This window comes from Phocoena phocoena, chromosome 7, assembly GCF_963924675.1.
Source record: "Phocoena phocoena chromosome 7, mPhoPho1.1, whole genome shotgun sequence".
In the NCBI taxonomy this organism is placed as follows: Eukaryota; Metazoa; Chordata; class Mammalia; order Artiodactyla; family Phocoenidae; genus Phocoena; species Phocoena phocoena.
This window is the reverse complement of record NC_089225.1, coordinates 88,488,666-88,777,023: the sequence shown is the minus strand read 5'-3', so window position 1 is coordinate 88,777,023 and position 288,358 is coordinate 88,488,666. Positions and strand designations below refer to the sequence as shown.

The 288,358-nt window shown below is 36.6% G+C and overlaps 2 protein-coding genes across 2 annotated transcripts; both read left to right on the top strand.

The window, feature by feature from the left end:
* The first annotated feature begins 81,080 nt into the window (after nt 1-81,080).
* ACADL (acyl-CoA dehydrogenase long chain) lies at nt 81,081-118,125 on the top strand. The gene is made up of 11 exons (XM_065881033.1): nt 81,081-81,157; nt 85,194-85,349; nt 85,936-86,073; nt 93,044-93,208; nt 97,413-97,479; nt 101,686-101,850; nt 102,508-102,609; nt 103,571-103,684; nt 110,900-111,027; nt 113,090-113,176; nt 118,032-118,125. The coding sequence occupies exons 1-11, from the start codon at nt 81,081-81,083 to the stop codon at nt 118,123-118,125; spliced, it is 1,293 nt and encodes a 430-aa protein (XP_065737105.1).
* A 28,856-nt stretch (nt 118,126-146,981) lies between these two features.
* KANSL1L (KAT8 regulatory NSL complex subunit 1 like) lies at nt 146,982-287,148 on the top strand. The gene is made up of 14 exons (XM_065880172.1): nt 146,982-148,069; nt 176,100-176,241; nt 193,787-193,984; nt 199,183-199,304; nt 222,809-223,013; nt 263,369-263,534; nt 266,440-266,547; nt 278,839-278,967; nt 280,887-281,005; nt 281,811-281,935; nt 283,240-283,291; nt 284,550-284,662; nt 285,809-285,974; nt 286,885-287,148. Exons 1-14 carry the CDS (start codon nt 146,982-146,984, stop codon nt 287,146-287,148), a joined length of 2,997 nt encoding a protein of 998 aa, XP_065736244.1.
* The last annotated feature ends 1,210 nt before the right edge of the window (nt 287,149-288,358 follow it).

The window sequence follows — 288,358 nt, the reverse complement described above, 5'->3', positions numbered from 1 at the left end:
GTTAAGGGATACACAAAACAAAAAAAATGTAAAACATGACATCAAAAACATTAAACATAAAGGGGAAGGTAAATTGTAGGGTTGTTGGAATGTGTTTGAACTTAAAAGGTATTCAACCTAAATATATATATATATAATAAATGTGTTGTTATATGTAAATCTCATGGTAATCAAAAAACAAAAACCTATACATAGATTTTGGCATCTACCCCTCATAGCTCAAAGGCTAGATCCATTCAATTATTCCCCAATCTACACAAAGGAAGAATTAGACAAAGACCCAAAATGGGACTTCACTAGAAATTTAGGGAGCTATGGGTGGCTACTTAATGAACATGGACAACACTTCTTTCCCCAAACTGTAGCTTGCCAAGCCATCAGGGAGACCCATCAAGGAATTCACTATGGAAGGAAAGCCCTATAAAATTAGTCAGTAGAGGTTATGGTTAACTCCTGGCATGAAAAGTATAATCAGTCAGATAATGGGAGACATGCCCTATCTGCACAAGGAACAACCCCAAAACCACACCCCCCAGAGGCCCTCAAATAATAATATGTCCCCATGCAGACCAGAGGGACATATCCTGGAGAAGACTGGCGGACTGATTTCACTGTCATGCTGAGAGTACTGGACAATTTCAGGTATCTCTTGCTGCTAGTGGACACATTTCTGGGTGAATAGAAGCATTCCCTGCTAGAACTGAAACAGCAGCTGAAATGGTTAAGGCATTACTGAAAGAAATAATCCCCAGGTTTGGGTTCCCTGGATCCCTAGAAAGTGATAATGGTCCAGCATTTGTGTCTCAAGTGAGGAAGGGGATAACGAGTGCCCTGAGCATAAAACAGACCTTGCACTCAGCCTGGAGACCCCAATCCTCAGGGAAACTGGAGAGATCCAATCAGAACTTGAAATGCGCCTTAACCAAGCTATGTCAGGAAACTCAAGAAAGCTGGATTACATTGCTTCTGATTGCCCTGCTCTGCATGCGCTTGGCCCCAAGGGTAAGCACATTAAAGGTAAAGTTAAAGGTAAGTGCATTTGAATTCATGTATGATAGATCCGTTCCCCAAGCCTGAGAGGAGGGACACCTTAACCTCCTTGAAATGGAACAACTCAAATATGCCCCTTCACATAGCAGAAACCATGAAATCTCTCACGGAATACGGTAACCAGGTGCCGCCTACACCCACTGACCTGGCCGCACACCCCTTCTGGCCAGGAGACTGAGGGAACCTAAAAACTTGGAAAACCAGCAGCCCGCAAGATCAGCTCACTCCTAACGAGGACGGACCCCACTTGGTGATCCTAACCACCCATGCTGCCCTAAAGTTGCAGGGGACCACTCCATGCGTATATCATACTTGAGTGAGGAAGGCATCCAGGCCCCGGGGCAATGGGCATCCCACCCACCCCCACCCCGGTTACTCTTGTGAATCTCTTTTGGACCTAAAACTCCTTTTCCGAAAAACAACAAAAGATAAGTAACCCTCTTTGCCTTGCCAAGCAGTAGAGATTTGGGGATAAACGAATTGCCCTAGATGATCTATTAGCTGACCAGGGAGGAATCTGTGCACTGGCCAAAAATACATCATGTTGCTTTTACATCAATGCAAGTGGCCTGATTGGAGAAAGTGCAGACAGGCTCCTGGAAAAAGCAACTTGGCTAACAGAAGCAGCCAGCCCAACCCGGCCGAAAAATGTGGAGCAGGGTAAAACAGGCCCTCTCCTGTGTCACTTAGTTTCTACCTTTCCTGGGATGCTTAATAACCATTGTTCTCTTGCTTATATGTGGGCCCATGTACCTTAAATTGCGTGGTGTCCTTTTCTCCAAAAGGTTAGAATCTATAAAACTACCAATGGTGCGTGCTCAGGGATACGGACCATCAGGGTTCAGGCCCAGGGACAATCAAACATGTCTAAAGCCAGTTGGGGAGAAGTGCTGCTCCTCTCCCTGGGGGTATGACGGTGCCCACACTCAGCAGGAAGCAGTTACAGAAGTTGAAACTGCACCCTCAGTGCCCCTCAAGAATGAGGCGCGGGCCTCCCTGGTGGCGCAGTGGTTGAGAGTCGGCCTGCCGATGCAGGGGACGCGCGTTCGTGCCCCGGTTCGGGAGGATCCCACATGCGGCGGAGCAGCTGGGCCCGTGAGCCACGGCCGCTGAGCCTGCGCGTCCGGAGCCTGTGCTCCGCGACGGGAGAGGCCGCAGCGGTGAGAGGCCCACGTACCACAATAAAAAAAAAAATGAGGCGCAGGACAAAAGGCAGAGGAAGGATTTGTCACCAGCAAAGCCCATTAACAATTCCCAGGAAACATAAGACGGAAGCTAGGTGATAAGATAAGGTCTAACCTCTTCTTTTGTGCATGGTCTGGCTTCACTTGCCTGTGCAGAGGCCTTGCACCTCACACATTGGATTAGAGTCCCCAGCACAGAGCCGCTGCGCCTGACGCCTCCGCTTGGCTGGCCTGCACAGATACTGCAATTCAAGATGGCGGCCGCAGGCTGCGTGCAGAGGCGTGGTGCTCTGCGCTGCCATCCAGAAGGTGAGCAGCGCAGCTGTGCCCGCCCTGCAAGAACCCCGCCCCCTCCAACCTCCCCGCCCCCGGCCACGAGATCCGTATAAAGCAGCCCTGCCCATGGCCTGTGGGCGAGAGCAAGTGCTCTAGAGCGCGACCTCACACCTTTCGATTTTCTGATCAAAGAACAAGGCTTTCCTTTGCTTCTGAACTGAACTTGGTCTCCATCTATTGGCACGAACGACACCAGGTAGGAGGACCCTTGTTGGGGCCTGACTGAAAGTTCGGTAACAAACAGACTCAGATACAGAGAACAAACAATTGGTTGCCAGAGGGGTGTGTGTGTCGGGGGCGGGGGAAGGGTGGTGGTGGTGGTGGTGGTGGTGCTTAATAGGTAAAAGGGCTGAAGAGGTACAAACCTCCAATTACAAAATAAATGAATTACAGGGATGTAATATAAATCATAAGGAATATGGTCAATAATATTGTAATAACTTTGTATCGGGACAGATGATTACTAGATTTATGGTGGTGATTATTTCATAATGGTTGTAAATGTCAAGTCACCATGTAGTACATCTGAAGCTACATAATATTATGTCAACTATATTTCAGTAAAGAAATTTTAAAATTATAATAAATTCCTTTGTCAATAATCACATAGGTGACAAAGAAGAATTCAAGTAGCAAATAGGTTAGGCTTTTCTTTCTAGCCTTGAAAAGACAGAAAAGGTTTGTCTTTTCCTATTTTATTTCTCCAACCTGTGGAGAAAAATCAACTCATCTTGTAATAGTCATTGTATAGGGTGAGAAAAATGTACTGCTATAAGAATAGTAGTAGATAATAATGTTTGGTGGTACAATTTAAAAAATCAATTTAAAAGCAATAAGTAAAAATATATTTGGGGAGAATATTTTTATACTTTTAAAAAGTATATTAATGACAACTCATCTATAAAAGCATACTTAGTGGCAATCATTTAATACCAACTGGGAAAGTTTAATTGGAACTATAATTCAGCAGAAATGGCCAAATGGCAAACATTTACTCACTCTTGCTTACTTTTCCACCTTCATCAGTTAGACTTTCTTAGGAAGAATCAGAGCATACCTTAAAGAGCAGGTGCTGTAAAGTCAGGCTTAGGTTTGAATCCTACTGCTACCACTTCTGAGCTGTGTGACCATAGGGCAATTATTTGATCTTTGCAAGTCTCAAGTTTATCTTCTATAAAATGGCATTTACAAGGGCTGTTTTGTGAATTAAAATAAACTAAGAATGTGAATTATTTGTCATGTAGCAAGCACTCAAATATTTTCTCCGTTTCTTTACTACTCTCCTCTGGGTTTTCAGTTAAGTATCGGATTAAATCTTTAATAACTCCCCACTGCCTAGGGGATAAAGTTCAAAGATTATCAAGACACATAAGGCCTTTTAGGAAAATTTTCAGTTTTTTATCCTGCTATTTCTTCTTAATTACTCTTCTGCTGAATGGTGCAGTGGGTAAGAGCAGACTTGGGTTTCAGTCTGTTCTGTCACATCCTAGATGGGTAACTGATTATACTATATATAAAATAGAATACTTAGGGAGCCCTGATGTAAGAATTAAATGAGACAACACAGATAAAGTGCCTGAGTAAGGGTTGTTTATTGTAAGGACTAAATAAATGAAATCATGGCTTTTATTTTATCACCTCTTGAAATTGTTATGAAAATGCCTATTCGGAAAAATTATTTTACATCTTCCAAGACTTTGCTCAAGTATCATTTCTTCCACTGACATTTCCTCACTTCATCTACCCACAAACACCCACCAATGTGTGCCTATAGCACCTTGTACCTATTATTATATTTATAATATAGCATAATTATTTGTTTACATCACAACATAGCCATATCCCCAGAACCTAGAGCAGTGCCTGACACATGGTTGGCACTAAATAAATATTAACACTTGTATCCTGAATGTTTAAGTGAGTAATAAAACCAGTAGGTACCCAATAAAAGTTTTGCAAATGTATTAATAAATGAAAACTCCCACAATTATAGGTAAGATAACCCTGAAGTATGTATCTTCCTTCTAGAACTAGATGGCAAATGGATACAAACTCTTTTCAATTGGTAGTGTTTGTCTAAAACACTTTTTTAGCCAGCATTATGTAGCTATGCCCAAGTTTAATAGGAAAGAATGTTGTGCTTGATTAGAACTGAAAGAATTTTGTGAACGTTATGAAGTCTGCCATAAGGTAGGATGGGGAAGCAGTGGCGTGCGTGACATGGACTTGCTGCTCCTGAGGGTCTAGAGGGTTTTCTTCATCAAATGAGTCTATTTCAATAATGTTAAATATTATAAAGACAATATTGAACTGATCAATTTTTTAAATTATTCATTTGGGCTCTGCTCTATCTAGACACATCAGTGAACAAAATATTTTAAAAAACCAGCAGTCCTCATGGATTTACATTCTGTTGATAGGGAAAAAATAAGTAACCAAATTTATAAGTAAGTAGCATAGGAAGTTAGAAAGTGATAATGCTAGAAAGAAATATAAATTAAGGAAGATGGAATAGGGAGCCCAAAGGGAGGAGGAGGGCTAGGGGCAGGAAAACCAGGGAAAGCCAGAGAAAGTTGAGAAAAAAACTCAGAATAATTTAACCCCGTGATTGCATGTCTTTTAATTCCAAAAACAGTTTCTTCTCTATAGCTAAGTAATCTAAATTATTCCTTTATTTCCCCTTACTAATATATGAGTTCAAAGTTTATCTGTCAAATTCCTTAAGCTGTAGTCCCTGAACAACACATGGCAAATAAAATCTACCAGTATTAATCCAGTAAAATTAGTGCATTTCTGCAGTTGATTTTTGTATCAATATTCCAAATTCAAGTTCCATTAGTTTTAACAAATAAAACACAATAAAACTTTATGCCATAAAATGTGCACACATACTCAAAGGGTTGAGAAAGATGTCATTAATGGTTATGTATAGACAGGTATAATTATGAGATTTTCCTCTGTTTGCATGTTTTCTTTATGTAGGCATTCTTGACTTTGCATAATTAGGGATGTATTGCTTTTGTAATTAGCAACTAGAAACAAAATTAAAGTTTCTTTTGATTTTTAAATTACATAATAGTAGTACAACTAAAGGAAGACGCAATAAACAACAACAAAAAAAAAATTTTTTAAAGACCAGTGTTTTGCTTTCAAAAAAAAGAAGTTTGCAAAGAAGTCTAGCTTTTAAAACAAATGTGTATCCAAATAAAAATTAAATAGATACTTAATGAAAACTTTCATACCATTACCAAATAACTCAGTTTTCATTCAGTTTGTTTATGGTAAAAAAAAAAAAATTCTCCTATGATTTCAAACAACAGAATTTAAACTATTTCTGTTAAGAAGTACTTCATAAGAAGGCTCCAGTTTTCATTTATTTTGGAAACTATTGCTAAACAAGGTGGTCCTGGTTTGTTGGTTTCTTTGCTTAGCTTTTGCTCTCATGATATTTGTGCTATCCATGATGAAGATAGAGCCAACTGTCAGATTGCTTCCAAATAAAATGATTTGATTTGCCTTTTGCTTTGGTGGTCGGAAAGCTCAGAACAAATTTAATATATTTTATCATTCTCCCCATATACTTATTTTTTCTTTACATCTTTTTACCTCAATTTTTACCTTTATTTTTAACTGCCCTATTGAAAATGTTTTTATTGTGAGCCATATCAAACCTGTTTGGAAAAATTGGTGATATAAACTATAATAACCATATTGATAGACTTTGTGGTTTCATCTTTCCAGATATAAACTTTATTTACTACCCATGAAAATCAACTTCCTGAATCAAATTTTAAAAAGATGATAAAATGGTTCATAAGGTTTCTGGACATCAAGCATTTTCTTTTTTTTTTTTATTTTAACATCTTTATTGGAGTATAATTGCTTTACAATGGTATGTTAGTTTCAACTTCACAACAAAATGAATCAGTTATATATATACATATGTTCCCATATCGCTTCCCGCTTGCATCTCCCTCCCTCCCACCCTTCCTATCCCACCCCTCCAGGCGGTCACAAAGCACCAAGCTGATCTCCCTGTGCTATGTGGCTGCTTCCCACTAGCTATCTACCTTACGTTTGGTAGTGTATATATGTCCATGCCTCTCTCTTGCTTTGTCACAGTTTACCCTTCCCCCACCCCATAGCCTCAAGTCCATTCTCTAGTAAGTCTGTGTCTTTATTCCTGTTTCACCCCTAGGTTTTTCACGACATTTTCTTTTTCTTAACTTCCATATATATGTGTTAGTATACGGTGTTTCTCTCTCTTTCTGACTTACTTCACTCTGTATGACAGACTCTAGGTCTATCGACCTCATTACAAATAGCTCAATTTCGTTTCTTTTTATGGCTGAGTAATATTCCATTGTATATACGTGCCACATCTTCTTTATCCATTCATCCGATGATGGACACTTAGCTTGTTTCCATCTCTGGGCTATTGTAAATAGAGCTGCAATGAACATTTTGGTACATGACTCTTTTTGAATTATGGTTTTCTCAGGGGTATATGCCCAGTAGTGGGATTGCTGGGTCATATGGTAGTTCTATTTGTAGTTTTTTAAGGAACCTCCATACTGTTCTCCACAGTGGCTGTATCAATTTACATTCCCACCAACAGTGCAAGAGGGTTTCCTTTTCTCCACACCCTCTCCAGCATTTATTGTTTCTAGATATTTTGATGATGGCCATTCTGACTGGTGTGAGATGATATCTCATTGTAGTTTTGATTTGCATTTCTCTAATGATTAGTGATGTTGAGCATTCTTTCATGTGTTTGTTGGCAGTCTGTATATCTTCTTTGGAAAAGTGTCTATTTAGGTCTTCTGCACATTTTTGGGTTGGGTTTTCTTTTGTTATTAAGCTGCATGAGCTGCTTATAAATTTTGGAGATTAATCCTTTGTCACTTGCTTCATTTGCAAATATTTTCTCCCATTCTGAGGGTTGTCTTTTGATCTTCTTTATGGTTTCCTTTGCTGCGCAAAAGCTTTTAAGTTACATTAGGTCCCATTTGTTTATTTTTGTTTTTATTTCCATTTCTCTAGGAGGTGAGTCAAAAAGGACCTTGCTGTGATTTAGTCATAGAGTGTCCTGCCTATGTTTTCCTCTAAGAGTTTGATAGTTTCTGGCCTTATATTTAGGTCTTTAATCCATTCTGAGCTTATTTTTGTGTATGGTGTTAGGGAGTGATCTAATCTCATACTTTTACATGTAGCTGTCCAGTTTTCCCAGCACCACTTATTGAAGAGGCTGTCCTTTCTCCACTGTACATTCCTGCCTCCTTTATCAAAGATAAGGTGACCATATGTGCGTGGGTTTATATCCGGGCTTTCTATCCTGTTCCATTGATCTATATTTCTGTTATTGTGCCAGTACCATACTGTCTTGATTACTGTAGCTTTGTAGTATAGTCTGAAGTCAGGAAGCCTGATTCCTCCAGCTCTGTTTTTCGTTCTCAAGATTGCTTTGGCTATTCGGGGTCTTTTGTGTTTCCATACAAATTGTGAAATTTTTTGTTCTAGTTCTGTGAAAAGTGCCAGTGGTAGTTTGATAGGGATTTCACTGAATCTGTAGATTGCTTTGGGTAGTAGAGTCATTTTCACAATGTTGATTCTTCCAATCCAAGAACATGGTATATCTCTCCATCTATTTGTATCATCTTTAATTTCCTTCATCAGTGTCTTATAATTTTCTGCATACAGGTCTTTTGTCTCCTTAGGTAGGTTTATTCCTAGCTATTTTATTCTTTTTGTTGCAATAGTAAATGGGAGTGTTTTCTTGATTTTAGTTTCAGGTTTTTCATCCTTAGTGTATAGGAATGCCAGAGATTTCTGTGCATTAATTTTGTATCCTGCTACTTTACCAAATTTGTTGATTAGCTCTAGTAGTTTTCTGGTAGCATCTTTAGGATGCCCTATGTATAGTATCATGTCATCTGCAAAGAGTCACAGCTTTACTTCTTCTTTTCCGATTTGGATTCCTTTTATTTCCTTTTCTTCTCTGATTGCTGTGGCTAAAACTTCCAAAACTATGTTGAACAAGAGTGGTGAGAGTGGGCAACCTTGTCTTGTTCCTGATCTTAGTGGAAATGCTTTCAGTTTTTCACCATTGAGGACGATGTTGGCTGTGGGTTTGTCATATATGGCCTTTATTATGTTGAGCAAAGTTCCCTCTATGCCTACTTTCTGCAGGGTTTTTATCATAAATGGGTGTTGAATTTTGTCAAACGCTTTCTCTGCATCTATTGAGATGATCATATGGTTTTTCTCCTTCAGTTTGTTAATATGGTGTATCACGTTGATTGATTTGCATATATTGAAGAATCCTTGCATTCCTGGAATAAACCCCAATTGATCATGGTGTATGATCCTTTTAATGTGCTGTTGGATTCTGTTTGCCAGTATTTTGTTGAGGATTTTTGCATCTATGTTCATCAGTGATATTGGCCTGTAGTTTTCTTTCTTTGTGACATCCTTGTCTGGTTTTGGTATCAGGGTGATGGTGGCCTCGTAGAATGAGTTGGGGAGTGTTCCTCCCTCTGCTATATTTTGGAAGAGTTTGAGAAGGGTAGGTGATAGCTCTTCTCTAAATGTTTGATAGAATTCACCTGTGAAGCCATCTGGTCCTGGGCTTTTGCTTGTTGGAAGATTTTTAATCACAGTTTCAATTTCAGTGCTTGTGATTGGTCTGTTCATATTTTCTATTTCTTCCTGATTCAGTCTTGGGAGGTTGTGCCTTTCTAAGAATTTGTCCATTTCTTCCCGATTGTCCATTTTATTGGCATAGAGTTGCTTGTAGTAATCTCGCATGATCTTTTGTATTTCTGCAGTGTCAGTTGTTACTTTTCCTTTTTCATGTCTAATTCTATTGATTTGAGTCTTCTTCCTTTTTTTCTTGATGAGTCTGGCTAATGGTTTATCAATTTTGTTTATCCTTTCAAAGCACCAGCTTTCAGTTTTATTGATCTTTGCTATCATTTCCTTCATGTCTTTTTCATTTATTTCTGATCTGATTTTTATGGTTTCTTTCCTTCTGCTAACTTTGGGGTTTTTTTGTTCTTCTTTCTCTAATTGCTTTAGGTGCAAGTTAGGTTGTTTATTCGAGATGTTTCCTGTTTCTTAAGGTAGGATTGTATTGCTATAAACTTCCCTCTTAGAACTGCTTTTGCTGCATCCCATAGATTTTGAGTCGTCGTGTCTCCATTGTCATTTGTTTCTAGGTATCTTTTGATTTCCTCTTTGATTTCTTCAGTGATCACTTCGTTATTCAGTATTGTATTGTTTAGCCTTCATGTGTTTGTATTTTTTACAGATCTTTTCCTGTAATTGATATCTAGTCTCACAGCACTGTGGTCGGAAAAGATACTTGATACAATTCCAATTTTCTTAAATTTACCAAGGCTTGATTTGTGACCCAAGATATGATCTATCCTGGAGAATGTTCCATGAGCAATTGAGAAAAATGTGTATTCTGTTGTTTTTGGATGGAATGTCCTATAAATATCAATTAAGTCCATCTTGTTCAATGTATCCTTTAAAGCTTGTGTTTCCTTCTTTATTTTCATTTTGGATGATCTGTCCATTAGTGAAAGTGGGGTGTTAAAGTCCCCTACTATGAATGTGTTACTGTCGAATTCCCCTTTTATGGCTGTTAGGATTTGCCTTATGTATTGAGGTGCTCCTATGTTGGGTGCATAAATATTTACAATTGTTATATCTTCTTCTTGGATCGATCCCTTGATCATTATGTAGTATCCTTCTTTGTCTCTTCTAATAGTCTTTATTTTAAAGTCTATTTTGTCTGATATGAGAATTGCTACTCCAGCTTTCTTTTGGTTTCCATTTGCATGAAATACCTTTTTCCATCCCCTTACTTTCAGTCTGTATGTGTCTCTAGGTCTGAAGTGGGTCTCTTGTAGACAGCAAATATATGCGTGTTGTTTTTGTATCCATTCAGCCAATCTGTGTCTTTTGGTGGGAGCATTTAGTCCATTTACATTTAAGGTAATTATCGATATGTGTGTTCCCATTCCCATTTTCTTAATTGTTTTGGGTTCGTTATTGTAGGTCTTTTCCTTCTTTTGTGTTTCTTGCCTAGAGAAGTTCCTTTAGCAATTGTTGTAGAGCTGGTTTGGTGGTGCTGAACTCTCTCAGCTTTTGCTTGTCTGTAAAGGTTTTAATTTCTCCATCAAATCTAAATGAGATCCTTGCTGGGTAGAGTAATCTTGGTTACAGGTTTTTCTCCTTCAACACTTTCGATATGTCCTGCCACTCCCTTCTGGCTTGCAGAGTTTCTGCTGAAAGATCAGCTGTTAACCTTATGGGGATTCCCTTGTGTGTTATTTGTTGTTTTTCCCTTGCTGCTTTTAATATGCTTTCTTTGTATTTAATTTTTGACAGTTTGATTAATATGTGTCTTGGTGTGTTTCTCCTTGGATTTATCCTGTATGGGACTCTCTGTGCTTCCTGGACTTGATTAACTATTTCCTTTCCCATATTAGGGAAGTTTTCAACTCTAATCTCTTCAAATATTTTCTCAGTCCCTTTCTTTTTCTCTTCTTCTTCTGGAACCCCTATAATTCGAATGTTGGTGCATTTAATGTTGTCCCAGAGGTCTCTGAGACTGTCCTCAGTTCTTTTCATTCTTTTTTCTTTATTGTGCTCTGCAGTAGTTATTTCCACTATTTTATCTTCCAGGTCACTTATCCATTCTTCTGCCTCAGTTATTCTGCTATTGATCCCATCTAGAGTATTTTTCATTTCATTTATTGGTTGTTCATCATTGTTTGTTTTTCATCTTTAGTTCTTCTAGGTCCTTGTTAACTGTTTCTTGCATTTTGTCTATTCTATTTCCAAGATTTTGGATCATCTTTACTATCATTATCCTGAATTCTTTTGCAGGTAGACTGCCTATTTCCTCTTCATTTGTTAGGTCTGGTGGGTTTTTATCTTGCTCCTTCATCTGCTGTGTGTTTTTCTGTCTTCTCATTTTGCTTATCTTACTGTGTTTGGGGTCTCCTTTTTGCAGGCTGAAGGTTTGTAGTTCCTGTTGTTTTTTGTGTCTGTCTCCAGTGGCTAAGGTTGGTTCAGTGGGTTGTGTAGGCTTCCTGGTGGAGGGGACTAGTGCCTGTGTTCTGGTGGATGAGGCTGGATCTTGTCTTTCTGGTGGGCAGGTGCATGTTTGGTGGTGTGTTTTGGGGTGTCTGTAGACTTATTATGATTTTGGGCAGCCTCTCTGCTAATGGGTGGGGCTGTGTTCCTGTCTTGCTAGTTGTTTGGCATAGGATGTCCAGCACTATAGCTTGCTGGTCGTTGAGTGAAGCTGGGTGCTGGCGTTGAGATGGAGATCTCTGGGAGATTTTCGCCGTTTGATATTATGTGCACTGGGAGGCCTCTTGTGGACCAGTGTCCTGACGTTGGCTCTCCCACCTTAGAGGCACAGCACTAACTCCTGGCTGCAGCACCAAGAGCCTTTCATCCACAGGGCTCCTTAATTTGGGATGATTCGTTGTCTATTCATGTATTCCACAGATGCAGGGTACATCAAGTTGATTGTCGAGCTTTAATCCGCTGCTTCTGAGGCTGCTGGGAGAGATTTCCCTTTCTCTTCTTTGTTCTCACAGCTCCCAGGGGCTCAGCTTTGGATTTGGCCCCGCCTGTGCGTGTAGGTCGCCGGAGGGCGTCTGTTCTTTGCTCAGACAGGACGGGGTTAAAGGAGCCGCTGATTTGGAGGCTCTGGCTCACTCAGGCCGGGGGGGGTAGGGAGGGTCACGGAGTGCGGGGCGGGCCTGCGGCAGCAGAGGCTGACGTGACATTGCACCAGCCTGAGGTGAGCCGTGCGTTCTCCCGGGGGAGTTGTCCCTGGATCCCGGGACCCTGGCAGTGGTGGGCTGCACAGGCTCCCTGGAAGGGGGGGTGTGGATAGTGACCTGTGTTTGCACACAGGCTTCTTGGTGGCGGCAGCAGCGGCCTTAGCGTCTCATGTCTGTCTCTGGGGTCCGCACTTTTAGCCGCGGCTCGCGCCCGTCTCTGGAGCTCCCTTAAGCAGCGTTCTTAATCCCCTCTCCTCACGCACCAGGAAACAAAGAGGGAAGAAAAAGTCTCTTGCCTCTTCATCAGGTCCAGACTTTTCCCCGGACTCCCACCCGGCTAGCCGCGGTGCACTAACTCCCTGCAGGCTATGTTCACGCCGTCAACCCCAGTCCTCTCCCGGCGCTCTGACCGAAGCCGGAGCCTCAGCTCGCAGCCCCGCCCGCCCCGGTGGGCAAGGAGACAAGCCTCTCGGCTGGTGAGTGCCGGTCGGCCCCGATCCTCTGCGCTGGAATCTCTCCTCTTTGCCCTCCGCACCCCTGTTGCTGCGCTCTCCTCCGCGGCTCCAAAGCTTTCCCTCTCCACCACCCGCAGTCTCCGCCCGCGTAGGGGCTTCCTAGTGTGTGGACACTTTTCCTCCTTCACAGCTCCCTCCCGCTGGTGCAGGACCCATCCCTATCCTTTTGTCTCTGTTTATTTTTTTCTTTTGCCCTAACCAGGTACGTGGGGGGTTCCTTGCCTTTTGGGAGGTCTGAGGTCTTCTGCCAGCATTCAGTAGGTGCTCCGTAGGAGTTGTTCCACGCGTAGATGTATTTCTGGTGTATCTGTGGGGAGGAAGGTGATCTCTGCGTCTTACTCTTCCGCCATCTTCCCGGAAGTCCTGGACATCAAGCATTTTCTACCAAATAATATTTGAATGAGTAATATAGAACTAAATCAGAAAGATTTAATTTCCCTTGAAATTCACATGGTTTCAGACTAACAGTTTAACTCATTATTTGCTGAGTTTGCTAAACCCAGATAAAAAGAGAATTTGCTAAACTTTTCTAAGCAGTCAAAATTCTCATTTTTTTCCTGTTCCAAATGAAAAAAAAAGATCAAAAGTGAGAAGTGTCATAATAATATAATAGAAAATATGAAGACTCTCAAGGGAGTAATGACGATAAAATTGACCTCTTATTGTGAGTTTCCTTCCTTCAGAGAAAAAACTGACATTTGAAAGTTCCTTCATAATAACCTGTAAGTAACCGGAATTGAAATTAAAATCCTATGACACTTCTTTCCTTGATTGTGGCACCATCACTTCCTCACGTATGTTATTTTTCTCTTGAACTTCTCTAAGCTTGAATATAACCTAACATAACTTGTACCTAACATAAACTTGTTTCCAGAGTCTTGGATAGGCTTAGAGGTCAATCTTGTCATTTGATGAATTTCTGTACTTTATTAGAGAGGTTGTGGAGAACAAAGATCAGTTACACACATTGAAGACATTTTTCCAAATGGCAAACTCTTGATTCTTAAAGGAAGAGAAATTAAGTATTCATATCACATAGGTTTTCTCTTTGAAATAAGGCTGTCTCCAAACCAGAAGAAGTTGTCTTGGACTATGGATATTCTTTTCCAACTTATTGTAATACCTATAACTAATGTTTTTTTCTCTTTGCTGTGATCTTTTGGACACATTTGCAACCCACCTCTAGCATCTGTGTAGGAAGGATTCTACGACATGCGTGTCTATGTATGAGTCTTTGAGGTTTGACTTTTGTACATCTTATTCTTTTGCACACTATTTAGTGACATTCTTTAACCAATTCTCATATACAAACTTTTTGGGTTTTTTTGGCCTCCGGTCAAATTGCTGCTTCCAACACTTTTTGTGCCATTACACATACCAACTAACAGTTCCCCTTTGTCCAGCAATACTATCTGGGTTTGTGCAATGGATTGCACCTGTCCTTCTAAAATTATTTGAATATTTATTGCATTTTGTACATATTCTATAAAAATGAATTCAGAACTGAAAGTGTTTATGATATTGATAAGAAGCATAGTTTCCATAAATTCAAAACAAATCAACAAGGATGAAAACTATTAAGTACACCAAAGCAGCAAATCAGCCTCAATTCTTTACTCACGTGTTGGTTGACTGGCTATTTAATTATGAAGTAAAAGAACAAAATTAAAGAACATTTATGAAATACTGGGAATGTATAATTAAATACTGTGACTAAAAAGTGAGACGGATTCCCCTTATTGTGTAAGTCTTTAGGTCCACACTTGCAATACAGCTTTTCTACATACTTTATTATGATAAAGTATTACCTCTCTTGATTCACCTATTTTGCTTTCATTTTTCCTGTACCAAGTTTTCTTTTCTCTTCTATAGCCTGTTGAGTTTACTCTATTTGTTTTGATAAGCTTCCTCATCCTTTTTGGAATGAGATGGAATATACAATTATAAATTAAATATTTATTGAATAAATGATGGCTCACCATTTTATAAAGTACTGAGGAAAGTAATTTGCATTTGTTTTGCTCTTTGAGCAGAATGTTTTGAAAGAAGGTTATGGGCTAAAAAGCCAGGAAGATTTAGATATGAGATTATAGGCAAGCCACTTAATCTTGCTGAATTTCTTTTTCTTTTTCTATAAAAACGGGAATAAAAACACCTTCCCAGGTATGGTGGGGATTAGACAGCCTGCACTCTAGGTGGCCTTGCCTGAATTTGCCATATTTAGTAGTCATTCTCTGTGTATATAGAGATAGATAGATAGATGTATATATAGATATAGGTATATGAAATATATAATAATTGTCAGTAATTATATATCAAATAATTGTCAGTAATTAATATAAGCTTCTATGATGTATGTGTGTATATATATATATATATGACAGCAAATATCTCTGATTTCTTCAGTTAACTTTTCTTTAAATATTTGTGGTGAGTTCTTTCTAAAACTTGCTTTCGGAATCTAATATAAAAGATATTAGGGAGTGAACTATCATAGCTTTGACCCTGGCTTTTATTTGGTTGTCTGTCATCCTAAAGATGCGTGTCACTATATTGACAGGGCTAAAATGATTCTGGAAAAGAAAATATAAGAATTGGCCTCTTAACAAATACCTAGAAAGTCGTGAAAATGGCCTGCCTCAAAGGAGAAATTCAAGTTGGTCTCTAGTGACTCCCTGTGGAAAGAGAGCAGAGCTGATGTGCAGGAAGCAGCAGGCGGCTGGAGGAGAATGTCATTGCAATGACCCAAGCCTTTGAAGTGGAGGAGAGTGGAAGTGGGATTAATGTGTTTCCAAAAGTAGGATAAAAGCGCTCCTCCAAGAAAAAAGCCCCAATTTACGTAATTACTGACACTTATTATCTCACCTTGCAAGCTCTAATTATCTAAAGCAAAGGCATTGGTGTTTCCCTTTAATAAGTGCTATTTTGCAAAGTGACAGCCATTAAATCACTTAATTACTGTAGATGTTCTGTCAGGAAGACTTCTCTAATCCAATGCATATTCCATCAGACAGGGGGCAAAGTCAACAAACTAAAGGCTCATTTTTCACAACTTCCAGTCTCTCTGTCCATTTAACTCTACCACTGGTGTTTTATGTAATGAGATGGAGAAAACTATATTGAGTAGAACTTTTCTGGGGAAGAATGTTGTATGTGCTTTTAAGAAATGCTTTAATAGGCTGACTAAAAGTAAAAAGAATGTTTTTACCACATAAGAGTGACTGGAAAATTCATTGTAAATGATGGAAGATTTGATCCAGGAAGGAAGATATTCAACAGAGAGACTCTCCAAAGTAGAGTGGTGAGACTGAATCAAGCTGTTTCCTGCTTGCATCCCATCAATGCCAGCACACTTAAAACACAGTTATTTTTGGACTATAATTCCTTGTTATCCTGCCTCCATCATGTAAAAAGATAACGATGCCTATGCAGCTATACCACTGCCTCTATATTGTGGCATACTATCTTTATGCAAAATTAATCAGTAAATCAAATACCAAAAAAACTTTTCTAAGGGGTTTTCTCACCTCCTCAAAAGTCATTTTCTTCTTCATTGAAACTGACCAGCCAGTTAATTTCTAAAATCTATTTGTGCATCACTTACTCAATGACCCCTCCCCACATCACTTCCTTGTCACTTTCACCTGTTCAGCTAGGATACTTTTATTAAAGTTATTTATGGAGTGTGGAGGATCATTTCTTCTTATATTAAGAATTTATTGTAGGATTATTTGGATGTGGCTTGTACGAAAGTACAAAAGCCTATCAAATTTTCTTTCTCAGAAAAAAAGTTAAAACATTCCTATAGGAATAACACCAAGTCACATTTTTTCTAAAATTTTTTTAATGTTTATCTCTAGCCAGATATTAAGAATGGGCTTCATTATGTAGTGTATCTCTAATGTTTTATGTGTGTAATCTGAGTTACTCCAGGCTTCCTACCAGATTGTGGGAACAGATGGACAGACAATAACAGCAAAAAGCCAGATCTCACAAATGTTTCCCTACCACCACCGTAAGATAAAACCTCCAGGCTCCTACATAGGGTACTCCCCTCACTCTGCCCTCAGCAAGTGTTCTGGGGGTCCTCAGGGTTGTTTTTCAGATGCACATGCATGTACTTCCTGCCAAGCTTCACAACGGCCTTACTGAGCACCCAGTACAAACCGCGCTACACTTCAGCTTGGTGGCACCTGCTGGATGCTACCAAATCTGCTGTGCACTTGCCATTTTCCACAAGTACCCATCAAGCACCGGCATGTCTGGTGGACACTCACAGTTTGTCACCATGCATCTGCTGCATTTGGCCATGTCAGCTGGGCACCATCACTTCCTGCCCCTATTGAGTCATTGAAGTCTCTTAAGTTGTCAAAGCAACACATTTTTCTTTTTAAAAGTAGTCAGTGTCATTCTTCCCTTATATTAAATGCTATTGAAGAGTTCCTACACACTGCTACTGATATGGTCAATACTTTACAGTTTAAATGAAACTAAGTTTTGTTAAGGTATGATTTTATACCAGCCCCAAAACAGGGCACACATGAGGCACTGCCTGACTGTAAAATTTGTGCCCAAATGAAGAGGTGAGTAGTTGTTAGCCCATGCACTGTGGGCCAGCCCATTGGTGAGGGACTTTATCTCCTTGGAGGAGGAAAAGCCTTTTTCTTCCCACAAAGGCTACATCATCTTGCTGAGCCACCAAGCCCTGTGCTCCTGGGACTGCATCTGCCCAAAGGAGGTGATTTTCCTAGTTGTACTAGGTTACATAACAGTGCCACAGGGCACCCTAGGGCACATTCATTCATTTAATGGGGCTAGAGTGAGGAACCAAATCAAATGACAGGCACCATGCAGGATACAGAACCATCCTTATCTCCATCCCCTGAACCAAAAACCAAGGCTTTCTTACTTAGCCAAATGTATGGTGCACAACTCCCATTTTTTCTCAATGAGTTACCCCAGAAACTTCTAGGTCTTCATGCAAAGAAGCTTCTGGTGAGCCCTCTCACCTAACTTTAAGATATGACAGAAGCTAAAATCCTACTGTCATTTAATAGTCCTGTGCAGTATCTGAATGTTTGAGGTAATTTTTCATATCCTTTCTGAAATAATAATTTATATTTTGAATAACACCCTTCTCCAGAATTGAAGTAAGAGTAAATAATAAATATTGCCAGATATGAACTATATACTTCCAGGGTCCACATTCATCTTGGGTTGTATTCTCCTACCCCTAAGATGTGCCAGTCCTGATGCAGGGGTGGCAAAAAGCATGGAGATACAGCCTGTTCCTTTACAGGTAGTTAAGCAACATTTGCTGACTTAAAAAGCACTTTGATTTAGTCAGAGGAGCACTAAATTCAGTATCAGAAAACTTGGGTTCTAATTGCCACTGGTTCTGGCCATGGCCAGTTTTCTAAGTCACAAAATGATGGCCAAACCAATTCTTCTTATTTCAGGTGGCTTTTGTGAACATTGAAAATATTTGAGAAACTATAAAAGCACTGGATAATGTAAATTATTGTTATCATCTGCTATCCACAAGGACATAGAAAATATTTTATAGTGAAAGATTCTTCATATAGTGATGCTTAATTAAATGGGATATTTTAAAGTATACAAATAGAAAAAAACAGATATTGATAACAACATAGATTTAGATTTACATATAATCTCCCCATTATTGCAGCATATTTTCAAGACGTACTTTTACTACAATTAAATTTCAAAGTATAATTATTCCTTTCATTAAAAAAAAATTACACAACTTGCTAGTGTTTACAGTGTGTATGTATATGAGCAATTCGTCTCCCAACCTCATGAAATATTTGAAAAAAGCACTAAAGGAGGGGTTTGGCTGCCTGGATCCATTCCTGACCAGCTGCACGAATTTGAGCAGAGTCTGTCTCTTCAGATCTTTCCTTCTGAATCCTATGATTGTGAGAATTTAAATAAATACATTCACCCAAACACTAGCACGTAGTCTTGTGAACATATTAGCAATACATTGCCTTAAGAAAAGCTGGGCTCAGGCTTCCCCGGTGGCGCAGTGGTTGAGAGTCCACCTGTTGACGCAGCGGACACGGGTTCGTGCCCCAGTCCGGGAAGATCCCACATGCTGCGGAGCGGCTGGGCCCGTGAGCCATGGCCACTGAGCCTGCGCGTCCGGAGCTCCACAATGGGAGAGGCCACAACAGTGAGAGGCCCGCATACCGCAAAACAAAAAGAAAAAAAAAAGCTGGGCTCTTTCTTAGGACCTGCTGTAGATATCTTTCCCCATTTTTCCTTTAGGTGATTAATGAAACTAAAGAGACAGAAATTATTCTATGAAAGAGATACTCTGAGTTGGAAGAGAGTTGAGCAGAGGCAGGCTCCTCTGGAAACCAGAAATAAGCTGACTCGAGTCAAATGCGCATTAGAGGTGGTAAAAAGATAAAGTTAATTACTGAAAAACCTAAACCAAGAGGGCCACGGAAGAACAAATTTAGGGTAAATGACAGAGTACTCCTCATTTACTTCTAATGACATTTCAAAATCTGTATCTTATTTATGTACTTACGTATGAAAGTAATTCCTTTTGCTCTTGCGCGTAAATCTTTTTGTATATCTTATGTATTAGCTCTGAACTTCCAAAGAGTCGAGGCAAAAACGGAAACAATGGAGCACATCACTATCATCATCTGCTAAAAGAAGCATTAGCAATTCTTCTGCATAAAAACATATATTTTATGGAAACCATTTCTAAGGAAGATCATGTTAAGAGCATAGCAAAAAGGCTAGATAATGATGGGTTGATAAGACAATTTGTGGACAGTTTTAAAAGTAATCTCCTAGCCTGTTAAATATCGGAAAGTCAATTGGAATACCTGTCAACTGTTTGTGTTAAACAAGGCATGAAAATAGGAAGTCTTCTTTAAGTATTACTTTCAAATTTCATACCATTCTTCCCCCACAACCCACTATTTTATTTCTAAATTATGCGTCCATTGATTCCTGCAGTATTTTTGTTTGTTTTTAGTGTTTTTTGGAGAGCCAGCAGGACTTTTGTAAACTTTTAATTTCTGTATTTGCACATGAGGTTGCACATAAATATACAGGGAAGTGCCATGAATCCTTCATTCTTCCTCACCTAATACTGATATCTTGCATAACTACTGTACAATAACAAAACAAGGAAGTTGACATCAGTGCAATCCACAGAGCTTATTCAGCTGTCACCAGTTATACATGCACTCGTGTGTGTGTGTGTGTGTGTGTATGCATGGTTCTATGCAATTTTACCACATATGTAGCTTCATGTAACTACCACCACAATCAAACAGAGAACTATTTTATAGCCACAAGTTTCCCTCTTGCTACCCTTTATAGCCATACTCACCCTTTCCCCCAAACCCCTAACTCTTAATCTGTTCTCCATCTCTGTAATTGTGTTATTTTAAGAATGTCATAAAAATGGAATTTTTCAGTCAAAATATTTTTTCACTCAAAATAATTCCCTTGAGATCCCTCCAAGTTGTTGTGTGTATGAATTGAGTTTTTAAAATCTAAATGAAGTCATCATTCTTCAGAAGTCTTATTTGAAAGTCAATCCATGTAGTTACAAGTGCTTAACCTCATTTGGAAGAAAAATAACTGATTTACTTTTAGGTAAGGCAACTATTTATCCAGAGTCATCCTACTGTTCCTGTCTTATCTTAAGTAATACTGTTCCTTATCTGTTCAGATAATTATGCTGAGAACATTTGACTAGCTACCAAAAAAATCTTCTTCTTATATCAGCCTTCTAGATTAATTAGTTCATGTCTTACATTACAGTTCATTAGAACATTCAACTGCAATTTCTATTACCAAAAATCGATGCTTCATAAGGAAAATACAGACTACTTCATAAACATTTCATCTCCAGTTAATATAGCAATGATGGGCAGCAACATTCTTAAGACAGACAGCTTGTGGTAGAAGGAACACTTCTTAATCTCTTAAAGGAAAATACACTGAACAAAGAAACAGAAAGTGTATATCCTCAGTCTCTTCAAGTTCCCTTCATCTTCTTACTCTAAGTGAAATTTGGCCTCTCCCTGCAAACTCTGCTTCTCCTGCAAGTGGGACCTGTTTACTTTCCACACCTCCTATATACAAGGTCTGGAGATGAGTTGAGTCACTTCCAGAACGTTCTTCTCCTCCGCCCTAGAACACTCCAGCTTTGAAGTTCCTGCCATCAAGCCATGTCAACTGCTGTCTCTCCTTGCTGTAATCATCTACAGATCCCCAGATCACTCACCCTCACAAGTACTGAGGATTCAAATATCCATGCAAATGATCTTCCAACATTCTGACCTCACAGTACCATGGCTTTTTCTACTCCAGTGATCATGTCCTCTAATCTTACCCCAGCCACCTACTCACGCAGACACGCCCCTGGACATTGCCATTCTCAGTAACTGCACACCCTCCAAAATCTCAAATTCAGACATCATAGCATTTCCTAACTTTCTACCTCACCCTCTTTAGCAGCTTGATCCGACATCTCTGCAAACCTCTGATCCCAGTTCCATTTGATTCCCCACTGCCCTTACATGTCCTTACTTCACACTTTATCTGGCTTAGCTTCCATAGTCCATAATGATAATCACACCTCTATACCTTTCCCCTTTTATCATCTGTAGTACTCACATGCCAACCTCAATTTTGGTGAAATTCATTGTTCAGTCTATTGTGTGACACCTGCCCAGCTGACAGTGGCTGAAAAAACGGTGGCTGATCTCAATTTAAATGTATGCCCTTACACACCCTTAATCTAGTACACTATTACATTTCCCTCAGACATTTACTTTTTCACTCTAGTGGATGATTATTTCACACTTTCTCTTCTTCTCTCAAATCTCCAACACTTCCTGCCTATCTCACTTTCAGAGGATGTCCTTGCTTTCTATTTCACTGAAAGAATAGAAGAAATTAAAAGAGAGCTTTCATAAATGCTCCCCTCATCTCTACTGGCTTACATGCCTCTGTGCTCATACACTCCACCTTCCCTCCAATTACTATGGAAAAGTCGGTTGTAGCCACTTTGCTCACTTGTGCGTGGATTCCAGTCCCCCTTGCCTCCTCAAGGACATAGCTTCTGCAGTTCCTCCACCCCCAGCACTGTTAATTTTCCCTCTCTACTTGGTCCTTTCCATCAATATACACACTTGTAGTTTCTCCTGTGTATTAAAAAACAAAACAAAACACTCTTGACCTCACTGCCCCCTCTAGCTCTTCCCCAATCCTCTGCTCTCCTTCTCAGAGAAACTCTTTGAAAGCATTGTTTCCACTCACCATCTTCAATTCCTCTCCTCTAATTCTTCTTCTTGAGCCCACTGGCCTTTCACTTTCATCACTCTACCAAAACTCCTCTGATCAAAGCAACAATTCACCCCCATTTCACAATTAAATTCTCAGTCCTTAAATTAACTGACCTATCAGTTGCATTTGACAAAATTGATCACATTCTCCTCAAACACTTTCTTCAGAACTCTACATTCTCTTGTTGTTGTTTCTTTATCTCCTGCAAGTTCTTTTATTTTCCAAATCTTCGATATCTGTTTTTCTCTTCATTCATTTCCTAGAGGATCCCATCCAGTCTCATTACTTTAAATACCATCTATATACTGATAACTCTCAGATCTATTCTGTAGTATAGTTCTCTCCCCTGAACTCCAAGCTCATATATCTAAGTTCCTGGTGAACCTATTCTTTTGTATGTCTCATAGTTAGCTCAAACATAACATATCCAAAAATGAAATTCTGATTTCCCTTTCCAATGCCTCTTCCTCACACAGTATTCCCCATCTCAGTGAAAAACCTTGGAATCTTCCTTGATTTGCCACTTCTTCTCACTCCCAACATGCAGTCTATTAACAAGTCCTGTCTCCTCTATCTTCAGCAGAGTCTCAAATTCTAACCACTCCTCATTCCACTTGTACAGCTAGCAACCTGGTTTTCAAGCTACTCAACTAGGTTATAGCAATAGCCTCAGAATTCACCTACCAGGTTTCAGCCTTATCCATCTTACAATCTGTTTTCTACAACATAGCCACAGTTATCCTCATAAATGAGATTATCTCACTCCCTGATCAAAACCCTCCATTTCTAGTTCACTTGGAGCAAAAGCCAACAAGCTTACAAAGTCCTACAAGGTCTCATATTATCTGGCATCCACTACGTCTTTCACTTTATCCCTTAATCATTCTCCCTCTTTCACATTCTCTTCTAGCTATTCCAGTCCCCTTGCTGCTTCCTAAACATGATAAGCACATAAGGCCTTTAAACCTGTTATTCCCCCACCTAGACAATTCTTCCACTGACTACATTCTTTGCTCACTCATTTACTTTCCCTGATTCTCTCCTCAGATGAACGCTATCACCAGCCCCAACCACCTGTCATTTTTGCTTCATGTGTCCCGTTAGACCTTATCATCTTCAGATATGCCATGTTCGCTTGTCTATTCTCAGCACTTTCCTTCCCTCACAGCTTATAAGCTCCATAAGGGCAGGAGCTATGTTCAGCACCTTGAACAGTGCCTAGCACAAAATAGGTTCTCAGTATTTGTCGGAAAATATTTCTAATACAAAAATATAATAGTTAGCTATCCAAATAATTTTTAAAGATGAATAAATATTTTTATTTTTTTTTTGCCACACCAAGCGGCTTGTGGCACCTTAGTTCCCCAACCAGGGATTGAACCAGGGCCCTCAGCAGTGAGAGCACAGAGTCCTAACCACTAGACAACCAGGGAATTCCATAGGCATTATTTTCAACACAAAGAGTTGAAGGAAAGATTTTTAATTTAAAAAAATTTTATCATTAAGCAATTTCACTCTTACAGAAAAGTTGCAAGAATAGTACAAATAACTCCCATCTATCCTCCACTATGCTCATAACCATTAACGTTTTCTGTATTTACTTTATCATTCTGTCTCATGCACACACACAAGGCAGTAAGTTGCAGACATCATGCTCCTTTATTCCTGAACACTGGCATACAGTGCTCTGTACATACTGGCTTCTTTATCTTCCAATTTCAAATGGAAATAATAAGTAAACTTTAAAAACCATAAGCTGACTAACATGGAACATTATAAGCCCACAATGCAATTCTTTCTGGCTTTATGAATAATTAATATTATTAAAAGACTTTATATACTGAGTTCTGACTCAGTTACTTGATGTGCTCACCTGTATTCTTTATATCGTTCCTCTCATAAGAGTGTATAGAAAAACCTAATAGTATAAAATAACTAGGTGAGCTTGGGCAATAAAAAAGATATGTTGTATAGAAAAGGTAACTTGAATTGGAGCTGTTTGTCTTATGCATTAATATTGCCACCAGAAAAAAATAAGTGCAGATAATATGTAACAAGTATAACAGGAGATGATCACAAAGCTCTAGGAAAGAAATTTCAGTGATAACAAGTCCTTATAGCAACTCCCAAGTAGAAGACATTATGCTGAGTAGAGATAAAAGGGCTCAGAAAGGAAGAGGTATTTGAGTTAAGTGTTAAGGGTAGCTTGGCTTCCAATGAATAAGAAAAGAAAAGGAGGGAATACCTCCCCAGAACACAGGGCAAAGGCAAAGCCCCAGAGGTAAGAAAGGGAAATGTGTGCTCAGGGAGCAGCAAGAAAACCAGTCTGGTTGGAGTGGGAACGTATATGAAAGAGAGCAGCACAAGAGAATGGTGGCAAGAGAGGTGCGTGCGACCTGATGGGGAAGGACCCTGCATATTGGCTTATGGTTTCTGAACACACTGAAAGTGTTCCAGCAGAGAAATGAAATGGAAAACACTGAAGATATGTCAGCAGAAATTTACAGTGCTTAGAGTGGGACTCTAGGAATATGTTTAAAACAAGAGAAATTGAAAAATACTTGGGAGAATATCACAGAGATCCAGTTGTACTAGAGCCATTGGGAAGGTAAACTATTAAGAACTTATTCAATGAATGAGAAGTCATTTATTATTTTAACCTTTTAGGCCTAGATATTGAAAAAATGGTAACAATATTGTAATTAAGAACTGCCTTAGAGGGAAATCTGAGAAGAAAGTGAACCACAGCATCTTTGTTCACCAATGTATGTATCCCTAGTGGCTAGTATGGTACCTGGTGGTCATTCAGTACATATTTGTTGAAAAAATCAATAGATTCAGATAATGAATTAAAAGATCAGTTTAGGGCTTCCCTGGTGGCGCAGTGGTTGAGAGTCCACCTACCGATGCAGGGGACACGGGTTCATGCCCCGGTCCGGGAAGATCCCACATGCCGCGGAGCGGCTGGGCCCGTGAGCCATGGCCGCTGAGCCTGCGTGTCTGGAGCCTGTGCTCCGCAATGGGAGAGGCCACAACAGTGAGAGGCCCGCGTACCACAAAAAAAAGATCAGTTTAGGACAAATTAAATTTTTGAGAATGTGATAACCAGCAGACAATAAGAAAGAACTGAACCTTGGGGGATTGTCAAATTGATTGTGAGAATCAATCTGTGAGATTGTTTTCAACTGATCTAACACTTATTGGATCTTTTTAAATATACTAGCACTCAAGATTTTTAAAAAAGAATAGTAAGATACTGTTCCTACCCTCAAGGTGCTAATGGTTTATTAGACTGGAAATTCATTTTTAGATTGTTTTTCTAGATGGAAGTGATCATTTGATTAGATCTTTATTTATTTATTTATTTTTGAAGTACCTCTCACTGCTGTGGCCTCTCACTGCTGTGGCCTCTCCCGTTGCAGAGCATAGGCTCCGGACGCGCAGGCTCAGCAGCCATGGCCCACGGGCCCAGCCGCTCCGCGGCATGTGGGATCTTCCCGGACCGGGGCACAAACCCGTGTCCCCTGCATCGTCAGGCGGACTCTCAACCACTGCGCCACCAGGGAAGCCCCTTGATTAGATCTTCAAGGGAGGGAGTGCACAGAAAAAAGACAGAAGTTTGATATCAGATTATTTAAGAGCACCTAATTAATGGGTGAGAGGAAGAATAGCTAAATAAGAGATAGGCAAAGATTTCTCAGAGAGGTCAGGGGAGAATGGAGGGGATGTAGTGTCGCAAAAGCCAGCAGAAGTGAAGGTATGGGTGCATGTGATAGTGTTGAGAAATCAGGTTATTGAAAAGCAGGTTATTGGTGAGCCAGAAAATGTTAGCAGTAAAAACAGATGCTACAATGGAAAAAGGTTAAGAAATGCATCGGGAACTAGTGGCATGAATGTCAGTTACCCTTTGAAGAAACTTGGCACTGTAAGAAAAGACAGGAAAAAAGGGCAGTTAACTTAAGAACAAAGGAAAATCCATTGCCATTTAGGATATATAAAACTGACTTTTTTTTTTTGGCATAGGAGGAACTGGGTACAGAAAAATTGACAATCACCTTCTTTTTTGCTACTTCCACGTTCTTTACATAGTTCCCCATCGTCCAAATCACACCACAGTATAATTAGGTCTATGTTTCTGTCTCCCCTTCTTGACTGAACTCCTTGAGTGTCTCTTTCTCCTTTGAAGACCTAGCACCTGACACATAGGAGACATTCAAGGGTTTGTAGAGCTTGAAGTGATAATTCAAGACAGTAGAAGATAATTGAAGGAGAATATGGTCCTGAAGGAAGTAGGCGAGTTTAAGGTGGAGGAGAAAAAGCTTTGAAAACAAAGCACAAAGACACTTCTGCCTTTGAGGCAAGGGATGAAAACTGGACCTGTGAAGTAGAGGCACATTGGGGTGTAGAGAGACGGAAAGCCAAGGAAATCCTGTCAGATGTACTAGATCTGGTTAAGAAGGAGGTCAGTGCAGGAAGGAATACATTTGCCAGAGGGTTAGAGAAGATGGGATAGGGAATTGTTCAGAGCCAAGCTAGAAGTGCTAACTTCGTAATACTTACCTCAGTTGTTCCCAACCCTGGATGCATATTAGAATCAACTGGGAAACATTTTAAAAAATAATAGTTTATGGGGGACTTCCCTGGTGGTCCAGTGGTTAAGACTCTGTTCTGCAGACCTACTAGAAAACGGACTTGAGGATATGGGGAGGGGGAAGGGTGAGCTGTGACAAAGCGAGAGAGAGGCATGGACATATATACACTACCAAACGTAAGGTAGATAGCTAGTGGAAAGCAGCTGCATAGCACAGGGAGATCAGCTCGGTGCTCTGTGACCACCTGGAGGGGTGGGATAGGGAGAGTGGGAGGGAGGGAGATGCAAAAGGGAAGAGATATGTGAACATATGTATATGTATAACTGATTCACTTTGTTATAAAGCAGAAACTAACACACCATTGTAAAGCAATTATATCCCAATAAAGATGTTAAAACAAAAATAAATAAATGAGAAAAATAAAGACTCTGTGCTGCCAATGCAGAGGGCATGAGTTCGATCCCTGGTCGGGGAACTAAGATCCCGCACACCACACGGCGCAGCCGAAAAATAAATAAATAAAAATTTAAACATAATTTATGTTCTTACTTACAGAAATTTTGATTTAAGAGATCTGGAATGAGACCCTGGATTTGTCATTTTTAAGACACCCATGTATTGCTAATGTGAAATAAGAATTTCTGACTTTGGTACTTAAACAGAAAGTGCTGAGCGTCAATTATTCGTGCTGTCTGGATTTCAAAGAGGGAAAAAATGACAGTAGACAGGTAACATCATGTCTATAAAGACAGTGAAGGATAATTCTATATATTACAGTTCACTGACTCTCATCTCTGCTCTAACTACTTTGAAAGAAATTATCTATTATGGTGCTGGTTTTTCTCTACAGGCTCACTTCACTTTGTAAAGTGGTATGTTTTGTTTGTTTGTTTGTTTGTTTGTTTTGCGGTACACAGGCCTCTCACTGTTGTGGCCTCTCCCGTTGTGGAGCACAGGCTCCAGATGAGCAGGCTCTGGACTCCGGTCGCGCAGGCTCAGCGGCCATGGCTCATGGGCCCAGCCACTCCGCGGCACGTGGGATCTTCCCGGACCGGGGCACTAATCTGTATCCCCTGCATCGGCAGGCGGACTCTCAACCACTACGCCACCAGGGAAGCCTGACGGCATCTCTGTGTCTCTCTCTCTCCTTGAGAGAGGTTGGAGCCCCTCTGCTAGCCTGAATGCAGTTTGTTATTTTATGCAACTTAAAATGCAAAACATCATATGTTCCTGTTGAGTAGCAGATAGCTCAGAGAGAACAATGGAAAGAGCTTGGTTTATTATTGTATTTTTACTATCATCACTGACACAAATAAGATCACTTCACATAGTCCTGCTGGATAAAGCTCTAATTCACGTCATCAGTGAATGGAAATGAGCCTGTATTTACTGATTAGAAGAGACTGAATGTAGTGTTAAGGATAATGTATCTGTGGCCAAAAAAAAAAAGGGAAACACTCTAAATAAAACACCAATCTCTACTTAGCTCTGACATAATGGCAGAAGTCAGTCCACTATAAATAGAAACTTCCAACATGTTTAAGGAAATTTTTATTTCTCTTTTATTTTGTTTCAATTGCATACTTAACAAGCAATAAAAAAATTTTTGATACAATCCAATTGTTAGTATTCTTTGAAAACTAATTATTGATACAAAGCAAATTTCTTTCATCCACATTTAGTGGGAAGAATAATTTTTAGCTTCCTATTACATGTCAGACACTGAGCTAAATGTATAATTTCATCTAATCCTTATAATATCACAAGATAACAGCTATTATTACTCCTATTTTACAGAAGAGGAAATTAAGTTGCAGGAAAGAAAAACTTGCCCATGATCACAGAGCCTGTGAATGATAAAATCAGGGTTGAACCCAAATCTTTCAGCAAGCCCAAGTACTTACCCATGATGCTTTCAGAAATTAAGGCTGAAAGCAAATTACTATGTGCAAGTCTCGATTATTCTAGGATGTGGTTCTTTCTCTGGACAGTCTTGCTGAGAAAGAGTTTTGGATATTCTTTTGTACAGAGCAAGAGAATGCTAATACTATGTGGAGTTTTGTTGTTGTTGACTTTTGAAAAAATTTTTTTAAAGTATGCATTCCAGCCCACTTGCATAACAAGCTATTTGTAGTAATTATGAGAAAAAAGGTTAAAGAAGTAGTCAATACAAGTATATTGAAGGACAAAGGTTACATGAAACTACATAAAGTGCCTCTAGTGTTTAGATTTATGTTACTCTATTGCCATCTTCTGGTTTTGTTCTAAAATGCATTTCATAAATGTTAATCTGGTTGTGCAGATAGGTGAGAAATATTTTTATAGCATTATGTATCACAGAATATGAATTCTGAAGGTTGCAACAGACAGCATAACTTTAGACTAAGCTCTTCATTTTTATTTCCTAGTTTACTTATTTGTTAAAGCATTTATGAATTAAAGAAATATTAACGAATCTGGGACTCTGTGATAGGGATGGCCAAGATATGGTTCATTCCATCAGGGAAAACTAGAGCCTTAATGAAAGTAAAAGACTTATTCAAAGTCACCCAGATGTTCCACAGACATATGGTAGCCAGAGTTTAACATCACAAGATAAATGTATACATGTTATGTGAAGCACTTCAGTACTCTTTGAATAGTCACATAAAAGCAATACATGAAAACAACATCTTGCCCTTGTCTACACCCTTCCACTCTTATAGCCACCATTCTTCCCTTTGAACTTAATGCCCAGCACTACTGAAACAACATAGCTGCACACAAGCTGGAGAACACTGTCCATTATCACACTTAAAACATACTGAAAACTATGGCTATAATGCCATCTAATATACTTGAATGTATATATAGAGTAACAAGACAAATCTGAAATCAAAACTTTTAATGCCTTAGAGTTAGCATATGTATACTATAGAAGAGGAAGTAAATTAATAACCCACTAAATACAGTCCTACTTTGTTAGATATGTAGAGTGGGTTTCTTTTCAATTACTTACAAATATTCAAATATTAGGACATTTCATATAAAAATTCTAATTTTTAACAATGTTTGAAAAATTGGAAGATCTGCAATGGGGTGTATGTTACTGCATGGTAACAAGGAGCTAGGCTTGAGTAGAGGCTGTCCCATTTGGATAGGAATGGATTCCCAGTTTGCCTCAGTCGCTACCATATCTCCCCATATAATCCATTTTATATATAAAATTATTCTCTCTTCAATATAATATTAAGACATACAAATATATGTAATAATAGTTCATCCTTTTAACTCTAGCATTGTATTCTACTGTAGGACTATGACAGAATATTTATATACTCTTACATTATTTATCCTTTAAAATGTTACATTATTTATTCATTATTTTATAATAATGAACATTTAGGATACTTCTAATTTTTCTACTATTATACAGAATTCTGCAATAAACATTCTTGTAGAAGTCTCTTTATAGGCATAAGTGATTTTTCTCTAGGGTAGTGATCTCCAACGTTAGTGTGCCATCAGAATTACGTGGAGGGCTGGTTAAAAAAATGTTGATGGGGCCCACCCACAGGGTTTCTGCTAAGAGATGGGGACTGATAATTTCCATTTCTAACAGTTCCTGCAGTCACACTGAAGCTGCTGGTCACTTTGAGCACCTCTCCTTTACAATCTATACTAAGGAGTGGAATTGCTTCAAGATAAATGTATTTTATTTATTTATTTTTCTTACTAGTTATCCATTTTATACATATTAGTGTATATATGTCAATCCCAATCGCCCAATTCATCCCACCACCACCCCACCACCACCACTTTCCCCCTTGGAGTCCATAGGTTTGTTCTCTACATCTGTGTCTCAATTTCTGCCCGCAAACCGGTTCATCTGTACCATTTTTCTAGGTTCCACATACATGTGTTAATGTACGATAATTGTTCTTCTCTTTCCGACTTACTTTACTCTGTGTGATAGTCTCTAGATCCATCCACGTCTCTACAAATGCCCCAATTTCGTTCTTTTTTATGGCTGAGTAATATTCCATTGTATATATGGACCACATCTTCTTTATCCATTCGTCTGTCAATGGGCATTTAGGTTGCTTCCATGTCCTGGCTATTGTAAATAGTGCTGCAATGAACATTGGGGTGCATGTGTCTTTTTGAATTATAGTTTTCTCTGGGTATATGCCCAGTAGTGGCATTGCTGGGTCATATGGTAATTCTATTTTTAGTTTTTTAAGGAACCTCCATACTGTTCTCCATAGTGGCTGTATCGATTTACATTCCCACCAACAGTGCAAGAGGGTTCCCTGTTCTCCTCACCCTGTCCAGCATTTGTTGTTTGTAGATTTTCTGATGATGCCCATTCTAACTGGTGTGAGGTGATACCTTATTGTAGTTTTGATTTGCATTTCTCTAATAATTTGTGATGTTGAGCAGCTTTTCATGTGCTTCTTGGCCATCTGTATGTCTTCTTTGGAGAAATGTCTGTTTAGGTGTTCTGCCCATCTTTGGATTGGGTTGATTGTTTTTTAATACTGAGCTGCATGAGCTGTTTATATATTTTGGAAATTAATCCTTTGTCCGTTGATTCATTTGCAAATATTTTCTCCCATTCTGAGGGTTGTCTTTTCGTCATTTGTAGTTTCCTTTGCTGTGCAAAAGCTTTTAAGTTTCATTAGGTCCCATTTGTTTATTTTTGTTTTTATTTCCATTACTCTAGGAGATGAACGAAAAAAATATCTTGCTGTGATTTATGTCAAAGAGTGTTTTTCCTATGTTTTCCTCTAAGAGTTTTATAGTGTCTGGGCTTACATTTAGATCTCTAATCGATTTTGAGTTTATTTTTGTTTATGGTGTTAGGGAGTGTTCTAATTTCATTCCTTTCCATGTAGCTGTCCAGTTTTCCCAGCACCACTTATTGAAGAGACTGTCTTTTCTCCATTGTATATCCTTGCCTCCTTCATCACAGATTAGTTGACCATAGGTGCGGGGGTTTATCTCTGGGCTTTCTATCCTGTACTACTGATCTATATTTCTGTTTCTGTGCCAGTACCATATTGTCTTGATTATTGTAACTTTGTAGTATAGTCTGAAGTCAGGGAGCCTGATTGCTCCAGCTACGTTTTTTTCCTTCAAGACCACTTCGGCTATTCGGGGTCTTTTCTGTCTCCATACAAATTTTAAGATATTTTGTTCTAGTTCTATAAAAAATGCCATTGGTAATTTGATAGGGATTGCATTGAATCTGTAGATTGCTTTGGGTTGTATAGTCATTTTCACAATATTGATTCTTCCAACCCAGAACATGGTATATCTCTCCATCTGTTTGTATCAAGTTTAATTTCTTTCATCAGTGTCTTATAGTTTTCTGCATACAGGTCTTTTGTCTCCCTAGGTAGGTTTATTCCTAGGTATTTTATTCTTTTTGTTGCAATGGTATATGGGAGTGTTTCCTTTACTTCTCTTTCAGATTTTTCATCATTAGTGTATAGGAATGCAAGAGATTTCTGTGCATTAATTTTCTATCCTGCTACTTTACCAACTTCATTGATTAGCACTAGTAGTTTTTGGTGACTTATTTAGGATTCTCTATGTATAGTATCATGTCATCTGCAAACAGTGACAGTTTTACTACTTCTTTTATAATTTGTATTTATTTTATTTCTTTCTCTTCTCTGATTCCCATGGCTAGGACTTCCAAAACTATGTTGAATAAAAGTGGTGAGAGTGGACATCCTTGTCTTGTTCCTGATCTTACAGGAAATGCTTTCAATTTTTCACCATTGAGAATGACGTTTGCTGTGTGTTTGTCATATATAGCCTTTATTACGTTGAGGTAGGTTCCCTTTAGGCCCACTTTCTGGAGAGTTTTTATCATAAATTCTGTTGAATTTTGTCATAAGGTTTTTCTGAATCTATTGAGATGATCATATGGTTTTTATTCTTCAGTTTATTAATATGGTGTATCACATTGATTAATTTGCATATATTGAAGAATCCTTTCATCCCTGGGATAAATCCCACTTGATCATGGTGTATGATCCTTTTAATGTATCGTTGGATTCTGTTTGCTAGTATTTGGTTGAGGATTTTTGCATCTATATTCATCAGTGATATTGGTCTGTAATTTTCTTTTTTTGTAGTATCTTTGTCTGGTATTGGTATCAGGGTGATGGTGGCCTCATAGAATGAGTTTGGGAGTGTATCTTCCTCCACAATTTCTTGGAAGGGTGTTAGCTCTTCTCTAAATGTTGGATAGAATTCATCTGTGAAGCCATCTGGTCCTGGACTTTTGTTTGTTGGAAGAATTTTATTCACAGTTTCAAATTCATTACTTGTGATTGGTCTATTCATATTTTCTATTTCTTCCTGGTTCAGGCTTGGAAAGTTATACCTTTCTAAGAATTTGTCCATTTCTTCCAGGTTGTCCATTTTATTGGCATACAGTTACTTGTAGTAATCTCTTAGGATGCTTTGTACTTCTGCGGTGTCTGTTGTAACTTCTCCTTTTTCATTTCTAATTTTATTGATTTGAGTCCTCTCCCTCTTTTTCTTGATGAGTCTGGCTAATGGTTTATCAATTTTGTTTATATTCTCAAAGAACCAGCTTTTAGTTTTATTGATCTTTGCTATGGTTTCCTTTATTTCTACTTCATTTATTTTTGCTCTGGTCTTTGTGATTTTTTTCTTCAACTAACTTTTGGTTTAATTTGTTCTTCTTTCTCTAGTTTTTTTAGGTGTAAGGTTAGATTTTTTATTTGAGATGTTTGTTGTTTCTCAAGGTAGGATTTTATTGCTATAAACTTCCCTCTTAGAAATGCTTTTGCTGCATCCCAAAGGTTTTGGATCGTCGTGTTTTCATTGTCATTTGTCTCTTGGTATTTTTTGATTTCCTCTTTGATTTCTTCAGTGAACTCTTGGATTTAGTAACTTATTGTTTAGCCTTCGTGTGTTTGTGGTTTTTACAGGGTTTTTTTTCCCTGTAATTGATTTCTAATCTCATACCGTTGTGGTCAGAAAAGATGCTTGATATGATTTCAATTTTCTTAAATTTTCTGAGGCTTGATTTGTGACCCAAGGTATGATCTATCCTGGAGAATGTTTCATGAGCACTTGAGAAGAAAGTGTATTCTGTTGTTTTTGGATGGAATGTCCTATAAATATCAATTAAATCTGTCTGGTCTTTTGTGTCTTTTAAAGCTTGTGTTTCCTTATTAATTTTCTGTTTGGATGATCTGTGCATTGGTGTAAGTGAGGTGTTAATGTCCCCCACTATTATTGTTACTGTCAATTTCCTCTTTTACAGCTGTTAGCAGTTGCCTTATGTATTGAGGTGCTCCTATGTTGGGTGCATATATATTTATAATTGTTATATCTTTTTCTTGGAATGATCCCTTGATCATTATGTAGTGTCCTTCCCTGTCTCTTGTAACATTCTTTATTTTAAAGTCTATTGTATCTGATATGAGTATTGCTACTCCAGCTTTCTTTTGATTTCCATTTGCATGGAGTAAGTTTTTCCATCCCCTCAATTTCAGTCTGTATATGTCCCTAGGTCTGAAGTGGGTATCCTGTAGACAGCATGTATATGGGTCTTCTTTTTGTATCCATTCAGCGAGCCTCTGTCTTTTGGTTGGAGCATTTAATCCATTCATGTTTAAGGTAATTATTGATATGTATGTTCCTATTACCATTTTCTTAGTTGTTTGGGGTTTGTTTTTGTAGGTCCTTTTCTTCTCTTGTGTTTCGCACTTAGAGAAGTTCCTTTAGCATTTGTTGTAGAGCTGGTTTGTTGGTGCTGAATTTTCTTAGCTTTTGCTTGTCTGTAAAGCTGTTGATTTCTCCATCAAATCTGAATGAGATCCTTGCTGGGTAGAGTAATCTGGGTTGTAGTTTCTTCCCTTTCATCACTTTAAGTATATCATGCCACTCCCTTCTGGCTTGTAGAGTTTCTGCTGAGAAATCAGCTGTTAAGCTTATGGGAGTTCCCTTGTATGGTATTTGTCATTTTTCCCTTGCTGCTTTCATTAATTTTTCTTTGTCTTTAATTTTTGCCAATATGATTACCATGTGTCTCTGCGTGTTTCTCCTTGGGTTTATCATGTATGGAACTTGCTGCACTTCCGGGACTTGAGTGGCTGTTTCCTTTCCCATGTTAGGGAAGTTTTCAACTATAACTCTTCACATATTTTCTCTGGTCCTTTCTCTCTCTCTTCTCCTTCTGGGACCCCTATAATGCGAATGTTTTTGCATTTAATGTTGTCCCAGAGGTCTGTTAGGCTGTCTTCATTTCTTTTCATTCCTTTTTCTTTAGTCTGTTCTGCGGCAGTGAATTCCACCATTCTGTCTTTCAGGTCACTTATCTGTTCTTCTGCCTCAGTTATTCTGCTATTGATTCCTTCTAGTGTAGTTTTCATTTCAGTTACTGTATTGTTCATCTCTGTTTGTTTGTTCTTTAATTCTTCTAGATGTTTGTTCTTTAATTCTTCTGGGGTTTTGTTAAACATTTCTTGCATCTTCTCGATCTTAGCCTCCATTCTTTTTCCGAGGTCCTGGATGATTTTCACTATCATTATTCTACATTGTTTTTCTGGAAGGTTGCCTATCTCCACTTCATTTAGTTGTTTTTCTGGGGTTTTATCTTGTTCCTTCGTTGGGTACAAAGCCCTCTGCCTTTTCATCTTGTATATCTTTCTGTGAATGTGGTTTCTCTTCCACAAGCGGCAGGATTGTACCCAAGATAAATGTATTTTAAACTTCAGTATTGCCACTTTGCACTTCCAAAGACAGTGTAACAATTGAAATCTCACTATCAATTTTTGTAAATTATCTTTGTTCGGCATTTGGAATTGTCCTATTTATAATACTTGCCAATTTGTAGGGTTTTAAATATTATCACATTACAGTTTTCATTAGTAATTTTCTCATTACCGAAGAGTTTGATCATTTTTTAATGTATTTATTGGTCATTTGGTCTTCTCTCTCCTATAAATTTCCTATTCATACCATTGTCTATTTTGGGGAGGGTTGTTTGACATTTTCTTAGTGATTTGGGGGAATATTTTTAATATTTTGGATAATAATCCAATATGTCTTTTAATACATAGACTATTTCATTTTTAACTTAATAAAATTTATCAATCCTTTCCTTTAAGTGTTTTTTAAAATGTTTTAAGAGAATCTACTTTGAGACCATAAAGATATTCTTCTCATCTCTTCTAAATATTTTATAGCTTTTATGTACACCTGAAATTGATTTGGGAATGGTATGAGCTAAGAATTTATTTTACTTTTCCATATAGATAAGGAGTTGTCTCAGCACCACTTATGGAACAATTCAGCCATTTTCACACAAGTTTTAATGCCATGTCTGTCATATATTAAGTTTCCATAAATAGGGATATGTTTTGAATCTATATAAGTTGTTCTATTGGCCAATTGATTGATCTCCTCATTAATAATTCACTTTCTTAATTTTTTTAACATTTTTATTCAAATTTTTATTCAAAAATACAAATTTTTACTTATTTTTTATTTCTTTATTTTTTAACATCTTTATTGTAGTATAATTGCTTTACAGTGCTGTGTAAGTCTCTGCTTTATAACAAAATGAATCAGTTATACATATATCCCCATATCTCTTCCCTCTTGTGTCTCCCTTCCTCCCAGCCTCCCTATCCCACCCCTCTAGGTGGTCACAAAACACAGAGCTGCTCTCCCTGTGCTATGCAGCTGCTTCCCACTAGCTATTTCACATTTCATAGTGTACATATGTCCATGCCACTCTCTCAGTTTGTCCCAGCTTACCCTACCACCTCCGCATATCCTCAAGTCCATTCTCTAGTAGGGCTGCATCTTTACTCCTGGTTGCCCTCAGGTTCTCTATGACCATTTTTTTTCTCTTAGATTCCATATATATGTGTTAGCACATGGTATTTGTTTTTCTCTTTCTAACTTACTTTACTCTGTATGACAGACTCTAGGTCCATCCACCTTACTACAAATAACTCAATTTCTTTTCTTTTTATGGCTGAGTAATTTTCCATTGTATATATGTGCCACATCTTCTTTATCCATTCATCTCTTGATGGACACTTAGGTTGCTTCCATGTCCTGGCTATTGTAAATAGAGCTGCAATGAACATCGTGGTACATGACTCTTTTTGAATTATGGTTTTCTTAGGGTATATGCCCAGTAGTGGGATTGCTGGGTCATATGGTAGTCCTAATTTTAGTTCTTTAAGAAACCTCCATACTGTTCTCCATAGTGGCTGTATCAATTTACATTCCCACCAACAGTGCAAGAGGGTTTCCTTTTCTCCACACCCTCTCCAGCATTTATTGTTTGTAGATTTTTTAATGATGGCCATTTTGACTGGTGAGAGATGATATCTCATTGTAGTTTTGATGTGCATTCCTCTAATGATTAATGATGTTGAGCATTCTTTCATGTGTTTGTTGGCAATCTGTATATCTTCTTTGGGGAAATGTCTATTTAGGTCTTCTGCCCATTTTTGGATTGGGTTGTTTGTTTCTTTGATATTGAGCTGCATGAGCTGCTTGTAAATTTTGGAGATTAATCCTGTGTCAGTGGCTTCATTTGCAAATATTTTCTCCCATTCTGAGGGTTGTCTTTTCATCTTGTTTATGGTTTCCTTTACTGTGCAAAAGCTTTTAAGTTTCATTAGGTTCCATTTGTTTATTTTTGTTTTTATTTCCATTTCTCTAGGAGGTGGGTCCAAAAGGATCTTGCTGTGATTTATGTCATAGAGTATTCTGCCTATGTTTTCCTCTAAGAGTTTTATAGTGTCTGGTCTTACATTTAGGTCTTTAATCCATTGTGAGTTGATTTTTGTGTATGGTGTTAGGGAGTGTTCTAGTTTCATTTTTTTACATGTAGCTGTCCAGTTTCCCAGCACCATTTATTGAAGAGACTGTCTTTTCTCCACTGTATATTCTTCCCTCCTTTATCAAAAATAAGGTGACCATATGTGCATGCGTTTATCTCTGGGCTTTCTATCTTGTTCCATTGATCTATATTTCTGTTTTTGTGCCAGTACCATACTGTCTTGATTACTGTAGCTTTGTATTATAGACTGAAGTCAGGGAGCCTGATTCCTCCAGCTCCATTTTTCTTTCTCAAGATTGCTTTGGCTATTTGGGGTCTTTTGTGTTTCCATACAAATTGTGACTTTTTTGTTGTAGTTCTGTGAAAAATGCCAGTGGTAGTTTGATAGGGATTGCATTGAATCTGTAGATTGTTTTGGGTAGTAGAGTCATTTTCACAATGTGGATTCTTCCAATCCAAGAACATGGTATAGCTCTCAAACTATTTGTATCATCTTTAATTTCTTTCATCAGTGTCTTATAATTTTCTGCATACAGGTCTTTTGTGTCCTTAAGTAGGTTTATTCCTAGGTATTTTATTCTTTTTGTTGCAATGGTAAATGGGAGTGTTTCCTTAATTTCTCTTTCCGATTTTTCATCATTAGTGTATAGGAATGCCAGAGATTTCTGTGCATTAATTTTGTATCCTGCTACTTACCAAATTCATTGATTAGCTCTAGTAGTTTTCTGGTAGCATCTTTAGGATTCTCTATGTATAGTATCATGTCATCTGCAAACAGTGACAGCTTTACTTCTTCTTTCCCGATTTGGATTCCTTTTATTTCTTTTCTTCTCTGATTGCTGTGGCTAAAACTTCCAAAACTATGTTGAATAAGAGTGGTGAGAGTGGGCAACCTTGTCTTGTTCCTGATCTTAGTGGAAATGATTTCAGTTTTTCACCATTGAGGATGATGTTGGCTGTGGGTTTGTCATATATGGCCATTATTGTACTGAGGAAAGTTCGCTCTATGCCTACTTTCTGTAAGTTTTTTATCATAAGTGGGTGTTGAATTTTGTCGAAAGCTTTTTCTGCATCTATTGAGATGATCATATGGTTTTTCTCCTTCAATTTGTTAATATGGTGTATCACATTGATTGATATGAGTATATTGAAGAATCCTAGCATTCCTGGAATAAACCCCACTTGATCATGGTGTATGATCCTTTTAATGTGCTGTTGGATTCTGTTTGCCAGTATTTTGTTGAGGATTTTTGCATCTATGTTCATCAGTGATATTGGCCTGTAGTTTTCTTTCTTTGTGACATCTTTGTCTGGTTTAGGTATCAGGGTGATGGTGGCCTTGTAGAATGAGTTTGGGAATCTTCCTCCCCCTGTTATATTTTGGAAGAGTTTGAGAAGTATAGCTGTTAGCTCCTCTCTAAATGTTTGATAGAATTCACCTGTGAAGCCATCTCGTTGTGGGCTTTTGTTTGTTGGAAGATTTTAAATCATAGTTTCAATTTCATTACTTGTGATTGGTCTGTTCATATTTTCTATTTCCTCCTGGGTCAGCCTTGGAAGGTTGTGCATTTCTAAGAATTTGTCCATTTCTTCCAGGTTGTCCATTTTATTGGCATATAGTTGCTTGTAGTAATCTCTCATGATCCTTTGTATTTCTTCAGTGTCAGTTGTTACATCTCCTTTTTTCATTTCTAATTCTATTGATTTGAGTCTTCCTTTTTTTCTTGATGAGTCTGCCTAATGGTTTATCAATTTTCTTTATCTTCTCAAAGAGCCAGCTTTTAGTTTTATTGATGTTTGCTATCATTTCATTTCTTTTTCATTTATTTTTGATCTGATCTTTATGATTTCTTTCCTTCTGCTAACTTTGGCGTTTTTTTGTTCTTTGTCTAATTGCTTTTAGTGTAAGGTAAGTTTGTTTATTTGAGATGTTTCTTGTTTCTTAAGGTAGGATTGTATTGCTATAAACTTCCCTCTTAGAACTCCTTTTGCTGCATTCCATAAATTTTGGGTCGTAGTGATTTCATTGTCATTTTTTTCTAGGTATTTTTAAATTTCCTCTTTGATTTCTTCAGTGATTTCTTGGTTATTAAGTAGTGTATTGTTTAGCCTCCATGTGTTTGTATTTTTTACAGTTTTTTTCCTGTAATTGATCTCTAGTCTCATAGCATAGTGGTCAGAAAAGATACTTGATACAATTTCAATTTTCTTAAATTTACCAATGCTGGATTTGTGACCCAAGATATGATATATTCTGAAGAATGTTCCATGAGGACTTGAGAAGGAAATGTATTCTGTGGTTTTGGGATGGAATGTCCCTTAAATATCAATTAGGTCCAACTTGTTTAATGTCTCATTTAAAGCTTGTGTTTGCCTATTTATTTTCATTTTGGGTCATCTGTCCATTGGTGAAAGTGGGGTATTAAAGTCCCCTACTATGATTGTGTTACTGTCGATTTCCCCTTTTATGGCTGTCAGTATTTGCCTTATGTATTTAGGTGCTCCTATGTTGGGTGCATAAATATTTACAATTGCTATATCTTCTTGGATCGATCCCTTGATCATTATGTAGTATCCTTCTATGTCTCTTGTAATAGTCTTTGTTTTAAAGTCAATTTTTTCTGATTTGAGAATTGCTACTCCAGCTTTCTTTTGATTTCCATTTGCATGGAATATCTTTCTTCATCCCCTCACTTTTAGTCTGTATGTGTCCCTAGGTCTGAAGTGGTTATCTTGTGGACAGCATATATACAGGTCTTATTTCTGTGTCCATTCAGTCAGTCTATGTGTTTTGGTTGGAGCATTCAATCCATTTACATTTAAGGTAATTATCAATATGTATGTTCCTATTACCATTTTCTTAATTGTTTTGGGTTTGTTTTTTTAGGTCTTTTCCTTCTCTTGTGTTTCCTGCCTAGAGTAGTTCCTTTAGCATTTGTTAAAAAGCTGGTTTGGTGGTGCTGAATTCTCTTAGCTTTTGCTTCTCTGTAAAGGTTTTAATTTCTCCGTCAAATCTGAATGAGATCCTTGCTGGGCAGAGTAATCTTGTTTGTAGGTTTTTCTCCTTCATCACTTTAAATATGTCCTGCCACTCCCTTCTGGCTTGGAGAGTTTCTGCTGAAAGTTCAGTTGCTAACCTTATGGGGATTCCCTTGTATATTATTTGTTGTTTTTCCCTTGTTGCTTTTAAATTTTTTTCTCTGTATGTAATTTTTGATAATTTGATTAATATGTCTTGGCATGTTTCTCCTTGGATTTATCCTGTATGGGACTCTCTGTGCATCCTGGACTTGATTAACTATTTCCTTTCCCATTATAGGAAATTTTTCAACTATAATCTCTTCAAATATTTTCTCAGTCCCTTTCTTTTTCTCTTCTTCTTCTGGGACCCCTATAATTCAAATATTGGTGCATTTAATGTTGTCCCAGAGGTCTCTGAGACTGTCCTCAATTCTTTTCTTTTTTTTTTTTTTTTTCTTTATTCTGCTCTGCAGTAGTTATTTCCACTATTTTATTTTCCAGGTCACTTATCTGTTCTTCTGCCTCAGTTATTCTGCTATTGATCCCTTCTAGAGAATTTTTAATTTCATTTATTTTGTTGTTCATCACTGTTTGTTTGCTCCTTAGTTCTTCTGTGACCTTGTTAAACGTTTCTTGTATTTTCTCCATTATAGTTCCAAGATTCTGGATCATCTTTAGCATCATTATTCTGAATTCTTTTTCAGGTAGACTTCCTATTTCCTCTTCATTTGTTAGGTCTGGTAGGTTTTTACCTTGTTCCTTCATTTGCTGTGTGTTTCTCTGTCTTCTCATTTTGCTTAACTTACTGTTTTTGGTGTTTGCTTTTCGCAGGCTGCAGGTTTGTAGTTCCCTCTGTTTTTGGTGTCTGTCCCCAGTGTCTAAGGTTGTTTCAGTGGGTTGAGTAGGTTTCCTGGGGGAGGGGACTAGTGCCTGTGTTCTGGTGGATGGGGCTGAATCTTTTCTTTCTGGTGGGGAGGTCCCCATCTAGTAGTGTGTTTTGGGGTGTTTATGGCCTTATTATGATTTTAGGTAGCCTCTCTGCTAATGGGTAGGGTTGTGTTCCTGTCTTGCTAGTTGTTCGGCATAGGGTGTCCAGCACTGGAGCTTGCTGGTCATTGAGTGGAGCTGGGTCTTGGTGTTGAGATGGAGAACTCTGGGAGATTTTCACCATTTGATATTATGTGGATCTGGGAGGTCTCTTGTGGACCAATGTCCTGAACTTGCTCTCCCAGCTCAGAGGCACAGCCCTGACGCCTGGCTGGAGCACCAGGAGCCTGTCATCCACATGGCTCAGAATAAGAGGGGGGAAAGAAAGGAAGAAGAAGATAAAGTAAAATAAAATAAAATAAAGTTATTAAAAATAAAAAATAATTATTTAAAAAAACATTTTTTAAGTAATTAAAAAAAAGAAAGAAGAGAGCATCCAAACTAAAAAACAAATCCACCAAAGATAACAAGCACTAAAAACTATACTAAAAATAAATAAATAAAAAACGGACAGACAGGACCCTAGGACAAATGGTAAAAGCAAAGCTATACAGACAAAATCAAACACAGAAGCATACATCTACACACTCACAAAAAAAGAAAAAGGGAAATATATATATCGTTTTCTCAATGTCCACCTCCTCAATTTGGGGTGATTCTTTGTCTATTCAAGTATTCCACAGATGCAGGGTACATCAAACTGACTGTGGAGATTTAATCCACGGCTCCTGAGGCTGCTGGGAGAGATTTTCCCTTCTCTTCTTTGTTCGCACAGCGCCTGGGATTCAGCTTTGGATTTGGACCCGCCTTTGCATGTAGGTCGCCTGAGGGCGTCTGTTCTTTGCTCAGACAGGACGGGGTTAAAGGAGCCGCTGATTCGGTGGTTCTGGCTCACTCAGGCCGCGGGAAGGCAGGGGTACGGATGCAGGGCGAGGCTGCAGCGGCAGAGGCCGGCATGACGTTGTACGAGCCGGAGGCGTGCCGTGTGTTCTCCCGGGGAAGTTGTCCCTGGATCACGGGACCGTGGCAGTGGTGGGCTGCACAGGCTCCTGGGAGGGGTGGTGTGGATAGTGACCTGTGCTTGCACACAGGCTTCTTGGTGGCAGCAGCAGCAGCCTTAGCGTCTCTCGCCCGTCTCTGTGGTCTGTGCTGTTAGCCGCAGCTCGCGCCAGTCTGTGGAGCTCCTTTAAGCAGCGCTCTTAATCCCCTCTCCTCGCGCACCAGGCAACAAAGAGGCCAGAAGAAGTCTCTTGTCTCTTAGGCAGGTCCAGACATTTTCCCGGACTCCCTCCCAGCTAGCTGTGGGGCACTAGCCCCCTTCAGGCTGTCTTCACGCCGCCAACCCCAGTCCTCTCCCTGCGATCCGACTAAAGCCCGAGCCTCAGCTCCCAGCCCCCGCCCACCCTGGCGGGTGAGCAGACAAGTCTCTCGGCCTGGTGAGTGCCAGTCGGCACCGGTCTTCTGTGCGGGAATCTTTCCGCTTTGCTTTCCGCTCCCCTGTGGCTGTGCTCTCCTCCATGCTCCGAAGCTTCCCCACTCCACCACCCACAGTCTCCGCCCGCGAAGGGCCTTCCTAGTGTGTGGAAACCTTTCCTCCTTCACAGCTCCCTCCCACTGGTGGAGGTCCCATCCCTATTCTTTTGTCTCTGTTTTTTTCTTTTTTCTTTTGCCCTACCCAGGTACGTGGGGAGTTTCTTGCCTTTTGGGAGGTCTAAGGTCTTCTGCCAGCTTTCAGTAGGTGTTCTGTAGGAGTTGTTCCACATGTAGATGTATTTCTGATGTATTTGTAGGGAGGAAGGTGATCTCTGTGTCTTACTCTTCTGCCATCTTGAAGCTCCTCCCACTTTCTTAATATGATTTTTTTAAGCCCCCTCTCTGTCTTGTCCTTCTTCAGAACTGTCCTGGTTTTTCTTGATCCTTTGCTACATTGTATGTATTACAGAATTTTTGCTTTGATGGGAATTTTATTAAATTTACAAAATAATTTTGGAAAAAGAAACATTTTCTCTTCTCAACCAGCAGTAATAGTCTTAGGTATGGACTGGCAATTAAATTCAGAAGAAATAATTGCCTTAATCTAGCAACAAGTTTACTTAACTGAAGAAAGAATATACAACAACTAACAATACAGCATACATGACAACAGCATATAGAAGTTTGGTGACTGCCAGGTCTGGCTTCCTACTTTCCAAAAATCACCACATGGGAGCCAAGTGGTCATGAAAGACAAAACGGAGTATGCAAGAACAGTTCAGCTCAGTCAAGCCATCAGCGCTGAAGTCCTTCTGGTTTCACTTGCTCTGGAAGCCTCAGGGTTATGTGACTAGCGCCTATTCTTCTGTGAAGCTGTATCTCATCTACACTGATTACTCATCAGTTGCAGGTTACATAACAATGTCTTGACAGTGAAGACTAGGGCTTGGTCTGGTACACAGTCACCTCTTCCACATTCACATTTTCTGACTGTTGTTGATGTATAAGAAAGCAATTGAGTTTTTAATATTGATCTCATATACAGTAAACTTTTTGAGATCTTATGTCTAATAATTTGCCCCAGTATTCTTTTGAATTTTTCCATATAGGCAATCTTTATCTGCTATTAAAACAACTTTTGTACTTCCTATTCAGTTTTTATAACTTTTATTTCTTTTCCCAATTTTATCATTCTAATAACTGGAATTTAATTTTAGATAGAAGTGATATTAGAAAGGAAATTAAAGGAAATACTTGTGAGGTTTTGACATTTATTGTAGTATTTGGTGCAGATTATATTGTATACACCCTTCATTGGGTTTAAGATTTCCTCTTCTACTTCTGGGTTACTGAAAGCTTTTTATCATGATTGGAATTGGATTCTATCAAATGAGCTTTTTATTCTTTATCATTTTTTCCATTAATCTACTTTGTCTAATCTTGATATAGCTACATTGGCTTTCTACAGATTTTTAGATATAGAATAATATTATCTGCAATTATTTTTCTCTTTCTTTTCAATTTTTATGTACAGTTTATATTTATTTTTCTCTTGACTCCAGTAAAATGTTAAATAATGTGGTGATAATGGACAACCTGGCCTTATTCTTTTACATTATTGCCATCCTTCTGGGTGCGTATTTGAAACCTAACCCAAGTGAGTTCAGGCCAATAGTTATGAATTCTTAGGAGCGTATTTTTCGTGTACCCAGAGCCAAGGTTGAGATATATAAGCTTCCTGATCACCTACCTGCTTGTGCTTGTGGGCAAGTTTTTATCCTTTTTTTAATTGAGATGTAATTACCATATAACACTGTATTAGTTTCAGGTTTACAACATAATGATTTGTTGTATGTATATATTGCAAAATGATCACCACAATAAGCCTAGTTAACATCCATCATCACACAGTTACAAGTTCTTTTTTCTTGTTATAAGTTCTAATATCTACTCTCTTAACAACAGCAGGCTTTTTCTTTGCCTTTTCATTTACCATGTAGCCCCTTAAGGGTTCCAATTTAATGCAAGATCTTAGTTTCTGCTCCCCACCTTTTGGATAATCACTTAAACTCAAGCCCTAAATTGCCAAGATCAGGGATGCTCCCTTCCTGCTTCCAAAGGCAATGAAATTTCCAAGTCCTACTTATTGTTTGTTTCCCCTTCATTTTTGACAGCTGGCCTTTCACTGAATCTTTTGTAAACTCAATTATGAATTTTAACTTAAGTTCGAAAATGTAATACATTGCTATAGTGTAACAAAATTTAAGTAAAAAATGAAAATTCTCTCTTACCCCAGTCCATCATCCACACAGTTTCCAACATTACCCTCTCCCCAGAAAAACCCACAGGTAACAACTATTGCTTCTTGTATATCTTACCAGATTTTCTTCATACCTTCAATCAAATATAAAATATATTCTGATTATCTCCCCCTTTGTTACTCAAAAGGTAGCGTACCACACACATTATCCTGTACCTTGCTTTTCTTTTTCACATAACAATATATCTTAGAGATCTTTCCATACATACATAGAGTGTATCCTCATTTTTATACAGCCATGTCATATTAAATTGTACGACTGTACATAGCTTAGCTAATCAATTCCCTATAGCAAAAGTCCATGGTAGAAAATTAGCAGGAATATTTAGCTCTGAGTTTGGGCTCCTACAGATTTCAGTGCTCCTTACCAGTTTATGTACAACCATTAAAAGTTCAGCTGGGGCTTCCCTGGTGGCACAGTGGTTGGGGGTCCGCCTGCCGATGCAGGGGACACGGGTTTGTGCCGCAGTCTGGGAAGATCCCACATGCCGCGGAGCGGCTGGGCCCGTGAGCCATGGCCGCTGAGCCTGTGCGTCCGGAGCCTGTGCTCCGCAACGGGAGAGGCCACAACAGTGAGAGGCCCGCGTACCGCAAAAAAAAAAAAAAAAAGATCAGCTGGTTTGCTGGTTTCTCCTACTGCTGGTTCTGTAGATTTCCTCTGCCTATGGCTGCTCCTCAGCTACCTGCCCCACCTGTTGCTCAACTTCCCCCGAGGGTGGAAATGGCTGCAGTTCTCACTGATGTGCCACCCAGATCCCCTATCGGGTTCATCCCTCTCTGAAGTTCAGTTTACTTGTTCTTCTTTGTGTCTACAGCTCTTCAAAAGCCCTAAAGATAAATGGTATTGTTTACTTGTTTGTTTGTTTGCTTGTCCAGGTTTTCTCATAAGAGATGTAGGAAGGGTATTGCCCTTACACATCTTACTTGAAAACTTTCTTGTCTTATTTTTAACATGAAATGCCTCTAGTGTTTCCTAATAATCATGATACTGATTTGGGAGCTGAAATAGAATATTTTATGATTTTGAGGAAGTAGTCATCAATTCCCATGTTACTGAGAATTTTTTTATTTATCAACGTTTGTTACATTTTGTGAAAAAATTATTAGTACATACAGAGAAAATAAGAAGAAGAAATTTTAATATATGATATTAAGCATTCTTACAACCTTATATATTAATAAATTTCATCAGTGTTTCATGGACACTCAAAGAATATATGCACTATAGTACAAGATTTAATTTTGATTTGTAAAGTATTCTGAAAATGTTTTTTCTAATTAGTAGATGAGGTAAACTGATTTAAATATATGGATCAATTTATTTTTTTTCTAAGTTCTTTACTGTGTAGAAGTGATTTTTCTATACAGTTACTTTGTTACCTAGGAAGTTTTATTTTTTCTATCATTATATAACTATCATTATAGTGACTATCATTATAGTGACTATCATTATAATTACACTACTATGTAGGGGATTCCCTGGCAGTCCAGTGGTTAGGACTCTGTGCTCTCACTGCTGAGGGCCCAGGTTCGATCCCTAGTCGGGGAGCTAAAATCCCATAAGCCACACGGTGTGGCATAAAATGAATAAAATAAAACCATTAATCCTCTAGTAAGTCTCTTACAATGAAAAAATTAGCCTGTTTTCTCCACTTGTCCCCTAACCTCCTTCTTTCACCACTCAATTTTGGTCAATAATTTTATATTTCTAATTGTTTTCCTTTGTACTATTAAATATGATTCTCCAATCAAGATTTTGTACAGTACAACAACCATTCATTACAAAAACTCTCCATAAACTAAGAATGTAGGTGAATTTTCTCAACCAGATAAAGAACATCTACCAAAAATCTACAACTAACATCAATGCTTAACAGTGAGAAACTCAAAGCATTCCCACTAAGATCAAGAGCAGGACAAGGGTGTCCCCTCTTCTCAGTCCTTTTCAACATTATACTGGAAGTCCTAGCTATAAGAAAAGGAAATAAAAGGTGTAGAGATTGGGAAGGAAGAAATAAAACTGTCTTGTTCACAGACACCTTGATCATCTATATATAATATCCGAAAGAATCAACAAAGAAAGTCCTTGAACAATAAGCAATTACAGCAAGATACAAGATTAATGTACAAAAGTCAATTGGAATGAACATGAAAGACATAGAGGAACCCTATACATATATTACTAAGTAAAAGGAGCTAATCTGCAAAGGCCCTATACGATAAAATTCCAACAATATGACTTTCTGGAAAAGGAATGGTTGCCAGGGGTCAGGACGTAGAGAGGAATGAATAGGCAGAGCACAGAGATTTTTAGAGTGGTGAAAATACTCTGTATGACACTGTAATGATGGGTATGTGTCATTATACATTTGTCAAAATCCACAGAATGTACATCAAGAGTGAATCCTAAGGTACACTCTGAACTCTGGGTGATAATGATGTATTAAAGTAGATTGATCAGTTGTAAAAAATACGCCATTCTGTTGCAGGATGCTGATAGTAGGGGAGGCTGTGTGTGGGAGTAGGACATAAGTGGGGACTCTGTGTACTGCTTGCTCAATTTTTCTATAAACCTAAAACTGCTCTAAAAAATAAAGTCCATCTTTAATGCAAATAAATAAATTGATTGATTAACTATTTCATTCAGGCCTTCTGCCAACAGCCCAGCTGCCAATCCATTTTTGCAAGCAAGGGATATTGCCTTTGCAATTCAGAGTGAATCCCTCACCTTAGGAAGTGTATTTTTCCTGGGACTTTCTGAAATCTGCCACTGGGTACTCTATCTTCTATGCTTTTTTCCCACTATTTCCCATAAGCTTCCACTTGATTTCAACCTTACTCACACCATTTCCCACTCTATTTTTGCAAACAGAGGAGAAAGCTTTTACACTCAAGAGTGAGTTCCTTACTTTGAGGAAGCATACCTGTATGGCTTTTGCCCAGTTGCATTCCGCACTTGGTTGGTACCCATTTAGAAATATCTTTCTACAAGCAGCTACTTAGAGCCATCACTACTGAGGCCTCTCACCACGCTATGTACCTTTTTCGCTTCTTCTTTTGAGGTTTCTATCAGATCACAGCTGCTTTATAGAAGTTTTGGGGATTTCCCTGGTGGTCCACTGGTTAAGACTCCGTGCTTCCACTGCAGGAGACACAGGTTTCATCTCTGGTAGAGGAACTAAGATCCCACATGCCACATGGCACAGCCAAAAAAAAAAAAAAATTATGTTAAATTCTGTAAAATATCCCCATCTCCTAATTTATGAAATGAGTTTGTGGGTAGTTATTCTCTTTGTGTTATTGCATGATTTTCATGAGGGGAAAGAGAGAGAAGCTGACTTATGTAGCCAGGTACATACCAAGTATCTTACTATGAATGCTAAGGATATTTGCAATACTTTATCTAGGAGGAGGGAAAGAGTAATGCATGCTGTGTACTGGCAAGATCCCTCCTTTTAAGATGGAGGCTCTCATTCTCCAGCTTCTGACACCTTTCTGCCCCACTTTCAGTGGCAGCCCACATCCAACACCAGGTCGATGCTGCTCTATAAAGACCTGGCATCCTGGTCTCAATTCAGAACAACTCTGAAAGGTTGTCTCCACTGAAGATTTCCCCATGGGATTGGCTAAGGCCTTTGTTGCAACTGTATTACAGTTTACCTCTGCCCAATCTTATTTTCTTCATTCCTCACAGGTATTAATCCTAAAAGCACCCCAAAAAACCTCCTACATGCTAATCTCCATCTCAAAATCTTTTCTAAGATATTCAACCTAAGACCTTTGGTTCTAGGTGTAGACTATAAAAGCAATGTAAAATGAGATTTTGAAGCTGGATCCCATGCCATCCAAGTGGCAATGAGGATCCCATCACTGGAGGTAGGAGAAGAATGAATATTCCCTGGCATGCTGTACCAGTGCAATTGTTTAAAATGTCATGAGTGGTGAACGAGGATGGAATATTGATTAAAGGGAGTATACTGCAAAGGACAAAATCTGAGGCATTTGTGGAATTCATGGGAAGTAGTAAATATTAAGCCTGTAGACTTAGATGGTTTAGGGGGATGTATTCATTTGCTAGGACTACTTTAACAAAGTACCACATGCAAGAGAAATTTACCATCTCAGTTCTGGAGGCTAGAAGTCCAAGATCAAGGTATCACCAGGATTGGTTCCTTCTGAGGACTGAGAGAGAAGACTTGTCCCATACCTCTATCTAACTTCTGGTGGTTTGCTAGCAATCTTTGGTGTCCCCTGGCTTGTAGAAGCAGCACCTTGAACTCTACCTTCATCTTCACATGGTGTGAAGTGTTTTTGCATCCAAATTTCCCCTTCTTAAAAGGACACCAGTCTTAGTGAATTAGGGACCCACTCTATTCTTAACTAATTACATCATCAAGGACCCTATTGACCCTATTTACAAATAAGGTAACATTCTGAAGTACTAGAGATTAAGACTTCGAAATATGGATTTTGGAGGGAAGAGAGACACAATTCACCCTATAATAGTGACGGATACCAAGTAGAAGCCTCTGAAATTGCCCCATCATGGTCCAGCAAAGATAGTAAATCAAAAACAATATACATTCCAGAGCAATGACATGCCACCTTTAAAGACCTAAAGGGAGTGAGAGTAGTGGTTCTGTTACTGACCCTTTCGAGTCTGGCCCAAGCAAGCATCCTCCCAGTGTCATTCGAGCCAATAGAATGAGATGGAGTTTGGTTCAGAAGCAAAGGAAACCTTCATTCTTTGATTAGAGAATGGACAGGTGTGCGCTCATGCTCTAGAGCAGGGGTCCCCAACCCCTGGGCCGTGGACCGGTACCGGCCCTCAGCCTGTTAGGAACTGGGCCACACAGCAGGAGGTGAGTGGCGGGCGAGCGAACGAAGCTTCATCTGCCGCTGCCCTTCACTCCCCATCGCCACATTACTGCCTGAACCATCCCTCCTCACCCCCCCACCCCCTACCCCCCACCCCCCCATCTGTGGAAGAATTGTCTTCCATGAATCTGGTCCCTGGTGCCAAAAAGGTTGGAGACCGCTGCTCAAGAGGACTCACTCTCCCCCAAAAGGCCCTTGACAGGGCTGCTTTACAGGGATCTTGTCAGCAGGGAGGGGACAGGGTTCTTGCGGGGTGGGCGGGGCTGCACCGCTCATGTTCCAGATCGAAGTGCCGGGGACAGTGCCTCTGCACATGCCCACTGTCTTCATTTTATTTTTTCTATTTTGTTTTCATAAATTTATTTATTTTATTTATTTTTGGCTGCGTTGGGTCTTTGTTGCTACGCGCAGGCTTTCTCTAGTTGCAGCGAGCAGGGGCTACTCTTCGTTGCAGTGCATGGGCTTCTCATTGCGGTGGCTTCTCTTGTTGCCGAGCACAGGCTCTAGGCGTGCAGGATCAGTAGTTGTGGCACGTGAGCTCAGTAGTTGTGACTCGTGGGCTCTAGAGCGCAGGCTCAGTAGTTGTGGCGCATGGGCTCAGTTGCTCTGTGGCATGTGGGATCCTCCTGGACCAGGGCCTGAACCCATGTCCCCTGCATTGGCAGGTGGATCCGTAACCACTGCACCACCAGGGAAGCCCTGTCTTCATTTGAAATTGCATTGTCAAGCCCAGTGGCCTGCCCAGCTTAGGTGTCATTGGTGTAGCCATTTCACACAAGGATCTCTGGGCTGAAGTGCTGGCTGCAAGGCCTCTGCATGTATCCCCCTATGAGCGAGTGAAACTAGACTAAGCACCAAAGAAAAGAAAAAAGGTTAGACTTTATTTTATTACCCAGCTTTTATTTAATTGTTAATGGTCTTTGCCACTGACAGTCCCAGGCATATCTCCATTTAATTTGCCAGTTTGGCCCCTACAAAATTCAGAGGAATGCTAGAGAATGACAGTGAACTACCACAAACTTGACACATTGCAGTAGCCTCAGATGTATTGTACACAGCCAATGATCTGGCCAATGTACTGTTTTTCATTCCTATCCAGGACGATAATCAACAGTTTTCTTTCTCTTGGAACAGAATAGTACACAGTTTTGGTCTTACCTCAAGGCTATGTTAAGTCTCTCTTCTCTATCATAAGAGAGTCTGAAGGGACTTAGACAATGGATATTCCACACTGCGCTTTACTCTATAAAAATGACAGAATGTTAATCAGTCAGATGAGCAAGAAATGGCAAGTAAAACACATATGTCCCAGAGGGTGAGACATTAGGCTATATGACTTAGCAGATCGAATGTGATTAGAAGTTTCAGTTTTGAGAAAAGACGCCATGTGGAGTTCATGGCAAGCCTCAGTGGAGAATTGCACTGAATACTCCTGGAGTGTGAATCCCAAGGGCATTCCCCCATAAACTTCCTTCACACAATCCTCTGTCCCAAAATTAAAGTCTTCAGATGATCTAATCTCTAGAAGATCCTAAATACCTCCATCTGAAATTGTTCTCTAAATGGCTTACACTTAGGCAATATTTTAAAAAGATACATGTTTTTCTGTAATGAGACCGTCACCCCACCCATTAGCCCTAGGTTCATAGGCAGCAATCACTTTACTCTACTGGGTGCCTGTATGACTTCATGTAAAAGCTGGACTTCTGGACTGACCTACTGGCTCATGCAGTCTCGCCCCAGATTCCCTCCCTCCTTACTCTACCCTTTATATCTAACATCCCTGCATTAAATCCCTGGGGAGTTTATAACACAAGAGAATGGTCTCCTTCCCGTGTGAAGCGAATGCTAATCCCTGTAGCTGTTGTTTAAATAATGTCACGTGTTATTTAAAAGAGTAGAATGATTCATTGAACCAGTCTCAAACATGACAGACTTTTCCATATACTACTTCATTACTATGAAGTGACCATATTTCCAACCTGCTAATGAGCCAGATCTTCTATCAATATTCAGGTGAAATTGTTACTCCCACATCCAATCTGTTGATGCTATGGTCTAAATGTTCATGTCCCCCATCCACAATTCATATGTTGAAATCCTAATGCCCAATGTGATGGTATTAGGAGGTGGGGCCTTGGGAGGTGCTTCAGTCATGAGGGTGGAACCCTCACGAATGGGCTTAGTGCCTTCATAATAGAGGCTCCAGAAAGATCACTCATCCCTTCCACCATGTGAGGATGCAATGAGAAGTCTACAACCTGGAAGAAAGACCTCACCTGGCCATGCTGGCAACCTGATCTTGGATTTCCAACCTCCAGAACTGTGAGAAATAAATTTCTGCTGTGTATAAGCTACTCAGTCTATGGTATTTTGTTACAGCAACATGAATGGACTAAGACAGTTGGGAAGCCCTATCTATTCTATCTCAAAATATATATGTATTGAGAATATGTTCACTTCCTTCCATCTCCACTACCACATCTGTTTCCAGGGACCACATCTCTCACCTAGAAAGCACAGTAACCTCCTAACTGGGCTCCATAGAACCACTCACCAATCTCTTCTCCACAAACTTAAATAATCATCCCACTCCGCTGCTTACAACCCCTTCGTGGCTTCTTTTCAATGCTAAAATGAAATCGCAAATCTTTATCCTGGGCTCCCACACCCTGCATGGCCTGGCCCCACCTGCATGCCTCCCTCCCATCCCCACGTCTCAGGCCACTGTCACACTCACTTGCTACAGTACACTGCAAACATGCCAAACTTTCAACCTGTTCTCCTTCCAGGACTTCCTTCCAGGCTTTGCACCTGCCCTTCTTTCTACCTGAAAGAGAGAGATGATCCACAAAACAAAAAAAAATCTGCTACTCCATTTTGAGGTCTCATACATCTTTTTACTTTAGCCAAGAAATAGTATATACATTAAGAATTCACTCCTCAAAACTAATGGGGTAGGTAAGAAGGAAAAATGGGGAGAAGTAATAGAGACAGTACTATATCACAGAATCCTAATGAACATGTATTTAGCATTGGCTGGGGCGTATGAGGAAAAAGTGAATAAGCCTCCACTCCTCTAGCCTCCTAATTTCCCCACTTGTGAGTGAATTAAGAGCCATAAACAACAAGGAAGTTCTCTCCGAACTAAAGTACTAACCAATACGTGACTGTGCTTCCTCATTTACAAATTTAGACATTTAGAACTGTCATATTTAATGCCACTTTCCTGTTAATATCAGTAATTAGACCATTGATGGGACTTCTCTGGAGGTCTAGTGGTTAAGACTCCAAGCTTCCACTGCAGGGGGCACGGGTTCGATCCCTGGTTAGGGAACTAAGATCCCACATGCTGCGCAGCATGGCCACACAAAAACAAAAAAAAAATAGACCAATGGTATAATTGCAGTGATTCTAGATGGAACAGGAAAACTGAATTACACATGAATGGGTTTCAAAATCATCCACCCTCCCTAAATATATGTTTCAGGGAATTGAACTACTTAACCTTAATCTTTATAAGCCTGACAACTTTCAAAACAGGAATTCTCTAGGTTTGTATTCAGAAACAAAATTTATGTTACTTGCTTTCTACAGTCCTAACTGCTGCTTTACTCCCTTTTGTTTAATTTATTTTTGTCAAGTATAGTGGATTTACAGTGTTGTGTTAATTTCTGCTGTACAGCAAAGTGATTCTGTTATACATATATATACATTATTGTTCATATTCTTTTCCATTATGGTTTATCATAGGATATTGAATATGGGTCCCTGTGCTATACAGTAGGACCTCGTTTATCCATTCTACATATAATAGTGTGCACCTGCTAATTCCTAACTCCCAATCCATCCCTCCCCCACCCCTCTCCCCCTTGACAACCACAAGTCTGTTCTCTATGTCTGTGAGTCTGTTTCGTAGATAGCTGCTTTACTCTTGATTGAAGTCAAAAGAAAGACCATACAAGTGGGGCGTATGAAATAAGAGGGCACACTCTTAGCCTGGCCAGCTCATTAGTTAAGTTCCAACTGGCCATAAATGAAGAAAGTTCCACCAGGATTCCAACAGAATTCTAAATTTTCAATATGTATTAGTCAGGATTCTCCAGAGAAACAGAAAAATACATATATGTATGTATGTATATATATAAATATAATATATATATATATATGGTTCATATGATTATAGAATATAAGGAAACAATGGCCTATAAGGAAAAGTTAATATGCACCCACTGTAGATAATCCATATTCATTCACTCATGTAATAACTTTATTCATTGAACACTTACCATACGCAAGACAAACATGGCAGTGAATAAGAGGATGCTGCACTCATCAAAATTCTATTAAAAAGCATATATTAAAAGTGCTATAGCTAGCATTCCTTTGCTACTGATTGTGTCAGAGCCTATGCTAAATATTTTATTCACATGCATTTCTCATTTATTCCCCAAAATCTAAATTAAACTTCATATTTTAAAAGTTATACATGAGGAAAATGTGGTAGGCTAAATAATAGCTTTCCTAATATGTCTATGTCCTAATTCAGAGAACCTGTGAATATGTTGATTTACATGATTTACGAGGGACCTTGATGACATGATTAAATTAAGGATTGTGGGTTCTGGATTCCAGGTGGGTGAACGTAATCATAAAGATCCTTATAAGAGAGAGGTAGGCAGATCAGAGTCATTAACAGGTGTGAAGACAGAAGCAGAGGTTGGAGTGATTGAAGAAGGGACCATCAGCCAAGAAATGCAGGCCACCTTTAGAAGATGAAAAAGGCAAGGACGGGTCTCAGGGGTTCTGCAGGCTGGTGTGGAGAAGTGCCCTTCTCGGGGGCTTTTCTGCCCCTCGACAGGCTTTTGGAGTTGGAGTCACAGGAGCCAATAACTCATCACGCCAGCACTTTGGAGGTTGCTGCTCTGCCGGGGACTCTGAGGAATGCTTCATCTCCCGAGCACTCAAAGTTGAGCAGGGCAATTTGGTTTTGATGCTGTGTCAGAAATCTTCTGACAATGAGCTATTGGAACTTGGAGAAAAGGAATTGTGTGCAGTACCACGGGCATTTTCTGATGGAGAACAGTCTGTTTCATGAGCCTCAGTCAGGTTACTCAACCCAATTTAAGGGAAATCTGAGCATCTTCCCAGTCTGGGTGAATTCTGATCAGATAGCTTATTCCAGTTTCCTCTGAATAATTGGTTGTAGGCAGGGACAGATGATGGGGAAATCACTTGAGACAGAAGGGGAACATCTGAGGCTATCAGAGGAGGGTGAAACAGCCGGTCTGTAGCAGACAGGACAGAGTGAGACCTACACAGATGGTCCATGCCACAGCCCTGCATGCCCCAGACTGGGATGTGTGTGCTGGTGCACACGGGGGCTGAGAGCTGGAATGTGGGGATTGGAGAGCAAACCCGGTGGGAGGACTGCTGTTGGCTGCAAGGAGACAGCCTGAAGGGTTGGGAGGGAGGAAAACTGCAACCAGGAATGCTTGTGGAGGAAACCCATACTGCCACAGAAGCCACTGTTGAGTGATGTGCAGGGGGTGGGTCCACCATTGCAGCCTCTCTCCCCCCATGCACTGGCCCTTGTCTCACCAGGCACTAGGAAAAGCCCACAGCAATGCTGGCTTTCACACGCCTGCCACCAGGCGCTAAAAAAAAGCCCCCACCAAGGCTGATCTCCTCACACCTGCCTCCAGGCACTAGGAAAAGCTCCCACTAGGGCTGGATCTCTTGCATCTGTGGCCACCAGCTTTCCTGTGCACCTGTCGCCACCAGGGCCCCCATAACACAAGCAGCCATGCCACCTCTGTGCCCTGTCCTCACAGGGGCACACCCAAGTGCTCCAGGGCAGCTTCAGGAGCAGACTCCTGTGGGTGGCCCACACTCAGAGGTGGGGCTAAAACCACAGCTGAGCTGCAGTGGAAGGTGACTAAGGAAGATGAACAAAAATCTTTCTGTGCAGCTGCACAAACGACAGATTAAATTCCCAGGATCAGCTTGGTAAATCCTGCATTTATGGAATATCTGAATGGACAGCAAGTGTTCCCAAAACTGAAACTGGTCTGGCTCTAGCAGCTTTGGACTTTGGGGACTAGTACACGCAGGAATTGGGCCAGGTCAAAGTCTGAGCTGCCCCCACAGAGGGACCAGAGACCTACCTAGAGGTTTTGGAGGGCCTCCTGGGGAGGCAGAGGTTGGCTGTGACTCGTGGTAGGGGCAAGGACACTGACAGCTGAGACTCCAGGAAAATGTAAACATTACTATTTTTTAATGTTTTGTTTTATTCTGTTATTGTTTTATTATTTGTTTCTATTTTTAGTTTTTTCATTTTTAATATTTTTTATTTTTTATATTTCTATTTCTATGTTTCTTTTTTGTTGTTCTGTGTTTTTCCTTGTTTTTTTTTCTTTGTTCTATTTAGTTTTTATCTTTTTTCCTTTGTTCTATTTGCTCTTTTTTATCTTTTTAAATCATTTTAGTGGCTTTGTTTGGATTTCTTTGCTTTTTCCTTCAGTTTGCATTCTGCTTTAATTTTATTTTTTGTTTTTGTTAGTGTTGTTTTTAATTGTTTGATTTCATTTTAGGATTCTTTTCTTTGGCTGTTCTCTTGTTTTTTGTTTTCTCTGTTTTTGTTTTTGTTTCTTATTTTGTATGTGTGTGTGTGTGTTGTGGGTTTTTTTGGTTTCATTTGTTTGGTTTTGCTTTTAGCATTTGTCTGGGCTTTTGTATGTTCATTCGTTTGATTTGCTTGTTTTTAATTGTTGCTGTTGCTGTCTGCTTGCTTTTGTCTTTGCCATTTCTCTTGGATTTTGCATGTCTGTCTGTTTTCATTTGTTTTCTTCCTGCCCTTTTCTTTTCTTTTTTCTTTTCTTCCCGCCCCCCCCCCCTTTTCTGCTGAGCTGTGTGGCTTGCAGTGTCTTGGTTCCTAGTCTGGGGATCAGGCCTGAGGCTCTGGGATGGGAGAGCTGAGTCCAAAACCTGGAACACCAGAGAATTCCTGGCCCCAGGGAATAATAATTGAGTGACAGCTCTCCTGGAGGTCTCCATCTCAACTCCAAGACCGGGCTCTACCCAACTACCTGCAGGCTCCAGTGCTAAACGTCCCATGCCAAACAACAAGCAAAACAGGAACACAAATCCAGCTATCAGCAGACAGCCTGCCTAAAATCATACTAAGCCCACAGACACCCCAAAACACTCCACCGGATGCAGCCCTGCCCATCAGAGGGAAAAGATCCAGCTCCACCCACAAGAATGCAGGCACCAGTCCCTTCCACCAGGAAGCCTACACAACCCACTGAACCAACCTTACCCACGGGGGGCACACACCAAAAACAACAGGAACTATGAACCTGCAGCCTGCAAAAAGGAGACCCCAAACACAGTAAGTTAAGCAAAATGAGAAGACAGAGAAACACACAGCAGATGAAGGAGCAAGGTAAAAACCCACCAGACCAAACAAATGAAGAGGAAATAGGCAGTCTACCTGAAAAAGAATTCAGAATAATGATACTAAAGATGATCCAAAATCTCGGAAATAGAATGGAGAAAATACAAGAAATGTTTAACAAGGACCTAGAAGAACTAATGAGCAAACAATGATGAACAACCCAATAAATGAAATTAAAACTTCTCTAGAAGGAATCAATAGTAGAATAACTGAGGCAGAAGAACAGATAAGTGACCTGGAAGGTAAAATAGTGGAAATAACTACTGCAGAGCAGAATAAAGAAAAAAAGAATTGAGGACAGTCTCAGGGACTTCTGGGACAACATTAAATGCATCAACATTCAAATTATAGGGGTCCAAGAAGAAGAGGAGACAAAGAAAGGGACTGAGAAAATATTTGAAGAGATTATAGTTAAAAACTTCTCTAATATGGGAAAGGAAAGAATCAACTCCAACAAGTTCAGAGAGTCCCATACAGGATAAATCCAGGGAGAAACACGCCAAGACACATATGAATCAAACTATCAAAAATTAAATACAAAGAAAAAATATTAAAAGCAGCAAGGGAAAAACAACAAATAATGTACAAGGGAATCCCCATAAGGTTAGCAGCTGATCTTTCAGCAGAAACTTTACAGGCCAGGAAGGAGTGGCAGGATATATTGAAAGTGATGAAAGGGAAAAACCTACAACCAAGATTACTCTACCCAGCAAGGATCTCATTCAGATTTGAAGGAGAAATCAAAATCTTTTACAGACAAGCAAAAGCTAAGAGAATTCAGCACCACCAGACTAGCTTTGCAACAAATGCTAAAAGAACGTCTCTAGGCAGGAAACACAGAGAAGAAAAAGACCTACATAAACAAACCCAAAACAATTAATAAAATGGCAGTAGGAACATACATATTGATAATTACCTTAAATGTAAATGGATTAAATGCTCCAACCAAAAGACACAGACTGGCCGAATGGATACAAAAACAAGACCGGTATATATGTTGTCTACAAGAAAACCACTTCAGACCTAGGGACACATACAGACTGAAAGTGAGGGGATGGAAAAAGATATTCCATGTAAATGTAGATCAAAAGAAAGCTGGAGTAGCAATTCTAAAAGTAGCAGACTTTAGAATAAAGACTGTCACAAGAGACAAGGAGGGACACTGCATAAGATCAAGAGATCAATGCAAGAAGAAGATATAACAATTGTAAATATTTATGCACCCAACATAGGAGCACCACAACACATAAGGCAAATGCTAACAGCCATAAAAGGGGAAATCAACAGTAACACAATAATGTTGGGGGACTTGAACACTCCGCTTACACCAAAGGATATGTCATCCAGACAGAAAATTAATTAGGAAACACAAACCTCAAATGACACATTAGACCACATAGACTTAATTGATACTTATAGTACATTCCATCCAAAAACAACAGGATACACATCCTTCTCAAGTGCTCATGGAACATCCTCCAGGATAGATCACATCTTGGGTCACAAATCAAGCCTCGGAAAATTTAAGAAAGTTGAAATCATATCAAGCATCTTTTCTGACCACAACAGAATGAGATTAGAAATCAATTACAGGAAAAAAAAACTGTAACAAACACAAACACATGGAGGCTAAACAGTATGCTACTAAATAACCAAGAGATCACTAAAGAAATCAAAGGAGAAATAAAAAAATACCTAGAAACAAATGACAACAAAAACCTATGAAATGCAGCAAAAGCAGTTCTAAGAGGGAAGTTTATAGCAATACAATCCTACCTCAAGAAACAAGAAAAATCTAAAATAAACAACCTAACCTTACACCTAAAGCAACTAGAGAAAGAAGAACAAACAAAACCCAAAGTTGGTAGAAGGAAAGAACTCATAAAGATCAGAGCAGAAATAAATGAAATAGAAAAAAAAAAAAAACAATAGAAAAGATCAATAAGGCTAAAAGCTGGTTCTTTGAGAAGATAAACAAAACTGATAAACCTTTAGCCAGACTCATCAAGAAAAAAAGGGAGAGAACTCAAATCAATAAAATTAGAAATGAAAAAGGAGAAGTTACAATTGACACCTCAAAAATACAAAGGATCCTAATAGACTACTACAAGCAACTATATGCCAATGAAATGGACAACCTAGAAGAAATGGACCAATTCTTGGAAATGTACAACCTTCCAGAACTGAGCCAGAAAGAAATAGAAATTATGAACAGATGAGTCACAAGCAATGAAATTGCAACTGTGATTAAAAATCTTCCAGCGAACAAAAGTCCAAGACCAGATGGCTTCACAGGCGAATTCTATCAAATATTTAGAAAAGAGCTAACACCTATCTTTCTCAAACTCTTCCAAAAAATTGCAGAGGCAGGAATCCTCCCAAACTCATTCTACGAGGCCACCATCACTCTGATACCAAAACCAGAAAAAGATATCAGAAAAAAAGAAAATTATAGGCCAATATTACTGATAAACATAGATGTAAAAATCCTAAACAAAATACTAGCAAACAGAATCCAACAGCATATTCAAAGGATCATATACCATGATCAAGTGGGATTTATCCAGGGATGCAAGGATTCTTCAATATCCATAAATCAATGTGATACACCGTATTAACAAACTGAAGAATAGAAACCATATGATCATCTCAACTGATGCAGAAAAAGCTTTTGACAATATCCAATACCCATTTATGATAAAAACTCTCCAGAAAGTGTGCACAGAGGGAACCTACCTCAACATAATAATGGTCATATATGACAAGCCCACAGCAAACATTATTCTCAATGGTAAAAAACTGAAAACATTTCCTCTAAAATCAGGAATAAAACAAGGGTGCCCACTCTTGCCGCTATTATTCAACATAGTATAGGAGGTCCTAGCTATGGCAATCAGAGAAGAAAAAGAAATAAAAGGAATCCAAATCAGAAAAGAAGAAGTAAAAGTGTCACTGTTTGCAGATGACATGATACTATACATAGAGAATCATAAAGATGCCACCAGAAAACTACTAGAGCTAATCAATTAATTAGTAAAGTCACAGGATAAAAAATTAATGCACAGAAATCTCTTGCATTCCTATACACACTAACAACAAAAGATCAGAATGAGAAATTAAGGAAACAACCCCATTTACCACTGCAACAAAAAGAATAAAATATCTAGGAATAAACCTACCTAAGGAGGGAAAAGACCTGTACTTCAAAAACTATAAGATACTGATGAAAGAAATCAAAGATGACATAAACAGATGAAGAGATATATCATTTTCTTAGATTGGAAGAATCAATATTGTGAAAATGACTCTAATACTCAAAACAATCTACAGATTCAATGGAATCCCTATCAATTTACCAATGGCGTTTTTCACAGAACTGGAACAAAAAATGTTACAATTTGTATGGAAGCACAAAAGACCTCAAATAGCAAAAGCAATGTTGAGAAAAAAAAAAATGGAGCTGGAGGAATCAGACTCCCTGACTTCAGACTTTACTACAGGTCTACAGTAATCAAGACAGTATGGTACTTGCACAAACAGAGAAATATAGATCAATGGAACAGAATAGAAAGCCCAGAGATAAACCCACGTACCTATGGTCAACTAATCTATGACAAAGGAGGCAAGAATATGCAATGAGAAAAGACAGTCTCTTCAATAAGTGGTGCTGGGAAGACTGGACAGCAACATGTAAAAGAATGAAATTAGAACACTCCCTAACACCATACGGAAAAATAAACGCAAAATGGATTAAAGGCCTAAATATAAGGCCAGACACTATAAAACTCTTAGAGGAAAACACAGGCAGAACACTCTGCGATAAATGGCAGCAAGACCTTTTTTGACCCATCTCCTAGAGTAATGATAATAAAAACAAAAATAAACAAATGGGACCTAATGAAACTTAAAACCTTTTGCACAGCAAAGTAAATCATAACAAGATGAAAAGACAACTCTCAGAATGGGAGAAAATATTTATAAATGAAGCAACTAACAAAGGATTAATCTCCTAAATATACGAACAGCTTGTGCAGCTCAAGATCAAAAAAACAACCCAATCAAAAATCGTGCAGAGGGCTTCCCTGGTGGCACAGTGGTTGAGAGCCCGCCTGCCAATGCAGGGGACACGGATTCGTGCCCCGGTCTGGGAGGATCCCACATGCTGCGGAGCGGCTGGGCCCGTGGGCCATGACCACTGAACCTGCGTGTCCGGAGCCTGTGCTCCACAGCAGAAGAGGCCACAACAGTGAGAGACCCGCATACCGCAAGAAAAAAAAAAAATGTGCAGAAGACCTAAATAGACATTTCTCCAAAGAAGACATACAGATGGCCAACAAACACATGAAAAAAAATGCTCAACATCACTAATTATTAGAGAAATGCAAATCAAAACTACAATGAGATACCACCTAACACTGATCAGAATGGCCATCACAAAATCTACAAACAATTAATGCTGGAGAGGGTGTGGAGAAAAGGGAACCCTCTTGCACTGTTGGTGGGAATGTAAATTGATACAGCCACTGTGGAGAAGAGTATGGAGCTTCCTTAAAAAAGTAAAAATAGAACTACCATGTGACCCAGCAATCCCACTACTGGGCATATACCCAGAGAAAACCATAATTCAAAAATATACATGCACCCCAATGTTCATTGCAGCACTATTTACAATAGTCAGGATATGGAAACAACCTAGATGTCCACCAGCAGAGGAATGGATAAAGAAGATGTGGTACATATATACAGTGGAATATGAATCAGCCATAAAAAGGAATGAAATTAGGTCATTTATAGAGACATGGATGGACCTAGAGGCTGTCATACAGAGTGAAGTAAGTCAGAAATAGAAAAACAAATATCATATATTAACGCATATCTGAGGAATCTGAACAAATTGGTATAGATGATCTTATTTCCAAAGCAGAAATAGAGACACAGACATAAAGGACAAACATGTGGATACCAAGGGGGAAAGGTGGGGGTGGGATGAATTGGGAGATTTGGATTGACATGTATACACTATTGATACTATGTATAAAATAAATAACTAATGAGAACCTACTGTATAGCACAGGGAACTCTACTCAGTGCTCTGTGGTGACCTAAATGGGAAGGAAATCCAAAAAAGAGGGGCTATATCAATACATATAGCAGATTCACTTTGCTGTACAGTGGAAACTAACACAACATTGTAAAACAACTACACTCCAACAAAAAAGTTAAAAAAAAAAAAAAAAAAGGCAAGGAAACAGATCCTTCCCTAGAGGCTCTAGAAGGAACACAGGCCTTCCAACACCTTTGACTTTAGCCCAGTGAAACTTATTTCAGACTCCTAATTTCCAGAACTGTAAGGTAATAAATTTCTGTTGTTCTAAGCCACTAAATTTGTGGCAATTTCTTATATCAGCAGTAAGAAGCTAATATAGAAAGACAGCATTTTCAGAAGGTGGGTGCAGTAAACCACTGGCTCTCAATTAGGGCTCTACCTTTCAGTGATTGATTTATGAAATCTGATATGGGAGCAGGCTATTTTTTTTTAATGTTCCTCAAGAGTATCTAGTAGTAATATTCAACTCACAGTTGGATGAAAGCTTTTGGTAGATAAATGAGAGACCAGAACTCTCTCTCCTAAAATTTCACACAGGAGGCAGAACTTCCAGGCAAAAACTACATTTCATTGCATCATGGTGATTAGTTATATTTTTTTTAAGTTGTTAAATCCCTCTGCCATTTGAAGTTGAGTATTGTAACTAAATATGTTGTGTATGAGGTCAAAATCATAAAAAGTATAATCTTGTACTCACAGAAATTGTACTCATAAAAGTACAATTTTGTGAAGAGCATTTTACCTCTTCAAATATTTACCCTCTTCATAAATTACAGATGGAAGCACTTTGCCAATGTTCTTTAAGACTTTTCAACAATTTACCTTCGTACATGCCTAAAACTGTCATTTAAACTTTTTGTATATTTTTTGTTTGCTATTTAATTATGAAAAAACAAAACCCCTTTCTGCATAGGTCCCTCTACACTCTACCTCTATATATCTCAAATGTATTCATCCTTTCCTTTTCAGCTCACTTACTTATTGGTATTCACTCATCAAATAGAATTAAGTGGTTTTTTTGTTTTTGTTGTTTTTGTTTTTTTGCGATACACGGGCCTCTCATTGTTGTGGCCTCTCCCGTTGCGGAGCACAGGCTCCAGATGCGCAGGCTCAGCTGCCATGGTCCACGGGCCCAGCTGCTCCGCGGCATGTGGGATCTTCCCGGACCAGGGCATGAACCCATGTCCCCTGCATCAGCAGGCGGACTCTCAACCACTGCGCCACCAGGGAAGCCCTCGAATAAAGTGTTTAGCATGTGCAAGACTCCCCTATACATTCCTTGTACTTGTGGAGACACACAGACAAGTTATAGTCCCCACCATCAAGAAACTATTTCCTCTACTTTATTAGCAATTTGTAAGTACCTTTATAGCTGTGCCTTTTACGTAAGATTATGGTTGTTTGTGTCTATGTCTCTCCCACGACAGTGAGTTCTTGTAAGCAGTGAGCAGGTCATGTTCACCTTTGTGTCTGTGGAATTCAATAAATTTGTATTTATACTTAAAGGAGAATAAAATAAACACACAGAAAATTCACTCTACAAATCAAATTTTTAAAATGAGAATATGGAAAATCGCATTCTTTTGGGAGTGTTTTACCAGATGGAGATGGCAGATATGGCAGAATCAGTGCTATATGATCACAGATTATTTCTTTTTCCTCCTGAGCACAAAGGAAAAACATATTTTCCAGCCTCCTCAATCTAGCCAAGAAAGGCCACCTGGGATCATGTGACTAGTTATGACCCATGGAACATGGGTCAAAAGAATGTTGGCTACTTCCAGCCCTGGAAGTCAGTCTTCCAGCCCTAAAGTCAGTCTCCCTTTAGACTTTCCCGTAAAGTCTTTAGACTTTCCTATCTTTTCTTCTTTTTTGACAACCCTAGAGGCTGCAAGTCAAGGATATTAGTGTTATAAAATAAAAAAGTCTGGCTACCTAAAAATCTGCATGTAGTCAACCCCCTCTCCCACTACCAATTGCAAGAAGTGTGATAAAAGCAAACAATGAACTTTTATTGTATGAAGTCCCTAAAGTGTTGGGGTGGTTTATTACAGCACTTATGCCCTGGCTAATACGGAAGAGGATGGCTTTCCAGGCAAAGAGGGCCACATGAACAAAAGCAGAAAGTCAGGAAAACACATAGAATGGATGGAAAACATAAGGGAGACAAGAATCAGAAATCAACCCTGATGAAAAACTGAGAGCCAGATGCCAGGAAAGCCTTGATTGATGAACTAATCTGAAGGAAAATGAAGAGCAATAATTTTCTAAAAGTGACACAATCAAAATATTTTTGAATATTTTAGGAATTTAATTTTAGTATATTAGGAAGTATAGCTTGGCAGAAATGTGATCTGGACAAAAATTTAAGTTCTTTTAATGGGATGAAATCCCAATGTAAGTTAGGTTATTAAAAAAAGATTTTTTTATCACTGACTCACGTAACTAAAAAGTCAGGCGTAGTTGAATCCAGAGGTTCAACTCAGGACTCAGTCGCTCTCTCAGTTACTCAGCTTTCCCCTGTAATGGTTTTATTATCAAGCCATGGTGATCCCAAGCAACTCTGATCTTGCTTTCCATTAGCATCAAGCCCAGCAGAAAGAGATTCTTTCCCAACTCTCAGAATTGAGTTGATTTTCATAGGACATGATTAACATGTGCAGCTCTGAAATAATCACTCTGCTCAGGTCCAGGTCACATGCTCTTGGATGCAAGAGAATAGTAAACCTATTGTATTCATTACCCATTGCTGTAACAAACAACCACAGAGCTTCAAGGGCCTATAATGATAAGCATTTATTGCTCACAGGCCTGGGGTCTGTAGGGAGTTGGCTAGGAAGTCTCTAGTCCCTCTCATGGCTTTCCATGGATAGCAGGAATGCAAAAGAGGAAAGCTTCTTGAGGCCTTGATTCACTTTCACACAATTCTATTGGCCGAAGAAATTACATCAGTCAGGGAAATAAATTCCAACTTTAAAAGAGAAACCCCAAAGGTACATACTAAAGCGTGTGATGCAGAGAGGGATGAAGAAATGGGACCATTGATGCAAACAATCTACCACACCCATCAAAACTCCATGGGCAGAGTGGGAGAGGGATGTTTCTTCAAAGAAAACATACATCCTGTTAATGGAAAAAGTGATGAATAGATTCTGGTTGGCAAAGTCAACAGATTGCTACTTCTAACAGACACATTGCAGTGGAAAACAGAGTGTCTGAAAATAGATGCGATATTAGTTTCGTAGGGCAACTGTAACAAATTACTATAAACTGGTTGGCTTCAAACAACAGAAATTTATTCTCTTACCGTTTTTAAAGGCCAGAAGTCTGAAATCAAGGTGTCAGCAGGGCAATGCTCTCTTCAAAGGCTCTGGGGAGAATCCATTCGTTGCCAGTTTCTGGTGGTTCCTGGCATTTCTTGGCTTGGGACTGCAGAACTCCAATGTAAGCTTCCGTCTTCTCATGGCTTTCTCGTCTGTATATCTTCTTTTCTTATACAGTAAGCCCCCTACATATGAACCTTCAAGTTGCAAACTTTCAAAGATGCAAACATGTGTTCTCATGTCCAATCACGTGTTATTTCACGTGTCTGGCCTGCATTGTCACACGCATGCATCCTCTACAAGTGGTTGTGCTTTTGTGTACTTTACAGTACTGTATAGTGTACAGTAATACAGTAACTTTATTTCAAGCCCAGTATGTCCGGAAGCAAGTGTAAAAGCAGTGGTGATGTAGCTGGTACTGCTAAGAAGTGCCAAGTGATAACAGTGGAAACAAAAGTGAAAATAATTGAGAGGGTGGAGCGAGGCAAAAAGATAGTAGACATCACTCATTCTTGTAACATGAATCGTTCAACCATTGGCACAATTCTAAAGAACAAGGACAAGATCATGGAACATGTGAAGTCTGCTGTGCTGATGATTGTGATAATAATATCAAAGAAGCCTGGAAAAGTGATGGAGGAGATGGAGAAACTTCTCAGGGTGCGGATGCAGGATCAACATCAGCGCTGAGTCCTGCTCAGCTTAATGCTGATGCAAAAGAAAGCTAAAAGCCTTTATGAAGACTTGAAGAAGAACCATGGTGAAGAATCAGAGGGCACATCTTTCAATGCCAGCCATGGCTGGTTTCATCATTTCAAAGCTAGAGCCAACCTTCATAGCATAAAAGTAAGTGGCAAGGCAGCAGATATGGTAGCTGCCTGGGAATTTCCTGAAATTCTTCGAGAAATTACTGATGAAGGCGCATATTTACCCAAGCAGGTTTTTAATGTGGATGAGACTGTACTGGAAGAGAATGCCAGACCAAAGTTACATCAGTAAGGAGGAAAAGTTGATGCCAGGCTATAAAGCAGCAAAGGATAGGCTAACTCTGATGTTTCATGGCAATGCTTCCAGCGATATGAACCTGAAGCCTCTCTTAGTTTATCATTCAGAGAACCCAAGAGCCCTTAAAAACATAGCCAAGGGCTCTCTTCTTCTTGTGTGGAAGAGTAACCCTGAGTTACACAGGCCATTTTCCAGCACTGGTTTTTCACCACGTTATCCCATAGGTAGAGAAATACTGCTCGGAGAAGGACATCCCATTCAACAATCTTTTGTTGGTCAACAATGCTCCGGGCCACCCCCATTCATGGATGACTTTCATCCCAACGTCAAAGTAGTGCATCTGCCACTGAATACTACGTCGCTCATCCAACCTATGGACCAGGGAGTTATAGCCACTTTCAAGAAATATTATTTACGTCACACTTTTCATCAGGCAGTAAAGGCGAGTGACGAATCAGGAACAACCTTGTGACAATTTTGGAAGGACTATAACATCTACAAGACCATAAAAAACATTGACTTTGCTTGCCGTGAGGTTATGGCCATCACCACGAATGGGGTTTGAAAGAACCTTTGCCCACAGTTTGTTCATGATTTTCGTGGATTTGAGAAGGTGGATGAGGAGTCCAAAGGGGTTTTCAGCAACCGCGAGAAGCTGGAGCTAGATATGCAAAAGGACGACTTCATTGAACTCTTTGCTGTGCAACACAAGGAGCTTACTAATGAAGACCTGATGGAATTGGAGGCTCAGAGAAAGGACAAAGAGAGACAAGAGGAGGAAGAAATAACTGAAGAACAAAAGAGATTCACGACGCGGGAAATGGCAAGGGGATTTTCTTTATTTGAGGAGGCACTGTTAGTTTTTGAGGCACAGGACCCAAACGTAGAACAGTACACGAAGGTCGCAGCAGCTGTTCAGAATGCAATCCAGTGCTACTGTGTCATCTATGATGAGAAAAAAAGGGCTACTACCCATACGTCACTGGATCATTTTTTAAAGAGGGTAGATAGAATTGAATCCAGCAAGGAACCAGAACCGGTGTCATCAACGTGAGGTGTGAGTGAAATTGCAGTTTGCCCTCCATCTCATTGCTGATGAACCTTCAACTCTACCATCTCCCACCTCGTCTCCCTCTTCCAGTCAGTAACTCTTCTTGCCTGTTCACTCGATGCCAGCCCCTATATGCCAGCTAGTGTACTGTAGTACTGTATTTTTCAAGGTACTGTATTGTGAGATTAAAAATGTTTTTCTATATTCTTTGTGTTTGTTTTTATGTATTATTTGTGTGAAAAGTATTACAAACCTATTACAGTACAGTACTATATAGCCAGTTGTGTTAGTTGGGTACCTAGTCTAACTTTGTTGGACTTACAAACAAATTGGACTTACAGACGTGCTCTCAGAATGGAGCTCGTTTGTATGTAGGAGACTTACTGTACAGACACCTTTTTGAAAAATGAAAACAAAAACAATGCTTTAGAGCAGTTTTTAGGCTCACACAAAACTGAGAGAAAGGTACAAAGAAAAGTACATATGCCCACTGCCCCCGCACATGCATACCCTCCTGCATTATCAACAACCTGCACCAAAGCAGTTCATTTGACAAACGTACATTGACACATAATTACCCAAAGTCCATAGTTTACATTAGGGTTCACTCTTTTTTTTTAATTTTATTGGATTATAGTTGATTTACAATGTTGCATTAGTTTCAGGTGTACAGCAAAGTGATTCAGTTATACATATACATATACTCATTCTTTTTCAGATTCTTTTCTCATATAGGTTATCACAGAATACTGAGTAGAGTTCCCTGTCCTTGTTGGTTATCTGTCTTATGTATAGTAGTGTGTGTATGTTAATCCCAAGCTCCTGATTTATTGCCCCACACGTTACCCTTTTGGTAACCATAAGTTTGTTTTTGATATCTGTAAGTCTGTTTCTGTTTTGTAAATAAGTTCATTTGTATCATTTTTTTAAAAATTAGATTCCACATATGAGTGATATCATAATATTTGTACTTCTCTGTCTGACTTACTTCACTTAGTATGATAATCTCTAGGTCCATCCATGTTGCTGCAAATGGCATTATTTCATTCTTTTTTATGGCTGAGTAATATTCCACTGATTGTATATATATATATATATATATATATATATATATATATATATATATATATATATATATACTACATCTTCTTTATCCATTCCTCTGTTGATAGGCATTTAGCTTGCTTCTATGTCTTGGCTATTGTAAATAGTGCTGCAATGAACATTGGGGTGCATGTTTCTTTTCAAATTATGGTTTTCTCCAGATGTATGCCCAGGAGTGGGATTGCTGGATCATATGGTAGTTTATTTTTAGTTTTCAAGGAACCTCCATGCTGTTCTCCATAGTGGTTATACCACTTCACACTCTCACCAACAGTGTAGGAGGGTTCCCTTTTCTCCACACCCTCTCTAGCATTTACTGTTTGTAGATTTTTTGATGATGACCATTCAGACTGGTGTGAAGTGATACCTCATTGTAGTTTTGATTTGCATTTCTCTAATAATTAGTGATGTTGAACATCTTTTCATGTACGTTTTGACCATCTGTATGTGTTCTTTGGAAAAATGTCTATTTAGATCTTCTGCCCATATTTTGATTGTGTTGTATGTTTTTTTTTGATGTAGAGCTACGTGACCTGTTTGTATATTTTGGAGATTCATCTCTTGTCAGTCACTTTGTTTGCAAATATTTTCTCCCATTCTGTGGCTTGTCTTTTCGCTTTGTTTATGGTTTCCTTTTCTATGCAGAAGATTTTAAGTTTAATTAGGTCCCATTTCTTTATTTTTGTTTTTATTTTCATTACTCTAGGAGGTGGATTAAAAAAGATATTGCTGCAATTTATGTCAAAGAGTGTTCTGCCTATGTTTCTTTCTGAGTTTTACAGTGTCCAGCCTTACATTTACATATTTGATCCATTTTGAGTTTATTTTTGTGTATGGTGTGGGAGAATGTTCTAATTTCACTCTTTTACATGTAGCTGTCCAGCTTTCCCAGCACCACTTATTAAAGAGACTGTCTTTTCTCCTTTGTCATAGATTAATTGACCATAGGTGCATGGGTTTATTTCTGGGCTTTCTATCCTGTTCCATTGATCTATATTTCTGTTTTTGTGCCAGTACCATACTGTTTTGATTACTGTAGCTTTGTAGTATAGTCTGAAGTCAGGGAGTCTAATTCCTCCAGCTCCGTTTTTCTTTCTCAGGATTGCTTTGGCTAGGGTTCACTCAATAAATAAATAAATAAAATAAATTATTTATTTATTTGTTTACTTGGCTGCACTGGGTCGTAGTTGTGGCATGCAGGATCTTCATTGCTGCATGCAGGATCTTCGCTGTGGCATGCGGGGTCTTTTTTTTAGTTGCGGCATGCGGGATCTTTAGTTGAAGCAAGTGGAATCATAGTTGTGGCAAGTGGGATCTAGTTCCCTGACCAGGGATCAAACTTGGGCCCCCTGCACTGGGAGCATGGACTCTTAACCTCTGGACCACCAGGGAAGTCCCTAGGGTTTGCGCTTGATGTTAAACATTCCATGGGTTTGGATAAATGTATAATGACATGTTCATCGTTACAATATCATACAGAATATTTTCACTGTCCTAAATATCCTCTGCTCCACCTATTCATCTCTACTTCCTACCAATAATTACTTTTCTTGAGATCATATACTAGAAGAAAATGTTTTAAGGGTAACATGAGCCAAGGGGTTTACAAACATTACATTTAGCTTCACATCAATCCTCTGCAGCACCCCTATTTCCCAGTAGAGAAATGTGAGATCTGAGATAAGCAACTTGCCCAGGGTTGTACAAATAGTATTTGGTAGAGTAGATAGAGCCCATTCACTCTTCTATAGCAGCTCTTTATTTAACATACTCTCTGTCTCTTTCTCCCCAAGTTCCTGCCTCTGTCTTCCCCTCCCTACCCCTGCTTATCTTCTTTTCAAGATCAAAATTCAAAATAATTGGAACAGTGGATAATTAGCTCATGAACAGACACATGACTTATCTTCACTGTACTATCAGCACCTGACTTATGTTTATTTATCCATTGTCTGCTTCCACAGACAAGCTCCACAGGGTCAAAAAACACATTTTGTTCATTTTTGTCTCCCCACCTGGAAAAGTGTCTGGCATGTAGGCAAGTATAAGGCTTCCCCAAAATATCTGCTGAATAAATGAATGAATGGGTAAGCAGATGAATGGAACAGAAAGTCTAGAAATAGGTCCAGATATATTGGGTTGGCCAAAGGTTCGTTCAGTTTTTTCCATAAGATGGCTCTAGTAGCATTTAGTTGTCTTTAACTTTATTTGAAACAATAGACTGTGACAAATTTCATATCAGTGTGCATTAAAAAAAGACATCAAAATTGATGAATTTTTTGCAGTAATTTTAATATTGAAGACGGAAGAAAAAAAGCAACATTTTCGGCATATTATGCTTTATTACTTCATGAAAGGTAAAAACACAACTGAAACGCAAAAACAAAATATTCGTGCAGTGTATGGAGAAGGTGCTGTGACTGATCGAACATGTCAAAAGTGGTTTGCGAAGTTTCGTGCTGGAGATTTCTCACTGGGCTATGCTCCATGGTTGGGTAGACCAGTTGAAGTTGATAGCGATCAAATGGAGACATTAATTGAGAATAATCAACGTTATGCTACGTGGGAGATAGCCGATATACTCAAAACATCCAAATGAAGCGCTGAAAATCATTTGCACCAGCTTGGTTATGGTAATTGCTCTGATGTTTGGGTTCCACATAAGTTAAATGAAAAAAACCTTCTTGATCATATTTCTGCTTGTGATTCTCCACTGAAACATAATGAAAACATTCCATTTTTAAAACAAATTATGACGGGCAATGAAAATGTATTATGCCATTTATATATTGTATTATACTGTACAATAATATAGAACATGAGATCATGGGACCAGTGAAATGAACCACCACCAACCACACCAAGGCTGGTCTTCATCCAAAGAAGGTGATGTTGTGTGTACGGTGGGATTGGAAAGGAGTCATCTATAATGAGCTCCTCCCAGAAAAACAAACGATTAATTCCAACAAGTACTGCTCCTAATTAGACCAACTGAAAGCAGCATTCGACGAAAAGCATCTGGAATTAGTCAACAAAAAAATACATAATCTTCCATCAAGATAACACAAGACCACGTGTTTCTCTGATGACCAGGCAAAAACTGCCACAGCTTGGCTGGGAAGTTCTGATTCATCCGCCGTATTCACCAGACATTGCAACTTTGTATTGCCATTTTATTTAGGTCTTTACAAAATTCTCTTAATGGAAAAAATTTCAATTCCCTGGAAGACTGTAAAAGGCACCTGGAACAGTTCTTTGTTCAAAAAGATAAAAAGTTTTGGGAAGGTGGAATTATGAAGTTGCCTGAAAAATGGCAGAAAGTAGTGGAACAAAAGGGGGAATACGTTGTTCCGTAAGGTTCCTGGCGAAAATGAAAAATGTGTCATTTATTTTAACTTAAAAACAGAAGGCACGTTTTGGCCAATCCAGTAATACATAGGGGAATGCAAATGATAGAAGTGGCATTTTAAATCAGTAGAACAAATGGATTATTCAATAAAATGTTGCTGGGGAAAATGGTTAGTCATCTGGAAAAAAAGATGTATCACTATACCAAAATAAGTTTCAGAGAGATCAAAGATTTATATATAAAAGATCAAAGAGAGATCAAAGATTTATATATAAAAAAATGAATGGAAACAAGCATCTGGACAGGCTGACGAGCTCCAAGACCGAGTAAGTCCAACAGTGTGCACTGGGCAAACCTCTCTTTTGAGCATGAAGTGCTATTTGGGCATTTTGCCAATTGGTTATGAGGTAGGAGATAGATGGGCCCCTGGGCCGGACAGCTGGTGTTTGTGGAGTAAAATTGAAGCTTTGTTCCCACTCCAAGGGCAAAGATAGTGACAGAAGCTTAGCTCTGCTGAAGTAAAGAGATAAAATACCCTCTCCTGAGGTCAAGGAAAACTTCCCTGTCTGCACATGCATAGGAAGGCTCCTTGGGGGTCAAAGAGGGAGGGGGCGCCACCCCATAATAAGTGCAGACATACACCCACAGGCCTGGGCGGTGGGATCCATCTTAGCAAAAATTACGCACGCATGTTGGGGAGGGTCCTAGGACCAGTCAGGTGTGAAAACAGAAACAAGATAATGGCCAAAGGTAAACAAAAAGCCGGAGGGACTATCCTATATAAGGGATTCAAATCACCTCTTTACTGCGCTCCTCCTTATTAGCGGGGATGCCCATACCCTTCTCTCTGGGTGTGTATTTCTGCCTTGCTTCTGTCTTAAATAAACTGTTTCTCTGTGTGCTCTCCCATGTGTTGTGCCTGTTTTTTTTTTACAGTGTTTGTCTCCTTGAAACATTCTTGCTTTCAAATGGGGGAAAGAGCCAGGGCCACTTTGCTTCTAGCCTCTAGCCCCTGGTGGTCTAGTGGCTAGGATTCCTGGCTTTCATCAGGCTACCCAAGTTCAATTCCTGGGTAGGGAACCAAGATCTCTCTTCAGGACCACTCACGGCTGTCTCTCCGAGATCAGTTCTGATGTGTGTCTGCCAGTTGCCGGCATCCAAAATAAAGCAAATTTTCCTTACCACCGACCTTGGCTCTTTATTGGCTTTTTTTTTTTTTTTTTTTTTTTTTTTTTTTGCGGTACGCGGGCCTCTCACTGTTGTGGCCTCTCCCGTTGCGGAGCAACAGGCTCCGGATGCGCAGGCTCAGCGGCCATGGCTCACGGGCCCAGCCGCTCCGCGGCATGTGGGATCTTCCCGGACCGGGGCACGAACCCGCGTCCCCTGCATCGGCAAGCGGACTCTCAACAACTGCGCCACCAGGGAAGCCCTTTATTGGCTTTTGAGCAGTAAACAGCTAGACCCACTTTTGGTTACAAGAGGACACATACACTTCTAATGAGCTGCATACAAAATAGATATAAAAGACACAGCAATCCTAGAATATAAGTTTTATAATCCTCTTTACATTTAAGTGATGATTTATTTTTAAAAATGTGTACAACTAGTATTTTTATTATGAGTATGGCCTAGAGGAAAGCAAGTTAGAAGTAGGTCAGGGTTCAAAGCAAGGTTTAAACAAATCCATTTTTAATCCTGACAATTAGATTTTCTATAAAAATTATGTTTGTTAAAATACTTAAATTGCTTTTTTTTTAAGAAAAATGTTATGAAACATAAAACATCAACTAGTTTTGAAACTATTGTCCTCTGTAAGGAAAAAAATTCAGACAAATTTAGAAAAACAAATTCCAGATTAAGTTTTCTTAATGTGTCAAGATATTCTTCAAATCAAATAGCAAATAATAAAATAATAGTTCCCAATCACTCAGTTTTTGCACATTTATAAACAAATACCTAGTGACTACAGTTAGAGAAGCTGTCATTTTCATCAATAAATAACATTTATTAACACGTATCAGAGGAGAAGCATAGCAGTCCCTATCTTCAAACATTTACCCTCTAATTAAGAGGCATGGCATACACAGACAACAGTTGTTAAACACACAAGGTAGTGTATCTTTGTATAATATAAAATAAGTACTATAAGAGTCAGAGAGGGAGTGCGAAATATGGTTAGAAGCTGTTTGTTCCTTCACATACTCCAATGTGTTACTCCAAGGATATTTATATTTCAGTTGGGGAACTAGGAGTAATTTATTTTCTTCTTTGAACTTGAAGGTTTTTTTAAAATGTGTTTTTTAAAAGTTGCTCTTCCTTTTTTGTATTATAGGGATATTTCTGGGAATTCCCTGGTGGTCCAGTGGTTAGGACTCTGTACTTTCACTGCCAAGGGCACTGGTTCAGTCGCTGGTCGGGGAACTAAGATCCTACAAGCAGGATCTTTTGGCCACGGCGTGGGCAAAAAAAAAAAAAAATGGTGTGTGTGGGGGGGATATTTCTCAATGATAACAATAATAATTACTATTTATTGAGTGCTTATTATAATCTTGTCATTGCTCTAACCATTTGACCCCCATTATCTGAAAAAATGCTCACAACAACGCCATGATATGAAACTTCTTCATTTACAGGTGAATAAATGGAGGTTCAGAGAGCTTATGTTGTAGCTATGAAGTCCGTACCTCCTAGTAGTTGGCCTGTTCCAGTCTGTTGTGTACAAAGGGACCTTCAGAATATTCAGACGAGCCAGAGTAGTTTCCCAACATTTGGCAGATTCCAGCTGAGCCCCGCCCTTGCCTCACCTTCCCTTTTCTTTGTCTTTTAATTATGAGATAAACTCTTAACTTTAGCTCACTTCTTGGCTCTATTTTCCTTAACTTTCCTGCTGTCTGACATATGACCCTGTGACACTGCCCTATTCATCATCATAGCTAGATGAATGTTAAAGCTTCCAGAGTTGGACAACTCTGTCCCTTCACGGTCTGGAATCAATCATGTGTTCTCCTTTGAAGAATGAGTGCTCTGCCCTCACACAGGTAAAGAAAGCTTAAAGTCAAACATTCACGGAGATTGCTTATACTAGACCAGAACATTTAGCCAGAATTAATACTTAATTTTAGAATCTGGACAAATAAACTCTTTTGCACCTTAGCTTATATTGGTATTAATTTTAAAAATCCCTAGTGTTGACTACAAACTCCTTGGAATGAAGGACTAGCAAGGGCAACATTTTCTTAAAAGATATTAAATCAAGTGTCTTTGCTTTCTCTAAAATGGGAAGAACACGCTATTGAAAGAAATGAACAGAGAAGAGAGTTAAAGCTAACACTAGGGCCTCCCTGGTGGCGCAGTGGTTGAGTGTCCGCCTGCCGATGCAGGGGACATGGGTTCGTGCCCCGGTCTGAGAAGATCCCACATGCCGCGGAGCGGCTGGGCCCGTGAGCCATGGCCGCTGAGCCTGCGCGTCCGGAGCCTGTGCTCTGCAACGGGAGAGGCCACAGCAGTGAGAGGCCCGCGTACAGCAAAAAAAAAAAAAAAAAAAAAAAAAAAGCTAACACTAGTAACCCTGAGGGAAAACCACAACACAAGGATGATCTGACGTGTCCAATAAAGATATTGGCATAAATATTGGGACCTAGAATGAGCAACTGCTGCAAATCCGTTTTTGAATAAATGACAGCTAACTAAATCTGCAGGATGGGTCAGGTTCTATCGGTTTTATTTGTTTCCCTGGCAATTCGGGAAGCATATGGCCTCTCCTAAGAATTAAGGTAAGGAAAAATATTGAATAGTAGTAATGATGTTACTATATACCGGGCTCCTGTTGCTGCCAGACTGGATGCTTTACATATTTTGCCTTGTTTCAGCCTCACAAGAACCCTGTGAGGTAGATCCTGTTAATATCTCCATTTTACAAATAAGGGAACAGAGACATGGAGAGATTTAGTAACTCAGAGAGAGGTTTCCAACCTTGGTCTTGGTCTGTGGAATTCTATAGCCCATGTTTTTTCCACTATTCCCTAAAAATAAAGTGGGAAAAAGAAGTAGATCAAGTTGGTCACCCAAAGTGTCACTTCCCTCCCTGGAGCTGCTCCTACGTTTATCATACTCTGTCTCGTATTTTAAGTCACCTCATACAAGTCTCATTTTCATAACTATATTTCAATCCCTTTGAAAGTAGGGATTTTATCTTGTATGACATTGTATCCTCAATTTTAGGAGGAACTCAATGGGTATTTAAGAGATAAAAGAATGAATGAATGAATGAATGAATGAATTTCACTCTCCTAGGCTTTAAGAACAAAAGAGTACTCTTATCTCTTACCATATCAAATCTAAATTCCCTGGTGTAATTTTTTTTTTTTGCCACTCTGTGTGACTTGTGGGATCTTAGTTCCCTGACCAGGGACTGAACCCTGGGCCTTGGCAGTGAAAGCATAGAGTCCTAACCACTGGACCGCCATGGAATTCCCTCCCTGGTGTGATATTTAATCATAATAAAAATATTGGCCAATAATAACTGAATAGTTCCTAATTTTGTGTTACGCTCTTCTAGATCCAAGTTCAAGATATATATGCATCAACTAGATAGGGCCCTGACTATTCTGGCCCTAATTGACCTTTCAGTTAATAATAGCATGCCTTGTAGAACTCTCAGGTAAAAGATGTGACTTATTCCTGCCAGGGAGATATAAATGGCTCAAAGAATTTGTGAAATTCTGGGTAATTTGCCTGAATTATCTCGGTAGTTTGTTTAACCTTTCATTTCATTTTAGCCCAGATCATTCTACATTCAGAAGCATATTTGTTCTTATTTCACAAAAGGAAACATAGTAACTTTACAACAGACAAATCTGGTGGACACCATCTTAATGAAATTAAGACAGTAAAACTAAGGTGGTTCAAATTTACCTCACCAAGAACGGGATAATCTAGCATGAAGGGCAGTCTGATGCGATGTACTGAGAGGGACATCACATTACTGAAGTACCAATTCTCCTGTGAGGAAACCTCAGAAAACCCAAACTAAGTTATTCCTACAAAATACCGGGCTTTTACTCCAAACAATGTCAACGCTATGAATGATAGTCAGAAGGAACTGTGCCAGGTTAAAGTATACTAGAGAGACATGGGAACAAAAATCCTAGACTGGATTTGTCAAAAGTTCAGAAACAGCCAAAGTAAAACCAGTTAATCACCAAAGCAGTAGTTAGTAAAAGTTTATTTTGCACATACCAAAAAGACAGTTCTCGAACCAGGAGCATTCCAACGAAAATGGGGTGTGTTGTTATAAGGCATCTCATATGGTTGTTACGGAATGTAAGTTTGTGTGCAGAGAAAGGTTTATTGTCCTGCTCGGTTTCACCATTCCTGCCCGCAGAGGCACTGCCATCACCTCAACCCCTGGGCCCCAGAAGCTGCTGAGGATGACTGCTATACTACTGCCACATAGGTCAGAGGCTGCACTGAAATCCTAGGCAACTTCACCAAGGCCAGCTTTGATGCCATCTCCAAGATCTACAGTTATCTCACCTCACCACCTCTAGAAAGAGATCCTGTTCTCCAAGTCTCCCTATCAGGAATTCACTGATGTTCTAGCAAAGTGCAGAGGACCCAGGCTCCAGCTGTGGCCACCACAGAGTATTTTTATATGAGAAAAGTAAAGTGAATTAAGCCTAATTAAAAAAAAAATCACTGGTGAGACATGTTAAGAATACAGAACCCTGGACCTCATCATCAGATATTCTGATTCAACAGGTGGTGCTGCTGTAGTGATACTCAGACCACACTGAGGCACACTGAAATAGTGTTGTATTATTATCCTCACTTTTCAGAGGCTCAGCAAGACCATGCAGAAAAGGGTCTCATGGCTCCATACTAGCAGGTTACTTGATCAGCTAATTATCATGTTGAAAAACAAGTTTGGTCCCATGAAGCAAGTAAATACCCTGGCACAGACTGCTAATGGTTGAGGTGGCTTAAGAAGGCTGGCAAGTCCAGAATTCTAGCAAGTCTACATGGAGTCCTGTGCTTCCCCGGCCAATTAATAATATTCACATGCTTCTGTATGGAATTAAAACTTTCTTTTTTTTAAACTTCTTTATGCTGCATTCAGTTAGTTAGTTCTTGATTTCTAACACAAGTGTCTCTTTCACTTGTACCATTTCAGTCCCTTGATAACTGGCCTCGACTCTTAGAATGGCCTTAATGTTTTGCTTTACCTCCTTAGAAATCCACTCTGCAAACTCTTTAGAGTTCAAAAACTTTCACAGATTTCCTATTACCAATAAACCAAATCCATAAATTTCAAAAGCTCAGACTTCATTAAATTGAAATGTAGATCATTAAACAGTATTTGATGACTTGAGGTAAAAGGAAATGGCAAGACATGAATTCAAATAAAATACTATTGGAGAACTGAACTAAAGGTTTTTATTTGCATACTGAATATATTTTAATTTTTTCCAGGAAGTGGCTACTAATTTTTGCAAGAAAAAAATGATAACGCCACACTTCTTTGAAAGTAGTATTTGCACAGTCATATATATGAAGTAAATCAATCTCCAGTGTTAGAAAATAAACTTCATGGAACAGTATGGAGGTTCCTTTAAAAACTAAAAGTAGAACTGCCATATGATCCAGCAATCCCACTCCTAGGCATATACCCAGAGAAAATCATAATTAGAAGAGATTCGTGCACCCCAACATTCATTGCAGCACTGTTTACAATAGCCAAGACATGGAAGCAACCTAAATGTCCATCGACAGAAGAATGGATAAAGATGATGCAGTACATATATACAATAGAATATTACTCAGCCATAAAAAAGAATGAAATAATGCCATTTGCAGCAATATGGATGGACCTAGAGATTATCATACTAAGTGAAGTCAAAGACAAACATCATATGATATCACATATATGTGGAATCTAAAAACACGGTACAAATGAACTTATTTACGAAACAGAAATAGAGTCACAGATGTAGAAAACAAACTTACTGGGGGGAAAGGGGAGAGGAAGGATAAATTGGGAGATTGGGATTGACATATACACACTACTATATATAAAATAGATAACTAAAGAGAACCTGCTGTATAGCACAGGGAACTCTACTCAATACTCTGTAATTACCTATACGGGAAATGAATCTAAAAAAAGAATGGACATATATAACTGATTCACTTTGCTATACAGCAGAAACTAACACAACATTGTAAGTCAACTATACCCCAATACAATTTTTTTTAAATGGAGTACAAGCTATACAACTTTTGAATTGGTATGTTTTTCACCTGAAACTAATATTGTAAATCAACTATACTTCAATTTAAAAAAATAAAGAACTCCCCCCACAAAAAAAGGAAAAGAAAAAAGAAACTTCATGTAAGTTTGTGCGTTTGTGCTTGGGTCCATTTTTGAGGCTCCATAGCTTAAACTCGTTCCTCAAAGCGGTTCAGAATTCTGAAAAGAGCAGAGTTACCAGACCCTTATCACTCTGTCATGCAACAACCATTGCAACATCTCTGAGCGTTCCCAAGCAGCATGCCTTGCTCCTTTTCCATACCATATACAGAAAGGTATTCATCCCACTGGAAACATGCAGATCCTACCCAATCAGCGGGTGACAGAAGTCCGTTTGTTCTCTGGCTATAAAAACAGACAAGCAGGGTATATGCCCAGTAGTGGGATTGCTGGCTCGGATCAGCTCGCTGCTTTGTGACCACCTAGAGGGGTGGGATAGGGAGGGTGGGAGGGACGGAGACGCAACAGGGAGGGGATATGGGGATATATGTATATGTATGGCTGATTCACTTTGTTATAAAGCAGAAACTAACACACCACTGTAAAGTAGTTATACTCCAATAAAGATGTTAAAACAAACCAGACAAGCAACCCACGCTCAGGGTCGGCAGGGTCGTCTTTCCTTGGCTACCAGGAAGTCGGCCAGCTGTTCTTGCAGCGACCCTTCTCTTTAATAAACTCTATCTTCCTCACAAAAAAAAAAAAAAAAAAAACAGTTTAGATATACAAAAACGCCGCAGGGAAACGTTGAATCGTTTTGCGTTTAGAATCTTTCCATTGGTAAGATTCTAGAGAGGGGCGTGTCCCAACGCTCGGCGACACGCCACCCGCCGGGCCACAGGGGATCGCGGCTCCGGGCTCCGGAAGGGCGCCCAGGGCGCATTTACCAGAGCGGCTGCGCGACGTTTTTCCGGCGGGACTGCACGGAGGAAGGTCCTGGGGACAGTCCGCTGGCCTGGCGCCTGGCCTTGCGCGCTCGGAGTCACCGAGAAAACGAGTCCGTCGCCCTTGCCGCCCCTCGCTGTCCCAGCCATGGCCACACGCCTCCTCCGCAGGGCCCTACGCTTGTGGGGCGGCCGCTGTGCGCCGAGCGTGCCGCCGGCATCGAGGTGAGTGCCCGCCCCGTTTCAGCTGCGCCGCCGGGAGGCTGCAGGGCAGGGCAGCGACACGCACACCGCTCCTGCGGGCTGGGAACCAGCCGGCGCGCGCTCAAGGGGCCGGCTGCATCGGCCCCCGGGACTTGGGCTGAGCTGTTGGGGCGAGAGAGGGTGGGAGAAAGGGCTGGACCTCGCCCCTTGGCTCCCAGAACCTGGGTCGGACCCACTGGGGCGAGCGCGTGGGCGCCGGCCTAGCAGCTTCAACTTGGTGACAGCCGAAGGGGGGGGGGCGGGCGTCCCTGAATTCTCCCTCACTGGCCCCAATCCAACCCGTCTGGTTCTGAAGCCTGGGGTCGGCACCGTGAGTCTGCATTTCGAAGAGTTCCTGCGAGGCGAGGGCGGGGAGTCAGCCCTTGGGCACAGTTGCACGAGTTGGAGCTACGACCTTTGGCCCAGTTAGATCTGTGGCAAAAAGGCACCGCCCTATAGTGAACTTGGGAGCTGGTATTCCACCGCCTCCCAGATCTTGAGAAAAGCACTTGCAGCGACGCTGACCTAGAGAAGTGCCATGGAGAAGACATCCTGGAACAGGAAAGACCTGGCGACGGCCCGTTAGACGATGAAATTAACTTGAGATTTAACAAATCCTTTAATTAAGTAAATGCAGAGGAATTAATGGAGAGAGTTTCTAAGTGGCTCAGTGACTATTAAGGTAGTGTTTATAAGATCAAAAGCTTCCTGTACCGTCTGACACCTCAAATACAGTCATTGGATAAACAAGCTGGAAGCACCGAGGATTCCCTGTTTAATGAGAGTGACAGGATGGATAAATTAGCTCATGGCGGCCTTATGGTAACTCTAAGATGCTGTAGGAGCAGGAAACAAAACTGCTGCTCGTGAGGAGGGCTGGGAAGGCTTCACCGAGGAGTGACTTTACATTCGGATACACATACTTTTCTAAGCTCTTCCCCGAATTTCATAAGACAGTGATGCTCAAATTTTTTGGTATCAGGACTCCTTTGTGCTGTTAAAATTAGAGGACCTCCAAGATCTTTTGTTTATGTGAGTGTTATTTATGGACATTGATGTCAATAGATATCTACAAAACTGGGAAGTTTTACAAATATTTAGTTTACATAAAAGTAACTCATTACATGTTAACATAAATAACATCTTTATGAAAAATAACTTTTCCAAAAAAAAAGTGAGATGAGTGACATTGTTTTACATTTTTGTAGATCCCTTAATGTCTGGCTTAATATTAGACAGTCTGATTTTCATACCTGCTTCTGCATTGTCAATTGTGATGTTATTTTGGTTGAAGTATAGGAAGAATATTGGAAAAAAGAGGACCTGAGGGACCCTCTGAATAGGTCAGAGACTCTAGTTTCATTATAACAGACTCTTAAACTTTAATGTGCATATGAATCACTTAGGAATGTTATTAAAATACAGTCGACCCTTGAACAGCATGTATTTGAATCGCGAGGGTCCACTTACATGGGAATTTTTTTCCATCGTAAATACTACAGTACTACACAATCCATGGTTGGTTGAATCTGAGGATGCAGAACCGTGCTTTGGAGGAAGCACAAATATGGAGGGCTGATGGTGGGGTATACATGGATTTTCAACTGCATGGAGGTTGGGCGTCCCTAACCCCTGTGTGTTTCAAGTGTCAAATGTACAGACTGATTCATTTGGCCTGGGATGAGGCCCAAAATTGTGTATTTATAACCAGCTCCCTACCTGAAGGTGCTGGCAGAGACTGTCTCCCTTTTATAATGTAAATGAGGTTTAAAAAATAATGATAATAATAATAATTAGAGCCTAGCCTGTTAGATGAGTAGCAGTTTAATGCTTTAGGAAAACAATGGACAATTTATTCAGTACAGATTTCCTGGTTTTTATGGGGAGAAAAAGGGCTGATTTATTTTGTACGGGTTCCTTAGTCTTGGCAAAAAATGGATATTCCAACAAACTTACTGCCAAGTGTTTTGATTTTCTTCTCTCTACATGTTCTCTCTTGAACACTTTTGACTGATCTGAAAATCTCTGTTCTTTCTGGCACTTCTTTCACTTTCCTTTGTCTTGGTGTGTTTTACTTAGAAATGTTCCAAAGATTTCTTTAATGTTACATGGGATATAAAATTTTAAGATCCAGGCAGACTTGGATATAAGTTCCACTCTATTATTTACTAATTATGTTGACAAATGATTCAGTGTCTTAGAGCTCCAGTTCCCTAGTCTCAGCACATTTTTTTCCTTGAGGAAAAATCCCAAGTATGGACCAATGTGTGCATTATAAAGAAATTGGAACGAGTCATTTCAATATAGGATGAAGTAGATTTTAGTCTCTTTTACTGTAACATTACAGTGGTGTGCAAGGCCCTTGCTCACTGTTGTATCCCAAGTTACCCGAATGGTTCCTAGTACATAGTAGGCACTCAGAAAGTATTTTTTGGCTAAATGAATAAATAAGCTATTAAAAATGATGATTTGGCTGACAGAGTAGCAAACCAGAAAAACATGAAGATAAAAGGCAGACCAGCTATAAAAAATGTAATATTAAAAGTTCTCAGCTAAAGGTTACCACTTAAAAGACATTTCAGATTGTATTAACAAATAAAACTCAACTAAAAGTTGTATATAAAAGATAAGTCTAAAGCAAAATGACACAAAATACATATTAAGTGTATTAATCAGCTCAGGCTTCCATACCCAAATACTATAGACTGGATGGTTTAACAACAGAAATCTATTCCTCATAATTCTAGCGGCTGGATAGTTCAAGATCAAGGTGCTGGCCAGTTCATTTGCTGGTGAGAGCTCTCTTCCTGGCTTATAGATGGCCCCCTTCTCCCTATGTCCTCACTAGGCCTTTCCTTGTTGTGTGCACACAGAGCTATATCTCTCTCTTCCCATTCTTATAATGTAAGCCAAGCCTCTTTGTTTAGGACTCCACACTTATGACCTCATTTAACTGTAATTACCTCCTCAAAGCTATATCTCCAAATACCATTACATTGGGAGTTTGAGCTTCAACATGAATTGGGTTGGAGGAGGAGGCAGGCACAATTCAGTCCATTGCATTAAGGAAAGATATATAAACTGGAAAAAAATAATACATTTCAGGGGAAAAAAATTGAAATAGCCTAATTGCTAATAAACAAGACTGGGTCTTTTCTGGACTAAGAAGAAGAAGAGGAAGAGAAAGAAAAGGGAAGGAAAGGACAGGATAGGATCAGATCAGGTCAGGGTCCAACTAAGGAAGAGAGAAACCCAAAACAATATAATGCAAAACAGAAAAACATCTTTTGGCAATATTTATATATATGATAAAAAGTTTTTTTATATGTGAGCTTAAAAATGTACAAAGTGGTACACAGAGTTTCAAAATCTTTTCAGGCGTACCCCCGGCCGGGGCAGGGGGCGATCTGAAGACCACTGAACAAAAGGAACTACAGAGCAGTCTCTTTTTAAGCTTAATATGGGGGGTGGTGGGGTGCAGCGAGAGGAAAGGTCAGTTTCCAAAGATTTTGAATAATTCTGGAATAATCCCTACAGAGACTGGTGGGCACTTTGATTTTGCTTTACACCCGGATTGTAATGTGCAGTTTGCATCCTATACACCTGCCATTTGAAATTGTATGATTCTGGATAAACTATTAATGGGGGGGTTACATTATTTCAAAAATTGTACATTACATGAAAACTTATCAGTATTATTCTATTGTACTATTTGAATTTTACATTATTTAATCGGCATCACCATACAGTACTATTCTATATTCTACTTCAGCTCAAACATGTGATTATTTCTAGGCATGACATCCTCTTTAGGGATTTGGAAGTAAAGACTGAGTTGAATAAGGGCAAACTACTTCTTAGTCTCATCCAATCGAGATAGATCCTAAAGTGCTGCTGCTCAAATTTGAACCAGTTTGTCAAATTTCAGACTCTTTCCTTCATGTTGTTCAGTGACTTTTAATTTGGATGTGAAGAGTAACAATTCACTTAATTTTCTTAATGTATGTATATTTTTAAGATGTTCTCATTCTGGAGGGGAGGAACGTCTAGAAACTCCTTCTGCTAAAAAATTAACAGATATAGGAATTAGAAGAATCTTCTCTTCAGAACATGACATTTTCCGAGAAAGTGTAAGGAAGTTTTTTCAAGAAGAAGTGATTCCTCATCACGCAGAGTAAGTCGCACATTTTCTTTGAAAGTAGTGCACGTTAGAGGTCCAAGAAGGACCATTTCCTAGAATGCTCTTTGTTGTTCTCTAGAAAAAGTACTGTGTTCAGGGCTTTATTAACATTTTTACCACTCTTCAGTATAATACTGTAAGATTATGGGATTCTTAAACTACTTCAAAGCTTCTTAAATGAGTTTTAAAATATACAATTAAAAAATATGTTGACCTAATCGACTGCCAGTTTTTTCTCCCATAAAAAATGGGTTTATGGTCCACAGCCATGGTGATCTATGTGCAAGTCGCTGCTCAGCAAGGGAAGGAGAGCACTTTCATAGAAAGGAAAAGGAAGTTGGGAGGGCTAGAGTAAACAAAGAGTCCAGGGCTTTTCAATGACTGAGTCTTTCCTGGGAAAGAGGAATCTTTCTTTTACTTGTTGGGCCCTGTTATTGTCACAGGATATGAGAGCACCCCCTTTTTAATTACCTTAAATTAAGGGACCATTCCTGAACAAAATCATTCATAAATTCAAAATGTGGCCGTTTAAATAATATGAAAAATATTTTTCTGATTTTAACATGTTTGTTACTTGCAGATGGGAGAAAGCTGGAGAAGTGAGTAGGGAGCTTTGGGAAAAAGCTGGAAAACAAGGACTGCTTGGTGTCAATATTGCAGAGCGTCATGGTGGCATTGGGGGGGACTTGTACTCGTCAGCTGTTGTTTGGGAGGAGCAGTAAGTATGGAAGCATTTGAAGTTGAGTCTTGTTTCGTCAGTTCACTTTTCTGAGTGATGATTTTAAACTGTTTTCTAATCTTATAAGATTGAAAATCCTCTTTTAAGTTGTTAAAATAGGTGCTTCATTTCTAATTGACCCACGTGTCTGTTTCATACATGAGAACAAATGAAGATTTCAGTTGATAAATGGGCAAAAGTTTTGAACCAGCAATTCATCAAAAAAGAAATGAGAATAGGTTTTTTAGTTGAAAAAAGTTTATCCTTACTACCAATCAGATGCAAATTAAATTAATCTGGAGGTATCATTTTGAGTACAAAAGTTAGTGAAAATTAAAAATCATAATAACCAGTGCTGACAAGGTTGCAGTGAAAGTGACGCATTCATATACTCTTGGTGACATTATATATTGGAACAATAAATGCCTTGGAGATTAAAAGCATGGATACATAAAAAATGAAAGTATTTCTGCTCTTAAATATTGGGTTGGCCAAAAACTTTGTTTGTTTTTTTCCATAAGATGGCTCTAGTAGCACTTAGTTGTCTTCAACTTCATTCAAAACAATTTTGTTAGATTATATTGTGACAGCTGTCATATTAACGTGCATTTAAAAAAAGACTTATTAAAATTGGTGAATTTTTGTGTAGCCATTTTAATATTGAAGGTGGAAGAAAAGAAGCAACAGTTTTGGCATATTATGCTTTATTATTTCATGAAAGGTAAAAATGCAACTGAAGCACACAAAAAAAGATTTGTACAGTGTATGGAGAAGGTGTTTTGACTGATCGAATGTGTCAAAAGTGGTTTGCAAAGTTTCGTACTGGAGATTTCTCGCTGGATGATGCTCCCCGGTCGGATAAACCAGTTGAACTTGATAACGATCAAATTGAGACATTAGTTGAGAACAATCAATGTTATACCACCTGGGAGATAGCCGACATACTCAAAACATCCAAATCAAGGGTTGAAAATCATTTGCACGAGATAGCCTGATCCACCAGAGGGCAGACAGCGGAAGCAAGAACCACAATCCTGCAGCCTGTGGATCAAAAACCACGTTCACAGAAAGATAGACAAGATGAAAAGGCAGAGGGCTATGTACCAGATGAAGGAACAAGATAAAAACCCAGAAAAACAGCTAAATGAAGTGGAGATAGGCAACCTTCCAGTAAAAGAATTCAGAATAATGATAGTGAATATGACCCAGGACCTTGGAAAACCAATGGAGGCAAAGATCGAGAAGATGCAAGAAATGTTTAACAAAGACCTAGAAGAATTAAAGAACAAACAAACAGAGATGAACAATACAATAACTGAAATGAAAAATACACTAGAAGGAATCAATAGCAGAATAACTGAGGGAGAAGAAAGGAAAAGTGACCTGGAAGAAAAAATAGTGGAATTCACTGCTGTGGAACAGAATAAAGAAAAAAGAATGAAAAGAAATGAAGACAGCCTAAGAGACCTCTGGGACAACATTAAACGCAACAACATTCGCATTATAGGGGTCCCAGAAGGAGAAGAGAGAGAGAAAGGACCCAAGAAAATATTTGAAGAGATTATAGTTGAAAACTTCCCTAACATGGGAAAGAAATAGCCACCCAAGTCCAGGAAGCGCAGAGAGTCCCACACAGGATAAACCCAAGGAGAAACATGCCGAGACACATAGTAATCAAATTGGCAAAAATTAAAGACAAACAAAAATTATTGAAAGCAGCAAGGGAAAAATGACCAGTAACATACAAGGGAGCTCCCATAAGGTTAACAGCTGATTTCTCAGCAGAAACTCTAAAAGCCAGAAGGGAGTGGCATGATGTACTTAAAGTGATGAAAGGGAAAAAGCTACAACCAAGATTACTCTACCCAAGGATCTCATTCAGATTCAATGGAGAAATCAAAAGCTTTACAGACAAGCAAAAGCTAAGAGAATTCAGCACCAACATATCAGCTCTACAACAAATGCTAAAAGAACTTCTCTAAGTGGGAAACACCAGAGAGGAAAAGGACCTACAAAAACAAACCCCAAACAATTAAGAAAATGGTAATAGGAACATACATATTGATAATTACCTTAAATGTGAATAGATTAATTGCTCCAACCAAAAGACACAGGCTTACTGAATGGATACAGACCTAGGGACACATACAGACTAAAAGTGAGGGGATGGAAAAAGATATTCCATGCAAATGGAAATCAAAAGAAAGCTGGAGTAGCTATACTCATCAGATAAAATAGACTTTAAAATAAAGACTATTACAAGGGACAAAGAAGGACACTACCTAACGGTCAAGGGATCAATCCAAGAAGAAGATATAACAGTTGTAAATATTTATGCACCCAACATAGGAGCACCTCAATACATAAGGCAACTGCTAAGAGCTCTAAAAGAGGAAATCGACAGTAACACAATAATAGTGGGGGACTTTAACACCACCCTTACACCAATGAACAGATCATCCAAACAGAAAATTAATAAGGAAACACAAGCTGTAAATGACACAATAGACCAGATAGATTTAATTGATATTTATAGGACATTCCATCCAAAAACAGCAGGATTACACTTTCTTCTCAAGTGCGCATGGAACATTCTCCAGGATAGATCACATCTTGGGTCACAAATCCAGCCTCAGTAAATTTAAGAAAATTGAAATCATATCAAGCATCTTTTCTGACCAAAATGCTATGAGATTAGAAATCAATTACAGGGGAAAAAACGTATAAAACGCAAACACATGGAGGCTAAACAATATGTTACTAAATAACCAAGAGATCAAAGAGGAAAGAAATCAAAGAGGAAATCAAAAAATACCTAGAGACAAATGACAATGAAAACATGACGATCCAAAACCTATGGGATGCAGCAAAGGCAGTTCTAAGTGGGAAGTTTGTAGCTTTACAAGCCTACTCCAAGAAACAAGAAAAATCTCAAATAAACTATCTAACCTTACAGCTAAAGTAACTAGAGAAAGAAGAACATCATAAAGATCAGAGCAGAAATAAATGAAATAGAAACAAGGAAAACAATAGTAAAGATCAATAAAACTAAAAGCTGGTTCTATCTAAACAAAATTGATAAACTATTAGCCAGACTCATCAAGAAAAAGAGGGAGAGGACTCAAATCAATAAAATTAGAAATGAAAAAGGAGAAATTACAACAGACACCACAGAAATACAAAGCCTCCTAAGAGACTTCTACAAGCAACTCTGCCAATAAAATGGACAACCTGGAAGACATGGAAAATTCTTAGAAAGGTATAACCTTCCAAGACTGAACCAGGAAGAAATAGAAAATATGAACAGACCAATCACAAGTAATGAAATTGAAACTGTGATTAAAAATCTTCCAACAAACAAAAGTCCAGGACCAGATGGCTTCACAGATGAATTCTATCCAACATTTAGAGAAGAGCTAAGACCCATCCTTCTCAAACTCTTCCAAAAAATTGTAGAGGAAGGAAAACTCCCAAACTCATTCTATGAGGCCACCATCACCCTGATACCAAAACCAGACAAAGATACTACAAAAAAAATTACAGACCAATATCACTGATGAATATAGATGCAAAAATCCTCAACAAAATACTAGCAAACAGAATCCAACAATACATTAAAAGGATCATACACCATGATCCAGTGGAATTTAAGCCAGGGATGCAAGTATTCTTCAATATATGCAAATCAATCAATGTGATACACCATATTAACAAATAGAAGAAGAAAAATCATAAGATCATCTCAATAGATGCAGAAAAAGCTTTTGACAGAGTTCAACACCCATTTATGATAAAAACTCTCCAGAAAGTGGGCATAGAGGGAACCTGCCTCGACATAATAAAGGCCATATAGGACAAACCCACAGCAAACATCATTCTCAATGGTGAAAAACTGAAGGCATTTGCTCTAAGATCAGGAACAAGACAAGGATGTCCACTCTCGCCACTATTATTCAACATAGTTTTGGAAGTCCTAGCCACGGCAATCAGAGAAGAAAAAGAAATAAAAGGAATCGAAATTGGAAAAGAAGTAAAACTGTCACTGTTTGCAGATGTCATGATTCTATTCATAGAGAATCTGAAAGAGGCCACCAGAAAACTACTAGAGCTAATCACTGAATTTGGTAAAGTAGCAGGATACAAAATTAATGCACAGAAATCTCTTGTATTCCTATACACTAATGATGAAACATCTGAAAGAGAAATTAAGGAAACACTCCCATATACCATTGCAACAAGAAGAATAAAATACCTAGGAATAAACCTAACTAGGCAGACAAAAGACCTGTATGCAGAAAACTATAAAACACTGATGAAAGAAATTAAAGGTGATACCAACCGATGGAGAGATATACCATGTTCTTAGATTGGAAGAATCAATATTGTGAAAATGACTCTACTACCCAAAGCAATCTACAGATTCAATGCAATCCCTATCAAATTACCAATGGCATTTTTTACAGAACTAGAACAAAATATCTTAAAATTTGTATGGAGACACAAAAGACCCCGAATAGCCAAAGCGGCCTTGAGGGAACAAAATGGAGCTGTAGGAATCAGACTCCCTGACTTCAGACAACAGTACAAAGCTACAGTAATCAAGACAATATGGTAGTGGCACAAAAACAGAAACACAGATCAATAGAACAAGATAGAAAGCCCAGAGATAAACCCCCGCACCTATGGTCAACTAATCTATGACAAAGGAGGCAAGGATATAAAATGGAGAAAAGACAGTCTCTTCAATAAGTGGTGTTGGGAAAACTGGGCAGCTACATGTAAAAGAGTGAAATTAATACACCACACACAAAAATAAACTGAAAATGGATTAGAGACCTAAATGTAAGACCGGGCACTATAAAACTCTTAGAGGAAAACATAGGAAGAACACTCTTTGACATAAATCACAGCAAGATCTTTTTTGATCCACCTCCTAGAGTAATGGAAATAAATACAAAAATAAACAAATGGGACCTAATGAAACTTCAAAGCTTTTGCACAGCAAAGGAAACCATAAACAAGACGAAAACACAACCCTCAGAATGGGAGAAAATATTTGCAAATGAATCATCGGACAAAGGATTAATCTCCAAAATATATAAACAGCTCATGCAGCTCAATATTAAAAAAACAAACAACCCAATCCAAAAAATGGGCAGAAGACCTAAATAGACATTTGTCCAAAGAAGACATACAGATGGCCAAGAAGTACATGAAGAGCTGCTCAACATCACTAATTATTAGAGCAATGCAAATCAAAACTACAATGTGGTATCACCTCACAGCAGTTAGAATGGGCATCATCAGAAAATCTACAAACAACAAATTCTGGAGAGGGTGTGGAGAAAAGGGAACCATCTTGCACTATTGGTGGGAATGTAAATTGATACAGCCACTATGGAGAACAGTATGGAGGTTCCTTAAGGAACTAAAAATAGAATTACCATATGACCCAGCAACCCCACTACTGGGGTGGTGGGACGAATTGGGCGATTGGGATTGACATGTATACACTGATGTGTATAAAATGGATGACTAATAAGAAAAAAAAAAATAGATTAAAGCCGAGTGGAAATGTAAAGAAAATTCCTAGAAAAAAGAAAAATCATTTGCACCAGCTTGCTTATGTTAATCACTTTGATGTCTGGGTTCCACGTAAGTTAAGCAAAAAAAACCTTCTTGACCATATTTCTTCATGTGATTCTCTACCTAGACGTAATGAAAACATTCCGTTTTCAAAACAAATTGTGATGGGCGATGAAAAGTGGACACTGTACAATAATGTGGAACGGAAGTGATCATGGGGCAAGCAAAATGAACCACTATGAACCACACCAAAGGCCAGTCTTCATCCAAGGAAGGTGATGTTGTGTATATGGTTGGATTGAAAGGGAGTCATCTATTATGAGCTCCTCCCGGAAAACCGAACAATTAATTCCAACAAGTACTGCTCCCAATTAGACCAACTGAAAGCAGCACTGGACAAAAAGTGTCCAGAATTAGTTAAGAGAAAACGCATAATCTTCCATCAGGATAACACAAGACCGCGTGTTTCTTTGATGACCAGGCAAGAACTTTTACAGATTGGCTGGGAAGTTCTGATTCCTCCGCCGTATTCACCAGACATTGCACCTTCGATTTCCATTTATTTAGGTCTTTACAAAATTCTCTTAATGGAAAAAAAATTCAATTCCTTGGAAGACTGTAAAAGGCACCTGGAACAGTTCTTTGCTCAAAAAGATAAAAAGTTTTGGGAAGATGGAATTATGAAGTTGCCTGAAAAATGGCAGAAGGTAATGGAACAAAAGGGTGAATACATTGTTCAATAGAGTTCATGGTGAAAATGAAAAATTTATCTTTTAGTTTTACTTAAAAACCAAAGGAACCTTTTGCCAACCCAATATAAAAAATAATATCTACGTACAAACATCATTGCCATGTTAGATCATAATCCCCCAAGTTTGGAAGCAATCTAAATGTCCAGCAGTAGGACAATAAAAAAGTATATTGTAGTACAGAAGCAGTTTGTAATATTTTGCAGCTATTTATTGTGATAAATTTTGTAAGTACAAAATTTATACCATGACTGCAGTTATATGAGAATACGTATATCCTTATGGCAAAGGTCATTTGCTAAAATGAAAATAGTTACTATGTTAGGGTAATACAGTTATAGGTGGTAAATTTTTTAAAATGTTTTATCTTTTATTTCATTACATACGTGATCATTGAGCTCTGCTAGAGCACTGTTACTATGTTAGAGCCAGAAATTAAAAGGTTAGTAAAAAAAAAAAGAGAGAGAAAACCTTCAGAAACTTCATAGGCTTGCGAGGAGACAATCTATTACCACATAATGTGATAGGACCTTTAGTACTTTGTTGTTCTTTTCTAACTGAGAAATCAAAGAACTAAAAAGAGAACAAAATAACTACGTTGTGCCTTAAACTGTCTTCTCTTTTTTCTTTCTAAGAGCGTATTCGAATTGCACAGGCCCAGGTTTTAGTCTTCATTCGGATATTGTCATGCCCTATATCGCAAACTATGGCTCAGAAGAACAGATTAAGCACTTCATCCCCCAGATGACTGCAGGGAAATGTATTGGTGCCATAGCAATGACAGAGCCTGGGGCTGGAAGGTAAATCAACATTTGGTTGGTTTTGAAATGCTGGAAGCAATGCCTTAACAGCAAATGTTTTCTCAGTACCTGCTTTATACAACACTCTGAGTGATATGCTAAGACAGATACAAAGATGAACACATTGTCATTTCCAACCTTAGGTAACTTCAAATTCCAGTAGGAAAATAAGGCCTTATCATATACAAATAACAACACAGCAGATTGTATTTTATGTTGTATGGGAGATATTAACATAGTGTGATGTAAATAAAATGTTAGAATATGTGTTGAATTTGGGGCACGTTGAATTTTAGATGTGATGTGACATTTCACATGGAAATGTCCAGCAGGCTATTGAAAATATGGATTTGGAAGTCTGGATACAGGCTGGGGGTGGCAATAGGCTTTAAAACGATTCATAGATAAGAAAGAATTGAAGCAATGGAAATGAATAAATCATTTAGTCATTTGATGGTTACTTAATAAGTGCCTTCCGTGTGCCAGGTATACAGTGGTAATCAAATCAGATGTGGTCTGTGTGCTTGTTGAGGAGAAAGACAAGAAACACGTAAACAAATATATTTAAATTATGATAAGTACTATGAAGGAAACAAGGTGCTGTGTTAGAGACTCATGGTGCATGTGTGTTTGGTGGGGAAGGGAAAAACTCATATTTAGATATGACTGCTAGGGAAGACCTATAAAAAGTGGTTATATTTAAACTGAGATCTGACCATTGAGAAATTTGCAAGAGCAGCCATGTGGTGGGACCTGATCCTCAAGGGGTAAAGTGAAAGGATGAAAAGGAGACCAAGAAGGAAACCTTGGGCATTGCATTCCATTTGGAACTGTACAGAAGATGTAGTGACAGAGACAGTAGGATTGAGTTTGAAGGAAATCTAGACAACTGCTATTTCATGAGCTTGAGGGGAAGTGAGTTTGAAAAGGCAGTAGGAGAGGAGTGAGAAGTTAGTAATGTCAAGGCCACAGAGATGTTGAGAATTGAGAAAGAGTCATGGCAGCCAGTGGTGATCTTTTGGTTGTGATTTCAGGAGAGAGGAGAGGCAGAAGTTACTTTTGAAGGGAGTGAGATGGGTATTGAGAAAACAGAGGCAGAAAAGACAGACTGATTTTTTTTCAGAGTTGTGTGTTATATGGCGAAAGAAAGTGTAGAGAGGGGACAGTAATTTGACAAGCCAGCATGGTCAGGGAAATGGCTTATGTTGAAGAGAGCAGTGACTAACAGGCCAATGGGAAACAGGCAGTGCAGAGGAAGAACTTACAGATGTGGCAGAAGCAGTAATTGAAAATTCAAGACTTGTTTCTGCAAGATCAGGCCCTGATATTTTAAAATTTTTGTCGGTGCTGTTTATTTATATGGCTGCGGTGCGGCGTGCAGGATCTTAGTTCCCCGACCAGGAATCGAACCTGCACCCCCTGCAGTGGAAGTGCAGAGTCTTAACCACTGGACGGCCAGGGAAGTCCCAGTGCTGCTTATTTTTAAATGTCTTAGTATGCCATAGGGTTACTTGGCAATTTGCTTAAATTGTACTTATCTTTCCCAGATATAAATCTATAATTAAAGGCCAATATAGAAATTTAATTTTGCCAAGATAAAAAGGTTTTGTTGGGAATTCCCAGTGGTTAGGACTCCGTGCTCTCACTGCCAGCGGCCTGGGTTCAATCCCTGGTCAGGGAACTAAGATCCCACAAGCTGCACGGTGAGGCCAAAAAAAAAAGCTGTGTTTACTTTTTTGCCTAAAAATGTGACCTGAAAGAAGTAGGAATTTAATCTTCTTCCTTTGCTTTTAAGATAACTCTCTAAGATAACTGGCCTAATGACCAATATTCTGATTGCATCTTATTAGCTCACGATCAGTATGTTTTAGTTCCAACCCACTGTATGTCAGCGCTCACCTAAAGGCAAAAGTATCAGTGAGAGATCTTGATTTATCCCCAACTTAAACACATACCCACAAAGGCTTGCTTGATTTGTGTTTTCTTGAAAATTCTCTGTGCTTCTATAACAAATTACACAAACTGGGTGGCTTAAAACAACAGAACTTTATTCTCTCACGGTTCTGAAGGCCGGAAGTCCAAACTTGGTATCAGTGGTCCCAAATCAAGGTATCAGCAAGGCCACAGTCCCTCCAGAGGTTCTAAGGGAGAATCCATTCCTTGATTCTTCCATCTCCTGGGGGCTGCCGACACTCCTTGCTTTGTGGCATCATGACTCCAATCTCTGCCTCTGTGGCCATGTTGTAATGTCCCTCTTTAGTCTGTGTAATCTCCCTCTGCCTCTCTCTCACAAGGACACTTGTGATTGCATCAAGGACCCATCTAGATAATCCAGAATTATCTTCCCATCTCAAAGTCCTAAATTAATCACATCTGCAAGACCCTTTTTCCATATAAGGTAACACTTAACAGGTTCCAGAGGTTAGGACCTGCTATCTCTAAGGGTCATTATTCAGCATGATACAGAGAGTGATAAAGTGCCATGGGGTATATAATACAAAGTCCATGTACAAAAAGGAGAATCAGAAAATTTTCACAAAATAAGTGATGTGGACTATTTAATATATGATGCTGTTCATTGTAGGATATCTTTGAAAATTGGAAGTGGAAACTACCTAAGTCTTCAACAATAGCGGATTGCTTTAAAAGATTCATGATGAATCCAATGCATTTGGTTTCAGGTCCCTTCCCTGATCTTTGGTCATGATTGAGTTTGTCAATGTCCCCCTTAATTTCTAGTTTCAGAAATCATACTGTATTACTTTACAGTGTATAAGAGAAGGATATCAGATATCTACCCCCTTGAGTTCTAAGTGGTTGTATCACCATGGCATGAGATCTAGAAAGGCATGAGGTAGTAGTCACAAATGGGGCAGTTCATAGGACCTATGGAAGCCCTGGAATGTGTTTAATTTGGTTAATCTATTTAATTTAAAAACAAACCTTGAATCAACTTTAAAAGCCAGAAAAATGTACGTAAACATCCATATTCCTGGATTTTCTTGAAAATTTGGAACATCTGACAATACTATGTTTTTCTTATTTCTGATTCCTTATTCCTATTGGCTGGGACATAGCCCTTTAGATGGGATATGAGCTCTCCAGTCTTTTAGATGCACCACCACTTCCAGTTGTCTCCCTGAAACCATCTATTATTGAATCCTACCTGCTGGATTTCCTACTGTAAAGAAATCTCTCTTAAATCTCTCTTAAAAGATAAATGAAGAAGGCTGTCAATGTTTCCAAAAAGTGAGACGGAATACTTGTTTGTGGAAATAAATAATATTCTTGTGTGTTTAAAAATATATATCATAACAGTAGTTCATATGATGAAATTCTATGCCACTACTAAAAGTTTTCTTATATAAAAACGTTAGATATTATTAAAAGATCAGGATCATATGTATGGTTCCAATTTTATAAAAATACATATATCTGTGTATCTGTTTCCATAGAAAAATACTGGAAGGTTGTATTTTTTAAATGTTTATTACAGAAGGTAAAACTGTTTTTTTTAATTTTTTCATTTTTCTCCTTTGTCTTGAATATTGCCTGTATTTTTCATATTAAATTATGAATATTTGTTTAGTTTATATCTAGAAAAATAACCTATTCTACTTGTAGAGCAGGCTTGTTAGAGGACGTAGCATTTGAGACATAGTCATTTTTTATTTTTATTTTTTGGCCATGCTGCTACGTGGCTTGTGGGATCTTAGTTCCCTGACTAGGGATTGAACCTGGGCCCTCAGCAGTGAAAGCATGAAGTCCTAACCACTGGACCACCAGGGAATTTCCGACATAGTCTTTTAAATAGCTAAGCTTTTGAACAGTAGAGATAGGGGAAGGAACCAAAGTGAACAAAGGCAGGAAAGGTACATGGGCAAATAATCTGAGGTATATAGTAGGCATTGAAATGTCTTCTGAGTCCAGTTTGAGGGTCTTGGAAGCTAGTTGGGCCTTGTTATACTCTATAAAATCTGGTTAGTCTATGTAATCTCAATCAAATATTCATTTGTATAAATAGTTTAGCATATGTCAGACATGACTTTTCAGTGCATTTGTGTGAACGTTCCTAATATTAGTTAAATGTCAATTTTTATAATGGTGTAACCAGTTTGAATTATCACAATAGATACATACTTACATAACATTTGCATAGTTCATTTATTACCAATTAATGAATTTTTTATCCTCTCAATTATAGTGATTTGCAAGGAGTGAGAACCAATGCCAGAAAGGATGGAAGTGACTGGATTCTCAATGGAAGCAAGGTGTGTAAAGATGGGCTTCCATAGCCCTCCTCCCCGAAGTCATGCTGTGGGTAACAAAGCCTCAAAGACTACTCATCATTGAGTCTCTCAGATCTAGGGACTCACACAGGAATTGAGTTTACTTGAGTTGGCACAGGAATTGAACTGCTTTGTTTTGGAGACAGTAAAAATTGTACAACATTTATGTTACGTGAGATCTATTCCTCTTCTATGTTCCTTTTGCATGCCCCCTCACTAATATGAAAAACGTTTTAGCTTCCAAACAGCCCTTATCAAACCAGAAAAGGAAAAGGTGAGGTTCACATTGTCCAAATAGGGGACAAAGAGTTAATAGTTAATGAATTTGATGTTGGTAAGAAGTGGAAGAAAAGACTTATAAATAAATATCAAGAAGAGTTTCAAAAGATTTTAGGAAAGATATTTCTGATGGAATTTGAGAGCCCTTCAACGCTTCTGAGCCTCACATCAACCCACTGATAAGATTGGAGAGCACCTCTGATTAAGGTTACAGACAGGCTCAGAAGTAAATATATCCTTCAGAATCTAATATCACTGATGGCAGAGGTTTTTGTTTACCTAAAACTGTGTCTGGTATACACTCAGTAACTATTTGTTGTTGACTGAATATTAAGTGAAGAAAAGATATTCATTGTCTACACTAAGGAAATCTTGCTAAAAATGTTTCAAAGCCTGGTGAAGAGCTAATTTTTGTTTTTATTCCTTCAACGTTTAAAAAATATTTCTTATTAGTTTTAGACTAATACCTTTGCATTTGCAAAATCACAAGCTTGAATGTTGTGACACTTAAATTGCTATGAAATTTTCTAAACAGTCACTTTCCGTACTTACATTGTTAAGGACTAATAACAGTTTGTGGACTGACAAACTGTTCATCAGTCTGATGAATACGTTTTGAGTAGCCCAATTCTAAAGACCATTCCATTATCTAGTTTCATAGTTATTATACAGAAAAACAATGTCTGTGATGTCAAATAAATTTGGAAAACATGCTCTACTTCTCACTTTCTGAGAGGCTGATACGCATCATGAACTTCTAAGAGTTGGATATAGTATGTCTTTTGCCCTAGGAAATTCTCTTTTTATAGACTTATCTTGAGTTACTGTTGTTTTTCAAATATACTTTATGAAATATTCATCTACATTATTCATACTAAGGATTATAATAAAGCACTAACTGTGATATATAGTCAATTAACTCTTTGCACACAGAAGGGCTTGTTTTGACAGAATAGGGTATTTGGTCAAAAGTGAAATGGGAACCACGCTCTTCTATGACTCCAGCTTTAGAAAGGCCCAGCAGGCCCAGTCTGCTCAATTAGACTCTTCAGTGGGAACCACCCAGGAAAGTACCTCTGATTTTCAAAAATTCTGTTAGGAAAAACAAAAACTTTAGAGGAAGCAAAAGTAAAAGAATGAGTAAGTAAATATACTACATCAATAAGATGATCTAATATGCACCCATTAAAGCATCAACACAAAATTTTTAGTGGTATAGGAAAATAATTATATTAAGTGAAAAGACGATACTAACATTTAAGTGAAGTATGCATATAAAATGTAAATATAGAATAATTTCAACTATATTAAAAGAAAAAAAGACCAGAAAGGAAGTTCACAATGATATTTATATGATGGACTCATGGAAGATTTTTTTTTCCCTTTTTCTTTATAACACTTTTTCTTTATGTACTGTCTACACAACATCTACAAAGAGCGTATGGCATAGGCATTCAATACTAAAAAATAAAATAAAAATAAAAAAAATATTGACCTCACTAGGGTTAATCTCAGCCCTGTTAAAAGTTTTGACTGTCATAATTAGGAAAGAAATCAAGAAAGCCCTTTCTTACAAAGAGAATTCTCTTATAATTTTATTAGGAAAGAGGATCAGTCATGGTAGAAATACTCACATTAGATATTAGTAACATAAAGGTACTAATTCCTAAACAAACAAAAAAGCACTATTTCAGCAATTCAACTGTGGCAACTACACAAATGGTCATTATTATCTTAGACAGTTAGGAAATTGGGAGACCTGAATGGTTTTTGAGGAAAAGAGTGGTGTAATGGAGAAACACTGTAGAAAAAATTTTTACCATGATTTTTTTTTTGTTTTTGGCCCGCTGTGTGGCATGCAGGATCTTAGTTCCCTGATCAGGGATCACACCTGTGCCCCTGAAGTGGAAGAGCAGAGTCCTAACCACTGGACTGCCAGGGAATTCCCTAGAATTATTTTTGAGGAATATATTTTTCTCATTTATTCAACAAACATCCTTGAAGGCCTACTATATGCCAAATACTATACTAAGCACTGAGGATAGATATATGAATAGGAAATAGTCCCCGCCCTCAAGGAGCTCCTAGTACAGAGAGATGTTGAGAGTCTTTTATTATTGTGTCACTTACAACCATACCATCATCATTGCCTTCATTTGCTGTCATGTAGATAACACTAACATCATTGGCCCACTTCCCATTATTTGTAAGAATCAGTGCTCTGGATTTTAGAGCATAAATCTTATTATAAAGGACATGGATGGTAGGTGATGAGAGTAACCAACACCATTTTAGACCTGTACTATTTCAAAGGGACAGAGACAAAATTAGATCATTTGAATCTAGCTTGGAAAATGCTAAGATGATGGTAAATTCAGGATGCTATGGGAACACTTAACCCAGCTTGGGGAATTTGGAAAGACGTTTTGTTTTTGTTTTTTTCAGCCGCGCTGCGTGGCTTGCAGGATCTTAGTTCCCTGACCAGGGATTAACCTGCGCCCTCGGCAGTGAAAGCGTGGAGTCCTAACCACTGGACCGCCAGGGAATTCCCTGGAAAGACTTTTTGGAAGAGGTGATGTCTGAACTTTGTCCAGGTTGAGTAGGATTCATTGTAGCAGAGTTGGGAAAGAGCCCCCCAAGTAGAGGAAACAAGATTTCCAAAGACCCATAGATGAGGAAGAACTTAGAATATGGGGGACAGCAAGTAATGCAGTAGAGTTAATCTACAGAAAACAAGTGAGGGGAAAATTGGATAAGAGATAAGGCAGGAATGTAAGCTAGTGCCAATTTGTGATGAGTTTTATATGCCCTGCTAAGATTTAGAATTTATCCTGAAGCTATGATGAGGTATTCAAAAATTTTCAGATGTGAAAGTAGTATGATTAGGTTGCATTTTTGAAAGATCCCTCTGACATCATGATGGATAATAGAGTTGCACAGAGATCAGTTGTAGGAACTTAACCAGGAAATGATGAGGCCCAAAATAAGGTAATGGCAATAGAAGTGAAAGGAAGTGACTGGATTTAAAAAGTGTTGAAATGGGTTAGAGAGAACTAGATGTCAAATTGAATATGAAGCAGGATAATAATGTGATTTACTGACACAGGGAAAATAGATTGATACTCAAGATTAAATAGGAGTAGGGGTGATTAAATAGGAGTAGGGTATTCCTTGAGTCATCAGGTGGAACTATCCAGAAGCAGGTGTGTATACAGGTCTGGAACCTAGCAAGAAATTTGGCTTCCATAAAGATTTGGAGTCATCAGCATATGGATAGCAACTAAAGCCATGGAAAGTGGCTGAGAGGACCCAGGAAAGATACAGAGTGAAAAGATAATTATTCATATTTGCTCTGTGTATATTTGTTTTCTGAATAAATATTATCTGATAAACTAATATCTCTGTTATTTTATCCCTTCTTAATCAGCATCTTCCTTATTTAGGCCATTTGGAAAGAGGTAGGCCATCCATCATGAAATCGAAACTATGCCTTTTCAAAAACTGATAAATCCGAAAGTACAAATACTTTAATAGTATCGTGCCATTCAAAGGAGATTCTGTTTTCTCACCTGAAACTTCTTTCTAAAATATGGTTTATCATTTTTATAGACAATTTTGTTTTAATTGGAAAAGAACATAATAATGTTAATTATTATTATTATTTACAATACTAATAGTGGGAAGAAAATGAATAGAGTTCATTCTTTGAAGCATTGGATAATTTCCCCCTACTCTTTACTAGCCTCATGTATGAATAATCAACACTGCAGATATTCAGAGAGAGTACAGAGAGAGGTATGAAGCATGTTTTGTCCGGTTTAGTCTTCTTGAGTATACTTTCCCCTGATCATGATTTACACATGGACCTGAGTTATTGTGGAGCATCTCAGTATACTTGGGGTTTTTCAGGTATTCATCACTAATGGGTGGCTAAGTGACGTTGTGATCGTAGTGGCAGTCACAAATCGTGACGCTCGCTCTCCTGCCCATGGCATTAGCCTTTTTCTGGTGGAAAATGGAATGAAAGGATTTGTCAAGGGACGAAAGCTACATAAAATGGGACTAAAAGCCCAGGTAAGTCATAATGTAAATTTGTTTTCATAATATAAATCATTTATAAATATAATTCATATTTATTATTCATAAATAATTGAGTTTACTCAATTATGCTTTATATATGGAACTACATATAGCACAATCATACCTTCCTTCCTATGCTGGATTCTTAAAATATGCTTTTCAGAAATGATTATGGAAATTTATTCCACTGTTTATGCAACTGTGGTCAGCAATTGAAGTGAATCAGGGTATTTTGAAAATCTGCTTTAGAAAATTAACTGCATGATAATACCCTCTATTTTTGAAATTGAAGAAAATTATGAACTAAGAACAGAAAATATTTTTTCTACTATTTGGTAATTTTTCATTACCAAAAAGAAAAACATGTTTTACTTGATATGCATTAGGAATCCTTAGTCCTCAGTACCTGCAGAATTGGACGGTATTAGAGCTAGAATGACAGTGTATTGCAGTGGGAAGGCCGCTTTTGGAATCAGATAGACCTGGGTTTGAATCCCTGGTTTACCACTTACCAGTTGTGATCATTAACCACTCCAACTTGGCTTCCAGTTTGTTTTGTTTTTGTTTTTTCAATGGAAATAATAATCACCTCATCAGGTTATTGGGAGATTTCAGTGAGATAATTCTGTATTCAATTGTATGATCTCTTAGGATACTGCAGAATTATTCTTTGAAGATGTACGTTTGCCAGCGCGTGCCCTACTTGGAGAAGAGAATAAAGGCTTCTATTACCTCATGCAAGAGCTTCCACAGGTCAGAAGTATTAAAGAGTCTGTCTTTTGATTAGATAATGGACTGGAATAGAATAATATAGAACTATATAAATCCATGCATACAAAACTTGTGATATAGCCAGTCATTTGAGTATAACTTGAAGTTGTAAAAAAATATATATGACTTTTTTAGGCTGGACATGTGAATAACTGAACTCAGGGATATCCAATCAAAGCTTATAAGTGAATCAGGAAAATAAGATTTTCAGTTCTATTCCTTCTTGGAATGATTTTAGTGTCTTAACTACAAATCAAGAATTTTTAGCTCTTTGTAACGAAATATCAGCCAAAATATTTACCAGGTTTTTTTTTTTTGGGGGGGGGGTTGTTCTTTTTTAATAATACCTGGGAATCAAAGAAAGCTGTTAAGTTCAGACTAAAAAGTTTTAGCCACATAGGGTCAGCCCTCACTTCCGTGTTTTTTGGAGTGTCAGCATAAGAGGATGCATCTGTCTGGTGACAATCACAGCATGCAGTAAACATGAAATGGGACAAGGACTAGGGTCACTGGCACAGAATAGAATATGAAAATCACCAGCAAGATGGAATTAAACTGACTATGGATGCTTTGCACTAATTCAACCTATGCCCTTTAAAAATGTTGATTTCCTTAGGTATATTAGATGTGTGATATGCAGAGATCAATAAATAAAAATCGACAACTTTGGAATTTCTTTTCCCATAGATGAGTAAAGAGAAGAGGAAAATAAATTACTTATATACCTATATAAAGACAGTCATTCATAAAAATAAAATTTTTTTTAGAGACATATATGTGTCAAAATAGTCTTAGAACTCTCAGGGGGAGTCTTTTCTTATAAAGAGTTAAGAAATAATCTTTAGGAGTTTTATAAAGATTATGCAATTTATTTTCATTGAAATCATGTGAAAATCACTTGTGTAATTAGAATAATGTTCAAGACCTAATTTTGGGGTTATAGGAAAGGCTACTGATTGCTGAGTTGGCAGTTTCAGCCAGTGAATTCATGTTTGAAGAAACCAGGAACTACGTTAAACAAAGAAAAGCTTTTGGGAAAACAATCGCACATATACAGGTAAGCTTGTCATTAGTATTAGATAGTATCAGTTTACTCATCTGAAATGGGTCTAGGCTAAACATGAATATGGAGTAATTTTCATACAGGTGGTATCGACTGAAAAAATATGCACAACTTAAAAGTTGAGAATTGTGTTTTATTTGGTGCACAGCACTAAGCATGTAAGCACGAAATACAGCCTCTCAGATAGCTCTGAGGGACAGTTCCAAAGCGGTAAGGGAGGAGCCAGGGTACATAGGAGTCTTGCAACAGAAACCAGGTGGTCGGAACATCAAAAGATCACTGTTAATTAAAGAAAACCAGGCTTCTCAAAGTAATGAATGAATCACTTTTCTATGTATGGGAAGATCCAAGAGTCTGTGCTCATTGAAATGACTCCTCTGATATGCACCTTAACTATCTAGGGCCAGTATCCTGCTTTTCTCCATCCTGACTCCCCTCAGGGTGCACATTTAGGGGCTGCTGCAGTGGCTGCTGGCTTGATGGCTGCAACATCCATTGTTTATCTATGTGGCAGGCAACATTTTTCATCCACGGTGACATTAGAATCCATGGAAGTGGGTGAGATCACTTAGGGAGAGAGTAGAGATTAAGACAAAAGAGATCCTAGGACAGAGTCCTGAGAAAAAAATTCCAAGATTTAAAGGTAGAATAGGAAACTAAGAGCCTACAAAGAAAACTGAGACAGCTAGAAAGGAGAAAGCAAATCGGGCAAGTATTGTTATAGAAGCCAAGAGAAAAGAGGATTTCAAATGGATGGAAGCTACTTAGAGGGAAAATGAGATGAAGGTCAAAGAGTGCCCATTGGACATAATGATATGGAGGTTATTTCATAAGAGCCATTAATGGACTGGTGTGGTGCCAGACCCCAGTGAGTAGAGCAGTGAATGGAGATGAGGAAGTCAAGATACTGATGAGAGGCAACTCTTTCCTGAGTTTGGCTGTGAGGTAGCTGAGAGAAAGGATGGTAACTAGAAGGCAAGAAGAGGAGGGTGAGGAGGGAGGGAGGGAAATATCTGGAGATCAAGTGAAATATTTGGAGATTATTAATTTTTGTTATTATTATTAGGATGAGAATGCTAGAGCATATTTTAATACCTAGACAAAGGATTTAGTAAAGAGGGAAAGATTGTAGGTATGGAGAGCATAATTAACTGCATATGATCTTTGAGACAGTGTGAAGGTATGGATGCCAAAGTTTCAATACATGGAAAGATAGGCCTTCCCATCCTGACAGGAGAGGAGTTTCCTCCACTGAAACAGGAAGGAAGGAGGAAAGGATGAGCAAGAGTTCAGCTCCGTTGGTAGAAAATTGCAAAAGCTCTCTTCCAGAGACTTCCGTATCTTTCCTTATCAGTAGGGAAGAAAGAGATGTGAGTGAATGGGGCATGGAGGTAAGGAAGGTTTGAAATACCTTCTTCAGAGTGAGAGACTGAACTAACTAGAGACACTTACAGTAAGCTTCCTGGCAGTATTGAGGACCCAAATCAGGTTAGTGATCATGCACTTATAGCGGAACCTCCTGCTTTTTTGTGTATTAGCTTTACTAAAAGGGTTTTGCTCCCCAGGTTCAAGCACAGAGAAGGTGGATGATTGTGTTTAAACTTCCTGGGTTTTGCCAAGAAGTTTAAGTTATTTGCAGAAGAACTCAGTATATGGTAGCCATAATCACTAAAATATCAATCAAATTTTAGACCCTCTAGTCTCTCCTTAAAATGAAGGAACAGCTTTTAAGTAATGCAGTCATCAAAAAAACTGGAGTTGGAAGTCTAATTGAAAATTTCTAAGTGGAATGTCTTGGCTGAAAGGTGTTATGAAGGGAAAGAGAAAGATGAAATACTTTGGTAACTTTTTAGGACAGCATTATAGAAGTTAAGTTCAGGTGTGGTTTAAATCCTAGTACAGCTACTTAAGTCTCTGTGGTCTATGCAAGTTGTATTATCTCTCTCAGAAGTACTTTCTTATTGTTAAGATGTGAGTAATATGAGTAGCTACCTCATAGAGTTGTTATGAAGATTAGGTGAGATAATACACTTCTAATAAAGTGCTTAGAATATTGCCTGGCAAAGCGAGCTTTCATTAAAGTTATCTATTACAGTTGACCCTTAAACAACACAGGTCCATTTACATGTGGATTTTTTTCAATAAATACATTGGAAAAACTTTTGGAGATTTGTGGCAACTTAAAATGTGCAGGCGAACTGTATAGCCTAGAAATATCGAAAAAATTAAGAATAAACGTATGGCACGAATGCATAAAATATGTGTAGATACTAGTCAATTTTATCATTTACTACCATGAAATATACAGAAATTTATTGTGAAAAGTTAAATTTATCAAAACTTATGCACACAAACACTTATAAATCATATGCAGTACAACTGATTACACTAGGCTACCATAAAGCAATCATATTTCTGTTTCTTTGTTATCGATGCATGACTCTTCTTACCAATAAATAAATTACATTTCTTTTTCATGTAATTTTTTCATTTTGAGAAATGTTGATATACATGATTTGTTTCACTGAGCGAGTATGTATTGATTGCCTTCTGAAGGTTGTGTGTTCAAATGTAATTTGATAGGCATGACTCTGGAAATACACATTATAACCTCCTAGCAACACAAAGAGAGTGATACTACTTGGTATCACTCTGACTTTCCCAACTGTATCCGAAGTGGAATTAATGTCATTTGCTTCTCAAAATGTTTATTAAAATACTCATGCCTTTAGTCCTATTCTGGATACTATAAAAACTGAACCAAACAGACATATTTTTCCATCCCCTTGGTAATCTACACTTCCTGCGTTTATGAACTTCATATAAAATCACAACAAAAATGACTATAATATTACCGAGATTGCCTGTATAGCTCAGAACATTAAATGTTATTTGACATTTAACCATGAAAAAAAACTAGAAAATCGGTATAATATTTACACATAGGAGGAAAAGTTTCTTCCAAAATATTTATTTATTTAATAATATATATGTGTATATATGTATTTTGATAGCAAAAAGAAAATAAATATTCTTAATCCTTTTCAAAGCAAGTGCTATTTTATTGCTGCCTTCTTTCAAAGGTAGTTTACTAAAATTTCACTAGGTGGCAGTAGCATTCTGCTTCCACACGTATCTATAGCATTGGCGAGAGCCGTGTTGTTTTCCAAGTAAATATGTGGTTCTGAGATATTTCTTCTAATCTTCTTTTTTATATAAATAAGTATCTTTGAATAATATTTTCATATTCAATCTAGATATGTATTCAGAGAAGATGAATAACCAATAAGTGCTTATACCTCCTGTTACAGAGCTGGATATACAATGGTTCCAGTATTAAATTGAAATAGGAGACCTGTAAATGTTATATATTATATTTGGCAAAATCTCATTCTCATGACCATATAACGATTCAGTTTCCTTTCTCTTTGATATTCTTCAATTTTGAGCCTTTCTGACCACTTGGATGCGTTTCACGAAATTTATTTTTTTTTAAATTTTTTTAGTAGATCTTGAATTTTTAACTTAATTGTGATGCTATTTATTTATTTGTGGCTGCATTGGGTCTTCATTGCTGTGCGTGGGCTTTCTCTAGTTGTAGCGAGCGGGGGCTACTCTTCATTGCGGTGTGCGGGCTTCTTGTGGTGGTGGCTTCTCTTACTGCGGAGCACATACTCTAGGCACGCGGGCTTCAGCAGTTGCGGCTAGTGGGCTCTAGAGCGCAAGCTCAGTAGTTGTGGTGCGTGGGCTCTAGAGCGCAGGCTCAGTAGCTGTGGGCCACGGGCTTAGTTGCTCCGCATGTGGGGTCTTCCCGGACAGGGGATCAAACCTGTGTCCCCTGTATTGGGAGGCAGATTCTTAACCACTGCGCCACCAGGGAAGTCCCTAAAATTTACTTTCTTTTTAGAATGGAGACCTACCATACTTAAGTTGCGATAGTTACAGGATTTTCATGTTGTCTCATCCATACTCTCCATAGCTGCTGTCAAGTCTCATGATTTTCTATGGAATGGACAATACAATAGTAAAATTCAGATATTAAATAATGATAATGTCTGTCATTGATTGATGTTCCCTATATGCCAGGCACTGTGCCACATGGATTGTCTTTTTTTTCTTCGCAACTCCATATAATAAATATTATATTTATCCTTATTTTACAGATAAGGATATTGAGGCATGAAGAGGTTAAATAACATGCACAAGATTTAAAAAGTATTTGAACTCTGGAACCTACACTCTTAATGCATTCACTAGTTTTACTATCCAGAAATCTAACGTAGATAGACTTTTTCTGTTCTCACCTCTTTCACCCATGGACAATGAAGTGAAAGTTCAGTGTTCTTTTCTAACACAAGCTTTAGTTATTTCTTGTGTGGTATGTGCTCTTGATTCTAAGGGGACAAAGTATTAGGAAAAAAATAGGAGAGGCAACAAATAACATTTCTTCTTTACATTTCTCCAAAAAGGGAATATTTCGTTCTTAGACCTTGAGTGTGGGGTTAATTAACTATAAAATCAGGTAGCAAACCTAAGTTGTTGTAGTTTATACTTGAGCTGTAATATATTAGAGTACACCTAATGGTGATGTTTAAATGGAATACTGGGCTCAATAACTTCTCCAAGGGGTCTTCCAATTCCATGATTCTAAGAACTGTGTTATTCAGAACTCTTAAAGAGATGCCATCTGATCCACTTTGCAACTTTAGGGAAACTTCTTTAAATAAAATGCTAGCTGCAGTATTATCTATGAGTGACTATTAATGAATGTTAAAAAATATTGCTGTGAGCATGCTGATCATTCACCAAAAGCACCTGCTAATAACGTGTGGTACAATTATTACCTACCATTCATTAGAGAACAATTTCCGAAAATATGATACAGTGTTTGCAGTGAAGAGCAAAGACTAAACCTGTTTGGTAACACCCAACTCAATGCCAAGAGTATGTAAATATTTTATCTCTTATCCCCCCGAGAGTAACTTATGCACTCTTGCTGGCATTAATTCTGTCAAACCTGTTGACCTGAAGGCACTGAAGCAAGAATTTTCTAAATGAGCCCATTCTGGTCTGAAATTTAACTTCAGCTTCTAGAAGCTCCTAGCATTTCCATAGAAACACCTCTCTTATGAGATAATTGGGCTTAGAGATCTTGAATCTCTCATATTGTAAATAGTAATTTCTCAAATGTGCCATCGCAGGGTGGGGAGGCGGTGTGCAATAGTATCTTGAGACTTGTCAGATTCCCGCTTATGTTCCAAATGAAGTGTCATGGGCAGTGTCATTGACCTACACCAAGAGTAAGCTAAGACCTCAGTTTCAGGGATTTTCATGGAATATATAGTCATCTGTGTTCAATATATGGAAGGGTATTCCCCCGCTTTTTCATTTCCTGTTACATCTTGAGATTCTTCTGTGAGTACTCTTGGATGTGTGGGGTGGGGGTGGGAAAATTTGTGCTGATTAAAGGTTAGAGATTTGGCCTCATTAAATAGAAATGGATAGAAAGGGAGGTAGAAAAAGTAAGAGAAAGTATGAGAGAGGAAGAAAGTTTTGGTAAACCTGGCATGTTCTAAATTAGAGGCCAGGATACAAGAGGTGGAAAAGTGTGGTGCCAGCCTCCCCACTGCTTGGCTTTAGAATCATTAGATGCCAGTCACATTGTCTATTTCTAGAACAGGATGGAGTAAGCCCAAGGGAAAGGCAGTCAGTTTGGGTTTTCCATCAGCATAGTAGTTATGTTGATACACAGATGAGGAGTCTGTCCCTCAGAGCTCCTTCTCCAGCTGACAACACCCTGGTCTTGCCTGGTCCTGGGTCTTTTTATACTCCTTTTCTACTCTTTTCCAGAAATGGTAAGAACCCAAACTGTCTCCACTACAATGATGCTTTTAAGGGTTTGGTTTTGTGGTTTGAGATTGCTGTAACAAGTAGCAAAGGCAGGTCAACATCCTCTGAATATCTGGTCCAGGAAGCCTTCCTTCTTCTGAGAATGCAATCATGGCTTTGGACTTGCCATTGCGTACGTTGGGTGCATTCATAATTTCTAGTTTGAGTTTCACTGTGCCACCAAGTTAGTGCCACTGTCATTAACTTCCATGCCTTTTATTAGCCACAGTGAAGGTCTCAATCATAAATTCCAAGCAGAATGATCAAAACTCTGTTCCTATCTGAATTTCCACAAGGAAGATAGAGCCAGCTGACCATAGCTGAGCCTTGAACTTGAGCTCAACTAGAACGGGGTGTATTTTTGGAGGTTACCCAAAGTGGAAAGCCAGTAGTATTTCAAATTCAAGCCAGTTTCCTGAAGGTGGTTCAAGAGTTGGTGCCAAAGAGACCACATGAAAACTCAGAGTTCAAGGTGTGAGAGCCAAGAGTCAGGAATGCAAGAAAATTTGATTGAAGTTAGAGCAATCAAGAACAATTGAGGATGGTCTAGATAGAATGATTTCCAAGAATACTATTGGTTGTCTGTGGCCAGCAGGAGGAGGTATATGTGTATGTTATCGCTGACAATTCCAGACCATTCAGTTCAAGTTAGAGACTGTGCAAGCTATTGAAAGAGATAAGAGGGAGGGCAGGGAAAGGTGGAAGAGGTTGGGGGGTACTGGACTTTGATGTCATGAGTGTTCTAATTCTGTTATTCTCCCATTGAATTCTACAGATCTAGATTAAATACTTTGCAATATAAAATAATAATGTCTAATAAATATTTTTGATGTTGTCCCTCCAGCTTGTTATTTTATTACTTTACTCCCAGACAAAAAAGCAGAAAATGTGTATACTTAATTTCATTAATAGAGAAAAATTCTTCATGGATTTAGATTCTGGACAAAAATAGGTGTTTTCAACAGCTGTACCTAAAGGACTGTACCTCAAGATGGTGTTCACCCATTAAAGTCATGCTGTTTTTTGAAAAGTTCCCTAGATGGTCTAAATTTTTTAACCTAAAACATGAAATGTTATTTATCTATTTATCTACTTTTGCATCTTATCTTTTAGTACAAGTTTTCTTAGCAATGAAATATAGTGGGTTTTTAATTTGAGCTGTTTAGTTAACATATGCCTCTTTTTGGAGAAAAAAAACAGTAATTCCACTTTTGTTTTGCTCTAAAGATATTTTACTGTATAATTTTTGATATGCTAAGTGACTCAAAATATGCTCTTCTCCTATGCTCATCTTTTCCTTTCATTTCCTTTAAACTCAAGACAGTGCAACATAAGCTAGCAGAATTAAAAACACACATTTGTGTAACCAGAGCTTTTGTGGACAGCTGTCTCCAGCTGCATGAAACGAAACGTCTGGACTCTGCCACTGCTTCCATGGCGAAATATTGGTATGCGTGCTATGGTAATTAAAATGTGGTGTTTGCACAGATTGTTATGGAATTCCTCCAACTTGACACTCAGCCTTGAGGGTCTTAAAGGAAGAAGGCTAAGTAAATGAAAACTAGCAATAAGAACCACCTTTTTAAAAAATGCTGAAGGGCCCCATTAAACATATAAATTTATAATGTGCTAAAACTTACTCAAGTTGGTTTTTAACTTTTAGCTTGCCATTGAAAGTAAAATATTAAGAGACTAAAATAGGATGACTGATTAGTTCATTCAAATAGTAGTTTAATCTCAAATTATCTGAAGAGTGGCAGTATAGTGAGATCACAAAATTACAGTAATACTTAGAGTCCTGAGATAGAGTCCCAATTCTTTCATTAAATAACTGCAATTAAATTAAATTATTTCTAGGCCAACATTTTGATATCTGTGAAATGAGTAGATTGGGCAGGAGTTTTCTATTTAAGATGTTTTCCATATCTAAGAAAAATTTCTGAAGATTTGACTGTCCAATCAAAAGTTGTACCTGCTCTGTTAAGCAAAAGGAAAAAAAAATGTAGTATAGAATGACTTTCATTTGTATTAAAGATGATTAGCAATGGTATTAAAGATGTGTTAATGAAAAAAGACCCCTATAAGGCTTTTGTGTATTTTAGGATTTAAGAACATAGTTTAAATCAAATTCTGGAAATGGGTTTTGTTTCCTCTTTTAAAAACAAACATTCTCACATCTCATTAGCCCAAAAATAACCTGGAAAAAATTCCTGTCATTATTCATTAACTTGTGTTCAGTCAGAAGTAGAATGGGGAAATATGTAGAATAGTGGTTTATGTAATGATTCCAAAATAATAAAGTTGCCAGGTTGAAAAGTCATGTGGAATTACTAGAAACTTGCACTTTTGTGGGAGACATTTTACATTTACATCTTAGAGCAAGTTTTTTGACTAGTGGGAAAAAGAGTAAAAATATTTTAGATATTTTTGGAAAAAGAGATATTTGGATATCTGTTGGCCTTTTTGTTTTTTGAAAACACCAGGTTTATAGACATACTGGTGTTTCATATTGGAGCAGAGGGAGCAAGTAGTTTTAACCCAGCAAATACTTTACTAAAATACTCGCCAAATACAAAAATGTATAGAATTCCAAATATCATTGCCCCCTAAACCTTGTCTGTTAATCATCATATTGTTACTGTATTTCTCAGGAACATCCTGACCTGTGTCCTATGGCTTGAGTTAAAAATTATTTTTTATAGGAAAATGTGTCTATGCTTACCTTTTCTTCATATTTCCCACTGTTGAAAGTAAGTTGAAAAGATTTTGAACTAACTTGTATTTTATGTTAAGATGAATAAAGTTCCTACCAGCCATCTCATGGATTTTAACAATAGTTAAAATTGTTGTGATAAGATCAGAAAAGGGTATTTCTGAAGCACCTCATGTTAATATACATGTACTTCAGGAATAATAATTCCCAAATAATCTTTAATAAGTTTCCTATATGATAGTAGGTACTTTAATAGAGGTCTGCCCTCTTAGGTTTTCACTTTTACTTTCAGTTTATTTATGAAAAAAAATTTTTTCAGTTACTAAAATTCAGAATTGCAACCTTTAGGTAGGAAGTGACACATTTGAAGAAAAAAACACATATTACACAAGGCAAAAGAAAATAGGTGACTGTATAATTATTCAGTTAACTTAGATCACATAGAGAATCTGCATAAATTAGACCAAATTCAAGTTTTTACTACATTCTTTTCAGGCTTAAGGTAGCCAACACCTAATAAATAGTCTAAGCTTTCTACATTTTGTTTCTAGACTTAACAAAAACCCAGCCAGAAGTATAATTGATGAAGAAAGTATTTGTTGTATGAAAATTCTCTTGAGATTTATTTCACGTGGAATTTATATCAATCTTCTCTGGTTGGCTAATATGTCTAATTTTAATTGTTTGATAAATGTAAGCATTTAAACAATCATAAATAATTTGTTTCCTGATTGTAAAACATCTCATGAAAATTCATTTCAGATGTTCCTTTTCTGCTTTTTATTTTGGTCGTCTAGGGCATCTGAGTTACAGAACAGTGTAGCTTATGACTGCGTGCAGCTGCATGGAGGCTGGGGATACATGTGGGAGTACCCAATTGCCAAGTGAGTATGCCTGTTGTGTTACACCTTCTGGGTGGTGTGAAGAGAAAGGAACATTTCTTTAACTGTCCTTTGTCCATCGAGTACAAAGGGAAAGGAGGTGCAAAATCTTTGTATTTTTCAGCTGACTATGGAGTGTGTTCAAGTAGGTAGAAACAGCTTCATGTTATCAGCTCACCACTAGGATTTTGTCATATTTTTAAAAAGTGAAGATGTACTGCATTATACAATATACTAAATATAAATGTAAATATAAATATATAACATACTAAAGCTTTATTTGAATCATTATACAGAGGGATTAATATCCCTTTTTTATTGTTGAATAATATTTTATTATAATTGATTATGGTTAATTATTCAGGTTTTTTCTAGTTTTTTACTGTGACAGTGCCACAATAAACACCTTCATACATTTATCTTAGGTACATGTGTGTTTGATTACAACAGGACAAAGTCCCAAAAGTAGTACTGCTAGTTCAAAAGTATGCATATTTTAAATTTTAATGCATTTCCAGATCATTTCCTCCAGTTTGAAGCAACTCGTACTCAAATGAACAAAGTCTAAGGATGACTTCTCCTCCTAAGCTATGAATGTTATTGCCCTTTAAACTTCAAGTGAATCTAATGGGTAAAAAATAGGTTACTATTCTTCCTTTAATTTACATTGACTATTAATCATTTTATTTTGTTTTATTTTATTTCATTTTACTGCAGTAAGAGCACTTAACATGAGATCTACCCTCTTCACAAAATTTTAAGTGTTCCATACAGTATTGTTAACTGTAGGCACAGTGCTGTACAGTAGGTCTCTAGAACTTATTCATCTTGCTTAACTGAAACTTTGTGCCCATTGATTAGTAACTCCCCATTTCCCCCTTCCCTTAGCCCCTGGCAGCCACCATTCCTCTTTGAGTCTATGAACTTGACTATTTTCGATACCTAATGTAGGTGGGATCATGTAGTATTTGTCTCTCTGTGACTGGCTTTATTTCACTTAGAAGAATGTCCTCAAGGTTCATCTAGGTGGTAACATATTGCAGAATTTCCTTCTGTTTAAGGTTGAATAGTATTCCATTATATGTTACACTACAGTTTCTTTATCTGTTCATCTGTCCATGGACATACAGGTTGTTTCCACATCTCGGCTGTTGTGAGTAATACTGCATTGAACATGTGAGCGCTAGCATCACTTGGAGGTCTTGATTTCAATTCTTTCAAATAAGTACCTAGAAGTGGGATTTCTGGATCATATGGTAGTTTTATTTCATTTTTTGATGAATTCCCATACTATTTTTCGTAGCAGCTGAGATGCACCACTTGGCATTCCCTCTAACAGTGCGCCAGTATTGCAGTTTCTCCATATCCTCGACAACACTTGTCTTTAGGCTTTTTTGTTAATAGCCATCCTGACAGGTGTGAGATGATATTTCATTGTAGTCTTGATTTGCATTTCCCTGATGATTAGTGACATTGAGCATTTTTTCATATACCTTTTGGTCGTTTGTATGTCTTCTTTCAAATTATCACTTTTTTAAAACTAAAAAAAAAAAATAGACATTATAGAAAAATTAACCTGCATATAAAAAGGATCTAAGTTGTCATGTCTTAAAACTTTTATTGTCTATTTTGCTCTAAAACTAAATCAAAAGTATTATTTTTTTCTAAGTAGAATTTGTACTTCCTTCAACTTTAAAATAAATTAAATATAGCCTTTTTATTTTATTATATATGAATATTCTTGTTATCATTTCGAAGCAGTACCAGTTTGTCAGTAGGCAGCATCCTCTTCCATATTTCTTCCTCCATCTCCATCATTTCTTCTTTCCCTCTTCCTAGAGTCTTTTGCCTCAGTAATCTCTCCATGGCATTTCTCCTCCTCATAGCAGAAGATATATTTTTCCTTTTATTTGGCAATATTTTCAGTTTATAAAATTTTCTCAGGGAAGTTTTTGCTATATAGAGAGAAGTCCAATTTAGTTTTGAATCTGAGAATGAGAATGCTGTGAGCTTCCAAAAACTTCTTATAATTTTAATCTAAATACAGAGTATCTAAAAGAGAAAAATTATCAAACTAATATTGAAACTTTCAAATTTATCATTTTGGCAAGCATAATTGAAAACATTTGATTTGCTTATAGTCCTTAATGAGGAAAATAAACATTTATTCAAGTTACATTAAAAACAGAAGCTCCAGAAGCTCCAGCATAGAGCTTCTGTTAGGTATAATTTACTAATTTTCTGTAGCCACTGGGCAGCTCAGAAAGCTTTAATCGCAGGGTGTATATAATTTATAACCTTTTATAAAAACTCAGCAACAAGTAGGGTTTTTCCTTCCTTCAGAATGTAGGCATGAAGTAGCTAAGTGATTTCCTTTTCTTTATCAATCCTTGGACTTGGATTTTGGTATATCCTTCCAGAACTACTTCAAACAGGCCTTAATCAAAAGCAGATTTTTTTTTTATCTTTGTGTAGTCATGAAATCAAAGTAAACACTGAGTTATGCCAGCACAAATTAAATCATCTCTGGAATTTTTCCTGTGTGTTTTCATGTTTTATTCATAATATTAATCCACCTTATTGACAATATTCAAAATGCTAAGAAAGTAAAATAATAATGGGTGTTTATATTTTTCTACTTAACTGTGCTATTATAACTGCTGCAGGGTATGTAGACATGTCATGGCTCAGTGCTTGTCTAGTTTGGTTCGGTTCCTAAGAAAGGCATGTTAGGTGAAGAGGAGTCAACCATCTGCATGGTCCAAGATTAGAGCGTAGCATAAGTCTTGGTCTCTGTTTTCTCGGAGGCAATTCCATCAGGTCAATAGCAAGCAAAAATTGTAACTTGATGGCTTATTTGAAATCCCTAGTTTCAGTGTGAGAGACTTGACATTTCCTTTCAGGAATAATAATCCCCTTGGCCAGCTTGTTGGTTTGAAGACTGTATGAATTTTTAAACTAGACTGCTATTTCTCTCCCCAAAGACATAGGGAAGGAACTTTTCATAAGATAACGAGAGAAAGTAGTAAGATAATATCAAAAAAACTAATTAGATACATTAGGCAGTATGTGGATGAAGTGTACAGACTTTGATGAGATAGAAAAAAAATCATTCTAATTGTGTTTTTATATCCTAAGATTAAGCTATGTGTGTGTTGCTGAGTCTTAGTTTCACAGATCAAAGAGGTGCTTTTTGCTTTTTGGTTTTGTTTTATTTATTTGTTTTCTGTTTGTTTAAAAATAACCAGTCTTAAGCATGTGAGTTTACTTCAGTCTTACTCATTAGGCTTGGGCCTATGACAAGTGAGGCTTAAGTTTTGGCATTTCAAGACCTGTCTGCAGTGCTAGGAAGAGCAGCCTGAGATAGCTTCATCACTGTGGGGTTAAACATTCCTTCTGCTGCCATTCTCTGTTAATTTTAGTTGATGACTGAATTTAATTAGTAACCTATAAAAGGGCTACTGATCTCTGTCAATTACCTACTCCATTGGAACTTCTTTAATGTGAAAAAAAATATGCCCAACCTGATCCAAAAATGTCTAAAAGCATTGAGATTGCTGAAGTAGGCTGAAATGCCAGGTAAGTCCTGTAAATGAAAGTGCTAGATTTTGTGGGCAACAATGGAATCTGTTCAAAAGGAAAAATATATTTGAAAACACATATGTCTCTAGATTTCAAGTTTCATAAGAAAGCAGCTATTGAGACTCTAAAATTCCTTTGTAATACAAGAAGTCAAATCAATAAATATTTACTGAGCGCTCACTGTTTGTAAGGTTCCGTGGTGAACGTGGACAAGGAAAAGTTCAGAATTGGTCATGTTCCTAGAGAGCTTGCACATTTAATTTGTCTCAAATTAAATTTAAAAAAAATTTAATGCTTGAAAAAAATGCCTTTGAATTTGTCTACTAGAAAAGTCCAAAGCTCAGTAACTAATCTTACATTTCTGGACCAATGAAAATGTTGAGATGTAATAAAAAAGATACTTGCCAAAGTGGCAGGATACCTACCTTTTCATTCCAGGCTGCCAATGATCTGTTATGTGACCATTAAATAGCAGCCATTAATTAGTATATGTATTAACTTTTCAGCATCTCAGTTCCTTTACCTGCAAAACAATAATAATATTTATCCTCCCTAAATCCAGAGCTGAGAGGATAAAATGACATGAGAAAATGTAAAACCAACTATATAGTGTTATGGTTGCTGTCATCATTACCAAAAGTGAATTCCTTCTTGTTTTTTTATGGCAGTATACTCAGCCACTCAGTATTTCAACCTCATACATTACTGGAGTGACTGTTAATCATTTCCAAAAAATAAGTTACTTGTTAACTTTGTGAAGTAATATTTTCTGAGGCATCAGTTTATACTGCCGATGGCAGCAGTAGTGATGGGAATCTAAAGGATGTTAGAAAATATGTACTTTCTTTTCTCTTTTGCTTTTTATAAAACCAGTAGATTTCAGCTTTTGGGGGGAAACATTAAAGGTAACAAGATATTAAGACATTCCATCCATTTCTAAATTTACAATTGCCCTTTTTGGAATGTTATTATATGTGCTGAATTTTACAAAATTAAATCAAAAGAAACATACTTAGAAATGTTATTTTGAATTTGTAATCTCTTCAAGCAGGCTAAAACAAAACTATACAAATGATCAATATCTTAATAGAATTTTATAATTATACCAATCTAGGGTGGATGCCATACAGAAAAAAAAGTAATTTACAAAGAACTTTTATTGTTTGGATTTCATTAAATGAACACTTTAAAGTAATTAATAGTTACCTGGTAAGACAAAATTTATAATTTCTAATATCTTTTGTTTATTCATTCAATCATCTTCTTATTTATCCAGAGCTTATGTGGATGCCCGAGTTCAGCCAATCTATGGTGGTACCAATGAAATAATGAAGGAGCTAATTGCAAGAGAGATCGTCAGTGACAAGTAGACATCTGCCCACATCCTGGAATCCTATTACAACTAATCTGGTTTTAAATCTACTCAAGATAAAATACAACCTGGAAAGGGAGGGAACACTAAACATGTTTTTATATGTTCTTTCTACAGAGAAAGAAATCAAATACAAATACAAGATTAACACAGTGGGAGGAGAAATCTTTGAATCCAAATATCCTAAGGGTTTCTATTTTAAAGGTTAGTAGGATCCTAAACCTTTCCAATTAAAAGGTTTAACTTTTAATTTTTTATATAGCTAAAAGGCAAAGATTTTCTGATTCTAGAAGCCTTAATGTTTCATTTATCCTTAAAATTCTAAAAGAGCGTAGTCACTTAGATCTTTAAAATTGAGGCAGAAATAATTCTGTTATTATACTTTAAAAATGAGATTAATAATATTTACAGCACATTGACTTTAAAAAGGAAAAATAAATATAATTTACAATGCAAAATATGTTTAGCTATCTCTTAGTCCAAATTCCCCCAAACAGTGGTTTCTACCACCCTATCCTAAACCTCTGTTTTTAAGTAATGAAACACTTTCTTCAAGCCAAAGCTTATGCCGAGTCCTTGTGAAATCCTGTTGTGTGAAGGGCTGCTCTGGTTGAAGCAGGAAGCCTTCCTACCTTATAGCCTTAGAATCACTAGACTCAGCTAAGCAAATCCCCACTAGAGAATGCCACTGGTTGCCTCAACCACTGACCCCTGGGCTTTCAACAGATTTCCATCCCAGTTTAATTTCTAGGAGAACACAGAATAATCCATCATCCTTTAGTTTCAAGATATTGGTGTATTTATAGGTATCAAAACAGTGACTTTTATTTTGGAGCAGTGTAATTTTTTAATTAATTTAACAGATTTACACTTTGTGTCATCTATAAGCCAGGCTGTTAAAAATATGATGAGAAATATGATTTAAAAAATTGGCAAGATCCCTGCTAATAAGTGAATAAATAAGTTGTAATAAATAAGGTAAGAAGCAAGTAAATAAACAAAATAATTTCAAATAATGATAAAGGCAGTAAAGGAAATAAAGTAAGCATTTAAAGTAGGAAAGTGAGGAAATGACGTTCGGTTTGAGACTATTATCAAAAAATAAGCCATTGATTTGTAAACTGCTAGCATCATTTTAGTACTTGTTTTTCTTTGCATATATTGCTGAGACAGTGAATAAAGTAGTTTTTAAATGGAAATAAATAGGTGTATTCTTGTTTAACTTAAAGAACCTAAACATTTTATTTGGTGGTATGGGTATTAAGCATTGTTTTTTTTTTTTTTTTTTTTTACGTGGGCCTCTCACTGTTGCTGTGGCCTCTCCCGTTGCGGAGCACAGGCTCTGGACGCGCAGGCTCAAGGGCCATGGCTCACGGGCCCAGCCGCTCCGCGGCATGTGGAATCTTCCCAGACCGGGGCACGAACCCATGTCCCCTGCATCAGCAGGCAGACTCTCAACCACTGCGCCACCAGGGAAGCCCCTAAGCATTGTTTTTTAATGCAGTCTTTACAACTGGGTAGAGCAGAGAGTAGAGAAAATACTTTGATACCATTCTATCCTAGTCTTATATACCTTCAGTTTGCTCTTGAGTTGAAGTTTGTATGATTGCCAACTTGAGTCCTTGTTCAGTAAATACCGCACAAAATTGGTTAAAATAAATTCTTATTAGATATTACTGTATTTGCCACTTTCACCTCACTCCTACTACCAGGAAACAATACAGAATTAGACCAACCGCTCCAGCCCCAGCCCCAGCCCCTTTCCCAGGCTTACAGGAAACTAGATTTTAGGAATTAAACATCTGTAGGATAAACAGTAAAGTAACATAGTAGGAAATGCCTGCTATGTAGAGGTGGACAAACCTAGGTTTGAATGATGACCCTACCATTTAGCAGCCATTGGACCTTGGGCAAATTATTTAACTTCTCAGGATTCTTTCAAGTGCAAATGACAAAGAAACCCAATTCAGACCATCCTAGGCAAAAACTTTGAGTGTGCTAGCCAAAATGAATTGTAGAGCAGCTCATACAATCTAAAGAACTGTAGGAACTCATGTCTCAAGGGCCTGATTGAGGTTCAGGACTGTCAGCACTTACACTATATCTGTTTATTTCTACTTTTCTTTGCAAGTTGGCCTAATGCACACTGCAGAGAAATTTCATCATAGGGCCTGTAAAAATGACCTTGGGCTGCTCCAGACCTACATCCTTCAGCACAATATCATTATAAGGTGGGGAAAGGTGCACTATAATTGACAGTCTCATCAGGAGCACACAGACTGGGGGAAGCAGTTCCTGAAGCAGAGAGTGGTATTATCAAAAGAAAGAGAACAGAAAGTCTGCTGGGCAGCCCTTAATCACACTCGCACACACGCACAGTTATTACGGTCCACTAGAGCTAGGAATAGGTTCTTGTAATTTTTCTATATCAGAAAGTGAAACAATTTCTAAGGTAGGATATTTTCTTGGAATGATCCCTGAGATCTGTTTTCTATCTCTTCTAAGCTAGTTGTTTATCTTGCAAATTCAGTCTTCTTTTGCACCCCCAAATGAAGCAAGTGTTGTAGCATGAGCTTACAGCAAAAAGCAAAACAGGGAACTCAGAATGTGTTCCTTAACCTTCTATTTAGTTTTCATTTCTTAAATAGCTTATCTTCGTGTTTTGCTTGTATGGCTTTGATAGTTGTCCCCTAGGGAAGGAATTTATCATCTGTATCTCATGCAGTGCTAAGTGCTCAAGAAATGATAAATAATAATAATGCTCAAAGGAACAGACTGGACCAACACAGCAAGAAAGCCACACTGTGTAAATAATTAATGAGAATCAAAAAGCCTGAGTAATTTTGGATTTTGGCTGAGAATTTTAGAATCATAATTATTGCCTTAAAATTATTTTTGCCCTTTATTTCTTTGATGTTGTCATTGAAAATGACAATATATAGAAGAAGTTGTTTTGATTTGCTGTTTTAAAAATCTAACTGCAAATCTTTACTAATCTAGTAATTTTAGTAGTTTATTGCTCAAGGTATAAGATTTCTAGGAGACTGGCTTTTTTCCTATGTCAGTATTATTTTTGGCACACACAGCATTTATTTATTTGGAGTCATTGGAAAGATTTGACATTGAGATGGAAGCCAACTGTAGGCCTATCATGTCTACTGCTTTATAATAAATGTTGAAAGGGAGTTTTACGCTATTTTTGAAATCTCATTATCATGAGAAACTTTGTTTTTTTTTTTTTAGATGTTGGGGCTAGGAGTTTATTAATTAATTAATTAATTTTTGCTTTGTTGGGTCTTCATTTCTGTGCGAGGGCTTTCTCTAGTTGTGGCAAGCGGGAGCCACTCTTCATCGCAGTGCGCGGGCCTCTCACTATCGCGGCTTCTCTTGTGGTGGAGCACAGGCTCCAGACGCGCAGGCTTAGTAGTTGTGGCTCACAGGCCTAGTTGCTCCACGGCATGTGGGATCCTCCCAGACCAGGGTTCAAACCCGTGTCCCTTGCATTAGCAGGCAGATTCTCAACCACTGCGCCACCAGGGAAGCCCTATGAGAAACTTTTTAAAAAGTTACAGAAAAATTCAAACACACTCAAAAGTAATGAAGATAGTGTAATGAGCCTCTAGCTTCAACATTTGCCAGTGATCTCCCTCACGTTTTTTTCTCAATAATTTTTTTTTTTTTTTTGTGGTACGCAGGCCTCTCACTGTTGTGGCCTCTCCCGTTGCGGAGCACAGGCTCCAGACGCACAGGCTCAGCGGCCATGGCTCACGGGCCCAGCCGCTCCACGGCATGTGGGATCTTCTCGGACCGGGGCATGAACCCGTGTCCCCTGCGTGGGCAGGCGGACTCTCAACCACTGCGCCACCAGGGAAGCCCCTTTTCTCAATAATTTTGAAGCAAATCCCAAACATGATCCTATTTCATATATATATTTCAGAATATGTATCTAACTGATATATCTAACTGATGAAGTTTTTTTTTGTAACCGTAAGGCCATTATCATAATTTTAAAACTTAAATTTAAAATATAGTTCCAAATTAACAGTAAAGGTTTCTCAGTTGCATCAAGAATGCCTTTTGTAGTTGGTTTGTTCAAATCAGGATCCAAACAAGGTCCACAAATTGCATTTTTTGGTATTGTCTTTTATATCTTTTATAACAGTCTTCCCTTCTCTCTTTTTCCTTCTCCCTTTCTTTTAAATTTTATTTTTTTAATGAACATATAGCAAATTTGCTTGTTTTGGGTATATATACATATGATAAAATTGCCTTTTTTAGTACTCTGAATTTTAGCACATATATAGATTAGTGCAACCACCACAGTCAGGATACAGAACAGTTTCATTAACCCCCAAAACTACCTCATGCCCTTTATAGTCACATTATTTCTGCTTCTCTTACCACTGGCAACTACTGATATGTTCTCTGTTATTATATTTTTATCATTTTGGAACTCATATAAATGGGATCATATAGTATGTAACCTTTTAAGAACAGCTTTCTCTTAGCAAAATGCATTTAAGATTCATTCATGTTGTGTGAATTAATAGCTCATTCCTTTTTCAGTGCTAAATAGAGTCCAGTGTATGGGTGTACCACAGTTTATTCATTCACCTGCTTAAGGACATTTTGATTGCTGAGATTAAATACCCAGGCAAGGAATTTTGCAGTCATAAAGGTAAATGTATGTTTAACTTTATAAGAAACTGTCAAGCTGTCTTTCCAGAATTCCTGTGCCATTTTGCCTTCCCACCAGCAATATGAGTTCCAACTGTTCTGCATCTTCTCTAGCACTTGTATTTTTTTATTTTAGCCATTCTAATGGATATGTAGTGGTACCTCATTGCAGTTTTAATTTGCATTTCCCTAATGTCTAATGATATTGAACAGCTTCTCATGTGATTATTTGCCCTTCACATATCGTCTTTGGTGAATTATCTGTTCAGATCTTTTGCCTATTTTTAGGTGGGTTGCTTGTTTTCTTAATATTGAGTTTTGAGAGTTCTTTATATATTTCAAACTGTCGAGCACAAGGCGTATTCAGGCTGACAGATTCAGCCAGTAAAGAAACAATGAGCCCTTTATAAACTCAGTTTTTTGCTTACATAAGGAGTGCAAAGATGAGTAGCCAAAGGTGCCAGCCCTCTGTGGCCTTTGCACAGGATGACACAAATAAAAGAGGCCAGATGACTGCAACGAGAATGATGGGATACTCCTGCTGAGGATTCCATTCCATGATACTGCTAATCAGTTTTATAGCTGCAGATTTACCTTAAGGATGGTGAGGCAGAAAGCCTCATACCCCACCAGAACCTGAAAACCATGGGAAACTGCCTAATGACAGCCCCCTGGGTAGATAGGGAAGCGAGTGAGAAATAGCATTGTAGCAGCACCTCGCGGGTCTCCCATGCTCTCCTGTTCCAGGAGGGTCACAAGGCATTCTGTCATTCTGTCAAGATTCAGCCACTGTCCAGGCCTTGCTTATGTGGCCTGTGTGGAAATATGCAAGGTCGTCAGGCTCTGGCTGTTCCCCTAGAGATACAAGTCCTTTCTCAGATATGTGATTTGTAAATATTTTCTCCCTATCTGTAGCTAGTTCCTTCATTCTTGTAACAGTGGGTTTCATAGAGCAAAAGTTTTTAATTTTGATGAATTTTGATTTATCAATTTTTTCTTTTATGGAGTACATTTTTGGTATATCTAGGAACTCTTGGCTCAAACTCAAATCATAAAGTTTTTCTCCTGTTTTCTTTTAGGATTCTTATATTTTGTGTGGTTCACTTAGATCTGTGTTCCATTTAGTAATTTTTTTAGGGGTGAGATTTATGTCAAGGTGCATTTTTTTCTTTTTTGCATATAGATGTATAGATGTCTAATTCTTCTTATAGTATTTGTTGAAAAGAGTATCTTTTTTTCATTGAATTGCCTTTAGTTTTGTCAAAAATCAATTGACCATATTGTGTGGATCTACTTCTGGACTCATTTCTGTTTCATTGTGTATCTTCCTCTTTATCTTAGTGAGAGTAGCTTTATAGAAAGTTTTAAAATCAGATAATGGGATTCCTCTAACTTTATTCTTTTTCAAAATTGTTTTGGCCATTCTGATTTCTTTAGCTTTCCATGCAAGTTTTAAAATCAACTTATCTATATCTACAAAAAGAAAAAAAAATCCTGCTGGGTTTTGATTGGAATTGCAGTAAATCTGTAAATTTGGAGAGAATTGCTATTTTTGCTATGCCGAGTCTTCCAATCCTGGAATGGGAATGTCTTTATTTAGATCTTTGGTTTATTTCTTCAGTATTTTGTAGTCTTCAACATAGAGATCCTATATGTGTTTTGTTATATTTATAATTAAGTATTTCATTTTGGGGGGGCAGCTACTGTAAATTGAATTAATGCTTAATTCTGGTTTACAATTGTTTATTGTCAATATAATTTACTGTTCTTTGTTGACCTCCTTGAGTCCTATTGCCTACTAAACTCACCTATAAATTCTAGGAGTTTTTTTGTAGATTCCTTGGGATTTTCTATATAGACAATAATATCATCCATGAATACGGATAGTTTTATTTCTTTTTAACCTGTATACCCTTCATTTCTTTTTTCCTTCTTTCCTTCCTTCCTTTCTTCCTTCCGCCCTTCCTTGTTTCCTTCCTTCCTCCCTCCCTCCTTCTCTCTCTTCCTTCCTTTCTTTCTTCCTTTTTCTTCCTTTCTTTCCCTTCCTTCCTTCCTCCCTTTCTTCCTTTCTTTTTTCTTTCTTCCTTTCTTTCCCTTCCTTCCTTCCTTCCTTCCTTCCTTTCTTTCTTTCTTTCTCTCTCTCTTTCTTTCCCTTCCTTCCTTCCTTCCTCCCTTTCTTCCTTTCTTTCTTTCTCCCTTCCTCCCTCTATTCCTTCCTTCCTTCCTTCCTTCCTTCCTTCCTTCCTTCCTTTCTTTCTTTCTTTCTTTCTCTCTTATTGTACTTACTAGGTCTTCCACTACAGTGTTGCATAGGAATGATAAGAATGGACATGCTTGTTTGTTTCTGATCTTAGAAGGAAAACATTCAGGCTTTCACATTAAAAATGATTTCTTTAAAGTAGATTTTTAGTAGAAGATTAGATTAGATTGAAGAGATTCCATTCTGTTCCTAATTTGATGAGAGTTTTTATCATTAATGGATATTGAATTCTGTCAAATATTTTCTACATCAATCAATATGATCATGTGGGTTTTTTCCTTTGGATTATTAATTTAGTGAATTACATTGATTGCATTTTGAATATTGCTCCAACCTTGCATTCCTGGGATAAACCCCACTTGGTCATCATGTGTCCTAATTTTTACGTATTACTTGGTTCTATTTATGTATTACTTGGTTCTATTTTTCTAGTTTCAAGCTATTACCAAATTTATTTGTTTATTTTACATTCCGTTTCATGAAATTCCTCTTGAAACTATTTTGATTACTAGAAACTGTATTCCTTATTCAGTCTTTTTCTTAAATTTAAACTCACCAGAAGTTTATATTACTATATCCCAAGGGAAGTTATGTTCCATTTTACAGTAGAAAAGTATATAGATAGAATGAAACAGAAAACCTAAATCAAATTTGGCTTTAAAAACTGATGAAAGGGCTCACAAAACTAGAAAGCTCAGAGATAGGGCAGACTCAAAGCTGGTTGACTGCACAGCTTAGCTTTTCACTAAAGACCCACTTTACCAGTTTATTTTCATCTTTGTGTTCTGTCATTTAGAGTGTAGGGCTAATTTTAAAACTGGGTTCTCTGATGGTGATGGGATGGACTTTCTTATTCATATCTAGAGTGACAGAATGCACTCCTGCCCTGTATTTTGGGCATAAGAGCTGAAATTCATTCTCATGGGGTTCGTTAGTTAGTCCCATGCCCATCTCTGAATGAATGATTGTGCAAAAGGAAATGGAATGCCTTAATTGGCTTAAGGCAACTGGGGTCCACTTTGGGACATGGAGATAGGATTAGATTCACTCAAAGCACATGAGCTGGGTGGAGAGCTGCATAACAGCATGAAAAACAGGAAAAATGTTAGGAAAGGGAAATTGTGGAATAGAAACTAAATTAGGCAACTAACAAATACCTACTATAACAACTACAAACTAGACCTGGTTGTTAGGATTGGTGCCTGAAGACTGTCACATCTTTTGACAGGACTTTTGTAGTAGAGTTTTAATATTAGTCCATGCACAGATCTCCTTTCTGGGCATGTGAGAAGTTTATATTTCCTTGTTCCCTAGTAATTGTGTGACTAGTCCTTGCCAATGGATTGTGGGTGGAAGTGTTGTACCCTGTGGCAGGAATTGTAGAGGTGTTATGGGGGTAACATATGATCAAAGTATAGAATGTAGATTCAACTTATGGAAGACAAGCACTCTGGAAAGTTACCTGGACCTGCAACAGACTTTGTGTGAGAAAGAAAGTTTTTTTTTGTGTTAATTCACTGTCATTTGGGGGGTTGTTTGTTACTGCATCATAACTTGACCCATCATGACTGATAAAACTTCCATACGTTCTTTACATGGTAAGTAATTGAGGAAATAGAACCGGTGTTACAATACATATGTAACACCTTCAGCGACCCCAAGAAATTGCCCTGATATGCATACTTCATATGAAATGAATCAGAATATTGGGACAGTTTTTCAGTTGTATTGAGTTCTGACCAGTATTTCTGGATATGCTTGTTTAGGGTAAAGACCTATAGGAGTAGTGTCTGAAAACAACACTTTTATCGTTTTACTTCCTTAATGCAAAACTCTTCAATGGTTCCACTATTACCTAAAGAATAAACTTTACATTCCTTACTTAAATTTCCATATTTTGGTCGTAATCTACCTTTGTAGACTGTGCACCATTATTCTTTTTAATTTCATCAGTAGGTTCAGCAGTCGTAACACCCATGGGCACAGCCATAGAGCCTGAAAAGGGGAATGTATTTCAAGAATCTCTTTTATGGGTCTTTTTGTTTGACGCCCTACCCCAATACTGGGCTCCCCACCCCAACCAGTGTGCTACATTTAGCTGACTCTGGTTTTAGACATTTTGCTGTGGAAACTGAAGACCATTGCCTAACATCTATTTTCCCCTCCTCAATAATAATAATTCCTATATAGCAGAGGTGACAAGGTGTTCAAGTTGAGCTGTATTTCCTAGTCTCCCTTGCAACTAGATGTATACACATAATCAAGTTGTAGACTTGTTGAGAGGGACATCAGGAGAGGTACCTTAAAGGCCCTGTTTGCCTAGTATCCCTTTTTTGCCTGCTGCTTGGGAAGTGGATAAGGTGGCTGGAGTTCCAGTAGCCCTGTGGCAACATGAAGTCACTGTGAGAATGGAAGCCAGGGCTGAGAATGGCAGAAGAGAATAATAGGAAGGAGCCTGCATTCCTGGTTACCTTGTGGACCTGATATATCAGCTCTGGGCTGTCTCTCAATTTTTTTTTTTTTAAACCACATTTCATTAACTTTTAAGATGCACCATTATCTATATATTATTAAGAAAAAAAAACCCCACTGCCAATCAAACTGATACAATGCTTTCTTATTGCATCCACACTGAGGTCACTTTGATTTCAGAAATGTTAAACTATGAAAAAATGTGTCTTAGAATCAATAAAATATGTTATAGCAGAGAGTATTAACCCCTGTGTCTTTAAGCCATCATTATTTGGGGCTTTCAAATGCATTTCACACAGACTATGTGCATTGTAACTGATGCAGACTAGTTTTTAATTTTTCTGCCTGTCTTCATTTTGGACTTAAAACTCCTTGAGATTTCTGAGTCACAGCCTTCATCAAGGAGCCCTTGTTTTAAACATCAACTTCATTGAAGTATAATTCTCATACAATAACATGTAGCTGTTTTAAGTATACATTTTGATGAGTTTTGGCAAATGCACGTACCCATTTGACTTCCACCATGATCAAGATAGAGAGTATTTCCATTACCCCATATACCCTTCCCCCTTAATTCCCTGTACTCCAAGCCTAAGCAACTGCTGATCTCCTTTCTGTCATTATGCATTAAATTTGTCTTTTGTAGAGTTTTATATAAATGGAATCACAAAATATTTCTTTTGTGTCTGGCTTCTTTCACTCAGCATACTGTTTGAGACTCAACTATGTTGTCCTATATACCAACAGTTTGTTTCTTTTTATTGCTGAGTAGCATTCCATTATATGGATGTACCACAATTGGTTTTTCACCATTTAATGGATCTTGGGTTGTTTCCAGTTTGGGGCTATTGTGAATAAAGGTGCTATGTATATTTGTATACACAGGGAGTCATCTTTTGGTCCCTCTAAAGTCATGGGCCTGTTCTGACTACTCTTGTATCCTGCCCTTGTTCTAAGAATCCTATAGCTCTTGCTGTGTATCCCTACCTTTTGTCTGCTTGTCTGTTGATCCTGATTTAAAGCTAAATCTGTCCTGAATAGGAATTATCACCTTTAGCCCTGCTACTTTACCTATTCCACTTTTTAAACATGATTATAAAAAGAAAGAATTAAAAATACTAGAATATGACAGGGGAGGACAGTTGCCCTGGGTATGGAAATATAGAGGAATAATAGTTCAGGCTTCCAAACCAGCTTTCTATTCTTTGAGAGGTAGTGGGGAAAGAACTCTGGCTTTGGAGCCAGACAGGTCTGTTTTTCAATTCCCAAATTTGGCCATTTTTTAGTGTGAGAATCGATATATATTACCGTATCTAACCTCATTGAGTTTTTTTTTTCCCACCTGGAAAATGAATATAACACTCACTTTGCAGAATGTGAGAATTAAATGCATATATTCATTTAACAAATATGTGTTGAAAACCTACATCTGCCAGGTCCTGTCCTGGGCTCTGGGGATACAGCAGTAAGCAAAACAGCAAAAGTGCCTGACCTCATGGAGCTTACATTCTGCTTAGAAAGGCAAGACAACAAAAACAAAAGAGTGAAAATCTGTGTTACATTAGATGGTCATAAATCCCATAGAGAAAAACAGAGCAGAGAAGGGGGATAGAAAAGGCTGTAATTGTAACCTCTTCTTGGCTGTGAGCTACTTAAGACTAGGTATGATCTTTCTTATGTATCACTAGCATTTATCATAATGTCAGCTGTATATTAAGTGCTGCACACGTTTCCTGAGTGAAAGGAGTGACTGAATAAAAACCAGTGTTGAGGACAGAGATTATCTCATAAAATCACTATGATACTGCTTACCTGGACAGTTTTAAATGCTTCCAGATAGGTAATAATTCTGTCAGCAAGAATGGTGCCCTTCCCTTCTCCTTGTTCTTGCTGGTTCTGGAAGTCTCCTAGCCAGTGTTATATTTTTTCTTGGAAATCAGAATGCTTTGAATGTACCTTCTGAATAACAATATATCCTTGATGTTTAGAAATTAACTACATGCATGTTTCAGACTTTTGCTGAATGAATAATATAGAAAACAATTTGACAAAGTTCAGTATGTCAATTTTTCTATTAAGGAGCTTTGGTATTCTACAGTCTCTGGAAAACTGGCATGCATCTGCTATAAATATTAAAGTCATGCTTTAGAATAATATTCACTGTCAAGGGACAATGTCCTTAATATGTGGTTAAATGGGGTAAAAAAAATAGAGTATGCAGTGTCATCTCTTACACCTCTACTCAAACTCAAAGATACTATCTTCTGAACTATTGATGTCTTCCTTCTTTCACTGCCTAAAGTCCTTTAAATTACCCAGACCAAATACAAAATCTTTCTGTGAACTATCGTAACACTTGCTTGACTTCTCAGATTGTTCATTAAAAAAAATATTTTAATGCCTTATTCATTTTTGTATTTCTGACTGCAGGGATATGACAGCCCTTCCTTTGAATATCCAATAAATATTTGTTGATTTAATTATTTTCACAACACATCATTCACTTACAATTTTTATTCCAATGATGGTAAATCGATTTCTGAAACACTTCCCTTACCCCATACGAAGGTGCGATTATTGTTTTGAGCGATTCTTAAAAAGTATTATCTCCTATAAATGCAGCTTGTCATAAAAATCATTGCAGTTATGTCACAGTCTACTAAAAAGACCAAAAACAAGCCGGTTATTTTCCAATTCCAGTAATTTGCGTCATGTCTTATGTTTTGCTAAAACACCAGTTCCTTGTTTTCCACGCCCCCCACCCCGATCTTATCCTATTAATAAGGTAGAAATAACGGCATTTGTCTTTGTGGATCTAAAATTTTAGTGCGCTTCATTCCCTAAATGATTCCATGTGTAAATTAGTTGCTTAGGAAAGCCTGTAATCCGTCTACAGCCTAAGGAGCTATATTTAGTGCTCAGTTATTTAAACACACACACACAAATTGAGTGCGTGGCTGGGTAAATGCCTGGGTGTAGTTTCGCGGTGAGCGGAGTGCTGGGCCAGGTGCAAAACTCCCAGCGATGTTTTTCTGTGTCCCTGGCCAACTATCTCCGCGTTAAACTCCATCAATTTATTTGACTGCGCTACTGCAGAACGGAGTTAACTCCAACGCCACTCAAAGCAGCTTTACACAGATTTTTTAAATGTTTGAGCTGACCCTTACTGATTTTTTTTTTACTATAAAACGACTCAGCTAGATCCAAGGCAGATCTGCCATCCTCTTTCAGGGCCCCTCGGGGGTGGTACAGAATTACGACTTTGGATTTGAGCGCAGAGCCCAAAGAAATGCAAACGCACGGACACGTAGAGACTTGGCAACAGTGACAGAGCTTTGTTAAAACTTGCCCCTCCAGCGGCGGGGCGGGATGGTCTGGCCGCCAAGGAGCCGGCGCGGGCGGCAGAGCGTAAGGCAACCTGACTTTCCTCTCGTTTTGTTTTTGCTGTCAGGGTGGTACAGAAATAGCAAAGCAGGGGCGGGAAGTCGCCAGGGTGTGTGTGTTTTTCCCCGCTGGCACGGGGACCGCAGAAGGAGGAAGCAGGAGCAGCGCGGAACCCGCCCGCCCCCTATGCAGCAGCGTTCAGGCGCCGACCTCCAGCCGCTTCCAGAACGCTCAGTGCCGCTTCTGCGGGCCCCGCCCCCTGCCGGGGTTTCCCCGCCACCCTAGCTCATTTGCATGGCGCTGCCCCTCCCCCGCTGCCATTGGCCAGCGCCGCGCCCCGCCCACTGCCCCTCCATCACGGCAGGGTTCCGTCCCCCGAGCCGCCCGGAGCTGCGGGCAGCTGGCGGACTGTTAAACCGCGGCGGCGGCGGCGGCCGGGGCGGGAGCGGGACGCGCTCTGGATACGAGTCAGCGGCGCCCCGGGTTGGGGGAGGCGGGCGGGCAGCTAGAGATCACCTCAGCAAACCCCACCACAGCCGGACCGAAGGTGCGGCGGAGGGGAGCCAGGGCGCCCCAGCAGGCGAGTGGCCGGCGTCTTAGCGGCGGGCTGAGCGGGGTGGGTCTCCTCAGCCGGGGACTGCGGCAGCGCGGGAGGGGAGAGCGAAGGAGACCGCTGGGTGGACTTGCGGGCCAGGCGACCGATCGGCAGCCCTTTCTCTCACCCCCGAATCCTCTGAGCTGTTGGATTCTACGTCCCGGCACCGGATCGCGCTCTACGGCAGGGGTCGGACCGCAGCCAAATTTAAACGGCTAAACCTAACAGCTTTGGCAGAAGCCGAGGGGAGGGAAGGGGTGGAGGGAGGGGTGGGGGCGGATCTAAGCGCGGTCACGTGGGGCAGGGGAGGGGCTTGGCAAGCCTCCCTTTTGTTTTGGCTGGCGCGTGCGCAGAGGGCAGGACACGTGGTCTTCTGGGTCCGCCCCTTGCCTCGCTGGCCGCGCCTTGCTGGCTGTGGTCGTGGTGTCGGCTGTTTAGGGGAGTCTTTGAGGCGGGGTTGTTTGCGTTAGATGGGACCTTTGTTTTACTTAATTATCTTCACTTTATTTCAGGCAGACGTTGATTTGGCCTTTAGAATTACGTGGGATGGAGGAGAATCTAGAGAATTGTTGAGGAATGGTGTTGCCACGTTTGTGCCGTTTCTCTGCGTGCCGAAGGGATTGATGTTGCCGGAAAATTTGAGGATACGTGGTGTTTGGTAGCAAGAAATACAAGACTATGTTCTGGTTATTAAAGAAACTACTGGAAAGGAAGAGGCTAGCTTTACAGCCGAGAGGGAAGGCACTGGCTGGATCTTGTGATGTTTTCTTACTCCGAGAGAATTAGTATTTGGTTCGTTCGCTGCCCGCTCTGCTCCGGGCAGGACCCACTTGTCCCTTCCCCTCGGATCAGCGGTCTGCGGGGATTGATTTTTGTTTTTCTTTCTTTTTGAACTGTGGGGAGCACGTTACTTTTTGATAACCTAAACTTTAGTCAGCTGGGGAGATTTAAGAGGATTACTTTATTCCTCTTTCCTTAACCAGTTTGCGTAACTTCGTGCTGAGTTTGGGTCAGTAGGATGTTATTTTAAATTTCGACCAGATGGGGCAGGTTTATCAGCAGTAAAAGCTAAGTGAGATATTTACCAGTACTGCAGGCAAAACCGACAGTGTTTTAGACTAGGAAAAAGTGGCTCAAAAAATAATTAAACATTAGCGAAAAACCTGGTGTTCTGGAATGCGGATTGCTTGAGAAATGCTTAGCAGTGAGTGGTCTCAGCTGTTTCCAATTCTTACTAGCTGTTCTCTTGGGCAGGTTACAACCTCTCCGATCTCAGTCTTTTCCTCTTGTAAATAGTTTCATAATGCTGTCCTTGTCTTAAGAGGTTGTTATGAGAATCACATGTTTTGTGTTAGTAAAAGTGATTTATAATCTTTACCAGCACTACAAATACAGAAATCGACAGGTAATACGGTTTTATAACAAAAAGTCAGTTGTTTTTTTAAGCCAGCATGCTGGAAGAATATAAACGATGAATGAATCATGAAATAGGATATATTTGAATATCTTCAAAATCTGTTGTAACTATTATGTTTGATTCTCTGTCATTTTCCACTTTCTTAATCAGATCAATGTCAAGTTTGCTACCATTTCCTCATAGTTTTAATCTAGATAATCATTACTTCTCTTACCCAGCCCTTCTGGGTTAATTTTTTACATGAAATTTTTCTTAATCTAGGCCGATTTTGGCACTGATTTTTTTTTTTTTTACATTTACTGTGTGTGTGTGGTATATGCCTTTTCAAATAAAAATTATTATTTTTAAATCTTATAATTTGGAAAATGAAGACAGGTGCAAATAAGAAAAACAAATAATTTGTATTTTTAACTATTTTCCTATGCGTATTTGTGTATTTTTCCTAAAAGTGGTATCATTTTAACTTTACCTCATAAACAGTCCCATGTCCTTAGTCATTGAAAAAATTATTTTTGGCAACTCGATGTTATATCATGTAACTTTCATATTTAAAATTTTTCCTGTTGGCAGATGTTTGGGTTGTTTCTAATGTTTTGCTGATGTAAATTTCACTACAGAAAATAGCCTTTTACATAAATCTTTGGAAAATTTTCCCCTAGATTTGTAAAAGAGGAATTACTGGGGGAGTGGGGATGGGGTGTGTGTGTGTGTTTGTGTTTTAAGGCTCTTGCAACATCGCCAAATTACCTCCCAGGGTATTATATTGTTTAACACTCATCTAATGTATGAGCATGCCTCACATTACATCTGTATTCATCATCTGGGATTAGCAATAAGACAAAAAAACCTTGCTTTCGTTAGCATAAAATTTTTTTTTCACTTGTGTATGATACATGTGTTTTATTGTCTTAGAAGCTGCTTGAGGAAGATGAATATATTTCATATTTGATGTGCTGCAAATCACATAGTGGGTGCTCAATAAATACTTGCAACTTTATTAATATTTATCATTTTGACCTCTGAAAGGTCAGGAAATCATATCTTGCTTTTTTGTCATACTCAATTTAGGAGTACATTGTTGGCAGTATACTATTATTGTTTGATTCATTACTTTGAGTACTTCTCCGTTCAGGTGGGGCCTGACTGATCTTAGCACAGTTGTCTTCTCGTGACTTCCCATTGTCCAACTGCTGCATTATCCAAGAACTCCATCCAGTTTTGATGCCATTTATCATAATTACTTGGATGAGTGAATAAAGGAAATAGTCTATCTTGTGTGGAATTCACTTACAAATTTCACTTTAATTGTACCATATTCACTTGTAGCCTTTTCTATGTTTGAAGGAAAAAAAGCCTACTGTCTAAAGTTACTTTGTTTCATTATTCAGATTGTTCTTGATAGCACAACTATTAATTACCTTTAACATCTTTTACTGCCTTTAACCTTACTTGTCATATGTAATTTTTACTTGTTCAGTTATTTATCACTCTTCCTGTCCTTTTACATTTGTCTGTGCTGTATTAATAGTTGAAGGAGGCCGAAAGCTGTCTCTTTCAGGTTTAGAAGATTGTTTACTGATTGGGTTCCTCAAATTATAAACAGCAAAGAATGAGACTGCTTGCACCTGCAGTGTCAGCTAATAGGAAATTAGCAACCCGTTTACTGACTTTGGGCATATTGTCTATTATACCTCTATCGTTAAAGTCCTTACTATATCACAGGACTATAATGGAATACTGTACATAATGATGACACTCAGTCATCAATACAATCCTACATTACTTTCAGTATGTTTGATTTAGAAAGGCAAGGAAGGTGTATTCATTTCCAAAGAATTTGCCTTTTTTTCTTTTTAAATGTTCTGAAGAGATTGCACTGAACTGAGACTTTTGTTACTCTGTGTGGGATAAATAAACCAGCAAGTGTTAATAAAAATGGTAATATTGTACTTGCCTGTAGACAGTCTGTAATGAAAATCTGAAAACGATTCATAATGAAAGTTTTTAATACTTGGTAATATTTTTAGGTTTTCAGGAACGCTTTATTTCTATATGGATGTGACGGTTCTCTTGCAGAATTGGGAGAAAATGCAATCTTTTGTAATATTAAGGCTTTGTTAATATCTCTAATGAATTTTAATTGTTTATTTCTAATCCTATAAGATCAAGAATCTTCAAGCATGTTGTTTAAAGTAATTAAAAAATTTTTTTTACTTGGTAGTAGATCATTAATCAGTGTTTAACCATGTGAAATTAAGTTGGAGCCAAAATGTATATAACGAGCAAATGTGGTAGTGCTAAATCTAAACGTAAATTTCTGGATCTAAGTTGATGTACACAGAAAAAAATGACTCATTTATATTCCTATGAGTCATGCATTTATAACTGAATAGTAATAATTCTGCTTGAAGTTTGAAGTATGATCTGTTTGATGTGTTATGTGGCCACCCAAGTGGCTTTATCTTTAATTAAATTCCTTTAGTCTTCAAAGAGAATTCCTTTTTAGGCATAGTTTTCAAAGTGGAAGGAGTTCTAGCTATAAACATTATTGAAATAGAAAGTACTGAGCTAACTGTACCTTGGTCATGCCAATTACTACAGTGTTTTCTGCTGTAAATTGAGAATGCCCGTTTGTGGCATAAAGCTATCTTGAAAACACAACAGTGTATTTAGTATCTTCCAGTAATTCCTATATTTTTGAGGAATAAAATTATACCAGTAAACTCTTTCTCATTACTTTTATTGACTTAATTGGTTTAATTGACTTAATTTAACTTTATGAGTTACAAATTAGAAACTTAGTCCCCTTATATTTCAGTAACGTTTGGAAGAGCTGCTCAAATTTTGCTAAAAGAATTTTTTTCCTGCTCCTTCTCTTTTATTATAATGGATCAGCTATCTGAAACACATTAAAGTTGTAAGTGCAGAAATAATTTAATATTTGTCTCTGCTTCAGGGTTCTGCCCTCTCTCAAAATGCTGTTGGTAGTCTTTTCACTTCCTTTTATCTTAAGGATGAATCTGCCTTCTTTATGATACTTTTATTCCTAGTTTATGTTACTGCATTGAAGAGAATTGGGATTATCCAGATTTAAATTGAAAGAGTAAATTTAATGTTCAGAGGGTAGATATTGATTTTATATTCCCCATGGACTATATGGAATATACATGTGTGTGCTAGAATGTAAGTCATAGTCAAATCTGAAGTAGTATTTTAGGGGATGGAAAATCAGATTTGGTTTTTAATTTTTAATGTTCATTCTCAGGAGGAAGAGTGGTTCTTATTTATAATTGTCTAGATTCTTAGTTTCAGCTCTGAGGATAGACTAGATTAGCTAACTTTTGATTTTCTTTAGACCGTATGCCAAAAATTATTTGGTATATGTGACCTGAATAGTAATTGTAAAGACTGGTTACTAGTGTTGGGATCAATCCAATAATTATTGTTATAATTATCTCACTGTACATGCAGCTTTTGAGGGATGACATGATGGTATTTACTATATCTTATGATGTCCAAGAGACCAGATTGCATTTAATTAATGCTAAATTCATAAATACATATGATTTATAAACCTTAAAGATTAAGTCACTAATGGAAGCATTTTGGAGACAACAGGGCAAGGCTCCTTATTTTTAGTAAGGTAATATCAGAACAACTAATTTCTTCCTAATTCACAATGAATGTTCTTTGGATTAAATTGTAGACCCCAAATTAGAATTTGTAGTATAGACTTGACTTTACAATGCCCCCATTTTTCTGAATTTGATTTTTATTTATAATAATGAAATTTAATATAGCCAAAAAGAAAAAAACTGTTTTGATTCTTTGTAGTTTTTAAATGCTTGTAATTTAAATGAATAAACTTTGGCTTGTGTTACTGAAATTTTCTCTCTGGTTGGTAGTGTTTTAAGATACTTCTAAGAAAATGTATATATATTGAAATCTGGAATTTTGCTATAGGGTTGTTTACTTGGTGGATTATCTGTAATAGTTTTACAACGGAGTGGTTTTGGGTTTTGGTTGTTGTATTTTTTTCGGGTTTTTTTTTTTTTGGCCACCCCTAAAATTTCTGGGCTGTGGATGTGCTAAGGAATTATTATTATTAATTTATTTTTACTTAAATTGGAATGCAGGTTGAAAACTCTGTTGTACAACATGAAAGTGAAGTTCGTGTCCAGGAAATATAATTGATTTTTGGATTATCTAGAACTATTGCCTCTTAACAGATAATCAGAATAATCTGTCTGGTTGCTTTCTTTGAAAGGGTGGTATGATTTCTTGCAGTTTTGCTTCTTAAATCCTGTTAGCTTACTATTTTAGTTTCTGTATGTTGTGGTTAAGGAAGTTTAGTTGTTTTTTTCTCAGTTTGATTCTTTCCAGTTTCTTTAAAGTCCTATATCATGGACTGACTAAATTCTTTTTAGAGAAAGGACCTATTTTCCTTGAGCATCTTGGGAAAGATGATAGTGGTGCCGAGAGTAAATAGAATACAGTGTTTTAGCAGCTAGAAAGAAATTTCTTAGATTTAGGTAAGATCCACATACTTTTTTTCGACCCAATATGTGCATAATTAGAAACCGAATAATTAGAAACCAGAATAATTGGAAACTGAATATTCATAAGAAGAACAAGATGCTTAGAAAACTGTTTGAGGATTTGCTTTTTTCACATTCTTTTTGTATAACCTAAGCATAGGTGTCTAAAAATACTAAACAGTATTTGGCTAAGAACTTTGGGACTGAAATATTTTAGTTAATGGTTGATTCCTGTTTACTTTAGGGGTACAGTATACTTTATACTGTCCAGTACAGTAATCCTTAACCACATATGACTATTGAGCGCTTGAAATGCAACTAGTCCAAATTGATTTGTGCTAAATGTAGAATAAACACTGTATTTTTTTTTTTTTTTTTTTTTTTTGCGGTACGCGGGCCTCTCACTGTTGTGGCCTCTCCCGTTGCGGAGCACAGGCTCCGGACGCACAGGCCCAGAGGCCATGGCTCACGGGCCCAGCCGCTCCGCGGCATGTGGGATCTTCCCAGACCAGGGCACGAACCTGTGTCCCCTGCATCGGCAGGCGGACTCTCAACCACTGCGCCACCAGGGAAGCCCATAAACACTGTATTTTGAGACTTTACACACATAAAAAAACATCTCATAAAGATATTTTTATCCTGATTACAGGTTGGAGTCATATTTTCTATATAATGGGTACAATGAAATTCAAATTTCATATGTTTCTTTTTAAAATATGTCTAGTAGCAAATTTAAAATTACATATTTAGCTCACCTCATATTTCTATTGGACAGCAATGTTCTATACTAATATTTCCTAGCCTTAAGACTCCTTTCACAATAAAATATGAATCCTTTTCCTTGAAATTTTTAAATGATTTTATTATTTTGGATGGTATTTATTGAGGAAATATTTATTAAGGGCCTACTATGTGCCCAACAGTATTTTAGGATACAGCAGTGAATGAAAACATTCAGATCCTGCCTTCATGCAGCTTTCATTCTAATGGGAAAAACGTATGATAAATAATTTTTAGTAGAAAAAAATTTAATGAACTATTATTTGTTCTAAGCATACTATTGGCTATTATATATAATTTTGCATAATATAATTTTAATACAGTACTTAATTTATTGAAGGACATATGCTATTTCATTTGGCATTTATCTTGCTTTGTGTTCTCTGCATTTCCTGGATCTGTGGCTTGATGTCTGACATTAATTTGGAGGAATTCTCAATCATTATTTCTTCAAATATTTCTTCTCTCTTCACCTTCAGTATTTGCATTACATGTATGTTAACACCTTTTGTAGTTGACCCACAATTCTTGGATATTCTGTTCCTTTTTTCAGTCTCTTTCCTCTTCGCTTTTCATTTTGGAAGTTTCTATTGACATATCCTCAAGCTCAGAGATACTTTTCTCAGCCATGTCCAGTCTACTAATGAGCCTATCAAAGGCATTCTCATTTCAGTTATGGTGTTATTGGTCTCCAGCATTTCTTCTTGATTCTTTCTTAGAATTCCCATCTATTTCCATATCTTTGCTTACATTATGCATCTGTTATTGCATGCTGTCTACTTTTTCCATTAGAGCCCTTAGAAAATCATAATTTAAGTTCTTTTAAAGTCACAGTCTGATAATTCCAACATTCCTCACATATCTGAATCTGGTTCTGATGCTTGCTCTGTCTCTTCAAACTGTTTTTTGTCTTCTAGTATGCCTCGTAATTTCCTTTTGAAAGAGGGGACATGATATACCTAGTAAAAGGAACTTTAGTAAATAGGTCTTTAGTAAGATGTGAGGTATAGAGGAAGCATTCTATAGTCTGGTGATTAAGTCTGTCTTTTAGGGAGGCTGTGCCCCAACTTCACAAATGCTTCACAGATTTTTCCACCTCTTAGGTGGGAGAGGATGGCTACATGGGGCTGGGGTTAGGTATTTCCCTTCCCCCACATGGAAGGCTAGTAAAAGCAGGAGTGGGGTATTTCTTTACTTTTAGGAAAAAGCAAGACTCTTCAACAGATTTCTTAGAAAGTAATATATCATCTGTCACTTCTTTATCTTCATTTTATTTGACCTCACTATGGCATTTGATAGAGCTGCCCATGTCTTTTTAACATACTTTTGAACACTTTGGAATCTCAATTACCTACACTCTGGAATTTCCTTTTCTCTCACTAACTGGACTTTCTTTTTTCTTTCTTTCTTTTCCTTTTTTTTGGGGGGGGGGTTGGGTTTTTTTTAACGTTTTAATGAATGGGAGTGTGCATTTTAAAAAATTATTTATTTTTTGGCCACACTGTGCAGCATGCAGGATCTTAGTTCCCTGACCAGGGATCAAACCTGTGCCCCCTGCATTGGGAGCTCAGAGTCTTAACCACTGGACTGCCAGGGAAGTCCCACTAACTGGACTTTCTAAGTCTCCTCTTAGGGCTCTTCCTCCTTTGTAACACCTCTTCCTTTGTTCAGATAAATGTGAGTGAACCCCCTGGCTTGATCCTGAGCTCCTTTCTCTCTCTGGCTCATTATGTCTAGACAAGTTTGTAGTTTTCGTTCCACAAACACCCCTAATTTATTCCTGCTTTACAGATTTCTATTAATTGTCTTTTTTCCTTGGAACGCTCTTACCCCAAACCTTGGTTAGCTTGTTATTGTCATTTCAAGTCTCAGAGCAGATGTCACCAACACAGAAGTCTTCCTTCATCTACAAATCTAAATTAACTCCTACTGCAGTGTAGTTATGCTCTATTACTTTACTTTGTTTATTTTTACAAAAACACTGTGAGAACCCTATTTACTTCTGATCTTTTTGTTTTCTTGTTTGTATATTCTCTATCTACCATTTCCTAGCTAGAATGTAGGCTCTGTGAGAATAGAAACTTTGTCATGCTGTCTACAATCTTTCTGGTACCTAGGTTAGTGTCTCTTACATACTTCTCAATAAATACGTGTTAACTGAACTGTTGAATGTTTGATCTTAGATCAAATATATATTAAATGGAGGTTAAAATCCAGCTTCTACCAAAAATAGACAAAACTACATTTATGACTTAATGTTGGCCATTTCTTCATTTTCTGCTTTTAAAAAGTCAACTGGTTAATTTCCATATTTTTTGGAAAATTTTTATTTGTTTTATTTTTAAAAGATGAAATAGGTTTACAGCTGTCATTCACAAGTACTTCTCTATAAATAACTCATTGTGGTATGGATGGATTTATACCCAAATGAAAACCAGATGGTCTTACTTGTGGTTAGTTATTCTCACTGTCTTAAATTGGCTTCTGAAATGCTGGAGATACCTTTTAGATGCTATAAAATAATTTTGATCATTAGTTATGGAACTAATGGAGATATCTTCAGGTGAATTTGCAGAATTATTATTTTATGCTCTCAAATCAGTATTCCTTATGCATTCTGCCTCTAATCAGTTGTCTATTATGTGTAAAAATGAAATAATATACCATTGAAAATAATTACAGTTTAAAACTGTATAATGATCAAAACCATTATTCAGAGTTAACCTGAATGGTAAATTCAGTGACTTTCAGGAGTTTGCACATCTGATTTCCACTAATTCCAAGACATATTATCTTCTGTATGTTTATGTCAAAGGCTCCTCAGTTGTTATGTTTTAAATAGTTGTTAAATGTTTATTTTATTAATTTTGAGGAAGTGCAAGTTAATCAATTTTTTTCTCTTATGAATAATGTTTTTTGTGTCATAGCTAAAAAAAAATCTTTGCCCAACCCAGTTTCACAAAGATCTCCTATTTTTTTCTAGACATTTTATGGTTTTAAGTTTTACATTTAGGTCTATGATCCATTCTGATGCATGTGACTATTTTTGTATAAGGTATGAGGTGTGGGTTAAGGCTCAGGATTTTGCATATGGATGCCTTATTGTTCCAGAATCATTTGTTTTTTAAAAAGCTAATAAGTCTTTCTGCATTGAATTGCCATTACATCTTTGCCAAAAATCAATTGACCATAGACGTGGGTCTATTTCAGAGCTCTCTATTTATCTGTCTAATTATCTGTCCATTCTTTTGCCAATCTATGTTTATTTTGACTACTGTAGATAGGTAGTATGAGTCCTTCAGCTTTGTTCTTTTTCTTGTTTGGGCTATTGTAGTTGTTTTCCCTATCCATACAAATTTATGAATCAGCTTGTTGACATTAGCAAAAATTCTGCCAAAATTTTGATTGGGATTGTGTTGAATCTATAGATCAGTTTAAGGAGAATTAACATTGTAACAATATTGAATAATTAATCCATGAACACAATGTGTCAGTCCATTTATTTAGATCTTACTTGATTGTTTTTCATTGGTGGTGGTTTTTTTCAGTGTGTAGATCCTGCACATTTTTTGTTTGATTTATACCTAAGTATTTCATATTTTTAAGCTATTGGAATTAATACTATTTTAAAAATTTCTATTTCTGTTTTTTTCATTTCCAGTATCTAGAAATATGAATGATTTTTGTATCTTGACCTTATGTCTGCTACCCTAGTAAACTCATTAGATCTAGGAGCTTTTTTTATAGATCCCTTGGGATTTTCTATGTAGAAAATCATGTCATCATGAATAGACACAGTTTTACTTTTCATTTTCCAGATTTCTATGCATTTTGTTTCTTTTTTCTTCTTCTGTTTCACTGGCTAGGACCTCTAATGTGATGATGAATAGGAGTGATAAGAACAGACACCTTGCCTCATTCCCAGTCTTATAGTAAAAACATTCAGTCTTTCATCATTAACCATGAAGCGGTCTCTAGGCTTCTGTGTAGATACTCTTTTTCAGGTTAAGCAATTTCCCTCCTTTTCCTAATTTACTGAGTTCTTTTTTTTTCTAATTATGAACAGATACTGGATTTTGTCAGATGTTTTTATTTGTTTTTTTTCTTTAGTCTTTTGATATGGTGAATTTCAATAATTAATTTTTTTAAAATGTTGAACCAGTCTTACATTCATGGAATAAGGCATACTTGGTTGTGACTTATTATTCTTTTTATATATTGCTGTGTTTGTAACAGTTATTTTAAAAATAATAACTGAAATAGGTGTTGTTGCTACTTAAATTCTGGAATACTTTAAAAATCATAACTCTCTTCTCTGTTTATTAATTCAGCCAACAAATATCTGACAATTATTGTGTGCTAGACATTGTTTTAAGTGCTGCAGATTAGAATATTGAACAAAATTGAGTTCTGCCCTTAGACTATATTACTTTCTAGAATGTAATATAAAGTCAGGTTCTGACATTAGCACCCCGAGGAACAATAAAACAGTGTAAGGGAATGGAGAATCATGAAGTGAGAGGCTAAAGCTATTTTAAATAATTAGTCAAGCCAGGACTCTCTGAGGAAGTGACTGTAGAGCAGAAACATGAATGAAGTGAGGGAGCTAGCTATCTTATTTGTGGAAAATTGTTCCAGCAAATATGAAGTCCTGAAGCAAAGACTTGTTTGGTGTGTTTCAAGAATAACATAGAGGCTAGTGTTTATGGAGTGCAGTAACCCATAGAGATAGTTACAGGAGGCTAAGTAGTCAGGGACTTGATAGTGTAGAACTCTGTAGGCCATGGTAAGAAAACCTTTGGATTTTAAGTATCATGGCAACCACTTATTTTTCAACAAATATTAATTCAGTATCTGCTATATGTTAGATACTTTTGCATCTTGACAACATACTAGTTAACAAAATAATGAAAAATCCAAGCAGTTGTAGATCTTAGAAATGTAAGTAATAAGTGTAGTTGTTTACGTTAATATGGAGGTAGTCAGAAGTGGTAGAGTTTAGAATGATCAGTTAGTAAGCCTTGTTTATACACAGTGATTACATATTTAGGTATTTAAAAAAATTGGAGTAAATGGACTTGAGTTTTATGCTAAAACTATATGAACATAATTTAACCTTTTTTAATAATAGGAGACAGTTATTTTCCTGAGTTTCTTTTGGTTGCAAAGTAGAGAGACTTTCAGGCTACGGTTTTTTAATAAGGATAGAGTTGGGAGTAGAATACAGAAGAACTTCATGGAAATCCTAGAATAGGAACTGTGATATGGCTGGGCCTTCCAGAGTCCAGAATCCCCAAATCTTTATATCCAAGTGTGTTAATTATCTATTGCTATGTAATACATTACTCCAAAATTTAAAACATTTATTTCACAGCTTCTGGGGCTCAGGAATTTAGGCATGGCTTAGCTGGGTGCCTCTGGCTTAAGGTTTCTCACAAGGCTGCAGTCAAAGTGTTGGTTGGAGCTGCAGGCATCTGAAGGCTTGACTGAGGAAGGATCTGCTTCTCAGATCATTCACATGGCTGGTTGGCAGGCTTCAGGTCATTGCTGTCTGTTGGCTGAAGACAATAGTTCTTTGCTGTGAGGGTCTTCCCAGCTCACAACATGGCAGCTGGTGCTCCCGAATGAGAGGGGTGACAAGATGGAAGCCACAGTATCTTTGTAACCTAATGTTGAAAGTGGCATCCCATTATCTCTGCTGTATTCTGTTTGCTAGAAGCAAATCACTAAATCTAGTCCACACTGTAGAGGAGAGGATTACACAAAGGCATGAATACCAGGAGGTGGGTATTATTAAGATCACTTTAGAAGCTGCCTATCATACCAAGTAAGCCCTAGAGATCTTACCAGAGTTTTTGTGTGTATGTTTTATTCTGGTTCTCTACCATAAAGGTTCCTTAGCCACTCTCAATGTCTACATTTCTTTCCCTTCTCTTTTTTCTACCAACTCCATTTCTTATCTCTTAATCTATGTATCTTTTTTCTGCTTCTTATTTTTAGTTTCTCCTTATCTTTAGTTTATCCAGGGCCTAAGATGAATTCCACTGCTTCTTCTTATTTCAACTTCTGCCCCTGCTGCTAGCCACTTTGATTATATCCTTAGCACCCTGTTCAAATTTTTGAAAGAGAGAAGGTGGGTAAGGAGGGGATAGAGTATAGTATCTTTTGAATATGATTACCTCAGAGAGAACTGTGATTAGGGCAGTTTCCCTCAGAGAGCAATGTAGTTATTTAAATACTATTGTAGATGTTTATAAATTAGAAGTTATAGGTCATTGAGTGATCAAGTGACAGACTGAGTCTTGAAAAAAAATTTCCCAATGCTAGCTTGTTTTATTTTTCTATTTCTCATAAAAGTAGAGTGCAAAATATACTTTTAAAAAGAAACCCCAATATTATGGTTGTTTTTGTTTTCCTATTTTGGATTTAGAATAAATGAAAATCTGTTATATATAAGATTTATTATTTTTGAGGCACTATATAAAAGTGTATAAATTTTGAGACAGAAAATTATACAGAAATCTACATTTTTTTGGAGACATTATACAGTAAAATATAAAAAAGGCAAACATTTATTTTTATCACACAGAATTAAAAACGATTAACATTTGCTCATATTTCATTTAATCTTTTTCCCCCAAGTAATAAAATATTGTAGCTAAAATTCAGCTCCTCTTAAAACACCACTCTTAGTTCTGTTTCATGGAACTTACCTGATGCAACTACTGTTACAACTTTGGTGGGTATTTTTCTGGTTCGTCTTTTATTCTTGTAAACACATAAGCACACATGTATATGTACATAAGTATGGTATGGTTTTGTGTTTGTGTTTTATTTATATGGTACCATACTATATATAATCTGCACCATTTCTTTTTTTTTTAAACTTTATTCTGTTTTTGAGGTTTGTCCATATTGATACATATAGATCTAGGTCATTTTTTTTTTAACTGCTATTCTAGTATTCCATCATGTTTTAATATCCATTCTCTCACTGTTAGATGTCTAGGTTGCTTTGAAAGAGTGTTTTGCTCATACAAACACTGATCTCTTGTGCACCTGTGACAAACACATTTTCCACATTATTGTCAAATTATAGAATCAATTTATAGTTTAAACAGATGTGAGAAATCTTACTTACCCATGTTCCCAAGGTAAGTGATATTTTCAGACTTACCCTCTTTTCAGTTTGGTGATTAGAAAACTGGTCTCTTGCATTATTAATCTGCATTTCATTTATTACTGGTAAAGTTGAGTATATGTTTAATGACCATTTGGATGTCATCATCTCTGAAGTGTCCAACTGTTGTAACCTTTGCCCGTTTCTAGGAGTTCTTAATATATTCTGGATACTAATCCTTTGTCTATTGATATATGTTGCAGTTATCTTCTCCTAGTCTATCACTTGCTTTTAACCCTGTGTGTAGATTTTTATTTTAATTGCATAGAAGTTTTTGTGCCTTTTTTTCCTTTTGATCATTCTTATTAGTCTTTGCAAAGAATCAGCTTTTGCTTCTGTGTTTTTAAACAAGAATGAAAGGTGTAGAGTTACAGCTACCTCCTGGGGACATACAGTATGGGAGTGTGGCCATTCAAATGGCTATTAACTGTCCTGTGCATTGAAACAAAAATTATGGAGTGTCATAGTTCCAAAGTGTCTTCAAAAACTTTTAATTGTTAATGAAGAAAATTTTTTTCACTAACTCTTCAATCTTCATAATTTTTTCATCATAATTTTTAATAGTACTAGATTAACTTTTTTATGAGTCAGAATATATGGTTTTATACTTTTTCTTTTGATAAAATAAAATTTGTTTAATTTTGGGATTAATCTTTAGTGTCATCTGTTACATTCCCCCCTATTTTTAAGGCAGGAGTAAGAGCTTCTATAATGATAATTGATGACTATCCATTTGTGAAAAGGAAAATAATGATTGCAGATGATTTTTCAGAAAAAAAATTTTTGCACATTGCAGGTTAGGCTAGTTTTTACTACCACATTATTTTTAGCACCTGTGAAATTATATACTTTTTTTTTTTTTTTTTTTTTTTTTTTTTTGCTGTGCTGTGAGGCTTGTGGGATCTTAGTTCCCCGACCAGGGATTGAACCCTTACCCTGACAATTAAAGTGCAGAGTCCTAACCATTGGACCACCAGGGAATTCCCAATTATATACTTTTTTTGTAGTTCAGTTCACTTATATCTTATTACCTTATTTCCTACATTTTAGTTATTATTAATACTGTTCAGATTGTGAAGTTTAAATTGAGAAATGAAGGTTTTGAGCAATTTATTATATTTTATAAAAATAATACTTTTGGCTGAAAGTGTGGGATTGAGTCACATTTTCAAGTATGAATCCCAGGTTGGATTTTTTTCTTTTAACTCTCACCAAACATTGTCCAAAAAATGGAATCCTGAGATGTAATTGCATTCACAAATATTTGTCTAACTCTTAAATACTAGGCACTGTGCAACTTTCATTTGAGTTTTGGGTATTAGGCCCACAGTCAGAATGGAGAATAGTCCTTATTGAGTTCCTTATGAGCTAACAAAGAGCAGAGATAATGTTAGGAGTTGGGAAATAGAGGAGGAATTTAGTTCCATTCACTTTTTAATCAGAGACATTGAAAATGTTGCCCTTGGGGAAAGTATAAAACTTTTTTCTTGATATTTGATCATTTATTTTTACATTATTTTAGGTTTGCAGTAATTATCTGCAGGATTCGCCATGACCCCAGCTCTGAGGGAGGCAGCAACAAAGGGTATCTGCTTTTCATCTTTACCAAGTACCATGGAGTCGGACAAGATGCTATGCATGGAAGGTCCAAGAACGGTAGATGAAAAGCTAAAAGGAGACACCTTCTCTCAGATGCTGGGATTTCCAACTCCTGAACCTACTCTTAGCACTAATTTTGTGAATTTAAAACATTTTGGCTCCTCTCAGTCTTCAAAACATTACCAGACTGTTCTTTTAATGAGTTCTAATGCTACATTAAATAAATACAGTGAGAATTATAAACAAAAGAAATTAGGGGAACCCCACTGCAATAAGCTGAAAAACATACTGTGTAATGGTAGCAACATTCAGCTCAGTAAAATTTGTCATTCTCATTCTGAAGAGTTCATCAAAAAGGAACCTCTGTCAGATACCACAAGTCAGTGCATGACAGATGTACAAATTATTTTGGATTCAAATATAACCAAAGCCACTAATGTAGATAAAGGACAACTGAAAAACTGTAAGTGGTACCAAAAGAATGCACTTTTGGATAAAGATAGTGATGCTGAGATTAAAAAGGGTTTATGGCACTGTGCTCAAAACAAAATTGGGCCTGACCACTCAAACGTGCCTATTAGTTCCTCAACTGCAGAAAAAGAGGAGGAAGTGAATGCTCGTTTACTTCATTGTGTAAGCAAACAGAAAATTTTACTTAGCCAAGCTAGAAGAACTCAGAAACATTTGCAGATGCTCCTGGCAAAGCATGTTGTTAAGCACTATGGTCAGCAAATGAAATTTTCTATGGAACATCAACTCCCCAAAATGAAGATTTTTCATGAACCTACCACAATTTTGGATAACAGTTTACCTAAATGCACTGAAATTAAACCAGACATCAACTTATTGACTGCAGAGAATAAATTGTGGAATGATACAAAAAATGGCTTTGCACGGTGTACGGCTGCAGAAATCCAAAGATTTGCACTGTCTGCTACAGGGCTGTTGTCTCATGTTGAAGAGGGTCTGGATTCTGATGCAACTGATAGCAGCTCTGATGACGATTTGGATGAATATACCCTTAGAAAAAATGTGTCAGTGTAAGTGCAAAATTATTATTAGACCTTTTACTGTTCTGTATATAGCAGCAATTTTGTCTTGATTTCAAGATATGTTGAAAAGAAATAGATTTTCTAAAATCTTAATGCCATAATCTTTAAGTTATAAAACTTTGGTGAATTTTTAAAATGTTTCTTTTGTTAAAAATGACAGTCTGTGAATATATACATACTATTTAAAAATAAGTTACCCAACTGCTCTATCGAGGAAAAAAACCCAGATAGGAATAATGAAAAATAATTAGCTCTAAATATGTATTTTTCCTGTTCTTGAATAGGCTGTGGACAGAGCTTAAAATTTTGCTTAAGTTATCTAGCCAAAATGTATAGCTAAAAAAATTTAAAGTCTGCGTAGGTAGCCCTCACTGGCTTCAGGAGTTTATCAGTTGGCAGTACATATAAATTGACCTGCTACTTAGAAAAAATTTTTTTAACTATTTATATGCTCGTATTCACAGCTTTCAGCTCTGGTCTTTACCAATTTAGTCAATTTTTGCTAGATTAATATAACCAAAACAAAATTATAATGTCAGGTCTTAGATACCTATTGAATGCTTATTATGTGCTGGACCCTAGAGATTCAGTGATAGGCAAAATATTCAGCCTCTACCCTATTGGGAATCTGCTTCAAAGAGAGATACCTAGATATTTTATAAAACAAAACAAAACAAAAGCACAGAGAAAAATAGTTTTACTTATCATACCATTTTAATACTCCAGAACAGTTCTGATAGAAGTTTCTGGGATGATGGAAATGTTCTATTTCTGTGTTATCCAGTAGGCACTAGTCTCATGTGGCTATTGAGCACTTGAAATGTGGCCAGTACAACTGAAGAACTGAAATTTTAAAAATTTATTTATTATTTATTTATGGCTGCGTTGGGTCTTCGTTGCTGCGCGCAGTCTTTCTCTAGTTGCGGCAAGCGCAAGCGGGGGGGCTACTCTTTCGTTGCGGTGCGCGGGCTTCTCATTGTGGTGGCTTCTCTTGTTGCAGAGCACAGGCTCTAGGCACGTGGGCTTCAGTAGTTGTGGCTCGCGGGCTCTAGAGCGCAGGCTCAGTAGTTGTGATGCATGGGCTCAGTTGCTCTGCGGCATGTGGGATCCTCCCGGACCAGGGCCTGAACCCATGTCCCCTACATTGGCAGGCGGATTCTTAACCACTGTACCACCAGGGAAGCCCAGAACTGAATTTTTAATTTTATTTAATTTGAATTAATTTTATTTTAAACAGCCAGCTAGAATATAGTTTCTAATCTAGCTTTCAGAGAATCTGTTAATGTCCCTAAATTGATGCAAAATACTGTGTATATATGTGGCATTTGGGGAGGAAGAAGTTCATCATTTTTATCAAATTCTCAAAGATAAGTGAGAATCATTATAGAATTAGAAGCGGAATACATTAATTTTTACTAATAAATAGAAGGTCAGTATATTAAATATAAAATATAAAACAAAGTGAGCATTCCAGGCTTTTTGGTGTTCTGTTATTACTATATTTGAAATGGATTTGAATGAGAGCTAATAGTTATTGAGGACATATTTTTCTAACTGGCTTTGTGCTATTTACTTTACATTTGATATATTATTTAATCCTTTCAACAACCATGGGAGGTAATTGTTGTTATCTTTATTTCGCTTAGTAAGAAAAAGGCTCAGCATGGCTAAGTGACTTGCCTATGGTCAAAAAGCCAGATAAGTGGTGTGGTGGAGCTAGGCTTCTTGCCCATATATGTGAAACTTTAAACCTATGCACTTGCTGTTGGACCATCCAACTTTGTCAACATTATATCAATGATGCTTACACATTATTAAGCAAATGTGTTCTATAAGAAGTCCAGAAACTTATCAGGTTTTCTATTTATAATGTTTTTGAAGTAATTCAATTTAATAACATTTAGTGGATAAATGCTGTAAATTATTGACATTTTGTTGTTGAGAAGAGCTAATGGGCAGGGTTTCTTTTTTTTTTTGGTACACGGGCCTCTCACTGCTGTGGCCTCTCCTGTTGTGGAGCACAGGTTCCGGACGCGCAGGCTCAGCGGCCATGGCTCACGGGCCCAGCCGCTCCGCGGCATGTGGGATCTTCCCGGACCGGGGCACAAACCCGCGTCCCCTGCATCGGCAGGCGGACCCTCAACCACTGCGCCACCAGGGAAGCCCTAGGGCAGGGTTTTTTATTATTGAAATATAATTGATGCACAATATTATGTTAGTTTTGGGTATGATGCTGTGTAGTGATTTGACATTTACATGCATTTTGAAGTGATCACCAATATAAGACTAGTAACCATCTGTCCCCATACAAAGTTATTACAGTATTATCAACCATATTCCTTATGCTGTATATTACATCTCCGTGCCTTATTTGTTTTATAAATGGAGGTATATACTTCTTTAATCCCTTTCACTTCTTTCCCCCACCACCCCACACCCTCCTCCTCTGGCAACCACCTTTTTACTTTCTGTATTTATTAGTCTGGTTTTGTTTTGTTCTGCTTGTCTTGTTTTTTAGATTCCATATATGAGATCATATGGTATTTGTCTGACTTATTTCACTTAGTATAATACCCTCTAGAGTCATCCATATTGTTGCAAATGGCAAGATTTCATTTTTTTATGGCTGAATAATATTCCATTGTATGTATGTGTATATATATAAAAAAACTTCTCCATTCACCTATGGATGGACACTTAGGTTGCTTCCGTGTCTTGGCTCTTGTAAATAATGCTGCAATGAACATGGGGGTGCACATATCTTTTCGAGTTAGTGTTTTCATTTTCTTTGGATAAATACCAGGGAATGGATTGCTGGATCATAAGGTAGTTCTATCGTTAAATTTTTTGAGGAACCTCCATACTGTTTTCCATAGTGGCTGCACAAATTTACATTCCTAACAGCAGACCACAAGGGTCCTTTTTCTCTGCATCCTCATCAACACTTGTCATTTCTTGTCTTTTTGATAATAACTATTCTAATGGTGTGAGGTGATAGCTCATTGTGGTTTTGATTTGCAGTTCTCTGATGATTAGTGATGCTGAGCACTTTTTCATGTGCCTATTGGCTATCTGTATGTCTTTTTTGGAAAAATGTCTATTCAGGTCCTCTGCTCAGGTTTTTTTTTTTTTTTTTTTTTTGCGGTACGCGGGTCTCTCACTGTTGTGGCCTCTCCCGTTGCGGAGCACAGGCTCCGGACGCGCAGGCTCAGCGGCCATGGCTCACGGGCCCAGCTGCTCCGCGGCATGTGGGATCTTCCCGGACCGGGCCAACACCCGTGTCCCCTGCATCGGCAGGTGGACTCTCAACCACTGCGCCACCAGGGAAGCCCCACTCTGCTCAGTTTTTAATCAGGTTGTTTGTTTTTGATGTTGAGTTGTATGAGTTCTTTGTATATTTTGGATATTAACCCTTTATCAGATATATCATTTGCAAATATATTTTCCCATTTAGTATTCAGCCTTTTGATTTTTTGATAGCTTCCTTTGCTATGCAACTTAATTTTAAGCAACTTAAAGGCAAGTACTACTTTTTCTGTCGTTGTATACCCAGTTCCTAGCACTGTCTGCTTTTTAGTGGTTATTTGGTGTTGGTTGAGTGAATGAATGAATTTTTCTGTATTTGTATATGTAGCTGTAAAGGTACAAAAATCGAGGTTGGCAGTCCGTAAAATTTTCTCTTTCTATATGTTTTATTTTTTCTTCTTCCATTCTGCAGTATATCTTTACTTGATTTTTCCCTCCTTTCTTCCTTGGTCTCTAGTAACAAACTTGTCACTAAATGTATCTTATACATCTTAGAACCCGCATGAGTGTGTGTTGAATGAATGAATGAATAAAATATACCAAAATATGGAAATTTGAAAGTCATTATTTTATTCTAATATTTAAAATTTTAATTTTGATAAGTAAAATTGATATGTGTATTATGTTTATCTTAAAAATCTTAGATTATATGATAACTAATGTCTTTTTTTTTTTTTTTTTTTTTAGTTTATAGCCCATATAAGAAAAACAAATTCCTTCACTCCATCACTCTCATCAGGAAATTTACCTGTGAAGGAATATGATGGTTTTAAGAAATTGGAAAGTACTCACATTAGCCATTACCAGTTATTTAAAATATATATTTATATGTAGACAGTAGATTAATTTATAATGACATTACTGATACACTTTAAAGATAACTTTTGGCTGAAAGACTAATGTGCATTAGGCACTTTTTTAAAAAGTCAATTTACTTTGCAAAGCAAAACAGGAGGACTTTATATTTTTTGTAGGTTTGAGATATAATCTTTATAATATGAATGGAATCTCCCCCCTCTGTGTTCTGTCCCTTTGGTGAAGGAACACAAGTTATGGACATACTTGTGTTAAAGTCGTGGCTTGCTCTGTGACTCTGAGCAATGGTTAGGTTATTCTTAACCCACTGAATCAGATTCCTCTTTTTTGGTCTACCTTAAAGAGTTCTGGAGATGATTAGATGAAATAATAAATATAAAGTACCTATGCCTAATAAGGCACTGATTTGATAGCCAATAAAGAGTGCCTTATTAAGCAGTTTATGGTTGTAGAAGACTGGAGCTTAATATCCCATGGAAAACTTGAGGAGCCAGTGTAAAATACATGCCTGAGTTAACCATTTGAGAGGTGAAGAAGCTGGAGTATTTGCACATCAAATCCTGTCAGTTACTGGGTGAAGACTATTCCTGGTTTTACTAATTCCCTGGCAGTTCTGTTCTGCCACTTGAGTGACAAAGACCGCTTAAGCACCAACAACAAAAAGCCCTCAAAGAAATGCAGGTGCTGGCAGTTGGAAGTCAGGTCTGTGTCTGCTGAACTGGTATGTGTGAAGGGATGTGGGTGGGTTCGACACACTGTGTTACAATTATGTTACCTCTCATCTGGTGGTAAGGCCTTAGAGTTCTAGCTTTTATTTATTTATTTTTTCTTCTCTTCTGGGAAATGATGATTAGTTACTTTCTTCCAGGATGCATGTGGGAAAACTCATAGATTTTAACACAGACATGTTCTGATCCTTCAATGTTGTAAGAAAAAGGAAGAAACATGGCTTCTTTTCTTATCTGAGGAAATCTGCCAGTATCTTCCAAATCACTCAACCATCTTGGATGTTTGGAGAAAAATCTCTTCATTTTTCCATATTAGTTTCCATGTATTCAAATTTTCTTTTTAGTTTTTACTTCAGTATGTAAATTGGCTGTCTTGATAAGGAAATTCTTTTAAACAAAATCAGATATTTACTAAGAAAGAGTTGTTTAATTATAAGCTGTGAGGTGACTCTAGATTGAAAGATGGGAAAGAGCTAAGTAAATAGTTTCCTGCAGAGCTGCAGAAATGAATACTCAGTTTTCTGTATAAACACTTCTTATTTTGCCAGTAGAAAGAAAAAACCAGGTGATGAATTTCTCTTTGAGAAATTTGATAAATAGGAGTATGAGCTCAGTGTGACATTCAGAGAGTAAAGAGATGAATAACATTATATTAATAAATTGCAAATGAGTACTTTTATACTTGTATAATATCAAGTTGACAAATTGTTTTGTATTTATCACCTTTTTTTGGTGTGTGTGGTATGCGGGCCTCTCACTGTTGTGGCCTCTCCTGTTGTGGAGCACAGGCTCTGGACGCGCAGGCTCAGCGGCCATGGCTCACGGGCCCAGCTGCTCTGCGGCATGTGGGATCTTCCTGGACCAGGGCACGAACCTGTGTCCCCTGTGTCGGCAGGCAGACTCTCAACCACTGCGCCACCAGGGAAGCCCCTTAGTTTTTCTTTTACAGAAAGTCATATAGTTGGAATCATATAGTATGTAGCCTTTTCAGATTGGTTTCTTTACTTAGTACTATGCATTTAAGTTTTTCCCTTGTCTTTTCCTGGTTTGATAGCTCATTTCTTTCTAGCACTGAATAATATTCCATTGTCTGCCTATAACCACAGTTTATCCATTGACTTGTTGAAAGGTGTCTTGGTTGCTTCTAGGTTTTGGAAATTATGAATAAAGCTGTTATAAATATCTGCATGCTGGTTTTTGTGTGGACATACATTTTCAGTTCATTTGTGTAGATGCCAAGGAGTCCAATTGCTGGATTATATGGTAAGAGTATGTTTAGTTTTGTAAGAAACTGCCAAACTGTCTTCCAAAGTAGCTATACTATTTTGCATTCCAGCCAACAATGAATGACAGTTCTTATTGCTCCACATCTTTGCCAGCATTTGGTGTTGTCAGTGTTTTGGATTTTGGCTATTATAACAGATGTGTAGTGGTATCTTATTGTTGTTTTAATTTGCAATTCCCAAATGACATATGATGTTGAACATCTTTTCATCTGCTTACTTGCCATATATATATATATATATCTTTGGTGAGGTGCCTGTTCAAGTCTTTTGCCTATTTTTTAATTGGGTTGAGTTTTAAGAGTTCTTTGTATATTTCAGATAATAGTCCTTTATTATATATATCTTTTGCAAGTGTTTTCTCCCAGCCTTTGGCTTGCCTTCTTATTCTCTTTCAAGTGTCTTTACAGAGGAGAAGTTTTTAATTTTAATGAAGTCTAGCTTATCAATTATTTCTTTCTCGGATCATGCCTTTGTTTTGTCTAAAGTGTCATCACCATATGCAAGGTCACCTAGATTTTCTCCTATGTTATCTTTTTGGAATTTTATAGTTTTGCATTTTACATTTATTTCTATGGTTTTTTTTTTTTTGTGTGTGGTACGCGGGCCTCTCAACGCTGCGGCCTCTCCCATTGTGGAGCACAGGCCCCGGATGCGCAGGCCCAGCAGCCATGGCTCACAGGCCCAGCCGCTCCGTGGCCTGTAGGATCCTCCTGGACCGGGGCATGAACCTGTGTCCCCCGCACCGGCAGGCGGACTCTCAACCACTGCACCACCAGGGAAATCCCTATGATCATTTTTGAGTTAATTCTTGGGAAGAGTGTAAGGTCTATGTCTAGATTCTTTTTTTTTTTTTTACACGTGGATGTCTAGTTTTTCCAACACTATGTATTGAAAAGACTGCCTTTTCTCCACTGTATTGCTTTCACATCTTTGTCAAAAACCATTTGACCAAAAAAAAAAAAAAAAAAAACCATTTGACCATATTTTTGTGGATTTATTTGGGGGCTCTATATCTGGTTCAGTTAATCTATTTGTCTGTTCTTCTGCCAATACCACATTGTCTTGATTACTGTAGCTTTATACTAAGTCTTGAATATGGATAGTGTCAATCCTCTGACTTTGCTGTTCTCCTTCAATATTGTGTTGGCTATCATGGGTCTTTTGCCTCTTCATATAAACTTTAGAATCATTTTGTTTATTTCCACAAAATAGCTTGCTGGCATTTTGATTGGCATTGCATTGAATCTATAGATCCAGTTGGGAAAAACTGGTATACTGACAATATTGAATCTTCCTATCCATGAACATGGAATTTCTCTCTAATTTTTTAGTTCTTCTTTGATATCTTTAATCATAGTTTTGTTGTTTTCCTCATATAGATCTTATACATATTTTGTAAGATTTATACCTAAGTATTTCATTTTGGGGGGTGGTAATGTGCTTTTAATTCAAATTCTGCTTTTTTACTGCTGGTATATGAGAAAGCAGTTGACTTTTGTATATCAACTTTGTATCCTGCAACCTTGCTGTAATTGCTTATTAGTTGTAGGCTTTTTAAAAATGATTCTTTTGGATTCTTCCCATAGATAATCATGTCATCTGTGAATAGAGTTTTATTTCTTCCTTACAAACTTATATATCTTTTATTTCCTTTTCTTGTCTTATTGTTTTAGCTATGATTTCCAGTACAATGTTGAAAAGGAGAGATGACGGGATGTCTTGTCTTGTTCCTGATCTTAGTGGGAAAGGTTCACTCTCTTACAATTAAGTATGATATAGCTGTAAGTTTTTGGTAGATAATCTTTATCAGATTGAGAAAATTCCCTCTTTTTCTAGTTTACTAAGAGTTTTCATTGTGAGTGTGTGTTGTACTTTGTGAAATTCTATTTGTGCACCTATTGGTATGGTCATGTGATTGTTTTCTCTTTGATGTGATATGATGTAATGATGTGATATTGATATGATAATATGATGCCTGTTGATATGATAGATCACATTACTTGATTTTGGATGTTGAACCAGCTTTGCATACCTAGGATAAATCCCACTTGGTTATGCTATGTAAGTCTTTTTATACATTTTTAAATTCAATTTGCTAACATTTTGTGGTTCTTTGTGTCTATCTTCATGAGATTGTAGTTTTCTTGTAATAGCTTTATCTGGTTTTGGTATTAGGGTAATGCTGACCTCATAGGTGAGTTAGGAAGTAGTCTCTCTCCTTCTATCTTCTGAAAGAGATTCTAGAGAATTCGTAAAATTTCTTCTTTAAATTTTTGGTAGAATTTATCAGTGAACCCATTTGGGCCTGCTGCTTTCTGTTTTGGAAGGTTACTAATTATTGATTTAATTTCTTTAACAGATACAAGTCTATTCAGATTGTTTATTTCTTCTTGTTTGAGGTTTGGCAGATTGTACCTTTCAAGGAATTAGCCCATTTCCTCTACATTATCAAATTAGTGGACTTAGAGTTGTTCATGTTACTCCTTGATTATCCGTTTAGGGTTCATAGGATCTGTGGTGAAGTCTCCTCTTCCATTTCTGATATTCGGTAATTTCTGTGATCTCTCTTTAATTCTGGTTATCCAGGACAGAGGCTTATTGACTTCACTGATCTTTTCAAAGAACCATTTTTTGGTTTTGTTGATTTTTCTCAGTTGATTTCGTGTTTTCAGTCTCATTGATTTCTGCTCAGATTTTTATTATTTCTTTTCTTCTACTTACTTTGGATTTAACTTGCTCTTCTTTTTCTAGTTTCCTAAAGTGGAGCTTAGATGGTTGATTTTTAGATCTCTCTTATTTTCTACTGTATAAATTTAATGCTATAAATTCTGTTTTTTCTCATATGCTTTTCCCTGTAAGCAGTGTTTCCACTGTATCCCACAAATTTTGAGACTTGTATTTGCATTTTCCTTTCATTCATAGTATTTTAAAATTTCTACTGAGATTTCTTCTTCACCCCATGTATTAATTAAAAGTGTGTTGTTTAATCTCCAAGTATTTGGGGATTTTCCAGTTAACCTTTCTGTTAATGACTTCTAATTTAATTCCATTGTGGCCTGACAGCAGACATTATATAATTTCTGTTTCTTAAAACTTGTTGAAGTGTGTTTTATGGCCCAGAATATGGTCTGTTTTGGTGAATGTTTAATGTTAGCTTGAGAAAAATGTGTAATCTGCTGTTGTTGGATGAAGTAGGCTATAGGTGTCAATTATATCCAGCTGATTACTGGTGCTGTTGAGTTCATCTCTGTCTTTACTGATTTTCTGCCTGTTGGATCTGCACATTTCTGATAGAGGGAATGTTAAAGTCTCTGATATAATAGTGGATTCATCTATTTCTTCTTGCAGTCATCTGTCAATTTTACCTTACATAGTTTGATGCTCTTTGTTAGATGCGTACACATTAAGGATTGTTATCTTCTTGAAGTGTTGACCCTTTTATTATTATTTAATACCCCTCTTTATCAATGATAACTTTTCTTGCTGTGAAGTTTTCTCTGTCTGAAATTAACATACCTACTCCCACTTTCTTTTGATTAGTGTTAGCATGGCCTAACTTTCTCTGTCTCTTCAGTTTAGTTTTTTTTTTTCTTTTTTTTTTAAGTATAGCAGTTATTTATTAGTGAGATAAATGGTTACAATTCTCCCTCTGGACCTGTTAGCCTTGTACATAAAACAATTATTTTTTTTTAAATTGAAGTATAGTTAATTTACAATGTTGTGTTACTTTCAAGTGTACAGCAAAGTGATTGAGTCATGTATATATATATATGTATATATTAGATTATTTTCCAATATAGGTTATTACAAGATATTGAGTATAGTTCCCTGTGCTATACAGTAGGTCCTTGTTGTTTACCTATTTTGTATATAGTAGTGTGTATATGTTAATCCCAAACTCCTAATTTACCTCTCCCCCTCCCTTTTGGTAACCATAAAATTGTTTTCTGTGTCTGTGAGTCTATTTCTGTTTTGTAAATAAGTTCATTTGTATCATATTTTAAGATTCCACATATAAGTAATATTATATGATGTTTGTCTTAACTCTTTCTGACTTACTTCACTTAATATGATAATCTCTAGATCCATTCATGTTGCTGCAAATGGCATTATTTTATTCTTTTTTTATGGCTGGGTAATATTCCACTGTGTATATATATACCATATCTTCTTTATCCATTCATCTGTTGATGTTGCTTCCATGTCTTGGCTACTGTAAATAGTACTGCTATGAACACTGGGTGCATATATCTTTTCAAATTAAAGTTTTCTCTGGATATATGCCCAGGAGTGGGATTGCAGGATCATATGGTAACTCTGTTTTTAGTTTTTTAAGGAACTTACATACTGTTCTCCATAGTGACTGCACCAATTTACATTCCCACCAACACTATAGGAGAGTTCCTGTTTCTCCACACCCTCTCCAGGATTTACTATTCGTAGAGTTTTTAATGATGGCCATTCTGACTGATGTGAGGTGATACTTCATTGTAGTTTTGGTTTGTATTAATATAATAATTAGTGATATTGAGCATCTTTTTGTGTTCCTGTTAGCCATCTGTATGTCTTCTTTGGAGAAATGTCTATTTAGGTCTTCTGCCTACTTTTCGATTGGGTCGTTTGTTTTACTGACATTAAGCTGTATGAGCTGTTCATATATTTTGGAAATTAATCCCTTGTTGGTAGCATCGTTTGCAAATATTTTCTCCCAGTCCGTAGGTTGTCTTTTTGTTTTGTTTATGGTTTCCTTTGGTATGCAAAAGCTTTCAAGTTTCATTAGGTCCCATTTGTTTATTTTGTTTCTATTTCCATTACTCTAGGAGACAGATTGAAAAAGATATTGCTGTGATTTATGTCAAATGGTGTTCTGCCTATATTTTCCTCTAAGAGTTTTATAGTTTCTGGTCTTACATTTAGGTCTTTAATCCATTTTGAGTCTATTTTTGTATATGGTGTTAGAGAATTTTCTGATTTCATTCTTTTACGTGTAGCTGTCCAATTTCCCCAGCATCACTTATTAAAGGGACTGTCTTTTCCCCATTGTATATTTTTGCCTCCTTTGTTGTCGATTAATTGACCATAAGTGTGTGGGTTCATTTCTGTGCTTTCTATCCTGTTCCATTGATCTATGTGTCTGTTTTTGTGCCAGTACTATACTATTTTGATTAGCTTTGTAGTTTAGTCTGAAGTCAGGGTGCCTGGTTCCTTCAGCTCCATTCTTTCTCAAGATAGTTTTGGCTATTTGGGGTCTTTGTACTTCCATACAAATTTCTAAGTTTTTTTGCTCTAGTTCTGTGAAAAGTGCCGTTGGTAATTTGTTAAGGATTGCATTGAATCTGTAGATTGTCTTGGGTAGTATGGTCATTTTAACAGTATTGATTCTTCCAATCCAAGAACATGATATATCTTTCCATCTGTTTGTGTCATCTTCAATTTCTTTCATCAGAGTATTATGGTTGTTTCCTTACTTTCTCTTTTAGAGTATAAAAATGCAACAGATTTCTGTATATTAATTTTGTATCCTGCAGCTTTACCAGATTCATTGATGAGCTCTAGTAGTTTTCTGGTAGTGTCTTTAGAATTTTCTGTGTATAGCATCATGTCATCTGCAAACAGCGACAGTTTTATTTCTTCCTTTCCAATTTGGATTCCTTTCATTTCTTTTTCTTCTCTGATTACTGTGGCTAGGTCTTCCAAAACTATGTTAAATAAAAGTGGTGAGAGTGGGCAGTCTAGTCTTATTCCTGATCTTAGAGGAAATGCTTTCAGTTTTTCATCATTGAGTATGATGTTAGCTGTGGGTTTGTCATATATGGCCTTTCTTATGTTGAGGTCAGTTGCCTCTTTGCCTGGTTACTGAAGAGTCTATATCATAAATGTTGAATTTTGTCAAAAACTTTTTCTGCATCTATTGAAATGATCATATGGTTCTTATGCTTCAATTTGTTAATGTGGTGTATCAGATTCAGTTATTTGCAGATATTGAAAAATCCTTGCATCACTGGGATAAATCCCACTGGATTATGGTGTGTGATCCTTTTAATGTATTGTTGGATTCGGTTTGCTAGTATTTTGCTGAGGATTTTTCATCTATTTTTATCAGTGATATTGGCCTATAATTTTCTTTTTTTTTGATATCTTTGTCTAGGTTTAATGTCAGAGTGATAGTGGCCCAGGGTGATAGAGTGAGTTTGGAAGCGTTCCTTCCTTTGCAGTTTCAGGAATAGTTTGAGAATGATAGATGTTAACTCTTCTCTAAATATTTGGTAGAATTCACCTGTGAAGCCATCTGTTCCTGGACTTTTGCTTGCTGGGAGTTTTTAACTACTGATTCAATTTCGTTACTGGTAGTTGGTCTGTTCATATTTTCTGTGTCTTTCTGGTTCAGTCTTGGGAGATTGTACCTTTCTAAGAATTTAACCATTTCTTCTAGGTTGTCCATTTTATTAGTGTATAGTTGTTTATTGTAGTATCTTATGATCCGATCTGTTTCTGTGGTGTCAGTTGTAACTTGTTCTTTTTTCATTTCTGAGTTTATTAATTTAGACCCTCTCTCTTTTTTTCCTGATGAGTTTGGTTAACAGTTTATCAATTTTGTTTATCTTTTCAAAGAACCAGCTTTTAGGTTCATTGATCTTTTCTGTTTTTTATTTTAGTATCTATTTCATTTATTTCTGCTCTGATCTTTATGATTTCTTCTACTAATTTTGGGTTTTGTTCTTCTTTCTCTGGTTGCTTTAGGCATAAGATTAGGTTGTTTATTTGAGATTTTTCTTGTTTCCTGAGGTACGGTTGTATTGCTATAAACTAACCTCTTAGAACTGCTTTTGCTGCATCCCATAGGTTTTAGATTGTCATATTTTCATTTGTCTCTAAGTATTTTTTGATTTCCTCTTTGATTTCTTCAATGATCCATTGATTGCTTAGTTAAACATATTGTTTAGCCTCCATGTATTTGTGTTTTTTGCAGTTTTTTTTTTCTTGTAGTTGATTACTAGCCTCATAGTGTTGTGGTCCAAAAAGATGTTTGATATGATTTCAGTTTTCTTAAATTTACCAAGGCTTGCTTTGTGGCCCAGGGTGTTATCTGTCCTGGGGAATGTTCCATGTGCACTTGAAGAGAATGTGTATTCTGCTGCTTTCAGATGGAATGCTCTATAAATATCAATTAAGTCCATCTGGTCTTAATGGGTCATTTAAGGCTTGCCTTTCCTTTTTGAGTTTCTGTGTAGATGATCTGTCCATTGATGTAAGTGGGATGTTACTGTCACCACACTATTAATGTGTTACTATCAGTTTCTCCTTTTATGTCTGTTAACATTTACCTTATCTATTGAGGTGCTCTTATGTTGGGTGCATATATATATTTGCAATTGTTATATCTTCTTCTTGGATTGATCCTTTGATCATTATGTAGTGTCCGTCTTTGTCTTGTGACAGTCTTTATTTTAAAGTCAACTTTTTATGACATAAGTATTGCTACTCTGGCTTTCCCTTGATTTCCATTTGCATGGAATACCTTTTCCCATGCCCTCACTTTCATTATGTATGTGTCTCTAGATCTGAAGTGAGTCTCTTGTAGGCAGCAAATATATGGGCCTTGTTTTTGTATCCATTCAGCCAGTCTGTATCTTTTGGTTGGATCATTTAGTCCATTTACATTTAAGGTAATTAATAATGTGTATGTTCCTATTCCCATTTTGTTAATTGTTTTGGATTTGTTTTTGTAGGTCTTTCCCCCCGCTTTCTTCTTTTACTCTCTTTTCTTGTGATTTGATGATTGTCTTTAGTGTTATGTTTGGATTCCTTTTTCTTTTTTGTGAGTATATCTATTATAGATTTTGTTTTGTGGTTATCATGAGGTTTTTGTATAGGAGTGTGTGTATATATATATATATATATATATATATATATATATATTTTTTTTTTTTTTTTTTTGTGGTACACAGGCCTCTCACTGTTGTGGCCTCTCCCATTGCGGATCACAGCTCCGGACACACAGGCTCAGCAGCCATGGCTCATGGGCCCAGCTGCTCTGTGACATGTGGGATCTTCCCAGACCGGGGCACGAACCCGTGTCCGCTGCATCAGCAGGCGGACTCTCAACCACTGCACCACCAGGGAAGCCCACAGAGTGTATATTTTTATGTGCTTGTTTTAAGTTGCTGATCTCTTAATTTCAAACACATTTTAGATACCCTGCATTTGTACTGTTCTCCCTTTATGATTATTGTTTTTGATATATTTTACATCTAATTGTTTTGTGTATCCCTTAACTGCTTATTGTGGATACAAATAATTTTACTACTTTTGTCTTTTAACTTCCCTACTAGCTTTGTGCATGGATTATATCCTACCTTTATTCTATGTTGGTCTTTACCAGTGAGCTTTTCCAGTTTGTAATTTTCTTGTTTCTAGTTGTGACCTTTGCTTTTTTGCCTAGAGAACTTCCTTTAGCATTTGCTGTAAAGTTGGTTTGGTGGTCCTGAATTCTTTTAGCTTTTGATTGTTTGTAAACCTTTTGATTTCTCCATCAAATCTGAATGAGAGTCTTGTTGGGTAGTGTATTCTTGGTTGTAGGTTTTTCTCTTTCATCACTTTAAGTATATCATGTCACTCCCTTCTGGCCAGCAGAGTTTCTGCTGAAAAATCAGCTGATAGCCTTATTGGAATTCCCTTGTGTTATTTGTTGCTTTTCCCTTGTTGCTTTTAATATCCTCTCTTTATCTTTAATTTTTGTCATTTTGATTACAATGTGTTGTGGTGTATTCCTCTGGGTTAATTCTGCATGGGACGCTGCACTTCCTAGACTTAGGTGATTGTTTCCATCCCCAGGATAGGGAAGTTTACAGCTATTATCTCTTCAAATAGTTTCTGAGGCCCGTTCTCTTTCTCTTCACCTTCTAGGATCCCTATAATGCGAATATTAGCATGCTTCATGTTGTCTCAGAGGTCTCTTAAACTGTCCTCATTCCTTTCCATTCTTTTTTATTTCTATTCAGCAGCAGTGATTTCCACTTCTCTGTCTTCCATCTCACTGATCTGTCCTTCTGCCTCATTTAGTCTACTCTTGATTCCTTCTAGTGTATTTTTCATTTCAGTTATTCTTCAATTTTTTTTTGTTGTTTTTTGTTTTTTTGTGGCCACACTGTGCAGCATGTGGGAATCTTCATTCCCTGACCAGGGGTTGAACCCGTGCCCTCTGCATTGGGAGCACACAGTCTTAACCACTGGACCACCAGGGAAGTCCCGTATTTTACAATTCTGTTTTGTTCTTTATATTTTCTAGCTCTTTGTTAAAAACTTCTAATTTCTTGCTCTATGCATCCATTCTCCTCCCAAGTTCTTTGATCATATTTATGATCATTACTGTCAACTCTTTCTCAGGGAGACTGCCTATTTCCATGTCACTTTGTTCTTCTTTTGTGGTTTAATCTTATTCCTTTGTCTGAAACATATTATGTTCTTCTTTTGTGGTTTAATCTTATTCCTTTGTCTGAAACATATTACTCTGTCACCTAATTTTGTGTAAATTGCTATTTGTATTTTTATGTATGTGGTAGGTTGGTTACATTTCTTGACCGTGGAGAAGAGGCCCTCTATAGGAAACATTCTATGCATCCCAGGAGTGCACTTCCCTCTTGACACCCAAGGTCCAGGAGCCAGCTGGTCCCAGGCTAGTGTCTGGCCTGCATTTGGGTGGAGCTGGGTTTTGGTCCTCTGGTGGGCAGGGCTGTATTTAGGGGCATACCTAGATGTGGCTGTGAGTTTAGGAAGTCTTTAGGTAGCCTGGCTGCTGATTGGTGGGGCTGTGTTCCCACCCAGTTTGTTGTTTGGTCTGAGGCATCCCAGCACTGGAGCCTGCAGGCTGTTGGGTGGGGTCAGGTCTTGGTGCCAAAATGCCAGCCTCCTAGAGAGCTCACTTGCTGATGAATGCTCCATGATATATCCACCATCTATGACCCTGGAGTGGGCCACAGCCACCCCTTACCTCCCCAGGAGACCCTCCAAAACCGACAGGTAGGTCTGGCCCAGGCTCCCATCAAATTACTGCTTTTTCCCTTAGTCCTGGTGTGTGTGAGATTTTGTGTGTGCCCTTTAAGAGTGAAGTCTTTATTTTCCCCAAGCCTGTGGAGCTCCTGCAATCAAGCCCACTGGCCTTCAAAACTAAATGCTCTGGGGGCTCCTCTTCCTGGTGCCAGACCCCTAGATAGGGGGGACTCACATGGGGCTCAGAACTCTCCTGTGGGAGAACCTCTGTAATATAGTTATTCTCCAGTTTGTGGGTCACCCACCAGTGGTATGGGATTTGATGATATCACGAGTCTGCCCCTCCTACAAGTCTTGTTGTGTTTCCGTCTTTATGTCTTTAGTTGTAGAGGGTGGTTGTTCTGCAGATTGTTGTGATTTTGGTGTTCTCTTATCTCAGGAGATAAGCTTAAGGTCCTTCTACTTTGCCCTCTTACTTTTAACCTATATGTATCTTTATATTTAAAGTGAGTTTCTTGTAGACAACATTTAGTTGGGTCTTGTGTTTTGATCCACTCTGACAATCTTTGTCTTTTAATAGTGTATTTAGACCATTGATGTTTAAAATGATTATTGATGTAGTAGCTTAATATCTACCATATTTGTCACTGTTTTCTATTTGTTGCTCATGTTCTTTTCTCCCATTTTTGTCTTCCGTATATTTTCTGGCTTTTGTAGTTTTTTGTGTTTTGCAATTTTAATTGAACATTTTATATAATTCTACTTTCTTTCCTGTCTTAGCATATCAGTTATACTTCTTATTTATTTTTTTTAGTTGTTACCCTAAAGTTTGCAATGTATTTTTATAGCTAATCCACCTTTACTTTCAAATAATACTATAACTCTTCCCAGTTACTGCAAGTACCTTATAATAACAAAAAATCCTGTTGTCTTTGTCCCTTGTATCACTCCTGTCGTTCATTTCATTTATACATATAAGCATATGTAGGAATTTATAAGCACACACACATGTGCATACCTAATTGGTTACATTGTTGCCATTGTTATTTTGAACAAACAAATCCATTATCTGTTAGATCCATTAAGAATAAGAAAAATAAAACTTATTTTACCCTTAGTTATTCTCCAGTGTACTTCTTCTCTTTATGTATATCTAAGTTTCTGACTTAATTTTTCAGAGAAGGAAAATTGTTTTCTTTTAACATTTGGAATACAGGGGAATGATGCCAATAATATGTGGAATTCGGCTTGGATTCTTTTCCCCTAAACAAGTTCGAACCTGTTATTGTTTTGGAAAGATCAGGGGCAAGCTTTTTCACAACTAAAGAGAAAGCATTAGTAGTATAAGAAATATGCTGAATATTCTGTAAAAGTAACCTATAATACAATAAGGTGCTGGTTTATTGGCACCTTAACAATTTTAACAAAAAATTGCTGTATATTCTACTATATTAAAAGATCTGAGGAAGTTGCAAGTTTCGTTGAAGAAGTTGTAAAGATAGCCTTTATCAATTTCTTTTTAATACAAAGGAACTATCACCAGATGATATTTTTAATTTTTATTAAACTGGTCTCTATTAGAAGTGAATGTCTTCAAGGACCCACATCAAAAGAAAAAATGAGCTCCAGGAAATGAAGCTTTAAAGGATGGACTGACTTACTCTTAATACAAATGCCAGTAGAAACTCAACTGTACTCATATTTTTATACGGCTTGTTATTGTTTTGTTAAGACTCCATAGTCCTTAATTCCATAGATTTTGAGTCCTCTCACTCCAATTCTACTTTTTCCATAGGTTTAGCTCTTTTTATTTTACAGAACATGGAGTTATTTAGGAATGCATATATGCTGTTATAGCAGAAATGCCTGCACTCCATTCTGAGTTAGTGGTAGCCACCTTTTTGAGTAACAAGGGTAGTCTAATCCTCTTTTATCTCATTTATTTTCAGTGCTCATCATAGTGGCTGGCAGGGCTATCCCAAGCCCTTTTGTGTGCAGTAGAAAAAAATGCTCCTTCCTCTGAGTAGATTTAGATTTTTAATTGCAGAGCTTGGAGTACAAAACTCTTGCTGAATTAGTCCTGCTTACCCTTTCAGCCAGGCCTTTATGCAGTGTATAGTTTGGAAGCACTATACCATGTCCTGGCTTCCTGAACAAAAGAGTCATGCACACATATAAACACATGCATATACACACACACACATACACATACACACACATACACATACACACAATGCTTGTTGAACTGATGATGTGCATGACTTCACACTGTTTTTTAACAAATATATTTTGATTAGTTTAGAAATCATTTATTTCCTTTATTTGTATGTCCCTAATTGTTAATTTTGATGTTATGTGAGGATTTTAAAAATACAGGTAAGACAATTTAACAGACTATTAACTTTCAAAATTCTTTTCATACAGGAGAAAGGGGGGAGTGGTATTGATAGAATGTATAAGTATTTCCCAACCTCTCCATTTTTTCTTTCTCTCTTCCTTTCTTTGAAGGGAAGGGGGTGATAGATGGTAGGAGAGCAAGACCAAATATGCCAATCTAATGTATGAATTCTTTAAACTAATACTAAAAATTTCAGTTTAGATAGATGACAAATTGGGTTTTGCCAGATTCCTAGGCAGAATTGCACAATATATTAAGATTGTGACTCAAAGCCACATTCAACAGGTGGAGTAAAAGTCCTCTCTTTCGGTTCCAGATGTGGTTCCTTATATGCGGTAATCTATAAACCCAGAGACAACTTTTCTAATGCTTTTACCTTGTTTCTTGTATGTATGTTGAAGTAGGGACAGGAAAGCTACAATAAAACTCCTACTGGAAAGAGAGAAGGTTGGGATACACATGAAAGTTCCTGGTCCTTACAATAATTAATAAGACTTCTTGCTTTGGAAGTGGAGTAAGGACTTGATAGGATCCTAATTCTGCTTTCTGAGAGAAGTTCCTTTGTCCTTTGTTTTCCATAGTCCCTGACTTTACTTTTTTAGGAATTATTCCTTATCTATCATCCTTTGTGTCTATATCGGAAATGGGTGTTGGAGAACATACCCTTATTTGAGGCTGCACTGGATTCTCACCCTGTGTCCTGTCAGTGCAAACTTGGGCTCCCTGGGTAGAGCATGCTAGACTTGTGGTAATTTTTGCTAATAGAGTTGCCTCAAACATGTAGGTTTCAATTCTGTTTGCCTCCAGTCAGCTATATGTGAAAATACCAGTACCAAAGATCTCACTTGCTCATAATTGCTAAGCCTACAAACTAGTTACTTTACTAGTTATTTTCCTCAGAGCATCCAACTCTCCCTTAACTTAATAACTGATACCTTGTGGCCACCTGAAACAGTACATTTGGGTAGGAGTTAATCTGACTTTTGCTCCTAGGCAGGCTCTCGTTATGTGGCTTAGAATTCTTAAGAGAGATTGTTGGAATACATTTTTTTGTTGTTAGCTGTAGAGAAGCAACTGGCTTTTCTATTCCTTCAAGGTACCCTGTATTATTGGATTATCCATTAAGTTAGAAGTAGGCTATAGTCAGAGAGCCTTCCTAAGCAGAGTTGTATTCTTTTTTTTCTCTGCTTGTAAATGAACTAATTCTTGCCTAAATTCATTCATTTATCAGGCTTAAAACAACAAGTAGTAGTCAATTCATTACAACATTATGACTTTTTCTAGCTGCTTCTGCTAGAACTATAGTCTTGGTAGGCACTTGGTTTCTCTGTTAAATGGCCATATTTTGCTAGTATGGTATATATAGTATAGTGTAGTATAGAAAGGATCACCAACATATGTCTCTTTCCTATCTGCTTTCTGTCCTACCTCTAAGTTAATAGAAATGCTTTGGATTTATCTTATAACCCACTCTATTGTTCCTAAGAATTTCTTTAACATTTAGCATAAAGGCTAAGTTGTAAAAAGGAGACTTAAAACTATAGTGGCTCAAACATAAATTAACTGTTTTTCTTATAGAACAGTTGAAAGGTAGATAGATGTGTGATATAAGATGGATAAACAACTCTGCTTTCATGAAATAGTCCAGGAACACCCAAAAAAGGAATCCATGAAGCACTTTCAATTTTTGTTGTTGTTGTTGTTAAGATTCTGGTCTTAAACTGCAACTGTAGTTTTTTTTAAAAGGCAGTGAAATTTTGAATAGGAAATATTTGAAACAAAATAGAAACATTCTAGAGATATCACACACACACACACAAACACATATAAAAGTTCTTTGATTTCTAACCATAATGGAGTGGAGTCACTGGTGCTGTTCTTTCTCTTTGGCTGTAGATATCTAGACAAAAATATATGAAACAGTCATAATTTTCAGAAAATGGCAGCAGAGGTCAGAGGTTCAGTGATTCCTGAGAAAAGAGAAACAGATGAAGTGATTGCCCTGGTTTTCTGCCTGGAGGCACTTTCAGATATCTGGTGTAGGGAGAGGAAAGCCAAGTAGAGCACAATGGTCCTGCTTGATTGAAATAAAGATTAGATTGGGGGAGGATGAGATAGCTGGAATCGTTAGATCAGAATACTAAAGAGTAGGGACCTATGTATGCACAGAAAGAGCATCATAAATCTTCATGTGGTTGCCTTGAGACCTTTGTTAAATACTAAGCTCTGTGTGTGTAGGTGAAACTCCATAAGGGCACACAAAAAGTTATTAGGCAATGTAATCTGAACAACTTCCAATGCTCATACAAGGTTAAGAGATGTTTGAGTTCTGAATAAGCAGAGTGGAGAGACTTTGTTGAACATCTAGAGTATTCAGTAGAGACCCCAGATTGGTCACACCTCAAAGAGTAAGGCTGAGTCTGACTTGATGACTAATGGCTACTCTATACGTGCTCTAACAAATCTTAGAAGGAATCTGAAAAGAATGAAGTTGAACATTAAGTAATTTAATAACCTATTAAAACAAAATTTATCACTCTTTAAAGGAAGACCATAAAATCCAGAAATTCAACAATATCATATTCATAGTGTCCATAATAAATGTGTGTGTATTTACATACGTACATACACATATGTATACATACACACAAACTACTAGACATACAAAGGAGAAAAATCATCAATAGAAAAAGACAGGAATGACAGAGATGAGATTAGTTGGCAAAGACTTTAAAATATCTCAAATATGGTAAGTATGCTCAAGGACTTAAAAGGAAAAATCATAAAACTACAGATCTAAGAATCCCAATAAATCACAAGCAGGATTACAAACAAAACCACACCACAGTGTATTGTAGTCAAATCACCAAGTTCTAGTGATACAGAAAAAATCTTAAAAGCATTAAGAGGAGGAAGGAAAATTTTTATATAGGGAAGCAAAGAAAAAAAAAATGACGCTGACTTCTCATCAGAAGGTAAGCAAACTAGAAAACAGTGGAATGATATATTTAAAGGGCTGAAAGGAAAAAAAAATCAACCTAAAATTATTTTTAAAAACAAAAGCAAAATAATATTTCCAAATAAGCAAAGTGAGAAAATTTCCTGTTAGTATACCTATATTATAAGAAATCTTAAAATGATCTTCAGGCTGAAAGAAAATAATACTGAGTGAAAACTCAGTTCTGCACAACGGAAAGAAGAAGTAGTAGGAAATGGCAAATATTTATGTCTAAAAATATATGGAAATTAAACTATACATTTCCAAGTAATGCTTAGATCAAAGAATAAATCACAAGAGAATCTATAAAGTGTTCTTAATGGAATGATAATGAAAATACAGCATATCAAATTTTGTGGGATGCAATGCTTACATGAAAATTTATGGTTATAAATGCTTATATTAGAAAAGAAGGAAGGTGTAAAGTTTATGGCATAAGCCTCCCTCTTAAGAAGCTGCAAAAAATGAGCAACTTAAATCCAAAGCAAGAAGGAAAAACTGATAAAAAGTGAAATCAATGAATATAAAACACAAAAGCAACAGAGAAAAATCAGTGAAACCAAAGCTGGTTCTTTGAAAAGATTAAGTTGATAAATATCCAGCTAGATCGATAAGGAAAAAAACTACCAATAACAGGGAAGAAAAGCATCACTGTAGATATTATAGGGATTAATAGAATAATCAGGGAATAGTATGAGCAATTTCATGCCAGTAAGTTCAATAACTTAGATGGACTAAGTGCTTGAAATACACAAATTACCAAAACTGACAGAAGAAGAAATAGAAAACTTGAAAAACCTTATGTCAATTAGATAAATTAATAATTAAAAACTCCCTATAGGAAACTCCAAGCCAAGATGGCTTCACTGATTAATTTTATTGAAACTTAAGTAGTAAACAATTACAATCTTATACAAACTCCTTCAAAAAATAGAGGAGGGAACACTTCTTGACTCATTTTATGAGGTCAGCATTAGCTTGATTTTAAAATCAGAAAAAGACATTACAGGAAAATAGATCAATATCTCTTTTGACTGTAGATGCAAAATATCCCTAATGAAATAGCAAACAGAATCTAGGAAAACATATTACAAAATGCATCATGACCAAAGGGGTTTATGCCAGAAAGCAAGGTTGATTTTAACATTTAAAACCAATCAAATAAAAAAGGAGAAACAGAATATGATAATTTCCAGAGATACCAAAAAACTATTTGACAAAATTCGAACCTACTCATGATAAAAATTCACAACAAACCCAGAATAGATAGAAACTTCTTCAATCTGATGAAGGACATTTATAAAAAGTGTACAGCTAACATCACATTTAACAATGAAAGACTGAATGCTTTCTCTGTAAGATTAGGAAGAAGGTAAGGATGTCCATTGACACAGCTTATAATTAATGTTATACTGGAATTCATAGCCAGTGCAGTAAGATAAGAAAAATAATAAAAGGTATCCTGATTAAAAATAAATCAAACTGCTTTATTTGCAGTTGACATGATAATATACATAGAAAATCCTAAGGACTTTGCTATGAGGAAGATACTAAAACTCCTAAGTGAATTTAACAAGGTCAAAGTATATAGGGTCACCACATAAAAATCAACTGTATTTTTATATACTATCATCCAAACAATTTATGAATGCTATATACTAGCTTCCATAAACATGAAATACATAGAGATAAATTTTTAAAACTCTATAAAACATAGCTGAGAGAAATTACCAGTACATAAATACACAGAGAAATAATACCTTATACACTGATTAGGAGATTCAGTGTTGTGTTAATTTTCCACCAATAGATCCATGGATGCAATGAAATCCTTATCAAAATGCTGCTCTTTTTTTTTTAAGAGATTGACAAGCTGATTCTCAAATTTAGAATTGTCAAAACAATATTGAGAAATAACAAAGTTGAAGAATTTACTGGATTTTAAGAATTACTCTAAACTACAATAATAGTGTCGTGTTGGGTCATGTAGGTAGGTAGATAGTCATGTAGGTAGGTAGATAGATGATAGATATCCTAAGTGCTTCAGTGTGTATGTAAGTGTATATACAACATCTATATCTATATTCATATATTCATATAGATAGTCTTTTATCTATTCAAGGATAGTTTTGTTTTTTTCCTATTAAAGATTATAGAATCTTTTCAACAAATGGTTCAGGAACTAGATATCCTATAGAAAATAATGAATCTGGACCCTTACCTGGACCAATACACAGAGCTTGACTTGAATTGGATTATAGATCTAAAAGTAAAAACACTAAAACTTTTTGATATTTTAGAAACATGAATAAATCTTTATGAATTCATGTTAATCAAATATTTCTTAGGACATAAAAAGAACTATCTATAAAAGGGAGGTTTGAAAAATTGGGCTTCATCAAAATTAGAATCTTTTGCTGCTCAAAAGACACCTTTAGGAAAATGAAAGGCCAGCTACAGATTGGGAGCTATACGTATTTCCAATACATACAGTCTGACAGTCTTATATGAACAGGAAGGTAGCCAATTAAATATGAGCAAAAGATTTAAAAAGACACTTCATTAAAGGAAGTCATAATCCCTTGGGAAGCATAGGATACATATGAAAACATGTTCCACATCAGGAATTGGAAAACTATGGCCCATGGACCAAATCTGGCCTATTGTCTGTTTTTGTAGACAAAGTTTTATTGAAACATCATTACACCCATTCATTTATGACTGCTCTCATGCTATAACAGGAGAGTTGAGTAGTTATTAAAGAGACATTGTGGCCACGAAACAAATATTTCCTGTCTGCCTCCTTACAGAAAAATTTGCTATCCCCTGGTCTAAAGGAATCAAATTCCAGGGAAGACTAAGCTCTTCCTAGGTGAGCAAACACCAGTGGAGAAGTTTGGCCTCATTTAATGTAATTTTCCCCAGGATAAAACTTATTTTTCTTGGAATTATAATTTTTTACAGTTGGATCTTATTTTTTTATTTTTTAAATCATAGTTAATTCAGTTTTATTACTAAGCTAGCAAACTCTATTAAAGGCAAAATTATACAAGTTTTTCTTTAAGTTTTGGTAACTTAAGGTGCAATATTAGAAAGTTCTATCTTATTCTGAGGAACAAACTACACTTCAAGGTTAAAACAGTGATGTAGAGCGAGAACAAAACAAACAAAACAACAACAACAAAACTGATGGAGATTCATGATGTTGACCAGAAGTTAGTACTAAGAGAAATTGTACTGAAAACCACTTGGTTTAAACAGCCTGTACTTATTTCCATCAGTAAGTTAAGTTGTGACTGCAAACAAGTAAGGATGAGGATTGAAGGCATGTGCTGCCTTTCTGAAGACTGACTAGTCTCACTGCCCAGGTGGTATCCACTCATGGATGTATTTGCCCTGATCTTCACTAGAAGAAGGGGCTCCTATTACCAGTGCAGATCAGGGCATGTGTTGGTCTTTGATCAGTTCAACACACTCCAGAGAGATGTAGGGAGTAAATCTTAGTGGCCTGGCAGGCCAGGCTTATATGCTAACTGAGGAGTCTAGACATTCTGGGTTTGCCTCACATTCTTATTAGTTTGTTGTTGCATCAGCTGTGTTCTGATTGGTTACACTCTAAGATAAAAGCCATTACATCATTGGTTATATAAATTGTTTACATAAAACGTTTTGTGTTTGAGGTACAACAGGTGTCAATCTCCTTTGAATGAGCCATATACTTATCTGTAACATGTTTACAACCATAGTTAGTTTTTAGAAAGACAGTTTTTCAAGCAAGAGAACATTTTTGATGGAAAAGATTGGTTACCATTTTTAAGCACAGCAAACAGATTTTACTCCTGTTAAAATGTAGAATAAGGTATCCTTTACAGAAAATTCATTTCACTTATTACAAAGCCCCAGTATTAATTAGTTTACTTAAATTAAATCTGATATTACTACTTTTTCTATGTTAGGATAATTTAATGTCACATATGAACATAAAAATGATTTTTGTAAATTTAGTTTCAGTATCAGTATTTGTACTAGAAGTACAATAACATTAACTCCATAAACTTTTATTTTTCTCTATTTCCATGAGCTAATAATCAGTTTGACAACCCAGCAAAGTGGCATGTTATAGGGAAATTTTCTGACTGGAGCAAAATTTAATGAAACAATGTTTAAGGTCATCTTTGATTTCTGCATGCTTACTTCCACATCATACTTCTTCAAGTCCTATCTACTTTAAAGTCAACCTTGAGTCCATCCTCTTATCTTCATCTCTTCTTTATCTCCCACCCCATTTCCAGTCCAGGCCATTTTCATCTTTTACTCATTGTTTTAGTCACAGTAAGCTCTAGAGTAACACATTAACCTTCTAATCTCAGTAATTTTACACAGCAAAGGTTTACTGTGGCTTCTGTAAAGTCCAGTGTGGTTTGAGCTGTGATCCTTTTCCATCTTGTAGCTATAATATCTGCACAGTGGCTTTGAAGTTGGTCAGATGGACTAGAAATGACTTTATCACTTTTGCTCACAGCCTGTTGGTCAGAGCTAGTCACATGGCTCCAACTTAAGTGCAGTGAAGGCTGGGAAATGTAGGACAGCACATGAAATATTTAGAGATCACAATTATCTGTACCACATTTAGGTTATTATAGTTACATCCTAATTGGTTTCCTTATTTACCCTCATGTTCCACTACAATGCTTTCTTTACCTAGTAGCTAGAGTGCTTGGAAAAAAAAATTTTGTTACTATCTCGCCAATAACTTCCTTTTTGCATAAAATCCAACACTTTGCCCTCACCTGTGCAACTACTGCATGATATGGTCCTTGCCTTCATTAATTTCATGATTGGCAGTTAGTATTGTTATAACTGTGAATAGTGTATTTTGAATAGGCATTTTAAATTTTGTCCATAGCTATGAAAATGTGATTTAAAATAGTGTCACATTTACAAAATCACAATAATAACTATAAACTGAATAATAATACCAAGAGAAGTCCTAATTTATATGGCAGTCTCTGCAGTCACATTGTAGGTAATTAGAATCTGAAGAAAAAAAAAAGCCTTTTGAGAACATTGACATAAAATCTGTTATAATGAATAAATTCTGTGTAGTAGAGTTACAATAATTCTGTTTCTCTGACAAATGATCTCAGCATAAATGTTTTCTTTGGCTAAAGTTTATATGAAAGATATTTCATTAATGTTAAATGTGTAAAAATTAATAAAGTTTATTTTTTAGAGGAGTTTTAGGTTTACAACAAAATTGAGTGGAAAATACAGAGTTCCTATATGTTTCCTGTCCCTACACAGATATTACTTCCCCCACTATCAACATACTGCACAAAGGTAGTGAATTTGTAACAATCTATAAACCTACAGTGACACATCAATATCACTCAAAGTCCATAGTTTACATTAGGTAGGGTTCACTTTCAGCGTTGTGCATTCTATGGGTTTTGACAATAAATGCGATTTTTAGACAAGTTTTTCATGAAGTTTGTGTTTTGCCATTAAGTAGTTACTTCCCTTCAGTTGTACTTTCAACTTCTTCTGTTATGCCTTCTCCAATTTCTTCCTTGGCAGTATGAAGCTCCTAATTAATTATCCCAAACACCACACACACACAAACACTCTCTCTCTCTCTCTCTCTCTTTCTTTCTCTCTCTCTCTCTCTCTCTGTGTCTGTCTCTCTCTCCCTCTCCTCCCCCCCTCACTCTGATTGTTTTCTAGTTGGAGTGGTTGAAATATTTTCTTAAGGTAATTAATTTGTAATCTCACAAACTGTGGATTAGAGCAGTGCCCTTGCCAAAAGATAGAGGAGCTAATTAAGGTTCAACCCTTATTTTCAAATGTGCATGAAAGAAAGCCTGTATATAAATTCTTTCTCATCTCTGAGCTGTGAATCCTAGGAATAAAGTTTTTAACAAGCTGTTTATCTTAATAAACATCTCAGGATTTATATATTTTATATGTTTATTGAAATGTAGCAGAGCATTCATATTTTTGATAATTTTTGACATTAAAAAATTGATTCCTGTTCTAGCAAATGAAAATTACATTTAGTAAAATTGGGTACTCTATGGTTTGTTACATGGATTTAGATCTAGCACAGTTCAAATGACTTCTCTTATACTTGACATCTACTTACATATAAAAGGCTCATGTAACAGTTTTTACATGGTGTTAGTATTGTCATTCTTGTTTCTTTTCCTTTGCTGGCCTACTTCTGTTTCAGCCCTTGACCATTAATAAAGTATTAAATAGCAAGGAGATTATCCTACTACTGGGTACACAATATTGAATAAAAACAGGTGTTTGTGGGATAGAAAGATAAGGAAATCAAATCTTTGAGAAGTTGATATACCATTCTTCTTTCATATAATTAGATGTTTTATAAAGTAATTCGGGATTGTATGACAAGAGTCAAGGAAGCTATTAAGCAATCTCTGTGAAAACTTGATTGTCTTTGTGCTTTGACTAACTGTGTTTGTCTTGTTCACAGTAACTGTAGTACTGAATGGAAGTGGCTTGTAGACAGAGCAAGAGTTGGCAGCCGTTGGACGTGGCTTCAAGCCCAGATTTCAGAACTAGAATACAAAATCCAACAACTAACGGATGTTCACAGGCAGATTCGTGCCTCCAAGGTATTGTGTGTGCTCTTCTATTTAAAAAAATATTATTAGTTTTAGTTTCTTCTCATCTCTCCACACAAAATAATTGTTATTAGGCTTTATAAAAATGTAGTTAATGTTAAGATTTCTGATATACTAATTCTGTAAGTTGAAACTATTTTTGTAACTTATCACAAACATTTTATCATATTGAGCAGTTAAGAATTTCTTTATTGGATTTCAGTTAATAGAAATGATAAGCATTTTTTATAAACCTCTACTTTGTTGGAATTTATTTTAACATATGTGAGAAATTCTGAGTGTATCTTATTGGAATCTCTTTAGAGTTTTTTGTTTGTTTTAAGAAAAATTATAAACACATAAAAATGTTCTAGAAAGCAATATAACGAATACCTGTGTACCCACCCTCAAATTTATCAAATATTAAATTTTTATTAATTTGGGTTTTGTTTTTAGAATAATAAAGCATTACCTTACAATTGAAGTACTTGTATAATCCTTCCTGATCCCATTCCCTTTCCCTATGCCACTGATACCAACATATTTTAAAAGATTTTAATTTTATATTGGTGTAAAGTTGACTAACAATGCTGTGTTAGTTTCAGGTGTATAACAAAGTGATTCAGTTATATATATACATGTACCTATTCTTTTTCAAATTCTTTTCCAGTTTAGGTTATTACAGAGTATTAAGTAGAGTTCCCTGTGCTATACAGTAGGTCCTTGTTGGTTATATATTTTAAATATAGCAGTGTGTACATGTCATTCCCAAACTCCCAATCTATTCCTCCCCCTCCCCCTTCCCCCCGGTAACCATAAGTTTGTTCTCTAAGTCTGTTTCTGTTTTGTAAATAGGTTTATTTGTATCTTTTTTTTTTTTTTGGATTCCTCATATAAGCGATATCATAGGATATTTGTCTTTCTCTGTCTGACTCACTTCACTTAGTATGGTAATCTCCAAGTCCATCCATGTTGCTGCAAATGGCATTATTTCATTCTTTTTAATGACTGAGTAATATTCCATCATATATATGTTCCACATCTTTATCCATTGCTCTGTTGGTGGACATTTTGGTTGCTTCCATGTCTTGGCCATTGTAAACAGTGCTGCAATGAACACTGGAGTGCATGTGTACTTTTGGATTATGGTTTTCTCCAGACATATGCCCAGGAGTGCGATTGCTGGATCATATAGTAGTTCTATTTTTAGTTTTTTAAGGAACCTCCATGCTGTTCCATGAAGTTTATGTTTGTTCTTATTGCCATTTTGTTGTTTTGGATTTGTTTTGGTAGGTGTTTTTTCTTCCCTTCATCTTTTTTTCTCTTCTCTTGTGATTTAATGACTAACTTTAGTGTTGTGTTTGGATTCGTTTTTCTTTTTTCCGTGTGTATCTATTGTAGATTTTCAGTTTGCAATTCCCTTGAGATTTTGATATAGCAGTCTGTATATAAACAAGATTGTTTTAACTTGCTGGTCTTTTAATTTCAAATGCATTTCCAATATCCTGCATTTGTGCTCTCCTCTTACAGTTGCTGGTTTTGATTTGTGTGCAGGTAATTTCCCACCTTTACTGTATGTTTGCCTTTATCGGTGAGCTTTTCCATTCATAATTTTCTTGTTCCTATTTGCAGCCTTTTCTTTTCCACTTAGAGAAATTCCTTTAGCATTTGTTGCAAAGCTGATCTGGTGGCGCTGAATTCTCTTAGCTTTTGCTTATCTGTAAAGTTTTTGATTTCTCCACTGAATCTGAATGAGAGCCTTGCTGGGTAGAGTATTCTTGGTTGTAGGTTCTTCCCTTCATCACTTTAAATATATCATTCTACTCCCTTCTGGCCTGCAGAGTTTCTGCTGAGAAATCAGCTGATAACCTTATGGGAGTTTCCTTGTAAGTTATTTGTTGCTTTTAATATTTTTTCTTTGTCTTTAATTTTTGTCAGTTTGATTATTATGTGTCTCAGCATTTTCCTCCTTGGGACTCTCTGTGCTTCCTGGACTTGGGTGACACTTTCCTTTCCCATGTTAGCGAAGTCCTCTTTTCTTTTCATTCTTTTTTTCTTTATTCTGTTCTGCAGCTGTGATTTCCACCATTCTGTCTTCCAGTTCACTTATCCGCTCTTCCATCTCAGTTATTCTGCTATTGATTCCTTCTAGTGTATTTTTCATGTCATTTATTGTATTGTTCATCTCTGTTTGTTTGTTCTTTAGTTCTTCTAGGTCTTTGTTAAGCATTTCTTGTATCTTCTCGATCTTTGCCTCCATCCTTTTTCCAAGATCCTGGATCGTCTTCATTATCATTATTCTGGACTTTTTTTCCAGAAGGTTGCTTATCTCCACTTCATTCAGTTGTTTTTTCTGGGGTTTTATGTTGTTCCTTCCTCTGAGACATAATCCTCTGCCGTCTCATTTTGTGTAACTTTCTGTGATTGCGGTTTCCATTCTTCAGGCTGCAGGTTTGTAGTTCTTGCTTCTGCTGCCTGCCCCCTGGTGGATGAGGCTGTCTAAGAAGCTTGTGTAGGCTTCCTGATGGGAGAGAGTGGTAGCTGCCCACTGGTGGGTGGAGCTGGGTCTTGTCCCTCTGGTGGGCAGGGCTGTGTCAGGGGGTGTGTTTCTTGGGCAGCTGTTTACTCAGGAAAACTTTAAACATCCTGTCTGCTGATGGGTGGAGCTGTGTTCCCCTCCTGTTGGTTGTTTGGCCTGAGGCATCCCAGAACTGGAGGTTCCAGGCTGTTGGGTGGGTCCAGGTCTTGGTGAGAAAATTGTGGCTTCCAGAAGGGCTCATGCCAATGAGTACTCCCCAAAACTGCTGCCGCCAGCATCCTTATCACTGCAGTGAGCCACAGCTGCCCCCCACCTCTGCAGGAGACCCTCCAATACTAGCAGGTAAGTCTGGCCCAGTCTCTTATGAAGTCACCGCTTTTTTCCCCTGGGTCCTAGTGTGCTTGAGGCCCTGTGTGCACCCTCCAAGAGTAGAATTTCTGTTTCCCCCAGTCCTGTGGCATTTCTATGATCAAACCCTGCTGGCATTCAAAGCCAGATTCTCTGGGGGATCCTCCTCCCATTGCCAGACCGCCAGGCTGGGGAGCTAGATGTGGGGCTCAGAACTTTCACTCCTGTGGGAGAACTTCAGTGGTATAATTATTTTCCTGTTTGTGGGTAGCCCACCTGGTGTGTATGGGATTTGATTTTATCATGATTGCTCCCCTCCTACTGTCTCCTTGTGCCTTCTTCTTTGTCTTTGGATGTAGGGTATCTTTTTTGATAGGTTCCAGCATTTTTTTGTCAGTGGTTGTTCAGCAGTTAATTGTGATTTTAGTGTTTCCATAAGAAGGGGTGAGCTCAGGTCCTTCTACTCAGCCATCTTGTCTTCTCCTCCTCCCTGACTCCAACATGTATTGATAGGTACTATTTTTATGAATATTTATTGGTCCATAGGTATTTATCTGTATCTATAAATAAAATTTGTTTTTCATGCTTTTAAAGTCTATATAAGTTATATTTATACTACAAACTCTTTTGCAACTTGCTTGTTTTTGCTCAGCATAATTTTTATACATATTTATACTTCCTGTATGACATTTAATTGTATGAATGGAATGGAATTTTATAAATACAATGGATGTTTATCTCTTCTCCTATTTTCTATTAATAGACATGTACATTGTTTCAGTCTTTATGCCAGTAAAAACAATACATCAGTGACTGTCTTTTATGTGTTTTTTGGTGAACCTATGGAGAGCTTTTCTTGGGTATATGCCTAAAAGTGGAAATACTTGATCTTAGGCATGGCTGTATATGCTTTCCTATACCACTTATGTGATTGGGTAATCAATATTCCCACTGGCAGTGTGTGAGAGCTCCTGGTTTTCCACATCCTTGTGAACTTTTTGAATTTTTTGGTCTCTTAATTTTTGCAGTGTAATAAGAGTGAAATATTATTACTGTTTTAATTTAATTGTTCCCAAATATAATGAGATTGGGCCTCAGTGTAATTGACCATCAAATTTTGTTGTTTTATTTTTTAGATTCCACATATAAGTGATATCAAACAGTATTTGTCTTTCTCTGTGTGACTTATTTCACTTAGTCTAACATCCTCCAAGTCCATCCGTGTTTTTGCAAGTGGCAAAATTTTATTCTGTTTTATGGATAAGTAGTATTCCATTGTGTGTTTGTGTATGTATGTGTGTGTGTGTGTGTGTATCTCACATCTTCTTTATCCATTCATCTGTTGATGGACACTTAGTTTGCTTCCATTCTTGGCAATTGTAAACAATGCTGCTATGAACATTGGGGTGTATATATCTTTTTGAATTAATTTTTTTTTCAGATATATATGCAGGAGTGGAATTCCTGGGTCATATGGTAGTTCTATTTTTAGTTTTTTGAGAAACCTTCATAATGTTTTCTACAGTGCCTGCACCAAAAATACATACATATACATTCCCACCAAAAATGTACGAGGGTTCCCTTTTCTCCACATCCTTGCCAACATTTATCATTTGTGTTCTTTTTTTTTTTTTTTTTTTTTGCGGTACGCAGGCCTCTCACTGTTGTGGCCTCTCCCACTGCAGAGCACAGGCTCATGGGCCCAGCCGCTCCACAGCATGTGGGATCTTCCCGGACTGGGGCATGAACCCGCGTCTCCTGCATCAGCAGGCAGACTCTAAACCACTACACCACCAGAGAAGCCCTATTTGTGTTCTTTTTGATGATGGCCATTCAGACAGGTGTGAGGTGATATCTCATTGTGGTTTTAATTTACATTCTCTGATGATTAACTGTGTTGAACATTTCTTCATGTGCCTATTGGCCACATGTAAATCTTCTTTGGAAAATTTTCTCTTTTGGTCTTCTGCCCATTTTTTGATTGGGTTGTTTGGGGTTTTTTGCTGTTGAGTTGTATGAGCTGTTTATAAATTTTGGATATTAACCCCTTACTGGTCATATCATTTGCAAATATTTTCTCCCATTCAGTCAGTTGTCTTTTCATTTTGTTGATGGTTTCCTCTGCTGTACAAAAGACTGTAAGTTTAATTAGGTCCTATTTGTTTATTTTTGCTTTTATTTCCTTTGCTTTTGGAGACAGATCCAAAAAAATATTGCTACAATTTACTTCAAAGGGTGTTTTGCCTATGTTTTCTTCTAGGAGTTTTATGGTTTCCAGTCTTACATTTAAGTCTTTAATCCATTTTGAGTTTATTTTTGTATATGATGTTAGAGAATTTTCTAATATCATTCTTCTACATGTAGCTATCTAGTTTTCCCAGTACCACTTACTAAAGAGCCTGTCTTTTCTCCATTGTATATTTTTGCCTCCTTTTTTATAGATTAATTGACCATAACTGCATGTATTTATTTGTGGGTTCTCTATTCTATTCCATTGATCTATGTGTCTATTTTTGTACCAGTACCATACTGTTTTGATTACTGTAGCTTTGTAGTATAGTCTGAAGTGAGGGAGTATCATTCATCTAGCTCTGTTACTCTTTTTCAAGATTGTTTTGGCTATTTGGGGGTCTTTTTTATTTCCATACTAATTTTAAAAGTTTTCATTCTAGTTCTGTGAAAAATGCCCTTGGTATTGTATTTTGATAGGGATTGCATTGAATCTGTAGATTGTCCTGGATAGTATGGTCATTTTAACAATATTAATTCTTCTTCTTTTCTTTCTTTTTTTTTTTTTTTTGGCTGCACTGCATGGCATGCAGGATCTTAGTTCCCTGACCAGGGATTGAACCTGTGTCCCCTGCAGTGGGAGTGCAGATTCTTAATCTTAACCACTGGACTTCCAGAGAAGTCCCACAATATTAATTCTTCTAATCCATAAACACCATATATCTTTCCATCTGTTTGTATTGTCTTCAGTTTCTTTCATCAGCATCTTATACTTTTCCAAGTACACCTCTTTTAACTCCTTAGGTAAATGTATTCCTAGGTATTTTATTCTTTTTGATGTGATTGTAATTGGGATTGTTTCCTTGATTTCTTTTTCTGCTAGTTTGTTGTTAGTCTATAGAAATGAAACAGATTTCTGTATATTAATTTTGTATCCTGCAACTTTACTGAATTCATTGATGAGCTCTGGTAGTTTTTTCATGGTATCTATAGGATTTTCTTAGTATCATGTCAACTGCAAACAGTGATAGTTTTACGCTTCCTTTCCAGTTTGGATTCCTTTTATTTCTTTTTCTTTCCTGCTTGCTATGGCTAGGACTTCCATACCATGCTGAATAAAAGTGGCAAGAGTGGGTCTCTTTGTCTTGCCCTGATCTTAGAGGAAATGCTTTCAGCTTTTCACCACTGAGTGTGATGGGTTTGTCATATATGGCCTTTATTATGTTCAGGTATGTTCCTTCTATGCCCACTTTCTAGAGAGTATCATAAATGGATGTTGAATTTTGTTAAAAGCTTCTTCTGCATCTATTGAGATGACATTTGGTTTTTATTCTTCAATTTGTTATTGTGGTGTATCACATTGATTGATTTGCATATGTTAAAAGTCCTTGCAAAAATCTTGAGAAAAATCCCACTTGATCATGGTATATGATCCTTTTAATGTATCTTTGGAGTTGGTTTCCTAATATTTTGTTGAGGATTTTGGTATCTATGTTCATTAGTGATATTGGCCTGTAATTTTCTTTTCTGTGTGATATCTTTGTCTGGTTTTGGTATCAGGGTGATGCTGGCCTTGTAGAAAGAGTTTAAAAGTGTTCCTTTCTCTACAATTTTTTGGAATTGTTTGAGAAGAATAGATGTTAACTCTTTTGTAAATGTTTGGTTGAATTCATCTGTAAAGCCATCTGGTCTTGGACTTTTGCTTGTTGGGCACTTTTTTCTTTTCTTTTTAATTACTGATTCAGTATCATTACTGGTTATTGGTCTGTTCATATTTTCTGTTTCTTCCTGGTTCAGTCTTGAGAGATTGTACCTTTCTAAAAGTCTTTTCATTTCTTCTAGGTTGTCCACTATATTTGTATATAGTTGTTTATTGTAGTCTCTTACAATTGTTTGTATTTATGTACTCTTGGTTGTAACTTCTCCTTTTTCATTTCTGATTTTCCTGATTTGGGCCCTCTTTTTCTTGATGAGTATGGTTAACAGTTTATCAATTTTATCTTTTCAAATAACCATCTCTTAGTTTCATTGATCTTTTCTATTTTTGTTTTTGTATATATTTCATTTATGTCTGCCCTGCTCTTTGTGATTTCTTTCCTTCTACTAAGTTTAGGTTTTCTTTATTCTTTTCTTAGCTCTTTCAGGTGTGAGGTTAGGTAGTTTATTGGAAATTTTTCTTGCTTCATTAGGTAAGCTTGTATAGCTATGAACTTGTCTCTTAGAACTGCTTTTGCTGCATCCCTTAGATTTTGGATCATTGTATTTTTGTTTTCATTTGTCTCCAGGTATTTTTTTGATTTCCTCTTTGATTTCTTCAGTGATCCAGTGGTTGTTTAGTATCCTATTGTTTAGCTTCCATGTGTTTGTGTTTTTTTTCTTGTAATTGATTTCTAGTCTTATTGCATTGTGGTTGGGAAAGATGCTTTGTATGATTTCAATTTTGGTAAATTTACCACGGCTTATTTTGTGGCCTAGCATGTTATCTATCCTGGAGAATGTTCCATGTGCACTTGAAAATAATGTGTATTCTGTTGCTTTTGGATGGAATGTTCTGTCTGTCTATCTATCTATCTATATTGTTTCTCTGGTCTAATATGTCATTTAAGGCTAGTGTTTCCTTATTGATTTTCTGTCTTGATGATTCGTCCATTTATATAAGTGGGATGTTAAAGTGTCCTACTATTATTGTGTTACTGTTGAGGTCTCCCTTTATGTTTGTTAGTATTTGCTTTATGTATTTAGTGCTACTATTTTGGGTGCATATATATTTATAATTGTTATATCTTCTTCTTGGATTGATCCCTTGATCATTATGTAATGTCCTTCTTTGTCTCTTGTAACAGTCTTTATTTTAAAGTCGACTTTGTCTGATATAAGTATTCCTACCCCAGCTTTTTTTGATGTCCAGTTGTATAGAATAATTTTTTCTATGCCCTCACTTTCAGTATGTGTGTGTCTTTAGATCTGAAGTGAGTGTCTTTTAGACAGCATATATACAGGTCTTCTTTTTGTATCCATTCAGCCACTCTGTGTCTTTTAGTTGGCCTTATAACTTATTTTCAGCTCATATTTAAGTATTACTTTGAGTGCATAGCATGTATTTAATTCTCTCATTGTTCTGTTTTTAATATGTTTTAATTTCCAATGTGATTACCTTTTTAACCTGAGTTATTTAATAATACATCTTTATGTTCCTGAACTCATGAATCTTTTTTTTTTTTTTGGTATTTTTGTCATTTAAGTGCATTGTAATCTGTGAACTGATTACTTTGTATGGATTTCATTCTTCGTGACAAACGACTAATCAAATTTTGTAAATGCTCAATGTGTGGTAGAAATAATGTATATTCTTTATTTGTTGATTATAGAATTCTCTATTAAACTGGTTGACTTTGTTGTATACATCTGCTATATCTTCATATATCTAGATCTTTCAATTCTAATATATATTTGATATATATTTATTAATATTTGTCATCATTTTGAATTTTTCAGTTTCTCCTAGTAATTCTGTCAGTTTTTGCTTCTTACACTTTGAAATACTAATGCTATTTGGTAGATACAATTTTTTTTTTTTTCCAGGTGTTTGTTTTATAAGGTACATTTAGCTAGGTTTTTTTTTTTTTTTTTTTGCGGTATGCAGGCCTCTCACTGTTGTGGCCTCTCCCTTTGCGGAGCACAGGCTCCAGACACGCAGGCTCAGTGGCCATGGCTCATGGGCCTAGCCGCTCTGTGGTATGTGGGATCCTCCTGGACTGGGACACGAACCCGTTTCCCCTGCATCGGCAGGCAGACTCTCAACCACTGCGCCACCAGGGAAGCACTAGCTAGGTTTTTAAAATCCACTCTGAGTAGTTTTAATTTTCATTTTCTTTTATTTTCCTCTCTTTGTGTTTTGTTTTTCACTTGTCTTTCATTGGATTGATGGAACTTGCTTTATTCCTTTCTTCTCTCTCTGCTCTTCTGAAAGCTATACATTATAGTCTTATTCTTTGTCATTACTCCTAGTTTGTAACATACTTCCTTAAGAGCAAATAATTCTAACAATGACTAAAAGTACTCAGTACTTTTATATTCTATTTTTTCTTAAGATATAGCTCTTAATGCTATTTAACTATGCATTATATATATCTGCTTCAATCTAGTTACTTATTTTATAGTCAGTAATTAATTACATTTCTAACAGATTTCATTAAAAATATGCTCACTGTTTTTTTGTATTCTGTATATAAAATTAGGTTACAGAGTAAGCTTCTGTAACAACATAACTCACAAATATAATGGCTTTATAAAGATACATAATGCTTCAAAAATAAAGAGTGAGTACATGCTGGTAGAGCAACTTGGTTGAACAGGGTCATTCAGGGACTCAGGTTCCTTCTGTCTTGCTTCTTTGACATACTCTCAGGTGTGTTGACTGCACTGTTGGACAGGGTTATAGTCTTCTCATTTGTGCTCTCGAGAAGTGCAAAGAGAAGTGTGGTATAGTTTGTCTTTAAGTTGGATGTGACTTGGAAGTTGCACTACTTTGTTTCATACTCCATTAGCCCAAACTTAGTTTGGCTATGAGTATAGCATGAGTACACTCCATGAGTAGGAGTGAAAGCTGAGTAATACTGTCTCACTGAGAAGTTGTATGTGTAGCTAAAACTCCGGTAGGGTTGGAGTCTTGAAAAGAAGAGGAAAATGGGTACTGGAAGAGAATACAGTATCTGCTACTTTATCTTTTCTCTCTTGGTTTGCTTCTTGCTGAAGTAAATTCTTTAGTACTTTTTGATATTAATCTCTGAACATTTAAGCTCTCTTTGTATTTGTATGTCTCAAAATACTTTTATACTACTCTCACTCTTCAATGATATTTTAGGTTGATAGAGAATTCTGATTTGATAGTTATTTTCCCTTAGGCCTTTAAAGATAGTATTTCATTGTTTTCTTTATAATGATGAGCAGTTTACTATCAATGTAATTGTTTTTCTTATGTAAGTACTCTGTCCTTTCTAGCTGGTAACTTAAAATTTTTCTTGTTTATTTGATTTTCTACATTTTTTAAACTAACATGTGTTTAATTATGGATTTATCTCTCTTTATCTTGTTTTCAGGGTACACCTTTTTAACTGTACAATTTGCTGAATTTTGACAAATATATAGTTGTGTAAACATCACCATGATCTCCCTCTCTTAATTATTGAACTGCTGTTTCCAGGAAAGGACAAAAAGTGCTTATTTTATAGGGAATTTGACAAAAATAAGCTAATTTTCTCACACATTTATTTGCAAGTTCTGTCAGATGTTCATGTTGAGATGTCCTGATAGAGTTAGAAATATGAGATTTGGAGAAGGCAGGTTTATAAGAAGATGTAGATGTAGAAATGGCAATTAAAGCTATGCTATTATATTATAGCAATTTTTAAAATAAAATTTATTCATCTCTCTTTCCTTCCTTGTTTTCTACCTTTCCTTCATTCTTTCCCTTCTTTCCTTTCACACACAGTTATTAGGTGCCTAATATGTGCTTAGGGTATACAGTGATGAATAAATCAACAGAGTTCTTATATTTTTAGGGTTTAGTCTAATGGGGGAAAAATTGAGCAAATGATTACAGAAATAAACACTGTTTTATTTCCCAGCAGGGGAAATTTAACACGGAATTTTCCTAGCTTAAGCATGTATTGTTTCCTCCAAATTATAGGCTGTTTACTTGGAACTTGGACTATATTTTCCCATAGAAGTAACAATATAAAGAGTTCTTATGCAATCCCATAAGTCCTATTTAATCTAAATATTGCTAAATATCTCTTTCTATCTTTTTTTGACTGTTAATGCAATTTTTTATTGAAGTATAGTTGATTTTAGTATTTTGTTTCAGGTATATAGCATAGTGATTTAGTATTTTTGCAGATCATATTCCATTACAGGTCATTACAAGATATTGGGTATAATTCCCTGTGTTATATAGTAAATCCTTGTTGCTTATCTATTTTATGCATAGTAGTTTGTATCTACTAATCCTATACCCCGAATCTGTCCCTCCCCACACCCTCTTCCCTGTGGTAACCATAGGTTTGTTTTCTATGTCTGTGAGTCTGTTTCTGTTTTGTATATACATTCATTTGTATTATTTTTTAGATTCTACATATAAGGGTTATCATATATGTCTTTGACTTCACTAAGCATAAATTCTCTAGATTCATCTACATTTTTGCAAATGGCAATATTTCATTCTTTTTTATGGCCGAGTAGTATTCCATTGTGTATATATACATATATACATATATATATGTATATATACACTGCATCTTCTTTATTCAGTCATTTGTTGATAGGCTCTTGGGTTGCATCCATGTCTTGGCTATTGTAAATAATGCTTCTATGAACATTGGTGTGCATGTATCTTTTAAAATTAGTGGTTTTGCTTTTTATGGATATATACCCAGGAGTGTGATTGTTGGATCATATGGTAACTCTATTTTTAGTCTTTTAAGGAACCTCCATGCTGTTTTCCACAGTGGCTGCGCCAATTTAGATTCCCACCAACAGTGTACCAGGGCTCCCTTTTTTCCACATTCTCTCCAACACTTATTTGTTATTTATAGGCTTTTTGATGGTAACCATTCTGACAGGTGTGAGGTCATATTTCATTGTGGTTTTGATTTTCATTTCTCTAATAATTAGTGATGTTGAGCATCTTTTCATGTGCCTGTTAGCAATCTTTATGTCTTCTTTGGGAAAATGTCTATTCAAGTCTTCTGCCAATTTTTTGATTGGATTATTTGTTTGATATTGAGCTTTATGAGCTGTGTGTGTGTATTTATACACATATATATATATTTTATTCAATATAGTTGATTTATAATGTGTTAGTTTCAGGTGTACAGCAAAGTGATTCAGTTATACATACATATATATATAGTTTTTTCAGATTATTTTTCCTTATAGGTTATTACAAAATATTCAATATAGTTCCCTGTGCTATACAGTATGTCCTTGTTGGTTATCTATTTTATATATAGTAGTATGTATATGTTAATCCTAAACTCTGAATTTATCCTTCCCCCTCTTTCACCTTTGGTAACCATAAGTTTGTTTTCTATGTCTGCGGGTCTGTTTCTGTTTTGTATTTAAGTTCATTTGTATCATTTTAATGAATGATAATGAAAAAATGCCATTTGCAGCAACATGGATGGACCTAGAGATTCTCATACTAAGTGAAGTAAGCCAAATATCATATGATATCACTTATATGTGGAATCTAAAAACAAAAAAAATTCTACCTTTGTTTTTGTGAGAAACTGTATTCAACATGGTGAAACTGTGGACATAATGGATATAATATTATAAGGTTGATGGTGACTGGTCTGAAACGAAATAGCAGAGAAGGGAGGGAATTAGAGTCCTCAAACCATGTAGTTAGCCTAACCCCACCTAGGGTCTGCACATCCATAAAGATTAGTGAATTTTAAATTCTGTCTATCATGAGTTTATATTTTGGTAGGGGAGATAGAGCATGTAAATATCGTTGATTACAATATAATACAATATGTGGAATGATATGTGCTTTTAATAAGATATAGATGTGGCATAGAGAGAATGTTTCACTCTGTCATTAGGGGTTTGCAGGTCAGAGAATACATCAGTAAAGAGGTGATGCCTCAGTATGACTTTGGAGGATAAATAGTAGTTTGCTTAATGAACTTATGGAACTGGAAAAGGGATTCCTTAAATTTTGAAGGCATACGACATGATCTGTTTTAGGAATGACAAATTAGTATGTATTCAAAGGAGCAGAAACTTTGAGCTGTGCAGGGATGGGAGAGGAAGCTAGGAAGTCATGAATATTGTTTAATGCTTTGTAAAATTTGGTGATGATGTCTGTAGGAAGGTGGATAGAAGCATAGACATAGAGCCTTAGGCTTACCCATTCTGTCTGTTGGATTTGAGGCAACTGTGTTCAGGAATAGCTTCCTGATGGAAGTTTCCTATTCAGTTACTCTTTCTCCTTTTTAACTGTCTTCACCTGGGCCTTAAGTTGTAGTGATCTCCCAATCTTCTCAAGATCACCAGATAGTTTTCTTTGATGATTTTCTTTGAAAGATGTCACAAGTGTTTTTATAGCCAGTAGAGTTCTAAGAACAAATCAAGTTTAAAGCAATTTGGAAATTTCCAAGAAAGTGGGTTCCTAGTTGAAATGATAACTAAGTTTTATATTTGAATCTAGGCAGTATGGTTCATTTTGCTTTGACTTGAGAAGGGGTATTTTAATATTCTCTGTGTTCTAAGCAATGCTTTATACTTGTTGTTTAAACATTTTTTGAAGTTTGATTATATGTTTATATAATATATATTTGTAATAAATTATTTTAAGGAAATAAATCTTTCCAGCAATAATTTATGTAGCCTTACATTTTTTCTTTGTTCCGGCTAGATGTGGCTCTGGCCCTTTGTTCCCTTAAGAGTCATATTATGTTTATTTTATGGAAGATATCATTATGCTATCAAAATACAATATTTCTTTACTTTGATACCTTCTGCTTACCTTTCTTAGAAATTAATCAAGATGTTTAACTGCTTATTTATGTGCAGTTTAGTTGAGTTATTATTGTATTGAAAAGGAAAACAACACTTTTTTGCTCTAATACCTTCTTGAATTATTGTAATTAAAAAATTGAGAAGAGTGGTTTAATGCATTTTAAGTGAGACAGAACTTTTTGTTTAATGTATCTTGAAAGGAAAAAAGAAACCTTTCCTCTCAGTTAAATTAGAGATAAAGAAAGGGGAAAGAAATTGAGATGCTCTTTTATAAATAGCCTTTTAAAATAAGTGCTACTTTTGTGTCTCTGGTTGGGAAACATACAGTGTTTTAGTAGTGTAAAATAAGGGACAAATGACCTAAAATGTGTCATTTGCCCCTTCTTTGACACACTCCAGGTAGTTTAAATTTTGCTTAAATTCTTAGAAGAAAGCAGGTATTAGCAACATCCCTTCCTTGTTCTTGCAACAGCTTTGTCAACACACTACAACTGCCATATTTCTCTTTTTCTCTGCTCCAGCTTTTACTGAGACAACAGCTTCTTCTCACTTTCAGAAAAAAATTTTAAATAGTTTTTCTTAGTTGGAGAGGCTGGCTATCCTATATTAAATGATTTCCCCTTTAGATTTCTTTTGTTATCCTATAATAGGGTCTTCCACATCTTAAATTGTACATTTTGTTTGTTTTAAAGTTTTCATTTAAGTTTTTGCTTAAAATTAGTTTTGATGACTTTATATAAATAATAAATACGTTGCTGATGAAACCATGCACCTCAGATGAGACTTGAACCCATTGGCCAGGACTCAAACCCAGCCAGAACCCAGACTGGGACTTGAACCCACAGGCTGGGACTCGAACCCAGCCAGAACCCAAATTAGGACTTGAACCCATGGGCTGGGACTCAAATCTGGCCAGAACCCAGATTGGGGCTTGAATCCACGATCTTTTAATTGAGAGCACACTTGGTCTCAGGACTTAGTGAACCTCAGGTTCTTGATATCTCATTGCAGAAAGAATTCAGTGAGAGACAAAGTGATAGATAAGAAGTGGATTTATTTAGAGAGAAACACACTCCACAGACAGAGTGTGGGCCACCTCAGAAGGCAAGAGTCCCCAAAATACAGTGTGGTTAGTTTTTATGGGCTGGGTAATTTCATAGGCTAATGAGTGGGTGGATTATTCCAACTATTTCAGGGAAGGGGCGAAGATTTCCAGGAATAGGGCCACTGTCCACTTTTTGACCTTTTATGGTTGGCCTCAAAACTGTCATGGCGCTGGTGGGTGTGTCACTTAGCATGCTAATGTATTAAAAAGAGCTATGATGAGGCTCAAGGTCCACTGGAAGTCGAATATTCTACCATCTTGGACCTAGCTCGTTTTAACCAGTTTTTGTCATGTCCTATGGCTATGTCATTCTTTTAAAGGTTGTGTCCTTCCCCCTTACCTCCTGTTTCACTGAGGCAATTGTTTATTTTTTCACACTATGTCATCTCTATGAGGACCTTAGGAGTGGAGGTGGGGACCTCTCTAGTGTTATTATTGGGAATAGTTGTCTTCTCTGAGCAGCTGATTTGTTTTCATCTTCATCTATGCTAAGGTTTTCATTGTTTCAGTTAACACAACTCATCCTTCTAAAAAAAATTTGTCTTTGTTATTTACCTTATTTTATCTATCATTAGACTACTTTCCTGATCTTTTAAAGAATTCAGATTAATTTAGTTATAATTAACAAACAAAACTGTAAAATATACATCACGGTGACCCAACACATGTATATTCTTTTCCTGATTTTTAAGAAGAGGAATTATTTCTGCAGTGTCTCCAGAGGATTTAATCTTCTTCCCTTTCTTCTCTATTCTCGGTTATGGCAGAGAAAAATCATGGGCCATTCTTACATTGTGAGAGTTTTGTCCAGGGCAACAGTTTAAGAGAACAAAATAGGTTATGAAGTTGACTATGAGTGTCTCCCCTGTTGAATCTTTAAAATATTATTCTTCAATGAATTAACTATAGCAGGCCTCCTACTTATAAAAAGGTAGTATACTTATACTACCTTTTTGAAATTCAGAATCAATTTTTGCATAGAAACAATATTGTAAGTAGGGATTATGAAATCAGGGTAATTCACAGAAGCCTGGCCCATAATATAAACTGTAATCAAACCAAATAGAATTATAATTAATTTAATATAGTGAAAACTTATATTCTTTTGTATATATTTACTTGTGAAAAACCTACTAGAGACTTGTACAAATTTTGGGTAGACATTTCAGATACTTTCGAGAGCTTTTGGATTGATGATACTGTCAAGTCTAATTTAATTTTTAAAATATCAAGTGAAACAGAAACTTCTTTTAAATATATTCAGATTTCTTGACAGCCGTATTTGTGCATTCTATGAAAACAGTCATTGAGATGGGATCAACAGTTGGGTCCTTTTATCATTGTAAAATTTAGTAGTACTGTTACAAGTATAGGTAAAAAAGAAAATGTTACTTTTACCAAGCATCATTTGTAATATATTACTGTAAAATGTATGTTTAATACAATATCTGAATATGTTATTTCTAAAGTGATATATTCTCTAAATTATAGTGTAAACTAAGACTACTTATATATAACATATAATCTATAGGTGGTTTCCATCCTATGTAAAGTACTTATACATGATATAAGCTAGCCCACAGCAATTATTTAATTTGTCCCATCTTGAAATACTCTATGCTTATATTAATGTTTTAGTCTATTTTTCATTCCAAGAATATAATATTTTAGCCACATTAGGCATTTAATACCTTTCCAACTAGCCTATAGGAACTTATTGACATTTTGCCCCCAAAAAAGTATGTATATATGTATGTGTATATATATATATATATATATATATATATATATACACACATATACATACATATATATGTATATATATATACACACACATATATTTAATAATAATATGTATTATTCTTTGCAGGGGGAAGTGTAGTAAAAGGGGTAGGAAGGGAAGAAATTTTATGACGAGAACTGTGAAACCATTAAGATCATATCTGTGTAATCCTATTCCCCCTTTCTCTCCTGTCTTCATTACTTCTGAGGGATTAAGGGTGAGGACAGTTGGAGTGAAGAAGCTAGGGAATGTGGGGAAAGTTCAGCAAGCCAGGTGAGGAATGTGTATGTATGAAGGGTAGGCAGGGAGTACAGAGGCAGCTAGATCCCTATTCATTTCTCCAGTTACTTACATTCCAGAAAATACTCCATCAAGGTTGAAAACCTGTGTCTTTATTAATAACTCGTCTACTCTGTAAGCAATGAGAACTTTGGCCTAGAGAGTACTTTTTCTCAGTGGTGCAGTCCTGCCAACCCTGGCTGGCAGCAACAGGGTTGGGGTTCTTTAGAGTGCTCTGAAAGGAGTTAATATAAATATAAAGTTAGGTTATTGTTTGGATGTTTGTAACTTTGATATTTTGATTTATGAAATTAGGAGTGCTTAAATATAGAACTCAAGTGGAAATGCTAGTGACCAAAATATCAGAAGGTTATATCTGAAAATATTCTAAATTTTAGTCAGAAATGTTCATATTCTGCATGTTCATATGAACATTACATTCAGTAATGTTCATATTACTTTATTCTAAATGTATCATGCTTTTAATGCTAATAACTAAAACCAGTAAGAAAAATAACTTCTTGTATGTAATTTATGACAATATTTTGCAAGCCTAACCCATCAAATATACGTTATTTTAGCCACACATGTTTTAAATCAGTGACTTTTTTACAGTTAAACTGTACTTCCAAATGTCTATTTTCTGATTTCCAAGGAATAATAAAAAGCATGGTTCGAGAGCATTGTAATGTTAAAGTTGATCTAGCAATTTGTTTTCATTGCAACTCTTTAATTGCTATTTGTCTAGGGGATAGTGATCCTAGAAGAATGTCGACTTCCAAAAGACATTTTGAAAAAGCAAATCCAATTCGCAGACCAAGCTGTTTCATTAAACACTACAGGGAATCCCCAGATTCCTCAGGAGAGTCAAGATCCTTTACCAGAGCAAGATTTTGAAATGTCACCAAGTAGCCCAACACTACTTCTTCGCAATATAGAAAAACAGGTAATGTGAAGTAAGAGTAAAGTGTGAGTGGCATCAAAATGACTTTCAATTGATTTTATAAACTCTTCAAATAAACGTGTGTCTCTGATTAAGATATTGGTTATTAAAGTTGGCCGTTTGACATTAAATACAATTAAAATATTTAGTATATATAGTCTCTATTATAATATCGATATAATTAAAGTTATTTAAATATAATATGTGGGACTTCCCCAGTGACGCAGTGGTTGAGACTCCACGCTCCCAATGTTGGGGGCCTGGGTTTGATCCCTGGTCAGGGAACTAGATCCCACATGCATGCCACAACTGGGGAGCCCACATGCCACAACTAAGAAGCCCGCCAGCTGCAGCTAAGACCCTACACAACCAAATAATAAATAAATTTATAAAATATTAAAATAAATTAAATAAATAAATATAATATGTAAAGTGTTGGTACATAGCTATAGGGTGATAACTCATTTATATTAAGGTTGGAAAATCTTGTTTTCTAACAAAATAGCTTATCATTGGACTTTTCTCATGGAGAAAGAACAGTGGTACCACTTAATAGATCTGAATGGGGTGTTTGATTAATTTAGTGATAGAAAGTTTTAGTGAAAGATAACATTAAAATACAGATTCTTTCATTAAAAAATGATCATGGAGGGGCTTCCCTGGTGGCGCAGTGGTTGGGAGTCCGCCTGCCGATGCAGGGGACAGGGGTTCGTGCCCCGGTCCGGGAAGATCCCGCATGCCGTGGAGTGGCTGGGCCCGTGAGCCATGGTCACTGAGTCTGTGCATCCGGAGCCTGTGCTCCGCAACGAAGAGTAGCCCTCGCTCACTGCAACCAGAGAAAAGCCTGCATGCAGCAACGAAGACACAACACAGCCCAAAATAAATAAATAATAAATAAATTAGTTTAAAAAAAAAAAAAATGATCATGGAGATAGAGAGTCTAATAAACTCCTAATAAATTACTTTGACTCCAAAGCTTTTCCTGGTATTTAAATCCTCTTATGGATGACTCCAGAAGTTTAATTATTCTGTCCTATATTTATCCTTTGAAATCAAAACATTTTTTGCAAGATTAATATTTAAAATTTATTTCATATTATTTATAAAATTTAAATGAAGAAGAGGTTACATATATAATAGCCAAAATATCAAATGTATAGAAATAGACAAGAAATATGAAGGTATTTTATAAAAAAATAAATATCAACTGCATTACATAAAACAAGAATAAGAATAATTGAGTCATAACTTGTACTTGAATAGGAAAACACATCACTGCAAATCACAGTAAATTTATTAGCCCAATGTGAACTTAATAAAAAATAGCACTAAGACTTTTTTGAAAGCTGATTGTTGATACTAATATCTACAAAATAGTAAATGTGCAAAAATGTAGATGCATTTAAAATACTGAATGTAATATAAATCAAATATTTTATTTGGTAAGCAGACTAATCAAAAAACTAAGGAAATAGAAAAAATATTAGCCATTTATTTTAATGTAGACTTTGGTGGCTCTTAAACAAACCTGGCTTTCTAAGAGTTTGTTAACTTGCAACCAGATTGAATCTGCCAGAATATACTCAGTTGGGACCACAGCTGCATGATTACATTATTCCAGTGGGTAATATGTATTCTCATCCCTGCCCACATTTAATTTTTCTGTTGTTGTTGTTGTTTCTTCTGACATACATTGTGAAATAATATAGTACCAGATTACTACTGTCTTAATCCTGGTAAGTCAGAATGTGGAGTAACTTCTCCCACCCCATATTTGTTAAGTTTGCAATTGCCTAGAGCTTTTTTTAATTTTCCAATTTCCAATGCATTGTCAAAATACTATTATGAATATTTTATAATTCAGAAAGTTATTTTGTAATTACCTGGTGTTAAACTGTAATGTACTCTACCATATAAGTGGTGTTTTCAATCAATACTGATTATATTCCTCTTCCCTCTTTTTTTTTCCCTCTCCTCATCCCTTGGGATCAGTACCTTTTCATTTTGATCCTAGTTATTTCACACGAATAACGTGAGCACTTGATCAGTAGGCCTTTGACTCTTTTTACCTGTAGGTCACTACTTATCCTTTGGAAAGAGTTTTCTTGTATTTTTTTCTTTCTTTTTGTTTAATATTTATTTATTTTATTTATGTATTTAATTTATTTTTTTGGCTGTGTCGGGTCTTAGTTGCAGCTTGCAGGGTCTTCGTTGAGGCACGCAGGATCTTTCGATGTGGCACGCAGTCTCTTCCTTGCGGTGCTCGGGCTTCTCTCTAGTTGTGGCATGCGGGTTTTTTTTTTTTTCTGTAGTTGCAGGGCATGGGCTCCAGGGTGCATGGGCTCTGTAGTTGTGGTCCGTGGGCTCCAGAGTGCATGGGCTCTGTAGCTTGTGGCAGGTGGGCTCTCTCGTTGAGGTATGCGAGATCAGTAGTTGTGGTATGCGAGCTCAGTAGTTGTGGCACGCGGGCTTAGTTACCCCCCAACATGTGGGATCTTAGTTCCCCCACCAGCGATCGAACCCACTTCCCCTGCATTGTAAGACGGATTCTTTACCACTGGACCGCCAGGGAAGTCCCTCTTGTATTTTTTCTTTCTCCTTGGTAGCACCAGTTTGTTTGGTTGGACCTGAGTTCACATCAGAACTGGCTAGTTTGCTGGGCCCAGGGCAAAATGAAATCACACAGCCCTTTGTTAAAAAGTTTTAAGTTTTAAGCCAGTGACAGCAGAACATTAGCCAAACATGGGATCCTTCTGAGTGCAGCCCCATGTTACTGCACAGGTTGCTCACCTATGAAGGTGGCTTTGGGTATCATGTTCATTTTAAGTCCCATTGCTGACAGGAGTGTCAGAGGCTTTGGGAGGGAAAGGAACCAGGAGTTGTGAGAATACTAATGGCTCTAGACATGGAGAGGAAAAGGATGCAGAAAGGGGCAGCACCAATCACTTGTAGAGGTCACTTATAAATTACCTGTGAACAGGTAGTGTGCTCTTGAAACACATGCTAATAATGTTTTTATAGGCCAATTAAAAATTAAGTTGTTTTCAAATACTCATTGAAGAAGACAGTCTAGGGGTGAGTAAATGGAAGAAGGGGTGGCAAGCCTGATATTACACATATTTTTTTAAAAATATAATCTATTGGTATATAACTGTTTGCCTGCCATAGTGGAACTTGAGTATAGATCAGGTAATCCTTTGACTTGATTAAATTTACTGTTAGAGGAATGTTTTGCTTACCAAACTTATTTATGTTCCTCAAAAACAACTAAAGAGTTGGCAGTTAAGATATAAAGGCACTATTGGGTTGTAGACTGATATGTGTTTTAAAAAATAACATTGATTCATAGTATTAATGCATACTTCCATTATTAGATAATATATTTTGTTCATAAATTGAAAGGTGACATTATTTTAGAACTTCAGATAATTTAAAATAAATTTCACACAGGTATATTTACATTAGAAACTTCATTATAAATAGCTAGTAAGTGTTTTGACTTTTAAAATTGTTTGTTTTTCAGAGTTCAAATTATGCCTCTCCTAATTTTACCTTTATATTCATTTTTACCGTGAATTTTCTATCCCAAATATGGACTCAAGTATATGAGGTTTTCTTGGGCAGGCGTGGGGTGGTTGTTAGGGTAAAGCTGGAGGTTGGTTGTGATGCTGTCACTCTGGACCAATTATTCACACATACTGATTAGCGACCTCCAATGGCTAAGAAGATTTTTAGATATTTTTGAAGGTGGAACAATGAGAAGAGTGTACTCTATAAATTTCTTTGTATGACCAAATTAATGAATACTTGATAGATGGATAAAGAGTGTATTGATGATTTTGAAAACTAACTTTAATCTAAAAATGTATAATAATTTAAAAAATAAAGTCATTAGATATGTATTATTTTTCAAGAAAATAAGTGGTGAAAACATTTCAGGGTCTTCTTCATGGAAGACTTTTTGAAGAGTTCAAATATTATATTTAGCTCTATCATATTCTCTAGTCTCATTTCTAATAGCATGTTATTTGTTTCATACAAATAGAGTTGCAAAATAATTGTTCCATATGCCCTCGTATTTTAGAATAGAATATCTTTCAGTTAATAAAACTGTGAAATATGTCTATATATTTTTAAAATATAGTCACACTATATTAAGTAAGAAAACCAGATTTTAGAAAATTGATGCAGCATAATTTACTTAAAAGGATGTGTGTGTGCATGTGTGCATACACTCATGCTCACATATATTCAAAATAAAAAGTTTTTTCTTGGGGTATGGATATATACCAAGATATTAGCAATGGTTTTCTCTGTGAAATATGATTACAGGTTATTTTCTTTTCATTTTTGAAACCTCTTCATACTTTCCCTTTTTTCTACAATGAACTATGATGGATTACATGTGTAATGAAAAATGTTATCCTTTTGTAGAAGTGTACTGTTTTCCATTGATGTGGTTTATGCTTATTATAATTGTTGTATGTGACTGTTTTGAGAATAATATAATATTTATTGTATATTACAAATAGCTTACATATAAGTTTGGGATAAGGGTCAATGAAAATTTGGGGTACCTGAAAAAACTGGTATATTCAAATTAGGAAAAATATTGAGAAGCAGTATGGTATAGGATTCAAGCCTAAGTTTGAATCCTAGCTCCATTTCTTACCAATTTTATAATCCATGATCGAGGTGCTTAATCTGTCTTTGCTTCAGCTTCCTCATCTGTAATTGATTTTAATAATAGTAGTATCAGTAGTTCTAATATTATCTACTTTGCAGGTTGGTTGTAAAGATTAGAAATATTCTATGTTTAGTGCTTGGTATAGTACCTGGCACATAGTGAGCACTTAATAAATTATAGCTATGAGTTTGTTATTATTAATTTGGCTGCGTCAAAAAAAATATTTATGTAGATTCTATCAGCTGAGCTTAAATGTTATAGAGGATAGGATGAGTAGACAAAAGAACTGAAGCAAAAAATGATATGGAAAAAAAGAGTACTTTAAAATGTAGATTTATTTATAATAATGGAAAAACCAGTAATGGTGTAAATTGTCTTTGTAGAGTAAAATATTTACTAAAACATAAACATTTACTTGTTTCATGAGAAGTTAAACTTTAATAGGCACTAAAGGTCTGAGATTTAACCATATTCCTTGCTTAGCAGTAGTAAAAGACTTACTGTTTTCTTGCAGAGCGCACAGTTGACTGAGATCATCAGCAGTTTGATTGCCCCTCTCAACTTGTCCCCAATGTCATCACCCCTCTCCTCTAAATCCTGTAGCCGTAAATGTCTGGCTAATGGCATTTCCAGGAGGTAGGTGTCAGTGGGATAGTTTTGCTTCTAAATTTGGCTTTGCTTATTTTGTTTTTATTTTGTTTTGATCTTTTAAGTATTATAGCTTCTTTTTTCTTCTTAAGCATTATTAGAGTACAATCAATAAATCATGGATACATTTTTAGATAACATCAAACTTTTATAATTAAGGGAACTATAAACCTGAGAATGAGGGATAAAGCTTTCCAGGAAGTTTCTAAATTTTTATAATGTTTCTAAAAATGAAAAACAGTGATACCATTTGCTACAGAAGTACTGCCATATTTAATATACCTTCCATTTTATAGTCTTCAGCTCCATACTGCCCTTGCAATACATTTTAAGAGTGAAAGACCCTACGTATAGTTTGGGCATGGAAGATTGATTGGTAGATATCATCCATAAAATTCAGCTTAAGTTTTACTCATGTTGTAAATGAGTCATTTTGGTGGGGTTTTTTTGTTTTGTTTTGTTTTTATTTTGGCCGCGCTGCACAGCATGTGGAATCTTAGTTCCCTGACCAGGGATCGAACCCGCACCCCCTACATTAGGAGCAGGGAGTCTCACCCACTGGACCGCTAGGGAAGTTCCCCTAAAATGAGTCATTTTGTATCTCAGCTTTTATAAGGTAAATTTTTTACTAAATGTAATTAATATAATAATTCCTATAATCCTTAGCAATTTATTATATCATGTTAGCAAAAAATATAGATATTATGAATCCTCTTTTGGGAACAACATTTGTTTTCTTTATTTTGCTTACATTTCTCTTTGAATCTTTCCTTTTAAAGATGCAGTTAGAATTTAAAAAGCTACTAGAATATTACTTTGTGTGTGCATCTAATTGTTTTTTCAAATAAAATTGCAGTGAGGGCTTCTTTGCTTTAAGTACCATAAAAGGACTAAGTGTAATTTAGTATCAGAAATATTTATATTAATAATTATATGATTTATTATTAAATTAAAAAATAAAACAAGAAAGGAAGATTCATACCATGGTGAAAATTATGTGAAGTAGCTATCAGCTTCTTAATGAGACTAGTGGATATAAACTAAGTCTTAAAATAAAAATGCTGTTATTTTATTTTTATTTCTAATTTATTATTTCGAAAGTCTAATTTTTAATACTTTTACAGTTTTGTTTGTACTGGGTCATGTTTACATTGTTCTATTATGGAAACAGTTATTCTACTGGTTTTGCTTTATTTTTGTTAACTTTATATTCATTCCTTATAACACTGATGATTCACTTTGAAAGGAAAGATTCTCATATGTTTACAGGATAACTATAATATCTTCATTTATGAGACCATTTCCTCATTAAGAAAGTCATAATTACAAGTTGAGCCATTAAACACCATCAGATTGTGATTTGGGGCTAAGTCAATTTTAGGTAATATTTTATTTACCTAACTAGGCATTACACTATTATACATATACGTGTATGTGTGTGTGTGAGTGTGTGTGTGTGTGTGTGTGTGTGTGTGTACTAATTTTCATTTTAATGTACTTACCTATATTTTTGGTCATTTATTCACAAAGTATTTATTGCATAACTGTTTGCTGTATGCCATATAGTCAAAGTCCTAGGAATACAATGATGAAGACAAAATCTCCACTTTTAAATAGCTTACAGTCTAGTAGATGAACCATGTCATTGTTTAAACTAACATATAATAATAATAGAATTGTTTGCAGTTGTTTGAATATTTGCTTTAAATAACTGTCATAGTTGAAAAACATACCTCATAAAGATATATAAATCCAAATGAGAGACCAGAACCAAGATGGTGGAGTAGAAGGACGTGCTCTCACTCCCTCTTGTGAGAACACCAGAATCAAAACTAGCTGCTGGACAGTCATTGACAGGAAGACACTGGAACTCACCAAAAAAGATACCCCACATCCAAAGACAAAGGAGAAGCCACAATGAGATGGTAGGAGGGGCATAATCACAGTAAAATCAAATCCCATAACTGGTGGGTGGGTGACTCACAGACTGGAGAACACTTATACCACAGAAGTCCACCCACTGGAGTGAAGGTTCTGAACCCCACGTCAGGCTTCCCAACCAGGGGTTCCAGCAAGGGGAGGAGGAATTCCTAGAGAATCAGACTTTGAAGCCTAGTGGGATTTGATTGCAGGACTTCAACAGGACTGGGGGAAACAGAGACTCCACTCTTGGAGGGCACACACAAAGTAGTGTGTGCATCGGGACCCAGAGGAAGGAGCAGTGACCCCAGGGGACACTGAACCAGACCTACCTGCTAGTGTTGAAGGGTCTTCTCCGTCAGAGGTGGGGGGTGACTGTGGCTCACCGTGGGGACAAGGACACTGGCAGCAGAAGATCTGGGAAGTGCTCCTTGGCGTGAGCCCTCCGAGAGTCTGCCATTACCCCACCAAAGAGCCCAGGTAGGCTCCAGTGTTGGGTTGCCTCAGGCCAAACAACCAACAAGGAGACAACCCAGCTCCACCCATCAGCACTCAAGCGGATTAAAGTTTTACTGAGCTCTGCCCACCAGAGCAACAGTCAGCTCTACCCACCAGCAGTCCCTCCCATCAGGAAACCTACACAAGCCTCTTAGATAGCCTCATCCACCAGAGGGCAGGCAGAAGAAGCAAGAAGAACTACAATCCTGCAGCCTGTGGATCAAAAACCACATTCACAGAAAGATAGACAAGATGAAAAGGCAGAGGGCTATGTACCAGATGAAGGAACAAGATAAAACCCCAGAAAAACAACTAAATGAAGTGGAGATAGGCAACCTTCCAGAAAAAGAATTCAGAATAATGATAGTGAAGATGATACAGGACCTTGGAAAACCAATGGAGGCAAAGATCGAGAAGATGCAAGAAATGTTTAACAAAGACCTAGAAGAATTAAAGAACAAGCAAACAGAGATGAACAATACAATAACTGAAATGAAAACTATGCTAGAAGGAATGAATAGCAGAATAACTGAGGCAGAAGAACTGATAAGTGACCTGGAAGACAGAATGGTGGAATTCACTGCTGTGGAACAGAATAAAGAAAAAAGAATGAAAACAAATGAAGACAGCCTAAGAGACCTCTGGGACAACATGAAACGCAGCAACATTCATCACATTACAGGGGTCCCAGAAGGAGAAAAGAGAGAGGAAGGACCGAAGAAAATATTTGAAGAGATTATAGTCGAAAACTTCCCTAACATGGGAAAGGAAATACCCACCCAAGTCCAGGAAGTGCAGTGAGTCCCTTACAGGATAAACCCGAGGAGAAACATGCTGAGACACATGGTAATCAAATTGGCAAAAATTAAAGAAAAATTATTGAAAGCAGCAAGGGAAAAACAGCAAATACCATACAAGGGAATTCCCATAAGGTTAACAGCTGATTTCTCAGCAAAAACTTTACAAGACAGTAGGGAGTTGCATGATATACTTAAAGTGATGAAAGGGAAGAAGCTACAACCAGGATTACTCTACCCGGCAAGGATCTCATTCAGATTCAATAGAGAAATCAAAGGCTTTACAGACAAGCAAAAGCTAAGAGAATTCAGCACCACCAAACCAACAAACCTGCTCTACAACGAATGCTAAAGGAACTTCTCTAAGTGCAAAACACAAGAGAAGAAAAGGACCTACAAAAACAAACCCAAAACATTAAGAAAATGGTCATAGGAACATACATATAGATAATTACCTTAAACGTGAATGGGTTAAATGCTCCAACCAAAAGACACAGGCGTGCTGAATGGATACAAAAACAAGACCCATATACATGCTGTCTACAGGATATCCACTTCAGACCTGCAGACACATACAGACTGAAAGTGAGGGGATGGAAAAAGATATTCCATGCAAATGGAAATCAAAAGAAACCTGGAGTAGCAATACTCATATCTGACAAAATAGACTTTAAAATAAAGAATGTTACAAGAGACAAGGAAGGACACTACATAATGATGAAGGGATCAATCCAAGAAGACGATATAACAATTATAAATATATATGCACCCAACATAGAAGCACCTTGATAAATAAGGCAACTACTAACAGCTCTAAAAGAGGAAATCGAAGGTAACACAATAATAGTGGGGGACTTTAACACCTCACTTACACCAATGGACAGATCATTCAAAATGAAAATAAATAAGAAAACAGAAGCTTTAAATGACACAATAGACCAGATAGATTTAGTTGATATTTATAGGACATTCCATCCAAAAACAGCAGATTACACTTCCTTCTCAAGTGCGCACGGAACATTCTCCACGATAGATCACATCTTGGGTCACAAATCAAGCCTCAGTAAATTTAAGAAAATTAGAATCATATCAAGCATCTTTTCTGACCAAAATGCTATGAGATTAGAAATCAGTTACAGGGAAAAAACGTAAAAAACACAAACACGTGGAGGCTAAACAATACGTTACTAAATAACCAAAAGATCACTGAAGAAATCAAAGAGGAAATCAAAAAATACCTAGAGACAAATGACAATGAAAACATGACGATCCAAAACCTATAGGATGCAGCAGAAGCAGTTCTAAGAGGGAAGTTTGTAGCTATACAAGCCTACCTCAAGAAACAAGAAAAATCTCAAACAATCTAACCTTACACCTAAAGGAACTAGAGAAAGAAGAACAAACAAAACCCAAAGTTAGCAGAAGGAAAGAAATCGCAAAGATCAGAGCAGAAATAAATGAAATAGAAACAAAGAAAACAATAGCAAAGATCAACAAAACTAAAAGCTGGTTCTTTGAGAAGATAAACAAAATTGATAAACCATTAGCAAGAATCATCAAGAAAAAGAGGGAGATGAGTCAAATCAGTAAAATTAGAAATGAAAAAGGAGAAGTTACAATGGGCATCACAGAAATACAAAGCATCGTAAGAGACTGCTACAAGCAACTCTATGCCAATAAAATAGACAACCTGGAAGAAATGGACAAATTCTTAGAAATGCACAACCTGCCAAGACTGAGTCAGGAAGAAACAGAAAATATGAACAGACCAAGCACAAGCAGTGAAATTGAAACTGTGATTAAAAATCTTCCAATAAACTAAAGTCCAGGACCAGATGGCTTCACAGGTGAATTCTATCAAACATTTAGAGAAGAGCTAAGACCCATCCTTCTCAAACTCTTCCAAAAAATTGTAGAGGAAGGAAAACTCCCAAACTCATTCTATGAGGCCACCATCACCCTGATACCAAAACCAGACAAAGATACAACAAAGAAAGAAAATTACACACCAATATCACTGATGAATATAGATGCAAAAATCCTCAACAAAATACTAGCAAACAGAATCCAACAACACATTGAAAGGATCATACACCATGTTCAAGTGGGTTTTATCCCAGGGATGCAAGGATTCTTCAATATTCCCAAATCAATCAATGTGATACATCATATTAACAAATTGAAAAATAAAAAGCATATGATCATCTCAATAGATGCAGGAAAAGCTTTTGACAAAATTCAACACCCATTTATGATCAAAACTCTCTAGAAAATGGGCATAGAAGGTACCTACCTCAACATAATAAAGGCCATATATGACAAACCCACAGCAAACATCATTCTCAATGGTGAAAAACTAAAAGCATTTCTTCTAAGATCAGGAACAAACAAGGATGGCCACTCTCACCACTATTATTCAGCATAGTTTTGGAAGTCCAAGCCATGGCAATCAGAGAAGAAAAAGAAAAAAAAAGGAATCCAAATTGGAAAAGAAGAAGTAAAACTGTCACTGTTTGCAGATGACATTGTACTATACATAGAGAATCCTAAAAATGCCACCAGAAAACTACTAGAGCTAATCAGTGAATTTGGTAAAGTTGCAGGGTACAAAATTAATGCACAGAAATCTCTTGCATTCCTTTACACTAATGAAGAAAAATCTTTAAGATAAATTAAGGAAACACTCCCATTTTCTACTGCAACAAAAAGAATAAAATACCTAGGAATAAACCTACCTAGGGAGACAAAAGACCTGTATGCAGAAAAGTATAAGACACTGATGAAAGAAATTAAAGATGATACCAACAGATGAAGAGATATACCATGTTCTTGGATTGGAAGAATCAATATTGTGAAAATGACTCTACTACCCAAAGCAATCTACAGATTCAATGCAATCCCTATCAAATTACCAATGACATTTTTTACGGAACTAGAACAAAAAATCTTAAAATTTGTATGGAGACACAAAAGACCCCGAATAGTCAAAGCAATCTTGAGGGAAAAATATGGAGCTGGAGGAATCAGACTCCCTGACTTCAGACTATACTACAAAGCTACAGTAATCAAGACAGTATGGTACTGGCACAAAAACAGAAACACAGATCAATGGAACAAGATAGAAAGCCCAGAATAAACCCACGCACCTATGGTCAACTAATCTATGACAAAGGAAGCAAGGATATATAATGGGAAAAACACAGTATCTTCAATAAGTGGTGCTGGGAAAACTGGACAGGTACATGTAAAAGAATGAAATTGGAACTCTCCCTAACACCATACACAAAAATAAACTCAAAATGGATTCGAGACCTAAATGTAAGACCAAACACTATACAACTCTTAGAGGAAAACGTAGGAAGAACACTCTTTGACATAAATGACATCAAGATCTTCTTTGATCCACCTCCTAGAGTAATGGAAATTAAAAAAATAAGCAAATGGGACCTAATGAAACTTCAAAGCTTTTGCACAGCAAAGGAAACATTAAATAAGACAGAAAGACAACCCTCAGAATGGCAGAAAATATTTGCAAACGAATCAACGGACAAAGGATTAATCTCCAAAATATATAAACAGCTCATGCAGCTCAATATTAAAGAAACAAGCAACCCAATCCAAAAACGGGCAGAAGACCTAAATAGACATTTCTCCAAAGAAGACATACAGATGGACAAAAAGTCCATGAAAAGCTGCTCAACATCACTAATTATTAGAGCAATGCAAATCAAAACTTCAATGAGGTATCACCTCACACCAGTTAGAATGGGCATCATAAGAAAATCTATAAACAACAAATGCTGGAGAGGGTGTGGAGAAAAGGGAACCCTCTTGCACTGTTGGTAGGAATGTAAATTGATACAGCCACTATGGAGAACAGTATGGAGGTTCCTTAAAAAACTGAAAATAGAATTACCATATGATCCAGCAATCCCACTACTGGGCATATACCCAGAGAAAACCATAATTCAAAAAGACACATGCACCCCAGTGGTCATTGCAGCACTATTTGCAATAGCCAGGTCATGGAAGCAACCTAAATGCCCATCAGACGAATGGATAAAGACAGACGAATGGCTAAAGAAGAAGTGTTAGATATATACAATGGAATATTACTCAGCCTTAAAAAGGAATGAAATTGGGTCATTTGTTGAGACGTGGATGGATCTAGAGACTGTTAAACAGAGTGAAGTAAGTCAGAAAGTGATAAATATCGTATCTTAACACATGTATGTGGAACCTAGAGAAATGGTACAGATGAACTGGTTTTCAGGGCAGAAGTTGAGACACAGATGTAGAGAACAAATGTATGGACACCAAGGGGGTAAAGCTGTGGGAGGGTGGGGTTGGTGGTGTGATAAATTGGGCAATTGGAATTGACATGTATATACCGATGTGTATAAAATTGATGACTAATAAGAACCTACTGTATTAAAAAAATTAAATTAAATTAAAAAAATAATTCCAAATGAAAGAAATGTACCATTGGCTGCATTTACTAAATCATGATACTTTTTCAGTCCTATCTACTAATAATCAAAGGTTCTTGTTGAAATCAGCTAGTAACTGCCATCTTTCCTGATGTTAAGTACTCGTTCGACAAACTAATTTGGAAGTTTGTAACAGTTTTGAAACCTACTAAAATTCTTTGATAGATTTAAGAGCAGATAAAAATTCATCCTCCAGTTTTTTGAAGTGTGCTGACATATGTGTTTTAATTAATTTTATTCATTTCACTAATGTATTTATTTTTGACAACAGTCAACATTTTTTTCAAATCCTTTGTACATAACATGAATTTTTTTCAAAAAGCACTAATTTTCACATTTGCTATCAAAATATAATATTTCCCTTGAAGGAAAGATTGTATTTATTTTCTAACATTTGCTAGAAAATGTAATCCAGCTACCTTTCATCAACTCGGAGGGGTGAGAAAATGTAGAATGTTAGAGTTTTTTAAATGTATAATTGATCTTTAAGTTTAATAAGTCTTGGTACCAGATAATAAGCAAACTGTTATGTGTAACAAAAGATTTGGGGGATATTCCAGCTCTTATTAAAATTTTTGTAAAAAATTCTATTTATGATAATATATACCACAATATACAAATATATTTAACCAGGAACCTAGAAACTGGAATATATTACAGATAAGAGAGTAATAACACTGAAGGAAAAGTAGAAAATTTTGAAGATATGTGGTCGTTGTGTCCGATGTCAAAGAGAGGTACTAAAATATATCTCTTGGTTTTGTCAGTTATAAATTGAGACCTTAGCAAGAATGTGTAGTTGCATGACAGAGAGATGAGAGTGGGTTAAGGGAATGGGAGATGAAATAGAGAGGAGTCAAGATTATATTTTTAAGGCTGCTCACTGTAAAGGCTGTAATAAAATGTATGTACAACGTCAAGGAAGGTGTTTTTTGTTTTTAAGTTGAAAGAAATGTAAGCATCTTTATTAAAATAAAGAGAAGGGAAAGAGCTAGAGATGGGAAATGTAGAGATACATACCACAAAATTATGGTGGGACCTTATGACAGGAGAAATCTACTTGTTCCTTGAAAGTGGAGTGAAAGAGATTAAAATGGATGTAGATGCAGTTGTTTATAAAGTGACTATAGCTAAATTAAAAGTAGGAAAGGGGGCTGAAGGAGTTTGGTAAAGGTTTGGATAGACATTGACAAGTAAAACACAGCCCTTTCCCTGTGTTTTCCTCTATTCCCTTCCTTATTCAGTGGCAGAGAAGCCTGCCCCTGAAGAAGGATGGTATGTGATTTCTAAGGGGGTTTTTTTTGTGTGTTTTTTTTTAGTATCTTAACTATATTGTGAAAAGTACATGGTATTTGTAAAACTATTAAAGTATTATTTAATTGAATTTTTAATAAAATAAATGCATAGTAGTGAAATTCTATAAATTTAACAGATTATTCTACATTACTCATATTTAAGAATGTTACCATAGATTTTGAAAATTAATAGGATATATAATTTCACATTATAGTAATATATGAAAAAGTTTTGATTTAGGGATATCTATATTGAAGCAGTGTGAAATTTATTTATTTATGAACCTTTTGACTCTGGGAGTAAAATGGCAAATGAGGCCTAGTTTTATTTCTTGTAGCTTTCTGTTTTTTCCAATATTATTGTTATTTTTTTTCTTTACATATAGTTTTATATGAACGAAACATCTTTCAAACTTAAAGCTTTTCAGGAGTAAGGGCTTAGTCTAATTAATGTTATTCAAGCTTCATACTTAACCACAAAGCACTTTCTGAAGATATCCTATTAAGCATATAAATAGTATTCATTGTATGTATTTAAGTAAATGCGAAGGTAAGAAAATTCATCATTTGAGAATTTTTAAAATTCAGGTAAAATGTACATACCATAAAATTTACCATTTTAACCATTTTTGAGTTTAGTGGCATTGAGTAATTCACATTTTTATCAGTAGTTGCCATCCTCCATCTCCAGAACTTTTTTCATCTTCCTGAATTGAAACTCTATATCCATTACATAATAACTCCACATTCTTCCTTCTTCCCAGTTCTTAGCAACCACCATTCTACTTTATATCTCTATGAATTCGACTACTCTAGGTACCTCATATAAGTGAAATCATACAGTATTTATCCTTTTGTGACTGCCTTATTTCACTTAGCATAAAGTTGTCAAGGTTCATCCATATTGTAGCTTGTGTCAACATTCCCTTTTTAAAGGAATAAAATTCTGTTTTATGTATAGACCTTTTTTTTTAACTTTAAATCAGTTTATTGACATAGTAACACAACACACTTGCCTCCCTGACCCCCCCATCCCCCTCACCCAATCTAGATCTCTCCCACTTCCTTCTCCCTTAGAACAAGCTGTTCAGTGAAAACAGAAAAGGGCAGACCACTTCTGCATCCCCAGTCCCATGCCTAAGCCCTGTGGAGCAGGTCTCAGGCACTACTCAGAACCTGTTAGGGAGGGAGGGGGAAAGTTAGCACTAGACTCAGCTAGGCAGAGGCATCCAATCCCCAAGAACAGATTCCCCCACAGCACCCAGGCCCTGAGTTGCTATTTTATTGGGACCAATTTTGTTTATCCATTGATCTTTGTATGAACATTTGGGTTGCTTCCTCCACCTTTTGGCTAGTGTGAATAATACTTCTATGAACATGGGTATACAAATATTTGTTTGAGTTCCAGCTTTTTATTTTTTGGATATGTACCCAGAAGTGGAATTGGGGAATTGAATAAGAGTTTTTGTAATTGTTTACTTAGAAAATGAGAAATTATTGAATGTCGTTAATGATATTTCTAAGCCAAAATCTTAAAAAAAGCAAGAACCCAGAAAAGTAAACAAAGCACAGCAATCTACTTTGTCTGAGGCCAAATTCTGTCAAAATTAAGTTGAGGTTTTGATAGCTTTCTGGGGAAAGAGAAAAATCAAAGCCAAATCTAGGAAAATCAAGTGAAGTTTTAATAGCTTATGGGGTTAGAAGATGATAAGTCAAAGCCCATGGCTTTGCCTATAGTAGAGCGATAAAATGAAATCCTGCCTATATTTAGCTGAGATCACCTTCCTCCAGGAGCTACACCTTCACAGTAAATGTAAATAAGAAAGAAAACTGATTCCCTTTCCTGAACCCTCCTACACTGTTGGTGGGAATATAAATTGGTGCAGCCACTATGGAAAACAGTATGGAGTTTCCTTAAAAAAATAGAGTTGCCATATAATCCAGCAATCCCACTCCTGGGCATATATCCAGAGAAAAACTCTAATCTGAAAAGATTCATGCACCCCAGCATTCATAGCAGCACTATTTACAATACATGTAATACAAATACAAGCCAAAACATGGAAGCAACTTAAATGCCCATCAGTAGATGAATGGATATGTTTGCAATAACCAGGACATGGAAGCAACCTAAGTGTCCACCAACAGATGAATGGATAAAGAAGTTGTGGCATGTGTATACAATGGAATATTACTCAGCCATAAAAAGAAATGGAATTGAGTTATTTGTGGATGGACCTAGAGGTGGATGGACCTAGAGTCTGTCATACAGAGTGAAGTAAGTCAGAAAGAGAAAAACAAATACCATATGCTAACACATATATATGGAATCTTAAAAAAAAAAAAAATGGTCATGAAGAACCTAGGGGCAAGATGGGAATAAAGACACAGACCTACTAGAGAATGGACTTGAGGATATGGGGAGGGGGAAGGGTAAGCTGTGACAAAGTGAGAGAGTGGCATGGACATATATACACTAGCAAATGAAAATAGATAACTAGTGGGAAGCAGCCACATAGCACAGGGAGATCAGCTTGGTGCTTTGTGACCACCTAGAGTGGTGGGATAGGGAGGGTGGGAGGGAGGGAGACACCAAAGGGAAGAGATATGGGGACATATGTATATGTATAAGTGATTCACTTTGTTATAAAGCAGAAACTAACACACCATTGTAAAGCAATTATACTCCAATAGAGATGTTAAAAAAAAATAGACGAATGGATAAAGAGGATGTTGTATGTATGTATGTGTATATATATATATATACATATACATACAGTGGAATGCTACTCAGCCATTAAAGAATGAAATAATGCTATTTACGGCAACATGGATGGACCTAGAGATTATTATACTAAGTGAAGTAAGTCAGACAGAAAGACAAATACCATATGTCATCACTTTTATGTGGGATCTAAAATATGATACAAATGAACTTATTTACAAAACAGAAGCAGACTCACAAACACAGAAAACAAACGTATGGTTACCAAAGGGGAAAGGGGTGGGAAAGAGCTAAATTAGGAGTTTGGGATTAGTAGATACAAACTACTATATATAAAATAGATAAACAACAAGATCCTACTGTATAGCCCAGGGAACTATATTCAATATCCTGTAATAAACCATAATAGAAAAGAATATGGAAAAGAATATATATTCATATTCTTTTTCATATCCTTTGCTGTACACCAGAAACTGACACAACCTTGTAAATCAACTATACTTCAATTAAAAAAAAAACTGTTTCCCTTTTCCCATTCTTGGGGCACCATGGGGAGAGTTGCCTTGGTGCTGAGCACAGCAGAAGATAAAGTTAAAAAAGCAAACCTACTTTGAGATAGTGTGACCATGATGGGGACTTTGACATGGATTTTCAGTCCAAATTTATATCAATGAGTCATCCAAGGAATGCCTAGTTTAAAATGGTTCTAGAATGGATGACACTACAATGGTTCTAGAATGGATGATGGCAGAGGCAAATGCAGATTCTCTCTAGAGGAAGGCACCTTCTTTCTTAGGCCCAGGAAATCCTCATGAATAATTTTTCAAGAGCAGTGATCAGCACACAGTCAAATATAATCAAACATGAGGGCACAGGGCAAAGACAGTAAGAATAAGGAGAAAATAACAGCAAAAGCAGATCAGAAAGTTTTCAGATATTCGAATTATCAAATGCTGATTATTTAAAAAACAGTGCTTATTCTGATTTTAGAAATAAAAGAGGCTTAAAAATACCTGCAGGGAAGAATCCATAAAAGTGACTAGCACATTTGAAAAAGGTCCAAAACTTCTGAAAAATGCTGAAATTAAAAACCAAGTGAGTTTGGCAGCACTGTGGACACAATTGGAGACAGAATTCATAATGTAAAAGATAGATTAGAAGAAAAGTTCCAGAATGTAGGAAAAGAGACAAAACAATGGAAAATACAAGAGTCATTTAAAAATGTGGAGAACATGGCCTTCCCTCGTGGTCCCGTGGTTAAGACTCCATGCTTCCGCTGCAGGGGGCATGGGTTCAATTCCTGGTTGGGGAACTAAGATCCCACATGCCACCAGGTGCAGCCAATAAAAACAAAATGTGGAGACTATATTGAGCAGGTCTAATATGAGACTTAATTAGAGGCCTGGAAGATGAGATAGAGGCTGGAGCAGAAGCAATAGCTGAGGAGGTATTGGATGAAAAGTTACCTGATCTGATGAAAGACATCACATTCAGGAAGTCAAACACAGATTCCTGAGCAGGACAAATAAAAAGAAGTATACCCCTAGAAATAGAGAGGAAATGTGTGGGGGAAAAAAGCAAAAACAGAAACAAATGGAATATCTAAAAGCAACAGTGGGGGCAGGAAAGGAGGAAGACATTACCTTAATTGAAGCCAGAATTCAGCTGACAGCTGACTTCTCAAGAGTAATAATAGGAGCCAGAGTACAGTGAAATGATATCTTCATTGTGTTGAAAGAAAATAACTGTCTATCTAGAAATTCTCTACTCAGAGAAAACATCTTTCAAGTCTGACCTTGAAACACAATTGTTTTCAGACAAAGCAAAACTGAGAGTGTGTCACCAGTAGACTCTGATTAATGATAACCATAAAGGGAGTGTTTCAGGCAGTGGAAAGTGATGATCCTTTTGAGAGATGCAAGAAGGGATGAAGAACAAATAATATGGTAATAACTATATGGTTATATGTGAACAAACAGTAGAAAATATGTCTAGTAGGGTTAAAAAAAATTCCATGGCAACAACAGCATATAGGCCAGGAGGAAGGTAAATGGATTTAAATTATTCTCAGGAGGCTGGTAAAAGTACAGAAGTTCCTTGACTTACAATGGTCAGACTTACAGTTTTTCAGCTTTATGATGGTGCGAAAGTGATATGTATTCAGTAGAAACTATATGTCAGATTTTGAATTTGGATCTTTTCCTGGTCTAGTGATATGTGGCATGATAATCTCTTGTGATGCTGGGCAGTGGCAACAAGCTGCAGCTCCCAGACAGCCACAAATCATGAGGGTAAACAGCCAATATACTTACTTTCTGCACCCATGCAACTATTCCATTTTTCACTTTCAGTATAGTATTCAATAAGTTACATGAGGTATTCAACATTTTATTATAAAATAGGCTTTGTGTTAGGTGATTTTACCTCACTGTAGGCTAACATCAGTATTCTGAGCATGTTTAAGGTACTCTAGGCTAAGCTATGATGTTTGGGATTATATGCATTTTTGACTTAAAATATTTTCAATTTACAATGGGTTTATCAGGATGTAACCCCATCATAATTTGAGAAAGATCTGTACTGATTTAACTTTTGATGTTTCTACATTAAGTATGATGGAGAGGTCCCCATGTGGCAGGGGTTTCTTAGGTGCTGATAATGTTCCTTTTCTTGACCTGAGTGGTAATTATGGGACAGTGGAGTAGGTGAGGTATTGATTCATATATACAAGTTACACATACCTTCTCAAAAGATAAATGTTTTATATACTTAACTATAGGTATCTTATATTTTACAATAAAAAAGTTAAAATAAGGTAAAAATTGTACACTTCAAAAAGGATAAATAGAAAATACAATTTTTAGTACTACGTTGTTAAAATTATAACCATAAAATACCAAAATTTTAAGGTAGAAGTAGGAATGTGATATTTAATTCGTTGAAAGTGAAACAAAGAGAATTAAATCTCACTTCAATGTTACCTTAAAAGTTACTGATAGAGACTGGTCCAGTTATTGGTTTCATTATGGTATCTAAATATTGATATTCTCTTGCTTCTAAAAATTTTGTAAAGTCTTAACCAACATTTGACAGTCATTAAGTCTACACTGTAACCCAGTTTCTACAATTCTATCATCTTAAATGGCACATGTTTTATCTACTAAAATGTAGTATATCACTCATCAGGTCATCAACTAAGAGTTTTAAGTATGTCTTGCAGTAAACATACCAGCTACTGGGAGACAGTATATAATATATATTAAAATTGTGGATATATTTCTTTCAAATCCTTAGCAGGGTACTGGTCATTGATTTACAACTATTCTTACTCTTTTAAAGAAGTACTTCAAAGTGGCCAGAGTTACGATAAGTATTTGAGGGCATATGTAGAGCCTTATAGGCCAGCTATTACTGAAGACAACTGTCACATAGGTACTAGGAGTCACTGAGGTACCACCTATTTTTCCATCATATCTCTTGGGAAGATAAAAAGTTGCTGACTTGTTTTTGGTCTACCTAATTTGTTTGGGACTTTGTAAACCCAGGTAAACACACTGTTGGATTTTATTCTCATTACACTAAACATACCTTCTCAAAAGACCATCTTGGGCATTTAATCTCCTTCTTCCTCCCTAGAAGGTTTTAACTTTTGTTAATTCTTAATTATAGTGGTTTTTAATTTAGTGGTTTTTGGGTTACTTGAGATTTTGGAAGTATACCCTTTTTACATATACTTTTTGTTTTGACATTTTGTGACCTTGAGCAAGTCAGTTAATCTCTTTACATCTCACTTTTTTTTATCCTAAATTTACTGGAATACAAATATTTTGTAAAGTAGATTCTAATGCTAATATTCTTCAGTTAAATGCTTATTTGTAAGGAATTCCATTTTTTCAAACAAATTAAAAATAAAAACAAAAAGGTCTCAATACAGCCTAAAATGTATATCTTTTTGTAACATCACTATTGTGCTTTGATTTTGATGTTTTATGTTAGCTTAAATCTAGAGATTTAGTGAATAAAGCGAAATTACTATACTCAACATATCTTAGTAACTTTAAAGGATAATCTAGAAGTTATTATGGAAAGAAGTATCCAAGACAGTAGGAGAAATGATAATTCTATTCAAATGTTAAAAACTTTCATATAAGCCATTGAGAAGAATTATTTAAGTAAAATTTATTACATATTGCCTTTCTTGGATGATACTGAACTTAATTCAGTTTTTCTTTGATAACTCAAGCTCATCACTATGGCCACATCCTCAGAGGCTGTTGAGATTAATAATTGTTTATCTATAAAAGAATTCACTTAATAGTCAACAAATACCTACTGAGTGATGGCAGCGTGCCAGGCTTTGGATTGGATTAGGATATGATGTTGAACAAAACCAGGTGTGATCTCTGACCTTATGGTGTAGAGTCTAATTGGGTAAAAATGACATCAACCGAATAATCACACAAATAAATGTGAAATTTAAAATCCTGATCAAATGCTATGAAGAAAACTCACTGCATTGTTAAAATCGTTTTGGAATCAGATGGGTCTGAGATCAGTCCTAACTCTGCAACTTGGTAGCATTGTGATTTTAGGCAACTTTCTAAATCACAGTTGAAATGAGAATAGTTTGCTTCCTGGGTTGTTGTGAGGATCAAATGAGATGACAAGTGTGATACAATTTTGTTATTATTTTTTGCTTGTTTATTATCTGTGTCCTCCTGGATGAGAATGTAAGCTCCATGAGAGTAGGAATTTTTTTGGTCTGTCTTATTAACTGCTATATTCCTAGCATCTAGATCAGTGAGTCATAACATGGACACGAATAAATATTTTTTGAATGAATGGAATGACTTTTAAGATTTCTTTCAGGTAATCAGCATTCAAAACAAAAATATTTTGTATTTATTTGCTTTTTCTCTCCCATAGTCAGATTGGTATTTCAGTTGTTGGTCTCATGGCTGTCTCCTGAAATTCTGCTTCCTCTCAACAAATTTAACTCTGGACTAGAAAATCAGATAACCAAAGTTAGAGTGGTAGAAGTACCTGTACTATAATAAGAGACATTATGTAGTAAGAGAGAAGGCCTCTCTCTTAACAGTAACAGGAGTGAGCTTTCATACATGGACTTACTAAGATCTTTTTTGGTTATTTAAAAGGGTTTTGCAATTTCAGCTGTATTCTGTATATTTGGACTTACCAGATAAGTAAACTCATAAGTGCTTCTAATAAAGCATTCTCATTCTAGCTTTATATCACATTATATCATAAGTTTGGTATATAGTTAGGTTGGAAGAAATTTAAATTTTGAATTTTTAAAGTTTGGTTACCTATTCTATGTATTAATTTTTAGTGGACCATGTAGAACTTAATGCTTGATATAATTTTTTAAAAATATTTAAGGTAATTTTTATAATATCCTAATGATCTTTTTCTTTCAATGTCTAAAGTCAATTCACTTGGTTAATTATTTTTCAGGGCAACTGTTTTTTCCACTCTTTATTTATTGATTCCCAACCCCCATCTCTTATTTAATGGAAGTATCTCCCAGAACTCAGAATTGTTTTCTTAGCTTTATTAATCTTGGCAGCAGGGTTTAAGATGAGTCACCAGGAACTGAGCAGTGGAAAAAGATTGAGTCTTCAAACAAATGAAGCATTACATTTTACCACCATAGAGACAGTTATTGGTTTTTAGATCTCATACTCTAAAATGAAGATAAAATGTTGTAAATGCATCCTTATTTACCCCATGGGGTATTATCTCTGGGAAAGTGAATTTCTACTTGAAATAATGGCTAGATTTTTGTTGTTGTTTGTCTTTACTTTAATGAGTCCCAGAATATGATATGAAATTAAATTCTAATTAATCATTGTCATGCTACTTAATTCCACTAATGATAATTATCTCACGAAATGCAACGATTCTTTCTAATTGGGCATCACAATTGAAAAACTGCTGCTAAACGGGTAAACTAATAACATATAAAGTAATTCTTTTACCCTCATAATATTTTCAATAGTCACTTTTCAGTTATGAGAAAACATTTTTAGCAGCAAATTCCAGGCTGAAGTTTTCAAAATAATTTTGGGTTTCTATGAGTGTCATTAACTATTGTATTAGCTAGATGTACAACATCAATAAGGAACTAAAACTTCTCCTGCTGTGTTTTTAAAATAATACCAGTAGGAATTATTTTCTTTTGTAAAAACTTTACTTTTCCCTTTTAACCTCTATTAATATAAGTCTGAAACTTAATGTTATAGGAAATGTTTAAATAAATTGTGATGCAGCCACTGGAAGGCATATCATATAACTATTAAAAAAGTATGTGTAGGGCTTCCCTGGTGGCGCAGTGGTTGAGAGTCCACCTGCCAATGCAGGGGACACGGGTTCGTGCCCCGGTCCGGGAAGATCTCACATGCCGCGGAGCGGCTAGGCCCGTGAGCCATGGCCGCAGAGCCTGCATGTCCAGAGCCTGTGTTCCGCAACAGGAGAGGCCAAAACAGTGAGAGGCCCACGTACCACACACAAAAAAATTATGTGTATAGAAGGGATGTAGTCATATAGGAACATACTTCCTTTGGAATGTTAGTTGGAAAAATCAGGATGCCAAAATCATTGTACAGTATGATTTCATAGGAAAAAAAAAAGATTTGAAGGATAAAATTTTAAGTTTTTATTAAAGCTATATTTGTGTTTAGATGATGAGATTTTGAAAAATATTTTAGCTTTTATTTTTTGCAGCTTTTTTCTATTTGCAAATTTTCCTTTAAAATGAAAAATATTAATTAGTAAAATAGAAAGTCTCAATTTCAAACTGTATCTTATATGTCAGAAAAACAGCTCACAGGTTATATTGAAGAATCTGAACCGTACTCCCGAACTATAGATTAGCTAGACATGTTTGGCAAATTTTATGTCACAATACTCAGAACAATATAGCTATCATATTGGCTTCCTAGTCCCTTTGCCTTTATACTTTGTAATTTCAAGTCCCACTTGAAATTAAGAGCTGGAGATAAGAATAGCAAATAACACTGCAATAGTTGGTCTCTTTTTCTCTCAACCTTTATTATGAAAAGCTTTAACATATAGAAGGCATAGCAAAGTGAATCAACTTATTCCCAGCTTTAACAGTTGTCAAGATTTTGCTACTCATTTCAGCTATTTCCCTTCCTGACACATTTTTTTCCTATGCTTTTAAAAAATAAATTCTATTGGTTGTTATTTTAACTGTGAATACTTCTGTATATTTCTCTGATAAGCTTTTTTTCAACATACCCACCATGTTGTTATCATCTGCTTTTTTTTATTATTCTTATATTAGTCATAATTTATCACTATCATGAAATTCTCTATATTCATATTTTCCCAGTTGTCTCAAAATCATCTTTTTATGATTTTGTTAGAATAATTTGTTATTCTAACAAATTTGTTTGTTAGGATAATTTGTTAGAATCAGGACCCAAACAAAATCCATATTATATTGGTTGTTATGTTACATTTTAAAATGTAAATATTAGAAATTCCTAATGCCAAAAAATAAAAGACTGCAATTTTGGATGACATTTTTGTTTTCTTCTTATAAAATTATATAAGTTCATTGTATGAAAAGTTAAAAATTCATAAAATACTAAGAATAAAGTGGAAATCACTTATATTGCTCAGAATATATTTCCTTCCTATCATTTTTTACATTATTTTCATAGTTGAGATCTATTGGAAGCCGTTTTATATCTTATTTCAAAGTATATCTGAAGCTTTCTATACTTAAAAATTTTTTTTCCATTTTAATGGCTGCATTAAGACGTACTTTAATTTTTTAGAACAGGTAAGTACCTTAATTTTTTTTAGGGGCCATATCTAATTTAGAATGCTATTTTACAGTGTACTCCAACACATTTTCTTGTTGCTACGGTTGAAGAGACTCGTATTTTTGAGTAAGGGGTCTAATTTTCCTAATTAATTCCTAGAGTAGGTGAAATGGGCTGGTCGATGCACTGTTTTCTCTGTATGTAGCAGATAATGCCTGGATCTTGGTCCGTTGCCCGTTTGAGAGAGATGTTTGTTTTGCCATGTGGAGGACAAGTAATGCCCCTAGTGGGCCATTTTAGTAAGTTTATATAAAGTCCAATTTTATATAATTTCTTTAAAATATCATTGAATATATCTGAGTATATGATGCATTAATTTCTCCAAACATTATCAAGGGAAAGAAAGGTATTAAATTCAACTATTGGCAGGACTTTGGGCATCAGGGAAAGTTTGGAAAAGGTTGCACCTACCTTAGCTGCTATAGGTTGAAGTCATCAAAGAACTCCAAAAGATCAAAGTAGACTTGAAATAGACATAAGTTATGCAAAAATAGTGATTCTTAGGTGTGTACTTTTATGAATATATCCATTTCGTAGGGGTGTTATAACAAATCACCACTAAGTGTGTGGCTTAGTATAACAGATATTTATTCTTTCACAATTCTGGAGGCTAGATGTTTTTAAAATCAAGGTGTCAGGCAGGGCCATGCTCTCTCTGAAGGTTTCTGGGAAGAATCCATCCTTGCCTTTTCCTGGCTTCTGGCAGTTCCTGGCAGTCCTTGGCGTTTTTGGCTTCTCTCCTCTGTCTTCACATGGCATTATTCCCTGGGTGGATCTCTTCCTTAATTCTGTGTCTCTTCTTATAAGGACATCAGTGATTGGATATAGGACCTACCCTAATCCAGTATGACCTCATTTTACCTAATTACATCTGCAAAGACTGTATTTCCAAGTAAAGTCACAATCTGAGGTTCCTGGTGGATGTAAATATTGTGAGGACACTGTTCAGCCCAGTATAGCAGGTGTGGGTATTTGTGTATATGAGTAGATTGGGAACTGGGGGGCTATCATAAATTCTTAGATAATACACATTATAATTCTCTTCTCCATTGTTGATTTCTGCTTTTTCTTAAGTGTATTTAGTATAAGAATACATGAATGTGGGGAAAATGTTGAAAACAGTACGAAAACAGTAATTTAAAATTCTGTGTTGAATAATTATTCTCTGCTGCTGTTCCTTGAGATTAAAAGATAAAAACAATTTCATGAAGTCTGGTCTATTTATGGTTTTAGAATCCTAAATTTATAACCAGGACCCAAAGTTTCTTATTTACTAAAAGCATTTGAGCAGAGCGTTATAATGATTATTTCAGTCCTTCTAAGAAAATAATTTGGCTTAAGCAAAAGGTTATGAAATACTTGAATAATTTACTAAAAATTCTAGACTATCTTCCACTGAGTTTATTAAAAAATAGGTTGAAATTAGACTGTTCTTCCATATCCATCCACCAATATCACCACCCCCAAGATGACACCAAGGAGTTAGCTAATATATGTCCCCATAAACCCATATCTTTAGATTGTTTTATTAATTTTGATGCAAGTACATAATGTTTGCAGAAATTGATTTTTATAGGGATTTATAATAAAATATCAGTTAAAAGATTAATTGCCTCACTCTGGGCCTTTGGTTTCTGTAGTAATCAGTATAGTAAAATTTTTATTTAAAAAATTCACTTGAAGTTTTCCATTTATACTCTGTAAAAGCAAATTGAATGCCTATTGTTATCCATAAATATCTTAAGTGCTAAGATTTTCTAAGATTGTAATAGAAAACCAATTATATCAGAAAGTCATTAAGTAACTTAGAGAAATTTAACAATGTTAATAAAACATGAATTTATGACTTTTGGCTTATTTTCTTAGATAAAGCTCTCGGTCATTTTGCACTTTTTAAATTAGAAGAAAAATTTTAAACTTTATCCATGCCTTCTCTTTTACAAATCAAAACATCTTATAGCTCTCATCTGCGTATTATTCTTATAAATTTATAATGGGCATATATGATTATGAGATAAAATAAGGTACATTATCTTGCTATCAGAAACTAACTTTTTAAACCAAAGTTAGAGATTTAGAATGGAACTCAAGGCAGTGTAAATATGTAACTTATTTTTCTGAAAGGACTCTTGTAGCCTTCTGTTTAGAGCTTCTTTTGGGTCTTAAACTAGAATGTTCCATGTTTACTCATTCACTAAACTAATTATTTAGGTGTAGTATGTGGTGTTATACATGCACTGTGCAAAGCACTGAGCTGGAGTGGGTAAATCTGCAAATATATGTGTTTATATTTCTCCGTTCATTCAATAAATATTTATTGAGTATTTGCTGTATGCAAGGTACAATATCAGGAACTTCTTGATACAAAGTTAAACAAAACAGCCACAGTCTTTGTACTACTTACAGTCTTAGAAAAGGAGAAAGACATTAATCAGATAATAATACAAATAAATGTAAACTTATCACCATGAAAAATACTATGAAGAAAAGGTAAATGGTACTATCAGAGCTCATAAGGGAATTTGACTTAGTCTTTGGAGGGGCTATGCAAGGGCTCAAAGACTTACCTGAGGAAATGACTTTTGAACTGAGAGCCAGATGATTATTGGAAATTATGTAAGTGAAGGAGGATGTGAGAAAATTCCAGGAAGCAGAAATTATATATAATAGCGAGTAGTGAGTGCGAGTTATTTGAAATGAAAGGAGGCAGTGCAGCTGGAACACGGAACCAGACGCAGTGTGATGCACGTTGCAGCAGGAGAGCCAGCGGCAGGGGCCAGACCAATTTATCTATACTGGTCTGGCCAGTAGTACATACCCAATTTTATTTATATGTAGTCACCAAATTCCATATTTTATTTTGGTTTCACCAACATAAGCCGTTCAGGTACCTTTATTTCTTGTTTCTTATTACTATGTAAAGTTCTTGAATTACTTGGTTTATCTACAAGATAATAGAATATCTTATAGCAGATGTAAATATTCAAAACCAATGATACTGCTATAGAAAAACCATATCTTATGTTTACCATTAAACACTGATTCTACCTGAACCAAATAGCACATTTAGAATTCATATGTTGATTAGCAGTATCACGTACAGCAGTTTCGCTTGTTGATCTTAGAATGCTAAGTTGACTAGCTTTCGTCTTATATAAATAAGGTTGAAACTGGTATATTATAGTGCCCAAAAAGCCAAATATTTTATATATAATATACTGGTATAAATGAATTTAAATTTATGTGGTGACAGGCATTAACTTCCTCCTGATGTTTTGATGTTTTAAAATATTTAAATAAATGTTTAAAAATTAATATGAAGAATGATTACAAAATTATGCTTATTTCATGTGTAGTTTGTGTGATCTGTTTTAATATTTTATAGTTTGTGGCTTCTGTGTCATCAGAAGTTTGAAAAGATTCTTAAAATGTAGTCGGATTGCGTCTTCGTTTCAAAATTCACTGAAACGATATGTAGTGCTTATGTAAGAGCAGCTAATGATGTAGTGATGAGATTTTAGCCCTTTTAAAACCTGTAATCCTGTATAATTTCACCCTTATTCAAAAAGAATTTGATGTAAGTAGTTTCAACACTGTAACATTCATGAATTATTGATTTACAGTGAACGTTTACATTGTACTAGTGAACTCATGTAAGCTTTTCTAACCTATGGGATATTTGTTTTGCAGGAGAAAATAGAAATTCTGTATTCACAACTTGAAATGCAATTTCCCATTGATATTAATTCTTTCATCGATTGTTACCACAAAATTGGCTAAAATTAATACTCTTCTGTCATAATAGATCAAGGTGATTTACATTTAGTTTTCTTTGTCTTTTTTGTTTGTTTTGTTTTATTCCCTCCACTCCCATTTATTTCACGGCATATCAGTGCTTCAGAGAATTTAGATGAGCTCTCTTCCTCCAGTAGCTGGTTACTTAACCAGAAGCACAGTAAGAAAAGGAGAAAAGACAGGACAAGATTGAAATCTCCATCCTTGACTATCATGAGTACAGCAGCTCGAACAAGGCCACTTCAGAGTTTCCACAAACGAAAACTCTACAGATTGAGCCCTACTTTTTATTGGACTCCGCAGGTAAGGTCGCCTTTGGCAAAACATGAACAAAGATTTTACTGTCAATATATTTCACAGGTTAGAGGATATGAACTGTACATAGTTGTTTAGAATAAGTGGGATTTAATAATTTTTAAACATAGCAGTGTATTCTGAAACTTCTCACATTTCCATTTTTTTAAATCACTATTATGCTTAAACTAGTTTGAAAGAAATGTACATATCAAGTTGATTTTAAAATTTTACTGGTAAGGGTAACAAGGAAAATACAAGTGTATTATATATTTGCCTTTTGCTTAATAAAGAAAAAAGTAACAACCTGCAGGGCTTTCAGTTATTTTGGAGGAAATGATATTGCTCTCCCTTTTATGTTTGGTATTTGTTAAACCTGGTGAGCACTCCTTTTTCATATAAGCAATGAAGTTTTAGATGACCATGCTTACCCTTTTTGCAAATAAAATATGCTTCATTAAAAGCGTTCATTTTGAAAAGCATATTTTTCATTTGTTAGCAACATGTTAGGTATGCATCTTTCAGTGAATAGTTAAATAAGCTGTGACGGAGGGCAAAATTATCTCTAGTTCTCATGGTATAATGTGCTTTTTTTCTCTAATATTTTTTATATACCAATATGAAATATTTATTGTGGGAATGAATAATAATGGTGATGATTTGGGAAAATCTGGGAAATGTTTGATCAAGTTTATTTATTTATGCCTTATTTTACTATATATATATATATATTTTAGCATCTTTATTGGAGTATAATTGCTTTACAACGTTGTGTTAGTTTCTGCTTTATAACAAAGTGAATCAGTTATACATATACATATGTTCCCATATCTCTTCCCTCTTGCATCTCCCTCCCTCCCACCCTCTCTATCCTACCCCTCTAGGTGGTCACAAACCACTTAGCTGATCTCCCTGTGCTATGCAGCTACTTCCCACTAGCTATCTATTTTAAATAATATGTCAAAGGAAAGAAATTATCCTTGATTTAATATTGTTTTTGATTATTACTACATTAACTATTTTTAAATATATTTCTATAAAAAAATCAAGATGCTTTGTTTCATTAGGAACCAATTTCAAATTTGGTTTTATAGGATCCTTTTATAAATAGGAACGTGAATTCTGACAAATTAATTTTTATTAATAGATTGATTTTTGCCATTTAGTAGTTCAGGTATTAGTAGTATGCTTTCCCAACTTGAAATTTTTAAGAAAGTTTTATTTCAGAATTTTAAGAAATTTTACATATTTAATAAACCTAATAGGAAAATATTTTATTAAAGTTTTTATATAAGAAATTATATTTTATTTAATAATTTTTATCTAAAGTTACTACAAGCAATAGAGAAATAATATATTTGAAAATGATTTCATAATTTCATAGTTATAAATAGAATTGTCTATCAAAAATATCTCACATTTGAATATGCCTTAATATTCTGACTGGAAGGAATCTATCTGAATAATTTAGGGGATTTGCTCAATATTACTAAAGTACTGGATATGCCTTGATAATATAAAGATTGGCCTGGAAAAGTGTGAACAAATTTAAAACTTTCAGCAAACAAAGGAAGAAACACGTCTAACATTGTTACTAGTAGACCATATAATTTACCATATTCCAGTCATAATGCTAAGCATTTTCAGTACATTATTTTATTTAGTCCTCAAACGTAAAGCTATGAGGCATTATCAATCCCACCTTTAGATGCAGAAGTTGAAATTTAGGGAGATTAAGTAACTTTCCCAAGGTCATACAGCTAGTAAACAATAAGTCTCATTCCGAAGCCATGTTCTTATCCATTAGTACATTGATAACAACAAAAATTAACCAAATCTTTTTTTAATCAATATTTTCTATTGAAGTTGATCTACAGTATTGTGTTAATTTTTGCTGTACAGCAAAGTGATTCAGTTATATATATATATATATATATATATATATATATGTATATACACATTCTTTTTTTAATATTCTTTTCCATTATGGTTGTCATAGGATATTAAATATAGTTCTCTGTGCTATATACTAGGACCTTGTTGTTTATCTGTTCTCTGTATAAAAGCTTACATCTGCTAACCCCAACCTCCCACTCCATCCCTGCCCCAACGCCCTCCCCCTTGGCAACCACCAGTCTGTTCTCTATGTCCATGATTCCATTTCTGTTTTCATGGATAGGTTCATCTGTGTCATATTTTAGATTCCACATATAAGTGATATCATATGGTATTTGTCTTTCTCTTTCTGACTTACTTCACTAAGTATGATTATCTCTAGTTGCATCCATGTTGCTGCAAATGGCATTATTTCATTCTTTTTTATGTATGAGTAGTATTCCATTGTATATATGTACCACATCTTCTTTATCCATTCATCTGCTGATGGATATTTAGGTTGTTTCCATGTCTTGGCTATTGTGAATAGCACTGCTGTGAACACAAGGGTGCATGTATCTTTTTGAATTATAGTTTTGTCTGGATATATGTCCATGAGTGGGATTGCTGGATCATATGGTAATTCTATTTTTAGTTTTCTGAGGAATCTCCATACTGTTTTCCACAGTGGCTAAACCAAATCTTTTATGTGCTTGAAATCAGTAAAGACTGTATATTTGGGAATTGTGGAAGGAGCTTTATCTGGTTAGAGGCATTTAGAAATGCACCATAAAAGATGGGTTTGGAAAGATAAACAGAATATTGAAAGGGTTTAGGGGAGAGATTAAAAAAAGCACTTTAGTCATTGTAACAGAGGTGGGAAAAAATGATGGAGAACAGCAAATGGCCCCACCCCCAACTTATCCCCCAAATTTCCAGGGTAATAGTTATTTACCTTTCTAAATTTAATAAATGTCATTTCTCTCAGGAAGCCTTCCTTGATATTCCCACTATGGGGTATATAATGATGTAGCACCCTGTGTTATAATAATAATCCATTATTTTATAATAATGTTCCATTTATTTTTCTGTCTTCTCATTACATTGTAAGTTTTTTGAGAACAGGAACTGTGTATTTCTGAACCTACAGGGTCTTGAACAGTAACTGTCCAATAGTATATGCTCAATAAATAATTAATATGTGAAAGAATTATTGTAGTGGAATGTAGAAAGATATTTAAAAGGCAATGGAGAGTGAGAATTTGTGTGTGTGTGTGTGTGTGTGTGTGTGTTTCCTTGATTTGCTTTGTGAAAGGGTCTAGAACAGTAATGTCTAATAGAACTTTCTGTAATGACGAAAATGCTCTATAAATATCTGTGCTGTCCAATATGGTAGCTACTAAATACATGTAACTATTGACCACGTGAAATGTGACTAGTGCAGCTGAGGAACTGAATTTTTATTTTTATTAATTTTGATTTAAATGGCCACATTTGGATAATGGCTACCAAATTGGATATGACAAGTCTAGACTCAAACTTACCATGATAGCAGTGAGAACATGTGGCACTCATTCTTGTTTTCTAATACTATTCCTTACTGAAAGGAAATATAGATCTTTGGAGAAGTGTCTGATCTCCAGGGTTGGGGAAGAGGGGCTATAAAATGGGCCTGGAACGTCTTATTGTTACCAGAAGGCAAGGAAGTGTTTAAAAAAATGATGGGGGCATGTCAGAAAAAAAAACAAAAAAAAAACCCAAGAGCTTGTTTGGAGAGGCTTCCACTGGCCAAATCTGGGGCTCTTTGAGCATTGAAATAGCTAAGAACAGTAATTAACCCAGTGAAAATATAGGTAGCCATGAGTGTATCCTGATGAGAGAGAGAGAGAGAGATTAAAAGGAGAAAGGGAAGACTTTTGCATAGAGTAGGATACTGATTAATAAATGCGGAGTGAGCAGTCAAATTAGAGAATCATTGCAATAATCATAGTAAAGATTGACTGGGTAAGAAGCATCAATGCATGAAAAGTCTGGGGTCAGGATTGGGGAAAAGTTTGATGAGGAGCAGGATATTGATATTGTCTTAACTATATGGTAGAGAACCAGACAATAACCTTGCCTGAGTGATCAAAACTAATGTAGCCTATATCTGTTCAGAGAAGGGAACAGCCGAGAACAGTGACCTCCAGGTCCCAGGGTCCCTGTGGCACAGGCCATGCTGTGCAGGGGCTGGAGGAGAGGGCCCTAGTTGTGTGGGTTTGCCCCGGACTCAGCAGGAGGTAGTAGAGGTCAGCGCCAAATAGGCTGGGCTGGAGCAGCAGAAGGACAGGGGAGGAGCCAGCACTCTTGAGACCCACCAAGGCCTTGAATGACACTGATGTGAGAAACACAGCAACCAAAGACAGTGTGTGGACTTGGTTTGGGTCTTGATTTGAACAAGAACCCTGAAAAGACATTTTTGAGATCATTGGGAAAAATTGACCACAGCTGATGATTAGATGATGTTCAGGAATAATTGATAATTTTGTTGGTGTGATAATGATATTGTGGTTATGTGAGGAAAAGGCCTTATTTTTAAGAGATACATTCAGTAGTGAAATGGGTAACAGGACAATGTTAAGAATTTGCTTGAAAATATCAGAGCAAAGCAATGAAGTGAAGAAAAGAAAGGGAGAAGAGGATGGATGAAGTGAGAACAGTAAAAGGTTAATTTGGAGAGGTAGGTACATAAGGGATCACTATATTATTCTCCCTGCTTTTGCGTATGTTTAAAAACTTGAACAATAAAAATAAAAAAACGAATGTAGCCTATTAGAAGGATACAATATCATTATGTAGTATTCTGAGCAGACATACATAACCTGAATTTAACCATGAGGAGACATCAGACAAAGCCAAAATCAGAAACATGCTATTAAGAAATGAAAACTGGCCTGTATTCCTAAAAAAAAAAAAGCCAATGTAGTAAAAGCCAAGAAAGCCTGAGGAACTGCTTCAGATTGAAAGAGAGACTAAGATATATGACAACTGAATGAATATATGATCCAGATCACAGTTCTTTTGGAGGAAAAATATGGGGACAATTGACAAAACTGTACTATTGATGCTAGATTATATTAAAATATTGTATCAATGTTGAATTTCCTGAATGTGATATTTTGCAGTTATGTAAGAAAATATACTTATTCTAGGAAATACACATTGAAATATTAAGGGATAAAATGGCTAAGGCATCCATTTTATGTAATAAACTAACTCCTATGCATCTAGAATGGTACTAGCTATGTAACATCCTTGGCAGAATTTAGAAAATAATTATTTAAATCATTTTCTATAGTGTTTAACTCTCTAGGGTACTGGTTGAGAACAGCTTATATAAGGGCAATGGAGAGAGGTGGCAGTCTTCCACTACTAGGTAGCATATAATATATATAGTTGGCAGATCAATATTCTCACTGCAATAAGTACATGTATAAGTTACCAAAAAAAATCATCATACTATTAAAGACATTAGGGGGATTCTGGTTTCAGCTCCAACATGTAAAGAGCTTGGAAGTTGTCACAACTGTCCTTACAGCGAGAAAAAGGTGAACAAACTGAAAATCAGTGCCTTTTCATGAACCCATCAGATAATTGAGGTTGCAGAGCAAACCGCCAACCCGAAATATGGAGAGACAGGCAAATCCAAAGAGTCACAGCCAAGATCTGCTTACCTGGAGCAGAAACCATAGCAATCATAAACTAACTGGTAGGAGCACTTAAATGGTAATTTTGTTGAATTGCTTGAGGCTGAGTGTGGACTAGTCTGAGAGTGAAAAACTCCTGGGGACTACAGCCTAAGGGAACCCCACACCTCACACTTCCATGGACTTTACCTCTAGGCACCCAACTAAGTTCTCAGAATGAAGAGCCAAAAAGGATCCCTAGTGGCTCTGGAATGGAAGGGAAGGGTAACCTTTACGAAATAAGCCTAGAGCATTATCTATTACAAGGTTTACTCTTCAGGGAAAAAAAACTTTACCAGAGCCTTATTCCATCTGAGAGAAGAGCATTTCTCCCACTCCTGCCCTCTGTAGCCTTTCTGTCTCACCTAAGAGAGAATGGGGGTGGAAAATAAGAAATACTTGTTAAAGTCACAGACCAGGGACACAGACCCACCAAAAGACTGAGATTTAATTGTAAGATTATAGTAGGTTATGCTACTATAGTAGATGTGCTTTCTCTTCCCCATTCTTTACCATAACACCAACAGAACGCCAGTATAGTAACAGTGGGTTACAGCTGCAAAATATATAGTCCCTCTGAGGAGAACTATTTAACAGGGGAGACAAAAACAAGGACACTGGAGGAATTTGAGGCCTCTGGCACCTACAACTATAACTGGTATTAAACGCAGTCCTACTCGGACTCTTAGATTAACATAACATCTCACAATAAAGGCCTGTTTACCTCAGATCCTATGACATTATGTTCAGCTTTCAACAAAAAATTACAGGGCATGATAGGGAAAAAAAAACTCTGAAAATACAAAGAATTCATCAGAACCAGGCTCAAATATGACAAAGGTATTGGAATTCTCTTAAATAACTAATATGTTAAAGTCTTTAATGGGTAAAGTAGAAAACATGCAAGAACAGATAGTTAATGTAAGCAGAGAGATGGAAACTCTTAAGGAGAATCAAAAGTAAATGCTAGAAACAAAAAAAAACTGTAACCTAAATGAAGCATGCTTTTCATGGGCTCATCAGTAGATTGGACATGGCTGAGGAAACAATCAGCAAGCTTATATAGGTCAATAGAAACTTCACAAACTGAAATGCAGAAAGAAAAGGGAATGAATAACACAGAACAGCACATCCAAGAATTTGGGGGCAATTTCAGGTGGCGTTTCAGATAAGTGATTGGAATACCAAGAAGAGAAAGAGAACAGAGCAAAAACAAATATTTGAAGTAATAATACATGAGAATTTTCCAAAGTTAATGACAAGCACCAAACCACACATTCACAAAACTGAAGCAGGAGAACATCTAGCAGGATAAATACCAAAAAAATAAATACTTAAGCATAATATTCAAAATGCAGAAGACCAAAGATACAGAAAATCTTGAAAAATAGCAGGGAGAAAAACAGCTGTAGAAGAACAAGGATAAGAATTACAGCTAACTTCTCAGAAACCATGCAAACAAAAAGAGTGGAATGAAATATTCAAAGTATTGAAAGAAAAAAAAAGCAAACAACTATACTGGGCAAAATATTTACACCCCCCCCCAAAAAAAGGTTATGTCCATGGTCTAACTCCTGGTACTTATGAATTGGACTGTTCTGAGTTGAATTGTGTTCCCAAGAACTCATATGTTGAAGTCCTAATCCCTAGTACTTTAGAATGTGAGCTTATTTGGATATAAGTTTGATGCAGATGTAATTAGTTAAAATGTGATTAGGGTAGACCCTAACCCAGTATGGATGGTGTCCTTATAAAAAGGGAAATTTGAACACAGATGCATACATACAGAGTGAATGCCATGTGAAGATGACCCAGTATGGCTGGTGTCCTTATAAAAAGGGAAATTTTAACACAGATGCATACATGCAGAGTGAATGCTATGTGAAGATGAAGATTGAGATCAGACTTATACTTTTACAGACCAAGGAACACCAAAAAATTGGCAGCAAAAACAGAAGCTGGACAGAGGGATGCAATAAGTTCTTCCTCACAGTCTATAAAAGAAACCAATCTTGCTGAAACATTGATCTGACCTCTAGCCTCCAAAACTATGAAAGAGTAAATTTCTGTTGTTTAAACCCTCAGTTGTGGTACTTAGTTGTGATAGACCTAGCAAACTAATACAGTGACCTTATTTGGAAATAGTCTTTGTAGATATAATTAAGTTGAAGATCTGGAGGTAAGATGATTTGGGGGTTAGGATAGGCCCTAAATCCTGTGACTGGTCTGCTTATAGGAGAATGGAGAGAGAGATCTGAGACACAGAGATACAGCAAAGAAGACTTTGTGAAGATGGAAGCAGAGAGTACACTTATGCTACTACAAGCCAGGGAACATCAGGAGCCATCAGAAGTGGAAAGATGCAAGGAACTGTTCTCCCCTAGAGCCTTCAAAGGAAGCTCAGCCCTACTAACACCTCAGTTTTGGACTTTGGGCCTCCAGAACTATGAGAAAATTAATTTCTGTGATTTTAAGCCACCTAATTTATGGCAGTTTGTTATGGCAGCCCTAGGAAACTAATACAGACTTTGGTACCAAGAAGTAGGATACTGTTTTAATAGATACTTAAAATTGTGGCAGTGATTTGGAGTTGGGTATTTGGGTACAGTCTGGAAGAATTTTGAGGTGTGTGATTTAAAAAAAAGCCTAAATTCCAATGAAAGCTAAGAAGGAAGGGAGGAGGATAGAAGACAAAGGTGATATCATCTTAGAGAATAGATATATTGTCAAGAACAGGATGTTACTAGAAAGAAATAACATCTAAGGTGATTCTGGTAAGATTTCAGAAGGGAATGTTAAAAACTGGAAGAAAAGTGATCTTTATTATAAAGTGGTAGAAAAGTTGGCTGAATAATATTCTACTGCTGAGTGGAAAATAGAACTTTTAAGCATTGAACTCTTGATATGTAGCTGAGCAGATTAACAAGCAAAGTGTGGAATTTCGGTCTGGTTTCTCCTTACTGTTTATTTTTCTATTTTATTTTTTTAAACATCTTTATTGGAGTATAATTGTTTTACAATGGTGTGTTAGTTTCTGCTTTATAACAAAGTGAATCAGCTATACATATACATATATCCCCATATCTCCTCCCTCTTGTGTCTCCCACCATCCCTATCCCACCCCTCCAGGTGGTCACAAAGCACCGAGTGGATCTCCCTGTGCTATGTGGCTTCTTCCCACTAGCTATCTATTTTACATTTGGTAGTGTGTATATGTCCATGCCACTCTCTCACTTTGTCACAGCTTACCCTTTCCCCCCCCATATCCTCAAGTCCATTCTCTACGTCTGCATCTTTATTTCTGTCCTGCCCATAGGTTTTCCAGAACCATTATTATTATTTTTTTTTAGATTCCATACATATGTGTTAGCATATGGTTTTTGTTTTTCTCTTACTGACTTAACTTCACTCTCTATGACAGACTCTGGGTCCTTCCGCCTGACTACAAAAAACTCAATTTTGTTTCTTTTAATGGCTGAGTAATATTCCATTGTATATATGTGCCACATCTTCTTTATCCATTCATCTGTTGATGCACACTTAGGTTGCTTCCATGTCCTGGCTATTGTAAATAGAGCTGCAATGAACATTGTGCTACATGACTCCTTTTGAATTATGGTTTTCTCAGGGTGCATGCCCAGTAGTGGGATTGCTGAGTCATATGGTAGTTCTATTTTTAGTTTTTTAAGGAACCTCCATACTGTTCTCCACAGTGGCTGTATCAGTTTACATTCCCACCAGCAGTGCAAGAGGGTTCCCTTTTCTCCACACCCTCTCCAGCATTTATTGTTTGTAGATTGTTTGACAATGGCCATTCTGACTGGTGTGAGGTGATACCTCATTCTAGTTTTGATTTGCATTTCTCTAATGATTAGTGATGTCGAGCATCCTTTCATGTGTTTGTTGGCAAACTGTATATCTTCTTTGGAAAAGTGTCTATTTAGGTCTTCTGCCCATTTTTGGATTGGGTTGTTTGTTTTTTGATATCGAGCTGCATGAGCTGCTTATAAATTTTGGGGATTAATCCTTTGTCAGTTGCTTCGTTTACAAATATTTTCTTCCATTCTGAGGGTCGTTTTTTCATCTTGCTTATGGTTTCCTTTGCTATCCAAAAGCTTTTAAGTTTCATTAGGTCCCATTTGTTTATTTTTGTTTTTATTTCCATTTGCCTAGAAGGTGGGTCAAAAAGGATCTTGCTGTGATTTATGTCATAGAGTGTTCTGCCTATGTTTTCCTCTAAGAATTTTTTGGTGTCTAGCCTTACATTTAGGTCTTTAATCCATTTTAAGTTTATTTTTGTGTATGGTGTTAGGGAATGTCCTAATTTCATTCTTTTACATGTAGCTGTCCAGTTTTCCCAACACCACTTATTGAAGACGCTGTCTTTTCTCCATTGTATATTCTTGCATCATTTATCAAAAATAAGATAAACATATGTGCGTGGGTTTATCTCTGGGCTTTCTATACTGTTCCATTGATCTCTATTTCTATTTTTCTGCCAGTACCATACTGTCTTGATTACTGTAGCTTTATAGTGTAGTCTGAAGTCAGGAAGCCTGATTCCTCCAGCTCTGTTTTTCTTTCTCAAGATTGCATGGGCTATTTTGGGTCTTTTGTGTTTCCATACAAATTGTGAAGTTTTTTGTTCTAGTTCTGTGAAAAATGCCATTGGTAGTATGATAGGGATTGCATTGAATCTGTAGATTGCTTTGGGTAGTAGAGTCATTTTCACAGTGTTGATTCTTCCAATCCAGGAACATGGTATATCTCTCCATCTGTTTGTATCATCTTTAATTTCTTCCATCAGTGTCTTATAGTTTTCTGCATACAGGTCTTTTGTGTCTCCTTAGGTAGGTTTATTCTTAGGTGTTTTATTCATTTTTCTGCAGTGGTAAATGGGAGTGTTTCCTTAATTTCTCTTTCAGATTTTTCATCTTTAGTGTATAGGAATGCAAGAGACTTCTGTGCATTAATTTTGTATCCTGCAACTTTACCAAATTCATTGATTAGCTCTAGCAGTTTTCTGGTAGAGTCTTTAGGATTCTCTATGTATAGTATCTTGTTATCTGCAGACAGTGACAGCATTACTTCTTCTGTCCCGATTTGGATTCCTTTTATTTCTTTTTCTTCTCTAATTGCTGTGGGTAAGACTTCCAAAACTATGTTGAATAATAGTGGTGAGAGTGGACAACCTTGTCTTGTTTCTGATCTTAGTGGAAATGGTTTCAGTTTTTCACCGTTGAGAACGATGTTGGCTGTGGGTTTGTCATATATGGCCTTTATTATGTTGAGGTAAGTTTTATCTATGCCTATTTTCTGGAGGGTTTTTTCATAAATGGGTGTTGAATTTTGTTGAAAGCTTTTTCTGCATTTATTGAGATGATCATATGTTTTTTCTCCTTCAATTTATTAATATGGTGTATCACATTGATTTGCATATATTGAAGAATCCTTGCATTCCTGGGATAAACCCCACTTGATCATGGTCTATGATCCTTTTAATGTGCTGTTGGATTCTATTTGCTAGTATTTTGTTGAGTATTTTTGTGTGTATGTTCATCAGTAATATTGGCCTGTAGTTTGCTTTTTTTGTGACATCTTTGTCTGGTTTTGGTATCAGGGTGATGGTGGCCTCATAGAATGACTTTGGGAGTGTTCCTCCCTCTGCTGTATTTTGGAACAGTTTGAAAAGGATAGGTGTTAGCTCTTCTGAAATGTTTGATAGAATTCTCCTGACAAGCCATCTGGTCCTGGGCTTTTGTTTGTTGGAAGATTTTTAATCAGAGTCTCAATTTTGGTGTTATGATTGGTCTGTTTATATTTTCTATTTCTTCCTGGTTCAATCTCAGAAGGTTGTGCTTTTCTAAAAATTTGTCCATTTCTTCCAGGTTGTCCATTTTATTGGCATATAATTGCTTGTTGTAATCTCTCAGGATCCTTTGTATTTCTGCAGTCTCAGTTGTTACTTCTCCTTTTTGCATTTCTAATTCTGCTGATTTGAGTCTTCTCCCTTTTTTCTTGATGAGTCTGGCTTATGGTTTACCAGCTTTGTTTATCTTCTCAAAGAACCAGCTTTTAGATTTCTTGATCTTTGCTATTGTTTCCTTCATTTCTTTTTCATTTATTTCTGATCTGATCTTTATGATTTCTTTCCTTCTGCTAACTTTGGGGTTTTTTTGTTCTTCTTTCTCTACTTGCTTTAGGTGTAAGGTTAGGTTGTTTATTTGAGATGTTTCTTGATGTAGGTTTGTATTGCTATAAACTTCCCTCTTAGAATTGCTTTTGCTGCATCCCATAGGTTTTGGGTCGTCCTGTTTTCATTGTCTTTTGTTTCTAGGTTATTTTTATTTCCTCTTTGATTTGTTCAGTGATCTCTTCATTATTAAGTTGTGTATTGTTTAGCCTCCATGTGTTTGTATTTTTTACAGTTTTTTTCCTGTAATTGATATCTAATCTCACAGTGTTCTGATCAGAAAAGATACTTGATACTATTTAAGGTCTTAAATTTACCGAGGCTTGATTTGTGACCCAAGATATGATCTCTCCTGGAGAATGTTTCATGAGCACTTGAGAACAAAGTGTATTCTGTTGTTTTTGGATGGAATATCCTGTACATTTCGATTAAGTCCATCTTGTTTAATGTATCATTTAAAGCTTGTGTTTCCTTACTTATTTTCATTTTGGATGATCTGTCCGTTGGTGAAAGTGGGGTGTTAAAGTCCCCTACTGTGACTGTGTTACTGTCGATTTCCCCTTTTATAGCTGTTAGCATTTGCCTCATTTATTGAGGTGTTCCTGTGTTGGGTGCATAAATATTTACAATTGTTATATCTTCTTCTTGGATCGATCCCTTGATCATTATGTAGTGTCCTTCTTTGTCTCTTGTAGTAGTCTTTATTTTAAAGTGTATTTTGTCTGATATGAGAATTGCTACTCCAGCTTTCGATTTCTATTTGCATGGAATACCTTTTTTCATCCCCTCACTTTCATTCTGTATGTGTCCCTAGGTCTGAGTGTGTCTCTTGTAGACAGCATATATACAGGTCTTGTTTTTGTATCCATTCAGCCAGTCTATGTGTTTTGGTTGGAGCATTTAATCCATTTGCATTTAAGGTAATTATCGATATGTATGTTCCTACTACCATTTTCTTAATTGTTTTGGGTTTGTTATTGTAGTTCTTTTCCTTCTCTTGTGTTTCTTGCCTAGAGAATTTCCTTTAGCATTTGTTGTAAAGCTGGTCTGGTGGTGCTGAATTCTCTTAGCTTTTGCTTGTCTGTAAAGGTTTTAATTTCTGCATCGAATCTGAATGAGATCCTTGCTGGGTAGAGTAACCTTGGTTGTAGGTTTTTCCATTTCATCACTTTGAATACGTCCTGCCTCTCCCTTCTAGCTTGCAGAGTTTTTGTTGAAAGATCAGCTGTTAACCTTATGGGGATTCCCTTGTATGTTATTTTTCCCTTGCTGCTTTTAATATTTTTTCTCTGTATTTAATTTTTAATAATTTGATTAATATGTGTCTTGATGTATTTCTCTTTGGATTTATCCTTTATGGGACTATCTGTGCTTCCTGGACTTGATTGACTTTGTCCATTCCCATATTAGGGAAGTTTTCAACTATAATCTCTTCAAATATTTTCTCAGTCCCTTTTTTCTTCTCTTCTTTTGGGACCCCTATAAGTCAAATGTTGGTGCGTTTAATATTGTCCCAGAGGTCTCTGAGACTGTCCTCAATTCTTTTCATTCATTTTTCTTTATTCTGCTCTATGGTATTTATTTCCACTGTTTTATCTTCCAGGTCACTTATCCATTCTTCTGCCTCAGTTATTCTGCTATTGATTCCTTCTAGAGAATTTTTAATTTCATTTATTGTGTTGTTTATCATTGTTTGTTTTCTCTTTAGTTCTTCTAGGTCCTTGTTAAATGTTTCTTGTATTTTCTCCATTCTATTTCCAAGATTCTGGATCATCTTTACTATCATTACTCTGAATTCTTTTTCAGGTAGACTGCCTATTTCCTCTTCATTTGTTTGATCTGGTGCGTTTTTACCTTCCTCCTTCATCTGCTGTGTGTTTCTCTGTCTTCTCATTTTTCTTAACTTACTGTGTTTGGGGTCTCCTTTTCACAGACTGCAGGTTCGTACTTCCCATTGTTTTTGGTGTCTGCCCCCAGTGGCTAAGTTTGGTTCAGTGGGTTGTGTAGCATTCCTGGTGTAGGGGACTAGTGCCTGTGTGGATGAGGCTGGATCTTGTCTTTCTGGTGGGCAGGACTGCATACAGTGGTGTGTGTTGGGACACCTGTGACCTTATTATGATTGTAGGCAGCCTGTCTGCTAATGAGTGGGGTTTGTTCTTGTCTTGCTAGTTGTTTGACATAGAGTGTGCAGCACTGTAGCTTGCTGGTCATTGAGTGGTGCTGGGTCTTAGCGTTGAGATGGAGATCTCTAGGACAGCTCTCACTGTTTGTTATTACATGGAGTCTGGAGGTCTCTGGTGGACTAATGTCCTGAACTCAGCTCTCCTACCTCAGAGGCACAGGCCTGATACCTGGCCAGAGCACTAAGACCCTGTCAGCCACACAGCTCAGAAGAAGAGGGAGAGGGAGGGGGAGGGGGAGGGGCGGGGAGGGGGAGGGGCAGGGAGAGGGAGAGGGAGAAAGAAAGAAAGAAAGAAAGAAAGAAAGAAAAGAAGGAAGGAAAGAAGGAAGGAAAAAGGAAGGAAGAAAGAAAAAAGAGAGCAACCAAACCAAAAAAACTAATCCACTAATGATGACAGCACTAAAAGTTATACTAAAAAACAGAACACTAGGACAAATGGTAAAAGCAAAACTATACAAACTCACACAAAGAAGCATACACATACACGCTCACAAAAAGAGAAAAAGGAAAAAAAAAATATATATATATATCATTGCTCCCAAGTCCACCCCTTCAGTTTCGTAATGATTCATTGTCTATTCAGGTATTCCACAGATGCAGGGTACATCACGTTGATTGTGGAGATTTAATCCGCTGCTCCTGAGGCTGCTGGGAGAGATTTCCCTTTCTCTTCTTTGTTCGCGCAGCTCCTGGGGTTCAGCTTCCGATTTGGCCCCACCTCTGCATGTAGGTCGCCTGAGGGCGTCTGTTCATTGCTCAGAGAGGATGGGGTTAAAATAGCAGCTGATTAGGGGGCTCTGGCTCACTCAGGCCATGGGGAGGCAGGGGTATGGACTGAGGGGCGAGCCTGTGGCAGCAGAGGCCAACATGACGTTGCAGCAGCCTGAGATGCGCTCTGTGTTCTCCCGGGGAAGTTGTCCCTGGATCACAGGACCCTGGCAGTGGCGGGCTACACAGACTCCCGGGAGGGGACGTGTGGCTAGCGACCTGGGCTTGCACACAGGCATCTTAGTGGCTGCAGCAGCAGCCTTAGCGTTTCATGCCCATCTCTGGGGTCCACACTGATAGCTGCGGCTCGCACCCGTCTCTGGAGCTCATTTAGGCGGTGCTCTGAATCCCCTCTCCTCACGCACCCTGAAATAATGGTCTCTTGCTTCTTAGGCAGGTCCAGACTTTTTCCCGGACTCCTTTCCGGCTGGCTGTGGCACACTAGCCCCCTTCAGGCTGTGTTCACACAGCCAATCTCAGTCCTCTTCCTGAGATCTGACCTCCAAACCCCGAGCCTCAGCTCCCAGCCCACACCTGCCCCGGAGGGTGAGCAGACAAGCCTCTCAGGCTGTTGAGTGCTGGTTGGCACCCATCCTCTGTGCAGGAATCTCTCCACTTTGCCCTCTGCACCCCTGTTGTTGTGCTCTCCTCTGTGGCTCCAAAGCTTCCCCCCCACCACCTTCCCCCATCTCCTCCAGTGAAGAGCCTTCCTAGTGTGTGGAAACTTCCTCCTTCACAGCTCCCTCCCAGATGTGCAGGTCCCATCCCTATTCTTTTGTGTCTGTTTTTTCTTTTTTTCTTTTGCCATACCCAGGTAGGTGGGGAGTTTCTTGCCTTTTGGGAAGTCTGAGATCTTCTTCCAGCATTCAGTAGGTGTTCTGTAGGAGTTGTTCCACATATATATGTATTTCTGATGTATTTGTGGGGAGGAAGGTGATCTCCACGTCTTACTCTTCTGCCATCTTAAAGGTCTCTCTCCTCTCTCTACTGTTTATAATAAAATATGGGAGGATATAGATAACTTGAGGAAGAAATTGTTAAGCAAAAAGGAACCAGAACTTGATAATTTGGGAAATTCTCATCCTGCTGCTAAAAATTATATAGCATGCTCTGGAGAGAAACCAAGGGTGTGGCTGGTCAAATTTTTGCTGTAGAGATTAAGTGTGTGACTCAGGGATTCAGTCAATCATCTTAGCTGAAGCCTGGAAATAGAGATGGGGTTATCCAGAAAAGATCTAGGGAGAACCCTCTTGTCTAATGACATGGATCCTCTTGACATACAGGGGAGACCCACCAGGTTTTTGAGAGTGTTTTATCAACAGAAACACTACCAGCTTAGACTGAAAGGGGCAGAACTGCACAAAATGAAAGAAAGTTGACTGACCCTCAGAATTTTACAGGCAGGCAATACACTGATAGAGCTACTCAGCTACAAACATGTACTAACCTTCAAGAAAAAGGAAGGTGAATCATAGACCTAAATGCGAAAGGAGAACAATAAAGCTAGACGAAAACATAGGAGAATACCTTCACGTCTTTGGGGGTAGTCAACTTCTTAAACAGAATACAAACAATACTAATCATAAAAGAAAAATTGTTAATTTGGGCTTTGTTAAAATTATGAACCTATTTCCATTAAAGACAGCATTAAGAATGTCAATAAAGTATATACACTGAGTCAAGACATTTGCTATATGTATATATTTGTATGTATATATACATATATACCCAAAAAAGATATATCCTGTATATATATATATAAATATATATGTATATACACACACATATATTCCTACATGTATATATATATATATTCCTACATGTGTGTATATATATATATATCCCTAAGAAAAACAAGAAAATAGCAAACAATCCAATTAAAAATAGGCATAACACAGAGTTGCACCCTTTATTTATTTGTTTGTTTGTTTGTTTGTTTAGTTATTTTGGCTGCACCAGGTCTTAGTTGCGGCATACGGGATCTTTGTTGCGGCATGCGTGATCTTTTAATTGTGGCCTGTGGACTTCTTAGCTGCAGCATGTGGGCTTCTTAGTTGTGGCATGTGGATTCCTAGTTGCAACATGCAAACTCTTAGTTGTGGCATGTATACATGATCTAGTTCCCCAACCAGGGATTGAACCCGGGCCCCTGCGTTGAGAGTGTGGAGTCTTACCCACTGGACCACCAAGAACTTCTTTTAAATAAAAAAATAGACATAAGATTTGAACAGATCTTTCATAAAGGAGGTTATCCAAATGGACAATAAGTATATGAAAATGTGTTTAAAATTATTACTCATCAAGGAAATGCAATTAAAACTACAATAAAATACACTGCATACATCTATCCTTATAATTCAGCAGTTCCACTCTTAGGAACTTTACCAGGAGAAATGAATACATTTGTACACAAAAAGACTTGTGTAAGAATTATTATAATAGCTTTATTTGTGAAAGTTGGAAACATAAAGCAATCTAAATGTCTATCCGAAGGAGAATTGTGGTATATAATACAGCAGTAAAAAGGATAGACTACTGATAAAATAACTTAGATATATCTCCCAGAGTTATGTTGACTTAAAGCAAAGAGTACATATTCTATAATAAATATAGATAAAAGTTGGAAGTGTCAGAAGTTAGAATTGTGGTTATTTCAGTGCAAGGGGTGGGAGTTGACCAGGAAAGGGTACAACTAGGGTTTCTGGGTTGTTGGAACTGCTTTGTATCTTGGTCGTGGTAGTGGATACTACGTGTATACATATGCAAAGATTCATCATATATATATATCTTCTTTGCTATAGAAGTAGGTATGGGTACATGCTACACAGTCAGAGTTAGCCCATCCTTCTTATTTTGGTCATCTATTTTTACATAATAAACCATCCCAAAATTTAGTGGTTTAAAAACAATTTATTATTATCTTTCATGATTCTGTGAATTACCTGAGTGGTTCTTCTTCCATTCTTGCCTAAGATCTCTCATACAACTACAATAAGATGGTAACTGGGGCTGGAGTCATCTGAGGTCTTGAATGGTTTAGAATACTTGGGTTTCTTACTCTCTCCATGTAGTCTCAGAGTCTTTCTATGGAGTTTCTCCACAGGGTTTCTTTAGCAGGGTAGTTTTACATGGTGACCCAGATTCTCAAAAATGTAAACATGAAAGCTTCCAGTGCTTCTTAAGATATAGGTGTAGAATTAGTGCCGTGCCTTTCCGTTGAATTTATTGGTTAAAATGAATCAATGTAGGATTTAATGCAGGAGGGACAATTCAAGGGCAAGACTACTGGGAGACGTGGTTCATTGGAAGCCATCAGTGGGGACTACCACAGACCATCCTCTGATTGCCAACTATTGACATCTCTTTCATATGTAAGAACTACCTAATCTTTTCCCCTGAAGACCTCTAATTTCTCATGTCATTACCTCATTAGGTTCAGGCTTAAAGTATTAAATTTCATCCTCTTAAATCATGACCAGGTACCTGAACTACGACTTTTTATGTGTGGCTCCTCATGTGTGGTTCTTTAGGTGTAGCTCCTCAAGTATGATTTCCCTGGATGGAAAGATTTGTGAACTAATGTTATTAGTCATTTGCTCTAGACATACCCAACATATAATAGTGAGACAGGGATAATCAGAATAAATGCCACTTAGACAGGGGGAAATGGGAAGAATATAGCAGTTCTGAAATACACAATCAGGCACATGTTGCACGTTTGTTAATGTGGGCCTGTTCCTCTGGAAGCGGTTCTTTGTAGCTGTTAGCTCTGCCTGGTGGACTCTTGGCTGCATTCTCTGAGTCACCTTTCCTTTTCCATAAAAAAAGCACCTTTTTAAATATGTGTTGGTTTTCTCAGCATGCTTTCTGTCTGTAAAAGGCTGAAGGCCCATAGGTCTTGTCATTTTGAGCTATTTCTGTCTTAGTCCAAGTTCAAGTCTTTAAATCTTTGTGGACTTCCTATGTATCACATTGAAATAAACTCCATTAGACAAAAGTCATATCTGCACATCTCTTCAACACAGACCCTTCTTCATTTTGGACTTTGTGTGAGGCTGCTGTGGGACAATACCCTGAAGATACTTAATGGCATTTTTTGTGTAGCAGAGAAGATCAGAGCACACCTTTAAGATTCTTAGAAGTCGTCTTGTCTAGATGTGAGGATCTACCAACATGTCTCACATTTTTCTAAGGTCTTAATAAAGGGTTTTCCAGCCTCACCTCTCAGATCTTGACACTGAGGCCACAGTTTTACTGGCAGTTCCCTGGATTTGATCTTTGTACTAATGTCATTTCTTACTGTGTGAACCTTTTGCTGTCTGGAGTGGCTGGAAACGAGAAACAGTCTTATTTTTGAACCCAGCAAGCCTTGTTTCCGTATTTCCTCTAAATTCTGCTTGAAAACTTATTACCTCCTTTTGAAGCTCATTACTCCATCCATACTTTATCATAAGCAACTAAGTGAACAATTGACACTTTAAAAATTCTGCCTAGAAACCTCCTTAGCCAGATCTATGAATGCATTATGTACCTTTTTTATCTTCCACATTTCTACAGGCAATTGTTACACTAGTGGTTCTGTCCGAGGAATAAGATAAAAGAAATAGAGGTAAAAGGATTAGAATAATCATTTAGAATCATCATTTGCAGAGGTTATAATCTCTTTGCTGGGCAAAATTAATAAAAAGCATAAATTAGTATGCACTTTTACTTGATTTTGCCCTTTTTACAATACTAATCTCTAACAAGAATGTCAAATAATAATAGCTAATATTTATTAAGCAATTATGTACTAGGGACTGTTTCAACTTATGAATACTTTATATGTGTTTCTTATTTAATATTCATGCCCCATTTTATATGGGAAACTGAAGCACAAAGTGGGATGAAAAGATACACTCTTTACATAAATGTAAGTAAGTACGAGTTTGTAGTTTTCTTTTAAGTGTTAATGCTGAGTCTTAACACTACTTCTTTGATGAGCTTGTGTAAAACATCTGATTTGAATGTTGTGTGAATTGTTTCAGACTGTTTCTCCCTATGAAATTTCAGCCCATATCAACAATTGTTAAAACTCCAGGTAATTTCTAAAGCTATTTTAATTTTTTGGCTTTCTTATCTTCTAGCTGAATTATATATTTTGCTGTCTTATTCATTACTATTCATACATACATTACTTACTTATTCATTACTAAAATAGTTTATTCATGGACAGTCTATGCCTTTTTTATGCTTGGTATAATATTGCTTAATCTACTGAGCTATAGAGTTATCTTTAGAATCAGGAAAACACATTGGCAGACATAGATAAGATATGAATATGTTTTCCAGAATAGTATTCTACTATAAGTCTTTTTTTTTTTTTTTTTTTGCGGTACACGGGCCTGTCACTGTTGTGGCCTCTCCCGTTGTGGAGCACAGACTCCGGATGCGCGGGCTCAGCGGCCACGGCTCACGGGCCCAGCCACTCCGCGGTATGTGGGATCTTCCCAGACCGGGGCACGAACCCATGTCCCCTGCATCGGCAGGCGGACTCTCAACCACTGTGCCACCAGGGAAGCCCTCTACTATAAGTCTTAAAATTTAAATGTGACTAATACCTTTTTTTAAAGCACAATTTCATTTGCAATTAAGAATTAAAGCAAAAGTTTATATTTGGCCATAATATACTTCTTCAGCTCTTGCTTGATAGGAGTATAAACCACTATGCAATCTTAGGCCCTACCCTGTTCATGTCTCAGCTTAGACAACAGGAGCCACCCTGACTACCTACTGGCAGAGGGAGTTCTCTGTCCCACTGGGACAAGAGGACAGAGGCTTCTGGCATCCAAGGATAGAATTCTGGATACAGTTTTCTAGAGAAACATGTTGTGGGTAATTGGGCATGCCCAATTAGGATGCTAATCATAACAATAATTCTATTTTAAGTTAGAGTAGTGATTTTATTTTAAGATTTTTAGTTAATTAACATAAGTGTTTGAGCAAGAATAAGCCAAGAAATTTATTCAGTAAGACCAGAGATCAGAATATTTAATATTTTATATGAAATTGATAAAAGTATAGATGGTTTGGCTATGAGTGGGGAAAGGAAGTGGGAAAAAGCCCAGAGTCTTATTTGGTCATGCTCCCAACCACCTTTCTCCATAATGGGGGGGTGGCCATCATGGTGCAGTCCCTGAATATGTTTTAAATCACCTGTACTATAAATATCAAGACTTAACCCAGGCAAAATTTTTAAATAAATGAAACTTTATTTGCAGGACCCTTACTTGTCTTTTATTGTCCTTCTTCTTCATGATGTTTCACATCCTCTCTGCTATCTAGTGTTTTTATGCAAGCTTTCTGCTTTCCCATAGTATTCTTTAAGTTCCCTAACTTATTTTTTTTCTTTTCCTCTCCTTGCTTTTATGTAAACATAACAACCTGTGTTGCCTCTAGGAGACCCTGCTAATCTCTGATAAACTGTTTACCAATGATACAATGTCACTCTGAAGAATGCTAATTGCATTTTGTAAAGTCCTACAGAAGTAGTAAATTAAATATAAAATAGTCACATTAGACTATTCACTATGGAATGCTGGGTAGGAAACTATTTTGAGCAGGAGAATTTTTTCATAAGTTTTAGCATGTACTCCAAGAGCCATTTCATATATATTGATAACAGTTGTTATATCACATATTTTAAATTAAAATTCACAACTGAGAATAAATATTATAACCCTTATAAAATAAGGTAGAATTATTCCTGTTTTAAACTCTGTTCTTCTGTGTTGTTTTTATATCTCCCGAGACAAATTTGCAAAAGTAGTTTTTTTTAGTGTTTGGTAGTCAATCTCATCATTGTTATTTCTTAGATTATTAAATCATAAGGCTGGTTGGTTTAATAAAATAATCCAGTAATGGAAGTTAAGTTATATATTAAAAAATTCCATTTTAAGGTTTTCACTTACTTTTTCAAATGTAAAATGATTAGATTTGTATACTTTATGTGCATGCATGCTACTTTTGTGAGCAAATAATTTAAGAATTTTAAAGAAAAATAAAGACATGCATGGCCTTACAGAAATTTAAATTCCTCTTGGGGAAACAAGGCAGAAACATATGCAAATTTAATTGCAACACAAGAGATAAATATTGGCAGTCCCAGATAATATTCTCTTCTACACTGAGGGCTAGGAGAAGAAATATCTGAATTGAGCTAACAAATAATGACTCTGAAATAGAAAATAGGTTAATTCCATGGTATAGGAGGTGTCTGATTAAATGGAGAAGGGGAGATGACGTAAGAGCCTGTATGTATTCTTATTCTACTGGGAAGCCAACTCTCTTTTCCATGCCACACCGACTTCAGCTCCACCAATTGGAGAATCTGCTCTAGAGAGTGGAAGTATCTTGGTTGAGGGTTTTCTCACTTTGCTGCAACAATTCTGTACTACAGGGATTTTTATGGGTTGACTAGTAGGGACAAATTTATAGTATGTATTACATTTCATTGAGAAATTATGCTTTATGTAATTATAGATAAATCTGGAAGTTAGCAAATTTCTAAGCCTAAAAAATCATTTCCTATTGGGGTCTATTTGAATAAAGACTTGATTCAAGTAAGGAGGGAGCAAACCCATACAAAGATCTAGAGGTGAAGCACTGCAATATATCCAGATCATTAAACATAGAAGGAAAAGACAGCAATGAGAAAGGCCAAAAGAGTAGCTAACATTGGTGAAAATAGATAATTCAAAGGACAGAAAGTAACTTCAAGAATAGCCTGTTGTAATAAAGAAGCAATTGTAGAACAAAAAGCTGCCTTTAGAAATTATAAATAAATTTGCTGGAATTAAAATTTCATATAAGAATTAGGATATAAAGTGAAGAAATCTCCCATAACACAGAGAAAAATTATACATGAACATTTCCCATAGTTTAAAAAACAACATGGTGTTTTCAGTTTAAGATACTGTTGAGTATTAAAAATTAAAATAAATAGCCCACACCTAAACATATTCTTTGAAATTTCTGAATATCTAGAACACAAAATCTGAAAGCTTTTGAAGGGAAAACAAAACTAACAACAAAAGCAACACGCAATCTATAATGGATAAGAATGGAACTGCCATTGAAATTCTCATTAGCAGCTCTAGATGCTAAAGTACAATGGAACAGTGTCTCCAAAGTTCCAAAGGAAGCTTATTTTGAGCCTAGAGATGTGATAAAACTGTCATTTTCAGATGGAATAATTACATAGAAAATCCAATAGAATCAATAAATTATTAGAATGGATACCATTTCTGTACATAAATAATAGCCAATTAAAAATACAATAAAAAACAAGATACATTCCCACAAGCAGACTGTCAATTATCTAAGAATTAACACAGAATATGACAAAAATGCTGTAACAACATGTTTAAAGCTCTTATTACAGGATACAAAATATCTTAGTAAAGACTTTCAAGTTTCTTGAATTAAAGGTGATTGCAATCAATTTTAGCTGCATTTTTGAAAGGTAATAACTTTTTCAAAAATGTATATCCATAAATAGCTAAGTATACTTCAAAAAAAGGGGGGTGGAGAGGTGGTAGGACTACTAGATACTGATTTATAGTAATACAGTATATAGGCTGGCATAAGTATAAACAGATGGATCCAGAGTAAGATCTCTAGCACAATACTATTTATGTACACTTAAATATTAAAATTACAATGTGTTCTATAGTAATGCATACAAAAAAAGAAAGATCCAGATCAAATACATTAGAATGCAGATGAGAGGAAATAACAGTGGGGAATGAGTATTAAAAGGGAATATAAAACATAATAGTATTTCCTTGTGTGTCTGTATCACAATTTTTTATCCATTCATCAGCTCTTAGACACTTGGGCTATTTCTGGTTTTGGCTACTATTAATAAAGCTGCTATAAACACACAACTTTTGTGTCATTGTTTTTGGATAGTGTCATTTTACATTACTACCAACAATGTATGAGAATTCCAGTTGTTCCCCATTCTTGCTATAACAATATTATCAGTCCTTTTAATTTTAGCTATTCCACTGAGTGTGTGGTGGTATCCTAAGTAAATGATGCCTAATTTGGATTTAATTTGCCTCCCTCTCTTTTTTTATCTTCTTAAGGTAGAAATTTTAAAAAGCGATTTTTACTCTTCTAATATAACCATGGAAGCTATAATTTTCCTTTTGAGCACTGTTTAACATCCCACAAATTTTAACATATTGTGTTTTCAGTTCAGAATATTTTCTGATTTGTCATATGATTTCTTCTTTGACCCTGGGTGATTTAGAATTATGTTTAATTTCCAAATATATGGGGATATTCCAAATATCACTCTAATTTCTAATTTAATTCCATTGTGATTATTAAGCATACTTTGTATGATTTTAGTCCTTTTAATTTATTGAGATTTGTTTTATGGCCCATCATATAGTCTGTCTAGATGCAGACTTGAAAAGAGCGTATATTTTCCTATATTTTGATGGGGTTTTCCATAAGTGTATTTTTAGTTTCATTTGGTTGATAATACTGATCAAGTCTTTTATATCCTTATTGATTTCCATCCTACTTGTGTTAAAATCTCTGTAGGTGTGGATTTTTCCATTTCTCTTTATATGTATTTCAGTATATGCTTCATGTATTTTGAAGTTTGGTTAGTACCTGCATAGATGTTTAGTTTTCTTTTTATATCTTTATGACTTGACCCTTTTATCATTATAATATGTTGGTTCCTATCCCTGAAATCTACTTTCACTGATGCTAATATATCTACTCCAGCAATTTAGTGATTAGTGCTTAGGTGGTATATCTGCTTTCATACTTTTATTTGTATCTTATCTATGATTTTATATTTAGTGGTTTACTTGTAGACATTATATATTTAGGTCTTACTTTTTTATTCAGTCTGAAAATTTCTGATTTTTAATTGGAGTATCTAGACCATTTATATTTAATGTAATTATGATATAATTAGGGATTTTTTTCCATTTTTTGTCTAGTTTATTTCACTTACCATAATGTCTTCAAGGTTCATAGTCTTGTAGCATGTATCAGAATTTCATTCCTTTTTAATGCTGAATAATAATACATTGTTTTTATATGTCACAGTTTATTCCATTGTTGATGGACATGGGTTTTTTTTACCTTTTGGCTATTGTGTGCTTATTTAGTATATGAATATCTGTTGTTGTCTCTGTTCTCAGTTCTTTGGGGGCATAAACATAGAAGTGGAATTGCTGGATCACATAGTAATTCTATGTTTAATTTTTTGAGGAACCATCATACTGTTTTATACAGTGGCTGCACCATTTTACATTCCTACCAGTAATGTACAATGGTTCTAATTTCTCCTTATCCTCTCCAACACTTGTTATTTTCTGTTTTTTTAAACTTTTTATTTTATATTATAGTATAGTTGATTAACAGTGTTTAGGTGATATTTCAGGTGTACAGTAAAGTGATTCAGTTATACATATACATGTATCTATTCTTTTTCAAACTCTTTTCCCATTTAGGTTGTTACATAATACTGAGTAGAGTTCCCTGTGCTATACAGTAGGTCTTTGTTGGTTATCCATTTTAAATATAGCAGTGTGTACATGTCAATCCCAAACTCCCTAACTATCCCTTCCCCCCATCCTCCCCCCACCCCGTAACCATAAGTTCGTTCTCTAAGTCTGTGAGTCTGTTTCTGTTTTGTAACTAAGTTCATTTGTATCATTTCTTTTTAGATTCTGCATGTAAGCATTATCATACGATATTTCTCTCTCTGTCTGACTTCACTCAGTATGACAATCTCTAGGTCCATCCATGTTGCTGCAAATGGTGTTATTTCATTCTTTTTAATGGCTGAGTAATATTCCATTGTATATATGTACTACATCTTCTTTATCCATTCCTCTGTTGATGGACATTGACATTGCTTCTGTGTCTTGGCTATTGTAAATAGTGCTGCAATGAACATTGGGGTGCATGTATCCTTTCAGACCATGTTTTTCTCCAGATATATGCTCAGGAGTGGGATTGCAGGATCATATGGTAGCTCTGTTTTTAGTTTTTTAAGAAGCCTCCCTATGTTCTCCATAGTGGCTGTACCAATTTACGTTCCCACCAACAGCATAGGAGGGCTCCCTTCTCTCCACACCCTCTCCAGCATTTATTTTGTGGATTTTTTTGATGATAGCCATTTTGACTGGTGTGAGATGATATTTCATTGCAGTTTTGATTTGCATTTATCTAATAATTAACAATGTTGAACATCTTTTCATGGGCCTCTTGGCCATTTGTATGTCTTCTTTGGAGAAATGTATATTTAGGTCTTCTGCCCATTTTTTGATTGGATTGTTTGTTTTGATGATATTAAGCTGTATGAGCTGTTTGTAAATTTTGGAGATTAATCCCTTGTCAGTCACATCATTTGCAAATATTTTCTCCCAATCTGTGGGTTGTCTTTTCATTTTGTTTATGGTTTCCTTTGCTGTGCAACAGCTTTTTTTTTTTTTTTTTTTTTTTTTTTTGTGATACGCAGGCCTCTCACTGTTGTGGCCTCTCCTGTTGCAGAGCACAGGCTCCAGACACGCAGGCTCAGTGGCCATGGCTCACGGGCCTAGCCGCTCCGCAGCATGTGGGATCTTTCTGGACCGGAGCACGAACCTGTGTCCCCTCCATCGGCAGGCAGACTCTCAACCACTGCGCCACCTCGGAAGCCCAACAGCTTTTGAGTTTAATTAGGTTGCATTTGTTTATTTTTGTTTTTATTTCCATTCCTCTAGGAGGTGGGTCAAAAAGGATCTTTCTGTGATTTATGTCATGGAGTGTTCTGCCTATATTTCCTCTAAGAGTTTCATAGTGTCTGGTCTCACATTTAGGTCTTTAATACATTTTGAGTTTATTTTTGTGTATGGTGTTAGGGAGTGTTCTAATTTCATTCTTTTACACGTAGCTGTCCAGTTTTCCCAGCACCACTTATTGAAGAGGCTGTCTTTTCTCCACTGTATATTCTTGCCTCCTTTATCAAAGATCAGGTGACCATATGTGCATGGGTTTATCTCTGGGCTTTCTGTCCTGTTCCATTGATCTATATTTCTGTTTTTGTGCCAGTACCATACTGTCTTGATTACTGTGGCTTTGTAATATAGTCTGAAGTCAGGGAGACTGATTCCTCCAGCTTCATTTTTCTTTCTCAATATTGCTTTGGCTATTTGGGGTCTTTTGTGTTTCCATACAAATTGTGAGATTTTTTGTTCTAGTTCTGTGAAAAATGCCAGTGGTAGTTTGATAGGGATTGCATTGAATCTGTAGATTGCTTTGGGTAGTAGAGTCATTTTCACAATGTTGATTATTCCAATCCAAGAGCATGATATATCTAATGCTTTCGTTGACTTTTGCTGAACTCTTGCATCACCAGCCAACCTATGTTTGCAATTCCATCATGATTTGGGAGTATCAGACTCAGAGTTCCTATAATTGACTCTAGAGGCTGCCATGAGAGGCCCTGCCCCCACCAGGACCTGTACCACAACTTCTTTATCCATTCGTCTGTCAATGGGTATTTAGGTTGCTTCCATGACCTGGCTATTGTAAATAGAGCTGCAGTGAACATTGGGGTGCAAGTGTGTTTTTGAATTATGGTTTTCTCTGGGTATATGCCCAGTAGTGGGATTGCTGGATCATATGGTAATTCTATTTTTAGTTTTTTAAGGAACCTCCATACTGTTCTCCATAGTGGGTTTATCAATTTACATTCCCACCAACAGTGCAAGAGGGTTCCCTTTTTTCCACATCCTCTCCAGCATTTGTTGTTTGTAGATTTTCTGGTGATGCCCATTGTAATGGGTGTGAGGTGATACCTCATTGTAGTTTTGATTTGCATTGCTCTAATAATTAGTGATGTTGAGCAGCTTTTCATGTGCTTCTTGTCCATCTGTATGTTTTCTTTGGAGAAATGCCTATTTAGGTCTTCTGCACATTTTTGGATTGGGTTGTTTGTTTTTTTAATATTGAGCTGCATACACTGTTTATATATTTTGGAGATTAATGCTTTGTCCATTGATTTGTTTGCAAATATTTTTTCTTTGTCTTTAATTCTTGTCAATTTGATTACTCTGTCATGGCATGTTCCTCCTGGGCTCAACCTACCTGGCACTCTGTGCTTCCTGGACTTGGGTGACTCTTTCCTTTCCCATGTTAGGCAAGTTTTCAGCTATTATCTCTTCAAATATTTTCTCAGGTCCTTTCTCTCTCTCTTCTCCTTCTGGGGCCTCTATAATGTGAATGTTGGTGCATTTAATGTTGTCCCAGTGGTCTCTTAGACTGTCTTCATTTATTTCCATTCTTTTTTCTTTATTCTGTTCTGCAGCAGCGATTTCCACCACTCTGTTATCCAGGTCACTTATCCATTCTTCTGCTTCAGTTACTCTGCTATTGTTACCTTCTAGTGTATTTTTCATGTAAGTTATTGTATTGTTCATCTCTGTTTGTTTGTTCTTTAGTTCTTCTAGGTCTTTGTTAAACATTTCTTGCATCTTCTTGATTCTTGCCTCCATTCTTTTTCTGAGATCCTGGATTCTCTTCACTATCATTATTCTGAATTTTTTTCCAGAAGGTTTCCTATCTCCACTTCACTTAGTTGTTTTTCTGGGGTTTTATGTTGCTCCTTTATCTGGGACATAATCCTCTGCCATTTCATCTTGTCTAACTTTCTGTGATAGTGGTTTTCATTCCGCAGGCTCTAAGATTGTAGTTTTTCTTGCATCTGCTGTCTTCCCTCTCTTGGATGAGACTATCTAAGATGCTTGTGCAAGCTTCCTGAAGGGAGGGACTGGTAGTAGGTAGAGCTAGGTCTTGTCCCTCTGGTGGGCAGGGCCATGCTCAGTAAAACCTTAATCCACTTGTCTTGTCTGCTGATGGATGGGGCTGTGTTCTCTCCCTGTTGGTTGTTTGGCCTGAGCCTACAGCACTGGAACCTACAGGCTGTTTGGTGGGGTTAATGGTGGCCGCTGGAAGGGCTTACCTAATTAGTACTTCCCAGAACTGCTGCTGCCAGTGTCTTTGTCCCCACAGTGAGCCACAGCCACCCCCCACCTCTGCAGGGGGCCCTCCCATACTAGCAGGTAGGTCTGGCCCAGTCTCTTATGGGGTCACTGGTTTCTTCCCCTGGGTCCTGGTACACACAAGATTTTGTGTGTGGCCTCCAAGAGCAGAGTTTCTGTTTCTCCCAGACCTGTGGAAGTCCTGCAATCAAATTCCACTGGCCTTCAAAGCCAGATTCTCTGTGGTCTCCTTGTCCCATTGCTGGACCCCCAGGTTCAGAAGCCTGATGTGGGGTTCAGAACTTTCACTCCAGTGAGGGAGCTTCTGTGGTATAATTGTTTTCCAGTTTGTGGGTCACCCACCTGGAGGGTATGAGATTTGATTTTATTGCAATTGCATCCCTCCTACTCTCTCTTTGTGGTTTCTCCTTTGTCTTTGGATGTAGGGTATCTTTTTTGGTATGTTCCAGAGGTTTTTTTTTTAATGGTTGTTCAGCAGTTAGTTGTGATTCCAGTGTTCTTGTAAAAAGGGGTGAACACACATCCTTCTACTCTGCCATTTTGAGCTAATCCCCTATAGTTAGGTTTAAATCTTCATTTTGATTTTGTTATTTGTTTTTTTATTTCTCTCATATATTATTTGTTCTTTTTTTCCTGGCTTTTTTCTTTCCCTTGAAATTAAATTACCTTAGACTGGCCTTTGTTGTTTCATTCTATGCATGTGTAGATTGTTATTTGACAAAAGAATGAAATGTGCCCTATGGAATTTCTGGAGCCCTTTCTCTGAAAAGCTTCCTTTTTTTTATGGCAGTCTCCTCTATAAGTTGTAGCCATCTTTTTCTCCCCAAAGTTTAACATCTCTGTCTTAAAAATCTTCTAGACTGACACACTCTTCTTGGACCCCCATCCTTGTGCAAAAAGCTGGTAGATTTATTGGATCTCATTTGTTTTTCTTCTCTCAGGGATAAGTCATATGCTACCTGTTGTCCAAGTTCTGAAAACAGTTGTTTGATAAAAGTCCCATAGGTGTACTTCTTTTTTTTAATTGAAGTATAGTTGATTTTCAATATTATATTAGTTTCTGATGTACGAGATAGTTATTCAATATTTTTATAGATTATACTCCATTCTAAATTATTACAAGATAATGGCTATATTTCCCTGTACTGTACATTATATCATTGTTGCCTATTTATTCTATACATAGTAGTTTGTCTCTTAATCCCATACCCCTATCTCACCCCTACTTCCTTCCCTCTCCCCACTGGTAACCACTAGTGGAATTGCTGGATCATATGGTAGTTGTATCTTTAGTTTTTTGAAGAAACACCTTACCATTTTCCATAGTGGCCATACCAGTTTACAGTCCCACCAACAGTGTGCAAGTGTTCCATTTCTTCTACATCCTCACCAACATTTGTTATTTGTAGACTCTTTGATAATTGCTTTTCTGACAGGTGTGAGGGGATATCTCATTGTGGTTTTGATTTGCATTTCTCTGATGATTAGTGATGTTGAGCATTTTTTCACGTGCCTATTGGCCATCTGTATGTCTTCTTTGGAAAAATGTCTATTTAGGTCTTCTGCCCATTTTTTGATTGGGTTGTTTATTTTTTTGCTGTTGCATTGTATGAGTGGTTTATAAATTTTGGATATTAACCCCTTATCAGTCATATCATTTGCAAATATTTTCTCCCATTCACTGGTAGGTTGTCTTTTCATTTTGTCAGTGGTTTCCTTTGCTGTGCAAAAGCTTTTAAGTTTAATTAGGTCCCATTTGTTTATTACTTCATGGACAGAAATGGAATTGCTTTTTCTACTTCCAAAACTGATTTCTTAATAACATATCCCATTTAGCTATTGCTTAATCTCTTCTCCACAACAAATTTGAAAGTGTCTGTATTTATCTCTGTTACATGTTGGGTTCCCTGAGAAGCACTGCAATGTCATAATGTTATTTTACTCTTCACCCTGCTGTAGTATGATGTCCAACAAAAGCATTTTATTGAAACAGTTTTTTAAAGGTCAAAGTGACTTTTTACTTACATCACTTAGCCAGATCCAATGCTGAACTTTTGATTCCAGTAATATGGTGGGATAATTATCTTAGGAAAGCTTCTGGATACAAAGTATTAGAATGTAAAGTGTCAAAAATTTTTTGAATTTTAAATAACTTTATTATCATTTGTTAAAGTATGCAAGACATTTTCATATAAAGTAAAAATATATTGCTTATGAAAAAGTGAACAATTTAATGAAAGGTATCGACTACATCATGAATTGAAAAAATGCTACACAAATTTCTTTGTTGTAAATGATACAATGTATATTATGACTACTCCTTTAACCAATTTTAATGGAAAAATTCATTGCGGCTATAAAACTATAGAAAAAGGGTTACCTCAATTTTGCTGGGCTCTTAGAGAATCTAAAAGTTTATTTTAAAAACCATCTTTTCCCATTGAGAAATTACATTTGAGGAAATTGCTTTAAACTTTTTGCTAAGCTTAGTGAAATTAAATTCACAATTAAGTTGGTCTTTTGAATTAAGTTTGCTCATTATTCCTTCCTTCTTTCAACAAATAATTTCCGAACGTCTACTGTGTGTAAAGGTACTCTGTTAAGGGCTGTGAAGGAGGCAGAAGTGATTATGTCATAAGAATATTTTTTACAGTGAATGTCTAACCTGGCTCAAAAAATGGAAATCCTCAGAATTAAAAAGGAAGGAAAGAAAGGAGAAAGACAAGTAGAAATTTTTGTTTAATAGTCTAGATAGAGACTGGAGGCAAAGCCTAGAATCCAGGAGATGTGAGGAGACATATTAAAAGATCCTGCATAAAGCCAAGAGCCTTCAATGCTACTCACTTTGTGAGTGCATGAACTGGAACTCAGACCTGCTGAACAGCGATGTAAAGAACTTGCCTTTCTTTGCCTTGGGCTCTGGCTGAAAAATAGATTTTCTGCATAGAATTTGTAATGACACGTCAGGCCTTTTACATCTTTAAAGTCTGAAATCATTCTACCTAAGAGTTTTACTTAAAAAGACAAGAATTGTGGGCTTCCCTGATGGCGCAGTGGTTAAGAATCTGCCTGCCAATGCGGGGGCCATGGGTTCGAGCCCTGGCCCAGGAAGATTCCCACATGCTGCAGAGTGGCTGAACCCGTGTGCCACAGCTACTGAGCCTGCCCTTTAGAGCCTGCGGGCCACAACTACTGAGCCCACGTGCCACAACTACTGAAGCCCACGCTCCTGGAGCCCGTGCTCCACAACAGGAGAGGCCACAACAATGAGAAGCCCATGCACCGCAGCAAAGAGTAGCCCCTGCTTGCAGCAACTAGAGAAAGCCCATGTGCAGCAATGAAGACCCAACACAGCCAGAAATAAACAAACAAACCAATTAATTAATTAATTTAAAACAAAAGACAAGAATTGCATTTTAAAATGGTTAGCTGGTGTTCCAGGTGGCTGGAAGAAATAAATGTATATCCTTTCTAGGGGAATGAACTCTCAATAGAAACTTTGCAGGATTCCCCTGAATAAAATTCCAATAAATGTGAATTCCTAATTAAAAAAAATATAAAATCAGACACAGCAACAAAGCAACATCAAGAAAGTCAGCAAGGGCTTCCCTGGTGGCGCAGTTGTTGAGAGTCCGCCTGCCGATGCAGGGGACATGGGTTCATGCCCCAGTCCAGGAAGATCCCACATGCCGCGGAGCAGATGGGCCCGTGAGCCATGGCCACTGAGCCTGCGCATCCGGAGCCTGTGCTCCGCAATGGGAGAGGCCACAACAGTGAGAGGCCCACATACTGCAAAAAAAAAAAAAAAAAGAAAGTCAGCAAAAGCAAACTCCCACCCCCCCACACACACACATCCTTACAAAAATAACTTCAGCTACTGCAGTTATCATATACAGAATGCAAAATTAATTAAGTTTATATGTTTAAGGAAAATAAATCAGAAAATTAGTAATATGATTAAGAAATAGGTAGATAAAACTAAAGAGAGAATTGGCAGTTAGAAAATAGATCTGAATGAAATTATATAAAATGAAATACAGAGAGAAAAAAGAATTGTAAGATATGAAGAGAAATGAATAAATATAAAGGTTAGAGGAGAAGATGTAGCATATGTCTTCAGAGAGGGAAACACCTAGGATAGCTGGCTCCTGCCACCACTTTTGCCCTGGAGCTTTGGCAGAAATTTTCAAATTTGGTTCAGATGCTAATAGATGATAGGTATGGGGGATGCTGTTGGGTGTGTTTTGGGAGACCTGAAGCACACGGCCATTTTTCACTTCAGAACATTTTTGACCAATGTTTTCCTCATAACATTTGCTAAATACCTGGGCTGCAGAGAACAGGAGGCTTAAAAAAAACATCAATGACAAAAACCCCTTTAAAGCAGTGTGGCACTCCTCAGTATACTCTTAAGATTTTTTTTTCTTAAGGTCTGAATGATCAGGGGAAATTCTGTAAAATACACCAAACACTTAGCTGAAAACCTTGAAGGGCCAGGAACAAATCAGATATAGAAAACCATAGTAGGGTGGTAACCCAAGCTTAACTGAGTACACTCCCTGAATAGATGAAAGGAGAGAAACCTGCTGTTTATCTGCTTAGCAGTAGGGAAAGAGAACCCTCTATGGAGAAAGATTACATCATTTGGCGCCTTTATAATTTTTTAAAAAATACGATCTGGCATTCAATCAAAAATTACTAGCCATCCCAAAAAACAGGACCATATGACCAGCCTTCAAGAGAGAAAAACAGACAATAGTGACAAACCATCAAGTGATTCTGATAATTGGATTTAATAGCCAAGATCTTTAAAATGGCTGTGATTAATATGTTGAAAAAATAGAGAACAAGTGGAAAAAGACAGATTATTTTACCAGATATTTGGAATCTGTTTTTTAAAAATAGTCATATGAACATTCTCAAACTCAAAATATAACATGTGAAATTAATACTTCACCAGATGATGAGTTTAACTACAAATTAGATGGAGCATAAGATATGATTAATGAAGTAAAAGACTTATTAATATAAAATACTCAAATAGAAGCACAGAGATAAAACAGAATTTTAAAAATACAGAAACAGAATTAGAGAACTGTAAATCAGTGAAAAAAATTAACCATATATGTTATTAGACTCTAGAAGAAAGGAGAGAGAATAGGACAGAAATAACATTTGAACAGGTAATAATAGAGAGTATTTCCTAAACTAAAACAGGACATCAACCCATAGATTCAAGAAATTCTGTGAACCTCAAAAATAACAAATACATAGAAATTACATCAAGACATATTATAGCAAGCCTGCTAAAAAGTGAAGACACAGAAAATATTAAAAGCAGTCAGGGTAAAAAAAGACACATTACCTTCAAATGAGGGCAACCATAAGACTTAACTACTCAATAGAAACAATGGAAGCCAGATAAAAATGCAAATATTCTTAAAATGCTGAAAAAAAAATGCTAGAATTCTATATCCACAAAAATATCCTTCAAAAATGATGATATACAAAGGTTTCAGATAAATAAAAATGGAAAGAATTTGTTGACAGCAAATCTACACATAATAATAGCAAAGGGAGAAGGAACATGATCCCAGATGGAAACAGAATTGTAGAAAGAAGCTAAGAACAATGGAAAAGATAAATATATGGGTAATTTAAATGTTGACAATGAAAATAATAACAGTAATGTAATGTAGAGCTTTATATATGGAATTAAAATGCCTTACAACAATAACAAAGAAAGAGGAGAGTAAATGGAGTTAGTCTTCTAACGTCCCATTGTTTTCAGGGAAGTGGTAAAAGGAATAATTTGTTTCATACTCTAAAAGCCATAAGTTAAGGATTCATTGTAATCTCTAGGAAAACAACTAAAAGAAAAGAAAAGAATGTATAAGTTTAAGTTAACTGAGGGGAAAAATATGACAAAATATTTTATCTATCCTAATAAACAATAAGAATCAGTGAAACATAGAAACATACATATGAATAAATTTCCATATATTGATACAATATAGAAAATAAATCTAGTTGCTGGTTCTTTGCAAAGAAATTGATAAACCCCTAGCATTATCCTCAAGAAGAATCAAAGGTTGCTTTGACATTTAAAAATTTGTTAATGTAATAACCACATAATTATATTAAAGAAGAAAAGCCAAGTAATCATTTCAATAGGTTCACAAAAAGTGTATGATTAAGTTCAACATTAATATACTTAAAAGAATACTTTTGGCAAAGTAGGCATACATCCTGATAAAGAATATACCAAAAAAACTACAATCATTCTTAACCCTTATTATTCTTAATTATAAAAAATTAAAAGCATTTCCTTTATAATGAGGGACAAAACAATATGTCCTTTGGTCATTTCTGTTCATTATTGAACTGGTGAGCCTATCTAGCATGGTTGGAACCTTATAAATAATAATAAAGGTTTTAGGACTGAATGAAAGAAACTAAACTGTCATGACTTTTAGATAATATGTTTGGTTAATAGAAAGCTAAAAGAAAAAACATGTAATATTATTTGAATAAGAAAGTTTAGCAGAGTTGTGGGACATGTTCAGTATATGTCAGTTGTATTTTTCAATTCCTTTTACATGAAACAATAAATATGATGGTACCTAGGAATACATCTAACAAAATATGTAAAGACTTTTAGAGAAGAAATTTACAAAGTTTTATTGAAAGAAATTAAAGACCTAAATAAATGAAGAGATACACCATATTCATGGATGGAGGACCTTTAATCATAATACCAAAATTTTTTAAATCTCAAAAATCTTCCAATTGATTTACAAATTCAGTGTATTTTTAAACAAAATTCTACAGGGTTTTAATGGAAATTAGGCTATTTTAAAAAATTATTCAGAAGATGGAGTACAGCCTTTAAAAACTGTGACTCACTAGGTTGTATTTCTGAAACTTATATAATATTATAAATCAACTATACCTCAATAAAAAAAATATACAGAGGAGTGAAAAGCAAGAATAACAGCCAAGACACCCCTGAGGAACAAGGTGGAGAAACTTACACTATCAAATGTCAAGATTTGGGCTTCCCTGGTGGCACAGTGGTTGGGAGTCTGCCTGCCAATGCAGGGGACACGGGCTTGTGCCCCGGTCCAGGAAGATCGCACATGCTGCGGAGCGGCTAGGCCCGTGAGCCATGGCCGCTGGGCCTGCGCGTCCGGAGCCTGTGGTCCGCAGCGGGAGAGGCCGCAACAGTGAGAGGCCCGCGTACCGCAAAAAAAAAAAAGTGTCAAGATTTATTTAAAAGATGCAGTAATTAAGGCATTGGTTATTAGCACAGACACAAATGGTAGAGTGTTAGAAATCCCTGAAAGAGTCCCAGACATGTATGGAATGTGGTATATAACAGGCAGCATTGTAGATTGGTTGGGAGAGGATGAACTAACTGTTCAGTAAAAGGCGTTAAGTCAATTGGTGATCCATTTAGAGGAAAAAAAAAATGAGTTTGGATCCCTATCTCACATCTTGCACAAAGAAATCAATTTTAAACAAAGACCTAATTGCAAAAGGCAAAACAATAAAACTCTTATAAAAAAAGTGGAAGAATATCTTTATGACTTAAAGGTAGGGTTTCCTCATCAAGATTCAAAAGATTTCCTCATCAAGATACAAAGAAGTGCAAACTATATATAAAGGAAACATTTAAGTTAAGAATGTCTGTTGATCAAAAGACACAAAAAAAGTGCAAAGAGAAGCTCAGACAGGGAGCAATACATAGAACCTACAAAGGATTTGTAACTTTCAAGAGTGTATAAAGAGAACTTAAAATATCAATAAGAAAAAGACATCTCAATAGAAAAATCATCAAAATATGTATTCCCCAAAAGAAGGAAAATTGGCCAATTATAGGCCAATTGAGGCCAAAATGAGGTCAACTTAAACAGTAAACAGAGCAATACCAATTTCAACCATGAGATATTTGTATGGTCTCAAATTGGCAAAAATAAGAATTCCGACAGTACCCTTGTTGGTATGAATCTGAAGCAGTGAGAATTAAAATCTGCTCTGTTGGAGTGTAAATTAGTTGTAACTACTTGGTAATACAATATATTATCTAGTGAAGTTGAGTATGTGTGTTCATGCGTTTGTATAACCCAGCAATTCCATTTCTAGCAGTGTACTCTAGAGAATCTTACACCCATGTGCCAGGAGACAAATATAATATTCATACTATCATTGTTCATAATGGTAAAACACTAGAAACAATCTAGATATTTATATACAGTAGAATGATTAATTGCATGCACATAATGTTGAGTTATAAAGCAGGAAAATACATCTAGCATTATTCTGTGTATTTACATTTTTAAAGCATAGGAATTTAAATAGTAAATTATATAGGATTACATATACTTTTGTAGAAAAACTATAAAGAAAAAACAAGGAAATGATAAAATTAAAATTCAGGATAGCAGTTACTCCTGGAAATGTGAGAGAAAAATCTGACTGAGGAGGCACATTGTATTAGTTAAGAGAGAAAAATATGACTGAGGAGGCACATTGTATTAGACTTAGGAGGCACATTATAGGTTTAGCTGCATTTGACAGAAATCCCAAATAGTGATGTAAGCAAGATGTAAGTTTATTTCTTTGTTTTGAAACAGATTGAAAATATTCTAGGCGTGACAACCATGCTCTACATGGTTATCTAGGAACCAGGCTCCTGCTGCCTTTTTGTTTAATCTTTTGAGCATTACCCTCACTCACAAGATTATGGTGGCTCACCATCACAGGTGGAAGTATGGAGGGCTAAGTGACCTTCTTAAGGTCAGTTTCTAAATGTTGCACACATGACTTCTCATGGTGTTCTGGCTAGAATTTAGTAATTTTTAGATGCAAGGAAGCTTGAGAAATGTGCCCAGCTGAAAATCAGGAGTTTTAGAACAGGGAGGAGAACACAGATATTGGGAGGAAAGTAGCAATCTCTGCTACAGGCTCATGGGGCCCGGATAGCAAGAGAAGTCATCAAAGTATTGGTATTGTTCTGTTTCTTAAAGTAGGATGGTGAGTATAGGTGCTTTTTAAACATTATTTTATACCTTCCTTATAAATTATATACTCTTTTGTATATATGAAATGTTTCATTATTAAAGTTACATGTAATGGATACTTTTCAGGCTTTACTTTGCTTGAATCTTATGCAGCATATGGTATTGTTGATCACACCCTCTAGACATTTGAATTTTTATTGGCAAGAATCTCCAGATTTTTCTCTTATTTCTCCATCCATTCCTTTTCAGCCTCCTGGGCTTCACTTTCTCTGAAGGGGAAAAAAGGCCTTTTCCTAGATGCCCCTCACTTGTCTCCATATTTATTTAGGATAGTTTCAAATTGGCTAATGGGTTTCCTGGATTTGGAAAAATTGCAAGAGAAAACTAATTATATGGTAAATATTCAGATTTTATCAACTTTTATTCATAATGTTCTAGCCATACATGAAAAAAGAGAGGTTAGCACATTTTCTTTGTAATTTTATATAATTGTTCCTTATATCTTTTTGAACTACATCACAAAAGAACAAATAATTCTAGAGTGAGTCAAAAGTACCAGTGCATCTTGTAAAGGTAAGAAACAGCAACTGTTCCCATAGATATATACATATAACATCATTAGAATAAATCTTGGAAATAACTCACATCTTTATAATCACGTACCACATGTTATATCTTCTTATAAAAATCATCAATTTACTTGACTACCCAGCATAATGACTGCATTTCCTAGCCTTCCTTGCAGCTGGGTATGACTAGCTGACATAAGTCTTGGCCAGTGGAATATAAAAAGAAGTCATTACATGATAAATTTTAGCATATATTAACAGGGACTATTTTTTTCCCAATGAAATAGTCTCAGGCACACATGTATTTGAAAAGTTCTATTCACCTAAATTTGTTAAAAGCAAATGAGATAAAATTCATTTGGTCAGCATTCAAGTTTCAACCATATGTTAAGGACTATGTCAGGTTCTGGGAATACAGGATTGAACAAATTATAGTCCAACCTTCAAGGAGCTCACAGTCCAGAGGAAATCTAGTTAAATGCTATGGCAGATGTGGCCATGCCCAAGGTGCTGTGGAAACACAGAAAATGCCAGTTAGCCAGGAAACTCAAACTCAAGAAAGTGATAAACTTAATGTAAGTTTATAAAATAATTTTTAAAAATAGCATCCAAAATTCTCAGTTATTATAAGTATTTTAAATATAATTTCCATTAAAAAAAATGAGTCCTAATGTTATTGTAGTAGGTGGAGTTAAGAATGACAGAAGGAACACAGGTGAACTCCATTAACTTTTAAAACATTTTCTCTGTTTTATAGATTTTTTACATTGGTTGTATACTAATCTTATAGCCAGAAAAAAATAATTTTAAAATCCAACATTTAAACAGAATATGTATTTTTTAAATGTAGCAACATAATTTTTTGATTTAGCAACATGGTTTTCATGAGATTTCTGGATTGAAATCTTTATCTTAAACTCAAAATCATGTAACATATTGCATATTTTATTTTATTATTATTTTTTTTTTTTGCGGTACGCGGGCCTCTCACTGTTGTGGCCTCTCCCGTTGCGGAGCACAGGCTCCGGACGCGCAGGCTTAGCGGCCATGGTTCACGGGCCTAGCCGCTCCGCAGCATGTGGGATCTTCCCGGACCGGGGCACGAACCCGTGTCCCCTGCATCGGCAGGCGGACTCTCAACCACTGCGCCACCAGGGAAGCCCCATATTGCATATTTTATACATATCTTTTTTAATATTTTCAATTCAATTTTACTTAATGTAAATATGTAATACATATGTCTTCATAGTACTTCACTGTTATTGCAGTGTAGATATTGTCTCACATTATAATTTAAGGCAGACTCTAGTTTCACTCATTGGTTATAACAGATTAGAAGGAGGAAAACAGTACAGTTGACCCTGGAACAAGGTGAGGGTTAGGGGCGTCAACCCCTACTCAGTAAAAAATCTATGTATAACTTAACAGTCAGTTGGCCTTCCTCCCTATCTGTGGTTCAGCATCCGAGGATTCGGCCAACCACATATCATGTAATACTATGATCTGGGTACCTATTTAGTGAAAGAAACCTGCTTATAAGTGGACCTGCACAGTTCAAGCCTCTGTTTAAGGGTCAACTGTATGCACAGTTCTTAATCATAACATAGTACCTGCTCACTGTCATATTTTTCACTAATCTGGAGTGTAACCATTTTCTTGTGACCTAAAGTTGTTCAAACTCATTTCTCTTTTTTATGATTTCTTAAGATGGGAGAAAGACCCGTTTTCACAGACTTTACTCTTCATTTTGAAGAACTGAAAAGGGACTAGTCAAACCTCATCACACTCATGGCCTTCTATATCTTTGCTTCTATCACTTAGTCTAGGTCATTGTAAAGCACTCTCCCCAAGGTGATTTAGTCATCCAGGACTTATTGCTGGTGTCATTCAGATATTGTACTATAACTGTTATATTCTCTCTGATTTGCTTTTCAACAAAAATGAAGTCTTTATTTTTTTTTCCTTGCAGACTTTGCCTTCAAAAGAAACAAGGTTTTTAAATACTACACAAATGCCTTGCCTGCAATCATCTTCAATTTGGAGCAGCTGTGAACACAATTCAACGTCTCAAATATTAACAGAACATGTATCAGAGTTAGATTCTTCTTTCCATTCCGTTCTATCATTGCCATCAGGTAAGATTCCTTTTAAAAAATTTCTAAGTAACTGACTTTTTTATGGTGAAATCTAATCCTGTAAATACAAGGAATCTGATAAACTTTTATCAGTTGTCACTGGGTATTAGAGCTAAACAGTTTTCATAGAGAAATTAATCTAGTCACATACTGAATTAATGTTCTATCTTTAGGTTGATTTTTTTGTGTGTGTGTGGTACACGAGCCTCTCACTGTTGTGGTCTCTCCCATCGCGGAGCACAGGCTCCGGACGCGCAGGCTCAGCGGCCATGGCTCACGGGCCTAGCTGCTCCGCGGCATGTGGGATCTTCCCGGACCGGGGCACGAACCCATGTCCCCTGCATCGGCAGGCAGACTCTCAACCACTGCACCACCAGGGAAGCCCTAGGTTGATTTTTTAATTCCTTGGAAACCGTTTTGACTTACTTTGGGAAATTCTTAGCTTTTGCTCTCCTTTTGATGTTAAATTTTTAGCATTTTATTGAAAACATGGCTGTGCTGTTGAAATGTTTCTCAGTAAGTCAGAGTTCTTTTTCTAATGTGTTGTTTTGCATGGAGTTTTCCCTGCCATGTAGTATTCCTCCATCTGTAATCAGCATTGAGTTTCTCTGAGAGAAGAAAATTGTCCATCTTTAGACATAGTCAACTTCTGAACCTCAAAAATACCTGTAATATGCAACCGAGCAGATGAGGCATTGCATCCCTGTATCCCTAAGATGGCTTTAAGTTTCTTTCCAGTTCTGTCTTCTGTTCGAATGTTTCCAATCTTACCTACATTGGAACTGAAGTAAATATTTAGGGTAAAAAAGCAAACATTCTTCACACTGGTTATCTCAGGTTCCTCTCTTTATGGGAAGATATCTCAAATGGGCTTTTGTTTCCTTTTCAGCTTTTGGTTCTAATCATCCAGGGACTGCTCCTCTTTGTAAAGCACTATTTCTTGTACCTATTCCTGCCCTGAATCTTAGTTTGGTTTTTACCAGTATTACAGTGGTTTCTTAGCTACAAACCATACTTTGAAGTAAGTTCCTGGTAGGAACTATTTTACTCCATCCTTTAGGAAACCTTAATAATAGAAAGAAAAAATAATGTATATAAAAATAATACAGCTAACATTTGGTCTTAGCATACACTGGGTCCTATAAGCACATTACATTTTCTTGTTTGATGCTTGCAGCAACCCCATGAGGTTAGATATTATTGTCCTCTTTATCTTACGTATAAGAACATTGAGGCTTAGAGATGTTAAATTACAAATCCGTAGTACACAGCTAGTAAATGATGGAGACAGGATTTGATCTGAGGTGGTCATTCTCCAGAGCCACACTCCTAACCGTACTCTTCACTGCCTTTCTGTTTTCTTATTAGTAAATTTGTTTCTCTGATAACAAAAATCTAAGAGCTGGCATAAATAATCTTTCATCCTACTATGTCACATCTAATAAGTTAAGATTAGCTTCCTTACCTACTACTTAGGGTTATCCATTTCTTCTTGTGTTCATTTAATAAAAATCTGAATACCTGCTGTATACTAGGTACTAAGTAGGTGGTAGGAGTATAAATACAAATAAATCCCTCAAGGTACTTGCATTCTAGTTTGACAACTGAAATATAAACTAATAAGTGTAATAGAGTGTTATGAAATTTTAATAAAAAGCCCACAGGTCACAGTGTGGGTTCTAAGGAAGGTATATGGGTAGACCAAGCACCTTCCCTAGTTATGTCATGTTTTCCCACAACTCAAGAACAGTGGTAGAATAGGCGATACTCCATATAAAAGTTAAGTGATATTTCTTTGGAAAAACTTATGTTTTGATAATTGGAAATATCAGAATCCTGAAATGTTTAAGTAGCATATTTAATTTGTATTCTTATTTTCATTTTGTCATATAGTTTTCTTATGGTCATAGTATAGTGATAGCATTGAAATCCATCTTACATCTGACCCTTGGGAGAGTCTCCAAGTGATATTTATGAACCCATTTTTTTGTGTAGAAAAATTTTTCCACACTTGAGTATGGATCTGCCATTAAAATACACCTTTTGATGGAGAGATACTTGTTTAAAATTGAGACCCTTCCTGGGTCTATCCTGATTTATGCATTCATAATTAGTTTTCTTAAAAATGAATACCTTCTTTCTGTAGCAAAACTTTGAATAAATCAGCTGCTTTATAAAATATTTCTTTATGTTTCTTAGGAAAAAGTATAGGTGTCTGTTGAATGCTTTTTAAAATGATTGTTTTTGCATTCTTGACTGAAGAAAATACCCTTTAGTTAATAAATGTGAAGCACATCTATTTTATTTATTTAGCTCCTCTTTTGGTTGTGAATATGGAATATAAACATAGTGAATTGAACGACTCTCCTAAGTCTCTGTTTAAAAGAAGAGAACTAGTTTGTCAATATGTTTTGATCTTTGTAAAAGTAGATTTCATTTTGTGATTCATAATACCAGTAAACTAAGGGAGTGTGAAACAGCATTTTCATAAAAGGTTGCATCTGAATTATAGTGGTTTTCCCTCAAGTAATTAAAATCGTGTAATTATGTCTTTTGGAAACTTTATTTCAAATGCAGAGTTTGTAGGGGTGGGGTGGAATGGATTTAGATTCAGGCAGGTTTGGCTCTATATTTTATTAAAGACCTTTGGGGAGCATTTGTTTCATCTGCAAATAGTATTTATATTTGTTCATCTTAGTTTATGAAATTGTTCATTGTTAGTGTTGTTTATTTTACATATAATCAGTAATTTCCAAAATACTGCTAACAACACGCTTGGAAAGTATAGTTTGCCACTTCTAATAGTTATGACTTTTCAAGCTTTGGCTTATTTTTCTAAGTCTTAATATTGGAGTCTGTAAAGAGTGATTTCACTGAAAACACTTTTTTTGCTTTATTTTTCTAGATGTGCCTCTTCATTTTCACTTTGAAACATTGTTAAAAAAGACTGAAATAAAAGGAGATCTTTCTGAAAATAAATTTATAGGAGACTGTATCATATCTCCATCACCTGGTATGTCATTTACAAATCTTGGTACTTTATATACCTTTTACATCTTTCATATACTTATTACTTTTGCTAAGGAAGTAAAATTTAACAAAGGAATGAATGTAAATCCTTAATTTTTAATATTCACTTTTCACAAATCACACACACACAAATAGAAAATACACAGGAGTAATCCTAACAGGATACTTTTTGAATGAGAATTATGAAATATTATTGATAAATATAAAAGGAAATTTAAATAAACATGGGGATACAGCACTGCTGGATGATAAGAATAATTAGGATATCAGTTCTGACTTTTGGTTTATGTTTAATGCAACGTTCAATATAACTTGAAGTTCTAAAAGAATTTGGTTAACATAAAATAGTTGTAAAGCCCATTGGGAAGAATTAATGGGAAAATGTAAAAGGAATTGCTGGAAAAAATATTGAATCTAGCCCAACCACATATGGAAACATGACAAAAATCTATAATCATTAGCATAGATTCTACTTTGCTTACATTTAGGAAAGTAGATCCATGAAACAGACTACATAGCTTCTTCTTTATTATATAAAGGAAGAACTAAATCAATAAGAAAGTGGAGAATGAACAGTAATGTTAGTCTTTTGGGGGGAAAGTTTGTTTATACACTCATTTCATATCATGTATCAGAATAAATTCTACTTGGTTCCAAGAATTTTAAATAAAACACTAAAATTACAAAATAAAACTTGAAAAATTATAATGAAACTCTGAATGGGGGGTGGAGACATTGTCTATGCTGGGAATAAATCATAAAAAGAAAGAAAATACATCAGTGTATTTTCACTATCTACAAAGCTAAAATCTCAACATCAAAACGTCACACAAGATAAATTATTTCCAGATGAAATCATCATCTCCCTCAAAAACTCAAGAATCAACTGAATGCCTGTTAGAATTAGAGTTCTGAAAGGTAGCAGATTTTTAAATAAACTTATAAAATTAAGTAGCCTTTACAAATACCAGTAATAACCTACAAGAATTTGTAAAAGAATAAATTATCCTAGACATACTGACAATGAAAATATAAAATATCTAGGATTAAACCTAACAAGGAATTACATGAAGAAAACTTCAAAAGTTTACAGAGGAACATGAGTATATGCTTATATGGAGAGAAATACCCTGTTCCTGTCAGAATATGGTAGCTAAAGATGTCATTTTTTGCAAATTAACTTATAATGTAATTCTTTTTTCTAAATTTTATTTATTTATTTTTATACGGCAGGTTCTTATTAGTTATCTATTTTATACATATTAGTGTATAAATGTCAATTCCAATCTCCCAATCATCACACCACACCACCCCCCAACTTTCCCCCCTTGGTGTCCATACGTTTGTTCTCTACATCTGTGTCTGTATTTCTGCCTTGCAACCTGGTTCATCTGTACCATTTTTCTAGATTCCACATATATGCGTTAATATACGATATTTGTTTTTCTCTTTCTGACTTACTTCACTCCGTATGACAGTCTCTAGGTCCATCCACGTCTCTACAAATGACCCAATTTCGTTCCTTTTTATGGCTGAGTAATATTTCATTGTATATATGTACCACATCTCCTTTATCCATTCATCTGTCGATGGGCATTTAGGTTGCTTCCATGACCTGGCTATTGTAAATAGTGCTGCAATGAACATTGGGGTGCCTGTCTTTCTGAATTATGGTTTTCTCAGGGTGTATGCCTAGTACTTAAAATGTAATTTCTTTTAACATCTTTATTGGAGTATTATTGCTTTACATTATTGTATTAGTTGCTGCTGTTTAACAAAGTGAATCAGCTATACGTATACATATATCCCCATATCTCCTCCCTCTTGCATCTCCCTCCCAACCTCCCTATCCCACCCCTCCAGGTGGTCACAATGCACTGAGCTGATCTCCCTGTGCTATGTGGCTGCTTCCCACTAGCTATATGTTTTACATTTGGTAGTGTATATATATATCAGTGCCACTCTCTCACTTCGTCTCAGCTTACCCTTCCCCCTCCCCATGTCCTCAAGTCCATTCGCTACGTCTGCATCTTTATACCTTCCTGCCCCTAGGTTCTTCAGAACCCCTTTTTTTTTTTAGATTCCATATATATGTGTTAGCATATGGTATTTGTTTTTCTCTTTCTGACTTACTTCTCTGTATGACAGTCTCTAGGTCCATCCACCTCACTACAAATAACTCAATTTCGTTTCTTTTTATGGCTGAGTAATATTCCATTGTGTATATGTGCCATGTCTTCTTTATCCATTCATCCATTGATGGACACTTAGGTTGCTTCCATGTCCTGGCTATTGTAAATAGTGCTGCAATGAACATTGTGGTACATGTCTCTTTTTGAATTATGGTTTTCTCAGAGTATATGCCCAGTAATGGGATTGCTGGGTCATATGGTAGTTCTTTTTTTTAGTTTTTTAAGGAACCTCCATACTGTTCTCCATAGTGGCTGTATCAATTTACATTCCCACCAACAGTGCAAGAGGGTTCCCTTTTCTCCACATCCTCTCCAGCATTTATTGTTTGTAGATTTTTTGATGATGGCCATTCTGACCCGTGTGAGGTGATACCTCACTGAGGTGATACCTCATTGTAGTTTTGATTTGCATTTCTTTAATGATTAGTGATGTTGAGCATCCTTTCATGTGTTTGTTGGCAATCTGTATATCATCTTTGGAGAACTTATAATGTAATTCTAATCAGAATCCCAGAATCATTCTTCTTTTGGAACAAAGTTATTCTAAAGTTTATCTCAGAATGAAAATGTTGAATAGTCAATAAAACTTTTAAAAGATCAATAAGGAGGTGTCAGATATCAAAATATAAAGGTATAATCATTAAAACATTGTGATGCCCATGGAAGCCAAGGGAACTAAATTTAAAAAGCCTAGAGACAAACCCAAGGATTCATTATACGATAAGAGTGATATTTCCTATTAATGTGGAAAAGATAGCCTAGCCAATAAATAACAATAAACAATTCTTATGAAGCATTCCTTATATGCCAGTACAGTACTAGTTGAAAGGCGTTGTATGTGTAAATTGTTTTAATCTGTACAACCCTGTAAGGTAGGTATTATGATTATTTTCTCCTTGACTAGCTTTTCCCAAATCACAGTTGAGTAGTAGTAGAGGCAGGATTCAAATCCAAACAGTCTCTCTCAGAGTTAATGCTTTAAACAACTAAGTTTGTCCTGTAGTCAGTGGCATTAAGTAGTGACTTTTTGGAAAAATAAAATGAGATCTGTATCTCATAAAGCACATTAAAACAAATTTAAGATGGATGAACATAAATACATTCCAGATAAAGAGGTAAATGTTAAAAATGGTATCTTAAAAGAATTAGGAGAAAAACTAGGTGTAGTAAATGATAATAATGAAAATGTTAACAATCGCTAACATGTACTTGAGCACTTATGTGCCAGTCACTGTGCTAAATGTTTCTCCTTTTTCCAATTACATTAATATTAGACATTTTAATTATCAGTTCTGGCAAGACTGTAGTAAAAACAGGACCCTAAAATATTTCAGGTGCAATTAATTGATACAGGCCTTTTGGGAAGTACTGTGAAATGCATTACAAGGCCTTTAAACTACGTATTTTTTTATAAGCTCATTGAGGAAAAAAAAAAAAACTTGTGTACTTGTTCACAATAAATGTTTGCTAAACTGTTAACTCTGTACTCTGATCCAACAGATCCATTTCCAAGAACCTAGTCTAATCCTAAATATGAAACCACCTTTATTCACAAATATATTTATCTTAACATTATTTGTGGTAATGAAAAATTAAAGATAACTTGAAGAGAACAGTAGGAACGTGGTTAACTGTCTATCACAGTGGAATATACAGCCTTTTAAAGGATCATAAAAGTTCATCTAAGGATGGAAACATTTATCAAAGAATGTTAAGTGATATTAAAGGACAAATGTTTTACTTCTATGGATGGTACAATTATAACCATGTAAAAATGTTTATACTTGTATCAGCCAAATGCAATATACAGGCCTCTTGGGGATCCTGATTTGAACAACTCAGCTGTACACACACACACACACACACACACACACACAATTTTTGAGACAGAGAAATTTGAATATGGACTGGCTGTTGCATATTAATTATTGTGTTAGATGTAATAATGCATGTGGTTACATACACATTTTATCTGTTAGTTTATTAGAGATTCAAGCTGACACATAATGTAGATAAGATATGATGTCTGGGATGTGCTTTAAAATACTACAGCAAAAAAAAAGCTTGTGGGAAAGAGAGAGAACAAGATTGGTCACGAGCATTCGTGATGCTGAATGATAGGTACAGGGGAGTTCATTATTCCATTTTCCATTTGTGTTTCTTGAAATTTTTCCACAGTCAAAAGTTAGAGAAAGAAAAAAAAGCACTAAGGCAAGAAAAAATTGCCTATGCTTGGAAAAAACACTAAAGAAATACAGGAAAATATAGGTTATGTTTACTTTTCATGATTTAATTCTACTTGGAAGTTATCCTGAGACTAAAAATTTTTTACTTAAAAAATGTGTTCATGAAGATGATTATTTTAAGAATGTCCATAATACAAATAATATCATGATGATAACAAGTAGCTCCAACAGCTAGGGAATAGCTGTTAAATGATACTGTCTCTAATCAGGAATATTAGGTGATCATCTGAAAACATAACGATGATGAGTGAGTTACCAGATTTAAAAAGTTATACATATATCCAAATAAAATCATTACATTTGAAATATTAATATGAAATATATGTATATGACAGAAAGGGAATATGCAAAAACAAAGGTAATTATATTTCTTCTAATGTTGCTGTATTATTTATCTGACTTTAAAAAATGGGGCAGTGTACAGGAGTTCCCTGGTGGGCTAGTGGTTATGATTCCAGTCTTTCACTGCCGTGGCCAGGGTTCAATCCCTGGTCAGGGAACTGAGATCCCACAAGCTGTGCAACCAAAAAAAAAAAAAAAAAAAAAAAAAAGGGCAGTGTAAATGTTAGGCTCAAAATTATTAGTGATGTATCAATAATGTAATGACATGTTAGTAATGGGAAATTAAAAGCTAGGAAATGGAAGACATTTGAATTGAATGCTACAGTAACATTAGGCACATCAATGAAGTATTTTTTTGTACACCAATCTCTCCTCCCCTATTTTCTTCATTCCCTTCCACTCTCAATCCAAATAATTATTAATTAGGTTTCATCCCATATCCGTCTTAAACAGCTGGCCATTAATTTTTCTTTTCTACAGAATTAAGTAAAACTAGAGTCCAGCATTTATTGAGTACCTACTCTGTGCCAGGTAGACAATTAAGTGCTGAAAAATCAAAGGCAAGTCACAGGAAATTAAAGAAATTATAATGTGATGGGGAAGCAGACACACAAATGACTATTAAATGATGTTAAGGGTACAGACATGATAAAAAATATTCTTAAAAAGGGGGGAGGTGAGTGTATAACTCTGCCTAGCAGAAGGGAGAGGAAGAGGAAGAGAAGTTAAGGGTTATGGGAAAAGGGCAAAAAGAGGAACTTCAGAAAGATGGTGATGCCAAGTATAGCTTTAAATACTTAACTGGAATTTAGAGGAAGAGTCAAATTTTCCAAATCATTGTTTCTCAAGTTTTAATGTGCAAATTACTTTGGTGATGTGGTTAGAATGCAGATTGATTCAGAACATTTGGAATGGGATCTGAGATTCTATATTTCTAATAAGATCCCTGGTGGTTCAAATACTGTTGGCCCATATTAAGTAACAAGGTTTTAAAATGGAAAAAATCACATAACTTGTCATGGAGCCATGAAACACTGTGATGTGTTCAAGTATATACAAATAGCCTGGTATTCCTGTAGGGCAAGTTGTGTGAAAGTAAATAGATGTTTTTGTGCTTTACCTCAGAGCTTGGATTTATCCTATACTCTCCTTTAGAGTTAGCAATTGTGACAGAACTGCTGACTTCAGGTAACAAGAAAGTAGGGAAAAGACAAACTGAAGAATTGATTAGTTGCCAATTGTGAGGAGATACCAAAGCCAACTTAAGGGCCTATACTCATCAAAATATTCAAAGTCATGAAAGACAAGATAATGGAGTTATTTCAGATACAAGAAAACTTTAAAGAGACCTGCCAACTGAATGGAGAGTGATCAGGATTTTCTGTAAAGAACATTATAGGACTAATTGGTGAAATTTGAATGAACTCTATAGTTAGCTAATAGTTAATTATTAACTTCTTGGTTTTGATAGTTGTGTGGCTATGTAAGAGAATGCCCTTGTTTTTGAAAAATACATATTGACATATTTAGAGTAGAGAAGCATCATGTCAGTATTGCATTGGCATTCAGAAAGATGAAGCCAGTGTGGTAAAATGTTAACATTTGGGGGATCTGAGTAAAAAATATATGGGACTTCTTTGTATTACTCCAAGTTTTCTATAAGTCTGAAATTATGTCAAAATAAAGTTTTATTTTTCAGAGTGCACAGAGAGGAACAATAGCACCACAACCCACGCAAGTCAGAACCCTAAGGCTCAGCCTTCTTCACCCACACGTCCTCGTATCTAAACCCCATTATCAGTGTGATCTTATGCTTCAAACCGGCTTCTCTATATATCTACCAATTTCAGTCTAACTTAATGATCCCTTATCTATACTCCTGAAATAGCCTAATCAAGTTTTATTTCCCTTCAATCCCTGCAGCAACTTATATTTTCAAAAAGTAAATCTAATTATGTCACACCTGCTTCCCATCCCCATCCTTTAAAATATTTGACAGAGGGAATATTCTTTAATAGAGTATCCCTAAAGCCCTACTTACATACGCTGTTTCCTACCTGTTCGTGGTTTTCACCATGCTTCCTTACTCTAAGCTACCTGGCTGCTGTTCACTTGCCAAATTTTTCCTGTTCCCTGGTGCCTTGGGCCTTTCCATCATTCTCTCTTCCTTGCCCTTACTATCCAGCAGCTGTTTCTGTTCGTATTTTGTAATCTAACACTTTATCTGAGAAGCCTTTCCTAGAGCTTTCTTACTAGTTATACTCAGTATCTCCTATCAATAGTACTTCTGTTTTCTACCACACATTACTTGCAGTTTTTGAGAATGTGTATAAACTACATCAGGGGCATGGTCCATGCCTGTTCTTGCTCACCACTGTGTCCCCAAGGTATAACAGAGTGCCTGGCATGTAACAGGCTCTCTATAAAGTTATCAAATGTATAAATGAAAGGGAAGGCTGGAGACAGGAGAGATGCTGGGCCAAGATATATCTTTTTGTTTTTTTCGGTACGCGGGCCTCTCACTGTTGTGGCCCCTCCCGTTGCAGAGCACAGGCTCCGGACGCACAGGCTCAGCGGCCATGGCTCACGGGCCCAGCCACTCCACTGCATGTGGGATCTTCCCGGACCGGGGCATGAACCCATGTCCCCTGCAGCAGCAGGCAGACTCTCAACCACTGTGCCACCAGGGAAGCCCCAAGATGTATCTTAAAATGGAATTTAGGAGAAGATTTGGGCAAGTGAGCACTGAAAGACTGGGAGGGTTATCATCAGGACAGGTGAAGAGAAGGTGTGAGTTACACTCTGAATTGCCATGCATCAAGAGTCCACTACAACCTTACAAGACACCAAAGAGTAAAAGGGGGAAAGTGTAAAGAAAACTTTTGAGTAAAATTAAATAAAAAGCATCACTTTAGTGAAGGTTAAGGTTTCTGATGTGCTTTTACAAGACTAGGGGTGGTGGTGAGATTCCTTTTAGAAGAGATGTGTTGAAATTTGCCTGGAATTTGCTTTAAAATACTCTAGAAAACGAGTGGACACTATTGGAACACCAACACATGCCAGGTATATATATTTTAAAACCTAACAATTCTAGCTACCCCTTTGTAGAAATGAGTTTAGAATTGTCTGCCATCCTATTTTACTATTTAACATCTTTCTCTGCTTTCTTTATCTTGGGTGGCAAGAAATCTTGAGGGCTACCTTAGAATTCTGTTTACTGTTTTTCATGAGGGCTTTCAAAAGTCACCATTGTTTTTTCCTGCATCTGCTTTTGCTTTTTTTTTTTTTTTACAGCTTTATTGGAGTATAATTGCTTTACAATGGTGTGTTAGTTTCTGCTTTATAACAAAGTGAATCAGTTATACATATACATATGTTCCCATATCTCTTCCCTCTTGCATCTCCCTCCCTCCCACCCTCCCTATCCCACCCCTCCAGGCGGTCACAAAGCACCGAGCTGATCTCCCTGTGCTGTGCAGCTGCTTCCCACTAGCTATCTACCTTACGTTTGGTAGTGTATATATGTTCATGCCTCTCTCTCGCTTTGTCACAGCTTACCCTTCCCGCTCCCCATTATCCTCAAGTCCATTCTCTAGTAGGTCTGTGTCTTTATTCCTGTCTTACCCTTAGGTTCTTCATGACATTTTTTCCCCTTAAATTCCATATGTATATGTGTTAGCATATGGTATTTGTCTTTCTCTTTCTGAGTTACTTCACTCTGTATGACAGACTCTAGGTCTATCCACCTCATTACAAATAGCTCAATTTCGTTTCTTTTTATGGCTGAGTAATATTCCATTGTATATATGTGCCACATCTTCTTTATCCATTCATCCTATGATGGACACTTAGGTTGTTTCCATCTCCGGGCTATTGCAAATACAGCTGCAATGAACATTTTGGTACATGACTCTTTTTGAACTATGGTTTTCTCAGGGTATATGCCCAGTGGTGGGATTACTGGGTCATATGGTAGTTCTATTTGTAGTTTTTTAAGGAAGCTCCATACTGTTCTCCATAGTGGCTGTACCAATTCACATTCCCACCAGCAGTGCACACCCTCTCCAGCATTTTCTCCACACCCTCTCCAGCATTTATTGTTTCTAGATTTTTTGATGATGGCCATTCTGACTGGTTTGAGATATCTCATTTTAGTTTTGATTTGCATTTCTCTAATGATTAATGATGTTGAGCATTCTTTCATATGTTTGTTGGCAGTCTGTATATCTTCTTTGGAGAAATGTCTATTTAGGTCTTCTGCCCATTTTTGGATTGGGTTGTTTTTTTGTTATTGAGCTGCATGAGTGGCTTATAAATTTTGGAGATTAATCCTTTGTCAGTTGCTTAATTTGCAAATATTTTCTCCCATTCTGAGGGTTGTCTTTTGGTCTTGTTTATGGTTTCCTTTGCTGTGCAAAAGCTTTGAAGTTTCATTAGGTCCCATTTGTTATTTTTGTTTTTATTTCCATTTCTCTAGGAAGTGGGTCAAAAAGGATCTTGCTGTGATTTATGTCAGTGTTCTGCCTATGTTTTCCTCTAAGAGTTTGATAGTTTCTGGCCTTACATTTAGGTCTTTAATCCATTCTGAGCTTATTTTTGTGTATGGTGCTAGGGAGTGATCTAATCTCATACTTTTACATGTACCTGCCCACTTTTCCCAGCACCACTTATTGAAGAGGCTGTCCTTTCTCCACTGTACATTCCTACCTCCTTTATCAAAGATAAGGTACCATATGTGCATGGGTTTATCTCTGGGCTTTCTGTCCTGTTCCACTGATCTTTCTGTTTTTGTTCCAGTACCATACTGTCTTGATTACTGTAGCTTTGTAGTATAGTCTGAAGTCAGGGAGCCTGATTCCTCCAGCTCTGTTTTTCGTTCTCAAGATTGCTTTGGCTATTCAGGGTCTTTTGTGTTTCCATACAAATTGCGAGATTTTTTTGTTCTAGTTCTGTGAAAAATGCCAGTGGTAGTTTGATAGGGATTGCATTGAATCTGTAGATTGCTTTGTGTAGTATAGTCATTTTCACAATGTTGATCCTTTGAATCCAAGAACATGGTATATCTCTCCATCTATTTGTATCATCTTTAATTTCTTTCATCAGTGTCTTATAATTTTCTGCATACAGGTCTTTTGTCTCCTTAGGTAGGTTTATTCCTACATATTTTATTCTTTTTGTTGCAATGGTAAATGGGAGTGTTTTCTTGATTTCACTTTCAGATTTTTCATCATTAGTGTATAGGAATACAAGAGATTTCTGTGCATTAATTTTGTATCCTGCTACTTTACCAAATTCATTGATTAGCTCTAGTAGTTTTCTGGTAGCATCTTTAGTATTTCTATGTATAGTATCATGTCATCTGCAAACAGTGACAGCTTTACTTTTTCTTTTCCAATTTGGATTCCTTTTATTTCCTTTTCTTCTCTGATTGCTGTGGCTAAAACTTCCAAAACTATGTTGAATAAGAGTGGTGAGAGTGGGCAACCTTGTCTTGTTCCTGATCTTAGTGGAAATGCTTTCAGTTTTTCACCACTGAGGACGATGTTGGCTGTGGGTTTGTGCTTTTGCTCTCTGGCAATCTGATTCTCATTCCTTTGCAGTAATTTTTCCCTTCTCTGGTAACTTTTAGGATGTCTTCATACTTATGTGCTACATATATATATTTTTTGCATTTGCTTTGATGCTCAAGTGAGTTATTGAAACATTAGAGTTAATATCAATGTGTAAAAAATTTTGGCTATCATTTCTTCAAATATTACATCCCATTCATTCTATTCAATCCTTTGTTAACCTATTTTGGTTTGTCCTTTTTTTCATATTTCCATCACTCTATTCCTTTGAGTTGTGGAATTACTCTTCCAATCCAATGATCTTGACTTTTAGATATGACCATTCTGTTATTCAGGGCAGTGAGCAATGATTTTATTTCACAATTTCAACAATTATACTTCCCATTTCTGAGGTCTGTTGGCCTTTTGCCTCTTTCTCTTGGCAATATTAGTTATTTTGAAGACCTGTAAATCTGTATTCTGTGAACCCATAACTATTTCTAGAGATGGTTCTTCCATTTGTTGTTTGTACCTTTTCTTTGTTTTACGCTACTGGTAGTCAGATTTTTGGAGTCTTGTGTTCTCATCTTTAAAGTTGATATTCACCGTTACAACTTCTGCCACTGCTTTTTATGGGATCCTTCTCATGGAAGAGGTAGAAATTTGCACTCTATACTGTTTTCAGAGGCAGTTATGGATGAGCAGGACATGTTTCAAACAAAGTGGGGCACCGGGCATTGCCTTATCTACCCACCCATCCATTTCTCTACTGAAGCCTCAAGGACCCTGGTGGAGGTGTTGGCAGGCTGGCAAGTGTAGTCATTCTACTAGTTACTGCAGGTAATTCTTTCTTTCCTCCAGGTCTGAAGCGCCTTTGATTTTGATCACATTTTTGTGGCAGTACTTTCCCATGTGCTTTTGCAGTTTGCTTCTCAAATTACGTAAGATATTAGGCTTTCAGAGATTGCTCACAAATTCCACTCTACTAAAAAGTTCCTTTTTTTGCCTGCTAACGTGGATGTAAATGTGCCAATTTGTGCATCTACGTATAAAAATTTTGTCTATCATTTTTAGGGTGCTTTGCCATCTTGAAATCTGAGTCCCAGTCACTGTTGGTAGACCATACTCTTTTTTCTCAGTGTTGGTGAGAATTTGGCACTTAGGCCTTCATATTTTTTCCCTATCCTTTCCACATCTCCAAACATTTCAAAAAAGGAAGCCAATTTAGTTAGTTATCCAGTACTGGAAATATGGGGTTCAGACAGAGCAACAGTCATGGTGAAACTAACATTTATTGCACACTTATGCCAGATATCCTTCTAATGACTATTACAGGAATTTGTTTAATCCTCACAATCCCACAATAGCTGCTATTATCCCTATTTTACAGATAAGGCAACTGAGGCACAGAGATATTAAGTGACTTAAAGTTTTTAAAAAATTCATTGCTTTAAAAAGTGAAAGAATGGTGCTAGGCACTGTCAGGAGATTGATGAAATCTGGTTATTGCTCTCAAGAGATCCCAGTCTGTTGTATTCTATAATCTTACTTAGTCCTGAGTTGTTCCCAGATTTAAGGTAAGCAGGAACTAACTTAAGGATTCAGATAATATTCAGCCAAGATTTACAGATCTGAACAAATCTTCTCTGTAAAATTCTGTAATTTAGAAGACTGTGAGAACAGATCACCTTTCCTCTTCATCCTCTTCACATAGTGGAGCAACTACAGGAAATTGAGCACTTCCTGAAGATGTTTTTAATGAATCTTACTTTGGTTATTTTCAGCTTAGGAGTATTTCATCTTCGTATGTAAGTATTTACTTCATTATATATAATTTTGAACTGGTATATTAATATTCTGCAATGTTACAAAGTAAAAAGAGGTTAACATGCTCATTATGTTTGTGTGAAGGAACTAAAACTTCACATTTTTCTTTCCTTTTCAGTACATAATACTTCTCTGAATCAATGGAGAAATGGATATTCTCCTATATGCAAGCCTCAAATGAGGTCAGAATCTTCTGCACAGCTGTTACAGGGAAGAAAGAAAAGACACTTGAGTGAAACAGCATTAGGTAGGTTAAAATGAGGACAGGAGCACTAGTACTAAAAACTGAAAATAAAAAATTCTGATTTCCAAATAACCTCTGCCTCATGGGAGTTATAATCTAGAACAGTCACTAATTACACAAAACATCCATGGTTCTATGAACATTAAACAGCATATTCATGTAGTCAACTCAGAATTATTTGTGGACTGGGAATCCATCCACTTTGTGAGTTAAGGATTTCCTTCCTGTTTCCTAACTAGAGTTATCTTCTACCTGTGTTTCCTAACTAGAGTTATCTTCTACTAACTGTCCTCCTGGACAGTACTTAGTCTCCAACATTGTGTTCTGGACTCAAAATATGTCAGTACAAGGTTGCCTTTTAGATATTTATTACCATTTCTGGTACCTATTGTGGAGATGTTGATTTCACTGAAGCTTCCTCGGAATTTTGATAAACTGGGTGAGATTCATCTAAGGTAACTCAACCGCCTGACTGAATTCCCCTTAGGAACGTACAGTTCCAAGATGAATAGATACCTCTGAAACTAGAACCCTGCTAGTAATACAAAATGGGTTTGTTATGGGGATTTGGGACAAGATAGTTTCAACAGTTATTGCAAATAATGATAAAAAATAAAACTTAACTGGAAAGGTGTGTATTAAATAACAAATTATCTGTATACTCTATTGGTTCTTATTCATCGTTCCAGTGGATCTAACACTATATACATTAGTCAAGTATGTCCGAGGTATAGTATGTCAATACACCCAATAAATTAGAAACTATTTACATCCAAGATGTACTTAACTGTAATTATACACGGTGGTTTTAACTATTTATCAGTATGGCCTCTAGAAATCCCACCATAACAGACCAAAGTCACTACCTAATATCACACTACCTGATCAACTAGTGTGTAACAAAATTAAACTCCCACCCACATTCAGGGGTATCATTATGCTTTTTTGGTGCCTTAACCTTAAGATAACCAACAGTCATCTAGCTTTTGAGGAACTTTCATACATCTTTGCCAAAATATAGGAAAACCTGTATCTCTTAATATAAAGATGCATTATGAAAAAATACACATTACCTAAGATGTAGACTGTTTTACTTGAATTGATAGATCTAACTTTGAGCTAGATGGGAACACAGGAATAGAATGAGTAAAATGCTGTACTACAAAGAAGTAACTAGACAGCTCTCTAGACAACAACCATTTTCAAGATATGGATACTGATTTGAAGAAACAACTAGCCAGAAAGGACATTTTTAAACAACTGGAATAATATAAATATGAACTGTGTATTAAATTTTACATTACACAGGAAAATATTTTTCAAGATCTGTACTAAAGTAAAATAAAGGCAGTAAGAAAATAAACATATACTCACTAAATAGACACAAAACAAATGGAGAAAAGGAACGTGGAAGAGACAGAAAATAACAAAGTTGGAAGTAAACTTAACTTTGTTATCAATATTCTGAGAGAAAAGAGAAATTTTATTCCTGAAATAGGATGTTATAATAGGAGAAACATTTTCAGAAAATCAGTAATCAGAAGATCAAGTTAAGGAAATCTCCCAAAAAGTAGAAAACAATATGAAAAAATGAGAGAATAGACAAGAAAATTAAGAGGTAAGTCTTAGAAGTTCAACCTCTGAATAAGTTACAGAAAACATGAACAGAGTAAAGGGCGATTAATAAAGAAAGATATGCTGGATAAAAACTGTCAAGACCCCAGAAAATGGAAATTGTGGCAGGATTGTGGCTAAGATTTTTATAAAATTTCCTTAATTTTTTTCATTTTTGATACATGAATTAAAAAAAAATTAAATCTAAACAGGTCAAGAAACACGTTACCAAACTAGGAAAACAGAAATTCTAATACCTACCAGTTACATTTAATGTATGACATTCTCAATGGTTCTTTCCATGGCAGGAGAAAGAACTAGATTTGAAGAATTTGCTATTCAACGCACAGAACCAAGATCCCAGAGCAATTTTACTGCAGTTACTAATGTCAATGTTATATCAAGAACCCAGAATTCATCATCACAAGTAGGTTTTTGTACAGTGAACTTTAAAGTAGCTTTATGACCTTTAAATCTGGCAGGTCTGGTGGGGGGAGGGGAACTTATTATAGGTATTTTGTTAATCTATAACAGCCTTATTTACTAGCACATAATTAGCATATTCAGAATTATTTTACTAAGACGCAATAAATTTGATTAAACTTTTTTTTTAACTAGGGAGCTAACTGTACATTAATCCTTGGTTATGGCTTTTTTCGTATGCTAAAAACTTTAAACTTTATCATAACCATCCCTACTTCTTGACATGATGCTAAGTATAATCTTGCAAATAAGAATCCAGCACTGTGTTCTTACTTTGTTCTGTTTCATTACCTGGTAGGGAGTAGAGGTTAAAACGTGGGAGGATTTAGAGAAAACAGCATGAAGCTCAGGGACCCAGGAACACATAGATGAAGATTGTAAAAATGATCTTTATTAAATGGCTCACCAAACATTTCATAGCCTTTCCTAATAAAAAATGAGTTTGTTAAAAGATCATTTCACTGACATTTAGGGTGCTTTATGGTACAATCTTCTGATGTTTTGTATTTTAAGGCATTCATATTTTTAATGGTCTTAAAAATAGGCCTGAATGTGTCCACACACAAATGTATTGGTTCATAGAAGATACATATGCTTTCTTGTTTTTCTTAACATTTTGTACTCAGATTTCATAACAATGTATAAAACTTAAAGGCACTGCCATGTTATCTTTATATAACTCATAAAAGGAGAGTATCATTACAGGTAACAAAATACTATTGTAAAACTACTACAATCCTTTCTTGCAGAATACTGCACGACGACGATTGCGAAGTGAGAGCTCTTATGATATAGATAATATTGTGATTCCCATGTCATTAGTGGCCCCAGCTAAATTAGAGAAACTCCAATATAAGGAAATAGTTACTCCAAGGTATGTATACTTAATTATTTAATTTTCCTTCTGTGAAGTTAAAATTTTATTTAATGAAAGGAAGATGCTTTCTGCCTTCCTCCCACTTATATGGTTACATGGAGGGAAAATGGTGAAAGAAACTTTTACATTACTCATGCTGAAAAAAAGTGCCATATAGTAGCACTACTTTCTCAGGTTTTATTAAGAAATGGAAATTCCTAATACTTCAGCACTTTTAGAGTGTTTTTTCATTCAATATTTAGTTTCCTATTGTATATATGGTACTAAAAGGTACTTTAGGGATGTAAATAACACTAACATAATCCTTGCTCTTTAAAATGGAGATATGCACAAGGCTGCAGAGATCAAAGAAAGCAACTACCTTTGCATAGAGTATTCGCAGTGTAAGATAATAACACCTGTGACAACCTGTGCAAGGTTAAGCCAGAGACTGAGGTTTTGTGAAGGGTGATATAGGAAATGAAGGCTCAAAAAGAAGTTGTCACGAGATTGTGGATGTCCTGGAATGCCATACACAGATCTGTTTCCTGCTGGCAGCAAACTGTCAATTTTTTTAGCCATGATGAAAGAGGTTTAAGATTAATCTGGCACCAAGAAGTAGAAATAGAAAAGGATGGAAACAGAGACAAGAGCTGGTTGACAATTATAGTAATTCCTACCCATCTCTATTCTAACTAATTTGATTCTTTTATTCATAATTGCTTTGAGGCACTGAGAGAACTCTTAATACTCTAGGAGGTATTATGAGAATTTCTGCAGAGAATTTGTTGACATATTCTACATTAAGTAAAGAAATAACATTTGTGGTTAGATGTTCTATAGCAACAATGTTTTCAATTTACACTGGTAGGCTGGAGCCGGCTGGCTGACCTTGTTTATTAGCCCGTAGGGATTCTGTGATGTGGCTGTTAACTCACAAGAGGCCATGATGGGAGTCTTCACACAAAGAAATTGGCAAATGCTAAAAATCAGAGCTTTTCTCCTCTTTATTTTCTGAGCCAGTTTGTCAGCATACCACTAACTTATTTCAAAATTAGTACATTCGTAGGTATAAAACGCAACTATGTAGAAGAGACTGTTTATTGTAAGGCCAAAAGCAAAGCCTCATCTTCTCCTGTCCTCTTCTTATAATACAAATACGTTGTCTCTTTTAAAAGATAAAGTACTAAGATACAGCCATTTGAATTATGGAAATCCCAAAGAAAGAAAACACTACTATAATAGCTGTGCTTACAGAATAAAATTGCTACATTTAGGTAGATTAACAAAATCTGTTTGAAATTCGTTTGTATCTTCAACAGCTGGAGGATGGTTGTTCTTCAGCCTCTGGATGAATATAATTTGGGTGAAGAGGTAAGCTGCCTTTCACTTACTGCACTTAATATGAAGCCTGCTTTTTTTTTTTCCCATGTGCTTAATTTGGTATTTGAGGAACATACGCTGATTTTATAAATTTTCAAAACTTATGAAAAGAAAGTTCCCCTTTAAGGATATTAATTTGATTAGGAAGTGTTTTGTGCAAATTTGGCTACAAAGACAAAATGTATAAAGAATAAAGAAAAGCAAAAACAAAACATACCATTTCCTTACATGAGTCATTGAAATATTGAATTTATGTGAATATATTCAATTCCCAGTATCAGTCATATTTTTCTGCATGGTATTTAGTTTAATCGTCAAGCCTACAATTCCATATACAAAATCTTGTGAACAATTGCTTTTGAATTTGGAAAATTTTGGATTTTAGAAAGTAATGTGGTACATATATCATGTAATACATGTAGGGAGTCTAGGACAGTTCTCATAATCAAATATTAAGGTTTCTATAGTGAAATATTAATAGAAAGTAGAATAGCCCCACATCATTTCAGGTAAGATTGTGTCACCAAATGAATTATGAAAACTTGTTTTTTCAGATTTTTGGAATTACAGGAAAGGGACTGTGGACCTGTATGGATAAAACTTATAGTAAGACAAGAAAAATTAAAGGGAAAGATACTATATAACCAAACTAATTCAAAGTGATAGTCTGAAGAAGCAGGTATTATATAAAAGACATTGTTTCCATTACAGTCTTTCTGTGCCAACTGATCGTGTTTTTCAACTACCAAAATTTACTTTTTAATGCCCTTCCCTCTTTTAATGCACCCTTCCCTAGTTCAGAATGACCCTAGCCAGAAACACAACCGAAGTCTTAGAACTCCAGATAAGTAACTCATTAAACTAATTCTCATTTACCTCAGACAGTTTTACTTTCTTTGATATTAATATGTTCCACGAACAGTATACTCTGTAAGGGGCAATCAATACAAGGTTTTGGATGAATAAAGCATTAAGGATATTTTATGTAAGTGGAAAGCACTGTGAACCTATATGTACTCAAGGTACTATAAGTATTCTAGGTAAATCTTCAAACATGACCCAACAGTAAAAAAGTTTTAAACTCCCTCTTTTTAGGAATTTGAACCTCCTCTCATAACATTTGTTCTCTTAGACTGCCATTTATTTTAGAGTTTTCTTCCTATTGTTCTCTTGATGAGGAACTCTGACACCTGTTCTCATATTTCAAAATGTTTCTGATAAAAGCAAAACTTTTCATTTCTAATTCCAGATAGAAGACCTCTCTGATGCAGTCTTCTCCCTAAGACACAAAAAATATGAAGAGAAAGAGCAAGCCAGATGGTCACTATGGGAGCAAAGCAAGTGGCACAGAAGAAACAGCAGGCAGGTGTTGTAAATTTAAACCCCAAAACCATGGAATCCATGTGAAATCTCCAATAATTCTGCATAATAACGAGGGAGACCACTGAAAATGAAGAAAACATACTATATAACATCTGCTGTTTGTGCCCTAGAAGTGAAACAAACACTGCTTATACTGAGTTTACATTAAAAATATATTCAGGCTAATTACATAATAATGAAAGAGTTTTATATTTTACTCCACTCAATTTCTCATGCTAATTGTCAGCCTCAGTAATAGATTTAACTGAGCAAACAATATGAAAAATTCTCCATAAATAGGTCATTTCAGTGTACTGTAATGGTAGACCTAACACTAGGGATTAGAATCTGGGTAATCTATAACAAAGCCACTTCAGAAAGGTTTTTCTTAAAAAGAAACAAACCAAAAAAACCCTCAAGAAACCAATCCAGGGTAAAAAAGCAAATCGCCTAATACTTGGAACATGACTTTGAGGGAAGGGGGGATAAATCCTAACATCATCAGTAGTCATATATTTGAGAAAATCCCTGGTATTTTATATTTAACTGGACTATTTTTTAATATAGCCAAAACTCAAAATGCAAGATCATGTTGAAATCTGATAGTCACTTTAGTGTGGAGCATCTCTCATTTATTATTTGTAAAACACATTTCTCTGTTTAGGTCTCAAGATACCCAGATTTGTTGTAGAGCCTTATTCTAAGAGTTATCCTAACATGAACGAGATTCTGTTCTCAACTTTCTCCACATTCCAGAGATAAAGTTTTCCAAAAGTACAGAGGAAAATGTGAATCGAGTCCTTCATGGACGACATTACGATAACCATAGATACTCTGGGAACTCAGACTGTAAGAGTCAAGTAACTGTCTTTTCCTGTTTTCTGGGAAAAAACAAACAAAAAACCCCAAACTGTAACAAAACAAAACCACTATAATAATTTGGCAAAAGATTTCATAAAATACTATTCAAGTCTTTGAGATGTGAGGATAATAACATCAGGAAGATCAGCAGATGAATTTTTTAAAATCTTTTGGGCAGAGCTGTTTAAAGAAAAGCTACCAAGTTCAACTGACTCTATGAACGATACCTTAGGTTGTTCATACAATGTTAAGACATCAACAAATAATTAAATATTTTCTTGCTAGAGCTTACAGTAAAAATGTTGAAGGACAGGACTTGCTTTTGAAAGAATACCCTAACGACTTCAGTGGTGGGCAGCATGGCGCTGCTGAGAGTCCCGCCGGGCCTCCAGAGAGCCAGGACCCCAGTGCACACGCCTCACCTTCAGTAAGTCAGAGTCAAGAGATCAAGGTAGGAGTGTTATACATAACTAGTTAAACCTCCTTTTAATTGACTTTTAAAAACTTGTTTATAGAATTGCTTGTTGATAATTAAGGAGTCATCATTACGTAACAAATTCAGTACGACAGCCCAGTACAGAATGCTGGGTGTAGGAATCAGAGGCTCTGTGTTCCAGCGTTCTAGTTCCATCACTAACTACAGACACTTCCCTGACTCTTTATGTAACACATCAGTACCTAATTCCACCTGTTCACTTATGTGTTAGAAAATGGGAATTCTATCAAGTTTCATTACAAACCAAATCGGATTAAACAGAATGACACCTGGCACATAGTAAATGTTAGATATTTCTCTTCCCCTTATAAAAGACTTTTACTTGTCTCCCCATTTGTCCAGTTTTAACCCCAATGGGAGTGTTTTCTAACACTCTGCATCTATAAAGTTCTTGTACTTTTCTTCATCAGTAGGTGTTGGAAAAGAACCATATCTAGAATCAAGAGAGTAGAGACAATAGAAATTAATAGGCAAGTCATAGAAAGCACAGGGAAAGAAAAGTCAATAGGGGTCTGTAATAATGATGGGATGAAAAATGGAGATACTGAGGAAGACGATCCAAACATTTTTAAAGGGCCTTCCCTAAAGTGCTCCTAGGCTGAAAATGAAGACCAGTGCCCTAATGGCAGCGTTTACCTCTCCGTGGAAGAGGCAAAGTGAAAAAACAAAAATAATTCCCAAAGGTCCCTAAGTAATCCTCAGTACGTTCCATTTTGAGTTGCTAGATACTCAGGACCAAATGAGAATTTGTACTTTTATCTGCTAAAGAACAGAACAATGGTTATTACAAAACTGAGAGCTACAGATTGAGACATGAACTTAAACAAATTAGTTGAAACTTAACTGAAAACGTTTTCTCTTTCAGCCTTTGGGGTGGGAACGACGGGCTTTTCCGCTGAAAGATGAAGACATAGCAGCCTTATTATGCCAAGATGAAAAAAATGATCAGATTGGAAGATCAAGTCCAGCTTTCCATGGTGAAGTCTTCTGTACCAGTGCACCAGAGAATGGCCACCATCCACAAAGGCAGGCGGACGAAATGGAGGAACACAAAACCCTTGGTCTAGGACTTACTCAACTCACGTTAAGAAAAATCAGTGACAGGGAACAGGTTAAGAAAACGATGTAACTGAATGGGAAAACAGGAGAAAAAATAAGCCCTGTTCCGCCACCCCCTCCACAGTCACAATTCCAGAGTAACAGCATGTAGTGCTGGTGCATGTATTAATCTTTTGTGCTGTTTGTGAAACAGGCAAGTTACGTCTCATTTTCCTTCCTGAACCACAGGAATAACTAACTAGCTTTTCACCTACAGACAAGTGCTAGTCATTTGTGTTTGATGCAGATCACAAGCACCAGAAAATTAACTGCTGCAATTTGATGTCAAATCACATTACTGGGTAAATAATTTTTAAACAACTTATACCCACACCCACATATACCTATGCATCAAATGACAGCTCTTCTTTTTCTATACACGTGGTTATTCTTTAAATTGCCTCAGAAATATATTAAGAATATAAAACACGTGTACAGAGTATACATGCATACATGATACACACATGTAAGTAGTTTTAAAAAACACTGCAAGTGACCACTCCACTTGAAAATGCACATATGAACTACCCCATGAAATATCAGCTGAACCATAAATAAAGAGATTTCCAATGGTGTTGAACATCTATAAGCCTTGACTATGGAGAAGGAATTTTTTTAAAAAACACGTTTAACCAATAGAAGTTATTTATGGAAATTTATATACCAGATAACACAATACTCCTTCATTTGAAATCACTGATATCTGTTGGGCTAAACACAGGTTATTTTCTATTCACTCCTAACAGAATAAGAAAAGCAAAGTAGTTAAATATTGTTGTATTTTAAAACTACCACACCTTTTAAAACTCAACTTGAGTTTTATCTATTTTATGTATCTCATGAAGAGAAAACACCCAACTTAAAATGAGCAACAGACAGGAAATTCCTGTTTGTTAGTATATTATTGTACTTTTAGTTATTTTGGTCATTCCCTACCATTCCTTACTCTATTCAAATAAGCATCTATCCTAGAGTGAGAAATAAAATTTTTAAAAGGTTAATGCTTCAATATTGGATACTGGAGTGTACATTAAGTAAAATTCCTTTTGACACTATTATATCATTTTGTTATATGTAAAAATTGAGGACAATTTATATGAATCACTTTTTCTCATGTAAAAAGGTTATTCAAGTTGTTGTAGTACCCATATAACTGACAATCCTAGCCAACTGGCCTAATCTGGGGGATCTGACACTAAGTTTTTGTTAGGGATTAGAAATTGTACTAGTCCCTTTAAAGA

Coding starts and splice junctions, on each gene's coding strand:
- ACADL (XM_065881033.1), top strand. CDS start 81,081: ATGGCCACACGCCTCCTCCGCAGGGCCCTACGCTTGTGGGGCGGCCGC. Junction 85,350..85,935: donor GTGATTCCTCATCACGCAGA/GTAAGTCGCACA, acceptor TGTTACTTGCAG/ATGGGAGAAAGCTGGAGAAG. Junction 97,480..101,685: donor GGATTCTCAATGGAAGCAAG/GTGTGTAAAGAT, acceptor GGGGTTTTTCAG/GTATTCATCACTAATGGGTG.
- KANSL1L (XM_065880172.1), top strand. CDS start 146,982: ATGACCCCAGCTCTGAGGGAGGCAGCAACAAAGGGTATCTGCTTTTCA. Junction 199,305..222,808: donor GCTAATGGCATTTCCAGGAG/GTAGGTGTCAGT, acceptor ACGGCATATCAG/TGCTTCAGAGAATTTAGATG. Junction 281,936..283,239: donor AAGGAAATAGTTACTCCAAG/GTATGTATACTT, acceptor TATCTTCAACAG/CTGGAGGATGGTTGTTCTTC.